The 284,330-nt window shown below is 41.8% G+C and overlaps 1 protein-coding gene across 3 annotated transcripts; it reads right to left on the bottom strand.

Annotated features, from left to right (window-relative positions):
- Positions 1 to 48,451: 48,451 nt before the first annotated feature.
- On the bottom strand, positions 48,452 to 192,222 carry LOC140539881 (gamma-aminobutyric acid receptor subunit alpha-3-like). 3 transcript variants are annotated; one of them, XM_072662705.1, is made up of 10 exons: positions 191,908 to 192,222; positions 159,675 to 159,781; positions 140,808 to 140,929; positions 139,240 to 139,307; positions 124,356 to 124,576; positions 100,883 to 100,965; positions 84,310 to 84,453; positions 73,878 to 74,030; positions 63,383 to 63,588; positions 48,452 to 49,899 (listed from the first exon to the last, which is right to left on the bottom strand). In XM_072662705.1, exons 2-10 carry the CDS (start codon positions 159,758 to 159,760, stop codon positions 49,555 to 49,557), a joined length of 1,428 nt encoding a protein of 475 aa, XP_072518806.1. In that variant the 5' UTR covers positions 159,761 to 159,781; positions 191,908 to 192,222; the 3' UTR covers positions 48,452 to 49,554. The 3 variants fall into 3 exon arrangements, with proteins under 3 accessions (XP_072518806.1, XP_072518807.1, XP_072518805.1); XM_072662706.1 differs by lacking the exon at positions 191,908 to 192,222 and adding an exon at positions 191,787 to 191,877; XM_072662704.1 differs by lacking the exon at positions 191,908 to 192,222 and adding an exon at positions 191,453 to 191,630.
- Positions 192,223 to 284,330: the final 92,108 nt, after the last annotated feature.

Below are 284,330 nucleotides of genomic sequence, written 5' to 3'. Positions count from 1 at the left end.
TGAACCAAAGCTGGCCTAAGCAAACCGTGATCTGTGTGTCCCTCAAGGGAGCCTGCGGGCCGTGGCGTGATGATGTGGACCTGACACATATATAAACTCATTTTTATGGCCTGTATACATATACCAGTAAAGCTGGATTGACTTGATTGCAGCAGTTTATTAGTGCACTTTGCTAAAAAAAAAAACATTATTCTGTCAAGATATGATATCTTCTTTCTGTACTGGGCTGGTTGCATTGTGCCAAGCAACGTAAGGGGGGAAACATGATACAGTGAAAAGCAAGGTTTTTAAAATAGCTTAGCATATTGGTGTGTGTGTGTGTGTGTGTGTGTGTGTTTGATCATATATGCATGTATTACATTACATTTGGTCAACAGCTCAGAATGCGATTCCGCCAATTCGAATTCCATGGGTGTTGGACAACTCTTTGGTAATCCACATCTCCACTTTCTGAAACCTTTCCCTTTCCAGCTGGTGTAAACTAACTCACCTTTTCCTGAATACTTGCGGTGTCCTATGCTATACTGTTTGCCAAATAGTCAGGATATGTGATAACTGCAGGAACGGTATAATCACCCCATGGCATGGCTTTCGCTCGGATCAGACTTTACCTTTACTTTCTAGAGGAGCTCTCAGACTGAAGCATTACTATGCTAATGGAAGGTGTGAACCGGCTTGACTTCCTGAACACTCTCGGTCTCTCTCTCTGTAGTGCACTTTTGTTAATTCTCTCGTTCTGAGAGTCAGTGCAGTGGGACGTGGAGAGAGCAGATCTGAAGGACTCACCTGGGAGGCTCACTGGCTCCCTCGGTGGCCATAGTTCTAACAGCGCAGATTAAAGGTTCAACAAGTTACATTTTCCTGTTTTGTTTTTCTGAATCCTCATAACTCTCCCTTATTACCGATCGACGGCTGATTATGTGGTTAGTCACGTAACTGAAACGGAACATTACCTTCCACTGGGGAACAAACTGTGAAATAAAACAGGCTTTTTTTGCCTGCGAAACTACTCAGAACCATCAGAGCATGCCATACAGTAATTATCTATATTTATCACCACCTTTCTTTCTATTGATTTTTCACTAAATGCTAATGGAAAATGCAAGTAATTATTCTTTTAATAAATGGAGGGTTGGTTAAATACAGCTAGACTGAATGTTGCTGTTTGGCAAATTTTAAAAGTTATGGATGTCTGGACACTTTGTCATGGTGTAGCAGGTTTTAGACACGTTCTGTACTTTAGTACCTTTTTACATTCACACTGTTCAAATTTTCATTGTATCTCTTTCAATATACGATTCAAGTTTAGTAAGTAGTAGTAATACATTTTTTAAGGATATTAATTCAATTTGGAATCCGGTGTGTTGGATGGTGGATGTATGCGTGTGGATTGGTATCAGATTAGATTAATAGAGATCAGATTAGTTTGATAGAGAAGTGAAATAGAGGGTTTTAGAGAGTAAAAAAGATGTTTTACCGTTTGCTGTTCAGATGGACATGAAATATTTTTAAATATGGCAAAGCACAATTTCTATTTTGCATTAGGAAATCAAATAAATGTAAAAAACATGTCTTAAAGCTATGTATCGTGTGTGTGTGTGTGTGTGTGTGTATGTGTGTATGTATATATATATATATATATATATATATATATATATATATATATATATATATATATATATATATATATATATATATAATTTGACAGATTGAGAGAGAGACATGCTTTTAAAAGTATTTGGAACACACTTTATTATTTACAATTTTAGATATTTCAGCAATTAACAACTTTAGATACTGTATACCAGACAAAAGAAGGAAGTTTACATTTAAAATGGCATGTTTTTAAAACGATAAACAGACAAATAAAATTTAATTTATGTAACATTTGTTGGTGACCTTGGCTAATTAAAGTGAACAAATCCTCTACAGGACAGATTTGCACTTAATCACACTTACTATTTGTTTTTATCATATTAAAATTGGCAAATAAAAAGTTTTTATGCTTTAGAATGTGCAGAGTTTTTGGAGAGAATGAGAATTTATTCACAGAGAAAATTGAATAAATGTTTTGCAAATTAATCCTATTTATCATTACTGAAACCTGTTGAAAAGGCATCTCAGGATGCTTCCATGAAGCTGATGTAGAGGCTGTTAAGAGTGTGTACAGCATATATTCTTTCATCCAGAATATTTCATGGCTGATAAAGTGAAGCTGACTGAGCAAGAAGATCACCGAATTCTCAGAGACTTCAACATACACCCAATTGCCTTTGTAGCACTGTTTGTTCTGTCATGTTTAGGCATATGCTCCCTGTTCGGTTTGTGGATACTGTTATTTTTTCATAATTTTATTGCAACAGTAATAGCAAGTATCATTAACCTCAGTGATGCCCATAATGCAGTAAGTTGCTTATTCTCTAAAAGCTTCTGTTGACCTTGCAATGCATAAACATTGGCATTATCCAATAATGCTAACTCTGATGATATCTCCGGCTAGGAAAATATCTTTCTTGAATTCGTCTTCTGAAGCTTTCACTGAACATTCACTGGCACAGAGCCACCATTTATGTGTACCTCACACTTAGAAAGGAGCTAGCTGGAGCTGGAGTGAGTTTTATATTGTCATTCTGGCACAGATGTAAGAGTTTAGTTCTAGTATGCCTCTGGCCAAACTCTGAACAATGGCGTCTATTATAGCCCGAGGCGCTGCAGCTGTGCTATTAAGATCATTTGCACAAACAGTGAATCCAGCAAATGTTCTTATTCTTGCATCGGATTCAAAGAAGGTACCTGCTCTGCTAGTATGGATGGTGACAGCCAGCTGTTCGGTGCAATTTTGGCCATAAATCATCTGCATTTTCCTTTTAAACACACAGGACTACATTCATTAAATGCACTGGCAGATTTAATATGGCGTTAGGCAAATAATATATATATATATATATATATATATATATATATATATATATATATATATATATATATAAGACATTTTCTCATTCATAAACAGGAATTACAATGATTATTGGCCTATTTACCATTTCACACAGCACTACTGTTTATTCCCTTCATTTACATGCTTCATTAGTGATTCATGACACCGTCTCGCAGAAAACATTAAACGGGTCTCCCAGAAAATCAGTGTGGAAAATGTGGATTGAATGAGGTTTCCAATGATCTTCTCTAACATGTTTGGCAGGTGTGGCACCCTGTAACCCAGTAAAAAATCAGTATTTTTTAATATTTTATGTCTCAAACATAATTAGATATTAAATTAATACATTATTTATAATTCTTGCATTCATATATATTGCCTATATACCTAATACATTTTAAATAAATGTATTTTAATATATAGGGAAATATTAAATACGGATACGTATTAGCAAATATACATATTCAACTGAAATTGCTGATCTGAACAGGCAATGATTTATAAAGGAAAATCTAATCAAAATTATCAGGGGTGGCCAAATCTGGATGTGTGTGTGTGTGTGTGTGTGTGTGTGTGTGTGATATATACCAAAATTTTTATTGTAAACAAACATATACTGTAAAATTGTACAGTATGTTCCACACCAGACACATTTATATTCATAGTTAAAATAATGGGGGAAATTAGAAACATATTTTAATATATAGGGAAATAGTAAATACAGATATATATTAGCAAATATACATTTTGCATGGAAAACACTATGTACAGCGCAATGTGTTCTCTGCATTTGACCCATCTGTGGAAGTGAACACACACACATCTGGAGCGAGGGCAGCCAATTTCAGCACCCCGGGAGCAGAGAGGGTGAAGGGCCTTGCTCAAGGGCCAGTGGCAGCTTGCTGAGCCCGGGTATCGAACCCACAACCCTGTCATCAATAGCCCGGAGCTCTAACCGCTGAGCCACCACTGCCTCTTTTTTTTTTTTAACTGAGAACAAAAACAAATGTAAAATAATAATAAAAATATGTTAATTTGACAATTTCATAAATGACAAATATTCACTGACTTATGTCAGTTATTATTAATTATGATCACCCTCTTTCAACTGCATATTCTCAGCCATCGGTGGTGTAGTGACCAGGAAGGTCCTAACCGCTGGTCTACGGCTGTAGTTCGAACTACACAACTTCTGGAGAATCTGTGGTAATGGGAAACACCTGTGTGGCTTAACAATGTAACTTACTATTATAATGTAACTATACTACTAAACTGGTGACATTACTACCAGCTGAACCAACTTGTGCAGAACTCCAGACTAGTATGAATTCGCCAAACATGCTTGTTGTGCAACTATTATATCATCACCATGCGGTCCCACTTCTCATTATCACTTCTTTTATGATTCTCTTCTTCTAATATTGTTTCATGGTTCCCGTAAAGTGTTTTCACACTGCAAATGAAGCGAACTATGATTCAGTTTGATCCTTGGTTCAGTTTGATGTTTGGTCCAGGCCAAACAAGGTGTGAAAGGACCCTAGGTCAGCATCAATTACAGCACCACCAACACCTTAACAGTTTGAGAGTAGCCTACCAACCACACTGTCGGTCACATCACTTTTGCAAAAGCGTATTGTTTAGAGCTTGTGGTTTACAGACTAAAAGACTAAATCTGCCATTACACACAGCTGTTTCCAGCCTGTCAGAAACAAAGCAAAGCAAATCGCTTTACTCCATTTAAGTGTGGCTGCTGTGTGGGGTTGTGTAACTAAAAGGTTTTTTTTTGTATGACCATCAAACGTACAGGAATCAGCTCTGAGATCAGAATGTGGGTAACAGTCACAGAGTAAAACTGCCTGCGGACCTGAAGGATGGGTCTGAGTCCTGCTGAAGCACAGCAGACAGAGTCTAGTTCTAGTTTCTTGCTCTGTAATTATGTCTAGATGGATGGACCTTGATGTTAAATCTTCTCTCTACATATATCTTTATCTTAGACATGGCAATTGACGAAAAAGGCTTATCACTCAACATCCCAACCCCCCCATCTAATGTTTAAGCACCACCTTAACACACACCCACTCAGCAGATTAACCAGTACTTCAGTATTGCTATTAAGTAATGTAAGTGCAGATGTTACAGAAGGTGGACAACTGGGGCATTATGGTTATTCGCTGTTGTTCAAAGGCACAATTTAAGTCAAGTCAAGTCAAGTCAAGTCAAGTGGGTTTATTGTCATTTCAACTACATACAGAGTACACAGTGAAACGAAACAACGTTCCTCCCGGACCATGGTGCAACATAGACAGTGCATACAAGACACAAGTGCAACACAAACAAACAAGTGCGGACAGACAACACAGTACAGACAGAGGATAATAAATAATGACTGTAGTGTGCAAGTTGTGCAATGTGCGATAAATAGAGTCCAGTGAGGTAGTAAAGTTATCAGTGCAAATGCTTGTGCAAAAAATGCTTCCCATGTTATCTGGGATAAATGGTTGGAAAGAGAGAGAGAGGGAGAGTGTAAGATATCAGTTCAGGAGTTGAGTTGTGTTGAGGAGTCTGATGGCTTGGGGGAAGAAGCTATTGCAGAGTCTGGTCGTGTTGGACCGGATGCTGCGGTACCTTCTTCCTGATGGCAGGAGGGAGAACAAACTGTGTGAAGGGTGGGTGGAGTCATCCACAATGCTGGTTGCTTTGCGGATGCAGCGGGTGGTGTAAATGTCCATGACGGAGGGGAGAGAGACTCCGATGATCTTCTCAGCTGTCCTCACAATGCGTTGGAGGGACTTGCGGTCAGAGGCTGTGCAGGTCCCAAACCAGGCAGTGATGCAGCTGCTTAGGATGCTCTCTATGGTTCCCCTATAGAAGAGGGTGAGGATGGGTGGAGGGAGACGGGCCTTTCTCAGCTTCCGGAGGAAGTAGAGACGCTGTTGGGCTTTCTTGGCTGTAGAGCTGGTGTTCAGGGACCAGGTGAGGTTCTCCGCTAGGTGGACACCAAGGAACTTGGTGCTCTTAACGATCTCCACAGAGGAGCCGTTGATGTTAAGCGGAGAGTGGTCCGGTCTTGATTTCCTGAAGTCAACAACCATTTCCTTGGTCTTCTCTACATTCCAGTGAAGGTTGTTGACTGTACACCAGTCTGTCAGCTGCTGCACCTCCTCTCTGTATGCTGACTCGTCGCCTTTGCTGATGAGACCCAGCACAGTTGTATCATCGGCGAACTTTATGATGCTGTTAGAACTGTGTTTCGCAACACAGTCATGAGTCAGCAGGGTGAACAGCAGAGGACTCAGTACACTGCCCTGAGGTGCTCCAGTGTTCATGGTGATGGTGCTGGAGCTGCTGTCCCCGAACCGGACTAACTGGGGCCTTCCTGTCAGGAAGTCCAGGATCCAGTTGCAGAGGGGGGTGTTGAGGCCCAGCAGGCTTAACTTCCTCGTGAGGTTCTGTGGGATGATGGTGTTGAATGCTGTTGTGTTTAACACAACAGTGCCTAAATACAATATCATAAAGTGCACCAATGCACTCATTAAGTACATTAACCCCTTATTACACACTAAGGTATGTTATTCAGTAACTACAGGGACTTCTGTACAAACTGGTGAGGCTAATCTTTGGTAACAGAAGTTTGTACCAACACTTTCGGCCTGCTGGCGGCCCGTAGACTGTTTTAAGGAGTTAATCTATTACATTTAATGTTCTTTCATGAGCTGGATTGACTTCTAAGGAGCTGTTTATCTCCTGCCATCTGCCACATGTCATCATTCTCAAACATCAGCACATATCAGTCAAGTAAGCAAACACACCTTTAAAAAGGCTCATGATTCTGAACCTCCAGCTGGTCTGCACTGTTTCCATTATGAGGAGAATCTTTATACTATAAGATGTTCTTCATACATCATTCTATAAATTGGTATAAGAACATTAAAGATTAATGATTAAAGGACCACCCACCCATTTGAAAGGTTCTTTATAGGACCAAAGTGGCTTTCTTCACTTTTGGCAAAAAAAAAAAAGTTCCATATAGTACTGAAAAATAGGTTTTCCATCACAGAGAGAACCATTTAACCATACCATACCATACCATACCATAATTATACCATGTTCTTAATACCACATTATTTTCCAATATCTATAATTTCTGTTTTATTTCTACTTCTGTTCTTATAATCTCCCTGGAAGGTCTGATGGCTCTGGTTCTGAGACATTTGCTGTTCAAGCAGGTCTTCACTGACCATGGGCCTTCAAGAAGTATCATTAACATGTCAGTTTTGGTTGCACTTCTGTTTGGCGTAGCACAAGTTTTATGAATCTGCAACACAGTATATAAATCATGATTCATATGAGAGATGTAAATTAATGATTCATTTGATTACTGGAATGGAATATGAAGCCATCAATAATGTAGCGTTTGACTACTTCTAAATCAAGTAGAAAAAGTCAAGGCAAAAAAGTAGGCAGATCTTCAGTTCAGGAGAAGTTTGGGAGTTTCCAGTGCTCATGTAAAAAAACTTGATGATGATAATAAGAAGACTTAATGCCAAACACCATACAAATACATGAACATTTAGTGGTCCACAAGGTTCAATGCCTGTCCAAGTAAGACATCCCTGCTATAAAGACTGAAGACAGACAATTCAGACTATAATTCATGATTTAAAGCAGAGGTTGACTTCTCAGAAGCTGCTTATCTCCTGCCATCTGTCATCATTTTTAAATAAGCAGCAAACTTAGCTCTGTGGTAATCTTAGCTAGTTAGTAAATTCTGAATGTTTCTCTGTAGAAAGTGTTACTGAATCAAATTAAACAGTATTTAAATAATATTTAAGTCTACAGTTATAATGAAATCTAAATCATCTAATGTAGGTTAGATCACTGTATTACAAGATCAGGCAGGATTTCTGACAACTAGATGCAAACGTTAGGGTCATTAGAAGCCTCAAACTCTAACCGTATGAATACATTTGAACACTAATGTCCTACAGGCATGAATGGTTCTTCCACACTTTTGTAAGTCGCTCTGGATAAAAGCATCTGATCAATGCTGTAAATGTAAAATATAGTAAGGAAAATGGTTTCCTTAACAAGACTGGGACCTTTTTGAATGCTGTAATATCCTACAGACAAAAACGATTCTTGTACACTTTTGGAAGACATAAGTGTTCTATATAATAAGGAAAATTATTTCCACAAAAAAACTGTAACAAGTCTGGAATCTTTGTCATGTTACAGCTTTGGTGCTTTAAACAATATACAGCCATGTACATGATGATGGTGTTTTGACAACAAAAGGGTTCTATATAGAAAGGCAAATTACAAGACTGGAACCTTTTTGGTGCCTAAACCTATATACATGTTTTTATCATCACATAAAGAACCATCTAACCAGACAAAAGAGCCAATTGTATTGCCAAACTGTTACAATATTTTCTGTTGTTTTAAATGTACCAACATTTCTACTTCTGATCTTGGAACTGCTCTGATAGCTCTGGTTTTGAGAGGTTTGCAGTTCTTTGAGTTATTTAGTTCATGATGGTGTTTTGTACATTTAAGGCTCAATCATGCTAAAGAATGCATGTAAATTCTGGCATTAGAGCCATTAGATGCCTCAAACTCTGATCTTAATAATGTATTTGAACACTGTAATGTCCTACAGGCATACATGGTTCTACACTTTTAGAAAACAAAAGGGATCTATATAGTAAGGAAAGTAATTTCCTGAACAAGACTGGAATCTTCTTTGGTCCAAAACACATATACAAGATTTTTTTCCATTACAGACAGAACCATCTAACCAGACGAGTCATTTAAACTGTTCCAATATTTGTCTCTTCTTTAAATGTACCAACATTTCTACTTCTGATCTTAGAACTGCTCTGGTAGCTCTGGTTTTGAGATGTTTACTGTTACTTGGGTTCTTTTGTTCTTGATGGTGTTTTGTCTAGTTGAGGCTCAATCATGCTAACCGTTGCAAACAGAGCTATTAGAAGCCTCAAACACTTGTTCGAATAATGTATTTGAACACTGTACTGTCCAACAAACCCTTCAAAAACAATCCTTAGTTGTGGCCCCAAGCTGCAGTGTGTTTCTGGAGCAGGGGTTTTAGATTATTTATATTAATGCCTTATGCTTTGCCACTTTAATTAAATCCTATGGATTACTAATCAGGAGCTACAAGCAAGGTTTGCAAACTGGCTGAGCTGCTAAATTATAGCCTAAATTATAACCAATCCTGGTTTAAAATCTCCCGCCTCCTGTGACTCTTGTCCGACCAAATCCTTTTGCCCCCAAAGGATTTCAAACTCAGTGATTTCCAGTTCTCGTGTGCTGCTTAGGTCAGAAATACATCATGATAATGAAAAATGCAAGGAGTTCTGATTTGCAATTCACTTTGACTTTAAGCTCTGCAGTTTAAACCAGTGCAAAAATCTTCAATTGGTACAGGACATCACGAGGGAGTTTAATTTTTAAAAAAGGTCCTTAACACTTGCACACTATGTTCACACAAATGGGGCTTTAAGGGACCACCAAGGGTCTTTTGTAGGAAATCAAACGTGGTTCCTCTATGGCATCTTTCCAAAAGTACTGCTTTTAACATCATTATGTGCAATATTCAGAAAAAATCCTCACGGATACTAAATAAACCCCATACATTTGAAGTCATATTAAGAATCCTATTTTCTAATGAACACCTTCATTGAAGTCATTAAACCTTCTCTTTTAATATCCATGCATTCCATGTATACATGTCCTGTACCCAATCCTGATTTGTGTGGCCCCTACAATGTGGTTGGTGAAGGACCTGACTGTGTCTCTAATCCTGCACCAGAAGCCATCAATCGTCCACGTTCTGTCACTCGTGTTGCTTCCTGTAAGTGCCACAAGCAGCGGAACACACTAAATGAATAAAAACTAGATTGGGAATGAAGTTGGGATCGTTTACTGAAAGCACAGCAGAAAGATATATGGGGGACGGGTGAGGAGAGGTGGGGTGTTGGTGGTTGAGTCAAATCTGTACCTCTTGTGCCAATTGCTGCAAATCCTTTTTGACGTGCACTCAGTTGAATAAAAATGAGGTTGCCATGGTGGTGGGGGCCTTGGAATCAATCACTGATGACAGGGACTATTAGGTGGCAGCTGGTGACACAACATGACGTTTCCTGAGAGCACGAGAGCGAAGAATTTCACCTCCACTGCTGAGACGACTCCTTCGGTTCCCTCTCCACAAGATAACGAGCAGGGACATAACATCAGCGTCCTCAGCAAAATGGCTAGGCGTGACTGGGATGATTCAGTAATGGTGTGACTGATGATATCTATCTGTATGTCATATTGTGTATATACCATTATGTTGAATGAAGCAGCAACCATAGAGGTTGTCCCAGGTGTCACAATGAAGAAAAGCCCTCAGCAGCCATATGTTTACACAGCACTGTGTGAAGGTCTTAGGCACCTAAGCAAACTGTTTAAAACCATTAATCTGGGTAGAGAGTGTGTTTTTGCTTGGAACAACATCATCTATCAAGAATTGTTATGTGATATAACTTGTATTTATTCTTATATTAATTCATTAATTGAACAGCTTTCTAAAGGGGATATTCTCAGATGCCTGACACATTTGCACAGTATTAAATATGATCCAATATCATGATTTCTTAACCACCAAAAGTCGTGAGTTAATGCTTTGCCTTTTCTTATGATTTTCAAAAGGGCCTCTGCAAGTCGGGGGAGTATGTTAGGACGATTCTGGGGGGCTGTGGCTGTTTGGGTCCCTAAAAAAATGTAATAATTGAGTATGCTGTGTTTTGAGTGTAGTGTTTTGTATATCTGAGGAAGGCCTTGGAGCATGGGCCGAAACATCATTAAAAATGCTTGTGCATCTTATTGCCTTTTGACTTGTTTGCATCTCTATAAACAGTTGGTTAAAGCACCTTTTTCCCTTGTTTTAATTAAATATTTTATTATATATGTAATATTATATATTAATATCTTTCCATCGGTCACAAAGGCCCTGTCAGTGCCCCTGCTTTTAAACACAATTATGTACATATTAAATTATATTGTGAGATATGCAACACACCCTATTTACATTTAATTTACCTTCTATATCTGCAGGTACAGGTCTCCATCTATGGCTTTTTCTGTTTGTTTTGATATCAAGATCTTGACAAATTCTCTCCACAAATGTGACACAATTTCTCTAAATTTGTTTCACTGAGATACGATAGCGAAATTACACAATTAGGTCCTCCAAGACACTACTATGTCCTTTGAAACTGTGCTAAAACCGTGGCTTTTAATAATATACTTTTGGTAACATTTTTCGAAAGGTTTTTGTTGCCAAGGTTGACGAAGATGCTGGTTGAGGCAGGTACATTCTATGCTTTTCTTTTGCTGTAAAATAGAGCTTTTCAACCCTGCTGGCATTCATCAAAAATGGCTGAAATTCTAGTTTCAGATGCATGCACATGCTTGCGTCTCGGAAACAGACTTTTGATTACAGATGGTATAGAGAGACTTTTTCAAGATTCCAACCAGGAAAATGCTTTTCTATTCTTCTCTACACAGTGGACTATAATACAGTGGCACGCAAAAGTCTAGGAACTGATCTCTAAAAGCTATTAAGTTAAAGAGAAAACAAGCTTTTTGCTTTTGTTTTAGAGTAAAAACAAGAAAGTGATTTAAGGATCAAGAATATCAAGGATTTTATAAATGTTTATCCTGCTTATGTTGGAGTAACGGTCTACTAGATTTTGTAGCATTACTTTGAGGATTTAAATGCATTCAGCAGCAAGTGCAATAGTTAGGAAAGGATGTTGGATGGTCACCACCCCACCTCATCCCCAACTCCTCTCCTCAGAAGTATTGGATGGAGCACCATCCATCATTCCAGAGAACACAATTCCACTGCTCCACAGCTTAATGCTAAGGGGCTTTATATCCCTCTGGCCTACGCCTGGCATTGGGCATGGTGCCAATAGGCTCATGTTCAGCTCCGAGTTTTTCCTTGCCACTGTTGCCTTTGGCTTGCTCAGTGTGGGTTTTTTAATGTTGATCTCCTGTCCTCTTATTGATCCTTGTAAAGCTGCGTTGTGACCAAAGCCAGTTGTAAAACATTTGATCTGTTCCAGTCCTATTCTATTGGCAACACTTCTCTTCAGGCACTAACTAGACAAGCTGTGTGTGTGTATATGTATTTGCTCATATATGTCAGCAATGGGTGAATAGCTGAATGTATTCATTAGAAAGGTTGTCCACAACATTTGGACATATATAGTGTATCTCATTAGGATTTTGGCTTATTTATAAATCATTGTTAGAAAAAGCCTAACAAGAATTTCAAAGCTTTAAAAATATTCAGACTCCTCAAACCTGTGTCCCAACTAGCAGTAGCCATGTGATGCTCTAAACAGCTGCCTAGCACTCTCACAATTCCGATAATTGATGTCCACAAAGCGGGAGATTCAATTCAGTTCTGTTCAAATGTACTTGTATTGCCCTCTTTACACATAATTGCCTTTAAGAGATCCAGGCCCAAGCCTCTTTTGAGCAAGCAGATAGCGGCAGTTGCAAGGAAAACCACCCTTCGATCAAGATGAAGAGACCTTGAGAGAAGCCAAGATTTTCAAGGGGAACAAATCCTCCTGTAGTTGATCGCATAAGTCAGAGGGTGAAGAGTTGTCAGACAGCTGTTTTGTAATGTAATTGAGAAATGACAAATATGACCTTTATAGAAGAGGAAAAGGAAAGCATTTCCTGTGTCCTCAGCACAACATTTAGCATCTGAAGTTTCAAGTTGAAACAGATACATCAGAAAGACCAAGACATTTGGAAGACCAACAAATCTAGCAAACATAGCAAGTATGATTGCTGGAAAGATCTTTAGCAAACTCAGGAGTGGTGGTCCACTGCTCTACCCTGCAGCAACACCTGTACATGATATGACTTTCATGGGAGAGTCATCAGAAGAAAACCCTTTCCAACATCCTCAGCACAGAATTTACCATCTGACGTTTTTAACAGCTAAACAACAGCTGTTAGAACAGCTAGACAAGCCTCTCTCATTTAAGGCAACAAATACTGTGGGCTGATGAGCAATGAGCAAAGGTAGGTTTGGAGAAAAAAAGGGTGCAGAATTTAATAAATACAACCCCTCTCAAACTGTTAGGCATGGGGGTGGAACATGCTTTGGGCTTGTTTTGCAACCAGTCACACAGGGAACATTTCACTGGTAGAGGGAAGAATGGATTTAATTAAATACCAGCCGATTCAGGAAGCAAGCGTCACACCATCTGTAAAAAAAAAAAAAAAAAAAAAAAATTTAATAAAAAGAGGATGGTTTCTATAACAGAATAATGAGACCAAACACACTTGAAAATTCACCAGACAACCTGAAGAGGTGCAAACTGAAGGTTTTACCAAGGCCCTCACAATCCCCTAAACTACGCATTATTAATAATGGGTGGCTGGACCTTAAAAGAGCAGTGCATCTCGCAGAATTAGACCCAAACAGAAACTGCTAGAAAAGGCATTTGTACTTGCTGTGAAAGGAACAATACTTCACATTAAAATGAATTGCTTAGACACATCTGTGCACGAGGCTATTGTTTTACCAAGACCATGTTTTTACATGACTCTAACGATCTCCAGGAGACTTTTATAGAGCCATGTTTGTCATGATTCCTGATCTTGGATCAGTTCCCTATTGTTTGCATTCTAGGATGATAAGCTGCATCTGTATAAAACAGTTCATTGGTCACCCTTACTCTCAAAAGTGACAGGAAGAAGGTATTTTGTTAAAACAGCATATGAAAGATGTTGAGGTTTATCACTTGTTTGACAGTTCTGTGAAAGAAAAAAGTGTTTACAAATACTTTATTTATTTATTAGGATCATGTCACGCATCATTCTTCACAAGCTCTTCATTTACAATGATGTAGTATGAGATTAGCTCATTTGAATATTCCAATCATTCAGAAAGGACTGAAGGGCTTAATCAATGAACTACATCAAACTATCAGCACTTTTCATAAACAATGAACTACATTATGTTTCATAATAAATAGAACAGGTTATATACTGTGGAATATGCCCTGTAGCTTACAGTATAGACCCTGAAGGTGTCCAGTACCCTGAGTAGTAGTGAAGGGAGTCTTTTAGAGGGCAACAGAGCCGAGGACTAGTAGCAATATTTACTGGCAATAAAACACCTTCTATCTGTCAGTAACGTTATTACTGGAGAAGGCTGTGCAACGCTGAGGAAGACTGAGAGGAGTTTGACACTGTTTGCTGTTATTTTATTACTTTCTCTATTGCACTTCCTGACTAGAGTGGCATTCGATAATGGAATTTTAACTTCCCTGCTACAGATATCTTCCAGGAGAGACGGTGCGGGACTTCCACTAAAAATTAGATTGCGTGGAGCATAAAAAAATCATTTGTTTGACACGATTCCTGACAGACAGACATAGTGACTCCTTATGTTCAGAATTCTAACACAAACCTCACACAGCCCACATTTCCATTCCATTTTTCGTTCGGTTCAGTTTTTTTTTTTTTTTTAAGGGTAGACGTTATTTAACTTACTGGGCTGAGTTCAGCTGTCAGTCAATGTTAAGAGAACAGGGTTTGAAGGATTTTTGAAGTGCTGAACTGAACACTTGGTGAAGGGTTGGTTAGTACAGAGTACTTTAAAAAAAATAATAATGGTGTTACAAAAGGTTCTTTGAGCGATGGCATAGAAGAACCACTTTTGGTTCCATAAAGAACCATTTTTCTAATAGAGATGTGACCTTCAAAGTATTAGAGAACCTTTACATCAAGAGAATGCTTTCTGGGAAGCATGGGCCCTATCGTACATTGATGCTCATTATCTTAAACCACCAAGAGTCCATTTTCACACCTTCCGCCTGTTTCATTTAAATAGCAATGATGCTTGGGAATATGTTGTCACAGAAGGGTGTGGCTATCTTGGAAACTAAAAAAAGATGTGTGCCACTTAAACACTTTATTGTTAAGTGAGATGTTCATTGCCATCTTGGCAGTGAATTGTCAACATAGGTGCTCAAACACAGGTGGCAGCTATGCAAACATTTACATAAATAATTAACAGAACACAAAATAAAATAACATTCTAGAGGCGAGGCGCTCCCCTGCTTCAGCAAGCCTTCCCAGAATCATAACGCAATAGTAATCCGCCAAAGTCCGACCGCACCTGGCTCTTAAAGGTATTGACAAGTGACACGCTGATTGGTTTATTGCACATGACGCCCAAAAACACACCAATGATTAATCAAGACACTGCGCATTTTTTGAGACACATAAGGTGCACTTTTCCCATCGCTATGATAGCAAAGACACACTGACGCATCCTAAATCAAGCTGCACGGTGCGCTGTTGGTGGCTCGAGGGATCGCTAAAATGGGGCCCATTATGTGGTTCTTCCATGGCATCCTTCAAACAACCATTTGTAGCACCTTTATTTCTCAGTGGTTCTCAGGAACCCCTCTCAGGTCATTTTTGCCTCTTTACTTGGTGCGAGTTAGTCTGGAGTAAAAATCTGCCCTGAGGACCATTTTGAGAACCAAGTGAGTGAGATACTGAGCAAGTAAGTGGATAAGGGAGAGTACTGCCTGTGACACACCACAGGATAATCGGGCCTGAGTTTGAGGCTGAGTAAAAGTCATGTAGGACTGCAGTTAACCGAATAATACGGGGTCCTTATTAAAGACTGATAGCTTTTCAGATCATCCTGGATGTGGGCTATAATCCAAGCTTTACTACTCTGCTCACAGTCCAGCCACAGCCGCACTGATTTAGAAGATCTCAGGTTCTGAGAGACGAGACTGCTGGTGTGGACTCCGCATAATTTCGGATGAAATGGGATAGGACTTCAAACATCCTATAGCATGGGTCAGGCATAAGAAACAGCTGCATTGGCTGCCAACATTATTGGCTACACACGGAGAGTCCAAGTAAGAAGAAAGAGGAATAATGATTCGATTCAAGGCTGGATGTGACTTATTGAGGATCTTAAACACTTGCTTCAGAATTTTCCTGAAAGCTCTCATGGCCAGAACGCATGCAGCAAGTCCTCCACGCTGTCGTTGCTAAGAAACTACATGTGCTTGGCAGCCTGCTCATATGTCCCGCATTAAATGTTATGGCTCCACTGATGGTGTCAGGCCGTCGACATCTGCACACCACCAAGACCTCCTCCACGCTTAGCCTCCTGGCTCCGACACACCCGATTTGTCAGTTCACGCTTCGTGGCAATCTGCGGGGGCCAGTGACCGGCGCCACAGAGATCCACTGGCCTTGCAAATGGGAACAGCGATTGGTTTTGTTTTGAGGGAAGCAAAACAACATCCGAGAAACCCTAGCGCTATTCCGATTCAGCTTATCTGCTCACTGTGCCAAAACAAACAAGCCTTGTTTAATTTTCTGCATGAAGATAAATTTGTTTACATCTTACATGAGCGTACAGGTATTATGCACAGCTGACTGGCTTGCAGCATTTATCATTTGACTTTAATATTTGGTTTAAAGGCTGTGAATGCATCCCTTACCGCCCATGAGCGAAATGTGATTTGCCAAGAGGTTTCTACATTACGATGCTGCGGCACTTGCATATGTTCATGTTCAAATAACAAAAGAGACAAATAGCTTATCACTAAGTGCCACATTTACAGCAATGGTGCCACATGTGCATGTTGATTATCAACCTTTTTTTTTATTTTGCTAATGTTACAATAAATAACTACTAACGACTGTGCAGTGGAACAAGTGAGCTTTTGTCCATGTCTTTTCTGCTTTGGCCCACGATAGAGGGTAGCGGGAGGGCATCACTCTCATTTTGCTGTTATCAGCTCATTAATTTTTGAACATTTGTTCTTTCCTAACAGCAATTCAATGGTACGTTTAAAAGATAGGTTCTGCAAAAGCCATCATGGTTCATGATATTTTCAAAGGCTGACCGGGTAAAAAAGACAAATATACAGAATATGCAGAATATATAGTAACAGTGTGTGTGCAGAGGATGAGACGCATAAATCCTTCGTGCAATTTTCTGATCATCATCTATTCTCCGTCGTGACCTTAAATCACTGCCTCAGACTCTGAGGGCTGACAGTGCTGAAAGCCTTGGTCTCGGTGAAGCCACCTTTCATCATGATGTAGCTAACCTTCATCTTTTATTGGAGTGGGAACTTAACTCCAGGTAATTTGTACCCTAAATCCATGAAAGACTACTCAGGCAGGCGGAACTAATTTGGCCAGAATCACTCCTACCTTTCCCGGGTAATAGTCCTGCCAAAAGAGGTGAGTGAACGATGTTCTTATTATTAGCAACGGCACAATTACGCTAAACCATGTGGTGGGAAGAAAAAAAAAAATCCTGACAGACAAATCATTTCATATTTTCCACTTTCCCCAGGGTTTGTCTCGCCCCCCCTGACCCCCCCACCCGATAATCTGCTCGCTCTGACTCCCTCCCTAGTTCTAGTTCTCGATAGAGAAGAATGTGTGAAAGGTTACGCTCGTGCTGACATTTGCAGGCACTGCTGTCTCTATTGCAGACGCTTTTGAGAGGCATGCCTCTCTAAGCTGCTAACAAGTACCTCCGCACATTCATCTTCTCGCTACGCATGGAAGACAAGTTTATGTCCCAAATCCCGAGCAGCCGTAACAAACGTCTTCTCCCAGGGGGCGCAGTCAAAACAATCTGGCCATCTCGAACAGCATGCGCAGCCGTACATAAAGCTGGCCTACAAACAAATGGGAGTGCAGACAAAACAGTCGGTTTGTTTGGAGGATCTGTAGAGGAGGGCACTCGGTGGGCACTCAGTTTTGTTTACTTATTGGAATAAATACAGCGAGGGGGAAGCGCGCATGAATGAATGCATGAGGGAAGTCAAGAGTGTGGGAGTGAGGCCTCTCATCCATTTTTATTGGGTTAGTGAGTTGCCGAGTCCTCTGAGTAGGCAAGTGAATGGACAATGATGTCTTGGGCAAGGTGAATGAAGAAGCTGACTGACACGAGTGCGAGGGCGTAAACCGATGACTAAGAGTGCGAATGAGTGAAACTGAGGGCCGCATACAATTCTGCTCCAGGAAATGGACTCCTTGCTGTGGTGTTCCTCACCTGAGGCTAGCCCTAGAGGCAGCTTGGAGACCGTTGCTTGAATCTCCCAGCCCTAGGGACCTGGATGTGGGTCCAAACAATCAACTTACTGTCTAGGTAATTGCGCCAGCTCTAGTTTTGTATGCCACACTGGCCTACGGCGAAGATGCACACTTCATGATAGAAACCACAGAAAGCTATCTTTCTCATTTCGAAACTGTCTCTGTGAATGTTTTTCTGTTTTTTACTCAGTGTAGCCTCCACTTTCTCATCTTCGCTTTCTCAAGTTTCCCACCTCATAACAAAACTGTCAAGGCTATAGCTGCACATATTTTCACTTACAAACGTACAGTTGGGCTGCTCGGCTCAAAGGAAGCCTAGAACTGGAAAGAGACTTGCTGCATCATCAATCACAAAAGGTGGATTGGCATTCTGAAATATTAGGTGGACAGGGGTGTTGATGGGATGATATAATTCGGGAAAAGGATTTAACAGAATAGCAGGAATCATGGATGAATATTAATATTGTTTATTAAAGGTTAATATCCTGTTTTTGGTTCTGCATGTTCATGTTTTTAGTGTCTCCCTCATTACTTTCCATATTCTGTGCTACAAAAGGGACCTTTTTCAGTTTAAATGGTGTTGTTAGCTACAACAGTGAGGGAAAAAAATGCAGTAGCAGAGACTACACCAGGCACAGATCATGAGGGGGAAAATCTTGAAAGTAACCACTTTAGCGTAGTGTTTAAAAAAATCATGCTCGGCCTTCATTCAAATGATAGCATTATCAAGTGTGTAAAAAACAACAAGCTAAGCAAAACAACAGACTAAAACCCCAGAAACAAAAGCTGGTAAGGTACCAGAAATTCACAGCTGTTTTCTGATATATATACAATTTTACTACCATGACTTTTCTTATATTTGGAGCTAGGATTGGAGGAGTATTGCCTCCACAACTTGTCAAAGAAGCAATGACCAAGTGCTGCCCCTGAATGTTGTGCCTATGATTACAGTTATTTGAGGGAAAGTAAACCAACCACTTTGCCATCAGACCCCTGCAACTGATCCAGAATGCAGCAGCTTGACTTGTCTTCAACCTTCTGAAGTTTAACAACATCACTCCCTTGCTGAGTACCTTTCACTGGCTTTGTGTAGTAACCAGTAGCCCTTTTGTGCATCAAATGTCACTCGGCTTGACCCACCATCTCTCTGGACAGGTAAAAGACGAGCATCTAGGCTGTTCTCCGTCCTGTTGCCAAGGCCGTGGAACAAACTCCCCAGAGTGTCTGAACAGCAGAATCACTTGCTGTCTCCAAGCTAAAGACCTAACTCAGGAGGAGATCACAAATACTGAAGGTTTTACTGCATTTACAGCAATTTGCACTTTGCGTTATGTTCTTCTCCACAGGTTCTTGTGTAGTTTAGTTATCTCTACATGGTTCTAGGAACTGTGTATTGCTTGTAAATTGTTTTGTATTAGGTAAGTGTCTGCTCAAAGTACCCTAGACACAAGCTTAAGATATTCTGAGTGAATGACTAAGCACTTTTGTAAGTCGCTTGGGATAAGAGCGTCTGCTAATTGCCATAAATCTAAATGTAAATTTAAGCAATTTACAGTATTTCAGTCCCCTCTAAGTCATGTCTAGATCTTTTTTCAGCTCAGCCACTGCAATCCCCATGATGAGCTGCATCTGAAGCTGTAGGCTAATGTGTGCTTACAAGACTTTAAATGTTTCCAACTGCAGTTATGGCATTTCACTTATGTCATTTAAGATAATTTGGCCTTGTGAAAACGTACAATTATACTAATTACTGTAGGAACCTGAATTCCCAGGACTACGTTCAAAGGCGCCAAAGGACATGAGCGCTCACCCATGTTCTCTCTGGCTGGTGGCGGGCGACACGCTGCTGTCACTTTCATTCCCTAGCTGGCTAGGTGACAGCATACACAGCAGTACAGAGACACCCTTGACAGTCGGCCCGGCGCCTGGGCAAAGTGGGAGGAGTGTTTTTTCAGGGGGCTGCGATGAGGGGCAGCAAGCATTAACCGTGGATATCTCCTCTGCTGCTGAAGTGAGCCTTGTTTAGACATTGCAACTCCAGGCGAGTAGTAATTAGGTGACAAGGTCTGCCTCTTGCACACTCTCCCTCCCTCTCTCTCTCCTCATATTTGTAGGAGAGACTTTCAGAAGTTTGACGTCCTGTCAAGATATCGAAGGGAAGCTGTGGAGGAACGTAAGTGAACGCAATGTGATGCCGCAGCCCCCCAAGGATAAGCAGAGTGAGGTGAGAAAGGGAGCGGTGAGAACAGAAGCAAGGCTAAACAAGTGTTTTCATGAGGCGCTGGGGGCCATGTTCTCATCGACTGTTTAATAATTTACATGGACGTGGTCCTCCCAGGCCTCCTTTAAAGGGACGCTGGAGCCAGCTTCTGCAAAGTCAGGCCTGAGTGAGCGTGCCAGGCAAACTGGGAGGACAGACAGTGGGTGCGTCCTCCACACCGGGGCTGTAATTTCCAAATGACTCCGCGAGTCCTTCTCAGAGTCAAGGACAGCATCAGCACCTACGTGGTGCAGCAGGAGACCAATAACGGCTCCCCTTCTCTCTTTCCTGTTTCTCTCTCCCTCTCTCTGTTTTTCTTTGTCTCCACTGTTTCTCCTCTGTCATCTGTCTGCTTTTCTCTGCCCTTACTTTTCATGAAATGGGTCTCTGGGTCTCCACTCACTCAGTGAATGTACTGTGCTGCCATGCTTTATGTATAACCAACAACGTAGGGTAAAGTTTCCCTGTTGAAGTGGTGGTCAGAGAGGAGAGGGCGGAAATTGGGTTAGAGGTATATGCAAAGTTTCTTCGACACAGTACAGACTGAAAAGTGGGGGTGTATAAAAGGTTCAGTGACCTGGAGAGTAAAGGGTTAAGGGGTGTGGTCCTACAGCTACAACTTCCTAACTCCACTGTATGGGGACTGCTTCTAAAGGACACATTTTACACATGCATTTCTGGACAAGTTGGGAGATACAGAACCGTCACTGAAAGTGACGTAGCATTGCTCTGCCCTCTTCACCAAAGTTACACAGTGCAGTTAGCAGGATGCCAAGCCCAGGGTAGCAAGGATAGAGGCGCTACTGTCCCTGTTACAGGTCAGTGGAGCATCAAAATGATTGTTATTGTTATTTTAAGGTACAAATGCTAGTGTCACTTTAAATATGTGAAATATTTAAGTGCCACTGCCTTCCTAATCCACTTCACTGCTACATTTACATTTAAGGCATTTAGCAGGACTCTAATCCAGAGCGACTTACAAAAGTGCTTTGCTATTTACCCAAGAATAATCTCAGCTAGTTTAAATAGACTAATACTTCAAAGATCTAATCTTAGACCCTACACAAGTCAATAAGGTGACCACGCTACTATTCGCCCAAGTATTCTTGGAAGAGGTGGGTCTTCAGTCTGTGTTTGAAGACAGCGAATGACTCTGCCATTCGGACACCCAGGGGAAGTTCGTTCCACCACTTTGGTGCCAGGACAGAAAAAAATTTGAGGGATGGCAGGTCAAGCCGAGCCGTACTTGAAGCTCGAAGGGCTCTTGGTGCGGATCGGCTTTTGACCACTGCCATCAAGTACGGAGGGGCTGGTCCGTTCTTGGCTTTATAGGCCAGAGTCAAGGTTTTGAATCTGATGCGGGCAGCAGCTACAGGAGTGACATGGCTGAATTTAGGAATGTTGAAGGCGACCTGTGCCGCTGCATTCTGGATAAGTTGCAGGGGCCTGATGGTGCGCAGAGGGAGACCAGCCAGAAGAGAGTTGCAGTAGACAAGTCTTGAAGTGACGAGAGACTGAACGAGCACCTGGGCGGCCTCTCTAGAGAGGAAGGGTCGAATTCTCCGGATGTTGTACAGGAGAAATCTGCATGACCGAGTTACGTTTGCAGCATGGCTTGAGAACGATAACTGATCATCCATGACTACACCAAGGCTTCGAGCTTCTGTAGAGGGAGTGACCAGTGAGTTCTCAAAGGAGATGGCAAGATCGTTTAGAAGTCCAGCAGTTCCTGGGATGTACAGCAGCTCCATCTTGCTGGGGTTGAGTTTGAGGTGGTGAGCCGCCATTCAAGAAGAGACATCAGCGTTACGTTATACTTTATTATGATTATTATATTAAGATTATGTTGCACACCTGAGTAGTAGATCAAATCTGTGGTGGTTTAGTGGCTTTTATCAATAATCCATAAATTGTTCTGGGCAAAGGAGGATGTGTCCCCCCTGGGTAGTATTGGTTCCTCCCAAGGTTTCTTCCTCCAGCTCAAAGGGGATTTTCCCTTGCCTTTCCTTAGTCACCTTTGGCTGCTCACTGGGGTTCTTTATGTCTTCTTATGTTGTTGATCTCATCTTCTTACTGATTCCTGATTCTCTAAAGCTGCTTTGTGACCACGCTAGTCATCAAAAGCACTATACAAATAAATTAGATGATTAGATTTGATTTGAAATGCGAGTCTTATTTAGTGGGAAGCGCTGACACTGTGTCTGTTCTTTGGGCAGCCCGGACTTCTTGTGTGCATTGAGGGTCAAGATGCATCTTAGTTTTGGGACAGTCAGTGTGGTCAGGTAATTTGCCACGCTGTACTCACGACTGAATAGTGCTCTTGTTTTGTATTCTGCTTTCTTCTGAGATTTCAGTGTGTGTTAGTGTAGAACTGTGCTTCAGGACCACTTCAGTGAAGTGAATATTTGCCACGACCCTCCTAACCCCTTTTTGTCTTTCTGTCCTTTCTGTTTTCTTTCTATATCTTTCTATATCTATTCCTACTTTTCTGCCCCAGGGCTACCCGACCCAGCTCTCCACTACCCTGCTGCCTGCTGCAGTGCTGTCCTGCTCCGCATCCTTGCATTGATTCATTCATACCATGCTAGATGCTACGTAGCTGTGGATATGACTGCTAACAACTCTCACATTAACACTAAGCATGTGTCTGCATTCAGTCCCAGTCAGATTAGCCATAGCTCTTCATTAGCTCTCTCTGTCTGACTAGTTATCCTTCTTGCTCTTGGTCTGCTATCCGGTGTCAACCAGAGGAGCATGGGTTCTCTTTGCGAGTGTAGGCTCGGTACCCCTAAGCGTTTCTTCTTAATATGAGAAAAAAATGTTTTCCCTTGCCACTGTCACCTTTGGCTTTCTCAAAAGAGGCTCAGACCCGGAGCTTGGTAATGCTAGTTTCTGACATTTGTTGAGAAAAGCTCTTTATAAATGAGTCTTTCTTTCTTTCCCCTCATCTCTTCAGCTTTCCTCCTCTCTTCTTTGGCATTTTTCCATTTTCTGATTTTACGTTTGTCAGGACAACAAGAACAATCCCTGTTTGAATGCCTCCTTGAAACCATCCCATTTTTACTACTTCATTGACAAAGCTATAAAACAGAACCAGACAGTTCTCAGTTAACCTGGATGAATGGCGCTCTTTATTGATAGATTAACACCATCAGGTCCCGAAGACATAAACCACAAACTGTGCCTCACACTTTCCGTTTCCTGTCTTCAGTAACTCGAGATTGATCAGGCTTTATTTTATTCTGAGCAACCAAGAGCGATGAGGGTGACTATCATTCATGTATTACCAAGAAAGAAAAGGGTGTGAGTGTGCGCGCTCATGTGAGAATGTTTATGTATCGGTGTGGCCATTTTTCTCAACCAGAGCATCTGCAGTCTCGCCAATGGGGTGCTGATACTGTGGTCTTTAAATCAAGCGTCATGTCCGGGGCCATCATGAATGCTTGGCTAGGTTGAAATTGCCAGGCCATAAAATGGTAATGCACTGAGGATCAGAGCGCTTCAGAATACACAGAGCCAATGATCGGCCAGAGACTACAGGATTTTCTACAATCACACACACACGCACATTGGCTGGCGCTCGGGGCTCCAAATGTTTGTTTAAATGTTCAAATGTTTGAGGTTATGAGAAACATTCATTAGATCTACCCACTGGCCACTTTATTAGAAACAATTACAGTACATTTACTACCAACAATCTCAAAAAGAAAGAAGCCTCAAAGGGTTCTTTGAATGATGCCATAGAAGAACCATGGGCCCTAATTTTGCCTGAACGCTTGTCTTCCATGGATTTTGATAGATGGCGGGTCGAGCCGAGCCGTACTTAAAGCTCGAAGGGCTCTTGGTGTGGATCGGCTTTTGACCATTGCCATCAAGTATGGAGGGGCTGGTCTGTTCTTGGCTTTGTAGGCCAGCGTCAAGGTTTTGAATCTGATGCGGGCAGCAGCTACAGGAAGCCAGTGAAGAGAATGCAGCAGTGGAGTGACATGGCTGAATTTCGTAATTAATCATGGGTGTGTTTTGGGCGTAACGTGCAATAAACCAATTAACGTGTCACTTGCCATTCCCTTTAAGAGCCAGGTGCGGTCTGACTAGACCTTAAAGGTCTAAAGAACCTTAATCTGATGCAAAGGTGTTACGACAGGTAAACCAAGCTCATGGGAGGGAAACAGTAAAGCTGGTTTAATATAAAAAGGGCAGTTCAACAAAATGCTCAGCAAACAAGGCAGTAATGCCAGGCATGGTCATACATGGGACTTGTAAATACCACATAACATATATCTCCAAAATGGTGACTTTACAGGAGAGGGCAGAAATGTTCTGAACTCTAATGGAAGTTAAAGTACAATAAGAATTTCTAAAAGTAGTTTAGAGCATTTCTATTTGTCCATTGATCCAGAATTATTTACACAGTGTACAGAGCAGCAACATGAAGAAAACTAAAAACAGACAAAAATGGCGATACATGCTTTAAATTTGACAGCAGTAAAATGCCACCTACACCTTGGCAAGGCTCCTGACACTACATTCTATAGTATAGTATTTCAGCTTAGATCTTCAGTTTAGTGTCAGTTATTTTTACGTTGTTCACATTGTCACCCTGTGCGATACTGCCTCCACTGTTTGTTTTGGTACTGCACCTTGTGGATGCCTTGCGTTACTTTCTGAGAATGTGCCTAGCTTAGACATCGAACGAATGCAGGGTGCGTGGGGCAGCCGTCCACATTTACTTAAGTAGTAAATCAATCAGCGTGTCGCTTGCCATTCCCTTTAAGAGCCAAGTGCGGCCTGACTTTGGTGGATTGCTATTTCAATGGTGCAAAGCGGGGGTGTTGATAATTCACTGAGAAGACAGCAATGAACGTCTGACTGTTGACCTCGCCTAGGTTGTTTTCAGTCAGTGGTGCACCCGTGTTTCCGTTGCCAAGCTAGCAATATGCCACACATTTTCCTGAACACACCTCATTTGGAGACCACCACGCCCAAATGACACTGATGTATTTGCAAGCTCTGTTGCTATGTAAACAATGCAGGCAGGAGGCGTGAAAATTGACTGAGGTGTAAGATAGCAATGAGGATCGCAAGGTGCCTTGCCCAGGACATAAGATTTAACACTGAATGATGCTGCTGTAGAAAAACCACATGCATTGCCATCTGACCATTCCTGTTCGGGTCCACGGTGCATGTATCGGACCTAGGATGTAAAACTGATTTCCAGCACTTGATCAGCCTGATTGTGTGAAGTGTACACCAGCAATATGGATGCAGAAGGCAGCAGGTGTTTCCAATAATGTGGCCAATGGGTGTAGTTCTTTATTGCTGGTCACTGCTTGTTCAACTGGACATTTACAGTCAACTGTGATGTACCTGTACCTGTTAAGGTAAAGACAGCTTACTGCTGCTAGCTTACAGCTGAAGAGCTGAGCACAGTGCTGAAAATAAAGCAGAATAAGGAAATTCTTGGAGGTCTTTGCACAACACTCGCTAGCCGAGCTCCATTTCAAGGGAAAAACTGAATTATAAAACTCCTACTTCCTTGGTACTGTTGGATGCAATTTGGAGGCTTCATTTTGATGTATTTTGAAAGCGAGTGAGCTAGCCTGTTTGTGTGTGTGTGTGTGTGTGTGTGTGTGCACATTTGTGTGTGTGTGTTCATCCCCTGGCCCCACTGCATCATTCTCATTCCGTGCAGATTGCTCTCACCGAAGTCAGAGCAGATCTTATTACATCTGAGTCAATGAAGCTCCAGCACCTTTAATATGTCCTTCCCTCCTCGCCTGCTAATCCACTACACACAATACACTCCCTCAGGACCAGTGTACATGAACACACACGCCTGTTCATATATATATGTGTGTGTGTGTGTGTGTGTGTGTATAGATGTGGGAGTGATTTATTGTCCACATGTGCACAGTCCTGTTTGTGGACGGTACCATCTTTGAGTCGCCAGCCATATCAAACACGTTTTGTGGAGAAGTTCATTTAAGAAGTGCAGATTCTAAACTTTCACTTAACCATAATGCGAAAAAGAGATCTATGTTACATTAATTATGTTTTAATGAAAGTAAGATATTGTTAAATAAATAAATAAATAAATAAATAGTGTGCTTAACTGGTTTATTTGCTCATCATGAGGCTTAAAATTGCACTTTGGAAAATTAGTTTTTATTGTAATTTCATGTAAATTCATGCAAAGGCATAAGAAAAAGTTAGAACATCTAATGACAATGATATATATATATATATATACATATATATAAACAATATTAGGAGATGGAGGCAATGTAACTAAGCACTTGAAACTGAAGAAATGCTTTCGTTGGTAAAATGTGATTAATAGAAATGCAATTTCTGTGAGGAAAAAGTTTAGAGACCCTCACATGTATTACTACTTCAAATGCCTAGAATTACAATCAGGTGCAGCATATCAGCTGCAGATGATTACAGCAAGGTTAGAGGGGATTCTAGAGGTTTGCTCTTGATTGTTGAAGTAAGTAAGTAAGATCACCATGGCCAGATCCAAAGATATCTCTGAGGCCTTCAGAAAGAAGGTCGTAAATGCAGATGAGTCTACAAACAACATCTTACTGAGGCCATACCAGCTTTCAGGGCTTTTAGGGTGTCCTAACTTTTTCCTCTGTAAGAACTGATCAATTCTTTTGGCATGACATTTTACCATTTTATATCTATAGATATTGTTTTAAAAGAGGCTCAGATATTGATATGCCCATATTTTCTTCATAAAGAACTAAGTATCTAAGTGGATGTCCTAATTTCCATCACATGATCTGTAAACTGACAGCATTTCTCACTAACCAACTCCTTGGATATGTTCAATAGACTGGAGTACCTTGCTACATTCATGTGTTGCACAGCTCCAGGGGGCCTGGGCTTGTGGGTTTACTCCAGATATTGCCAATGAGCAAAGTTGCTGCTGTAATGGAGGTTAATGGTTGAAGTACATTGTTAGCTTATCTGAGATGCCCATGAGTCAAGGATGTTAAATTGTGTAGGCATGATTCAAAGGGTCCAGTAAAGACATTAAGCGGGCCCGTTTGCCAAGGCCAGCTTTTACACATTATGGACCCCGGTGAGATTGCCTCGCCTGCAGTGCTAGTAGTTACGCCACTGGCATTAAATTTTGTTCGGTGGAGATATTTTGGAGTAATTTTTTAACCTTTGGCTGTGAGGCAAAACAATGTATATAGATTGGGGGACAAAATAAATAAGGTGGTGCTTGGAAACAGTTGACACACACTCAGAAATAATGCCCGGAGTCTCAACGCTCACAGAACACAAATCACCTGCTGAAAAACTGTATGTAATACTTCATTCCTTTAAGGTCTCTGTTGCACTCTCTAGTTGCTGGAGGTATTTCAGCACCTATAGATTTCGCTCCGTCTCTACAGTTCAGCCACTTAATCACAGCTGCCGTTAAATCACTGGATAACACAACAATGCCCATTGTTCTTAGCCTCTGCACCAGTGTAGCAGGACCACCAGGGCCTCCCAGGCTCTTTTCCACCATTTCGTTTTCGAGTGTGTGGAGTGCCTGTCCAATAAAACATCCATATTTACTGTGCTACGCCAGGAGGGAGTGTTTACACATTAAATCTGAGACACGGAAAGTGAGAGAGAGGGGAAAAAAGGGAAAGGGGGGGGGGGGGCACTGGACAGCTCCATGGCTGCCACTCATCTAGTCTCAAGAGAACAAATTCCTGGATGCACAGAGTTTTGTTCTCATTTCAGAGAGCTAAAGGCCACTGAAAGTTCACATCCTTTGACAGAGCTCTGACCCCATCACTGATCTAGGAGAACACGCCTTCTATTCCCTGCACAATGCAGCTACAGGGAGCTCATGTCTCATTACAATCTGACCTTTACCTGCTTACTCCAGAGACTCAGGAGGTCACTGCCTTATTATTATTAGGCTCAGTTATGCCAATATCTACAAAGCAAACTTCAGCCTCTAATAGAGAGCTGCCATATTAGCTAAGTCAGTTCTTGAAGCTGAGGTGCTGAAGCAGGAAAACGGGCAAGTGTAAGGATCTGAGCCACTTTGACAAGGGCCAGATATTGATGGCTAAATTACTGGATCATTTCCAAAACATTAGACAGGTCTTGTGGCCTAGATGCAATCCATGGAGGTCCCACCTCACACCTTATAGGATCTGCTGCTAACGTCTTGCCTCGGTTTTGTGGTATTGATTGAGTTGAGTTTACAATCCATGCTTTCTACCTCTGCTTATTTATAAAAACACTGTTCCGTACTTGATGACAGTATGTAACACGCAATGGACATTTACATGCGGGTATGTAAATGTTGCCATGGATATAGCATTACACCAGTAACAGTGCCGTTATGGCTTTCGTGGTAGGCGATGGTGGTCTTTTATTGTATGGAGTGCTCTGAGCACACGGTTAAGCGCCTGGCTGCTTTTCCATATGGAAAATTGTCTAATATGTCTGAAAGGGGCTTTAAGGGTGTTTGTGTTTTTTTGTTGGAATCAGAATTTTTGTTGTAACAGAACAAGAACGCCTGAACGACATACATTCAGCTCCCATGTTTTCGCAAATAACATAACATCTGTTTTTTCCACCACTACGGCCAGCAGCAAAAAAAAAAGGGAAAATTGAACTCTAAACAGAACGTTCTGCTGATTGCCATTGGCAGATGCAGAACCTTCCATCTCTGCTCCACTGAATAACATGGAATATCCGATTTGCTGTCGCCCGTCTCCCGCCATAATGTAAATGGAGCATAAGGGTTAAAGTTCTGAATGTGTGTTTTTTTTACCCTCAAACTGAGCAGATGAATGGAGCACGAGTGAAATTCCCAATGCTCTGACCTGCTTCGAGCGTTTATGCAACGCTGAATACCTCCGGAGCAAGCCAGTCAGCCTGCAGCAGCAGTGCACTCTTCTCCAGTGTATGCAAACTGCCTGAGGGAGGAACACACAAACACACATTCACACACACATACATACACACACTCAATGCTCAGAGACTCATCTGCACATATGTGCTCTATAATAAACAAACGCAGAAATATAGAATACATGCTCCATACTCATTCAGGCTGTGCAAAAACAGTTTCTACTATTCCGTATATCTGATGTGTAAAAAGGTATGTAATATGTAGTTAGTTATTCATGTAATGGTGTATGTAAAATATGCATCATGTTGCATATTGCATAGGTGGCATGTTTTGAGTCTGGATCTACTTTGCAACTAAAGCAGGAGAAATATGTCAAAAATGAGAATATTCCACAGAGGAGCAAACTAGCTAAATACACCCACTCTCCATACAGCAGATGGAGCAGATGGACGCTAGCGTTTCAGGGTGCTCCCATGTCTGTGTTACCTGTGTAACATTCTCTGCTCTCCATAAAATCCTCTGAGAACGAACTAACTCTTTTTTTATCTTCTCCCAGTAAACGGCCACCCAGCCCGACCTGCTGAGAAGACTGCCCGCTGAGGTCCACTCTACCTGCGTCAGACCAGCTGCCACCTACCAGTTAGACCAGCAGCCCCCACCACCACCACCCATACCAGACCAGTGGCACACCCTCCTACCACTGCTACCTGTTTAATGACCATGTTAACACCTAAATGGACTCGTAACTATCTGCCACTATTAATATCACCACTATTAACTATCTGTGGTATCTGGTTTGGTCATTTTTATCAATAATCTTTATACAGTTCTGACCAGAGGAGGATGGGTGACCCTTGTGAGTTTTGGTTCCTCCTAAGGTTTCTTCCTCCAGCTATGAGGGAGTTTTTTCTTGCCACTGTTGCCATTGGCTTGCTCACTGGGGGTCTTTGATCCTTCATGTCTTACATTATTTCTTTTATTGTCTTTGTCTTTTACTAATTACTAATTATGTAAAGCTGCTTTGTGACGACAACAGTTGTAAGAAGCGCTATACAAATAAATTTGACTTGACTTGACAATACTTACATTTTCAGCTTTAAATATGCCAAGGTAGGTGTATTTAGCTAGTTTGCTCCTCTGCTTGTAAGCTCTGAGTGAGCATGTAACACTCTGATTCAAAGAAGGTATTCCTCTTAGCTGTTTTGTTTGCAATACTTTATGTTCCGAACTAAATGAATTAGCTACCGTGAGCATGCTACTGTGCTGAACCTGTTGTGGAAAAATCGATCAATCAAATACTCGGACACACAGAGCCTATGAGTAACATTTATTGGGAGCAACAAGCATTTAGATGCAAGTTAAGGACGGCTCTGCTCGCAGGCAGAGAAAACTGGGTTATATATGACTTGTTGGGGCGTGACTACCCCCTATATGGTTATAAGATGGTTATAAGTGATATTATTGGTGCGTTAGACTGCGTGGATCAGACTAAGTCTAGGATGGAGAAGCTGACGAGACAGTACATCTGCCCTCTGGCCTATTTGTGTGCTCTGCTGTAGATGTTAATAGCTGCTGTGGTTTCAGCTCACTTCTTGTCGCTGGCTGGCCTACACTCGCGCACCCAGCGTACATCTTCCTTTACCTCGTGCACATACTTGCACTTTAAGTGACCTTACAGGATCATCATGCCAGGCAAACATGCCAGGGTTGGGCATTATTAAGCAATGTAAGCTAGGCGAATATTTGCCTTCACAGAACCTAAAGCTGTTGCTTAACCCAGTGGGCCAAAAGTGTTATTACAAACTTTTGTTACCAGAGAATAGTCCCACCAGTTTGTACAGCGTTCCTTGTAGTTACTGGATACCACGTCTTGGAGAGGAATAATCCTTGCTGCGTTAAAGGGTTAAAGGCCTTGGAAAAGTTTCCCAGACCCAGATTAAGGCTAATCCTTGACTAATAAGAATTTCCAGGGTCAGTTCAATATTGGCACAGTGATTAAGTCTGCAGAACTTAGGAATTTAGCTAATGTAAGCCAACACTGCATGTAAGCTAGCAGGTTAGTTTTGAGCATTAGACCCAAAAGAAGGTTTTGGCACCCCTAGTCAAAATTTGCAAACTGCAAACATGAAACATTAAATGAGTAAAAGATGACCTGATTTTCCAAAAGGCATAAAGTTAAAGATGAAACATTTCTTTAATATTTTAAGCAAGATGACTTTTTTTTTTTATTTCCAGCTTTTACAGTTTAAGCATTTCAACACAAACAGGGAAAAGGGCTCAAAGGAAACGTTTGGGCACCCTGCGTGGTCAGCACTTAGTAACCCTCTTTGGCAAATATCACAGCTTGTAAACAGTGTTATAGCAGCTAAGAGTTCAATTCATGATTAAGGGATTTTCACCCATTCTCCTCCAGTTCTACTAGAAGACTCCCAAGGCAGGCATGCAAAAAGCAAAGCTTGGCCATCTGTAATCTTGACAGAATTAAAAGTTCAATAGATAACAATATATGTATGTTAGCGTCTGTGGCAAAGGCCCTGTCGTCTGCTCAGGTCTTGTAACATCTGGACCCTCGCGGATCCTGCCATACATGGAAGGCAGGGGCGGAGCAAAACCTATGGGCAACCAGGCAGGAACAAATCGGTGGCAGTGGGCGTGAAGAAGGGAAAAGACCAAACTTCAGCATCTGAAAGCAACAGTGAACATTTAAAAAGACGTCTTTTAAAGACGGGTGGAAGCTGGTGATTGGTCGAGGTAAAGGTGACGTAGCATTAGAGTCTCCTGATAGAACTTTCGCTGTGATTCTTGAGCTGTCTTGTATGCACTGCTCTTCTGGGGTCTGTCCATAGATTTCTAATGATATTTGGGTCGGAGGACTGTGGGGGTCAAGGCAAAACCTTCAGCTTTATGTCTCTTGAAGTGTGTTTGGGATTATTGTCCCGCTGTAGAAGGATCTTCAAACATTTTTCTTCAGAATATTTATACAGGTTTGAGATTAGCATTACCTGGCATTTTCAAATGATTGTGGACAAGCCATAGAACTAAAAAGCAAAAAAAGCATTCTTTTTGGAGATTATGCCGCAATATTAACAGTGGCAAACAGTATTATTAGCCATGTTCAGCTTCTCTGTTCTCTTCACTGGCTTCCTGTGGCTGCTGCCTGTATCAGATTCAAAACCCTGACCCTGGCCTACAAAGCCAAGAATGGACCAGCCACTCCATACTTGATGGCAATGGTCAAAAGCTGTTCTGTACCAAGAACCCTTTGAGCTTCAAGTACTGCTCGGCTTGACCTGCCATCCCTCAAAATCCACGAAAGACGAGCAACCAGGCATTTTTCTATCCTGGCACCAAAGTGGTGGAACGAACATTCAAGATTACTTGGGCGATGTGTAGTGTAGAGTGTTGTGGTCTTCATACTGACTTTTGTATTTAGTAGTATCTTAGCTTAGAGGTACGTTTTGGATCCTAGCCGATACAAACTGAAATCCGGCATACAGGAGGCAGATTCAGGAGTCAGGAGACTGGATCTTTAGCGTTGGAGTTTATTCACGTGCAGACAGAAATTCATACACGGGCACAGCTTAGTTGATCACAGGCCGTCTAGTCTAGTCAGACCATGTCCAGTCCATTCCCGCCCTAGTCTGACCCAGTCCGATCCAGCCTAATCTGATCCGATCCAGTCTGATCGAATCCAGTCTGAACTAATCCAGTCTGGTTAGGGATATTTTGGGAAGACCTTATATACATTGGGAACTGTGGGAGGGGAAAGGGTGATGAAGAAGAGGAATTCAAGGAGGGGTATGTGGAGGATGAAGGCGAGGGTGAAGAGGGGGAGTTTAAGGAGGAGTAGGAGGGGGATGAAGGTAAGGGGGGTTGATGGTCCTCACACAACAAAGGGGGAAGGTGTCGACTCTACGCAAAGGTGGGCAACTATAAGCACTTTCCAGAGGTTTAATTGTATTACCATATAGTTGGCAGTCAAACAGACAAAGAAGAGGAGTGACCATTTCTTCAGGCGGCAGACAAGGAGTAATCAAAGGAATTCAAACAAAGGAGGTAGATGACCATTTGCTAACTTTCTATATGGCTGAAGCCAAATGAAAGTAACAGTGAAGAAACAGTGAAGCATGTTTGTAAGTCACTCTGGATAAGAGCGTCTGATAAATGCCTTCATTGTAAATTAGTCATTTTCACCAGGATGTCCAGCTATATATAAACAGCTATATTTAAATGTTCATTAAAATATATTTATTGAGCAAAAAATATATATGACAAAAGTGACCGGAGAGGGGAGATGGCACAGCAGGCGGTGCGAGAGGAAACAGAAGCTGGGTGGTATGTGTAATGCCGGGACAGGAAAGGCAGACGAGGAGGGCTGGATACAAATGTGAGGTTCATTATTAATGTCCATAATTAGGGCTGGGGGGAAACATGCAGCCAGGAGCACAAAGGGCAGAATGATCCATAAACAGAAACAAAAGGGAACCCAGGATGCTAATACTAACCGAACTATAACAGAAAAGGGAAAAACGAACACAAAAACAAATGCCAAAATAGGACAGGCATGGACAAACCCACCCCCACACAGAACTAGCGCTACTTTATTGCAGTACATAACCTTGAACACCTGGGGGGAAAAGATGAGAGGGTGGGGCTACAAACTGGACACAGGTGAGCAGGATAATGAAGAACAGCAGCACATGTAACTAGGAGGACAGTATGATGATGGTGTCATGCATGTCTGAGTTTTTCTGTAGTGCCTGCTTTTGTTTCGCCTGACCAGATTCTTTCAGCACATGGTTCTGTTTGTTTCTGATCTGTCCTAGCCCTAGTAAACAGTGGGAGGTGGCTGCATTTTCATTTTCATTGGAACTTGAGTACATCATCACTGATTCAGGCAGTTAACTACACAGCTAACTTTACATGTTTCACACTGTTGCCGTAGTTATCTGTGCTATTTTTTTATGGTTATACTGGTTATAAAGGTTACAAAGGCCCCTTTTAAAAACGTTGACTGTGTATACTGCCCACCACAAGGTATATGTTGTTGTTGGTGTTGTTAGAATGTCAGTAACTAGTAATATCTTTAGTAATCCACATGGTTTCTAAAATGAATGTGATGTATGCTTCCTTGAGTAACCTTCATTATTAATGTGTTTTTTGTAATCACCTTTACTTACTTGAAAATTACCAGTACAAGGAGCAGTTTTCAGAACACGGTCTACCCCTAGGTATACTAAACTTTTAATAAGAATGTATTATATGTAGTGTTTTTTGTTGTTTCTGTTAAATAGCAGTAATTTTTTGTACTTTTTGAATGGCGTTAATTCTTTGTTATACGTTAGAATAGTAAGGGATAGTGTGTGTGTTTATATATCGTATGCATAGTCAGGTGTTAATAACATGTATGATTTAATTCAGAGTAGCTCGAGAACTCTGTTGAGAAACCTTCAGATATGCATAATCAATAAGCTGTGAATAAAAAATGAATGGTTGAGAAAAAAAAAAAACACCTAAAAATTATTACCTCACTTCATTTGGAACATCCAGAGAGGCTCAACAGTTCAATCAGTGAGAAAGTCTATCCTTCGCTGTGGGCTTTTTGTTGATTTTTCTGACATCAGCTTGCACATCTGACCAGCAGCGTTCTGGTAAATATTGCAGCTGTGCGGAGGATCTCAGCCGGCCGCCTTTCATGTGCACCGGAGCCGCTTTGAAGTGAAGGAGGAGGTAGAGGAGGGGGGCCCGGAAAGGGGCCGAAGCCTGCTGAAAGATGGATACGGCCTCGCGAACGGTCTGCCCTCCTCCACTCCGATTTCTCCCTGACAGTGTGCCCATTGCTCAAAAAGAATAGCACATCGCAACTATCCATATTTCATAAACAGGCCGAGCTCCAGTGTGAACGGTAAAAGGCAGACAGTGTTGGAGAATGCAGTGACTGGGCCAAGTGGACAGCGCTGCCACAAAACCTTGAGAATGAAATAGTTTGTGGCATAGAAACAAGCTTGATTACTGTAAGCTTGCTGTACTATTTCAGTGAAGTTGTTTATATGAAGTACATAATTAATGAAATAGTTACAAAATGGATTACACATTGTTGACTGTGACGTTTGATTGTATGTTACTCTAATGCAGCACCATCATTCTTCAGCCAATCACTAGCCTCGTCCTGTGTTAAAAGACCTCAGATCTCACACTTTTTTTGCCGCTTTCAGAAGCGATGCCACATCTCTTGCTTCTTCCTCCACACCACCACCAGTTTGGTCCCGAAAGTTGCCCGGGGGTAGGCTACGCCTTCGCAGGATTTGCGAGAGTCCTGGGCTGACAACAGGGCCTCCGCCAAGGATTTTATCGATCAACATAGTAAGTTTAAACTGTAACATTGGTCCTATCTTACTATTTGTCAAGATTAAATTTACGATTTACAATTTTAATTAAAGCTATCTGGTGATACAAGTTTCTGCTGTTTAAAAACTTCCTATACCAAATTCCAGTCTGATGGTGCGACCTAACTACAAGCATTCAGTAAGTACAGTGTGAATCTTTAAAAGACACATAGACCACAAATTTCCTTATACCACATATATAAAGTTACATAAAAGAAACACTGACTACACTACCTGGACATGGCAGAAAGAGCAGGCTATAAACCGTTGACACCAGATTCCTGAGAAGGCAGGTGATCAAAAGACCTGTAGCAAGGTTTGATTTAAATTGCATCCATTGCTTTATGCATCCACAGATGTGCAAATGACCACACACATACAGCTTGTCTAGTCCCTACAGTGAAGTATTACCAACAGAATAGGACTCAGATAAACATATTAACGTCGTGGGCTAGAGTGGTCTGTAGTCCCCCAGCAGTGAGCTGTGGGGCAGTGGAACTGTGTTCTCTGGACTGATGGATGGTGCACCAGACAATACTTTTTAGGATGAGTTGGGGAGTTGAGGATAAGGTGGGCTGATGATCATCCAATATCCTGACCTCACAAACGCTTTTGTCACTGAATGCAATTAAATCCTCACAGCAGTGCTGCTTCAGAATCTAGTAGAAAGCCTTCCCTGAACAGTACAGACAGTTACTCCAACAAAAGCAGGACACACTCTGTTTTAATACCTCTGATTTCAGAAGAAACAGTGATTGAGCAGGTGTCTCAATACTTTTGTCCTGTCCTTTGTCTGGCACTGGAAACCCCCAGTGTGTAGAGGGCAAGATGGATTCAATGAAGTTTCAGGAAATCCTAGGAGAACTGGTGATGAATCCTAGGAAACTGCTGCTATAGCTTTAAAGCCTCAAAGATCCTTAAAGTTTACCAAAGCTTGGTTTAAGAAGAAGTCCTGGAAGTTCTGGAGTCGGCATTACAGTTTCCTGACATGAACTCTATAAAAAATCTTTGGTGGGATTTGAAGAAGGCGGTTGCAGCAGCAAACCCAAGAATATTAGTGAACTGGAGGCCACTGCCCATGATGAATGGGTTGAGATTTCTCAGGAACGCTTGCAGGAGCTGGTGTCTGGCTATGCATCATGTTTGCAACAGGTCATAACAGCAGAAGGTTGCTTTTACTAGGTACTAAAGACACTTGTCATAAAGAGGTTGAATAATTGTTAGACTGCAGACGTCATTAAACGTGGTATTTTGTTTTTAGTTGTGATGAGATATTGAAATTGCTCTAGTTTGATTGGTTTATGGCCAACAGCTGAAATTTTGTACGTTTTTGCTAATAAACCTAATCAGCTCAACAGTGGCAGCTTGCTGAGCCCAGGTAACAAACCCATAACCCTGTCGGCAATATCCTGGAGCTGTTTTCATTTACAACTGTACATTATGGATCAAGCCTAATGTGTTTGCTAAAGCATTTAGTTAAAAAAATGATATATAAGATGATATTTGATGATATATAAGATAGATTGTATATAACTTCAGGACTAACTGACCTAACTTAACAGTTGACAGTTAGCTTTATAAATTAGTTGGACACTCTGTGTCAATTCTGGATACTTGGACAACTGTGAAACACAGACGTGTATATAACGCCATTAATATCTTTCTTTGTTTCTTTATTAGGCTTTATTAGTTTGTTTATTAGGCTAATATAGTTCGTTTCTAAAAATGGGAGACACATTTACTGTGTCTAAATCAATGCGTCATGCTCCCTAAATGTGTGGAAATTCTGTAATCTCTTTTAAGAGCCTTTCACTAGCTCCAGTGTTAGTAGGGTTAGCTTTAGCATAAGTTACCACTTGTCACTCAAATCTTCTTAGTTGATTAAAACAAATAAACTTCAACCTCTATTTATTATTAGCCAATATTATAATATTGCTGTTGTTTAATGTAAAGTATTCATGTAAAGTTGGTTTACAGATTTTTTTTTTTTGCTACATTCATATTTGGCAAATCTCAAAAATGTATGTCTGCACTGAGCATCTTGTTTTCCTTTGAACAATAAATATTTTCTAATGCACTCTGTGTGTTTCTTATGTTTTCTTTGTACTCCAGAACATTTGAGTATGCTAGCATAATTGCTATGGATACTATTTCCTGAGTAAAAAGATTGTACTCTACATTCTTGTAAAAAAGGCAAATTATATTGACCATGATTACATTTATAAAAGCAATAAAAGGCCAAAACATCCAGGGGCTAAATAGGTTTTATAGGCACTGTGTCAATGCTCCATGCTATCTTAGGTACTGTTGTGAGGATAGACAACCATTACAAAACACTGGCAAAAAATCCTTCAGTTTGATTGAGTGTCCAGGTAGCAATGCTACTGAGCTGGACTATGCTGTAGTCAGTGCATGTTAGAAAGTTCAGGGATTTTGATAAAAAAAAAATTCCTGGTTATGCTGAATGACCTTCCAGCAGGCCCTGGCAGTGGAGGATGGTGACGAGGACTGGAAGGGCTGAACAGATAAGAGGATCAGGCTCCACTGACAACAGCGGGAGGTTGTGGGTTCAAGCGTAGCATGGGGGCAGAAGCATGGAGATCATCACAGGAACTGCAGAAACCGCTGAGCTCACAGCTACTGGAGGTGCAGTGCCCGGAATACCTCCAGTAAATAAAACATAACATTTTTCATAACCAATTCTTCCCTTATCTCAGCATTTATTCCTGCTTTCAGAAGAGGAACAAATGTTCAAGCTATGAGGTCTTGAGGAAAGCCACAATATATATATCTATATCTATATATATATATATATATATATATATATATATATATTCATGTTCACTGAAAAGAAGAGAATAAACTGAACTGAAGAGTGAAAACTTGATTTCCTCCCCTTAATGTTTTCATGATGAAGCTGAGTGAGATTCACCGGAAACCTGATAACCGGCCTTAAGCAGTGTTATTTGTGTTGTTGGCTCTCCGGTTTGTGCTACAAAATGCCGAAATTATACATTTTCAGTTGATAATTGAAATTGTGAGTAATTAATTAATTAATTAATTAATTTCCTACTTTCCTAAAACCTTTCAATGTATGGAGTTCTTGAGAGACTAGGTGAGCTTTAACATTGGACAACAGTTGCTAAGCTAGCCTAGTTATAGTAATACTATGGTTAGCAGTATAGGCTTCTAAAAGTACTGTTTCATTATCTCTGAAAATGACAGACGTATTTAATAAGTAATTTTCAAGATACAAAATTTTTAAAATAATATTCAATAAATGGGAATTCCACCAATTTCTTTATTTAATATGTATTTAAATAGATAAGATGACATTTAAGCATGTGCTAGATAGGCAGTTCAGGGTGGTTTGGTGTAAAATACTCTGTTCTAGAGAAACGTACGGTCAGAACTGTTCACAGTGGCGATGAATAGAATCGGAAGTCCAAAGAATTGGATGCCTCCAAAGGCTTCACCACAGAAAGGATGAATACACAGCATGATGACTAAGTCATTGTTTTATAAACGTTTTAAGATTGTGTACCTTCTAGGTGAAAATGTCATATGTCTAAAGGTTTGTGGACATATTTTCTAACGTGTCCAGCTTGGTTCAGTTGCACTCACAGTTGACACACAGCTTGCCTAGTCCATCCCTGTAGAGAAGTACTCCCAATAGTATAGAACTCACTGGAGCAGATGAACACCAACCTATTGGCACCATGACTAATGCCAGGGGTGGACTAGAGGGGTATAAAGCCCCCAGCATTGAGCTTTGGAGCAGTGGAAATGCAGTTTTCTCTGGAATGACGGTGGATGCAACATCCCATTCTATACTATACTATGTGGGCAGTAAAAGCTCAGTGGTTAGAGCTCCGGGCTATTGAAAACAGGGTTGTGGGTTCGATACCCGGGCTCAGCAAGCTGCCACTATTGATCCCTTGAGCAAGGCCCTTCACCCTCTCTGCTCCCTGGGTGCTGCAACAATGGCTGCCCATCGCTCCAGACATGTGTGTTCACTGTCCATGTGTATGTTTTATCATGGGATAAAACATCTGTGTCCTTTACAAAGGGTAAATATGGTTGTCTTGTCTTTTGGGATGAGTTGGGGATGAGGTAGGGTGAGTGAGTGATCCTTCAAGATGCTGACCATACTAAAGCTCTTGTCAATGAATGACAACCAAATCAAAGCAGTGCTCCATAATCTAGTAGAAAGCCTTCCTTAGACATCCAACAAAAGTAGGGTGAACTCTTTTGAATATCCCTGCTTTCACAAAAAAATATTAGATGAGCAAATGTCCCAGTACTTTTGTCCAGAAAATAATACGTATGTATTTAGTTTTAACTCCCAAACTCAACATATCAACCTTACATATTAACTCAAAAGACATCTATATAGGTGAAGTGGTGGTTTTTAATAGCAAATAAAGCAAATAAAGTCACCACCATTGTAAATTTCTCTGCAATTCACAATTTCACTTCTCAATGAAAAGTATGCTGAACTTACAGTAACTGTAACTAATACTATGAAAAACACATTCCATCAGCAATGTCCAAACCACTGACTGCTAGTGTATGTGACCAGAATCAGTAAGTATTTGAATCTGTTAAACTTTTGACCAAAAAAAAAAAAAAAAGAACAAGCTGGCGTAGAATAGCATGGAATAATGGGGGTGAAATTTTACATAAATTATCTTCCTGCAGGGCCTTTTTCCATCTCCGTAATCTTTATAAGACTGCCGGCTGTGGTCTTCGCTCCAGTGGGGGGGCATTGTGCCAAACATGAGTGAGTAATAGTGTGTGAAGTCAATTCAATTTTCCATTTGCTCACTTTGTGAGAGTTACAAAAAGAAATGTTAATGTATGCGTGATATTTGTTGAGTAGCCAGATGGAAGGTGTGTAAAGGAGAGGGCCAAGGTCACCACGCACATGCTCGCTCACACACACATACACACAAGAATGCACTGGCATTAATGCAAAGGCTTCGAAGGAAAAAAAAATGCAAAAGGACACCAGCTAGACGAGGCGAGTGAAAGTACTGTATCTTTATTCAACGTAAAGAACAGCTATCCCAGACACATGAAGGGTTAAAACATCAGAATACTGTCATTAGTCCAACGATCAACAGATCACAACAGAAAGAATAGCAAAAACATCTCAAAGTCAGATTTTCTCTACAAAAAAAAGCAACGTCATTTCTGACAGTAAAGCCATAACGTCGGACTTGTACATGTTTCTGATACAGCGACACAGTGGCAGGGAGGGGCCATCGCGAAAACGGCCGCTCGGGGACTCTTTACCCTCGGCAAGAACGCTGCTCCAGTTGATTTCAGAAATGCTGGCGATAGATCAGTACTGGGATTCGCTGTAGCACTGCTTTTAGAATTGAATGCAATAGAACGTTTGCAATCTGTTGCTGAGCTCATATCGGACCTTCTGTTTTTTTCTCAAACCTGCACATTTAAGCACTTCACCATCCACCTGATTCACTCTGGGATTCCTCCCTCAAGCTGCTCACATTAACCCTCAGAAGTCATGGTTATTGTCTGCAATGACAAGCATGATGTATGTATGTAAAGTGGAGAAAATTCTGGGATTTATGTGGAAACAAATGGAATAATAACAAAAAAATTATCTAATTACACAGTCATATCAAAATATTATGACCACCCATGGTTTGAAACGAACTCTACCCGGGACGTCACAGATGTGGCGTGACCGGGTTTGCTGTACATATAAATAAGCGAGCACACCAGTCAGTTGTAGCAGAGTGTAAATCGATCATCATGGTCGAAGGACGTTTATTTGAATGATGTCCAAACGGGCATGAAGGGTGGTAGCATCTTGGAAACTGCTAACTGAGGTGCCTCCCAACAGTGGTGCCACACAGGTAACTAAGGGCCAGAGGGGATCGATGACTCCAGCGAGTGGTACAGGGCAATCGACGCACCACTGCAGAGCAGTTAACCTATATGCTGAACACCTTCCATCACCTCATACAGTCAGTGTCCTCTGAGCCAAGGTTGGTTATTTCACTATTAGGTAGGTGGTCATAATATTCTCATATGACTGCGTATATTCAATATCAATACATTTTACATAATAATGTAATTAGTTACACTGAATTACTAAATTAAGGACACTCTAGGGTATAAAAATGACAACAACCATAGACTTCTAAGGGTTAAGCAGGAATGGCAGGAAAGTGTGTAATAAAATGCTTATTACACTGTCATTACACATGAATCTGGGCCAAAAACAACAACAACAAAATAACAACAACTCTTGTCACTCAGTATTGCCTCACTACGGCACAGAAATCCCAGGACAACACACAGTAACTCAGCCCATGAAGCAGCCTGGCCCAGTGCTCTGACTCTGGAGAAATAAGCCAGTGCCAGGGGAGGCTGTAGGCGGTTCTAATCTGTGTGAAGACAAGGTGAGGCAGAGGGTGGTGGGATCAGCACAGGCGTAGAGCACAGCTGGAGCAAAACACACTGCAAACATGAGAAACCCTCATCGATTCATAATTAATAGCACAAAGGCCCTTCAGCCTTTCAGCGCAAACAGGGATGTGCAGGCGAAAGCTGCCTAGCTGGCACACTGGCCATGTTGGAACTACAAAACCTCCAGGAACATGGTCAAATATTTATGCGGGCATGAGGGCGTATTATTCCATCTTCTGTCTTTTTGTTACTACTGGGAGAAAAAGGAGAACATTTGGCCCCAATTAAGCAAACTGCCTTTTATTCAATAGTGTTGAGTTCGGCTGAAGAGTCAAGCTGGAAAAGACTCGGCTAGCTGTTTGGCTGAAGGGTCAAATGGCTAATGCAGTTGAATAGGCAAGTTTGTTTTACCACGAGGGGCGTGGGGGGTGGAGGGGTTGGGGGGAGGGCTGAAGTCTCGTTCGCCTCAGCGACACTGTAATGGGCTGGCAAATCACGAGCTCTGCAAATGCAATCTGTCGCTAGCATTTTTCAAACGATCCTGTCACAAACAGCCATATGACATTTCAATGCAAACACAATTGTAGCATGAGGCACGCCGACGCACACACACACACATACACACAGAGCCACCCACGCAACTATGCAATATCCATGGGCAAATCAGTTCCCCCTGCACTTGTCTGGAAAGGTCATTTGGCACGGCAGATAATTTGGCAATAATCATGATGTATGGCTGAGGCAGCAAGTCGTAAACATAACAGTTTGTTTTTGAGGCAGGCAGCTTTATCAATTCTCGTTCTGTTGTAGCACACCTCTCTCACCACACGACAATGTCTTATTTTGGACAGTTACGGTGCCACAATATACGGCCGATGCATCTTCGTGACTCCCTTTTTAGACAAACTGCTCGCGTTACTCCACAAAGTCTGATTAATACACAGAGGAATTATGTTGCGTCTGCTGGGCCTTCGTGCCCTTCCTCAAGGTGCACTCGTCAGAATAAACCTGACAGAAAGAGTTCTTTTTGGAGCAGTAGCACAGAAGAACCACTATTGGCTGCCTGAACCAATCATTCAATTCAATGCTTCTTTAAAAGTCACTCACATTCATTTAGTAAGGAAAATTGGATTACAGCATTAAACTATCTGTGTTTTGCTCTTTTTAATGCTAAAAAAAGTGCATCTCACATTGTCAACTTAAAGGTCAATGTAAATAGATTTCAACATTATTTACCTCAATTTTCTCACCAACTTAACTAGCCAATTAACTAGGATGCTATCACTCGCAATGCTCCTGACAAAAGCAGGGTGAGGACAAGCACATGCCTCCTCCAAAGCATGACAGCAGGCCACCGCCTCTTTTAGTACTGCTGCCGATGTTGGCCTGCATCACAACTGGAAGCCTTGAGAGGAAAGGGTGCTATCTACCTACACCTAGAGAGAGCATGGCCCATTGTGCTCTCTCTGGCTCCAGCTGCTGATGGCAAAGCAGCATGACCTGGGATTCGAACTTGTGATCCTCAGGCCTTGTATTTCCTTTGTCTGCTGAGTCACTCGGACTCCCCATGAAAAGATTTTATTCCAAGTCATTTTGGAGCATTTCTATTACTCCATTTATACTGAAATTCCAAGACAACTTAAAGGTTTATTATATTAGAAAGTGGAAAATGACAAAAATTAAGATACAAAGTTTCTGCATGTAAGTTGTCTGATGTTACTGTCCTCTGTAACAATATAGTCACATTTTTAAAAATGTTTATGCATCATCATCAGCAGATACATGTGCAGGAAATGAGATTAATTATCAGCCCATCCCAAGTGTCTACCCACTTAGTATGTCTGACGGGCAATTTTGAAAGAATATGGACATTTAAAGCTGGGAGTCTAATACAGTTACCCTCACAGACTTTAACCAGCCATGTGTTTCTCACTTTGTTTCATTAAGCTGACTAGCCTTACAATTTATGTGATCATGCAGCAGCTGAGGTGGGGTGGGAGTGTAGGCAGCCTGATTTACATAAAATTCTGTTGTTGAGCACACAAACAAAGCAGATATTGCCTCACATAAGAAACAAGTGAAGATATCAGAGCATCTGTCAGCTCATCCCAAGACAGTCTCTCAGTTGCTTTCTGACTGCCTTTGATTGTGTTTGCATGTGTGTTTAACTGGAGGAGAGAAAGTGTTCCACAGTCAGATACAGTAAAAATAAATGGCTGATTTTGGATGAAGTAATTAGTGTCTTACAGAGAAGTACACTTGTGGTTGGAGGTTTTAGCATAGACATGAATGCCATGGTACTATAAGGTTTTCAATGATTGCTTGAAAATGGTCTGTTTCTGGTGCAGAATGAGTGGCAACCTACAGTTTAATAGAACATAGCTAGAATTTGGTTCATTTGATTTCATGAAATCAACATGGGGTCAGAATTGTATTTACAGCACACCTAGTATTAGGTTAAATGCCCCTTAGAAAGTTGTTTCTTGACCAGATATTTCTGGTAGCCACCAGTAAACTTTTGGCTGAATTCTGGTTGGATATTTGACCACATGTCTTGGTAGTAGCTGTAACACCCACTTGAGGTTATGCTGAAGAATTCTGAAGTAGTCTCTATTCCATCCACTGTAATGTGCCACTTCTAAAACAGCCCTGGAGCACATTGTACCATGCTTAATGCTTAACAATGTTCTTCCCTCAAACATCTTTGTCTCATCTGATCATAAAACATTCATCCAGAAGGCTTTTTCTTTGTCTGTGTGTGGTCAGCTGCAAACTTTAGTCAAGCTTGAATGTGTCTTGGTTGGAGCAGGGGCTTTTTTCTTGGACGGTAGCCTCTCAGTCCATGGCAATGACATTGGTTTTCCAGCAGCTTTTAGTGCATGGTAGGCCTTTGCTTTGGTGGTTCTTGGGTTGTTCCTGACCATCCTCCTCTCAGCTGAGGAGATAGTTTGGGTCTTCTTCCAGACCTTAGGCAATAAATATGTAATTGTTTGATATACCAATTAGATATGCTACTATTAGAAATTGCTCCTGATATGACTGACGTGTAAAACTTCTTAGATCCAAAGTTCAGAGTTCTTTCAATTTTCAAAGTTTGTGTAGATCAAACCAAAGAGTGCTGTCAAACAAACTCTTTTTATGTGGGCACATACAAGGTACCAGCTGTATTGTCCAGAAATTGGGGGTCAGGAACATCCCAAGAATCACCAGAGCAAAGGCCTACCATGAACTGAAAGCTGGTGGAAAATTAGTGTCACTGTCTAAAGTCAAGCGAGTTTGAATAAACTGAGAGGCTGCCGCCCAAGAAAGAAGTCCTTGCTTCAGCTAAGGTACCTTCAAGGTTGACTACAATTTGCATTGAGTTGTGTATTGGTCAACTTTTTTTTATGCAGGTGCAGAGAAGCTACCAGCTGTAGTCAATCATGATCACTAACAGTAAATTAAGAGGCCTTGTCCATGGCTATGGTGATGCTAATGGTAGATCTATATACTACAGTATATGGGTATTGGTGAATATAGGGTTAATATTTAGGGTTTACTGTTTCCAGATGTTTGAGCCTATGCAAAAGTGGTTCCTCTATGGTATCGCTCCAAAAAAACCTTTTTGGCACCTTTATTATTCAGAATCTGACCCATAAAGAACTCCATCAAGGTTTGTGCTGATTCCACTTTACTTCAATTGCTTTCTCTGCGTAGGACGGGCCCTTGTCCTTTCACCTTTTAGTATAGAATCACAGTGTAACACCACAAAAAAAACTAAAGACTCGCATGCGCCAGAGCACAGCTCACACGACACGACAGACCACCAAGAGGCACGAAATTTGATACTTCAACGAGCCAGCTTTTATCAAACACACAACATGACTCTGGCAGACATTTTTCTTCCAGCAGGACTGGCTTTGTAAGCTTGAAAGCACTGAACATACAATGTCCTTGGCTTTCCTTGCCATCATCTATTATATGCTGGGGAGAGCAGGGCCTCTCTTTTGAATAGATCTAGCCCAAGCTCGAAGGAGAAGACTATGTGTATAAAAACTGGCAAGCTGGCTCACAGAAGATCTACCAGAGTCCACCCATCCAAAACATTTTAAGCTGTACTGATTCTTTGATGCTTTGGGACATGCAGTAAAATTGCAGGAATACTTGATTTTTTCTTTTTTCTTTTTCTTCTTCTTTCATACAGTATGTATAGGAAGCCTTGCAGACCGAGCCTCTGCATCTTCACAGTAAGAATGAGGGGAAAAGTGCACACAAAGGCAGTACGACTGGCAGAGCAAGAGTCTGGCTAGCAATATTAGCCAGCGCAGAAGAGCGCTAACGAGCTAGGGCCAGATTTATGAATGCGCTCTGAAGAACACCATGTGAGGCAACAAACAAGTGAGCTTCAAAGCAATGCCAAGTTGAAGATGTACTGTAATACACTTGATAGATCACCTCGGGCTAGCCTAGCAATGTAACTGGCAGTATTACACTAAGAGATTAGCAGTGACAAACTCTTTCAAAGGCGTAATTGATCAAGATTTGGAAAGCAATGTCCTTTTTCCGCATGTATTACAGTAAAAGTCAACCCAGCATCACTCCCCCAGCCAGCTCTTTCATTTCATCCATTAAAGTACATAGAGCTAGAGTACTGTAAATATTCCCCAGAACTATTCGTATGCTAGGCAGCAATGTTATAGAGCGCTGTTTACATGAATTCAACAGACTACAGTTTCCAAGTACCCTATTTACTGTAAAATGGATTCACAATATCTACAAAATATCACAACATTTTATTTTTTACTTGGCCTTAAATTGGAATATAGCTTTTAATCGGTCTATTCATTTGCACTACGTTGCTCTACCCATCGTTGATTTTGTACATTTTGCACTGATGCTATAGAGGCTATATCTTATACTGTATAAAACATATATCATATGTATGACTTTGTATATGTGATTAGCATAATTCGATGTTTATATTCCTATACAAATATACTCCTCGGAATATGGTTTCATTTATGATTTACACTATTTGTGTCAACAAACAATACCAATATCTTTTGAACTAACCCCTACCATAGCCCATGAGACACAGTAGGGAACCTAGAGACTCCGAATAGAGCTATTCGGAGTCACACTACAAGATACAAAGACATCAGGCCTCATACTAAAATAGGACACTATAGCGTAACCGAAGGTGAAGGACAAGAATGAAGAGATTGTCATGCATTAATCTACTATTAATACAGCGTGTGGTGTGTGTGCGTGTGTGTGTGTGTATGTATGGACAACTTTCGTCCTCTGCTAACATTCTGCACACCCAAAAAAGAAAAATAAACAAACACTCCTTCCATGACCTGATTAAATCTCTCACGTATTTACGATGGGTGGAATTTTAGCATGGTGGATTTAAAGCTATCGAACAATAGCTACTGCAATGACTAATGGAAGTGATGAAATGATCAAGTTAATGTTTTTTTGCTTAATATAGCTTGCTGTCACATACGTACATACGTTACGCAACTTTTTTTTTTCATCTAAAAAATGTCTTCATTTAAAATTCACATGTAAACCTGGCACTTTCTAAGTATTGAACACAAAAGTTCATTATGGTTTGGCACATTTCCTTAAATATTAACGCTAACGAGTAAAGAAATCAACAGCCGATGATGTACAGCGAAACTTAACAGTGAGTTCATACGATCACGACAGTTACTGGCAAAGGATGGACATTAAGCTAAAAAAAAAAAACACCCTAATCACGCACAGCTTACGTAGATCACATTACACTTCCAATTCCTAGTCGCGGTGCAGTTCGGCCCTTCACGATGACATGGCACAGTAATTCGTCTTTAGTTTAGCAATACTTCTAGGTGGTGTCTCATGCTTTGCAGGAGAGTTGTGATTTGAGTTGTGATTTGTCTTTGCAAATGTAAAAAATATGAAATAAATAAATACAAAAAAACTCATGCCACAGTGTGCATTCCTGTAGATGAATCCGGCAAAACGGAAAAGTAGCAGCAGAACAAAATGTAAACAAACACACCTATCACAAACGTATAACTGAAATATCTGGAGTCATATTCAGTGAAAACTATCAGAACTTCAGTGTGAAGCAATGGCATTAGTTTACTGTCATTTTTGGCACTGGTCCAAACCTGAAAAAAAATCCCCTTAACCCCTCGAACCCTAGGCTTATATTGAGTTTTAAGACTTATTCAGTTCCGACTAATTATATACACTCTTAAAAATACAGGTGCTACAAAGTGGAGTTATGACATTATGAACTTTGGGAGCATTTTGGGAGATGGACCATGCCCCAACCCCTCCTCTACGGCCTTATATACACCCTTCACCCCCCCCCCCCCCCCCATCATCATCATCTTGTCTCACCTACGAGGTGCCCAGCCCTTCCACACTCTACACCAAGCCGCCCTGAGCTCCAGCCCAAGGCTTCTGAGTTCTCCCTGCTCTCCCCATACCAGCTCCATGGGCGTGGTGGTTCCCTTTGTAGCACCTTCATTTTTAAGAGTAGCTGTAACTTTTATGTTGTCTGCGAGCGAGGAATTGAAGTATGAAGCCCACTTATATGGTTGAAAGCTTAAGGGTTTAAAGGGTTAAACCAAAGTCCCCACCGTGATGTGCATCACAGCGTACAGCCATCATCAGCGTGATGCCCCTTGTGTTTCAACTCTGACTTTAAACGTATGCCTCAGGTGGTGACTAAAACGGCCACGTAAAGGCTAGGAAAGTGTAAGCCTGATGACGATTTCAGTGTGTGGCAAATGATTCATCTCAACAGGAGAGGGATTGAGAAGGCACACAGTTTCTTTACCTTTGAGCCTACTTGGGCTGTTAAAACAATAAAAGTCACCGGACTGGAAAACACAGAGACAGAACCCACGGGAACGAGAAAGCAATTCTAGATGATATTGCTCTAGGTCAGCAAAGCCTTCCGAGAGCAGACACTGACGATTATTAATGATGCACCTACGGACATTGCTGCTGGCTGCTGAAGGCTACAGGCATTCGCCATGGCAACTGACGAGCAGTGACGGCTCAGAGCGCTCTGTCTGATGACGTACAGTGTGCGGTAAGAGCCTATAACATACTAGATGGCTATGTGTTCGTCCTGAATGAAGCGGCACCGGACAAACTGTCTGTATTCTGTTCTCAGTCTCAGTGATGAAGATATTCACATGGCTTACTCAGACCTTACCGTACAACAACTCTCCCACAAAACCATGGAATTTCAAACAAACACAGAAAAAAACCCCAAAGACGGCTGATATCCACATGAGGATATGAAAGCAATGTAAAAATTAACAAATGATCTCAAGAGAAATAAATATAATAAATAAATAAAAGCAAACCAAAATAATGGTAGCATTGTATGGCTACTCCAGACTTGACTGGCAGTTCTTTTTATTTATTAATTTTTTTTTTGTCGTTTCTGTGGTCGGTTTCATGTGTTCCGGGTTCATTTCTGGCCATTGGACCTCGTAATGGATGGCTTCCTGTTGACGTAGGTGGCCCAGTAGGCAAGGTTGAAGATGAAGAAGAGCACAGGGAAGATGATGCGTGAGATCTTGTCCACTTTGCTGACGCGATTGTAGGACTTCTTCACGCCTTCCGTGATGTACTCGCCATCCATCCTGGAGAGGCGCACTTCTCGCACCGGCTGGGGCTGGTTGGGGGTCGGGGTGGTGGCGCTCTTGGCGATGGTCGTCAGCCCGGGGTCCTTTCCCACGCTCATCGGATAGGTGGTGCCAACGATGTTGAAAGTATTGTTGGCCTTCTTGGAGAACGTGGCCGACTCACGTGTCTGCGGCAGAAGAAAATCAATGGGAACAAATGAGCAGGACGGGTATGAATGAAGAATAACAGAAATCTGCTTTGTAAGCTTTTAACAGTTTTACAGCAACTGCAAAAATAACGTGCGATATTTCCTAGAGGACGAGGGAATCGCCATTCATCTCACTAATGGCACATTTCCTTAGCCCTGTTTTTTTTGTTGTTTGTTGTTTTTTTTTACTTACTGGACAGAAAGTGTTCCAAATGAATATCAATACATGACAAGAGTAAAATATAGAACTTGTCTTAATCTTAATTTATGAACATATTAAACAGGAGAAAAATGACTTTGGTTTAGTTGCTAAAACACAACAGAAAAGTGGTTTACTAAATGCAATGTGAACATAAAATTAATCATACCTTTTAATGACATGCTTAAAAACTCAAAGACTGTTGTTGCTGAGCTTATTTTAATTTGAATTTTTTAAAACATCACTTTTAATATAAATTGATATAAAAAGCACCGTAAAACGTCAAAAGTGTGGCAAATTCTAGTTTTTCTATTTTGACTCGTTCGTTCATCATTAAATTCTTTTTTAGAACAGCAGCTTTCAGGTTAAGTCAAAAAACAGCACAAAGGATGAAAGTGACAAAATGTGTGTTGTAGAAATGTGTGTTGTCCTGCATCATAGAGAACAGGCATTTTTTTCATTTCTTTTGAATGCAACTGAATGTACTATTTGAACATTGAAGTTTGCAACCAATCATCAGTTTGTGTGTGTTTCTCCTATTCCATAGGCAGTGCTTCTCTATAGGGACTAGACAAGCTGCGTGTGTGCGATTGCACATCTATATCAGCAATGGGTGCCACTTCAAATAGCTGAATGCATCCGTAAATGCATAAAATCATGCAAATCACTTATGAGCTAGCAGCTTCAGGTAATACTGACGCCAACCATCAGGAAGGGGACGATTGTTGCCACCAGACTGGCCTTGGTGATCAGAGAGGTCAATGGAGAATGACCAGATTGGTTCAAGCTGACAAAAAGGCTACAGTAACTCAGCCTTTATAATAAACGCTCTGTACAATTGCGGTGAGCACAATGCCTCTCTGAATGCTCAACACGGCCAACCTTGGCGCAATCAGCATGAATCCATCCATCCACCCTGCCTTGTGTCAACAGTCCAGGCTGGTGGAGGTGGAGTGATGGTGTGGGGAATGTTTTCTTGTCACACAGGCCTCAGGATGTTAATACCAGTATAGCACTGCTTGAACGCCATAGCTGATCTGAGTACTGTTGCTGACCATCTTCAAAGTCATCTCAAACAGGTATCCCAATGATTTACCATCCAATACCTAGCTCATTTAGTCAATCTTTTTTTTATTAGATAAATTCAGATAATCTGCTGGTGGAACTACACAAACAAGCACAGAGAGGTCATTAACCAAACTATATTCTCTAACCAACATACTGTATCTCTACTGAAAATACTGTTGTCCTACTGTATTTGATACTGTATTACTAATGTTCAAGGTGTTTAACAGGCACAAATAACTTCCTAAACCTTTTACAATGTTCATGGCTGCCTAAAGGTGCAATGACTGTTAGGGTGGGCTTTCAGACATTTGTCCAAATCACAATAATCAAAGGACCAAAGGGCCAACCAAAAGAGGTGGTCTCAGTTCAGAGCAACTGAACCATGGCCTGGTTCCTTTGCAGTGTGAAAACACTTTTTTTTGTGTGGTTTGGACTTTTCTGACAAGTTACCGGAAATTTAGGCAGGCTATCGCCACCCATCAGACAATAGAAGAAGAAAAGGAAAAGCTGGAAAAGCAGCAAAAATGCTCCAGAAATGGAGCTGCCAAGACTCTCTACAAGCTCGTTCATTTGGCTAATTTGAACTAGTTTCAGGTACTCTGCTCGAAGTTGGTGCTGTTGGTAATATTAGCAGGAAAGTGGTAACAGAATGAATCTGTTCATTGATTTTATCCAGGGAAGGATGAAGGATACCCGCCGAATTGACAACATGCCAATCGCAAACGCCCGTCCTTCTACAAATCAATCAGTGTCAACAATAAAAAGATTCACCATGTAGGTGATGACGCTGGGATGTAGGTGCATCATGCAAAGTTCTGTAGTGCGCTCTCAAAAATACAAAACTAACTGGACCAAATGTATAGACTCTAACAAAAAGATGAACCTCGGTTTAGACCTTGGTCCAGACTTTCAGGTGTGAAAACGAAATAAGACATTTGCAGAGGCTTCTCTCTGTGTATGTGTGTGTGTGTGTGTGTGTGTGTGTGTGTGTGTGTGCGTCTATACTACTTCTTATTGTTGTTTTTTTACCCTGGCTCTTTCTCACATCTCTTTCTCCCATGCGGCTCCACTCATATCTAATCTCTTCTTGATGATGCTGTATTTTTCTAAAGTGCACTTATTGTGTATCCCGCTTTATCTAACACTTGTAAGTCCCATAGGCAACAAACGGCTTGGCGCTCCAATCAAGCGAATACCTGAGTACTGTCATGACTGCGGGCTGATAACACTGCCTTTTTAACAGTACGCCCCGTCTGACAAAGCATTCTGACTCATTGGCCAAGGCTCTGCTCTGCCTATCGAGATCGGTGTCTTCCTTCAAGCCAAGACAAAAGGCCAGGGTTTGCTCGTCTCCGCTTCAGTAAGTGGCAAATCGCACTGAGCCCTCTTCCCCCTCCAACAAAATATACATATTTTAAAGCAAGCCAGAGAGGTTCCTGAGGGCAGCGTGGAGACTTATTACATGCGAGCGGGTCAAAAGTTTACATGCAGTGAGACAGGAAGGAGAGAGAGGGAGAGGGAGAAGGAGGAAGACCACCACAAGCTGCAGAGGAGACTGCGGTTCACATGCAGTTGGAGGGCTTGTTATTTTCCAGAGCTATGATATAGCTGCTTCGTTCCTCAGTGGCGCAATAGGGCAGATGAGCTGGCTGAGTGTCAGTGGAGGCGGGAGTGTGAGCTGGTGGCCACATTGCACCAAATGAGGGCATGTCTGCAGTCTCAATGATGAGCAACATAAGCTTGGGAATCGGGACAGAATTACAGACACGCACATAAATACATGTAGGTCAAGGAAATCCCCAGCCTTGAGTTTCTAGTGGAGAAGCAACAATATACCTAACTTACGATTCTGTGACTCTTTCTTTGGATGGTTCCTTACAGATCCTTTGTAGATGATCAACCTATCTGTAACATATTCACCTAAATATCTATTAAATGTAGTCAAACTCTAAAATCAATGCAATACACTGTCTTAATACACTGTCACCGTCTAAGTTTTTATTTATGTTGTTGTAGCTATACCATCAACTAGTTCTCATGGCGGGTTAGGCCAGACACAGAGGGATGAACACTTGCAGAGATGGACTCAATGCAAGTAATTTATTAACCAAAACAAGACAAATAAAAGGGAGACTAGTGAGACTAAAGCTCAGCCTACATATGATTTTTTTTTTTTTGCAGGCACTGTTCTTTGGCAGGATGTACATTAATATGAATTTGCCTGCCAAAATACAAACAAAAATTGCTGTGAAAGGTCAGACTTAGTAACCTCAGCATCAGTGGCAAACTTGTGTCCAACCTGACTAGTCCATCTTGGTAGTAGAGCATTTTGCAAACTCCTTAAAGCTAAATTCCAACCTAAATGTATTAGTTTGAACAGGAAGTTTTCCCTATTGTCTCTAAAGCCTGTCCTATCTCACAACAGTTACTACAAAAACTTGAACTAGTGAGCAGAGCATGGGTGCCTCAACTGCATTAGACAGCATTAATTAATACAGCTAATATCGCTCATCTTCACAATACACAGTGCACTTCAATGCACAATGCGCAGTGAAGTATTGCTGCAACCTTGGTCTGGAGCCTGGCTTTGTGTGGGGAAGTATTTCACCTGTCAAAGTGCCTATCCCCTGGCCACGGGAAACATTTGCGGGTGCGATATCAAGCTCCTGTCAAAACCAAAAGAACCGCCTGCCTGGATGACAAGGCAGGAAGCAGCACGTTCCAGTAAATAAGCAGGGCCTGCTCATAACAGGGCAATGGGGAACAAACACATATCAGTAGGAGATATGATGGGCTGACAGGACCAGGGCAGGATGCCTAAAGGGCATTGCGAGGCGGCTGCAGAAGGTAATGGACTCCATCCATCCAAAGTGTTCGGGGTGAAGGAAGGGTCGAGAAGTTGGTCTCAATTTGTGAACTGAACAGGCAGCAGAAGCATGGCCAATATGAAAAATGGATGAAGTTATATTTACTGTAAAAGAGGGAGAACAGTTGACACGGGCCTTGATTTAATATGCAGAGGAGCTCTGAAGGCAATAACTTGCGATGACAACGTAGGTTACTAAATCTAGGTGCGCTGTCATTTATGCTGGCAGACAACCAGTCTGGTGTGCAACTATTTGATCCTTATGCATGTATTATCTGTAGTGAATGCTGACACGGAGCCCTGAAGAGATTCTTAGCTCCACATTGTGTTTCTGACATTCAAAAAAGAAAGCAGCTGACAGGAAAAAAACAGAATAATCTACAAAACAATGCCACGAGGCCCCAGAACTCGGAACAATTTAAGCAGACTGAAAGAAGTAGTAATGACTCCAGTACAAAAGAGCAGTGAAAGTGTTGCACTCATCTTTCCATTGTGTAAAAAAGGGGGCCATTCCAGTGCTTGGCGATAGGTGATATCTTTGGAGAAGAACCTCGTCTGCCACCTCACCCCAACCCCCTCCATCACGGGGGATTGATCCTTTCCGTACTGGCAAGCAGCCTGGATCTCTGAACACTGTGAGCTTATGTCTGCATTAGGGGGGATCACTGAGAACAAGTTTCACATGACCTGGTCCGTTTGGACTTGACTTCTTTTGAATCAGGTATTGGCAACATGAGCTCACCGACCGGAGCCGGCTTGCGAAAATACTCTGGTGAGGATTTGTACAAGTCAGATGCAGCAAATGCCGGAGTTACACTCTGACTGCGGTTTGTATTCACAATGCATGGGGGGTGGGGGGGGTCAGGCCAGGCCAATAGTGCTACATTTAATCCGACTTGGGTGGCTGAAAGATGAAGAATGCAGTAGATAGAAGTACCTTAGAAGTTCCTCATAATGAGCTGCCAAAACTTTTGACAACATTACTTTTGACTGTCCTTCCACTGCAGTACAAAAAATGTAATATCACAGTGACTACAGCCAAAGTAAAGATTATGTTCAAAAAACAATATTGCATCAAAATATAATTACCGCCAAAGTTCATACTGTATTTTGTTCTTGCTTGATTTCTGTTTGACGACTAGAATAATACCCCAGCATTACAGAAAGGTACCCAAGTATTGGTTCAACTTTTTAAACACAAGATAATTTTGGTGCAGTTTTGATTAATCCCTTCATAATCGATTAGATGAACTCTCTCTCTTTCTCTCTGTGTGAAGGGGAACCTATGAACACACCCCAATGTCATGTTAGTGACAATACTGGGCAATAAACCAGGCATTTGGCATTTAATTAGTGAGCTGTCTAAAAAGGTTAATGTTGACTCAGGCCTATGACACAATGGTTGGCAAATTAAATATGAATTGGAAATTGCCACTGGGCCTGCAGTTCCTCTGGTTCGTGGTAGAAGATAACCAATTGTGCATGCCTAGCTGCAGGGCTCGGGCTGCGATCCCTTCAATGCCAACAAAACTAAAACCTACAAAAGCTACTGCATTCAACCAGCAAGGTCTCATTGCCTTTCAATCAGAGTTAGCTTGAAAGATCTTGAAAGATTCAAAGGTCTTTGAACTTGGAATCCTCTGATAGTAAATAATATATTCATCTTCTGATTGCTGCTATTATTAGTAATATTATTAATAATAACCATTATCAGTACCAACATTATTCTTACTATGTTCCTACTATGCTAATTCCTACTGCTCAGCACAGCCATAATTATATCAGTACACCCAAGCATAACAACGGCCTTAGGTAGTGTTTTAGTGCTTTTTTGATTGATTTTCATATTTTATTCGTAGTTCATAAGTACTTTGGACCATAGGAGGATGGTTTCCCCCTCTTTCTGAGTCTTGGTTCCTCCCAAAGCTTTGAGGGAGTTTTCCCTGGCCACCAATGCCTTTGGCTTGCTCACTTGGGGTTACATGTTGTAGGTGGTGTTGTTGTTGTTGCAACAGCATCAAAACAAATACATTTGATCTGACTACACAAGCAGGTTCATAATGGCAGGGAAAGTATCCATTCAAAACATCTAGCATTTCAGAAAGGAGAAGCTCTGAGAAATTCAACTTGGCATGTGGCTGACGCAATTACTAAAACTTCTGTAATGGCCTACTGATTATGCAAATGAATTGAGGAACATTTGCCAAGAGGTTTCGTGGAGTTTTAACACAGGGAACAGCTCTGCCAAAGCTGCACTCATTAATATGAACAGTTACACCAGTTAAAACAGTATTTTAAACAGCGTATTATGAGCTTGGTTGATGGTTTAATTACATCTGTGATGGGTTGATTAGCCGTTAGTCGCTGATATGATATGTGTTTGTTTTGGAGTCGAATTTAAAAAGGCTTGTTACCCCAAACACTGCAGGTCTAATCGCCTGGGAGGCCATGTTACTGGACCATTGCACTCCATCAATCACAATAAATATCACTCTGGCAGAAAATAACAAAACTGTTCAATGACTCAAAGACTAAAGTCCTGCGTCCGGTTTTCTCATGCAAAGCTTCGGCAGTAGACTCTGCTTCCATGTTTTTCACGCAGAGAAACCCGTACGCAATGGGAGTAAATCGCCCACTTTACATGGATATTTTAACTGCTACCCTGTGTGTGGATATGTTATTCCGCAGGACATGGTGGGTATGCTGACAGCTACAGAGGATGTGTAATGCCACTGGGACTGGAATGCGGTGCAGCCCCATTATGGCCCAGTGTGGAACGCACTAACTGTCAGGCAGCATGAATTAAACATGTTCTAAATCCCTCATCAAGGTAAACGCTGCCTCTCTCTAGCGCTAATGCGCCGCTCGGCTCCCCTCCTGTCTCGCACATACTGCCATTTACAGACGCGAGCACAGGCGTACTCGCGCTGAAAATAGGTTAAACATTAGCATAGATGCAACAATTAAAATTAGCTCGTCCCGCGTGATAACGTGCCTCTATTTCCTATTCCCTATTCGGAACTCGTCAACATGGCAAACACAAAATGGAACCCTTTAGTTTGGCTTTATTATTTACTTCAGCTTCTGCTAGGCAAGGTCAGTTGTGCACGGAGAACCAACTCTGACCCAGAACTACTAAACTCGGTTTAACAGATCGCTACTATAGAAGGGCCATTTTTCTAGGGATGATCTTTAATAGAACTAGTTTTGTGATTTCGATATGTGGGTGTGAAGACTCTTTTTAAAGTGTAAAGAGGCGCTCCATCCTGTAAAAGTCGTACAGTGCATGTGGAAAGTGTTCAGACCCTTTCAAGGTTTCGATTCATCTGAAAATGGCTTTAGTTCACTGTTTTCACTTCAGTCCAGACCCACTGACAAGGCCAAAACAGGTTGTTGGAGTGTTTTGTATATTTATTAAAAATAAAAGACTGAAATATGCCATTTCCATAAGCCTCCAGACCCTTCGCTTAGTTCTTGGTTAAAGCATCGTTGGGAGCAATAACAACACTGCATTCTTTTTGGGAATGACCTTAATGACCTAAAGATAAAGGTGCTACAAAGGGTCTTTGAGTGATGCCATAGAAGAACCCTTTTTGGTCCCATAAAGAGCCGTTTTTATCAAAGACGTGTCAGAGTAAGCATGAAGAATCTTTAAATTGAGACAGAATCTTTACACTGAGTACTTTAAACCGTTAAAGGGTTCTTCAGACACATACACACACACACACACACACACACACAAACATTTACATTTACATTTATGGCATTTAGCAGACGCTCTTATCCAGAGCGACTTACAAAGTGCTTTGCTATTTACCCAAGAAAGAAACCTTAGCTAGTTAGAAACCTCTTACAAAATGTTTGTTTATGTAATCATAATTGGTTCTTCTAATGCGAAAAAACGCCCAAAGAACCCTTTGTAGCACTTTTATTTGTTAGATTGTACAAGCTGCTGTAAAGCTTCTCCACAAAGGCTTCTCCTCTGCATCTCATTCATCACCAGGTCTTTGATTACATGCCTGACCAAGGCCATTTGTCCTCAATTGCCTAGTTTGGCAGGGTGGCCAAATCTGGGAAAACTGTTGGAGGCTCCAAACGTCTTCTGGATGTACTTTCAGTGATGCAAAAAGATGCAGATCTTGTCTCGCAGCTCTACAGACAATTCTCTGGATTTCATGGCTTTGCACTCTGACATACACCATCAATTGTAAGACCTTATATAGACAGGTGTGCCTTTCCTAATGATGTCCAATTAATTCAATTAGGCTCAGACTTCAATTAAGTTGCAGAAGCATCTCAAGACCCATTAATAGAAGTAAGATGCACCAGAGCTCAGTTGCGAGCGTAAGGACAAAGGGCCCTTCATCAGAGTCTTCCAAAAACCTGTTTTTGCTTTGTCATTGTGGGGTATTGTATGTAGACTGATGAGAACTCAATTCATGCAGTATGCACTGTAGATCACTGTATGCACTGTAGATCAATGATCAGTGCTTTCTTTCTATAAACATACACTGAAGCCAAGAACTATTAGGGAAACCTTATTCTTAAGACTGTAGATAGAACCAATATAGGTGGTTATAAAGCTTGGCTTTTGTTTTACTTTCAAGATATTTTGCATAATTGAGCATTGTGAAACATATCATCAATACTTGAGACTAGCTGAGATGGTACAGCCAGGCCAGAGTTCTGAGGCTTGTCAAATCTGCCCAGTTACAGCTCTTTTCCTGATTTTTTACTGTACATTCTCTAAGGGACTAACCACTGAAATGTAATTCGGCAGGTGAACTGTCAAGGACAGAAGTCTATAATCCACTGAAAGAAAAAAAAACCACACAACACTGCCGATAACATAAAACCATCCCAGCTTTGAGACTTCAGACTGTTATAGATTTCTGGTTCAGCTACATTTTTCACACAACACATAGCAAAACTTTCTGAAGGCTGGCAGCTTTAAAACATTGTTCATAATGCATTGTTTATCGAGAACTGCAGTCCTGTGTTTATTGAGCACCGGCCGAGTTGGTGAAGATGAAGTTCTATAGTCATTGAGCTGACAGTAAGATAACTGAGGTTGTTCTTGGCTAGATTATGAGTACGTACCTTTGAAATCAGATCACACTGAAATCAAAACCTGACTGATATCAAATATATTGAGTTATGATCCTTCCTGCCTTTCTTTACGCTTAGAAGTTAGAAGAGTCCTTGCATTTCTTTTCTATATTGTTAAAGTGTAATTATGCAACTACAGATGTAAGTATACAGTACATTACTGTCTAGTCCATTAGTATTTGGACAGTGTAGTGACACAAATTCTGTAGTTTTGCCTGCAAGTACACCAGCTCAGTGGATTTAATATAGAGCAATCTATACTGTGATAAACAAAAATATTGCATTAAAAATGTTGGAATTACAACCATCTTATACAGTCCCTCATTTCCACAGGCTCAAAGTAACAGGACAAACTAATGTTATTATTATTATAAATATAAGGAGTCTTTTTTTAATACTTAGGTGCAAATTCTTTGTAGTCAATAGTTGCCTGAAATCTGGAACCAGTGGACAAGGGTTCATCAAATGCTGGGACTCTCCAGAGTTCCCCCTGTTGTAATGCTTAGCCAGGCCTTTACTGCAGCCACCTTCAGTTGCTGCTTGTTTGTGAGTCTTTCTGTTTTCAGTGAAAAGTTCCATGTTCCAGCTTTTTAGGATGTTTTCTAGGAGTGTAATCTGGCCTTTCTGGTCTTGTGTGTTGCCAGTGTTGCATCTTGAAGTAAACTCCATCAGTATTTAGTATGATGAAGGTGTTTCTTGATTGTAGCCTTTGACAATAATGCACCTACCTCCTTAAGGGTGTCCTTGACCTGACTAGATGTTGTTTTCTCTACCAAGGAAAGAATTCTGCAATCATCTACTTTAGTTATCCCCCATGGTCTCCCATGTGTTTTGATATTGCTAACCGTGCATTTGTTCTTTTTAAGAATGTACAGTTAGTATGGCCACTCCTAGTGTGTCTCTCTAAAAGGTTTCTTTTGTTTTTTTTCCCCCTAATGATGGCTTTATTTTCCTGCATTGACACCTTTTGGGATTTCACATTCATGAACAGTTACTAAATACAAATTCAAGTCTGGGAATCAATTCTAGATCTTTAACATTTTATTTGGCATGACATAATGAAGGAACAGACCACCTGACCAAAAAACTGTTTGTCAGGCAATTGCACAATTACTTTTGAGCCTATGAAAACAGAGGGACCACTTTTTTCATTAAACCTATTGAGTTAAATCTGAAAAACTACACTTCAATCACATTTTGATTGCTTCAATTCAGATCGATTGTGGTAGTTTACAGAGGCAAAATTACAAAAAAACATGCCACTGTCCAAATACTTAAAAAAATGTTTAAATTTTTCTAATGACCGCTTTTACTTTCCGCAAACAAAATTGTAACCTAACTTGTGAGTCACTACTGCCCATACTGTAAGTCGCTACTGTCCAGCAGTGCACCAGACGTCCACTTGACATGGATTCTCGCATCAAAGGCGTTGAATTTTAGCTAAAAATGCAAATTGTGTTGACATCAAAACCCAACATTAGACAGACACTGAAGTTTGGTTGCTCAACACCATGACTTAAAACCACCAACATATTAACGTTAGAACATTACACAACAACTTTGGCATTAGAAGTTGTCCTTATATTGAATCTTGGTCACCCGATATCACAACCTACATTCAACCAGGTAACAATCCTATCAATACTGGTGGTCAGCGGGGTGCACTTTTGACAGAATTTCTGCTATGTTCAATGATCTATAAGTGAAAAATAATCAATACAGAATTTACACCACGTAGTTTTCACCAGTAATAACTGAGAATTCTAAGACATACTGAGTGAGACCAGCACTGCTGAGACCAGGTTACAATAGATCTTGTGTCTTCTAAGCTAACGCGCATCAATCCCACTCTGTAACCTCATTCCATGTTCCTTACACAGAAGTGGCCAGAGAACCAAAAGGGGTCATCATCTAACTGATACCGAAGGCCAGTGGGATTGTAGCTGGAGGTGGGGAGAGTAACTGGTCTCAAGGCTGTGGACAGCGTCCACTGTCTAATGTTTGCAGTTAGGCCCTACACACAACCAGAGATAAGGGGAAGAGGTTCATTTTACTTGGGACGTGTCTTTTGAGTAACATGCAACCACAGCCAAGAATTGATCTGATAAGGAGATCCAGACAGTAATGCAGTTAGTCAATAGGGAGACAATGGCAAATACCCCACACTACCTTTTACACCACCCTGCCTTCCCTTTCCTGCCCCTTGAAACTCATTCTCTTTCTTCTCGGCCATCTCATCTGCTTTCTTTCTTGTCACCTCTCTTCTTTTTATTTCTATCTATAGAAAATCAGTTTTGCCGTCGTCTGTATGAGTTAGGGGCAGACGATTGAGTTTTCAATTTTGCCCCACTCCCAGTCATCTAGGCGCTTTTGGATGCCCCATTTTCTCCTTATAAATAGCCGTCCAATTCTCTTTTCAAGCTCAGAAAGCCCAGCTACTTAGAAAGCGGTTTCAGATGGAGCTGTGAGCCAGGGCTCACCTGTGGCACCAGAGGCCCAGGCCCTATCATAGGAGCAGTGTAGTGAAGCCTGTCTCACACATCCAATTATCGCTACATCTGCTTGCTCAGCAGAGCCTGAATGCACACAAGACGAAATGGGCACCACCAGGCAGAACAGGGTTTGGTCTTAAAGGTAATTCAACAGGAGACTGGAGCAGATGTTTCTTTTCATCGACAGACCTTCATCATGTCAACTACAGCCATATAAATTCAGGTTTCATCTACACAATGGTCATGTATATTCAGTAGTGCCAATCATGGTGTTCCAAGGACTCTGAAGTGTTTTAGGTTATTTGCATTTTCCTTTCTGTTTTGTATTACGGTAATGTGATGCGCTTGGGCGACACGAGGTGTCATGATGAGAGCTGATTGAAGGGTAGAAGTGCTAAAAGCTTAAACAAAGTAAGGTCGCACCAAAGCAGAGCTTGGATTTGGAAAGAATTTAAAAGAACCTCACCTTTCTCTCCTTCACTGATGTAAAACATCTGCCTGAACAAAAACTTTTAGCACAGTGTAACGTCTATGAGCCATTTTATGACTTCAGTGCTTAGTGCTTGAGTCCTTATGCAACTGCCAGCCTTAATTATCATTGTCAGAGTATATCTGTACTATCAGCTATGCGCTCTCTAGAGCTGTCCTTCTGGTTTTTGTATGGAAAGAGTTTTCAGCCATTTTCAGTACTTTCTGCTGAGGCTGAAATTTCAGTTCCATCAAAAGGCTAATGAATAAATAAAGCAGTCCTTAACAGATTATACAAGGCTGACTACCGGAGGATGAACTGGAATATTTATATCAGCATTTTGCAGGTACAATATCCCCTCATCCCGAGAACAATATGGCTTCTTGCTAAGCTTTCTTTAGAGTGTTTCCCAGCCATTAGCTCGGAGTGCTTCATTTTTCAGAGGTTATCAGGACCAGGACAGAAAGAGGCAATAAGCAGGAGTGAGCAAAGGGAGTCGTGAGAGAATGAGGGCGGCGTTGGACTCATTGAGCGGGAGCAATCTCATTGAAAAATGACAACGTTGACAGGCTTTATACAAGGAAGCCAACACAGGCCAAGGAGATTTGTGTGTTGTGGCGGTGCTGGAGTCAGAGTGTCCTGAGGCTGTCAAATCTGCCCACCTACAGCGCTTTGCCTGAATACATACTGTACATTCGCCACGGGACAAAGCAATGAAAAGTCATTCGGAAGCTGAAGCAGTCTATAATCCACTGGGGAAGGGAAAACAACACCTCCGCTGATAACGAAAAATCATCCTGAATGACTTTGAGATTTCTCAGTGTGGAATTCTGGTCCACCTATTGGGGTTTTAGCTCAAAATAAACAGTAAAATATTTAGAGGAATGCAGCAGTAAAATACTGTTCATAATACATGTTTACTGAGAAATTGTAGTCCTGTGTGTACTGAGCATTGCCCGAGTAGCATTTCTGATGATATCCTTGGACAGACTGCTAGTATTTATATCTGTACCTTCAGAATCCAAGGACAAACATTACCTGATTGATGCTTTCCAAACGATGTATTTTTAAACATCCTTCAATTTGCATCCTGAAGAGTGTAATCACCTGATAAAAACTCCCTACAGAGAACGGGAATAGTCTTTGGGAAATGCAATCTGTAAGTTTGTGGTTTCAGCTCTTTCTAAATCCCAGGTTGTTGTTCTTGTCAACGTTAGACGTGACCTTTTAACAAAAGAAAACATCATAACCCTGCTTACCCGCATGTCCTGGCCTTCCTTCTGGCCGTCCCAGGCCCAGCTGCGCTTGGTGAAATAGTTGACCGTGGCAAACTCGATGAGTGCTGAGAAGACAAAGGCATAGCACACTGCCATGAACCAGTCCATGGCAGTAGCGTAGGCCACCTTGGGTAGAGAATTTCTGGCACTGATGCTCAGAGTTGTCATTGTCAGAACAGTGGTGACGCCTGGAAAAACAAGAGGGTTCACACTTACATAATCTCATATCTCAGAAATGGTAACTTTACACAGGAGACAAAGCTATTTTAGCAAGTGAAATCCTCCAAAATGTAGTTACAAAATCTAGTACTTATCACTTTGTATTGATTATTGTAGTAATATTACAAGATTTATTCAAATGTTTCTACTTTATCTGCTAAAAGTGTCTTATTCTTATTGACAGATAATTTTGCTTAACTGAAATCTGAATAGATACATATACATAAAATGTGTAAAACTCTTACAATAATGTAAATCAGACATTTAGATTAGATTTATTTTACATCATTTTTTATTTATTGTATTAAATATTTAACATTTTATAATTTTTTGCAATCTATAGTAGAAGCAAAGAAAATGAACAATTTTTGCACCATTTTTATTGATCTATTCACCATGCCATGTTGTCTAACGTGACCAAAGGACAAGGGCAAACTTACAATGATAATGATAAATTCTGTTTATTTAAATAGTATAAGGCCACACTTTTTGATATATATAAGGATATTTATGGTAACCATGTCAAACTCCGAATTTACTTAACATAATAGCTCATTTAGCCAACCCTCAACTGACCTCTGTTGAGGTGACCGCAAGGACCAGGATGTGTGTTAGTGTAAATACTTCTGACTCAGATAGTAATGGTCTCTGCTTGGGTGCGGATGCTGCCTCTTCCTCAAATGACCTCTAGATCATCGCAATGTGTCCTTGGGTCCTGTAACACAGACTGATGCCCACTGACTCAGACCGTGGCGCCCTTGCGCTCTGACTCAGCAATTTTGGATTTATTTCAAATGACACATCATGTGTAAGCCAGCCTTGGCAGCACAGTGTAACCTCAGGAGTCTCCGCTGTCATGCTGATATTTGTTCTGTTGCCATTTCGAGGTTTGTGTGGACCACTGGATGCTGCTGTCCCCTACGTCCATATGGGAACTTGAGAAAACAATACATGATAATCCAAGTACTGATAAAGTTCCGGTGCTGGCTTGGTGCACCACTGGTCCCTTACCATCTGTCAGGAGAACTGTGAAGGCAGTATAGAAGGTAGGAGCTTTAGGGAGAACAATATCCAGCAGCTATGTTACAGAAGTATTATGCAATTCTGCTGGGCATTGAGGGTAAAAGTAGTGGAAGATTCAGGAGGTGCATGTCCAGTTCAGTGTAGCTACTGTAGAACTTCAAGTCCTGGAAGATTTAAAAAGCAAGGTGGCTGAATGGTTCTTGAAGGAATGGAGCCCTGTATCTTAAGTCAATGGGCAGGCCTCAGATCCTCTCATATGTATGTTTTCACTGGGCCAAGACTGAAACTGCAGTCTTTCTGCAGTCAAATGGATGATGGGGATGCAATGATGTGAGGGATTACATTTTCTGTTAAATTCAGGAATTTTTGGGAGGCAGTTTGGCATGACATTGGCATGGCATGCATGGAAAAGCTTTTAGGGGTCATAGGGGTTATGACCTTCAGGGGTTCGCCTGGTGACCCCCTATGGAACTGATTGTCGATGTTGCTGAAACTCAGTTTTCTGAGCTGGAGAACAATTAAACCCCTGCAAAATGGTTTGGTGGGACAGGACTTGTCTCATATATTGAAAGTCTTGTGACTACACCATGACAAAAGTTAGTCAACAGGAAAGCAACGCACTTGACCACCTGGCTGAACCGCCGATCACTTCCAAGTGAAACTCCACACTTTCCGTGCAGGGTCCTCGCAACACCGTTGATTTGGATTACAATAAAAGAAGGAGGAGATAAATCAATTGCAGTGTGAAATCAGATTTTTTCATAGGTCATTGTGCAGCGGCCTCGCGCTTTCCATTCCGAGAATGGAGTTTGAGGAGCGAAATGAGAGAACGGTCCAGAATAGGAGCCCATTAAAGCAGATATAAGCAATCATTCCACTTGGTCTGGTACCACCTGCCTCTTTGGCAGAAGACTAAAACACAGACAGCACTGTGTTGCCTGCCAGGGAGCTGGCTTCATCCCCCTCGCTGTCTCTAAAGTAAGACGTCTGATTTAATGTGGTGAGATCTGTCTGTTTCATGTTAATGTGCTCACAAGATCAAACAAATATGGTATCATGGGTGGATAAATAAAACAGCTTAGTTATATCAGGGGGGAACACACTGCTTTGCTGAGAGTGGCTAATAGCGGGAAGGACGTTCGTTATGCCTTGTCTGTTACCATAAAATCTAGTCGTAAACAATTAAATTTCAGTGTACGGGCGACAAAAGAGGTGGAATACTAAGCAAGGAATAGCAGTGAAGCTTCTCATTAAACTTTTCATCAAGTTTTATCTCCATCAGGCAAAGGAGGAGGAAAATACGGGGGACATTAGCGAGAATGGAAGCAAGAATGAATGTCACTCGGGATGCTATTGTGCTGGCAAAGACAGCGGGCTATTGTTTGCAATGTGTTCCCAAATCATAAATCACACATTACACTTGGGCTGCCAAGAAAATTATAAAACAGGATTAACCACATGAAATACAGGGTCAGGCTCGTCAGAGGAGGATTCAAGAAGCTGGCAGCCATTCAGGGCATGAGTGATTAATTAAATATCAACTTCCAAGTGGCATTTGGGAGCTGCCGCACGGGCCTATGAATGTAGGCATGAGATTTGCTTTTTGCTTTAAAAGCCGAGCAAATGAGTAGTTCCTTTCCATCAATATTTTGACCATTTCAAAGAGGCCAAGAGCTGGAAAGATGAGGCAGTAAGAAGCAGACATTATTTTTTCCCATGAGGGAGCAATTGCAGCTATCATGTGGCTGCTGTTGGGACAGACACCCGGGGAAAAAGAGGATGGAATGTCGGGGAGAAAAAATAAAAAATCCCCAGAGTTAGTGCTCAGCCGAGCCAGGTTTGGGGGATACGATGTACATGACTTCAGGGCAGCCGAAAGAACACTCTGTTTAACACCTCCTGCACCCCACCAGAAACAACCCCCCCTCCACCCCACCCAGCCCAGCCGGCCGCTCTATTACCCACAGTGACCAGCCTGCGGCTTGCAGCCGACGCGCTGCTTCATCACGTCCACAGACAACGGTGGCACGAGCCCTGCAGAATACTAATAAGGTTGCGCTCTGCACCTCATTAGGACCTCCAGATTGGAGTCTAGCAGCCCATCTATACTGGCTGCTGGCTTGCTGAGACACAGCTGAGGACCTGGAGATACGCAGTGATGGACTGCTCATGACATGATATGAACATTTCAGCTTGAAGAATTAAAGGCTAGGACCTCAAGCTGCCTTGCTATGTCATGCTATGCTATATGCTATATATATATATGCAACTTAACATAAATGTAATATAACTACTTATTGTCTGGTGCAACTAGCAAGGAGTAAATTATCAGCAGTTCCTTAAGGCATGTCTGTCAGGGACTTTGGGGGAATTTAAAAAGCAAAATTGCTAATCGCTTATTATTAATAAAGCTTATGAAAGTCTTAAATCATGTATTATTCATTATCTTTATGCAAGCTGCTACCAGTTCATTCTGATTATGCCCTTGAAGTTAAGCAAGGTCTCCTGAGAGGCATAATTGCTATTATAAGGGGCTTTATAGCATCAAGCCTGGAATCTAGCCTACCCTGTTTCGAATGCTCTCTTAACCAAGTCCCCTTACCAGATCTTCAAGGCTTTTAGTGGATTCTAATTGCAGTTCTGCACTGAGCCTAGGATGAATCATCTAACCTTTAGGAGAGAACATTTCCGTCTGACTCCTGAGTAGTTATCTGACCATCACTACATGAAACACGTCAACGAAGTATGCTAGCATGGACATTTCTGTGTTCTGGTTCTTCTCTACACAAGCTGTTTCTCGAAGACAGGGATGACTGGAGTCTTTCCGTGGGCAAAATGCACAGGACAGCATCCTGCCACACTACATATCAGCCCCAGCAACAGTAAGGGCCCCCTGGCCATACTCCTCACAATGCTGGGCTCTGGAACGTTGATTAGACTGCACACACAAATGTGTACACTTGTTGTGAAGCCCCCGGGTTGCCATGACATACTCTCAAGTGTTGCTTCTCAGGCAAGGTCTAACAGGCGCAAGTGAAAAGACAGAGAGGAGAGAGAGAGAGAAAGAGCAAGAGAAGAAAATGACACACATGAAACCCAGTGGCCAGCTAATGATGAGATTCATACCCAGAGTGTAATTTCATGATTAGTCACATGTGGGCCTTGAGAGAGAACAAATCTAAGACATGTGACTTCTCCACATTCTCTTTCTTATAATCACATGTTAACACAACAATACGACTGTCACTATAGATTATATTAGTATTCAAATAATCTACTAATGATTTCAGTGATTAATCGAGAGCTTACAGAAAGGTCTCTCCAAAGTCCTAAATACCTGTAAAAATCTTAAACTAGAAAGCCTTTAAAACGCTCAGTTTAATAGTACAGCCCATAGAACACTGGGCCTGTCATTGAGAGATTGCAGAATAACTATGAAGAACAATTGGCCTTGCTGTCCCTGGGAGGGTAGGATGGCCTTCCTTCTCCCTATCACTGTCTCTTCAGGTAGTCCATATGGTTCTGAGGAATATTTTATATCATTATCTCGTTTTATATCATTATCTCGCCATCATCTTCATCTTCAGTTTTGAAGTTTAATTTGTTGGTGTTTTGTGGAAGCCATTCTTCCCTCCACTCGTGAAATATAATCAATGCCACTGGCAGCAACACAACCCCAAAATATGACAAATCCACACTCATGCTTCACAGTTGGCAAGGTTGTCTTTCTTCTATACCTTCTGTGGCATATTCCAGACACTTCCAGAGTTTTGTAATGAGGTTTCAGTTCCAAGACTGTTTGTGCTGCACTGTGGAAAGGACTGAGCTGAACTTTCATGCAGGGTCTTGACAGTCATTTTGGGATTTTGATTTGACTGTCTTACCAGCATATGAGAAGTTCTCTCTGAGAGTTTTCTCTTAAAAGAAAGGTCTTTCAGATCTCAACCTAACCTCTACAGTTCCCTTGAACTGCTAATTCTTAATTACAATCTTCACTGCACCATAGAAACCGCAAGACAAAAACACTTGGCTGTCGTCTTGTGGCCTTATTCTGCTTTGTGGACATTATTTACTTTTGTTTTTAGATCATTAGACAGTAGCTTAGAGGAGTCCATAGTTTTTGAGGGTCAATACAAGGTTTGATGAGTCAGATCATTTAAAAAGCTAGGTTTCATTCAGTTGACAGTGTTTGTGTGTATGTATAAAAACAACTTCACATATAAATGTGGTTAAACTGATGCTCTCCATGGTACTGATCTGTCAGTCACATTCTATGAGCTGCTTTAGGCCAGTGATTTCTGAATTGTGTTTTGTGTATGTGTACATGTAGGTTGGCTAATGGTAATCGTGTACTTTATCAAAGGGTGAAACTAGATCGCCATTTTTGTTATATTAAGGTTAATTTTGTAATGGAAATAAAATTTCCAATCAACTAAAAAGTAAGGCTACGTTTACATTAATAAGTACTCAAATCAAGATCAGATTTGACGGTTTTAGCTCAGATCTTGACAGTTCACAGTCATAAATATAAGTGACCTTAATCTGTATGTAAATGTGAACAAATCTGTTTCTGGAATGGCACATTTAGAAGTTTATGCACATCACTTTTGCAAAGAAGTTATATATAAGGAGGTCACTGGTTGAAATATGAATGGGTGAACTATGAACGCTCATTATGGTGTCTGTTTACAGATAATGTCCCGTCCTTCAGCAAAAGAAATTAGCTTGCTGGTTACGCCGCAAGCAGAGGAGGGGTGATATGATACTGGGGAAACCCGCTCAATGTGGAACTAGCCCAAACATGCCAAAGATTCAAATGTTTTTGTGTATTATTGAGTAGAACACTACAAACACTTCATGAGATTTTGTCAGATTTTATCAGGGATTTAAAATATGTTTTTGATACAGTAATCTGACCTTACATTTCCAGTATTTTGGTCTCTCCCTATTAATAAAGACTGGAATCTAGTGACTGGAAATAACTGCCCGGCAGCGTTGCATAGATAGCCGCCAAGTGAACAGACTTTCTTATAAGGATTATGGCCTCACTTACCAACAGCACTAAGAACATGAATACAGGCAAAGTGACATATAAACTCTGATCTGACCATTCAGAATGTCACATGCCCACACATCTGATATGTATTTAATCTAGGACCACAAAAATGACGAAAATGACTCCAATCTAATTTGAAAAGATTAGATTCACACTAAGGGAAAAAATCAGATTTGAGTCACTTTAGCCTGATAATGTAAACATAGCTGATGCGAGCAAAAGCATATCATCAGTGACCTATAAAAACCATGTACCTCTAAAATGTTACATTTACAGTAAAACAAACAAACAAACAAAACAGAAATACCTTATTATACCACTGACAGTTGCAACCTCGCAATTCGACAATCTAGGAGTGCCAATATCTCCCGATTCTAACACTCTAACCCAGTTTCTCTATGCAACAGTTTGCCTTATTAACCTGGCAATGACCACAAGTCATTGAAATGCTGTCCTAACAACAAAGGGCAAATCCACCATTTTTTTTTGTGTCGTCATGGTTTCAGACTCTAATAATAAATATCATTAGATCAATGTAAAACTGTGCAATGATCAACCGAATCTCCAGCATTCCAAACTATTTTTATAATTCAACCTCCTGCTCAACCTTTTTGCACCATTTGTATTTATTTACTGCAAGAACAAGCTGGTTCAATACAAACACAGTTTGTCCGAGGTTACCTCTGTCTACGCTGCCTTGTTATAAATAATTCACATTTTCTTGCTCATTTCTCTGCTATAACGATCTTACACAGCGCCTGACATTTCAAAGATGCATTTTGATCTGAAGGATGAAAAATAAAAGGCTTAAGCACTCTTTTCTGATATTCTCCAGACAGAAAGAGAGAGAGATAGAGAGAGATAGAGAGAGAGAGAGAGAGAGAGAGAGAGAGAGAGATAGAGAAAGAGATGAACCTTAAAATAACTTGTCTGAAGTGTGGGCCGTCTGGAGTGGTGACAAGGTCAGTTTTAGAGGAGCCACAGGTCAGCGGGACTCTGTAGGAACTTTTTTATTTGCACTTTAGATTTCTTCTGACTTTCAGTTGGCACGTAATGCTTTTGACTTCTAACTCCACAGAAAAAAAAGCCGCTGGCTTTCACAATGCTTTCAAGACATCCAACAACAAATTCACAACTTTTTTTTGCTCTTCAGCCACAATTGCTTCCTTTCAGCGCGTGTTGGCTAGCTCTGCTTCATCAATAGCAATTGGCAAGTGTATAGATTCCTCTTCTCCTTTTTGTAGTGGTCTGCAGAAAGTTGCTCATTACTGAGAGAACTGAGGTTTCCACAGTGCAGCTGGCAGAATGAACTCCGCTATGCACCTGATGCTCTAGCTGTAGGAAAAAAAAAGTGTTGACAAAGGCTGACACCTTGCCAAAGTTAGCCTGAGCTCAATAAGCAATAATCTCTTAACTCCAGCCGGCTTAAACATCCTGCCGGCCTGCGCCAATATCCCGCTGCTTTTGGGTTTTATCTCCCCGACTCCGAAAATCCTCTCTTGCTCCCCCAGAGGAGCCCGTCAGCCTCTCCAACTTCATCTCACTCCTAGTTTGGGTCCAGCTAATCTGTAATTAATTAGGTGCCTCTGCGGCGGTTGCAGTAATTACAGGTCAGTCCACTGATCCCTGCACACTTTCAAAACCGAATCCATCACTGTCTGGGCCGACGCATGCCGGCCGGCCGCTCAGCGATTTCCCTGCCATGCGCTTCAGTAAATTCAAAACTTTTCTGTTGCTATGGGCAGAACTTTTTTAATATCATCCCTGGTGCGCTCGTTTGTCGAAGGCGTCCTGCAGTGGGACGGAGGTGAGTGATGGAAATAACAACAGAAGCAAATGTGTGGAACCGAGCCTTGCTTTGATGTAGTTTCATAATTTTGACAGGGGATCAGTGGTCAGCAAACTTGCAAACTCACCTTGTTTGTGAGAAGAGAATTTCAAGGAGGAGGGGTTGCGCATTTCCTAAAATTTCGTTGGCGGTATATTCAGAGAGTCCAGTGATGTGTCCTTTAACTAACTCAAATCTGCTCCAGAGTAGTCGTGTTGTGTGACTGTCCATGTTGGACAATGTAAAATGGATCATCATGTGAAACAGGGGTGGGTCATATGGAAAAAAATATTATATTACAGTGTTTTAAAACATTTTTGTTTTATGATATTAAGATAAGATACACATGATCAAAATACATCATACATCAGTAGCGGCAGATTCTTAGAAATTGGTAAAACTGCAAATACTCCCATACTTAATACACTCTAAATGATAGAAATGCTACAAACGGTTCCTTAAGTTATGCCATGTTTGTAATAGAGATGTGACTTCTAAATTGCTAAAGACCCTTTCCATCCATCAAGAGAAGGTTTTTGGGGTCTTTTGAAGGTTCTTTACACTCACACATCTCCATGACAAACATGAAACAACCACATTGACCATTTGTCAATGACGGGCACAGATGGAATTTGGCTTCCGCATTTATCCCATCTGTACAGTGAACACACACACACATATATACACTAGTGAAACATACACATGTGGACAGTGAGCACACATGCCCTGAGCAGTGGGCAGCCATTGCTGTGGTGCCCAGGGCGCAGAGAAGGTGAAGGGCCTTGCTCAAGGTCCGACAGTGGCAGTTTGCCGAGCCCAGGTATCGAACCCACAACCTTGCCATCAATAGCCCGGAGCTCTAACCGCTGAGCCACCACTTGGTTCTTTATGGAAATATAAGTGGTTCTTCTATAGCATTGCTCAAAGAACCATTTGTAGCACCTTTATTTTTTAGAGTGTACAGAAATATTTACTCTGAATGTGCTACATTTTATCCAATTAAACAGGACACTTGTGGTGGTGAGGAGGCAGGAGAGAACCACCCTACACCATCCTGACGCCGTACACCTGTGGCTGTTCAGTCTAACGAGCCCAGGTGGCAGCATAAAAGGGCTTGCTCAGTCTTACACAGACAGAGGACGAACGCAGTGAGCATAAGGACTGAGCTGCCAGAGACTGTCTGGTAATTCTGCATGTGTGTTAAGACTGTTAGAGCTCCAGTTGGGCTGTTATGTTATGAAGGTATGTGGGAAAAAAAGATTGGTAAGTCACTCGAGTTCTGTGTTTGTGTTGTCTCTGAGCCTCGCCAGGTCAGGGTGGCCACGCCCATTTCCCCAGGGGCAAGTCACACACTATATTGATTTACATTTACGGCATTTAGCAGACGCTCTTATCCAGAGTGACTTACAAAAAGTGCTTTGCTATTTACCCAAGAAAAACCTCAGCTAGTTTGAATAGACTAATAGTTCAAAGATACCGCTAAGCTTAGACATTACTAAGCACAAGACAATAAGGTGACCATAGTACTCTATTCTCGGAAGAGGTGGGTCTTCAGTCTGCGTTTGAAGACAGCGAGCGACTCTGCCGTTCGGACACCCAGGGGAAGCTCGTTCCACCATTTTGGTGCCTGGACAGAAAAAGCCTGGACGCTTGTCTTGCGTGGATTCTGAGGGATGGCGGGTTGAGCCGAGCTGTACTTGAAGCTTGAAGGGCTCTAGGTGCGGTTCGCGTTTTGACCATTGCTATAATGAAATGTTCAGTTGGGCAGCGCTCCTAAAGCGCTGGCGATCGCTCCACGATACGCTCAGAAATGTATATTGTGTATCACAATAACAAAATTGATCACAATATGATATGAAAACACTGATATTGCCCACTCCTAATGTGAAAATACAGCTTACAGTTTTCTATCACTATAGAGAAGTAGAACAATGGTGCCTTTATTGTTGGATGCACTATATTTGGAGTGAGTGTGCTCTCACATTCAGAATTCGATTCAGAAAGATATGGACACCCATACAGTAAATATTTTATGCTGGCCCATGAGGCTACAACAGTTCCACACCAAAGGCCACTTTTTAACCTTCTACAAACACGCCTCACTTCTGCAGTTGTTGACAATTTCTGTTTACAACGTCACAGTAAACAGAGTGCCAAAAAGGAGCAAAATTTTAATACTTTTAAAAAATCCCATGTTGTTTTCTTTTGCATATTACCATCATGTTCTTTACATATTGTCATAAACAAGAAATATGATTTGAAATATGAATATGCATATGACATTTGCATTATTATAGAAGAAGAGTGGACTGAAATTTGTAGCACAGTTTGATAAGTAGGACAACACTCACCGAAAACGGTGCGTGCCGGCACAGACTCACGGTTGAGCCAGAAGGACACCTGGGAGAGGATGACCGTCATGATGCAGGGCAAATACGTCTGGATCACAAAATAGCCAATTTTCCTTTTCAGATGGAAATATGTTGTCATCACTACATATTCTCCTGTAGTAGGGGAAGGAGGGCAAAAGGGGGGACATGAGTGTGTGTGTGTGTGTGTGTGTGGGGGGGGGGGGGTGAGAGAGAGAGAGAGAGAAAGAAAGAAGGAAGATATGCATTATTAATGAGGCTCATGTCATGTCCAGACACTGCAGGCACACTGCTGAAATATTCAGAACTTTATTTATGAAAGTTAATACAGAGAGAACGGAGAACGTGACGCAGCAGGGTCCGCAGGGAGGAAGGGCTGATGAGCTGGGAGGTTAACTGACTGCTTGTATATCACGGCGCTGACTCCTTACGGGCTGAAATTGTTCCAGCCTCAGCGCTGGACCACATTAGATGCTCCAAATCCAGCAGCAAAGACTTGCTGACAGACAGTAGCTCAAAGTTCCATTCCTCCTCAGCTCTTTCTGAACCTCGGGTGCAACCTACCGGGCTGGGGCCACCTCGTTAAACCATAATGTGCCTTTTGATAGCAGCATTTGGAAACAGCTGACTGATGCAGTGCTTGGAAGCACACGGTACGTGATGTATGGTTTTCATTTAGGTATTTAGGTACGCTGTGGGTAAATCTAAACAGGTAGACGGCACACAGCACAGAAATGAAAAATCTGTCACTGGTTCATTAAAAAAAATACGTCATCCATACAAATATATATATATAAAAACAACAACAACATATGAGCAAGACAGATGACTTGCCTCGCTCTCAATAAGCTCTGTTTCAGAAATGCCTCAGCTTCTCTCCTTAATAACTATATCTTGGTCCTTTTACATCTAAACATGACCAGAGGTGGCAATTCAGAGCACTATCAGTGAGCGAACATGTTTTCCCATCCGTTCGCACTGGAAGGCAACAGACAATTAAACCACCCCCCCAAAAAAGGGGAAAATAAACAGATACTCTTGCTTCTCCACAACAAACCGAAGGGGAGCATTTATCTTTCTAGCTCTGCCGAGAAACACTGTAAACTGGCTGCTTCATCCAGAGGCGAGTCGATTCAAAGCACTGCCATCATGCCGCAGTCAATTTACACCAGGGGCTGTTTGTATGCAGCCCAGAAACCACAATACCTTTTTTCACACACTTGCTGAATCTGAATGCAAGCTCCTAATAAGGTAGCTGTAATGTTACACGCAGAAAAAAAAGAAAAAATCAGGCCAATACAACAATAAATAAATGAATAAATATTGGATAAGAAGAAAAAACTGAGCTCGTTTCATCCATACTACCGGGAGCAACAAGGCAGTATGACTGCTGAGGCTTGCGCATGATGTTCTTTCACAAATACAGTGTTTATACAGCAGGCTTTATGGTAAAAGGTATCCTTTTACCAGGTAAACAGTCCTTTTAGTTACTTTACCAAATAAAAAAGATCATTTATAAATAACTCTTTTGAGTTGACAGTTTTTTGATTCCGATGGTTGTTTTAAGCTTGTAGAGCTACGTGAAAACGCGTATGCAGCACAATGTGGCAAACTAGTACTTCATTAACAGACACAAACAGCAGAATTTCACATTCTCTACACTCTTAAAATGAAGGTGCTACAACAGGTTCTTTAAAACAGCATTATGCCATTCCTGGTACAGTGGGGAGGTGTAATTCGTGCTATGAACATTGCCAACAGGACACGCTTTCCCCAGCATTTGTTGACAAGCTAAAAGATACAGAACCATCATTGAGAAAGTTAAAGAAGCATGTGGACTGACATGGCTGAGCAAGATTACAAGATTTTACACAAATAAGAGTTGTTAAGTGGTGCTAAGCAGTTCTTGTGAGTGGTGTCTTATCTGCTTCAACAAAGTTGCACAGAGTTAGCAGCATGCTGAGCCCAGGGTGGCAATGACAGAGATGCTATTATCTCTTTTACAGATTAGCTGATCATCACAATAATTTAAAGGTGAAGGTAAAAATGTCTTCTATAATGGTAAAGAATATTTGTATCCACTTAAACATTTCAAATTAAGATCTTTAAACAAGTTCTTTGAAAAAATGGTTCTTTATGGAAGCAGAAATGGCTTTTCTATGCTACTGCTTAAAGAACTTTGCAGCACCTTTGTGTAGATGCAGTGCCTCTTTTGGGATGAATCCTGAAAGCAGTCACGCTCTGCTCGCACATGCTGTACAAACACTCTGACCTGTTAAAACTAAAACTGGCAGCAGAATGAGAAGCAACATAATCTGCAAACTGAATGCTGCAGCAATGAAGAAGTATGTGCGACTTAGCCTTAACACAATGTGTGAATTAGCCTTAAAACAATTACTGATATTATTAAATATCACAACAGTTTTAATTTGTGACAATATCATGCCGATTATCGTTCTTTGTCTTTCTGTAACACCTCACAGCCATGAATGTTTTCCCATGTGATCTGCTCCCTGAAGGGGGTGCTATTAGCATACAAGCTACTTCTGTCTTTGTTCTTAAAAATCCAGTAACAACCATTAATTATCAGGACCTCACTAATGTCCAAAACAACTACCACAAATGAATATGTTGGCACGATGTTCACTGTGGAGAAAATATCTCCTATCGAAGCTGACGATTCCTCTTTACTATTCAATCTTGTAGAGGTTAGCTGCAATTTTACTGGTTTCTCTCAGCTATATTTGGCACACTGCATCTCTTGTCAAGGTACGTGACAAAAGAACAAACTTACAGCACTACAGAAGTCTTGATCTCGCCTACCTGTCTAGCTCCTACAGTGTTGATGAGGCTGTGAGCTCCTACAGCATGGCAATGATTTCTGAGATGCTAAAGCTGTAAAAAGGAAGTACAGCATGTACAGTGAGAATCTGATCAACACTCATTGGCATAGTGAGACAGATAACTTCAGATATTTATACTAAGCTGAACTGCTACTGTGTTGATGTTTAGCATCTGTGGCTATTTTCCACCTGGCTATAGTTCCTGTTCCACCTGAAAACACCTCAGGCTTATTCTGGTGCTTGGATAGTGTTAAGGTAACTGCTGCTCCATTTAAGGTGGAATGCAAAATTCCAATAAGAAGCTCACTTCAGCCTTGTGACAAGATGAACTGAAACTGCCCCATAATGAATAATGTAATGTTTATCTGTTTAACAATGCGTAATTGTTAAAGAATTATGACTACAGGAATCATCCTTAGTACATCGCTCCATTTAACAGATGACAATATGTCATACAGTTTCAGAAACAACGTAAACAAGTCAATGACTTGAGATTACTTAACTCCACATAATTTAAGGTGATTCCGACATGCAGTTTGCACTATGCTAACTGTAGGGTTATGAAATTTAATTACTTGTTGGCTACATTAGCCTCGTAAATCAAGATACTTAACCAAACTACTAGTTTATTACACTCCTGATCATATGTACAGCACTGAGTGGCTTCCAATGTCCTGAGCAGGACAGCAATAGGAAATGCAAGAATTGATGGTAGAGTAGTGCATGTCTGCGAGAAAGGGAGCTTAAAGGCATCTGCCATATTCAGAGTTTGACATCAAATGATTGAATGATGAACTGCACTGGCAACAAAAATGGACTGTAATTTGTTGCCAATTCAAATGAACCCCAGGCCTGGTTTCAATCAGAAGTATGATAGCTGCCCCCCTTCAGTCCACCTCCAAGGGTTCTTATCTGTGCAGTAGCGGGGAACATTTCCATATAAGAGAGCCAGAAAGTTGGAAGATTTTTCGCTTTGCACTTTAAAAATGCAAGCATGGCTCAATCTTAAGTCAAAGTGTGTGCTGGTAGATAAAATAGCAGTGGGTAGCTGCCACTGTTGAGGGGTTTGAAGACTCCACATGGTTCTTCCTATAACCATTAAAAGCATAGGGTGTTTCATCCACCACTCAAGACATTTCTCAGATTGTTAATGACTCAGCACTTAACCAGTTTATGCTGTTTGTTGTGGATTTACAATTAGTGACCAAAGCCCATCATTTTCGGCACCCTATCAGTGGAAAGATCCACCACTGACATCATTTATTATTTAGGAAGTGGACTTTTCTTAGCACAGCAGTAAAACCAACACAGTAGAGTGTATTGGACACAGTGATGTTGCTGTTTTTTTGTTTTTTTTTACTTCAATGTCACTGCTGGATCGAGAACAGTGGCATTAACGTTCAATTAACTAGCGCTGCAGCTAATTATGCAAACTAAGCCCAAGACCGCCTACTGATCATGCACTGGTGTGGCCAAGTAAAGGAACAGCAAAATAGTGGAGCAGTCAATAAGCTGAGGGCAAACAAAGCTACTCAAGGTACAGTATCGACCCAAAATATCGAAATGGGTATAATTGCAAATACGCCTAGGGGTACACTGATGAGTCAAAGCACAAAGATTACTATTATAGGAAGTTAATAACACACATTACTCCATTACAATGATGGCTGTCAAGGTCTAGGATGTAAATTAGACAGTAAATGAACAGTCGGCTCTTGTGGTCGACATGTTGGATGCAGGGTCAGAGGCCAATTTTCAACACATCATCCAAGGCTGTGTCTGCTAGCAACATGTCTTTCTACAGGTGGAGAGTTTAATTGACGTTTTCCTCACAAACTGCACTTATGGACAGCTATAAATGTGTATTTGCTGACAAATGAGAGATACAGAATCACCACGCAGTTCTCACGGGTGGTGTCATGCATGCAGCACCAATGTTACATAGTGCAGTTAGCAGCGTTTTGACCTGAAGTGTGAATAACAGAGACACCATCCTCCGTCTTACAGTCAGTGTACCATCTATAGGAAAATTTCCACATATTGTTTTACAAGGCAGAGAAAAATGTACCTACATGTAGGTGTCACTCAAACGTTAGAAAACCGAGTGGAATATTCATTCAGCTTAATTTGTTCTCTACAAATGTCTAAGCATGACACATTAGTTTTTCCTGTCCTCCATAACCTTTATGTTTAGGCTTTTGTGCCAATAATATTATATAATAAACATTATATTGTCAAACATGAATGTAATATGTAATAATGTAATACTATTATGATGTATTTATCTATTTATGTCTATCTATCAATCCATCCATCCATCCATCTGTCTACCTGTCTATGTATGTATGTATGTATGTATGTATGTATGTATTTACTGTATATCACTGTTTTTCCCACCATAATTCAGTGTTTCACTATATGTCCAAATGTTTATGGACACCCCCTCTAATTAATGCATCCAGCTACTTTACATTGCACTCATTGCCAACACAGATACACAAATGCACACACATGCAGTTTGTCTAGTCCCTGTAGAGAAGTATTGCCAATAGAATAGGACTCCCTGGAGCAGATGGATGTGTTTTCCGGAATGATGGTGCCTCCTTGGACAGTAGAGGCAGTTACTCGAACAAAAGCAGGATAAACTCCTTTTTAATACCCTTGATTATGGATGAAACAATGAATGAGTTAAGTCGCAATGCTTTTGCCACATACTAGTGTTAGTATGTGAAGTATTTTTGAAGTTTTTGAACATTTTGTCTTATTGTCACCAAAGTTTGAAAAAGTATTCAGCATCATATCAGTACCAGAAGACCAGTCACCACATCATGTCTATCCTCACATCGCCTTTACCTCTTATTTTGTAGAGATTATTTAGAAGAGAGGTATGCAAAAGAGGGACGCGGTGCTCAAATGAGGTACTTAAGTGAGGTGCTATCAATTTAAATCTGATGCTTATATCAATACATCAGTTACTTTTACATTCTATTAAAATGCTTAGAATGTACATTTTCATGTAATATTATTTTCACTGTTATGGAATACTGTTGCTTTGAAAGCTGTTTATTTCAATTCTGCACTAGTATGGATTAGTTGAATGAAAATGAATGAAAACAGTTTCTTTGGGCTTGAGATGGGTTTTATTCAGTGAATATTCTGCTGAGTAAGGAAGTTAAACATTGCATGTGTTGAATTCTCTACAGACATCCACAGGATTAAATGCTGAAATCATTTAGGCTACCAAACACAACTTTGCCTATTTTAATGCAGCAGTATGCGGAAAATGGTATTTTGGCTACAGGGCTCTCCCTACAGGTAAACTGTGTCATTCACTGCAGTGAAGACAAATCACGCTTTAAGCCTCCCCTCCTGACAACACCTGCTTTTTACAAGCTGAGAGATGCAAAACAATCACTGAAAGAAGAACATAGACTGACCTGCCAGAGCAATATTACTGGATTTTCCCCCAAATATGACTCACTGTGTAACACAGTTCTCGCAAGTCTTGTTCTGCCCCTTTTGACTAGAGTTACATAGTGCAGGCAGCAGTGTGCCAAGCCTGGAGTGGGAATGCTAGACAGACTCTTCCCTTTTTTACAGGTCAGTGTAGCATTACAATGATTTTGAAGCTGTTATTTTAAAGGAAAAATATTACAGAGCGTTGCTTTAATCCTTAAATGCTTTAATGCCAGCTTATCTCTGTCTTGTTGGATTCATTCTGCTGAAGTGTGAGTGAGGTGAGAAGAAGGTATGTGTGTGTGTGTGTGTGTGTGTGTGTGTTATCATTTTGTGTGTTGACATTTTTTGAAATAATGAAATAAAAACTCACCCATCTGTCTAACAGCTGATCTGTAAACCATTCTGCTGACTGCCATTGTTTTCATATGACTCAGGGCAATACGCTCTTAAGTGTCATATTTAAAATATTAAAAATGAGTGAAGGCACTGCTGATGTCTTGGTGTGCTTTGCTGAACTGCTATGATACAGAATACTGTAAAAGTGTGTCCCCTCCTACCTCCACCCTTTCTATTTAAAGAGTTTGTCTATTTAAGGGGTGCAGTCAGTGTTTATTTACTACATTATGACCCAAATATATAACACTGCTGTAAAATGCTCGGTCTTCCTTTATATTATGTGCATCTAATTGTTACAATTATCAATCCATGTAATAGAAATGTAACTACTGGTGACATATTTACTGTTACAGATGCATTGCAGTTGAAGAGCATATGCGATCACATGTGTATCAACTCCAGTTCTGCCTCTTGTAATGACACAGGTGCTCAATCTAAATAGCTGTCTTGTAAGAAAGCAGCACTGCTGCATATGCTGTTAAACCAATTGCATGAGTCAAAATTAAAGTATATTCACATCTGTTCATGCTGATTCTGTACTACTGTAATCCATCTGTAACTGTGAATAGGTACTTACACAGTTCCTGTCTGAAATGATAATGTGTAATAACACAGTTATTACATATATTTAATATAAGGCAGGACCAAATCCTTACATTAGTGGGGTTTAAAATGCCAACCAATCAAAACTTGCTCGTTTTTGCTCATATTTTGTTATCTCTTATCTCAAACAATGGATGGGGGCGACAAGGTCACAGGTAAAGCCACCTGAGACGCGGGTCTATGACATGGCAAAGATCGACAGCTCAAAATCTGTTAGGACTTGCTGCTCAACGCTTGTTGTTTTGGGCAGAAATCTGAGGTTTTCTTCTTCGTTTTTCTTTTTAATTTTTCAAATCCACCCTGTTATTCACATCATTTGTTGACCCACCGACAAACACACTGCTCTGGCAGGAAGGAGTGCGCACACATTCACACACACACAACGCAATCAACAAGCTCTTCCCTCGGCACCAGGACCGCAGTGGCCCCAATAACTGAAGCAGAAAGCAATCGATGAGCTCGGCGCTTGCAAAGAAGGCCAGATAAATTACTTTACAAACGGACACAAATGGAATTTGTAAGCGTACGCCAGGTCTGCGCGAACCCAAAGAAATAAGAAAAGGGGAGGGGGGGAATAATTCATCCAGGCTGTCTTGCCAATCGTGAAGCAAAAATGTGAGGTACACGAAAGTTCTACCAGGCCTGCAGAAGACTGTGTGCGTCCATAGGATCAATAAAGGCAATAGATATGCTTGAAGGTCGAGATCTATGTTTAAGTAAGGTGAATCAATCTCCAACTTGTGACAAATTACAATAAGATTTTGGAAGGTGTTCTCAGGTTTTTCAGTGCTCCTACGTAAAGAATATATAAACAGATGAGCCAAAACATTAGGACCACCAAATGAGCCGTCTTGGCTACCAAAATAGCTCACTCTACAAGACCTCTGAAGATGTTCTGTGGTATCTAATGCCAAGACGTTAGCAGCAGGCCTGTAACTTATCAGTCCAGGCCCCCTTGTTGCTTACCTCCAACTCTTACCATATCCTGCACTTTACATCCAAATGAAACCCTCAAATCTCTATTTCTATGTCATCACTGTCAAACCCAAACACCTTGTATGGCAGAGTCGCTCGCTGTCTTTATACGCTGACTGACACAGACCCATCTATTCCAAGAGGACTTGGGTGAAGTGTAGTGCAGAGTAATGTAGTCTGCACACTGACTTTTGTATTTAGTAGCATCTAAGCTTAGAGCTATCTTTAGGATTCTAGCCGATACAAACCAGCTAAGGGTATTTCTTGAGTAAACAGTGAAACCTTTTTTGTAAGTTGTTCTGGATAAGAGCCTCTGCTTTTAATGGAAGTTAATGGTTCCAAGCCATTCTGGAGCATGTCACACCCCGCCTTGTCGCTAGTGTTTCCACCTGTGCCTTCTTTGCAGCCCTGCCCTCTTGTTAGTCAGGTGTTTCTTGTTGGTCTGTGTACAAGTAGTCCCTTTGTTTCAGTGGTCCTTCTCTGGTCTATTGTGTGTTATATGACAGATCACTGTGTATTGCTTGGCTTGTTTGGTTCCAGTGTGTTTCTTTCTTTTGTTAGTTTTGTTATCCAGTTCTTTGGTTCCTGTTTTGCTTTGTTTATGTTTTATATTAAATAAATTACTTGCATTTACATCTGCCTCCACCTCCAAGCCCACAACCATGACTGAGCATTTCTATTGGTTTATATATATTTCTTAAAAAAAAAACTTCATATTTTTAATATTCTCAATCTAGTTTATTCTATAATCTATATGACCATGTATGCTATATACTTTGCTTCGATTTGATTCATACAACCTCATACACAGCCTTACACACAGCAGGGTGTGATACACTGCATTTTATGACACATTTCTCCCATAGCCGACATCAACATTTCTACAACTTGTGCCACAGTAGTAGCCCTTCTGTCAGTCTGGACCCAGAAGGAACAGCCATCACTGTCCTGTCCCTTGGGCAGACTACTGTCAGCAGACACTCACCACTGCTGACCAGGAGCATCCCACAAGCCTTGCTCTTTTGCAGATGCTCTGACCAAGTCGTCTATATATTAAGATTTTGCCCTTGTCCACATCGCTCAGCTCTCTATTCCATGCCAATGCATAGAAGAGTAACAAATGATCAATATATTGAACTCACATCGATCTCAAAGTAATGTTTTGCAATACTGTATCAATTCTCAAAAACACAGCATTGATTTTAATGAATAGTTTACATGTATAGATTGGTGGTAGACAGTGGTTCATTTTGTGGTGTGTTTAAAACCTGACCACTTGATAGCCGATAGAACTCACTGTTCTGATCGGATAAAAAGTCAACTTTTCTTTATTCATATTTTTTTCTAATATTTTTCTTAATATTTTATAAAAAAAAACGCAATATATTTCCTTGTGTATAGTATTTGCGATATCTCCTGTATTGTGATATTCATAGCCGTTTCACCAGGTTCTTGCCAATAAACAGCCCTACTGCCACATCCAATGCATCGTCTATGAGAACCGACTGTTCTTTCATTTACGTCTAATACATTCCTAAATTTGATATGACGTAGTTATGAAATAATTGGTGCTATTTTATTTTAAGCATTTTGGCTCATCTGTGCATGTTGTACAATGCTAGCCACCACAGAGTGGGGGCTCGATTTATTAAAACCCTTTGCACATGCAATCTGAGACATGTGAGCAATCACTGATGCATGAGAAAAGATTTGTAATATCCTAGCAAGTAAACTTGGAAATGAACATGTTTTATATCATCTCAAATAAAAACCAGTGACAGTCTCCCAGATAAATCTGAATGTTACTGAGACTGAAGATTGAAATGGAAAAACAGATAATCCTTTATTTGTATTCTATAGACACAGAGCTTCTCTTTCATTGTTATTTGTTTTTGCTACTTCTTATTTCCATCCTCATGTGTATACATCATAATAAAAATATGGTAAAATATGTTACTGAACTCCACAGCTCCCATTCCCTCAACTAGCAAAAAGTTACATCAGTCTTACATCACTTACCTCAGCTGTAAATACACCCAGGCATGGAGCTCTGGGTACAAACCGCTCTTTTACACTTATCTAAGACCACCTTCCACCACTCTAATCCAGATTAGTGTAAACCCGCTGCAGCAGAATACCTGTGCTGGAGCTGATGGTTTCTTTGCCTATTACGTGGCCCAGCAGGTCATACTGGTTGAGGCGAGAACCGTCCGGAGCCACAGACACAGACTTCTCATCATCCGCCGTCCAGATGTAGACAACCTCGTTGTTTGTGTAGGCATCTGAGAAAGAAGGAAAAGGGCATTCGGATGAAGGATCCTTTCACTGCAATACAGGAGGTTCATGGAAATGATAAATTATGATTCAAACTATTTTTGCTTTTCTTGTCACAAATGATAAATGATTCCACAGCAGTTTTTTGTCATTGCGATGGCTAGTTAACAAGTGTAGCAAAAAGGCTGCTTGTGTTTCCCCTCGACTGCACAGCTTTCATATTTCATTCTGCTTAAATTATTTTTTATATTATTTTTTTTTTTTTTATATTCAGAGCCCTTTTTTAAACATCTTGGTGTTTAAATACAAAAAAAAAAATCAAAAAGGATTATGAAAACCATGGTAACATAAACACAGAGAAATTATGTGACAATAAATTGACGGAGGCTGCCCTTTATTGGTGCCCTAAAACTTGGCATAGTTGAATAATGAGAGCTCGGTACATAGAAGTGACACATCATGAACCTTAAACACTGTTGTCTCCCTCTTCAAAACCCCCAAATTGTTTCAGAACAGGCTTGATTACAGTCTTTATTATGTGTACCATCAAAATGTACATAGCAAAAGCCTTTCAAGACTAAACACAATGGCTACTTCTGAAGAATAGAGAGTAAAGAATATTCTTGAGAGAATATTGCAGTGAGACTCAAAGGGCTAAGAGGAAATGCTGCATAGCTCTAAACGATAAAAGCCTAGGGAAGCCGCAGGTAAGCATATAAAGAAAGTGGGAGCTAGGCTTAAAAGCTAACCCAGCCAACTCGCTACAATCTCTTTAGCTAGCTACTAAACTAAAATCTTATTAAAATATGTTTAATGGTAGTGTTGCAAGATCACCCTAATATATTGTACACATACTTTGTTGATTCAATACAGGAAACCATGAACATAAAGTTTTTTAAATTCTTGCTAAAAACTAATGAATGGTTTGTAGCATTCGGCTCAATAATGCACAAAAGCTTACTTTTGTGGCTTATTCTGACTAATGCGCTGATCTCCACATTGAGAGGGGCTTTCACCTTAGCACATGGACCTTTACCTGCTTGTGGCGTAGCCTTTAAGCTGATTGGCTCTTTTAATTTAGCCGTAAACAGATGCCATGCAGAGCGTTAGGAAAACCACTATTCAGATTTCAACCTGTGGTCGGTCTCCTCATTTATAACGTGTTTGGCTGACACTTTGACAGTTCTGTGGCTCTATCCGTACCACCAAATGTGAGCCTTATAGTATCAGCAGCTAATTTGGACTGAATACAGGGCTTAACAGGTACCTAAGCCAACCTCCATTTAGTCAGTCCGGGTGTTTTGGACTTGTTACTGTTGTGTAGCAATACCTCATTAGTTGTGGAACTACTTATTGGCAGAAGAAACTGACAGTATTAAAGAATATTCAGTAAATTCTTTGTTGTATAAAAGCAACAGAACACTCAAACTCATGTGTTCTTGTGAGTACAATCACAGCCGTGATGTACTTCCTCTTATCTTCCACTGCGTAAACACTACAGAAAATACAAAGTGTGCAAAATTCAGATTTTGGAAAAAAAAAAGGTAAATTAAGCTATTGAACAATAAGTAAGCAAAAGTGTGCCTCTGTAGAAAAATGTGAACCTTTTTAATATCAGAAATGCATGTAATATGAACAGGGGTGCCTATATGTATGCATAAGAGCACTAATAAGCCAAACTTTTTAATGGCATTTTTGTTACTTGGAATAATACTGTGCTACATTAGCATCCTTTAAAGTTAACAGTTTCCTGCAGTAGACCTAAGCTTTAGCTGTGACAGCGTCCATATGTAATTACGCATAACTAGACTCGACAGAGCATTGTGCCTTTGCCTACCCATGCCTGCCTCTGCATACTGCTCCGTCCAGTACTGTGAACAGAACAGTATTCTAAATGACAAGCTGTGTTTACTAATAGACTGTCTGCCCAGTGTAACGCTTCTGGACTTAAAAAGGACACCCAATATCACATTTATTGTGATACATTAAAAAGTGCTGGGATGGTACTGTAATTGTGCTACTGTGTTAAAACAAACAGTTCTAACTGCCCTGTAATGCAGCATGAGAGGAAAAAAAAGCATCGTCTTTCATTATAAATCCATAACAGGGCCAGAGAATACCAATAGCACATACATACGGTAGCAGAAAATAAAGCTTATGAAAAAAGCGGAACAATCAATATGAATAAATGTATCTCAATGAGTGCAAACTGAATGAAACTTTAATACAGGCTGGCTGTGGGTTGCCTGTGTATATGTGTGTGTGTTTTTTTTATTATTAGATTAGGGTTATGCTACACTGACTGTGAGGTAAATTTTTTTACATTAGAAAATTCTACAAAGGTAGGGGGTTATTCTTTTTGCATAAATGAGGAGAACGAAAGCATAAAGAGCATGGAAAAACTGTTCTGTGGGTAAACACAGAAACACACACCTAAGTACGCATATGCACCCACCACGCAGAGGCAAGGCCAAAGAATAGGAGGGGGGGAACAGTAGCTAGGCTTAGCAGCACGAATATAATTCACACACCAGGCTGTGGTTTGCTAATTAAATTTTGATGGCCAGAGAGGAAAGTTATTGTTTTATTCTGTTGGAAGACCATTAATCAAAGGCTAAACGCATCAACTTTAATGCCAGTTCATCTATAATGAATAGTAATTGGTTATGAAGTGTATTATTCTGAATTCAGATGTGTGGTTTGTGGCGGGCAGCTGCTGCCAGTGTTTGCACAGAGACTTATTTACAACCAGCGAGTTGATGGAAACTAGAGAGAGTGGAAAGGTCAACAATGTCACCGGCTTTCAGCTTACAGAATGAGAAGAGGGCTCAAATTCAGTGACCGAGCTAAAACTCAATTAATACTGAGAGCAAAAGGAGGATATATGGAAAGATCAGTCTGATTTTGGGGATTTTTGATACTAATTGAATGAATAATTAGACTAACTATAAAAAATGATTCACTCGTTGTCACACTTCATAGATGGTGGCCATTCCCATGGAATTTCCTCCAAGAGTTTGGGCATGCAAAGGTTTGGGCTCTCATGGTCAAAATATTTGTTACTGTAAACAGCTAATGACCCGATTTGCAAAATTCATGAAGGTAAAGATGAAACAGGGCCTGAAGCAAAAGCAAAAGTGGTCAACCCGCATGTTCAGCACGTAGTAACACCCTCTTTGGCAGTTACTACAGCATGTAAACAGTCTTTCAGTTCTTGTATTGTGGATTTTTGCTCATTCTTACTTGCAAAAGGCTTCTAGTTCTATGAGAGCCTTGGGTCATCTTACATGTACTGCTCTTTTAAGGACTTTCCACAGATTTCTGATGATGTTCAGGACAGCAAGGCTGTGAGGGCAATGCCAAAACCTTCAGGCTGCACCTCTTGAGATACTCCATTGTGGATTTCAGGTGTGTTGAGCATCATTATCCTGATGTGGAAGCCATTCTCTAATCATCTTCAGATTTTTTAACCGACAGTGCAATGTTTGCTTCCAGAATTTGCTGAAATTTAATTGAATCTATTCTTCCCTCTGTCAGTAAAATGTTCCCAGGGTCACTCGCTGCAACACAAGCCATCCTTGTGCTTATCAGTTGGAGGGGTGTTCTTCTCATTGTTTTCTAAACATACCATTGCTCATCACAGACAAAAGGTCTTTTTTGACTTCAGTAGTCCACAAGACTTTCCAAAATACATCAGATTTATGAAGATGTCACTGCACAACAGAACAGTGCACTGCCACTCCAGAGTCTACTAAGGTCCACAATCTTCCTAAGGTCTTTTGCAGTCAAACAAGATTAAGTCTTTCTAGAAATCACATAAGCAGAACATTCTGCTGGTCTTTCAGAAATGGCCAGTTAAGGGGAGGCCCACTAAGACTACATTTGAGAAGCTTTATAAAGCTTTAAAATTCACCTGGCCTTCCCTAATGATAGTGAACTATAACTCTAAGAAGCGAATTAATTTATAGGTCAGATCAATTTTATTGGTAAAACTGATCAGAGGGCTCAAATCTCTTGGGATGCCCAAAACTTTTGCTGGTGCCATTTTCCTGTTTTTACCCTAAAATGTATAAAATAAAACTTCTCAAGTTGCTTAAACTTTCAGATTTACCTTACGATCTTTAGAAGATCAGACAATCTTCTACAAACTTATTTATTTATTTATTTACAGCAACACACAATTTGACCTTTTGCCACTGCCATGCCACTGTACCACTTACCCCTGGTCCATACAGGCTATACATGGCCATATATAACTGTATAAGAAATGTTTAGAGGTTAACAATATGTCCAGTGGCAGTGCGGCAGGGAGGTCAGTGTGGTTCTACAGTTATGAAGTTAGCTATGTGATAGTCCTGGAGGGGGGTGATTCTGGGACCCATGCCATACGCCATACAGTTGAATCTTCCGGCGGTGTCGTGGACTTAATTCAGTGAAACACTGACAAAGTGAGATGCCTACCTGATCAAAATCTGACAACACCCCAGAAGTGTTCTGACCCAGTCGTCTAGCCATTACAATTTGTTTCTTGTGGCTCAGATTCTTATGCTTGCCCGTTTTTCCTGCTTTTAACAACATATCACCTTCAAGAACTGACTGTTCACCTGCTGCCTCATATATCCCATCCCTGGTGGCAGGGACGTGCGTCTGGTGTGAAATGTCTCCCTGCCCGTGTGTGGTGCATTTCAAACCTTCATCAGCTGTCCTTAGAGCACTTTTAACAGCTTTCTGTCAGCTGTACATGGCTGTAGCTCTAACCGTTCAGAGATGACAGGCAGGGCGGCCAGCAGCCCATTTAATGAAGACTAAAGTCACTCCTCCACTTCACTGCTGTCCACCGACCCTGCGTTGGACAGAACATGCTCCCACTATGTCACGACATGCAAAAAAATCGCTTTCACAATTGTCCTTTACGAATAAATGCACTTATTCACCCCATTCAAGGGTCTATGTTTAAGGTCTATGTTTACAGATTTTTTTCCATCCATATTTTAAATAACTTACAAAATCTGCGGAAAAAAAAACAGAGGATGGAAAGCCCACTAGTGTACAGCAAAGTTACAGAGTTGCTGTAGCACAGGACGCAAAGAAAACAAATAAATGTTGTGTTGTTTCTGGCTTGAAATTCATTATTGCAGACCTATGAGACCTAAGAGAGTGACTGAAATTATTTATTTCACCCTTCTTTCATTTTGACTGAGGCAAAATACATAGCAGAATGTAAGTAGATTAATACTAGGGATGCAGGGCTGATCCAGGCATATTTTAATGGATCAGGTTTTTCAGTTTCTAGAGCGCCAGGTTTCCAGGTGTCCTCAATGTGCAATTTACAAACATTATTGCTTAGCTGGCATCAGTGAGAATGTGTGGAGCTTTTTTTTTTTTACAGTGGACCATGAAAACAGACCACAATATCTAAGCCTATATGAAACTATCACTGAAATGCCCTGTTTTACTGTTTTAGTAAAGAGTGCATTCAGAACCAGTAGGAGGCTAACACGAATGCTAGTACGCACACACGCTATAGAAACCCAAATCACAGCCCATTCACCCACTATAAACCAGTTATTTTTACCTACACAGGAAATGACTTGACTGCAGTGTTTTAAAGAAACTGGGAGCAGATTGGTCAGGTAGAGTCTAGATTAAAAGATAGATTAAGTCTAGATTATAAGATAAAACGTTTAAGGAAAAGTCTCTACTAATCTGAACCAATCATTGCAGAATGTCTCATTATAGAATCTGCTACTAAAAATAAATAACACTAATTGAATAAATAAATAAATAAATAAATGCATTCCTGACACTAAAACATGACATTCTAAATGTCAGACAGAAGACAGATATAAAAGTGGTTTTATTTATTTATTTATTTATTATGTGATAAAATGATGGGGTAAACCCAGGCTGACACTCAACAAGACTCCTCGCAGCCAACACATTTTATTTCGATGTTCAGCTCCCACACACTGCTTTGTGACAGTGGCTTAGGTTCTGTTTTGTTCCAGTGTCTATTCACTTAACTCTGCCTGCCTTTTCCTTCTGCTACAGTTAACATGAGACAACAGAACCGAGATTTGCTAGCATGCCTTTACTTCCTGGTTTCCTGAGATTCGCAGAAACGTCCTTAGCTAATTTTAGAATGAAGTTTCTTCACAAGATCTTCATTAGCTGTCTAAGTCTGACAGACCTTGACCTCTGTTAGAGCCTCATAAAGTAAGCATCGCAAAAATCGAATTTCGGCTTTTTTTGATGACAGTTTTTGTTCTATGCTGTCTGCTCTCATTTAGCTTATTCTAATCATGTTTTACTCTGGTAAGCTGGTAAATCAGAGCCTGTCTGTCAGTTTTTACCTTTCCTTTTTTCTGAGGCAAACCAGACGTAGCAGTGCTACCAAGGTTACAACAGACGTGCTGAAATTGCAGTGAAAAAAAGAGCAGTCTTAGGAAGACGAGATGGCGTTTTAATATACATGTTGTCTAAATGAGCATTATGGCCTTTTGAGGTAGAAATACTTCACTAGTAATATTTTTATATCTACTTATCAATAAGCTGTTCTGACTAGAAACATTAGCAGGATGACATGTCCTTGAAGTAGTTCTGACAAGTCATGCGTTACCATTGATTTACATAAAATTTCACTCTCTCTTATCTCTTATTACATGTGTAGTAGTAAAAGCTCCAGTTACTGACATCAACAGTTATGTTTTTACTAGTAGGAATTGTAGTTTCAGGTATCTACACTGTAACTCTGGGTAGTAAAAACTCATTTTAAATATCATTGACATTATTATTACTAATCAAAACCAAAATTTAGATACATACAATTATATTTTAAAGATCTGAAATTGCATATATCCTAAATGTACATTACAACTATTCTGAATTACATTGAATGAAATTAATCATTTGTAATGGTCAGAGTTAATTTACTGATATGTGGACCTGGACTTTATACTAGTCAGCCATTTCTACTAAAAAGGAATTGTAGATATATGTAACTGGATTTTTACCAATAGATATGTAATTAGAGACAAGAGCAAGGACATATGACTACATAAAATGTTATCAATTATCTGTCCTCCTGATAATGTGACTAGTCAGAAGGACTTTATAGCTCTGTAAATCTGATATTATGACTAGTAAACATTTCACAGATTTGCCAAAAAACACTCTGGCTGAAGACAGGAGTATCAGTATGAACTCCCATTCAGCCATTTCTCATTCAGGATTAAGAGCCTTTTCAGTTTTTTATTTGGGTCAATTTATTCATGTTTTATCTGAATAACCCTGCAATTTAGCAATATCCTTGACCCTTGATCAAATAAATAATCGTCTCTCACTGAAAGCCAAGATCATCAAACTAAATCTCTTTTAATTTGGACACAATGTAAGTAGGACCAGTTCACTGAAAAACAGCCAACAAAACAAAACAACAACAACAAAAAAAACACAAATAGGCTCAGAATAGTTGAAGGTAAGAGTTGAAAAGAGGATGCCCAGCAACAAGGTGGAAGGACAGGAACATAGGAATGGTCAATAAGCTATTGGTAGACAAATAGAGGACAGGAGGACAGGAGGACAGGAGATCTGGAGAAATACTAGTCATGGCATTTTTCAGGGCTTTACTGAGCAATTCTTGTTCATTCTAAAAGAAAAGTTTTGATAGATGAAATCAAGACAAGACCGGCATGTAACTCCACTGCTGCGTTCTCTTCACTGGCTTCCTGTAGCTGCTCGCACCAGATTCAAAACCTTGACTCTGGCCTACAACGCCAAGAATAGACCAGCCCCTTCGCACATATTGGCAATGGTCAAAAGCCGATCCGCACCAAGAGCCCTTTGAGCTTCAAGTATGGCTCGACTTGACTCGCCATTCTTTAAGAACCACGGAAGACAAGCGTCCAGGCTTTTTTCTGTTCTGGCACCAAAGTGGTGGGACGAATTTCCCCTGGGTGTCCGAACGGCAGAGTCGCTCGCTGTCTTCAAACACAGACTGAAGACCCACCTCTTCCAAGAGTACTTGGGCAAATAGTAGAGTACTATTCAGGTATAATAGTAGAGTAGTGGAGTACTATTCTAGAGTACTATTCAGGTAAGCTTCAAGTATCTGAATTTTAGTCTATTTAAACTAGCTAGATATTTTTCTGAGGAAACAGTAAAGCACTTTTGTAAGTCGCTCTGGACAATATCGTCTGCTAAATGCCTTAAATGTAAACATAAATCTCATCTCTCTATTTTGTCTAATGCGATTTCTCCTCAGCAATTTCAGAGGAAACATCTGAAACTTGATCTCAAAATGAAATCTAAGTGAGATCACAAAATAAGTATCATTACAAATCAAAATTTGAGCAATAATACCTTTCCTCTTAGCCTGATAACAAAATCAGGCTAAAATATTCATATAATATGGTAAAAAATCATCAGTTCTGTCATTACATTTTACAGTAGCAGCAAGAAAGGGTTTTTAGAAGAAAAGGGTTTCATGAAGGTTCCTCCACAATTTTAAACTGAAGAACCTCCAAAACTTTTATTACTTTTAGCAATATTCAGTAGCTCATCTGTGTGATCAGACCAGACTGGTTGGTCTTTCCATTCGTCTAGCCATCACAATTTGGGACTTGTCAAGGTTGCTTAGACTCTTATGCTAATGAATTCTTCCTTTATCAGTGTTGTTTACGTCAACTGTCAGTGGTTGTAATCTTATGGCTAATTAGGGTAAAATAAGCACAAGGCTTACACACCATGGGCTTTATTAGATTACTGCAGCAACAACAACATTGAGGCACCGCATTATTAATAGAGCAAATAGGAATTAATGGACCAAAATTAAACAACAGATAAGGCCATTCATGGGCCTGCGGGTGGAGGATAATCACTCTCTCAGTAATAATCTTTGCAATACTCATGCAGATGGGGCGATTTATAAACAAGCTTGTAAGCATTTCCTGACCAATCACAGTTATTCTCTGGGTGCTTGAATGAACCATGGCATTCACACAATCAAACCAACACCAGTGATGGAGTAAAAGAGTTCAGTTACATCAGTTACATTTTAATATACTGGAAGACATCTTACAGAGCCCCCCTGGCGACATCCCACATAAACAACACTAAGTTGTGGCCATGACTTCGTAAGGTGTGGGAACAGGATCTTGTCTTACTAAGTAGTGGCTATGACTTCATTATCTAATTTCCACATCTTACTTGGACATGGCCATTACTTAATTATCTCGTTCCCAAGTCTTACTAAGCTGTGGCTATGACTTAATGATCTAGTTTACATGTTTTACTAAGCTGTGGCCATGACTTAATTATCTTGTTTCCACGTCTTATTAAGCCTTGACTATGACTTAACCATCTAATTTCCATGTCTTACTAAGCCGTGACCATGAATCCATTATCTCATTTCCATGCCATATTAAGCCGTGACCAAGACTTAATAATCTTGTTCCCACGTCTTACTAGGCTGTGTTCATGACTTAATTATCTTGTTCCCACGTCTTACTAAGCTGTGTTCATGACTTAATTATCTTGTTCCCACGTTTTACTTAGCTGTGTTCATGACTTAATAATCTTGTTTCCACATCTTACTAAGCTGTGTTCATGACTTAATTATCTTGTTCCCACGTCTTACTAAGCTGTGTTCATGACTTAATAATCTTGTTCCCACGTCTTACTAAACTGTGTTCATGACTTAATTATCTTGTTCCCACGTCTAACTAAGCCATGACTAAAAGTTTTATTTTATTACAAAAAAAAAACATTTGTTTTCATCAGTCTTCTCATCATTTATAGACTACAGTATCTAAATCATTACAAGCTACAGTTTTCAATGCTCTTTAATGCTAATGTAAGGTTAAAAAATAATTAGAAACATTCTTTTCCCAGGAACAGAAACTGTTATTCAGAGAAAAGGCAGGAAATAATGAAGGTGATTTGAAAGGTTTCTGAAGAACAAAAATGTATCCTTTTATTTAAGGCATAAGCACATTTCAGAAGCTTTTATTTTTTGGAGCCAGTTTTATTATTATAAGAAAAATAAGGTGCAAGGCAGAGTAACCGTACCCTCAGATCACCAGGCTTTCAAACGATCATCAATAAAACGGATAGAGGACTACACCAAAATATGTTCCATAATATCTATTAACTTACAGTATCCTTGACCGTATCCTTGAGAACTGCATCACTCCAAAGCCCCTATTTTAGTCTATATTGTACGTACTTGATGCTTTCTCATGAGAAGGGGCCAATATGTGAAATAAACGTGTATTAATTGCGATAATTGTATATTTTCTCAATATTTAATGCGTATAAAGAAATTAGATGAATCTACACAACAATGCAGATTTCATTCTCGGCTGTTTTTCCCATTATGTTCAAAGGCCTTGACTTTTAAATTGCAGAATATGTCTTCTGCCCAATTCTGCTTCTGCAGCAAGTCTCACTGCCTTTGTGCTCAGGCGGATGGCATTTAGCAGCATGCTGACACATGGGACACATATTAGGCCAGAAGTTCTCAACTCAAGTGCTGCCTTGTGTGGTTTCAAGCATTTCCTGCTCCAATACGACTGATTCAGCTCTAACTATTCTTTAATGGTGCTGGTATGGCACAGTGGGTAATTTCACTATTCTAGGTTTGGTACTCTTCCTGGGCTAATACACTGGGTCCTTTTGCAAGACTTGTAATGTGATACTCACTTCTGAAACATGATGAATTAGGAGTCTCCCCAAATGCCATAACTGTAATGCTGAAACAATCAGTTTCCTAATGCTGTCCTATATTGGTTCTGACATTTGAAGAACATAATGTAACAAAGTCATGCATTTACAGAATTTAGATTTAGTTTGAGTCCAGTATTTTGAGCAAGCACATGCAGGAATAGAAATCCCTTTCCAACTTTAGTCACTTTTTATTATTACTTTGATGATACAGCTCAATTACAAGCCCTTGGCTCTCTGAACTCCATCCGGAATGTGGACACATGGTCACTCAAACCAGGGGGGTTTTCATTAATCATTACAGATTCATAGATAGGGAGCTAAGCTTTTAGTGTGGGGTGGATATAAAAAGCCAGATATAAAAAGCCCTGAAATTACTGTTTATCATGACTGTTAGCAACAATCATAAAATCAATTAAAACTATGGCTAGAGCTGTCCCATCACAGTTAGTATTAAACAAAGATAAGACCTAAATCCTCTCCATCACCTTCCAACATACAACAGATCTTCCAATAGATCAACTGGTACTCCCACTTGCACCTTCAGCCCCAACAGTTTCCTTTGGCTTCTTTCTTATCCTCTCTTTGTCTGTACTTAGTAACACATTGTTTGGATAGATCCCTATCCTTTTTTATTCCTTACCAACTTTAGAAAGTCAATTACCCAACCCACTTGTTAGTACTCTCCCTCTATCACATGCAATACTCCCGACACTGGGTGGGTGAAGACTGACACATGCCTCCTCCGACACATTTTCAAACTGCTGCTGATGCAACATCACCGGGCAACAAATGCGCTCGGGTCCCCAAACTCTGATAAATTGGCTAGAAGACGCCCATGGCACCCGGCATCACACTGAAGTGCCTCTCTCGTGCTCACTCAGGCTCCGGCTGCTGATGGCAGGCAGCAAGACCTGAGCTTCGAGCCTAGATTAATGGTGGCAGCACCTTGGTCCACTGGACCACTCAGAGTCCCCTTTCTCCATTAACAAGTTGCAGAAACTGCATTATGATGCACACTGCAACTTCTTTACTGAAATTAACTCACTCAACAAAAGTTTATGACTACTGCTAATGGGATTTGAAATACTGAACAGAGACTTAAAAAAAGCATTATTAACAAAAATTTGCAATGTATTGCCACAATCTTTGAGTTTACTTTGTCATGCTAACCTGTGGTTTGCCAGAAAGAAAATCACGCTCGAGAACGAGGTAAATACCTGAGCCTATATATAAGCATTACTTTTCATCACAAATCATTGGCCTGCTCTTCCCTAAAACACCCTTGCCTACCTCATAAGCTTAAACATTATGGTTGGCAATAAACAATGAAGGTCATTGCAATCTTGGGCTGCAATTTCCATGCCCTGTTAAGGACAGAATGAGTGTACAACCTAAATCTTTAATAGGATTTTCTGAAATCATCACAGGGTCTGCATTATGCATCCAGGGTCAAAAATATACAGACACCTACTTGGATGATTGATTCAAACATGCTAAGAGTTCCAAAATGTCTTAAGTCTCCAAAGCATCAGTCTACAAAGAAAATGACCTCTGGGAGAACATTGTTGTACCCCATAAACACTGTACCAACTCTTAAGCATGGCGATGGTAGCATCTTGCTCTGGGGCTAGATGGAATAATAAAGGATTATTCAGTATAACCCCAAACGATCAGCCAGATGATGAAAACTTAGACACAATTTGGGTGTTCCAACTTAGACACAATTTGGGTGTTCCAACAGGACAATGGCTGTCCTATGAAATAGGTTTAACTGATTAATAATGGTTCATTGGTTCACTCCAGTGGCAGAGATCCGGAAAAAACAGGGTCAACGCCAGAAGCAACACCTACAGAACGGTAATCAAATCAAATAGAGCAAAGGCAACAGCACCTCTCACAGCTCCTAGCATCCTGCTATTTCTATATTCTTTAAATTTGGAGATGCAATGATACTGCAGACTAAAGGAAATACGTGTATTTTACAATAACAACAAAACTGGTCCAGAACACCTCTGGCTCTAACTTTCTTGGCTTTGTCAAACTTTCTTAGCTTGTACCAGCCCTGTAGAGAAGCACTGCCAAGAGAACAGCACTTTCTGGAGCAGATAAACACAAACCTATTGGCACCATTCCTAATGCAAGGCTTGGGCTAGAGAGAGGTATAAAGTCCCCAGCATCGAGCTGTAGAGAAGTGGAACTGTGTTCTCTGGAATGATGGATGATGCTCCATCCAATACTTTTGGTATCAGTTGGGAAGTTGAGGATGGGGTGGTGATCATCCAACATCCTGACCTCAGCATTAGGTTACCTTCATCATTCAGTTTCTCAAAACAGAATTAGAAAAAAAGAAATGGCTCAGTAAAAAGCATATTTTCCTCTCTCTGAAGATCCTTCATAAAAAAAAGCCGTGGAGGAGAAACGAAAACTATCGCCATCAACATTCAGTCCAGAAATAAAAAAATAAACAAACCAGCCCTTCACTTCGCTTCACTGATTTTCGAGTTGAGAGTTGTGAGAGTATTTTAAAAAAGGACCATGTGATTGCACACACTGAGCACACTTTGATGGGCAGAGGAGTGAGTGCAAATGGAATAGAGAGTGATTAGCCGAGTGGAGGGAGGGGGGGGGGAGGCGCTCATCATTGGGAGCGTTTAACAAAAGCTGCTAATTACCCGCCAACTGTACAGTGCCTGTGTTTAGGAGCTGATTGTTCACTGTCTTTTCAGGTCATTTTCCGATGACAGGCACCGAAATCAGATGAGATCAGACCCCCGTGCCAAGCCTATCGGTGCGTGGGTGGGTGGGGGGGTTGAGGGGCAGCTGAACGGCTTCTGTTTTATTCACGGTGAAAGCAGAGGGGGATATTTTATTGAAACTCTCTGGTGTAGAAGGAAATGTTATTAATCTAAACGTATGTTTTTCCGAGGGGAACGCGGAACACGCTCACTTCCAGAACTGGCCGCTTCATACATCATGCTCGGTCTGTGGCTCTGAGGTTTTACCTGTTTAATTAATAGGTGGCTATAAAACTCACTTACTCCGCTCAAGTAATGCCACATTTTCCTCCCCTCCTACAGCTGAGCCCACCTTTCCAGTGCATGCAACATGTCTGAGGGTTATTTACTTTTTCTGACAGTAAAGACCTGTGCACTCTCCTTTTGATGGTAGATGCATGTACTTTGACATCAGCTGTAGCAAGAGCCACCTGACATTCTAGGATTGTTGGAGACTTCATTATATGGTCTGTTTTTGGGTTGAACCTGCTAGGACGGCCTGACCCGGCATTTTTTTGTGGTGAAGTGGTTTTAAATGTCTTCTGAATTATTTTGCGGGGAATTTCTTCTTAGAAAATCTTGTCCTGAGATCTTTTTAAATCCCTTCACAGACTTCTATGCATCTACAACCTTCTTTCTGATGGCCCCAGAGAGCTCTAACTCTCTAACAAATGAAATATCTGAGGCTTAAACAAGAAAGGCTCCTTCAAAAGCCTCTCTAATAATGCTCTGATGAAGTACATGTGCTGCACCTGATTGTAATTTTGCACATTTTAAGTAGCAATAAATGGGAATTGCTTTTTTTTATTAATTGTTTTTCTATGACAATCAACTGTCCATATGTTTAAATATGTTAACCCTCTGAAATCTATGGGCATCTTTTAGATTTTTGCATATCTTCTTAAATTCGCCTTTAAAGGCATTTGCAAATAAGACAATACCTATGTTTTTTTTTTTCATCAAAATGTTCAGAACAATCTCAGCTCTCTCTATAATGAGATCCCATGTGATCTAGAGCACTGAGTTAAGAAATACTATTATCCTAAACCAGTAAAAATTTAGATTTTCTGATTTTCTGTAAAAAAAACAAAAAACAAAACCATCCCTTTACTCATGTGGACGAATAGTTTTGGTGCTTATTATTTGGGATTACCAGTGTCTTGACTATTCCCAAAGGCAGTGGAGTGTATGAATCGAGTACTATATAAATGGTGAGAGGCAGAAGACGAGTTTCTGAGTGTCCACTGATCAATTTCACACAAAACCTAGACGGACACGTGAATCCACCAGTTAGAGCATCTCGACCCATCTTCACAGCCTCATAACTGTGGATGTGAGTCACGTCCGATTCAGTAAACGCTCAAACGCTTGTTTTTCTAAGCTGCATTATTGCGAAGATATTAACAGAAACACAGAGAAACATCAGATTTGACATGCTGGCATGTGCGCAGACTCCAGAGGCTTAACGTAGACATACGTTTTCATAGGGTGTCCAAATTTTTCACATGTCTGTAAATAGAGGTACTTATGTGCCTCAGATGTTCGTTATTCATTCGCTATGAATCAACGTGCTTTATTGCTGAATGCTCAGAACTTATGAGGTATGTAAGCCATATTAAATAACAATTGCTGATGGTCTCTGTTTGTTAATTACCTATGTGAAGCCTTATACTGTGGAGGCAGACATGGATGAAATATCTTTCATCCACTGCCAATGAGCTCTATAATCTGCATCAGACAGATCAGTCACGTCCGCATTCTCCACTCTCCCGACAGTGCTAAAGCATGCCACTGCTGTACGTCTTGCCTCTAGCTGGTCTAAAACAGTCTGAAAAGTGCCGTTTATACCTTGTCCGCTGTTATAAATGAGAAGCAGACATGTCTCATGGTTAGACATGTCTCATGGCCTGTGTTTTTAGACTCTGATCTGGCATGACACACTGTCTCACTGAGATTTGCGAGCTAAGATTAAACACAAGGCTGTACTAGTAGCTCATGAGATCTGAACCGTCATGGTAACCTTTTTTGTATCATTAGTGAAATTAGTTCCAGCTATTTGACAGGACAGAGTTGTAAAATATAACTGAGGGTTATAAAGCCAATGACTGCCAGTCCTTTGTAATTATTCAGCCCAGATAACATGCCCATGTGAGGCCTGTATGGTTAGCCTAATCGGGAACCCCAAGGTTTTTGCCATGGGTCCACGGTGGCCCCACATAAGGATGACCACCAGGGTCCCACCAGGGTCAGCATCATGGTTGTGCACTGCTCATGTGGACCCAGCCCACAACTAGAAACAACAACTGAAACTACGAAAACAAGGCTAAAAAGGCTAAAGCTAACACTAGAGAAAAGCGCTGCTGCCGGTATCTACGTGGGGAAGCTAAGGGAATACTGTGGGGAAGGTGTATGTGAGACCATCACCCTGTGTGAAAAACCCTGTAAAGCAAGCAAATGCTAGGCGGGTGCTAGACTAAAAGCTAACCCTGCCAACCAGCAATAATCTCTCCTTCTGGCTAACCACACAGCTTACTGAGAGGACAGCAACACTATCCAATAAGACTCTTAAAGTCCCAGTGCCAGATGCCAGTCAATACAAGCAGAGTTCATCCTTTTTTTCATGAGCCCATCATAGAAGGATAATCAGCGTTTTTCATTCTGAGGCAAAATAACAGGGTTGTAAATAAGCTTGTTAAACCACAAAAGAGCATTTTTTGGCCATGTACTTTTACTTTTATAATGTTTTCAGCAAACAATAACTTATTAATAATGAATTTGCAGCAATAATTTAGTAATAATTACATTAGCTTACATTTACTGGGGTTAAACAGGATATACTCTATATATGAAGCAAAGCACACTAGAGAGAATCTTAGCCTGGGTCTAAGAAAAGAGAGGGGTGGGGGGTGGGGGGATCATCAACACTTAAAACACTCACAGCTTCCAAACTTGAGTGGGCAGGCATGGGCGTCCATGGGAAAATCTTCCAGATGCATGGGGCACTCAGCGTGAATGGTTAATCTGAAAGAGAGAGAGAGAGAGAAACAGAGAAATCAGAGAATGAGAGAGAGCAGGAAAGGGTGAGAAAGAGCGAATGAGTGACAGGGAGCGAGCGAGCGAGCAAGAGAGAGAGAGAAAAACAGTGAGATAGCATATCTGTTTAATAGGACAGTCCAAAAGCAGATTTGGCATCGAGGAGGCAGTGCAAAATTAAACGCTGTCATCATTTATTTTGTTTAAATCGTGTGTGTATCTGGGGCAGCTCGCAGCTCTGCATCTTAAAGATGCGGTGTGATACAAATAGCGGCAGAACTCAGCTTAAAAAGTCCAGCGCTTTCTGAAGTCTTTTGTACACGAGTCCAACCAGAAGAACAGCATCGCCTCAGATGCGTATTTATCAGCTCTGTGGATCAAGTGCTAAAAATAACTGCATTTCAAGGGCAGCCGGTGGCTGACATGCTCTCTTCCCAAACTGCACAATATACGATGAGTCATACCTTGCAAGCTAACACTTCAGGGCTGTGCTGGTCTTGATAGAGTGAAATTAACTATAAATAGCTTCTCTGGGCTGTTAATTAGCCAATATCAGGGCTTGATTCACAGAGGTGAATCAAAGTCACATCACTGGTTATGACTGGAGGGTAATTTTGGCTTGTTTCTCATTTCCTGAAGGACTACAGGTGGTAATTCGGCATGGTCTCGCTTTGCTTGAATGACGCAGCTCTGTTCCGATGCGCCCTGGCTGTCCTTGGCTTTGTCCAAGACTCAAGCAGTGATGCTCTGAATAATCCATAGCTCAAGTGGATATCTAAGGCTTGACTCTGTGATCTGCCATGTGTGTGTATGTATGATTCCCAGTTTTGATCAGTCTCTAGGTGTGAGTTTTCATTAAAAAATGTGTATTAGAGCATTAAAAAGGTGTATCTAGACATGCAACTCAACAAATGGATGGATTATTGTGAGCTGGACTCTACATCTGTCTATGGGAGACTTAAAATGATGTGTAAATATGACTAGGTACATGTCTTAGCTACACTAGATGGCCAGATAACATGCCCATGTGAGGCCTGAATGATTAGTGACTCCTAACACTACATTGGCCCACCTCTGTAATACCAGTAACCATGTAAGTCGCTCTGGATAAGAGCGTCAGCTAAATGCCGTAAATGTAAATTAGCCCATGTTTGCCCCACATATAGGTGGCCACCAGGGTCCCACCAGAGTCAGTGATGGGACCAGGAAGGGTTCAACATGGGCACCATCAGGGGCCTAGATGAGACCCATGTGAGATTAAGGTGGGCTGCAATGATGGGGCCCATTTGGGAAGCCCACCAGGAACCTCCCTAGCCCACGACTAGAAATAAACTATGAGGGGAACTTTTAAGAGCTGCCTGAACTACACAATGACATCAAGATTAGATGGATAATTGAATAAGTCATTGTGAGCTGGATGTCTTAGCTACACCAGATGTCCAGATAACATGCTTAAAGTTTGTGGAGACTTGACCATTACCCCTGTACCAGCTTGCTGAACATCCCTTTCCTAAAACAATAGGCATTAATATGGAGTAACCCATTCCTCCTTGTGGTCATAATAGTCTCCTCTCTTTTGGGAAGGCTTTCCACAAGGTCAGTTGAGGTCAGGGCTCTGTGCAGGCCACTGCAGTTCCCCATCATCAAGCTCACTAAACCATATCTGTATGGACCTTGCTTTTGCTTGAGGGGCACAGTCATGCTGGCAAAGAAATGGGCCTTGGAAGCACATAAATGTATTTTCCCGCTGTAATGTTAGCATGATCCTTCAGTTGTACTAAGAGGCGAGCCTAATTTCTCACTCCGGAGAACACATTTCAGTGATTTACAGTCCAGTGGTGGCATGTTTAACACTACTCCAGCCAACACCTTCCATTCCACATGGTGATCTTAAGAATTCCATTAAACTCCTGACACCCAGTTCTTGTACCAATGTTGTTTTCAGAGGCAGTTTGCGTTGTTATGGCACATGCACTTCAGCACACGAAAGCCCTGATCTGTGAGTTTACATGGTCTATTGCTTCCTGGCTGAGCTGTTGTTGCCCCTAGATGCTTCCATTTATGTCACTGGCACTTACGGTTGACTGGGGCAGATCTAGCAGGGCAGAAAGGTCTTTATTATGACCCATTCTACTGCCAATGTTTGTCTATGGAGACTGCATGGCTATAAGCTTGATTTTACCTGTTAGCAATCGGTACAGCTGAAACAACTAACTTCAATAAGTAGCTGTCCACATACTTTTGACCAAACAATCTAGCCACTTTTCACTTTAACTGTGAAATAGTGATTTGTTTACAGAAATGTTTTATGATTTTTCATAAAAACATGTTTATGGATTGTCACAAATAACCAGTGAGTCTCTGCCATCACGATTCTGCATGCAAGTGTGAGTGGAAGTGTATGGGACACAGCAGTCAAGGCAATGTACCAGCATTGATTTGGTCTTTGTAAGTTTGTGTAGGTGGGCTGTTTGCTCTGAGAGTCTACCTGTGTGCTAAGCACATATAGTAACTGTTTGCTTATTAACTCTCAATAAAGCTGTATGTACACACATGGCTACGTGGCTGACTGCCCATCGCTCAAGTCCAGTGCTGTGACGTAGTTGCTGGCCATTTGTTAGTTTTACGGTCAGCGAGCTCAGCTTTCCCCCTCTGGGGGAGGGATGCAGGCTTCCCCTTTAGTCCTCCCCACAGCATGAGGCTCTATCTCTGGGACTCCTATCATTCGCTTGATTGCTTGTTGACCCAATCAACCTCACCATGAAACCTGTTCTTGGAGCAGTTTGACAAATCAAGACCACAGTGGAAAGCCTCCACACTTTGTAGTACAACAATTAACTGTAATTAGTGTCATAATTAGACTCGTACTAGCTCTCCCACTTCATTGTTTGTGACAGTAAACATCAAATGCATCTAGGCATATTAAGCAGTTCCAGTCAGACGTTTGGACACATCTTCTTACAGTACAAATAAGGCAGATTGTTTTGCTTCCTCATTGACATTTTAAGATATCAAAACTATTAAAATAACACCAGGAATATTGCCTTTAATGTTAAAAATAAGAAAACTTATGAATGCTTTAATTTTTAATCTTTAACTTTAAATATTTAAAAAAGTTACATACACTACATGGAAAAAGTATTGAGACGCCTACTTATTCATTATTTCTTCAAGGTTTACTGTCCAGGGATGGCTGAAGCACTGCTGTGATGATTTGATTGCATTCACCAACTAGAGAATTAGTGAGGTCAGATTGTTGGATGTGGAACACCACCCACCTCACCCCTAACACCAGAACTCATCCCAGAAGTACTGAATGGAGAACCATCAATCCAGAGAACACAGTTCCACTGTTCCATAGCTCAATGCTGCAGGACTTTATACCCCTCTAGTCCACCCCTGGTATTAGGCATAGTGCCAGACATGGTTCACGTTTATCTGCTCCAGATAAACGTGATTCCATTGGCAACACAGTTCTACAGGTACTAGACAAGTTGTCTGTGTTGTCAGCTTGAAATAGCTGAATGCGTTCATTAGAAGGGGCGTCCACAAACATTTGGACATATGGTGTGTGCCCTGTGGTGTCCTCAGACCAGGCAACCCTAATTTAATCAGTCCAGATGCTTGTGTGTCCATTGTAGGCACGGTGGACAGGAGTTAGCATGGGCACTGTATTGTGAGGTATTCCTCTGATAACCATCATTACAAATTTCGGAGCCTAGTAGCCACTGTAGCCTTTCTGTCATTTTCGCCTAGATGGGATAGCCTTTCCCTCATACCATAACTCCCTTCTGCCAGTTTTTGATTCATCTGTCTTTGAATGCCTCTACGTGCAACTGGGTGTGAGGTACCCTGTGATGGACTGGCGCCCTGTCTAGGAGGTATATCTGCCTTGCGTCCAATTATTCTCGTTAGACTCTGGACCTTCTACTTCAAATGGATGGATGGATGCATGAATGTTAGACCAAACCCAATATCACAAATAATATATGCTGCCACTGCTATAATTCCATTGTCTATGTGTTCATAATTGGATTTGACAGAAAAAAGGGCAATTATACACTGCAAGTTATTTCCAATTCCAACATTTGTGAATACAATCTCCATTCGGTTGCTAATGACAACCTGACTAATGCATTGAAAAGGCAAAGCAATTCTAAAACAGTAATATAATGCACCGGTCTAGTCACAATCTGTTACAGTAGCAGATTCTTACATGCACAAGGTAGGAGCAGGTGCACACTGCTTCTACTGACAGAGTCATCATATAGCTAATTTAATCTCAGTCTTTAACACAGCCCTACAAACAGATCTCTCAAAACATAACCTTTGAGGACAAGCCCTAAACATTACAAGGAAGTGGAATTTCGTGCTTCTGTCAGCATTAAAATGTCCTAATGAGACCAAATCATGAGCTTGTGCAGTTTACGTCACACCATATCAGTACTGGGACTCACTGTTCACTCTTATATGACTGCTGGTGGCTTGAAACTTCACCTGGATTTAAGGAGGAGGCTTGGAGGCAAGGAGACTTCTCGGCAACATTACCCCCACAAGCAAAATCTCTCCTGAGCGGGACCCTTACAAACGTATTCCCTAACCCTCTTCTGCATTCTCTTTGCATGCCAATAATGAGAAAAATAACTTCTCAGAATATTTGTTTTTCTCTCACACTGCTGCAATTCAAAAATGCTCTGACCTTCTAGTCCTCCCATCTGCTTAGTTCTAGATGTGGTGCATGGCAGTGCTGTGGCCTCCCAGTTTTAACGGAACGAGGCGGCAGCTGTCTCTCCTCCGCTACTCAGGGCCAGGTGAGCGGCCTCAGCAGCCTGAGCAGACAAGTGAAGCCATCTGTTCAACCCACACCTCTGCCTAAGTGTCCTCCAGGGGCTGAAGAGTGAGCTATAAAACACCTCTGACAGACTGAAACCTGCTGAGCTGGACAGTGTGGATGCGCATTCAGGAACGATGTGTGTGATATAAACAAGTGGACAGCTCTTCCTACACCAAAGAAAGCCTGTGTTTTTATGGATGTAATGAATATATAGGTCTGGGGTAAGTAGTTTTCCATGCTCTAAGACTACCAACATTACTCTGAATCCGAACCATGCAAAAAAAAAAAACCTTGGAACTCACAGCTTCATATCTTCGGCAGGCTCCCCAGAGACACTAACTTCTGTTGCGTGGGGCTGACCAGAGCCAGTGTCTGCATTTTCCTTCTCATTCTGTCTCTTTCTTAAACTCCACCACTGCACAGTGCCAGCACCTTTAAGTACTTAATGAGATAAAGCTAGATGCCTCCTGGGTAATCTGCCGACATAATGGCGGTGATGTTCTTGGCCTTGCAAATTAACTGGGCTTGCAGGGAAAGGAGCACTTTTGAGGCACTGACATTAATTAATAAGCATCCAGCAGGTTCCTGAAGCCTACCCATACCCAACCCCGGTGTAGCACCAACCCAGGACCTGCTGTGCTAAAAAGCTTCCCCTGGGAGCCCATTGTTGCACCCTTTTCCTGCATAATGAATCCAGAGATCTGCTACTCATTGGCATTGGTCACTCCACCAACTTCCCAGCCAGGAGAACCAAGTGTCTGCTTCTTGCTGTGGACGGGCCTCTGTAAGCAAGTGCACTGTTTCATTTTTATCCACCCAGAAATATACACACATCTCTATCCAGAGCATCTGTAATAAGGTACTGCAGACACTTGGGTCGACTTCATTCAATTTTGTTATGCTACTCGATAGGATCAAAATCTCAAAAACCTACGCAGCTGCATCATTAGATTCGCAGACTGTAGAAGAGTGAGGACTTCAAAGCTGTTCTTCAAGTCCACTGGAATGAATCGCTCAGTGGGCCGCCCACTGCTGCAACTGAATCTCACTACGCCTTTATCACTCGCGCCGATCTGAGAGGCGTCATCTCTCACTGTCTGCCTTTGAGGCTACCTGAGCAACAGTCAATCAATCAGCAAGATCGCTGTCGCCAGAGGTCCGCTCCTCCAAATATACTCCTCATCAATGCTGACCTGTGGCCTCCTCTCCCAGAGCCCAGCTCCACTGACAAAAGGCAGCGAGTGTTCTTGAAGTCTGAGAAATCTGGAATCAGGCCAGCTCCGTTGCGTTCATCACACTTATCAACGTATCGGGGGACTTGGAAGATGATCAATGAGAGTTTGCAGGAACTGAGAGTCAGGATTCCCACTGCGCCGAGGCTCAGCCGCAGCAATGTAATGATGACAGTTCCTGGAAGTGATGCACTGACTTTGCTGCTTGCTAGCCGGCACTCACAAGAGACTGCCACCCAGGAGAAGGAGGACTAGTGTCAAACCACGGACGGAGAACATGGTTCATTAGACTTGCTTCAAAAGCAAAACCACAGAGAGTAGAAGAAGCGTCTGAGGAGGTAGAGTTTGAGTTTGGGATTGTGGGACGTCTGATGTTAGTGGAGCTGCATTCATTTGGTCAAAAGGAGGGAGGTACATTCCACTTCAAGGAACCAACTTTCAACCCTGTAGTCTACATGAATTCAGCTTTCACTGGTATTGGACCGGTAGAGGAAATGGTATCCAGGATGGTGCATATAACTGTAGGCACTAAGATTAGCCTTTTCAGCTTGTTTCTAGACTACTTTGAAAAAGTAGTCATTCCAGATGTTTATCGAGTGCACGGAATCATGGGTCAGCTGTAGAAACGTCCTTCTTGATGCAATGTGACAAGCGAAAGTGTGTGTTTCATTGCAGAGCCATGGACTGAACTGTTTTATTGGACACAATAGGTTGACAACAGCATGCAAAATGAAGGGTTTATCACAGTCAAATAAAGTGAGCACTTTACCTTTGCCTTGGTGAGAGTCTTACTTTCAGACTTAGCTGTTTGACCGTTAACCTTGTCTTGACTCATCAGCACAGGCCTCTCATTTTCCATGTATTGAACTTGATTCCTTTCACTGCAGTCCACCCTCCTACACTATGAGCTATGTCACCTCAGGTATCACACAGCATCAACGTCAAGCGTCAGTGGTTCTCCTGTGTTCAGTGGAAATGCACTGGACAAGGTTTAATAAATGAACGAGGGGTGTGTTATGATCCGTTTACATTCACATTTAAGGCATTTAGCAGACGCTCTTATCCAGAGCGACTTACACAAGTGCTTTGCTGTTTACTCAAGAATAACCTCAGCCAGTTTGAATAGGCTAAAAATTCAAAGATACCTCTAAGTTTAGACACTACTGAACACAAGTCAGTAAGGTGACTATTCTACTATTCGCCCAAGTACTCTCGGAAGAGGAGGGTCTTCAGTCTGTGTTCAAAGACAGCGACCGACTCACCCAGGGGAAGTTCGTTCCACCACTTTGGTGCCAGGACAGAAAAAAGCCTGGACGCTTGTCTTCCCTGGATTTTGAGGGATGGCGGGTCGACCCGAGTCATACTTGAAGCTCGAAGGGCTCTTGGTGCAGAACGGCTTTTGACCACTGCCATCAAGTGTGGAGGGGCCAGCGTTTCAGTCGAATCACAGTGTCACTCAAAAAAAGAGCCTTGGTTGTTTGTTTAGAGTCTAAAGACATTATTCTTGTTTAAGTGGAACTCCAAGTGGAGTAGCCATGGAGAAGTCAAGTGCATTTCGGCCTCTTCCTGATCTTTAGGCCAAGGGCGTGCCTCGGAAACGAGCCCTGTGCAGTTGTGACACAGCATGGCAATTTGCAGTAGCTGATCTCAGCAATTACCGTTATTAGAAGTGACTCACGGAAAGGCTTTTGAATCGAGTGACTCGGCCGCGTGTCACAAAATTAATTTACTGCCACATAAGGCAAACTTTCATTATCCCATGCGTGCCTGAGAGGTGGCGCTGGTGCCAAATGGGGTATTCACATGGCTCTATCTTTTGATTAAAGATGAGGTGGGGCGGCTGTAGAAGCGAAAGGGGTAAAAGAACGTCGACACCACTGTATTAGTTTGCGTCAGGAGTCTGTTGCTTGGAAACCCTGTGCGAGAAACGTATTTTTAGTCCACTAGGACGGCAGGAATGGTTTTGAAGTAGGGCAGAATTGAAAAATAATATATTTTTACAAATATCTTCTTCTCACTGGGGAAGATGAATGCTTCTCCACCCTACCCATTCCAAAGGTTAAAGCATATGTGAATGGTTTATAATAGCGGACTCGTCTGAGTATATGACAGAGTTCTGCCCAAAAGAAGGATAAAAGTGGAAGGCAACAATTACTACAAGCCAAGGCTGACAGAACCTGTCCATTGTCCCCTTCAAAAGCACAACACATACAGTATTATCATTCAAATAACACTGCTGATTAACGTGTGGAATTCTTTTGTGAAGATGTGACAGCAAAATGCTGGGGAAGCAGCCCTTTGCTAAACTAGTTGCTTTTCTGACACTGTGAACAGCTACCTGACGTTATGTGATGACTTCTGAGGCCTAGCAATATTGCTCAGTTTTTCCATAATCATCATGTTAACTGTCTTGTACAACGGTGGGAAACGGTGGGTGACCTACAGTAATAAGAGGAAAAGATTAGATTTGGGTCATTGTGAATTTCTATCAAATCAACCACTTACTTGTTATGCAAAAGGCATTAATGGAACCTGAATAGGAGAGTGCACTGTGCCTGTTCATGCCCATGCTTGTTAAAAAGCTTTTGACCATTTGTTTCTGTTGTAACTGAGAATACTAGGGGTGAGTCACCTTTGGTGGAATTTGTAAAACCTTGTTTTTCAACTCTTTTAGATTAAAAGCAGTTCAGCTAATGTGATTCTTATTGCTCAGATTGTTTAACCAGTCACAGAACTGGCTAGTGATTGGGCTTGGGCTTGCTTGGATGACACCTTGTCATGCCCTCATGATCAGCGATGAACAAGTCAGAGGTCTAAGTAAGGTTATTACTCATTACTAGTGAGGAAATAGCCTTCCTAATTGCATGTTATGTTTGCTTTAACAGTTATGGTACTTGGTAGATGCTGTTATTCAGAGACACTTCCAGTTTTAATCAGTTTACAGAAATCCCAGTTTGCTGTGTGGAGGACAGTGGTGTATCCCTCTATATACCAACCACATAATGCAGCCATAATCTTCCCAAATAACATCATTGGGAGGAGATGCTAGAGAAGATCAGGGAAGAATTTTTTTTTTCTTGCCTGGTGTGTGGAGGTCAAAAGCAAGCCTAATAGTCGGTCATTAAAGGCTGATTGGAGACTTAACAGAGCATACCAGTGCCTTGTTACAGCATGTGCCGGTCATTCACTCTGTCAATGAGGTGGAATCCTGGAATCTTGGAATCGCCCATACTCCTAAGCTGTGCTCTCCTCCCCACTCATAGGCCTCATTAGCTCAACACACATCAGAGAAGACGCCTAGAAGCTAGCCAAACAGGAGACTGGGTATGTGTTGTTAGACTGCATGGTAGACGGAACCTAGTTAGCTCGGCTCATATAAAATGCATTCTGTCCGGAGTCTGGTACAGGCGCTAGGGGTGACTCATCTGCCCTCAAGCATTAAAAGCTGGGATGACACTATTGCTTGGTCATGATACATGACATGCAGACATATTTTTGATAGCAGGAGAGCAGCAGTTATTCAGAGCAGCTGCGGTTTGGTTAATTGTGATTAGGAAACGTGATTTAAATGCTCTGGTTGTTTTGCCAAGAGTGTACAAACATCATTTTAGCAAAGCCCAGGGCCCTCATTAGACACTCTGAGAAGAAGAATGGCGGGAGACCGCTGGACTTGAAAAACAACATTGAGCCTGTTGTGTTTTTCAGCTTGTTCGAGACCTGTGGAAACTTCCTGTGTGATTCATACGTGGGTCCATTAATCTGAAAAATAAAAGGGCAACTTGTACGCAGAACAGCTCTCCCGAGCAAAGGTGAGGTAAGCAGGGTGAGCTATGTATATCTCCTGAATAGCAGCTTCACAGGAGAAGGAAAAACCTTCTTAACTTTCAATAGTAGTCAATGTAAAAAGTTGGTACCACTTCACCTGGATGGTCCATTGCAGATGCCTTGTAGATGCTCACCTGACATTCAACTGAACAACATCAACTGAATGCCTCTTAAATGCAACTCTAAGTCTAATGTATGTCTAATTTAAAGGAAGTTAATTGTAAAAGATTCTGTACTGAATGTTACCTTTTATCTAACCCTAACCTTTCCTTAATCTTAGCTATTTAGGTGGGGGTTAGGTGTAGAGTTACATTCAGCAGACATTTACCTTCATCTCAAGAGTTCAGCTGCATTAAATACATTATCAGTTGAATGTCAGGTGAGCATCTATGAGGCATCTGTAATGGACCATCCAGGTTAAAAAATGCTATTGAAGCATTTCTATTGGTCCATTCATCATCAGTTCATCACAATATAAAGAACACCTTCCAGATTCACCTTTGTCAAAAACTGATAACGGACAACAATGCTAATATAAGGTTTTAGCATGACCTTGCAATGGTGTACATTGAGCTGAAATGTCTCTGCTACAATAATGCAGTTCTGGAATGCTATGAAGTCCCACTCTGTCAGGCAGCACTTTAAACATCCATTTAATGCCCTGTACCTCTAGGGATTCTTTACAGGAGCAATGGAAATTACTACATTAAAGACTGCTGACTCAAATCTGAGGGCCGGTGGCTTATCAGCTGAGACAAAAAGCAATTATGACACTATGTATCATGTATCAACAAAGTAATAGCAAAAGTCCACATTTCCAAAAAAAGAAAGGCTTGAGATTCTGTATGTCACAGATTTGAATGCCCTCTTGCTGAAACCGCAGTAACATCAGCACATACCAAAAAAGACACTGACTTCAGACTTTAATGGGATATTTATAATTATCTACTCTCCCAAGCCAGACTTCAGAGTGACTGGTGCCTTTCGGGCTTGATTACTGGGCCAAAAATGGCCTACCTTGACAGGAAAGGCCAACTGATTGACATGCACAATGACAGTTTAGTGTGTAGGGACAGGCCATTTTTCAAATTGAGTTACAAACTAAATGTAATTTAAAATTCAATTCATGCAAACAGCAAAGCTCTGGTGTTACCAGGCCAAATATCTTCAAATGGTGTTTCTTATCCTCTGTGTTAAACCGGCAGCACAGAAATGCACAGACAACGCAGTGTGGACAGTCAACCAGAAGGTAGATGAAAAGATGTCATAGTTGTGTCCAGCTTTATAAGCAGTAAACATCAGCCGTTACATGTGGGTGGGTTGTCTGAGGTTGAGATTGATGATTACACAGCCACAAGGGTCACAGTAGGTCATTTCTTAGAAATGGTTTTAAAGCTTCAAAAGGTTTGTCAATGTAGACTATGGCAAGAGAAAACGTATTTATCAATATTTTGATAAATGTTGACAACTTTTTCTTTCGGGGTAATTCTTCAGGTAGGGGCTTTTTTTACTGTCTCATCTTTTAAAAAATAAATTTTGCAATAATTGTGTTTTAGACAATATTGACCTGCTTTAAAGTAAAGATCTAATGCTGACCATAACTGGGCTTATATAGAATTAAATAAGTTCATAGTCATTTGTGGCACAGAGCAGAAATCCAGGAAATGTTGACCAGGTAAATTTATATATTTAAGATTTTTTTATTTTTATATTTAAGATTCATTTTTATGAATTTTATTTCATTTTGTATTTTATTTTAGCAGAAAGGTTTCAAAGTCTAGGTTGGGGACATAGCCAGAGAATGAAATGTTAAAAAAAAAAAAAAAAAGTAAAATGGAGTTATAACATAACTTGATATTGGGAGAAGGACCACGTCTGAACTCCACCCCCTCATTCCCTATGCCCCATATATCCTCCCTTTTCCACTTCACCTTCATATCGACTTCAACTTCACACTCCATCTCCCTGCTCCCTTCTGCTCTCAGGCTCACCACAAGCGCCAAGCATGAAGCGGCCCTAAGCTCAAGCCCAAATGCCTTCTGAGTTTGCCTCCCTGTTCAGCCTTCCAAGGTGCGGTCCTTATTAAATGATTTTACAACTAGGGCAGATAAAAGTTCCCCTAATTGTCGAAACCTAAAATGTTGCAAACACTTAAACTGGAAACTTGCACTTACACATGAATTTAGTGTCATGTGAAAGACATTCACCCGTTTTCACAACAAACTAAGAGGTACAGCTGGACTGGGGATATTTTGATGTAGGAAGGGGAAAAAGTTTGTGATGCCCTGCGCAGGGTCATTATAGCTGATTAAATTAAGTGTGACATTTTTACAACCATGAGTGATGTATGCTAGAAGCAAACAAACAGCATGCCCTCTATTGGACTCAACAGTCCAGAGCAAAGCAGGACAGCTCACCTTCATATCTGGATGTGCAACAATTACTCAGTGGCGCCAATTAATAACTCCCGTCAGGCTTCTGAGCTTACTGAACCAGACAGGAGACCCATTTCTTCCTGAAACCCTTCTCCACCTTCAGCGGCCAGTGTGCCCCTTCTTTTTCCGTCTGGCTGCCCTCTTCTTCCCCCCCCCCCAGCAGCTGGAGCTGTTCTCTTGGTGAAAGGACGTTAGACATCAGTTAATATCGGCCGTGCAATGCCACTTGCCAATGAGCTCGAAATAGAGCTCCTGTTATAGTTCTGCGTGCACGATTAAATCCTAACCTAAGCAGTCTAGTATCGAGTGCTGGGCCAGGGCCAGCTTGAGGGGGGCTCTTGAGTCGGTGGAGGAAAGACAGGTTGCTCTGTAGGCTCCCACCGGCAGCTAATCCGAGGCTAACAAACTACCGCGGCTGGCTGCCCAGGCAGGATGTGAATGTCGCCAAGAGGTCAGGGGAACTTAACACAGCCAAAAAGGGACAAGGACCATCTTCTCCTTCGCTCGGTGCCAAGAGATATACCAGAATGTGCCAAACACTTTTTTTCTCTTGGGTTTGTTGGGCTGCTGATTCAATAGATTTACATTTATGGTATTTAGCAGACACTCTTTTCCAGAGCGACATAGCAAAAGTGCTTAGTCATTCGATCGGACCGTCCAAAACTAGTGTGGACAGACCCAGAATTTTAGTATGGTACTTTTACGATATGACACAATGCCTAACACAAACAAGAACCTGAATGTAGAGATGAACGAAAGCTCTAGCAAAAGTTCTACCAGGTCTTGAAGGCTGCCTGGGGGTAGGCTCTGCCCTCTGCCTCCAAGTTCGGCAGGACCTGTGAGAGTCCCGATGTTGCTGACGACGGGGCCTACGCTAAAGATTTTAGCTATTAGCAACGTTTAACATGCTAACATTGCTCCCATCTAACTATTTGTCAAGAACCTGGAGAAGAACTAGAAGGTGCAATAAGTTAAAATTGCTGTAACTGTAGTTAAACCTTCAATAGATTCAATATTTGTGCTTTCTTGAAAGAGTTGGGTCTTCAGCTGATGCTTGTCCTCCACGATTCCTGAGAGATAGTGGGTCAAGCAGAGCCACACTTGAAGCTTGAAGGGCTCTTGGTTCGGATTGGGTTTTGACCATTGTCATCAGGTATGAAGGAGCTGGACCATTTCAGTTTTTTTCAGGCCAGCATCAGCGTCAGGTGGCCTACTACAGGAAGCCATTGACAGGTACTGTACATAATAAGGGAATGGCTTTGGTAAGTTGAAGACAAGTATTGCTGCTGCATTCTGGATCAGTTGTAGGACCTGATGGCGTGCATGATTCATATAACGCTCCGTGCTTAATACCGCCGTTCGGTAGTTTTGTCCCTGATGTATGAATGTAGACATATTTTGGATGTAATAAAAGCAAGAAGCTGCTTCAATGATGCAATTACATGGAAAAAACAGGAAATACTCGACCAGGGCCTGAAAAGGGTAAGCATTTATTTTCATCTTGAATTATTGAAGCGGAGACCCGGCAATCTGTCTTTAAAAGCACGCTGCTGGTGAACTCTTCGTCAGCATTGCTCTAATTTACTCGACATCAAAAGCCCTTTTAAGCCAGATCCAGCTCCGAACATGATTGCCGAGCGTGTCCAGACACTTCAGACGTGCCCTTAATTTGATAAGCTGGGGGGAACCTTCAGCTACAAGTTCATTTGTCTCATTCTCTGCTTGTTACTGTCCATTTGTCTCCTAAACGGAAGCGGCTTGACATGGGCGTGGGTTGACGTTGTTCTCTTGTGTCTTGGTGACGAGTCCCGCTCCTCATTAATGTTTCTAGACTTTCTCTAGCCTTTTTTTTTTTTTTTTTTTTTTTGGACAGCCGGAGTACAGTCACCTGTCTGACTGTTTCAAAAAGGGGGTTCTCAATTAATTTTAACTCATCCAGCAGGGAGGCACAGGCAGAACATGTGCTGCCATCTTGAAGCGAGGGGGGCTGTGGCAGCGCCACCTGTGTTTCCTCTCCTTGTCAGTTTAGCCAGCACCTGTAATGGATGGAGCTCTCTCAAGCACGTCCTACAGGCTACCGCATCTGCTAAATGCTGATCGCAAGGACATGTTCGACATGCATGCTGTATGGAGAACTCTCTACTGTGTTGGACTGCAGTTGCGGCTCTAGTCATTCTTTTCTGCCTGACTCAGGAAAGGCTCAGACTGAAAGAATACAACAACATTTCAACACATCTTTTTCAACATAGAGAAACACAATATATTATAAGTGCAGAAATGTCACATATATAGGAGACACAGCAGCAGAGCGCATGGTTAAATTGGTGTATACTGAGCTAAGTGAAAATGACACAGCAAGCCTCCTACACTGCAAAAAAGATGAGCTAAAATGCAAGAAATCAGCACTGAACTGGAGTTGGAGTTTATAGACTGGAGCCAACTCCAGTAATTACGCTATGATAGGCATTCAAAGTTTTGCTGTTCATCATTCCTTGAGATCAGACTTGCTATTTAACTGGACATTACTTAACACCAATGCGGTATTATTATGTAACTTGAAGTTGGTTCATCATGAAATCGTCAGGGCCCAAACCCATCATTTGAAAGTAGTCCTTATTCTCAGAGCATCCATTTAAAACAGAAAACTGATTTTACTAAAATCACAACCAGAATGTGAATTCAAGTGAAATTTCCATCAACATTTGCTGACAATATCGACTTTTGAATTTGAGTGGTAAAATGGTAATATAAGTAGGGTTGCAATGCTGTGAGACTTTCACAGTATAATAACCATCTCAGAAAACAGATCAGTATACAGTCTATCAGAAGATGTCATCTTGTTCTTTTATTAATATACACTGACCCTTAAATTATTGCATTTTTGTTGAACAATTTAATATTGATAGTACATCGCTGCTGTCCAATGAAAAACATTTCCATTTCGTTGTTTTCTCCATCGTTTGAACCCCGTAGTTGCTCTCCACACTGTACAAAAAATCTGGATAAACAGACCAATAGAAATTATCTAAAATTGCTGTTTTTTACATTAACTTCCAGTTAAGAACATTTTGCCATCTCAAGTAAAGTCACCTTTTCGTTGTACAGTGATGATATGTACAGTGTTTCTGTACAATGAAAGCTGCTTTCCAGCTAATGATTATTTTCATTATAGATTAATCTGCTGATGATTTTCTACATTATTCAACTGAATCCTTAGTTTTTTTACAACTCTGAAAATATTTGTGGCATTATTTTGCATTTGCATTTTCATTTTGGTTAAATTGATTTCCAACATCAGTATTAAGCAAATGTACACGGTATGTTAACCTTTCATTTTCATATCATGGAATACCTAAAACTGATACACCCCTGCAACCCTATTCATTACAACAGATATGTAGACATGTCCTGTTTTAATATACTGAAAAAAAGCTAGTTAACTTTTCTCTTTACATGAGTTCTGGTAGGTGAAACATATTAAAGGCATGAGAGATGATGGTGCAAATTGGTACTCTAATATGCCTTGTTTTTAGTAAATATCCCAGTAAAATACTCAATGTTAAGATTTCCTAACTAATGGACACATAAAAGATATCCATGGTCAATTTAAGAATATACAATGAATTCAAAGACAGAAACTAGGAACCTTCAAAACAAGACGCTTCGTCACATTTGCAGATCTAAGACTTTAAATCTAGACAAGCACATAATGCAAATCTAAAACATTGTTCTGTTCTTTCAATTATTTTACAATACTCCCTTGTTTGTGACTTTGTAACCTTAAGCGCTCTCTCCTCCCCTACCAACAACTAGCCATGCTTAGCCAATCAAGGCAAAATGATGGTAGATGGCATGTGGGAGGCCTGCAGCTGATCAGCCAAGGGACTCTGGCCTTGGCTTTGATGAGACTGCACCAACAAAACCACAATCAAGGTTTCGATAATTCTTTTGTGTGTGTGTGTGTGTGTGTGTGTGTGTCTTGGCATATTGATTTTTTTTCTCTGCTCACATTTTATTCTCTTGACACAGCAGAGGCATTTATGTTTGTACTGTTCAAAAAGACAAAACTCCCATAGCCCTGCTGATTAGAGAGGTACCTGAACCAATTACATTACAGCTTCCCTCTAATAAGTTTCTGCATAGTATGCAGTTAATTTTCCTATGTGTTTAGATCCTAGTCTGTAATTGATCTGTGTCCAAATGTTTGTGGACACCCCTTCTAATGAATGCATTAGGATACTTTAAGTTGCACCCATTGCTGACAAATGCCCATTGCTGACAAATGCACACACTGTAGAGAAGTACTGCCAATAAAATACATTATACAAGAATCTATTGGCATAATTCCAGGTGTGGGCTAGAGGGGCATAAAGCCCCCCAGCACTGAGCTGTGGAGCAGTGGAACTGTGTTCTCTGGAATGATGGATGGTGCGCCATTCAATACTTTTGGGATGAGGTGGGGTGGTGATCACTTAACATCCTGGATATAATAACGTCTTTGTCGCTGAATGCAATCAAAGTAGAAAGCCTTCTTCCCTGGACAGCAGAGACAGTTACTCCAAAAAACCCAGGATAAACTCTTTTTAATACCCTTGATTTTGCAAGAAACAATGACAGAGCAGGTGTCCCAATACTTTTTCCGTATAGTGTATGCTGAAGTGCTTACATTTAATTAGAGACCAAAGAACTCCATGAGGAGCAGGAGGAAACTACATCCAATTTTCAAATTCGTTTAACGTTTTAAAATCTCATCTATTTAATTGTCATTCACCATGCATGGATGTGTTTTATAATCACTGAAGCTGGAGTGTCGCTCAGGGGTAAAACAGCCGTGAATCTCTCATGTTTCAATTAACAACTCGTGTATGGAACGATGAGATTAAAGTGTACTGCTTGCATTTTCAGCCCTTCTCAATCCAAACAAACACAGACCCTCCCTTCAGGATATAGTCTCATAGACCTTCGGTATATGGGATTTCCATGGTTCTAATTTAAGAAACCATGAAAAGGAAATTTGCTAAAATGTGCTAAAATGTGGCAGTCGCATGTTTATGTGTATGAACATATATGTCTCAGTCCTGGGCATGTTTGAAAGGATAAGGGAGATAATTGACCAAAGTGTGCCTCCACATTCAGCTCATGGACATCAGTGTGATGGTAAGGAAGACCGCATTGCTCTAGACAACTGGCCTTTGAAGAAACACAAGTAGTGTTCCTCACTGTATCCATGTTCCAAGCCATCAGTTCACACAGACTCCTTATGGTGTCAATTCAGTGCTTCACTGTCCGTCTGACTTAGGTAGACCTCCATCAACTGCTAAACAATCATTAGCACAATTTTAGTCTAGACTGAGGCTGTCAGGACAGATTATAACCGCAGCCACAATTCCTCCAGTATCTGTCAGCTCCGCTTAGGAATGCTGTGGGATTACCTTCTATTGTTACATGCTTTAATACAGAGAAATAGGCTTGGGGTACCTGGCTTTAGCACTATTGTCTTCTTGATGACATGGTCCTTTTCACCTAGAAGAACATCACCAAGGGCATTCTTTTCTAGACAAAAAAAACCCCAAAACAATCTAAACGAAAGGATAGCAATGGACTGTAGTGCATGCACTGTGTAGCAAAGGGCCAATCCATCTTGGCATCCGTCCCATTTACTGCAGCCTGGCTGTAGACAAACTCCTCTTTAATTCATGAAAACATGCTGTACGCTGTGTAAAAAGGTGGCCAGAAATGCCTAGAGCTCATAACAATGTCGGCTTTGCCCACAAAGAACTGGTCTCGGTCAGACACTCGACTGTAAGGGGGCAATAAAGCGGGATCAATTATTTAGCTTCGCACTCTCTTCGTCTCTCTCGCAACGCTGTTACGCTAAGACATAAATGGGCTTCCAAGCTACGCAACGGAAGGGACAAGACTTGACTTACTAAAGCTTCATTTTTTAGTCTGCAGCATTAGCACATTTTTCTTGAGCAAGGAACAAGGCAGGGTCATGACACCATACTCTGTTGATGTGATATTGTGACAATGTACTTAGGAGGTCATGCTAGTGTCTTGGTTCTTGTCACAGTGGGGAGAATAATGAGATCTGAAGAACTGTTCAGTCACAGCATGGAGGGTGTTGTCTTCTGGCCAAAGTTACGCTTGCTGGAAACTTAAAAGTGGCAGAAAGTGTCAAATATGTGCAGTGCATTGAAAAAGTATTTTGTCCCCTTAACTACTAAATCAACCACTTGAACCAGCTGGGTTCTATTTCACAAGCCACACCCAGGCATGATGACTACCAGACCTGTTGAATCTACACTCATCACTTAAATAGAACCTGTCTGACCATGTGAAGCAGACTAGAAGGTCTCAAAAAAAAAAAGCAGCACATGATGCCACCTTCTGAGGAGATTCACATACAGATGAAAGCATCATTAAAACCTTCCAGTCTGGAAAGGGTTACAAAGCCATTGCTAAAGCTCCGGGACTCCAGTGCACCAAAGGCTCACCTCGCATTTGCTACAAAACATCTACAAACATCTGACCCCGAAGACTAATATTCTGTGAAGTCAAAAGTGGAACTTTTAAAAAGGCATGGGTCTTGTTACATCTAAAGCATTAATGCTTACACTGCATTTCACAATAAAACTATCATACCAACAGTCAAACTACCGCACAGGCTCAAAACGTTGATGGGAGCTAAACCATGACTGAATGAACCATGTTTTCTGCACTCTATCAGAAAATCCCTAAAAGAGAATGTCCGCCCATCAGCTTATCACCTAAAGTTCAAGTGCAGCTGGGTTATGCAGCAGGACAATGGACACAGGCAATCCTGAATTCTGAATGACTCAAAAGAAATAATGTTCTAAAGTGGCCAAGTCAAAGTCCCGCTGTGATGCTGTGGCAAGACTTCAACACGCCTTGAAAACCCACCAATGTAGCAAAATTAGTACAATTCTACAGAGAAGAGTGGGCCAAAAGTCCTTGATGTAAAAGACTGATCACAAGTTATCATAAATGTTTTAATTACAATTGTTACTGCCAGGGGTTGCACAGCCAGTTATTAACTTTATGGGGGCAATTATTTTTTTATGGGTGATAAAAGTCTTGAATAAATTCTTAATCTTCAATAAACGTAATGATCATTTAGAAGCTGAATTGTATGTTCAAACATTTAAATGTGACAAATATGCACAAATAGAAGAAACTGAGAAAGGACAGACACTTATTCACAACACTGTAATCTAAGAAGGATTGGGTTTCAAATGCCCACGAAGACACAAACCTTCCAATATTCAAACACTACACCTAATATCTTTTAGATTCTCCAAGCCAGACAGTTTTTCAAGTACCTGAAGGTACAAACAAGACAAGCCACTCTATCAGCCTCATTTTACCAAGCTTACAAATCAAGCAGGTTCTGTGAAACTCCAGTACACTATGTGCAAGGAATTGGTGCATACATCATGAGCTTAAACAATACAATCATGTCATGGCACATAACTGTCCTCGAACATCAACCTCCCCCGCCCCCTGGTGCGCACAGGCTCAAAACGTTGCTGTGACACATTCTCCTAGATAGTGAGAAAAGAGAAGAGTGACAAGCTTTCATTAAAGTGTCCAAATTTAAATGTTATGCTTAGCCTTGGGGAGCAGCACCGCCATGTCAACTCATAAGGCTGGAGGAGAACGGAGTTCCATCATCCTAACAGTGTTGCACCTAATATTCCCAAATATGCTATTACAAATGAACTATGCCAGGAGCTACCTTCATTACCAGCCAAGTCCCTGTAGACAAACACTATTATGAAACCCGAAAGCTCCACTCTGATTTGCAGTTTTGATTAAGGCTTATATATCATATAGTAGAGGAACAATACTGGCGATGGCAGAAAGAGGGGAAGACTGAGAAGTGAATGCAGTGTTCAATATTGTTTAAATCCTGGAACCAGCACATGATGCCCCGTTCTGCAGAGATTCAAATACAGATGTTGAAACAAAGCCATTGAAACCTGCCAGTCTGGAAAGGACATTACAGTTACAAAGCCATTGCTAAAACTCTGGGACTCCAGTGCACCAAAGTGAGAGAGACGTAAAGCACAAGTTTGCATCTGCCACAAACCCCCAAGACTTTTGTGCTAAAATTCTTACCTAAAGTTCAAGCGCAGCTGGGTTATACAGCAGGACAATGATCCGAAGTACACAAGCAAACGCCCTTCTGAATGGCTCAAAAGAAACAAAATTAAAGTTCTGGAGTGGATAAGGCAAAGTCCCACAATGATGCTGTGGCAAGACTTTTAACAGACAATTATTGTGAGCTAAAAGTAGAGGACGTTAATGTACCTTCCCCCTTTCAACCAGAGGTTCTAATTATAGATAGGGTATGTGTGTAATGCACATGGGATATTCATGTACATGTTTAATGCATAGGGAAGGACCTACATTAGCATTAAGTCTAGATCTCTAGAATGCAGCAGACTCCGCATTGACACTTCCAATGCACTACTTTCAGCTAATTTTAGCATTAGAATATTTTAGCAGCAGAACTGAGCTAAGCACTCAGCGAAATAGATTTTTGGAGCCTATCAAGCATGCAGTGGTTCTTCTCTAAAACCATTTTGTGCATTAACATTGGTTCTACAAGCAGACATGCTTAGTTCATATTAATGCTAGCCTTTCCTGAAATCCAAGCTGCTAAAGAGAAAAAAATAACAGCAGTAATGTACAACGCTGTGTTTGGTTGCTCTTCTGGCTTCAGGGTCACTTCTAAAATCCAGGATAAAATAGAATTTCAGGGGAAATGAATATCTCCCTCACTCCCTTGTCCAGACTGCCCTTTCTTACAGCCATGTATGGGCAGCCCAGGGGCTATGCGAAAATGGCTGGCGGACTTGGCCTGCTCCGTCTCTGGCAGCTGGACACATTGCTCTGGACAGCTCCGGGCCAAGCCAGTCACAATTCAATTCCCCAATTCATTCATCAAGCACTTGGGGTCAGCACACAGGCTGGACCAGGGGCTTCCCGCTCCTCCTGAGTCCTACTTAACCTCCATCGTTAAAAAAGCATTACTCTCAAACTTGACCAGCCTGTGCCAGACGTTCCTGGCTCCTTTCGTACATTTTATTATTTATTTTTTTTTGGTGCAGAGGTTACAGAAGTGGGACGAGACATGTCTGGGGTCTGACACTCATTTGTCCACCTGAGGTCTGAAGTTGGTTGAGTGTAGCCCATAAATAGATCAGAGAAAAGGGAAAATCTCTGTTGATGCCTGTGGTTACAAGGGGAAGGAGAGAGCAATTTAAGATCTGTTTGTGTGTCCTAGTCAGTTCACCATGGACAGATAGGAATAATATGCAGTATTATTAACAGACATGTGACCCGTCTAATGTTGCAGTATGTTAACTTGACAGCAGACTGCTTTCTTTAGAGTCAGTGAAGAAGAGTTAAACTGTGTCAGCTATTGCTAATTAAAGGACTTGATTCTTTATGAACGTGGCTCTTTACAGAACCAGAAGTGGTTCTTTTATGGCATCACTCTAAGGCCCTATTTTAGTGATCTTAGGCGAGCTGTCAATCACGCACTGCGCTGCTTGATGTAGAGCGTGTCTTTGCGTGTCTTGATATGCGCATAAGGCATGTACTAAATCTCTTAATTAATCATGGGTGTTTTGGGCATAACGTGCAATAAATCAATTAGCATATCACTTGCTATTCCCTTTAAGAGCCAGGTGCGGTCTGACTTTGGCGGATTGCTATTTCAATGGTGCAAAACAGGGGATGTATGTGCATGTGCATGCGCCTGTGTTGACAATTCACTGCCAAGATAGCAATGCACGTCTGGCTGTTGACATCTGCCTAGGTTGTTTTAATGGTGGCGCACTTGTGTTTAGCAATACGCCAGAAATTTACCTGAACACGCCTCATTTCCAGACCACCATGCCCATCGGTGTGGATATTTCGCTAGCACCGTTGCTATGTAAATGATGCAGGCGAAAGACATGTAAATAGACTGTTGGGCAGGATGTAAGATAGCAACACATCTTGCCCAGGTTGTAAGATAGGGCCCTAAGGCTACGTTCGCACAGCAGGTCAAAGTGGCCCAAATTCAATCCTTTTAGTCATTTGTGACACAGATGTGTCATCTGTGTGTCAGTGTGAATGGCAAAAACACACTGAATCTGACATTTTTATTACTGATTTGGGCCACTTTCATATGTGGTTCAAAAGTGTTAACAGCCAGATCGGAATTCATGTGACTTTTACGTCAATCCAACTAAACATTTGCAGAGTAAATGAGAAAATGAATGACAGACAAAAGTGAGGGACATTTGTAGTGGCGGGATAGCAAGGTAACAAACCTTAAATATTAGACTATGAAAATTAAAAAGCACAAAAATAGAAAGCCAATATCGCAACAGCTCTACATTTAAAGACCTTCATAAAGAAATGGCCGAGTGCGGCCACAGGAGGGCGCTGCTGCAGGAAAACACAAAGCTTAAAATGAACGAACTGGCCGAATAGCAAGCTCTTTTTAGAGCAAGCTCGGACGCATTCTGCATTCTCAGTGACGAGCCTAGCTGTCAGCCACTGGAGCTCCTTGATGGCTCCTGTGATGCTGTGGAAGATAAAATCGAAACGTCACTTGAGGCACTGCTCTTTAGCGCATGCGTGTAAGTTTAAAAGCATGAACTGTTCAGATGAATATCTGATTTGTGTGTCATTAAAAAGCATAAAAAGCTTAAATTAAACATCAGATTTGGGGAGAAAATCGGATTTGGGCCACTTTACCTACTGTGTGAAATGAATAGCTGTGTGTTTACACATCCTGGCAAATATAATACAACAGTTTGTCTTTAAGCTGAATAGTATTTTTGCCAACATTCTGTGAAGCTCATCCAACCTAGCAACGCCTAGCAACAGCTGCTAGAGAACAACACATTTGTGGACAGAGGTGTGCTCTGAAAACCATTTACCTTTTCACAAGTCCTTAAAATAGAGGGGCTATTTCACAGGGACGTGTAAATGAATTTGCCAGGCTGCTGTTTAGGATTTACAGCTCACCTCATCGTGTACAGCAGGGTCCCATTATCCACGAGCCGCAGCAGTTTATTAGGCGTGGTCATGTTGTGCGCCACTGACTTCTTCCCGTTGTGGAAGAAGGTATCCGGGGTCCAGATCTTGCTGGCCAGCAGGTTGTTGAGTGGGAGAACCTGCATGGGCCCGTCGAACTTCAGCCTCTCGTCCCGCCAGCTCTGCCGGAAGAACACATCAATCGTGTACTCCTGGAGAAGAAGGGAAGAATGAGTCAGAGCTTCTCTAAAAAAACAAACTTAACTTCAGCTCAGAGTTCTCCCTACTCGTCTGATCTAATGCCTCTTGAGTGAGACTGTCCGCAGTAGCACAAAAAAGTTTTGCCCAGTCTTGGCGCGAGAGTCAGGAACACAGCACCCTCTCAAGCGCTGCTCTGTCCTTGCACCAAATCCGTTCTCCAAAACAGGCAGCCTTGATACGGTGGGTCAAGACGCCTCGTCGGCCTTCCACTTCAATAATTCACTGAGCTTTTTCTGCTTTAAGCAGAGAAACAGTCTCCTGGCTGAGGAATCCTTAAGGCATCCCTAAAAACGTTATTTTTCTCTCTCTCTCTTTTTTTTTTTTTAAAAAACACAAGTTATCTCTCTGACCATATGGCCGACATAGAAAGAAGGACTTCATCCTTGATAACCTTTCCTAAATGAAGAGGAGGATTCTTTTGGCAAGCAAAGTGGGCTTTCTAGTGAGAAGCATCCCTGCGATTTTAAAAGCCCTCACTGCGCCACAGAAGCTGACACGATTCTCCATGGTTTTTTAGAAGCTGGTTAGCAACAAACAACCAGAAAAACCTCATCGGCTTAAAACTTCGCTTTTATTTCTATACCGCTCCATCATGCAGGCCAATTAGTACATTTGCAAAGGAGCAAAAAAAACAAACAAACAAAAAAAAACTAGCACTGGAGGTAGGTAGTAAAAGCTAGTGCTTAACAATTTATATACCCATGCATTGCAGTATATGTTGAGTCCTGGATTAATCTAGAAGAAAGCTAGGCACTACAGCCTCTACTGTATGAAGCAGTGAGCTAAAACTCTAAGCAGCCCCCCCCCCGCCCCGAGTACCAGTTGAGTGTTATGAGGCTTTTGTCACGCTTCAAAAGGTTCAATTTGCTGGAAAGATACTTGGGAAGCAACAGAAGGAAATCTGTGTTGCCCAGTCAGTCAGAAATGCCAAGAAGTTCTGACGTCGTGGCAGAAAACAAGCAAGAAGAAAAAAGGCAAATTCATTACAAATGACTTGCAGTCTTTCAGTGCCAAAATAGGAATGGGAAACTCATAGCAGAAATATCAGAAATATATACAGTTTTTTTTTAATAAACACACCTAAACAGGCTCCTGCCTTTGGTTTTCATGCAGCAAACTGCAGCACTCTGTTTATCTGAGTGCGGCGTGTATTTCAGTGTATATTGACTTCAAGCTGAAGCTGGTTTCACATTAAAATTCTAAAGCGCTCCTAGCTGGGCAAAGCATGTCCTGCATGAGAACCGACCAAAAGCACACAAGGCAAGTGCACAAAATCGAGATGCTCCAAAGGGTTCTTCGAACGATGCCGTAAAGAACCACTGCACTGTGTGAGTGTGAGGAACCTTCTGAAGTGTTGAAGGTTTTTTTAGACCTATTTTCTTTAATTGATCTATTTATCTATTTTTTTTAATGCCAGTTACCCACCTGTTCGTAGCCCCCCCTAGCACTGGCAATGAGAACTCCTCACCTCCTGCCGTTGCATCATGGCCAGGCAGCTGGCACTCTCTGAGGAAAGCAGTGGGTCCCCAGCTCTGCTACACCAGCTAACAGACGACTGTGGTCAACAGACGACTGTGGTCAACATCGCTTCAAGGCTGGCTTGCGATTTGAACATGCGAACCCCCCGGGCCATAGTGGTAGCGTATTAGACCGCTGAGCCATGCATCTTTTATTTTTAGGAATGTGGTAAAGAGAAGCTCAAGGAGATTCACGGCGTGCAACAAGAACAGAACTCGTACAGCTCGATTTTCATGTCTGTAAACGCTCACAGAAACCGTCCACATTTCACACAGAGCATGTGGCTTGACAGAACAGCCTGGACATGTTTTATTGTTTACAAATTTTCCTGTAGCGAGGCATGCAAACAAAAGTGGTAGCCCATATTCACGCTGACCCATTTTTAAGCTGTGAATGGAGTTCTTTCATTACGTGCAAGTGCCTCACAAATACACAGATTACATATTGTACATGTCATTGTTCTGCTTTGGGTTAGAATGTCTCCTGGCCTCCAGCGAAGCTTAACTCCGAAAATACAACTGCAGACGGGCCACTTTACCCTGGGGAGTGTCTTTGATCCGGCCCTATTGCATCCGAAGGATGAGGGCTTTATCCCTGCTTTACCTCAGGTGGTGGTCATGAGACTTCCTACTTCACAAAACCATGTAAGAGCATGATTTGGAGTGGTTACTGGTGATGAGAGGCTCCCCTTTTCGTGGAAAAGGGGAACATTTTAACCAAATATTTAAATCATTTATTTGACTATAATCAAGGTTCTTTTCAAATGAGCCTCCAATGGGTTAAATTTACCACTTTTCCTTTGAATCCTTTGGAATGAACTGCATTTCTGAATTGATTACTAATAAAATGTGGTCTGATCATTGTCTAAGTTACAATTCAGCTCAGATTACTCAGATTGAGTCATCATTAAATGCAGGCTAGAAAAAGTAAGTGAGCCCTTTGTGAGTATCTTTAGTTCAAGCCATGGTACCTCAATAGGGTTAAGGCGAGGACTCATCTGTCCATAGAACATTTTACAAAATGCATGTCTATGTGGTCTTGTTCCTTCGTGGCATCTATCTATGTGCACCAGATTTCTGCAGTTTGTAGAGACTTCTGTATGTTTTTTTATGGTTACCTTTTAAGTCTTTTTCACCTCTCTTAGGATTGCCCATTGTGCTTGTGGAGTGATCTTAACAGGACATGCTCTCCCAGGGCGAGCAGAGCTCTCCTGTTGCTGAATGCAATGAAAACCCCAAAGCAATGCTTCAAAGTCTAGTAGAAAGCCTACCCTGGACAATAGAGACAGTCTCTCTTTTATGAACTCTTTTATGTTCCAGGTGTCCCAATACTTTTGTCCCTATATTGTTTATATAACAAACATGTCATATAAATTCCTGTTAAATACTATTTTTTCAGGACCAAGAAAATTTTCCATCAGAGCATAATTAACGTGTAAGCAGCTGGTCCAAGCATATTTGCAAAGGAGTAAATCTCTGATCTCTGATTTGCAAACAGAGACATTAAAAACAGCTTTCTAAAAACAGCTGCAGCAGCTCATAGCTGTCTCTATATAGAATGATTTTGTCTCTTCTAGTCCATCGTGCCCTTGGGATCTCAAGTTCACGCGTTACCCTACCTCAAGAAACCCTGCGTTTAATTCAAATCACATCTAATTAAGGTTGGGTTCCGCCTAATCTTAATGTCAGCACTTAATAACACTAAAATATCGCGCCCTCATATTTCTTCCATTACGACTGAAGACCCCCGTGCCCCAAAAGATATAAGTGGTGTTCTTATCACTGTAAAATCCTTTTCTTCCGTCTATTCCATCACCCCCCCCCCCCTTTCCCTGTTAATTATCACACACAGCTTTGTGCAGCTCTGTTCAAAGCTTCGCTAACCCCACGTGAAAGCAAGGCACAACAACTGACGCATCAGTCAAGTCCTCTGAGCTAGCTTGCACAGCCTGCTAGCAGGACATGGTGAGGCACTACAGAAGGCACTACCTTTCCCCCTCTTCTGTTGAATATCTCAGTGTCTGAATCTCTCCAGTAACTCCAAACTTTCAAAGACTGAGTAACACTAAAAAATAGAAGAAAAACTACGTACACATATGGGAGCATGCTACTGTGAAACAGGCGGCCTTTGTTCTAGTGCGAATGTTCCAGTCACTTCACCGCTAATTGTAAAATTTTAAAGCCTGGTGTTCCAGGGGGCTTCCACCCCCTACCCCCCACCCAACAGTTTAATTGCACTTCTCTTCTTACTGCGCCGTCTATTCCCACAGCCCTACACTTTTAACAATTTAGTTGATCCCTTTTAAGTCATTCATCTTTGTTAATTATAGCATATGGAAAGTGTTAATTATGAAGAGGAAGGCTCAGTAGAAACACCAAAGCGCTGCTGGGAAGGGGGAGAAAAAAAAAAAACAAGCGAAAGAGTAAGTGCAGCATCGGACAGAGCAGATGTTTGTCAGGACTTGGGAAACGTACACTGGCCTTGAGCGCAATTAAGAGTGCAGCTCGGCCTCTGATATTTAAAACCTAAGAGCCTCTGCATTCAACCTCATGTTCTTAATTCCACCAAAGTACTATTAAATCTCACCCCTATATTCTATGCCCCCATCACACCTACCCACGGGCGACATGATTCCATCAGAGAATCAATTCCAGAATAAACGGATGAGAAACAGCGGCTGGGAGCCGCTGGCTGGGCTGAGAATTTCTCATTTTTGAATAGGGAAAAAATGTACAAGCTACGGCTCATTAAGCCAGAGCCGGCAAATGAGCATAGCCGCCAAAGTGGCATTCATTTAAAGATCAAAACCACTTCGCGAAAGCCTGCCAGATGCATGAGCATGAGCGAACAAGCGGAGTGGGCAGTGTCCAGGCACAACTGGTATATATCAGAGATGGTAGTAACGAGAGGCTCTCCGAAGATAGCCAGTCCTCTACACCTGAACAAATTGCTGCTACGCTCCTTACCACTATAAAATTCCACTCTTCTGTCCAAGATGGCAGGATCCGGCTGGTCCAGTGTACTAAAGTAGCCCAACTGGCCAAAAGGAACAAATTTTGTCAGGTGCCAAACAAATAACACGTATCTTCGTAGACTTCCATTCAAAATGAGCATCTCTTTCCAGCTACCATTTGTTTTTTGGGGCACTAAAAGGGTGAAAAAGGGGGGGTTCTTCTTGGATATTGGCCTTTTTATGTCAATATCAATGCGCAAGCAAAGGGGGTGGTAGAAAATATCGGTATATCAACATATTGTGATATTAGGTTTTCCAATTCTGTATCGAAACACAGTATCGATTTTTTATTAAATTAAATTTAGTGGTGTTTTTAGTTCTTCCTAAAATATACTGTGCTAACAGTATACCTGGAATTCTCAGCCCTACATGAGCATGAAGCAACATCAGCCAAAAGGTGTTGCTTACAAGCTAATTCTCAGTCATACGGCTCATATCACTCGTTAACTGGCTCAAATTTTGGTTCCAGAAGAAAGCCCCCCCCCCCATGTAGCAGGATGCCAGGCTCCAGTGTGTGAATATACCACTGAGCAAATCCCACTGAAATGAATAGGTGTTAATGCTAACGACTCTCTCCAGATTCCATCATCCCTCTTGCTGTGTTAATCATCAAACACAGCTTTGTGCGTCATTGCTCAAAGCTAACCCCAGTAAAAACGCAAAACCTGCTTGTGACGAGTGGAGCCCGAGCACTCAGGGCTTTCCTCACTCTCTTATGGAGCGCTGGGCTTTGACCTAGTTCAGTGAAAGCGTGTGGCATGGGTACAGAAGAAGGGTAGACCTTGGCGCACTGCGCCAACTCCAAGCACCAACTCATCCTTCTGCTCCTGACAGCAGCATAGGAAGAAAAGCCCTGGCACCACACTCATGAGCATATGGTGGTGGTTCCCAACCCAATTTTGGCCAACCGTTTAGCCGTCTAGCCTTTTAGCATATTCCCTGCTCTAAAACACCAAGATAAAACAAGAATGCGCAGGGCAGGACCCATCCAGGACTGTCCCTGGGAACCACGTGGATATGGCTATGGTACATGGATATTCCTGAGCAAATGATAGAGGGCAGAGTCAGGGGGTTTTGTCTACCACCTGGAAAAAGGCAGTCGGTAGCACTATGCCACATCAAGTCAGGTTGAGGGCTGAGCGAGAACAGGGTTTCAGCTTCTTCTCTGTCGAAGTCTGCCGCACTAAGAGGTAAATGTGGTCACTTGAGCCCATCCTGAAAGAGACGCAAGGCAAAAAGGCACTCTAAAAAAAGGCGTTCTTAAAAAAGGGTACACAGAGGAGCCCCAGAAAGATTTTAAAGACTCAATCAATGTCAGACTGTTTGTGTGTCAGGACTTGATTTCAATGTTTAATTCCACTCGAGGATTTGATGTTTGCACAAATGCTCAGAGCTTCCGCCCAAATGGGCTGCGCTGTCAGAGGATGAAGAGCCAGATTTGCTCTGCTATGCAGATGAACTGCTAAACATAGTCACGAAGCATGCAACAATGAATTATACAGTATGCTGTATGTATCCATGTACGTCATGGAAAACACAATACATGGACACATACCATACCATAGATACACAATGCTTTAGTCTACTTTACAGAGGTTTCCATTCCTAATTGTGTCTACTAGGAATTAAAAGTATCCCAGAATGTTCCAGTAACAAGTTAATAATGGGCTCCCCCAGGTGTTGACGTGGTCTGCTCTCACTGAAGTCTGGTCCACTGTAGCATTACACAATTAATTAAAAAGAAGCAACATCATTCTACCGTTTAATTTGCTCAGTCAAGGCATCTGATTAATGTGCCATGCATGATAATTCTTTTTTTTTTTTTTTTTTGGCTAAGGCACATGCTGTAAAATCCAGACAGACTGACTGAACTGCTGATTTCTTTATCTCTGAGCTGCGGCAGATCACAAACGCAGCATGGCACATCTGAGAAAAAAGGACAGCCTCGGTTAAGACTGGTCACTCTGAGGTTTGTGTCTAATTGAAGGGCGTTTGCAATGTCTTTTGCCCGCACAGCTACAGAGGATGAACCCTATGCTCTGAGCTCGCTAGCCCGTTTCTCTGAGCTGTGAAGTCAGCCACATCACAGTGCTTATCTGCGGGGCACAGGCGGTACGAGGCTGTCTGACACGATGCCGGGTGCAACGGCAACAAATAGGATGCAAACTACTGCGCAAATGGTGTTGGAAAGAAGTCAGTCACTCACCTAAAACGCACTTAGATGTTCACGAGGCGTGTTGCATTAACAGACAGAGTTCAGAAATGAAGCACAGGCGAAAGGCAGGCAACTGAGAGAGTTTTGAGCCCTGTTCTCTGAATGGTACAGTGGCTGATGAAGCGATCAATCTAATGATCTGATTAATTTACCTCTACTCAGAGAGCCTCTTAAGCCATAAACAAGGAATCAAAAGAATTTGTGGGTACAATGGAGGCAAACAAAAACTCGAAAGGGTGTGAAATGAGGCATTTCTCTGCCGAAATCACACAATGTTTATCCACATCTGCAGTGCTTCACCTGATTCCCAATCCGTGCACTGCCGGATTCGCTGCCCTGTGTGCAAACATTTGTACATCACGCGGTTTCCCGCAAACGGCTCGACAGCTAGAACCTTCTGACTCCTGCGTGAACCAACAAACGCTCCTGATTATTCAGCGAGCTGCTTGTTCGAAGACTTCGAGACTACATATGGGAGGCCATGGCCTAGATTGCAATCGGTGTCTCCTAATTCCCTGCTGCTACCTGAGATTGCTACAGTGCTAAGATGCCAGAAGCTCTAGAAGAGAGCTTTCTATCAAAGTGTCTGTGTGCAACAAGGACTGCAGTGCTGCGGATAGTGGGTAGACGTTATTGTCCAAATCCAATACTCTCAGAATCCAGCTCTCAAGCGTTTCCCCTTATAAGCTATAATCCAAAAAGCCTGGATGCTGTGCATAGTGGCTACAATATGTAAAGGAATTAAAATGACAACCCCCCCCACCATCTCTTGTGCCATTACCATCACCAGCTTCCAAGAGGTTTACGTTAGCCTTAGTGTTCGACGTAATTTCTAAAACTCATCATACAATTAAACTCATTATACTACAATAATAATTGCAGATGTGGCCTAAAGGTACAAAATAAGAGAGTAAGAGAAGTGGGCTTGTAACTGGAAAGGTCGTTGGTTCAATCCTCATGGGCTGGCAGGAAGGGGGGAATTCTCCAACCTCAACATTCACCTAGGTGCCTAACCCCCAAATGTAACTGATTATACTCAGTACAATAATAACTGCAGCTGCTTCTAAAGGTTAGAGAAGCGGGCTTGAAACCAGAAGGTTGTCTGTTTAACCTCCTGGGCTGGCAAGAAGTGAGAAGGGGGGGAGGGGGAGTAAAAGAACACCACTTTCACTATTAACATTTATTAAGAGGTACCCCTAAGCAAGGCACCTAACCCTCAGTTGCTCCCTGTGGAGGCTGATTAACACTTCAGGAGTGTGTGTGTTCATTGCTCCTAGTAACTAACGAGGATGGGTTCACTGCCACAAATAAATTAAATAAACCAAATGTACTGCTGTGTAATAGCTTAACTTCTGTATGCACTTGCTGTGCCTAATCTTAGCACTGTTAAAAAATATGCTTCAAATAGTTCTTTGAGTGATGCCATCGAAGAACCAATCCTTAAAGAATCCCTAAAGAACCATGTTTGTAGGTATGTAAATGTAAAGAACCTTTTGGTCATGTGAAGAACCATCACTTGATGATAAGGTTGTTTACCAATTTAAAGGTTCCTCATGCTCACATATAGAAGCTGCCCGCATCAGATTCAAAACCTTGACGCTGGCCTACAAAGCCAAGAACGTACCAGCCCCTCCATACTTGATGGCAATCCGCAGCAAGAGCCCTTCGAGCTTCATGTACGGCTTGGCTCGACCCGCCATCCCTCAAAATCCACGGAAGACAAGCGTCCAGGCTTTTTTCTGTCCTGCACCAAAGTGGTGGACCGAACTTCCCCTGGGTGTCCGAACAGCAGAGTCGCTCGCTGTCTTCAAACGCAGACTGAAGACCCACCTCTTCCAAGAATACTTGGGCGATTAGTAGAGTGGTCACCTTATTGACTTGTGTTTAGTAGTGTCTAAACTTAGAGGTATCTTTGAATTTTTAGTCTATTCAAACTAGCTGTAATGCAAATGTAAATTTAAATGTAAATGTAGAAGAACAACAGTGGCTCTTCTATGGCATCGCTCAAAGAACCATTTGAAGTGCCTCTATTTTTGAAGATTGCATGGTATCACCATATTCGGTATTTATATCAGTAAACCCAGAAGTCCTCTTTACTGCAGTAATGTCCAACAAATCTGGCATAGCTGTTTTCTTTGGCCAATTCTGGCCAACTGGCAATACAATATTTGTCACAATATAGGGGTAACGATTCAATATATTGTGAAGCATTGCAATATTCTATAAATAAATAAATATTATAATAAATATTGACCGTCTGACCACCTTATTTTAATCTTTCCAGGAGATTTTTCTTTCTTTGTTGCAGAACCTGAAGACCCTAGTTTTGATAGCCCTCAATAAAGCAAATTGTATCTAATGTCTATTGATGTGTGGTTTTCCATTTTGTATGTTGTGGTCTTTTATGTCTCCCAGAAATCTTTGTATGTAAACCATTCATTCAAAAATGAGACTGTATTTTTGAGAATCGATACAGTATTGCAAAACATAATATCCCAATATTTACATGTATCAATATTTTTATACGACCTTATACAATACATCTGCAACTAAAATCAGTATTACTGTGTGACACAAGGACTAGCAAGTGTTCTGAGAGGGGAAAAAAAGCAAAGTGGCAACACCTTTTGTCTTACTCTTCTCAACACCTGAGCTTCACATCTGCGTGGCATTTTGATTAATAGAGCAGGCTTGATAATGGGGCGTTTAAGAAAAAACAACAGGGACTCAAACAGGGGGCCTCATCACCCTGATTGCTGATTATATCCAGATTACCTGCTTCTGTTACTCGAGGACAAGAGGAACCTCAGCTGCTGTACCGGCCATAATCACACTCCATAACAGAAAGAATTAGCAGAATGAAAGACGTCGAAATCTCTAATCTGTCTATTCACAGATGAGCGAGGCGAACGGGGCGCTGAGTAATGGGAACAAATGAGGTTGTTTGTTGTTTTTCCAAGTCCTCTCCCCGAAGCCTCCTCTGTGGTTACTTTCCTTCTCGATTGGCTTCCCTTTTTCTCAGTCTTTCCTTTTTTTTCTCGTTCTCCGTCCTCTTAGCACTTTTGTGTCAACCTCTTCTTCCTCTCTGCAGGCAATCTGACCCGTCAATGTGTGATTTGCTGTCAATCATCCATTACTGCCACTGCACTTACTGCTTTCAGCATTCAGGTCGCCTGGCGAAACACATTTGGCTACAGGTTTGTTCCGGACTAACACTTCAAAAAGCATTTCCAGAAATATCTTGTTGAAAGCAACAAGATTCCTGTAATAGTATCACGAATGATGGCCGCTGAATTGGTTATGATTTTTGAGCAGGTTCATTTCATATTGAAATCATGTTTATTTTTAAATAGCAGGCAAGTGTGGTCATTTGTGGAGGAGGGTGATCAGCGTTTAAAAATAATTTTTGCAGGATCGATCAGGATCAGCAGTATATGCATCTCTTCCGGGATCCATACTAGAACTGGCCCACCATTTACAAAGCTAACATTTCATCATTACCCTTTATTGATTTGAACATTCCTATAATCCACTGTGACTGACTGAGGGAGTGACCCTCTTTGAGATCAATGAGTTTTCTGATTAAGAGAAATAATGGCTGTTATTTCTTTAAGACACACCACAGGTTGCCAGCCCAGTACAATAGTGCACATTTGTCTTTGAGGCTGCAACACTTGCTGACCCATGTCTGCTAACCGGATTTGCTTTTGCACAAGGCAGATCATCTGGAGTATGACATAAAAATGGCACAAGAGGCCTTTAATGAAAAGCATTATTTCCAAAGACTGACACTGTGGATCACACATGCTTAGGCTAGGCAGGTTAAGGGATGAGACGCTGTTCATATTTCATGCAGCACTTGCATTAAATAACTGTGATTCCAACTGGGATCTATGTCCCTCTGCAGACAACTAGCTCCCCTTCAAGCTGTCGACTTCTTCTTCTCGCTTGTGATTAATATTGATTATGTGACATGTCAAATTTAATCCTTTGAGTTCACTGCATGGCTTGGATTTGTAGCAGACTCGTCTCATTTGAGGGATGATAAGGTATGCACCCCGCAGTTTATTATGGCTCCCCTGCCTCACTGCAATTATACTAAAGTAAATGACAAAGCCTTGTGGTTCACCTCAGAGCAGAATTTACCTTTTTTTTTTTTTTTTAGGCTCCGGCTTCAAAAGTCACAACAGATTTTAGATTGCATGTGTATTAAAACATGGTGCGCTTATATAATTGAAGCTGCGCTTTGCTAACCAACATAAACGTTTTATCTATTCCAACCCAAATTAAAGATCATTAGAGATAGAAGACTGGCTAACGGAGGTAAACAAGTACAAGCAGATGCAAAAAAAAAGCCCTTTATGAGAGAGGCTTGGGAAGCCAGGGTCTTAAGTTGCCTTGCAATTACACAGCATGGATTTGTGGGAGTCGGCATAACGACTTGTAGCTATGGTAACACAATGCCGCCTTTCGCGGATGCCACCTATTAAGGATGCAAATTGTCTTCGACTAGACTGTGCCTGTTAAGCTTTTAACACTTACGGTCACCCCTGAATGCGAGTCGGTCATAATATGACAAGGGAAGGAAATTAAAACAGGCATGCTGGAAACGATGGAGTACTTTCGAGAGCAAATTATGGAGGCACTGGAGCTCCCCTGGATGTTTTTGGAAGATCCTTGAGGAGAATGGCCATATTTTTCAGTGAACCTCCCCCCAACCCTTCCTTATTTTCCTATTTCTTGCTGAAGAAACACTCAATTGGCTTTTGCATTCCTGTGAGCAAGGACATGACGTGATGAATATGGACCCACCAACATATAACACAACAAAAGACACTGTATTGTGGTTTGTTTGGGTGGAGGTATTCTATAGTCCAGGTTTCTTGAACTGTTGCTTTTGTTCCCCATTTGAATGGCACCTCACATGATGAAATAAAGTTCACTGATCCCTGAAACAATAGCAAGTGAAGAGTAATGGCAAGTTGGTATAACAAAGGTGAAATGGTCACTCCTGAAAGAAGGGAGGTTAATAACTATCTTCACAGTATTGCAAAAAGAAAAAATGGCCACTTGTCACAAAGTTACAACCACAGGACTTCATCATCATTAGGATCCAACCTATTAGTGAGCAGAAAAGCCTTGGGCTCCTCTCTTTAACTGAATTGGCTACAGATAGAAACCTTTTTCAACTGAAGATAGACACCATAATCAAGTAAAGTCCAGGGAAGGAAAAGGGAGCAAAAAAAAAAAAAACCCTGAGTCTTTACTGCAATAAAGACTTTTAAAAAGACAAGTGAGTTATGACCAAGCAAAAACTGGAGCTACTGGAGTGACCAGTGGTATTCTAGCGATACAGCGCATTTTTTAAAATGAGTCGTAAACGTCCCAGGATCTTTAGCATGCACAAGGCTCAACACAGCACCTGGGGCAGATTTCAACATGCCTCAATTTCAACATGCCCGACTCGTCAGACAAAGCCCATGAGGGGAAGTGTGCATGTGTATGTGTTATCATTGGACAAGGATAGTGTAGATGAGTGAACAAATGGGACAGAATGCCGCAATCTTTAGAGATGTGTAGAGAAAGAAAACGGAAATTGGAGGAGTCATAGGGAGTCATAGGGGTGCATAGGAAGACTGGAATAAAAGGCCAAGAATAGCAGGAAAGAAAGTCAGGGAGAAGTGTTCATAAAATTGGACGAGGAAGACAGAGGTAGCATTTTTTACAGATTCAAAATCACTGTGATGCTCCACTAAACTTTTAACAGAGAGAATAGCAGCTCTATCATAGCCACTCATAGGCTCAGCAGTCCCGCTAACAGTGCTATTTGGTGAAGAGGGCTGAAGAACACTCATGAGAACTGCATATCGGCTCGGTTTGACCCGCCATCCCTTAAGATCTACAGAAGACAAGCATCCAGGCTTTTTTCTGTCCTGGCACCGAAGTGGTGGAACGAACTTCCCATGAGTGTCCAAACGGCAGAGTCGCTCACTGTCTTTAAACACAGACTGAAGACCCTCCTCTGAGCTGAGGTTAGGATCTGAGGATAGCTGAGGTTATCCTTGAGTAAATAGTGAATCACTTCTGTAAGTCGCTAAATGCCGTAAATGAAAATATCGCTGTGTAACTCAAGTCATATTTTACTCTACCATGTCAGTACACATGCTTCTTTCACTTTCAGAGATGGTTCTGTATCTCTCAGCTGTCCTTCTTGGGATGGGTGTCTCAAAGCATTAATTACACTTTTGCAAATAACTGACTAATCAGCTATTTTATTATTTGCAAAAACAAATAAACAAGTAAACAGGGGAACAGCTACTGATCTTCTGCAAAGGTATCAATGGCGTGGGGTATTGGCTTGGGACATTGCCCTTCACGTGGCAGACTACGGTTTGATTCCCTGGCTTTGCAAGCACACCACATCAGCCCAATAAAAGCTCTTGATTTCTTTTAAGGATAGCTTGACCCTAGATAGTTTCATGGCATTCATGTCCATGGTGAGTGTGTGTAAATGTCAAACCTGCCCTAGTCATTTCCGTTATATTGCATAAAATATATGTTTTACTTTGACAAGCTACTAAACCATTTGACCAGGGGTGTCCAAACCAAACTTTCCATATGACTTTGTACATACAGTACATACGGCACTGGAAGGCAAAGAGAGACTGAGGAAAGGTTCAGATGCAACGCTGCAATGGAAGCACTGAAAGGGTTTAAGGACTGGAAGACGTTGGAGAAAAAGACATAAACATAAGTGAAGACACGACAGACAGTGAGGAAATGCGCTGTCCCTGGTGCTGAAGAAATAACCTACAACCAGCGACTGCCCTGATGGGCTCTTAAAGTGAGATATATTCCTCTCCTCAACAATAGAAATGTCCAAGGTAATCAGTAGTGGAGCTCATCGCTTTAATATCCTTTACTTACTCTTTACCAGCCAATTTGACCTTGTTCCACTTAAAGCATATTACTATCTACTTCTTGAAATACAGCATAATGTCATGGTTCCATGAGACGTAACTTTCATTCTCCAGCAGATAATGGCACCAATGCTGGGCCTTGGGAACACGGGGGTAAATCACACAGCTGTTCGAATATATCTGTACTCTAGCTAGCTGTAGAACACACTGCTATAATGCCCTGGATGCTGGATGTCCTCACAGCAAACTGGTATTACGTAATTCCATGCTAATTAGCTCCCTTTTCTCAGGCGGTAAAATAGCCGTTTGTTTTTTGATAGTAATTAATAAATCATATCTGGAAACTTACTGTACAAAATCCTTTATTTTTTCAAACTCAAAGGATAATTATGTTAATGTTAACGGAGCTAATTATTGCTTTGTAATTCAAGTATCATTTTACGCTCCATATAATGCAACAGACTGTTCTGTTTTCTTCTCACTATTAGGAAATTAGGTCTTATACAGAATACAAAGTGCTGCCACGTGGCTACAGTGATTCATCTTGCATGCCAGACCCAATTGTGTGTATGATTAAGATGCATGCATTTCTTCCATGCCGCCTCGCTACCAATTACCTACTCTCTTAAATGAGCCTATAACGAATCACAGCGCTCATGCATTCACTGGGACAGACAGAAGAAAGGAGTGTGTCTTCCTCTGTGCCCCATTTGACAAGTGAATCTGCACGACTCCAATTCAAGGACGATGCAAACATCTCTATTCTCCCAGTGCTACAGAACCAAGCCAAGCCAAGCCAAGTCTGGTTTGAAACACAGAATGTCTTGCAGATAGACACACACACACACACACACACACACTGACTAATAGTGTAGTTATAATAAATTAGTAAGCAATTTATCCTCAGTTACGACAGACAAGTCTACCAAAGTGAGACCAAATGCTTACCATATCCGTGTCTGACACTGGCCCAAAACTGGTCACATAGATGTTGGTCCGAACTTCAGTCACACTCTCTGGTTAGACAGAAAACAGAAGGGAAAGTGTATATGAGAAAAGATCCAAACTGTCAGCATTACAGAAAAGGTTATACTGCTCATATTTCTGACAATACATCACTCCACATGAAATCAAGACTACACCGACTTCACACTGCAAAGTCTAAACAACGTTCCTAATGACTGAGCCGGTTCCTATCACTGCAGCAGCCTGCTCCACAGCTAATGAACAATGGTGAGGAAAACAGAAAATAGGGAAAAATGCAGGCTCATGCCTGTGCCGGCTAATGCTTTTACTAAGCCTCATCTGACACGATCATTACCATAAAATGAGTCACAGGCTGGTGCTTAAGAGAACATTGGAGGTAAACAAATCCAAAACAAAGAACTTCGGAAAACCGACCCCATGTTAGAACAGAGTTTGAAGAAAACCACATCAGTGAAGACGAGTCTGTACTCAAGACAAACATGATGAACTCAAATTAGATTGAGAGCTGAAATCTGAGATGCAATTGCAGGCAAATGAGGAACATCAAACAGGTTTGATGTTCTGCATTTGCAACTGAAGGCCTAACTTTAGGTTATGGCTGGTGGAAAGCAGGCAGCTCGAAGGAGGAGCCAGAAGCAGAGTGTGTGGATGGCTGCCAGGCTGGTTGGTAGAAAGGCTGGAGCTGAACTCCACAGCTGATGGAAACCTTCCAGTGTGCCGCAATGGAGCACCATTGTGAGCACACTGCTCATTTATCAAAAAAATAAATAAATAAAGTAAAATCCACAACTCAAGCTTGACACTAAGGACTTCTCTTTGAGACACCTCCATGGGGAAAAGGCAAGTCTGATCTGTCCCATGAAACCTTTTTTAACCTCTTAAAAAGCTCATAGAGCACCGGTGGGCCTAAATTGTTATTACAGATGCTACGAGAGAATACCCCCCACCAGTTACTGATTACAGGTGTTAAGGGGTTAATAGCACTTCAATGCCAGAAACCCACTTCCAATTTTCAATTAGCAGAGATTACCTAAATAAAGTCAGTATCTCTGTCAATTAGAAAAGCTGATAAACTCGTTGTGCTTTCGGAAGGAACCTGTGAGGACTCCACCACACCAGACAGGGCTGAGTTCCTCTCCATCTTCATCAGACAGCTGAAATGCTTTATCCTTTTGGGGCTCCTTAGGTTTTAGAAGTTGCTCTGTGCCGCTCTGTGGCATTTTTTCCACTTTTTCCCCAATACTGATAAACATCACCGCGCCGGCAGAAGATGAGTAACTAACTTCACTGTTCCAAAAAGCAATCTGTTACGGATCTGAGCGGACAAGTAATTGTAAGGAGCCGTGCGTGAAACAGCCAGTAATGAGAGATGGGGCTATGCTGGGAGAGCTCTGGGGGGGTCATACAAGGCCAGGGATTCAATTCACAAGAGTCCCCGGGATCAAATCCATCATCGTTCCACTGCAAGGCCAATGAGTCAACACTGGGGAGTGAATTAAAGGAGAGCAGAACACAAATCAGTGGCTCACCTCCGAGGCCGGGGCGCAGCCTGTTGTCGTAGCCGTCCAGCAAGCGGTCCAGAATCCGGGTGAAGATGGTGATGTTGTCTTTGCTGTCATCCGGAAGCGGCTCTCTGTGTCCGGCGACGGCCCTGTCGAGAGGGAAGGAGAGTGTGAGGGAAAGTAAAGGTTAGGGGGTGAGACAAGTTAAGTGCGTCAGAAAGCACCTAAGGGAAGATAAGTCAAGATGAAGCGCTACGTGAGGGAAGGATAAGAAAGACAAATGTCTAGGGCACCACGAATGAAGTGCAAGTGACAGAGGGGGAATGACAGTTTGATTGTGGTCAGCGTCTTTGATGTTTTATTCTCGTCTGCTGCTGCCACTCCTCAGGTGGGAGCTGGAGTCGTTACCAATCGCCTCAAATAAACTTTGTAAGGAGAATGTATTGGACAAAAGCCTAAAAAAGCTGACTGCATTCAACAAGAAGCAAACAATAAGACAAAGCTATCTGAGCCTACTGCAACATTTCCTCATCTCCAGCCTCTTCATAGATCCAATTTCCTGTTCTTTAAAAACCAGGCGCCACTCATCTTGAGTGAGCTTTCTTTCATTTTAAGATAGCGAAGAGTCATCAGGGTGAGTAGCTAAGGTCTCTCCTTATTCCTGCATCTTATCCTGGGTTGATTGAGATACAGACATGCCAGAATAATAGTCAGCCACATGACATATACACATACACAATGTCCACGGACGAGGCAGGAAGTGAGAAAAACTATACAGCTAATGGAAGCCCAGATGGGTTAGTTAGCCCCGCCACAACGCTGAATACACCTCACAGCATTTTCTTCTTTTCTACATAATATCCCACTGGTTGAAAATGGGGTCTTGAATGTGCAGTCAACCTCACGCTCCTTAATTACCTTAAATATGCAGCACAATTATCTCTGGCTGGGGCCGTGATTCCCCAGTGAACAATGCGCCGGTGCAGTGGAGGGCAAGAATGACAGAGAGCTGACGACATAATGAGCATCCCCCTCAATCAAATCAAGGGCTTCGCTAAGACTGACCTTGCACCAATTGGATGCTGACCTTTATCAGTGTTTCAGCTACTAGTAACATCGATAAATACTGATGAGCTCTCTGTTCTAGTTATGCATGACGACTTTCTTCTCATGGTTAAGCAGGAGAATGACTACATGTCAGCTGTTTCCGCTTGACGCTGGTGGCATACCTAAGAGCTGAAGACTTCGAGGCGAATGACTCATTCCCTAATGTGGCTAAGGAGAGCCCACTGCAGTCGCGGTGCTCAGAAAGTGTCTCTATTGCTAGCTTCTACACAAAAAAGCTCTGTCTCACTGAAGAGAGTGATGCAGAAGCTTAGCAGAGGGCTTGGCCTTGATTGACCATAAAGGATGCTGATATCTTCCCCTCTGCTTGAGAGCCCCCCTGCCCTCCCCTCCCCTCCCTCGCTCCCCTCCTCTCCTGACACCTAACTTGAGATTTGTACGTCAGTTGGGCAACAGAGGATTAGAAGGGTTGGCGTGGGAGAAATGAGCCAGTCTGGGCTGCTGGGAGAGATGACATTTCCAAAGCTGATGATTTCCCTGGCGTGTCAGAGTTACTGGGCGCTGTTAATTTATTTATTACAGAGAAGCAACAATTAGGCACAGAATGAGAACTGTCTCTCCGGCGGTGAAGAAGAGTGCCGAAGCAGGGGCCACTCTGATCGATACACTCTTAATTAGCTGGCAATTTGTTGTTCCGCAACGCAAATTGCACGCAGACTTGCCATTAGCAACCCTCATCTCGTCCCGCCGTCTCTCTATCCAGCCGTCACTCAATCGTGTCACCCTGCAAAGCGGCCCATTGATATTAATAAGCAGCCACCCATGTGCCCCCCTCTGCCTGTCAGGGACGTAGCTGGTGTTATTCAATGTTCCGCAATATGGCTGATTTCCTTTGTCTCCGCTCTTTATCCACTTGTGTGGGCTGTCTGTGTGCGGAGGCAGATAACGCGACCGGGGCAGGGGAAGAAACGCAGCAGGTGAGACAGCGGGGGCTGATATCGCCTTGATTGACTAGCATGGCAAACGCCATACCATACCTCGGCAAAGAGCGACATTTCCCCACGTCATGTTTTCTCTCCTTTATTGACGTCAGGCTAATGAGTGTCCAGTGCTTGTTTGGAGGCTCTTGTCGTTTGAAGTGGGCAGCACTGTGAGCTCAAATGAGGAGTTTATTAGCCAGGGCTCACGAGGTCCAGCAGACTCTCCAGCAGGTTTGTTCCAATGCTAGTACATAGGAGCTTGAAAAGTCATTAATAACCTATTGAAGCAGCCAGGGGAGGACTGGAGTGAGGGAGGAGGGAACGGGTGAAAGGGAGGTATGAGGCCCTTTGTGGGGGTGAGAAAGGGAGTGAAGCAAAGAAGGATAACAAGGTGCTGCATCAGTGGTGCCACCCCCTCACCTCCGCAGTGCAGTCCATGAGGAAAAGAAAACCTTTGAACGGTTCCTCTTTGAGTGTTGCCCCAGTAGTGAAATTCAGAAACACAATCCATTTTATACATCTGCCAGGGAATTGTCTTGGCAACTTTCTTGTCAGAAGTAGAGCAAGAACAACTGTTTATGCTGATCCTTTCAGTTTCAGACTCTAGGCTTTCTACACAAATCAGAGCAGGTATGACTATAACAGCAACTGGTCTGGCACTATTTTGTAAACTAATGGATATTGGAAACATGCTGTCTTCACGTAGGGGTGGACAGTATGTCAAAAATACAGTGACAATGCTTGAAGGGCTCCCCCTACAATTGCATTGTGTAATTTACTTTACCAGCCCTACTGTAAATACAAAATCATGGGCGGCTGTACACATGCATTTGCTGACAAGCTGAAGAGGCAGTGAAACATGTGGAATGACAAGGTAGAGTAAAATTACAGGTTTTAAAATACGACTTGAGTTGTGTAGCGTTACGCAGGTCTGCCGAGAGGCCTCATCACCTCCACCAAAACGTTACGGTGCAGTAGCAGTATTCCAGGTCCAGAGTGGCAATAAAAGTGATGCCATGAATGATTCTAAAGCTGCCATCTTAAGGTAAAACTGCTACTTAATGTCGCGTTAAGGGGTGGGTTGCATCAACAAATCCTTTCAATCAGCAAGGTTGATAATAAAAAAGCTCACCTGGGATGAAGGACCAACTGTCATGCAACTGAGCAGATACTGAAAAAACAGTGAACTGAATTGAACTGAATTCCCAGCAGAAGCTCAGGGTAGTGAGAAAGACATGAAAAACACAGTCAAAAGTCAAAAGGTGTCATGGATTTTTTGTTAGCTGTGTTGATTTTTTTGTATTGATGGCACTGAACAAAACTGGCTGAAGGGAGGGGTTGTATTTTTAAGTCTACAACTGCATTGCAAAATCATGTTAAGATTAAGACTTCCTGTCCAAAACCTGAACTTTAGGTCACTGAAAGGTAAGTTTTTGGACCATTTCTGGCCATGGATTTTCCAGTATCATGGACATTCCCCCATCTGAAGTCATCTTTCATGTGGAAAGAACATTTAAAAAGTTTGCTGTGAATTTCTGGGTGTGAATATTGGGTGTTCTTTTTTTCCGTCTTTTTTTGTACAAGCTAAGGAGTGCAGAAAAGTCCAGCTAACTAGCTATACTAGGACGCTGGCCATACAGAAACTTCTTATTATCATTATCATAGAAAACATTGAAAACAAATAAAACAAAATCTCTGGAATCCATGCAGGTAAGAACCACAGTAGGAATTACAATAATGCTAGCTACAATAAAGAACTGTCCAAGCACGGTTTCCTAACAGCTGTAATTTGTAAATTCTGTCAAACTAATGTACAGAAGGCTGCATAACATGACCACACATAACATTAAAGGCTAGCTGTAGGCCACTTTTGCTAGTTAAATGTAATAAAAAATGAACTGTCAGATCTGGAAGAAAGCTTGCTGTGAGATGTGAGATATGTGGCCCCATACTGCCTTGCATAGCAATACATCATTGTAAACAGAAACAGGAAAACCACTGCAATCAATATTTAGGCCACTTTAGCATTGACCTGTTGGATGCCCGCGGGGACCCAGTCGGAAGCAAGATACCGCAGCAAACATATAACGGCTGCGCACTGCCAGACATGAGACATATGTGTCCCCATCTGGTCCCATGTGAGACGCAAGGTGTGTCAGGTCATAGGGTTCTCGCTCGCATTCGAGGGCTGGAGCGTTGGGGGAATGTGGGCCCTGGCGGCAGCTGTTTCATCCCTCTTCATTACCGCCACATCACCCCAGCAAATAAAAAAATTGACTTTCTCTCCACACTGCATCCTCTCCATACCTCCCCTTCCAATCACTCTAACGATATCCTTGAAGCTTTCCCTCTTTCTCTCTCACACTCTTTCTCATTTTCCAGTGTTTTCCCCTCATCTCCATTCTCCTTCCTCATGCCCTCTACTCCCATCCCCTTTTTCTTCATCTCTAGGTCGATTACTCCGGGGAAAAAAAAAATGGTTCAGAAGCCGAAACAAATGAAGCAAATGTGATTCATTTTGCAGAGCCGACCCATTTTGTATGTATACATATACATACTCCTCCAACAGAGCGTAGCCTGATCGAAAAGAGTCTCTGACTGAAATCGAATGAACTCTTGAATATTGTAATGTGTCGACAGAAGAGGATTCTGAAGAGAAAAAGAGAATGCCGGAAGGTCCTTAATATTCTAAATGACATTATTATGTACATCAGTCAGCCATAACATATAACCAATCTCTGGCATGGACTCCGCAAGACCTCTGAAGGTGTCCTGTGGTATCTAACACCTAGACCTCAAGAATCTGCTGCTACGTCGTCCCTCTCCACAAGCATTTATGGGCCTTGGGTGCCCACGGTCCTGATAGTTAAATATAATAAAAGTTAGTGCATTACTGCCTGGTTTAGGACCTGCATAGTCTCTGACCGCAAGACCCTCCAACATATTGTGAGGACAGCTGAGAGGATCATCGGAGTCTCTCTCCCCTCCGTCATGGACATTTACACTGCCTGCTGCATCCACAAAGCAACCAGCATTGTGAATTACTTCACCCACCCTTCACACAGACTGTTCTCCCTCCTGCCATCAGGAAGAAGGTACCGCAGCATCCAGTCCAACATGACCAGACTCTGCAATAGGTTCTTCCCCCAAGCCATCAGACTTCTCAACTGATGTTTTTTTCTGTTCCATGAACACTCTCTCTCTCTCTCTCTCTCTCTCTCTCTCTCTCATTCACCAACCATTTACTCCAGACAATATGGGAAGCATTTTGCACTAATAAACTTTACTACCTTACTGGATTCAATATTAATTGCACACTGCATAAACTGTGTATACTGTATGTAGTTGAAATGACAAAAAAAACCCACTTGACTTGACTTGACTTGACTTGTCACCGGTTCACCAGTTGTCCGTCCTTGGCCTACTTTTGGTAGGTACTGACCACTGCATACCAGGAACATCCCACCAGATATGCGGTTTTGGAGATGTTCTGACCCAGTTGTCTAGCCATCAAAATTTTGAGTGGCTCAGATCCTTACTCATACCCAATTTTCTGGCTCAACTTCAAGAACTGACTGTTCACTTGATGCCTAATTTGTATATTTCACTCCTTGATGGGTGGCACTGTAATGAGATTTTTCAATTTTCATTCCATCACTTGTCAGAAGTTTTATGGATTACATTTTTATTGATGAATTTTTTATGTAATTTTCACAGAATGTCTCAAAACAACAAAATGATTGAATCCGCAGAGCATGAGTTACATCTCAAGATGGATAATTCGGACATTCTGTCTTGCAATATCAGTCTTTTTGTGCAGATGTAAGCAAACCAATGCCGTTAAAAAAAACAGAATTGGAGATTGTGCAAAGGGCAATCAATGAATGAATAATTTACATGGCATGAACGCGGTGCCATCCAAAGTTCAATTCACAGCCGGCTCATATCTGGGTATTTATGTACTTAGCACGTCAGCCAAACCCCAACTAAGCCCACTGCCCTCTGCTGTGTTGTGCCGTGTTGTGTTGTGCGTCGAGCACAGTTTTCAAATCCCAACCTGATCCCTCAGCTCCTGTATCTTGGTCTCATGCCCAGCTCTATCAGGCCCATCAGGGCCAGGGCATCTGCCTGCATCTGCCGAGTACACAACTGCTAGGCCAAGCCTTGAAACGTGGCAGCCAAGGGATTTAACTCTCAGTGTCAGAGTCCCCTAACACGATAGTAGTTCTGATAAGGCTTGTGATATGATGCTGACCACAGCTGCTCAAGCCTGCTCTCACTGCCACTGTACATTTATTGCTTTCAGTGTTACCATTAAATGAAATGCTGGAAAGCAATAATTAGTACAGTTTAGGTGTTAGAGACAATTGAAACGCCATGGTTAGAGTTGAAATGTCTGAAACTAACTGAGTAACTGATGATAATGACAATAATTATAAAAAAACATCTACAATTAATCATGTTCTCTATCATTTGGCTTGATGACGTTTGGCCATTTACATCACTTGACTAAAAGAGCAGAAGATAAACTCAGAAATCCCCCACATCCATGGCAGATGATGGGAAGGGTAGTATTTTGCAGAACTGAGCGCTGGCTGAAGAAAGGAACATTAATCTATCTTTCCTCAATCAGTTACATGAGAAAAGTATAAATAATAATACATTGTGCTGATCATCATCTTGAAAACATCTGATCCAAATGCTAGGGTGACCATATTTTTATTTTCAAAAAAGAGGACACTGGGGACACACGGGGTATCCAACATAGTTAGGATGTCATGGCTGGGGGGGGGGGGGGTAGGTAGGCCTAAGTTGTACATTAAGCTGAAAGGAAGTTTTTTGGTCATATAGGTTATAAGGCTATTTATTGGTTTTGCAAAATGAGCACATTTTCAAATATTAATGCTACTGTAGTTTGGGAGGTATTTCCACCCTCACACATATACATTGCCATGGTTCTACAATAGTTTTACCAAGGCCTACCTGAAAATCCTCTCCACACACAGCCACGGCAACCTAACTTTGGTGAATACACATGCTCCCAGTGTCCCCTTTTTTGAAAACAAAAAAAACATACGTTAACCCGAGCATTGAGATTTAAGATTTTTTTTTATGATGCTGATCAGCACACATTTAACTAGATGTGCCCAAAGTGTTGGACTGGTACTATAATTGGAAAAGCAATGTGAAGTTCTTGGAGAATCAGCCTACGTCCATCACACTTCTTGGTCTGTTTGTCTGTGTTACTGCACTGTTTCTGATTCCCTTTCAGACTGAGCAAAATCAATGTTGAGGCCAGTGCAGATGATTTATTGCATTTATTAATAAGATAATTGCCAATTTAACTATTTTTTTTTTTGTTGATTCATGTCTTTGTGGCAGATGTCACTGTATTCGAACATCATTTTGGGGAAACTTTAGTGGCTGTACTGAAAACAGAGGTCAGAAGCATTTGGATATCTGCTGTAAATGAATTCCTCTATCCACATTTGATCGGACAGGAAATGCTTTATTGGAGAGTTCATTAAAAGTTCAATTAAATCTAAGTTCCGTAAAGAGCCTCTGGCATTCTGAGAGATTCTTAAACATCTTGAAAACCTCCACATTCTGCAGATGACCTTCACGATATTCCTATATGCAATGAAATGCAGGGACTAGGCCCTGTTAGACTGTCAAAATCTGGAAAATCTGTTATTCTGATTTAGTGTGGACAATATTTCTGCAGTATTGCTGTGTTTATTTTCAATTGGAGATATTATTTATCTTAGAATCCACTGATAAAACGATTGGATTTCCATGTTCTTCAAAATATTTGATGTGTTTGAAAGTGTGGGTGGACACACCCAACTGTGTTATTCCCTGTTTTACAGAGTTGTCTGATCTAACAGATCTCATTGCAGTAAACAGCATCTCATATCAGTACTCGCCAGGGCAGCTGGATCGAATAGACAATTTCAGACCCTATCATCTGTATGCCTCAAAAATTTAGATTCATCAGACCAGGCTGTGTTTTTTCAGTATTCAACTGTCCAGCTTTGGTGTGTCTGTGCTGGGCCTCAGCTTTCTGTGGAAGTGGAAGGCAATGTGGTTGAAACTTACCTATCAAAAATAGGCAATATACGTGTACTGATTAAAAGTCAGTCTGTGGCTGAAAAGCAATAACTTTAATTGAACTCATTTAATTGAGTAGTAGTTAAATATCCACAGAGAATTTATCAGACCAGGCTACGTTTTTCCAGTCCTCAACTGTCCAGCCTTGGTGAGTCTGTGCTGAGTCACTGCAGCCTCAGCTTTCTGTTCTTGGCTGACAGATGTGGTCTTCTGCTGCTGTGGCCCATTCCCCTCAAGGTTTGAGCTTTCTTGTGTTGTGCAATCGAAGATGAGTTATCAGAGCCTCTCTATCCGATCTATCCAAGTCTGGCCTAACCAATGTTGAAACTAAACTTCACTATGTATCTAGATGTACTTAATCTTATGGTATGAAAATGACCATATCCCTACCTGCTGAGCCAGTGGGAGTGAGTCAGAAATTCATTCATCATGTCTGATACTTATATGTTATTATAATCAATCAAACAGAATTCAGTTTCAGTGCTGTATTAAATGAAGCATTTTACAGCCATGCTTTACAAATAAATGATTAAACATCATAAAACAGAAAAGCCCTAAACATCAAAAAGAATTCATTTTTTAAAAACTGCCCCCAAATAAATATGAAGTGTATTTTAGATGATCAAACATTAATGCTCTGTCCTTGTTTCAGAATTAGACTCTTTAGAATGAGGCTCGAATTAATTTTTAATTCCACTAACTGACTACATTGTTTTTTTTTAATGTTGGTTTAATGATTATCACTACTGTTTTACTCTGTACAAATGTGACTCCCAGGGGCATTTCTGTGTATTAGTTTCTCTCCTTTCAGCTGCATAATTATCGTGCAGCAGACTCTGTCCCTTTATAAAAGCTGGTGGCACCGCGCCTGAGCATTGATTTCCTGACTGACTTCCAACAGGTCAAACTGTCATGTTATTGAAGGCCCAAATTGAAGTTATTTTCTCATCTTCATGTCTTCTTTCATTTTGTAGCATATTTTTCAGGGACAGTTAGCTTTGTGCCTCTGAATCAAGCTCTGTGATGCAAGAATACCATGAAATAGATTCACTGCGACACTAATAAATAAGTAATAGATCATTACAAGCAGAAAAGCTACAGGAAAGGCTAAAAATATCGCACAGAAAAGATCAGAACTCAACCAAGAGAAGTGTAGCTGGCAGATACAGTTGTGGTCGGAGATTTGCATGCGCTCATCACGGACATGAATGTCATGGCAGTGCTGGGTTTTCAATTATTCTTTTTTCAACTAGTGTTTTTATAAAGCAGAATAAGTGACAACATAAAACTTTAGCGGAAAAAAAACAAGACTTTGGAGTTCTGAGTTTAGTTCTCGTTTTTTTCTAATATTAAGTCAAATTTATGTCAAAATTATACATAAACAGACAAAATTATACATACAGCCCATCTAACATACCTTGGTTAAATGTCCCTTAGGAGGTTGCACCTTGACGCTTTTGGTGGCCATTATTAAGCTTCTGTCAGAATTCTCGGTGGATACTTGACCACTACTCTTGGCATAATTTATAGAGTTCAATTAAAGTTATTGGTTTCCCAGCACAGACCGTCATATTTTTGATAAGGTAAGTTTCAACCGTTTGTAATGTCTTCCTCTGTGGGGAGCTCATGGCTCATGTCATGCTAAGCTCCGCCCCTCACCTGAAACTCAGCTGCAAGCACACAGGTGCTGCTGATTAATGGACTGATTATGACTCCTCTAAAGCACCTCCAGTTTGGATTGCTCTTGGTGCTCCACTTTGTTTTAAGAGTTGGTGTATGGTATTGCATATAGCCTGCCTGCCTGCCTGCCTGCCTTCAGTTCCACTGGCAACAGCTTGAGGCCACCATCATCATGCTAAACAGTTGGTATGGTTTTCTTGAGATTGAAGGCCTCACCATCTTCCAAACATATAATTGGTCAATGTGGGCGAATGGCTCCATTTGTATCTCAGCTGCCCAAAAACGTTTTTTTGTCCATGTGGTTCAGCTGCAAACTTTAGAACTTTTAGTTACGCTTGAAAGTGGAGCTTCTTTTTTTGGACAGCAGCATCTCAGTCCATGGAGATATTAGACTTACCTGACTGTAGACAGTGACACTTGTGTTCCAGTAGCTTCCGGTGTCTACCAGGCCTCTGGTCTGCCTTAGTGGTGCCTGGGTCGTTCCTGAGCATTTATACCAATTTCCTGACATTTTCTTCAAACGTCTTCCAGACCTTGACGAAGGTCTTGGACTCTGCTGTTGTTCTTCGAAAACCGGTGACCATCCGCACTGAGCTCTGTGGACTTTCCCGTTGTACTGCGTGTTGGTCAATCCAATGAGTGCTATGAAACTAACTAACCCTTTTTGTGGCTGTAGCCAATCATGACTACTAACAAGAAGGTAAGAGGCCATGGCAAATTTGGCAAAAGTGGACATGTCTTGATCTCAGGACCCCCCCCCCCACACACACACACACAAATTCAAAGTCGTGTTCCAAGTTAATTGTTTGTTGTCTATTAAAGATTTATAATGCACATAAAGTTTGCACCAATTGCCATGACATTCCTGTCCATAATGGGAGCATGTCAACATCCGATTACAAGTGTAAGTGCCACGACCCACTTAACCATCTCATGAAACAATGGGTCGTCAATGGGTTTCGGTATACCAGGTCAACCAACCCGCACTCGATCAAAAAACATATACCGAAAAGAGTGCAACATTTCAGCGCAAGGTCTCCGGGGTTGATGGCTCTTTCTCAGCCCACATACAAGCTCACTATAGCGTGTGTATGCTCCGACACACAGTCCCAGGCAATTACAATGATTAGAGGCCAGATAAGTGAGCCTCTCACGCCCGCTCAGTCAGTGTATGCTCGGCTCCGCTGATAATATAGAGCGACTCTTATCAGCCTGATTCTACAGCCTGGGCGGCGGCCCAGTGTCCGAGCCCAGAGTCCTGTGCGGCATGGAATGAGAAATCCCTCTGGCATTTCCAACAGACAGAAACAATAGGTCTTCAGTAGCTCACGCTTCCAGCCCAATCAGGCCCATGACCATGAAGAGCTGTTGCAGTTAAATCAGTTAGGCAGGGTGCAAAGTGGGGTGAATAAGCGAAAAGGCAGTGCGCTTGGCTCACTGGCGTGTGCTTTAAATCAGTGGAGAGACGTGATCCAAAAAAAAAAAAAAGCTCAAGGTTTATTAAACAGAATAAACCTCTTTCAGTGGAAGAGAATGATGGATAGCAACAGAAGCGGAAAACGTGCTTCGAGATGGTAAGTACAGTGAAAAGGGCTTGAAGGTTAGTCTCATTTGAGCATCTGCTAGACAATGGCACTTTGTACAGTGTTTCAAAATCAAAGCTGGCACGAGCAATTAGGTTTTCTGTACAGCCTCGCAAAAGTGCCTTTGCTGTTATTGCCTGATATCTTTATATTTATAATATATATATATTATATTTGGTATAAGCACCTCTCCATTCAAGTCATGTTGCAAAAGCCATTTCAAGTGCGTGACCGTTGTTCTGCCAAGACCATACAATGTGGCTTCTCTTTCAAAACACTCCTGACAATCTGTAGAGGAGAAAAAAAATAAAAAATTCTACAGTTGACAGGAGAAGCAAGACGCGACTAGAATGAAAATGTGCTCAGTGAAAATGTGCCGTATTAAAACCTGTGATTTTCCCGCGACGCAATTAAGAGGCAAATCAGCAGGGAGGATTAAAACATCCAAGGCTGATGTTCCAATCTTGACAGGCCTTCCCCGGCTACACCGCACATTTACAAAGTCCTGCAGAGTGCCCGGGAGAAAATGCACGATGAATCAAACGCACTATTTTAATAATGCGCTTTAAAAGAAAAAAAAAAACTCTTGGCACACAAAATGGGTCATTTGTGCTATAAATATAATCCAAGTCATTGACAGAATTAGATTATGTAAAAACTTTCTATCCCTTCATTCCCTCTTCCAGTCTACCACAAGGAGACATTAAGTCCGACTCCTTCTCAACAAAATAACGGCATCAGTGGGGATCAGCTTCAGCCTACGGTCCTCAAAAAAAAAAAAAAAAGGCCCCTGTAGGGCCAAGGAAGAGTGTAATCAGATCCCCACCCCCCCACCCCCCGCTCTGCTGCCAGCTGGAACTATTAGCGAATTAGAGGCTCAGGAGCAGACACTGCTATTACTCAATTTATCAGCTGGTGGACACAGTGCTGCTGTGGGATCCATCACAAAAAATACCGGATGATTAACATAGGAATCTCAGCAGAGGGAGCGTACAGCATGACATTAGCATGATTAGGGGATAGATTGTATTCGTAATACAGCTCTGTCATAACGAGGTGTCCAGGCAAAAAAGTAAGAAACATGGTCAAATAATGATTACACCAAGAACACCTGGGTATTGCCTCCTCTGCTCAGTAACAGAGTAGGAAAACCGAGAAGGAAAAACCTTGGAATCGCTAAGCAGCTTCCAGAACTGCCCTCTCCCAGAGTCCTGTTACACATTAACCTTGACAGAGTTGCTCTGGCCGTCAACAGAATGTTATTTGTCGTCTGGGTCACATGTCACTGTAGCGCCCGTTCTCCCTGATGGCTGTGAAAAATGCATGTCTAAAAAGCAAGAGGTGAGGGTTTAAAAAAAAAAAGTGCAATCTACACGGCAGGTCATCAGGAGTAGAAGAGTGGCACTCTCCCCTTCGTTGTCATTGATTTTGTGTCACTTTGGCCAATGGCGTTGAAACTGATCCCAAACAAAACGGACAACAAAAGAGGCTCAGGCTGTCTACGCTCATTAGCCTGAGGTTGCACTGCGGCGGGCGAGGAGGAATAGCATGTGCGTATACACCGGGAGGGGGGCGGCAGCCATATTCCAGCATGCTGGGAAACATGAGGATGTTCGTTTACTTGCAAAGGACTGACTGTTGCGAATAATAGTGGAATCAAGCCCTGCCTGTTGGTGCACGTGTGTTTAGCGAGGGACCAGCGAGTGACAGATATAGGGGATTTGGCTGTGACAACTTTATCCATTAGCAAAGTCTCCTGCCTGCACTGTAGCAAAGCCGATTTGGAGCTGAGTGATGATATCAGTGGGCATCAGGGAGCGGGCAGGACTTGGCGGCGAGCGACAGCTTTGCTGATGTGGAAAGATACTCCCGAGGTGGAAGCACTCTACCCCTCTGAAGTCTAAAGGGATTATTCCCAAACTTGGTCATGGCTCTTAGGGGCGTGCTCTTCCATTGGCTTGGGGATGCAAATATACCCTTTTGCGAGAAGTGTCTCTGGATGAAGGTCGAAGGAGGAAGCTCAGTGGTGCTTGGTGGCGGCCTAGAGAAGCGAATCAGCACCTTGCATTTGGAGGGAATGATGTTAGCATGCACGGAGTGCTGTCTGCGGTTTGATCTGCCAGCAGAAAGGATTAATTCCGAGACCCCTCAATCGACAGTGGAAGCGGAAGTGTCGGTAGTCATTTAGACACGTTTTGACGACATATTTGCAGCTGAGCGAGGCTCCTGAGGCGTTAATAGCAGTAGGCCTTTGAAGTGCGGGATGGTAAGGACGCAGGAAAAAGGATGAAGAGGAGGAACAAGGGTGGTTATTACCCCGTCTCTCGCAATCATCTCCGAAATGTCAGCTGCTGCTGTTGGTGGTGGTGGTGGTGGTGGTGTTAGAGGTGGGGGCAAGATATTGAAGAGAGCCGTCATGCACGCTCTGTTATGCTTATTAATATCTGGAAACATATGATCCAATTTTCGGAGGGAAGGGGAAAAAAAAAACAGAATGCCACCCAAATAATGTTAAGCACATCTAATCTCCTCTAAGACATGGTGGAACATGTTTTTTTTTTTCTCCCCCGCCAACAAAGCAGGAGTAACCTTAATGCCAGCCAGCGCACCACGGCAGCCTTGTAGTTAGCGTCCTCTCCCTCATTTTCGGGATACGTTTCCACATAAACGCATTAAGGGAAAATAATAAATACGGGGGTTTGTTTGTATGCGCCAGAGGAGGATGACATTAAACTTGTTCCCAAAGAAGCCGAGCGACAAAAGACCCGGGATCAGAAAGAGCCCTTATCAAAGCCCCGATACTGTCGTTCAAATCCACCAGTAGAGCCCCTTCCGTCTGAGAAATGGGTCAGTTGAATAAGCAGCCCTGCTTGAGTCCCTCACTTAAGGCCCACAGAAATGTATTTAGGACAACAAAGTGAACAGTGGCACAGAACCAGCCATAGCAGGGCTCCAATTTGTCTACTTAATCACCTTGTTTATTTTAGACCTGATCAATTATTTACAAGTACATAATGAGCTCATGTTTCAAGGGGAGGAAGGAGTTTGAGGACCTTGACGGAGTAGCTGGAGGTTCAAGAACATGCTCGTGTATTTACTGTGGTACTTTCGAGCGAACTTTTCATCTGCAGAGTGAAAACAGGGCATCCATGAAGGAACAGTGAGTGTACTGCCACAGTCAAATCCCTGACAAAAGAACACTCCACTTTCCCAGCATTTCGCAAGTTGCTAAAGTTATTAGGGTGCGATGTGCTTGAAAGGTGGATGAGGAGAGAAGATAGAAGTGTGCGAGGAGACTGTCTCTGTTAAGTCACACTGAATCAAATTCAGTCTGTCGTCTCTTACTCTCTGCTGACATGGTGGAAAGCGGCTCGCGGCTCGCAGCTCCCGAGGTCCGGGCCCTCTTTAAACAACCTCTTGAATCTATGTGTGGAGCAACAAATGGAACAGCTCCCAATTCCTTCACTGCTCCTCTCCTCTAGCCCTGTCGTGCTCCCGTCCTCTCATCCCCACGCTCGCTCTATCCCTCTTATTCTGCTGCCAGACTGAATAGGGAGATTCCAATCAATGCGTTTCTTAGACGGATCACTCTGATAGAACCATCGCGATCTCCGACAAAGAGAGACCTGCCAAGCTACAGAGGCAGAGCTTATTCCAAACGCATCCTCAGAACTGGAAGAAAAACACTGCATATATTCAGACTGTCGACATCCTGCTGAGCTATTCGCTTATCTGAGCTAGCTGAACTACCCGATGTGTCTAGTCCAATCACGGTAACTGTCATGTGACATTGACACAGGGGTGAAGGTGAGTGGAAATTCTTAGGTGCAAAGTCCCTCGTACTATTAATCCACAAAGTAAAAGTAATTGAGACGTTATGAGAATGTAACAGAAATGGTGAACATTTTGTACACATTTGTACTATATGTCCATATGTTTGTGGACACCCCTTCTAATGTATGTATGTACATAAAATGTATTTAGCTACTTTAAGTTGTACCCATTGCAGACACAGATGTGCAAATGCACACAATCAGCTTGTCTTGTCTGTAAAGAAGTACTGCCTAATGCCAGGCGTGGGCTAGAGGGGTATACAGCCCCCCAGCATTGAGCTGTGGAGCAGTGGAACGGTGTTCTCTGGAATAATGGATGGTGCTTCATCCAATACTGTTGAATGGAAGGAGTTGGGGATGACGCTCTGGTTGCTGAATGCCATCAACTTCTTTCAGCAATGCTCCAAAACCTTGTAACCTTGTTGTAACCTTGTAAGTCGCTCTGGATAAGAGCGTCAGCTAAATGCCATAAATGTAAATGTGTATACATATGTGTGTGTATGTATGTATGTATGTATGTATATGTGTGTGTTTGGTAGATTATTTCTTATTGTAACAAAGCTTCTTGGCAATAAATCTTATACTGGTCGAAAGCCTGTTAATTCCCCTTGGTACCACATTTGTAAGGAACATGCATTTGTGGGATGAGCAGCAGAGCCGAGTATGTGGGTTGCGCCCATGAAAATTCGGTCAAATCCTCTCTGCCAATGCCAAACAGTTTATTCTGCAATTGACTCATTTGGTGGACTGGATGGATGATTGAAGTTTGAAGAAACAAGATATACTGGCTATTGAGCAATTTATTCATTTGACAAACAGGAGCCTCAGTAGCCTATGGAAGAACCATACACAGCCACAACAGCCTGGCACCCCCCCCCTCCCCCCTCATGCTGGTCACCAGTCTGGTCACACACTACTGTGGGATGGCATCCCATTCTTCAACCAGCATTTGTCGTAAGTCAGCCAACATGGTGGTGTTGGTCACTCTGACACGAACCGCACGCCCAAGCTGATCCCACAAGTGTTTGATGGGGTAGAGGTCAGGACTGCTGGCAGGCCGTTTCACCCTCTTCACTCCCAAACTCTGGAGGTAATCTCTGATAAACCCCACTCTGTGGATACAGATAGAGTTCAGTCTCAGACTGAGGATATATGGGATTGCCACTGGTTGCAGAATTTCATCTGGATATCTCTCTGCATTGAGATTGAGCCTCCAATGATGACGAGCCTTGTTTTTCCAGTGCGGGAGATGCCGCTCCAACACCATCACACTGCCATCACCATAGCGTTCTCTGTGTCTTCTCCACACTTTGACTCTACGGTTCAACTGCCGTAGGCAGAATCTGGACTCGCTGCACATAACGTTCCTCCACATGTTCAGGTTCCAGTGCACATGTTGCCGAGACCAGCACAAATGGGCCTGACTGTGAAGGGCAGTCATGGCAGGCCTCCTGGCAGCCCGACGAGACCGGAGATTGGCTGTGTGCAGTCTGTTCCGGATTGTCTGGGCAGAAAGCCATCGGCCAGATCGTCCTGCAAACCTTGACTACAAATCTGTAGAAGACAGCCTACGGTACCTAAGTGCTGACAAGTTGAGGAAATGATCTTCTTGGGGTGTCGTCTTTCTGGAATGCCCACTTCGCGGCCTGTCTCCTATCCCCAGTTATATGGACCTTGGCTTTCAATTTGGAGATGGTACTAAGGCTCACTCCAAATAATGCTGCAACTTGGTTTTGCGGAACACCAGCTTCTATCCCTATCGCACAGGCCCTATCCAGATCAGTGAACTGTGGCATGCCGATTCTTGGAGCAGACACCTACTGACTACTGTAGCAGTTTCTCTGCATACTTTGTTAGCCTCCTTTTACCCTGTTCTTCAATGGTCAGGACCCCACAGAACCACCACAGAGCAGCTATTATTTAGATGGTGGGTCATTCTCAGCACTGCAGTGACACTGATATGGAGTTAGTATGTGTTGTGCTGGTACCAGTGGATCAGACACAGCAATGTTTAAACACCTCAGTGTCACTGCTGGACTGAGAATAGTCCACCAACCAGAAATATCCAGCCAACAGCGTCCTGTGGGCAGCATCCTGTGACCACTGACGAAGGACTAAAAGATGACCAACACAACATGTGCAGCAACAGATGAGCTTCTGTCTCTGACTTTAAATCTACAAGGTGGACCAACTAGGTAGGGGTGAGTGGACAGTGTTTCAAAAATTCCAGTAGCATCGCTGTGTCTGATCCACTCATACCAGCGCAACACACCACCACACACACCACCACCATGTCACTGTCACTATGGGGTTCTGAACATTGAAGAACTCGGGGTTTGTGCTGACTCAAAACCTTGTATCTCCAAAAACCAATGGAAAAAACTCTTAACTTTCAATGGAAGTCAATGGGGACACTTTGGAGCATTTCTATTGGTCCATTTATCATGATCACAATTGGGACACAATGTAAACAACTAACGCCAGATTTAGGTTCCATCTAAGTAGAAAAAGGCAAAAATGGAGACTTAAGATTTTTGCACAATGGAGACAATATATAGGCGTATACAGCATATGGACAAAAGTATTGAGACACTTGCTTTTCCAAATCAAGGTTATTAAAAAGAGCTTATCCTGCTTTTGTTGGAGTAACTGCCCAGGGCATTAGGCACTGCGTCAATAGGTTCATATTTATCTGCTCTAGAGAGTCCTATTTCCCTGGCAATACTTTTCTACAGGGACTAGACAAGCTGTGTGTGTGTGCATCTGCACACCAGTGTCCATCTTTTATCTTAAAGCAGATGAAAACATTCATTAGCAGGGGTGTTATGTAGAGTGTGTGTGTGTGTGTTGTGTGCAGAGTGACTGAGCTGTTAGTTACAGTTACAGATTGTACAGTGCAGGGTGCAGAGACTGTTTATATGGCGTGAAGGTGTGGTGTGGTTTGTCTACTGAGGTGAGATGTGTGTGTATGGGCTATGGGTTATGATATGCTACACTTCTACTGGCAGTTTAGCAGCCTGACAGCCTGGGGGAAGAAGCTGTCTGGTCAGACTAGACTTGAGTCACATCAGTACCTACATCTGTGGTAGAAACATTATGAATGGGGTAGAAGGTCATTGTATGAGGCTCAGCAGAAGAGAGGATGTGAATCATATAATAACATGTCCTTTTGAATTCCTGAAGCCCCCGCGCTTCACCAACCTCTCTTTCTCACTGAAAGCTCTGGGCCTGAATAACAATGATAATTGTGATTCATACAAGAAGGTTAATAGGCCATAAAAGCTGACTGGCACTGGCACAGGTTGATCTGGGCTAAGTCTCCATCTCACCATCCCTCAGGTTTCCTGCCTTGACTCTCTCACTCCAGGTTATTGAGTCACACTTGTAATGGAGCCTGCTACGCTGCCGAAAATCCAATTCGTTGGCGGTTTGCACAAGCGATTCACGCCCAGCTGTGGTTGGCTCAAATGGTATTTTTCAGATCATAAAGCCCCTGCTACAGTAATAGAACCTTATTAATGAAGGCATTAGCTGCGACACATCCCTGAAGCCTGCGACATGGAGGGGGGGGGGGGGGGGGGGCTGGTGTGGGGAATGGGAAATGGGGAATGGATGGAGGGAGGGTTTGATGAGTCATCCTACCCGTTTTGAGTGCTGGGGTCGAGGAGCGTCGCAAGAATCCACACGCAGGGGACAAGTGCAGCGAGCTTGTTGGGAGTGCCAGCCATATCACTCCAAGCCCAGGGAGCCTGCAGAGTGAAGAGAGAGGGGTGAGAACAAGCAAATTAGTGAAGCGTAAGACGCCGTTTCGTGATTAATTGGCGACTGTTTTGTTGACAACCACCCCGCAACGCTGCAAGTGACACATTAGCATTTGCTGAACACATGCTCTCAGCAGCCCTGCGAGAAGCAACGCCCTCCCACATGGAGAAAACTGGCACTAGCACTCAGGCCCAGGCGAATCAGCCCCATCGACGCCATCCAAATGGATTTCCTGTGCACTCCACCTCGCCTCGGATGGCGGCAGACGATCTGCTGAACACATTTGCGTACTACAGTGCGAGCCTGTGAATCACATGTGTTTGTTCGAAAGCGCTTTGCAGTGCAGCAGTGCAGAGGATTTGATAAGGACAGCCAGAGATTTCCAACCCCGGTGCAGCACCGCACCTGCAGGGATATAGGGATGCACTGATACGGGAATAGTGGGCCTATGCCGAGATGCAAAGTTTTCACATACATATCTGCTGATGCCAATACAAATAAACATATATAAATTATTAATTAGAAAAAAGGACTACATTAAAGTGAATTAGCATTAGGGATTAGCGTTTATAATGTGTTTAATAGAATAATACAGCAGGGCTAGGTGATATGGTAAAAAAAACTATATCACGATTTATTATGATACATGTAACCACAGACAAAATACATGAGTAGTGACAGATTCTTAAAAACTACTATTCAGCCCTGTTCCCGACCCACTGGATTGAATCAAGACATCCCTAATTACAAAAGCAGTAGAAAGAATAACGTGTATATTACCACATGAGCCTGGCATTCAGCTCTTCCGGAGTTGAAATATCAGCCAAATCTAAGCTTCTGTCTAATGCTGATCATTTTTCCGCCAATACCAATATGATTCTGATTCTCATTCTGTGTCCCTACATTTTTCCCCCTGCTAACTTTAACAGCAGTCACATGTTGATCAGGATCTACCGTTCCAAACAGCAGACACGTCTCGCTGGGGTTGGCTTAAAACATTTTCTTTCCTGCAGGGTATGTCGTAATAAGCGAAAAGCGAAATTAATGGGAACATTTATATGCAGACTGTACTAAAGACCTCTGTTCCCACTAGCTCTACGGAGGAATAACAAGTGGACCTCCATGCAAATGCAAGAAACTACAATTAGCTGTAGCTGCTCGCAGGTGGACTAGTCAAACAGGCAGTCCTAGACCAAGCTGTAAGAAAAGACTGTAAACATGCAGCAATTTTTTTAACAAAAGACAAGATGCTGGCAGCTGCTTTTAGAAGCACCATATTTTTTTCCCACTAGTTTGCAAAGCTTGTATTTCCCGCGTTCCTTGCAACAAATACATACGGTTATCTTTCAGATAAAATGCCTCAAGGAATTAATGGAAATTCAGTCAACAACTAAAAGGCAAAAGTCAGACTCTGCATGAATGAGACACCTCTCAATGGCGAACAAAAAAGAAGATATTGCCCACGCCAGCAGCCTACGACTGTGCGCCTCTGTGGCTTAGCTTAATTTAAAAGGTGAAAAGACATTATGCTCCTTGGGGGCTGAGAGTTACGCTGCATGGCTTGCTCCATTTTATTGGTCTGTTACCAAACATACTGCATTACTGTAGAGGCAGGAGAAGCATGGTAAATAAGTCCTTCATCTCTCCTATTGATCTGGGATTTTAATTTCTTCCCCCTTAAGGGACTGGCACCATTACAAATCATGTCAAATCCGCAGGACAGTACAAGCGCTTTGTGTACCATGAAGGTTAGCCTCAGTCAAAAGATGTGTGCATTTCTCAAATGTACACCCCAGCAGAAGAGAGGCCTTCAGTTCCTGTTCAAGTTGTAGGCCTACCTATAGACAAAGGCTCTTAATAAACAGTCTCCTGCAAGAGCCAACGGAGACATAATGGATTTCAAATGAAGCAATTGATTGGCGGTCTCCACGTTTTTGATACAGCCGTACTGTACTGAGGAGTTGCTTAAGTAGCGATGCTGGTTTTACATTTACGTGGCTTCCGTACTGAAAAACTATCAAATACAAAGTTCAGTTTGCTCACAGGGTGACAAACTAAGAGGAAACACTGTGTGAATTTTTTTTTTCCATAGTCTTGGTTCTGTAACCCACTGTAGCCCACTTGCTAGCCTTTGCTTAGCTAGCTCGGCAACAGGTAGAAGCATGAGGCAGCTTAGTGCAGCTGGTGTTTACATTTAAGGCATGTAGTAGACTTACTCTTACCCTTAGCTAGTTTGTATAGACTAGGACCCAAATGAGACTCATGTTGACTAACTGACATAAGTACGGACTTGATTTGAAACTTGTGTCTGAGTAAATTCAAGCAAAAGCAACAGGTTCTGCCATCTTTGAACAATCAGCTCGGCTCAGATAAGTTAGCTAGCAGGCTTAACACCACAGCACAGACCGCAACACACACATCAATCACACATATTTAGAGGATAAAGCCTCTTGGTTGGTGTTGGTGGTTGGTGTGGCGCAACAGATAACACCACTACCCGCCACTGAGCTACCACACCATGTGGAAGACTGGGGTTTGATTCCCGGGCTGGGTGGCTGTGCTACACCATTAAGAGTCCTTGGGCAAGACTCCTAACACTACACTGACCCACCTCTGTAATAAGAGTTACCTTGTAAGTCGCTCTGGATAAGAGCGTCTGCTAAATGCCATAAATGTAAATGTAAATCTGCGAGCACAAAGACGAGGGAATGGTCTTCAGAGTGTTTTCGACAGGCCCATTTAGTAATCCAGGCTTGCTTGCTCTCCCTTTTAGTCAAACTCAGCACATTGCATAACTCGCAACTACAATGGGCTTGTTCTTTTCCCCACCTGTTGAGCCCAGTGAGCCCTCAAAGCGCCCCACTCTGCATCATGTATCTCCAAAATGACTGGCACAGTTTATTCCAAGTAATTTAGAGCACATGCACATAAATGAATGACTTTAAAATCTTCATTTGGAGATGCTGTCTTAAATATTTGAATAACACTGTATACAGTGTTAATATCATACCGCCCCACCCTAGTACCTGCATTTTCACAGGCTCAAAAGTAATTGGAAAAACTAACAGAATTCTAAATATAAGCATAGGTTGGATGCACATCCTTTACAATCAATGACTGCTCAAAGACAGGAACCCAGGAACATCATGAAATGCTGAAAAAGTTTCCTCTGTTGTTTGTGTACCTTTCTGCCTACAGTATTGTCTTTAATACCTGAAAGGCTGCTCAATGGGTTGAGGTCAAGTGACCACCTCAGCCATGTAAGAACATTCCATTCTTGCATTAAAAAGCTCTTGGGTTGCTTCTGCGATTTTGTTTTGGATCATTCTCCATCTGTACCGTTAAGCACCATTCTACAGGCTGGATCTGAGCAGAAAGCATAGCTCTATACACTCGGAATTCATCCTGCTACTTCTATCAGCAGCCATATCTTCAATAAACACCAGTGACCCACTTCCACTGACAGCCATACATGCACGTGCCACTGCATGTACTATGAATCCACCATGTTTGACAGATGATATGGCATGCCTCGGTTCTCAAACGCCTCCTTTCTTTCCACATACTCGAGTGGAATTCAAGTTTAAGATTATTGGAATTATACTGGAATTATTATTGCACACATTGATGATGTGGATCGTATGCTGACCTGTAGGGCAAGAAACCTTCATCTGCCCAAAGACTCTTGTTTAAGAACTGGGCAAAGTGTGTTTTTTTTAGATGGTTTCCCTCAGTCTAATCTGGTTTTGGTGTTCTTAGCTGTTGCCAGTGGTTTCCTGTGGTTAAATCACCTGTATTTAAATTCATGAAGGCGTCTCTTGATTGTAGACCTTAACGATGAGACGCCTACCTCCTCAAGAGTGTTCTTGACTTGATTAGATGTTGTGAAGGGTTTTTTTTTTAAACCAAGAAAAGAATTTAGCATTCATCTACATCAGTTGCATTCTGTGGTCCTCCAGGATGTTGGTGTTGCTGAGCGTACTAGCGCATGTGTTCTTTTTAAATACACCAATTAACTGTTGATGTGGCCACTCCTAACATTTTGCTATCTTGCTAATAGGTTTGATTTGTTTTTCAGGCTAATGATGGCCTCCTTTACTTGCCTCAACACTTTGGGACCACATTTTGAGAGTTCCCATGAACAGTTACTACATTTTATCTCCTTAATTTATCATGAAATCAAAAGGGAGCCAGCCATATCCGGCCTATTAGTGGTCCAATTACTTTTGAGCCCATGGAAATGGAAGGACTATGAAAAAACTGGGCTAAATAGGAATGCTCCAATCCTTACTAGGATCAGATATCGGTCCCGATACTAACAAAAGTTCCTGGATCGGGTATTGGAGCATTAGGCCGATCCACTGAACCCGACTATTCTACACTTCACAAACTCAGGATCGCAGTAACATGCAGACATGATCCACATATCATAGCAAACAGCATGACCTACCCTCACCATTGCCGGTGCCCTCAACCTGTCATCGACTATCAGTGAGTAATCCAGCTTGGAACTACAGCTAAGATCCACTCACATCGCCTTCAGGAGCCTGCTCTGTTTATTCAAAATCAATGCGAGCGAGAAAGGCGAGCAGGGGATCTCTCTCACACACAGGCTCACATGCAGACGGACAGACATGGCCAAACACAGTTTTGAGTGCCAGAAGTGTCCAAAAACTTTAAATATCTGTAGATTCCAGATTTTAAAAAAACACAGCTTTGCTGTTTCTGCCATTTTTCAGCGATAGCTGAGCTGCTCAGTTGGAGACTTGCATCTGTAATGAAGGACAGCCCAGAGCAAGGGAAGGGGTAGTTACAGCACTGCCACAACTGCCCTTTTATATAAGGAGAACCCAGAAGAGAGGAGCTTGCTAGCTTGTTTTACAAAGTTAGTAAAGTAATGTTGCCTTACGTCTCTCCCACATGGTGAGGTACATGGTTTATTAATTCAACAATGGTATCAGACCGGTATTGGGTATCCATATAAATGTCTCCAATTTAACCCCACTAAACTTCATTTCAAATCCACTGCGGTGGTGTACAGAGGCAAAACCCCACAAATTGTGTGACTACACACATATACACACACACACACAGCTGACTGTATGCCTCTATGCAGCGTGTCTTAGCATGGGTGAAAACAGCAATATTGAAGCGAGCTGGAGGCTCGGCACCAGAGCCCGTCAAACTATCAATCTGAAAGGTCAGAGACCTCAACTGACTTTATCTCTACAGCAGAGTGTGTCAATAACGTAGTGCTGCAGGGTGGGCTGTCCATCACTGTCCTGCACATAGCCACAGATGCTGGGAAGAAAGTCCAATGAGCACCTGGCTAATTGAACCCCATTAAATACACATGGCCCCAGGAGAAGCGGCAGCATGGCAGAGATTTAATAATTGAAAGGCGGTTTGTCTTGGTGGCAAATCCTGACAGGTGCTGTTCGTAAAGGAAAAATCAACATGGCGGCATTTAAAAGCTCTGATTACCCTGCCCCAATTCAACCTCTTTAAAAGCCGTTCCAAAAACAAGCACATTTGGAGTGCTAGTGATTCTTGATTGCGCCGGGTTTGAAGCCTCGATTTAAATTGAATGTCAAAAAGGCCTATAATAAAGCTGGCCCCATGCTAGACTAAGGCATTCTTTTTTCCAAACCTAAAGAAGAGCACATTGGATTTGCAAATGTGTTTGTTTCCAAACTCGCTAATTCAGCAAAAATATTGCAGATTTGATTTTTTTTTTCCTCCAAAGCCTTGCTTTCTTGAGCGCGACCACCACATCAGGCCAATCCGCAAAGCTTAATTTGGTCCCCATAGGTCTTCTAGCTGATCAGTGGACTGTGACACTAATTCAGTGTAGCAGCTGTGTCTTGGGAGAGCGCAGTGAAGAGATTTCTCGCAGAGATCTGCCATCAAATACTAAGCCTTTTTAAGAACTTCCACATACTCAATTATAAGGAACTGAGCAGTGGAAGCAAAGATGAACCTTTTTTTTTTTTGCTTGGAATCAACAAGATTGCTCACATTACAATGCACACAATCCTCTGTTGCTGCTGAAAGACTGAATACTGCTGAATACATCTGCCAATCATCATCCCTGTCATATACAAACACAATACGTTAGCCAGAATTAAGCTTTCAGTTAGACTCCAAATGACTGTTGCTTAATCTTTCATGGTAATGACTCTACGTTAAAACTAATTCTGGATAATTGGTCATTTACATGACCAGAAAAAGCTGTGGGACATCTGCTTTTTCAATGCTTTTATAATGGCAGGCAAAAAAATTGGCATCTCTAACGTCTAGGTGTCCAGCTTGCAGGAGACCGCCATCCCAAATCGGTCTTTTGTCATTGGGCATAAGAAGAGCCGAGCCTGTTCCACCGGGGCACCGAGAGTACACAGTGACCTCCAGGATGTTTGGGACGATTATGTAACATGCTTCTCTGCTCCACAGTTCAAAACAAGACCTTTTGCCACAATTCTGCAGCTCCTTTCGGGATTTTTTTGCAAACTGTTCTGTTCTGTTTAACGATTTGCATCTTGCAGTGTAGCCTCTGTATTTCTATCAGTCCTCTGCTGATAGAAGTCTTTGCCAAATAAACACCCGTCTCCTGGAGACTGTTTCTGATCTGCCAGACAGACAACTGAGAATTATTCTGAAGATTAGCGAGCATTCTTTTGCCATCAGCAATGGCGGCCTTCCTTGGCCTACCAGCCTCTTTGTAATTAATGAGCTCACCAGGACGGTTTATCTTGGTAACCCCAAATTTTGTCTCTAAAGGTTTAAATCTTTGTTTATCAACAAAGTAACTACATAATCCAAAGTTTAGCTCAGAAGCAAGCCAGCACTAATAAAGCAATGGAACACACCTGAGCATTCATAAACACCTGTAAAGCCAACATTATGGTGCCCTGGAAAACAAAAGTGTTATAAGGGCTCTGAGTGGCTCAGTGGCCTAATGTACTGCCACTATGGCCTGGGGGTGGCTAGTTCAAATCCCAAGCCATGCCGCTTTGCCATCAGCAGCCAGAGTCCAAGAGAGCACAACTGGCCCCACTCTCTCCCTAGGTGGGTAGATGGCGCTCTCTCTCTTCATCAGTCTAAAAGCGCCAGTTTGCTAATTGCTTTCCTCCGAGTGAGTCAGCTGCTCGCCGATGCCGCATTGGCTGCAGTAAAAAAAAAAAAAAAAAGGCGGTGGCTGGCTTAGCGTGTATTGGAGGAGACTACTAAGTTGTTACCCTCCTAGTGTCAGAGGCAGTGCTAGTGAAAGGAGCTATGAATGGGTGGTTCAACTGAAATGAAATATCCTTAAATGAAAGTCTGAAATGTGCACTTTATTCACGTCTGATTGGTTTGTTTGAGGCACATATCAAGGATTTGCATTGATTATGGAGGGCACTGTATATATGGCATAGGAATTTGATGTAGTCCATGGCATTATGGGCTGCAATACTTATTTTCAGAACCAGTAATTGTCCACTGTATAACTGTTTCCAGTAAGGTCACACAGTTACCCCGAGGCTGACAACATGTGAAAGCAGCACTTAAGAATCAAGTCAGGTAGCCCCTGACATCCTCCTTACAAAGGTCAACCGGTGCGTCTAAGCTCAGGTGGATAAAGCGTGCAAAAACATCACTTAAAGGCGCATTTCATCATTTTTGCCCTTTTTCGGACACTTTCACTGTGGTTTCGTGCACTGCGCTATGCACAGAATTATGCAGCTGAAAGGGGCAGTTCCATATAAATAGTGCCTGCAGAACATCCTTTCACATACAGTAGCTTGTATTTCATTTACAGTATACTGTATTGACCTACTAACAAGTGACAGCACTTCACAAATCTGGCTTCTTGCTTTTTTTTTTAAAGCTAGTTAGCCCAGATGTAACATGTAATGCTACATACTTATATAAACCAGGGATGCACCGATGACAAAATTAGCTGCATCGGGTATCTGAAAATTAGGCCAATCCACAGGACCGGTCCATTCACTGAACCCGATTCCCGGATCGACAGTATTCTAGGCTTCTAAACTGTTTAGTTTCAGTGAGCCTGTGCCCACTGCAGCCTCAGCTTTCTGTTCTAGGTTGACAGAAGTAAAAAAAACTGCTGTTGTAGTCCGTCCCCATCAACGTTGAGGCCCTTATCTCCTCACCACAATTGCACAAAGTGATTATCTGAGTTACTGTAGCCTTTCTATCAGCTCCAACCTGTCTAGACAATCTTCATTGACTTTTCTGTCATCAGTAAGATGTTTCCATCTGCAGAATTGACACTTGCTGGATTTTGTTTTTCTGCTATTACACCAACCCAAGTGAACTAGACACCGCTGTGCTGAAAATGAGATGGCGAGAGGTGCAGAAAATGGACATTACTCACAGCCTGCAGCATCAAGGCTCGTTTGCAGAAGGTAACAGAGCAGGGTAGACGCCCGCAGCGTGGAACTGTTTTACAATAGAGCATAAGAAATTACAATATCTGCAGTTCAAGTGTTTTGACGGCGCTTGAGTCACTACTATACACAATTGCCACATATTTCACTGTTGAATCACAGCTGGTTTTAAAAAATGAACTGCTCCAGAAACCTTGCTTTTTTTACCGGCTGCCAGTAAGAAGTTGTCGTCCACCGTCTGGTTTTAAACCTGAGAAAACGCTTTTGAAACAAGACGCACCAATTAGAGACATATGAAATAATTTACAGTACAATTCACATTAATGCACAAAAAAGAAGCAAATGAAGTTATGAGTATGTACCACTATATTATATAATACTCTATAATAATATTATAGAGTTATGTACCACAGTGCAAATAGAACCAACTGTGATTTTATAGAGCTATCCAATTTCCAAATTAACACATTATTTTTTCCCCATTTTACCTGTTTACAGAATGACTCAACTGAGGTTACTGGAGGACACAATCTGCCAGGTCGTGGAATATTTCAGCTTTAAACTACAAATCCATTGTGTAGGCCTTCAACCTTATCCCTGAATAAGGCCAGTTCTAACTCACAAACAGCTGTGCTAGGATTCCTTCATGGTTTAAAGGGATGATTTGCCGTTGCTGTGACCAGCAACCAGAATATTTAGGCTCTCTAAAACTGATTCATGCAAAATGGTTCAAATTGGCCCACCACAGTCTGAGAAATTCACATTTATTTCCACTGAACTGTCCATCACATCTATAACCAGACAGCCATGTTATCAGGCAGAGTGAGATGAAAGAGCAGCATTATTGTTGGTGTTTTCAGTAAATCCTGGATATGCCTAAAAGTATCAAATTTACACACAAAAAAAAGAAAAAAAAAGTCAGGGATATTACTACTCTTATTTACCCAAGGTCATCAAACTGTTCTGTGGCTTGAGGCTATATCTTAAAAATATCCACTCAAATATGAGGGTATGCATTCCAAAATGAGTCTGAATAAGTCAGAATATTTGAATGTTGATGAAATTTAAAAATATATTTTTTTACTATTTCCTACATTAGATTCAGGTACCTTCAAGAACATGAGACTTTGTATTACCCCTATGTCTTACGTATTTAATCAAAGAAAAATATAGTACTATTGTGCTCTGTGCTCTGCCTTTTAAGCAGGGATATGCAAGGAGGCAGTTTTGTTGTACTGTACAGGTGTAGAGGTATAAGGACAATAAAGAGACTTAACTTCTACTTATTACTTATTACTTCTACTACATTTTAAATAAACCTAAGCTCTAATTGTAAGTTAACAGAACAAGAAATCCACGTCTTAAAGCAACACTATGTAGAATTGTTAGCTTCATGATTTACAAATGGAGAATAGCATCTATACTGTTGCCACTCTGGGCTCAGAACGGCAGTTACTACACTATGTAACTTTGGAGGAGAGGGCAGGACTACACTGTGTAGCCCACAACTAGTAATATTACTATACCATGTCATTCCTCAAGATTCTTTTACTTTAAGAATGTTCTATATCTCTCAGTCTGTCCAAAAATGCATGTCCCTAACTGATGGCTCAAAGCATGAATTACACTTTCCGGCTGTAGGTGGGAGCCAAGGAGCTAGAAAAATACCAATTCTCTCAGTGCTGCGCTCAGGATATAAACTGAAGAAACTGCCTTTCAGCTGTGTGTTCACATCATAATATTGCAGGGGTATTTGTTGAATGAGCCTGAGATGATTGGCTAGGGTGGGGCAATATGGTAAAAATATTACATAACGATATTTAAAAAAAAAAAATCATGACTATTTTGTCATGCATACAAAATTCACTAGTAGCTGCAGATTTTGAAAACTGCTCTCCAGATACTCTACCATAGTAAATACAGTGATTTGTATTCTATTTTATATTCCACTCCATCCAATTTAACTAATTATAACCTTATTACAACCTAATTACAATCTCTAATCTAAGTGTAATGAAACTTACAGTTGGCCAGTGTTCCTTAACCCCTTTAAACAGCCTATGGCCCGCAAGTAGGCCCAAAGTGTTCTTACAAACTTCTTTTTCCAAAGAAAAGCCCCACCAGTTTGTACAGAAGTCCCGGTAGTTAGTGAATAATACACCTTAGTGTGTATTAAGCCTCTCTGCGCTAAGAAAATTGATCACGATACGATATAATATCATCATATTGCCCACCCCTATCAGGGGCTTCCATTGCTCTACTTTTTTGTTACATACAGATGGCAAAACATAAATAACTTAATATATGAGTGGAGAAACATAAGGTCTGCAGATTCTTTCACAGATTTACTGCATGACGCAATTAAGCAACATCCTACCTCCCAAGGACTGCTCAGCTGGCCAGCATTTTAACAGGAACAGTACTTTATTAGTCATTTAGATCTTTAAGATTAAAAGAACATCAGTAAACAGGCCAGAAAAACGTGGTAGAATTCTGAAATGCTGTCAGTGTGACACTCGTGCATTAGTGTGATATGTGAGAAGAAACAGAGGAGCAGCTGTTCTTCAGATGACTGAGAATGTCAGTGCAGGATGTTAGCAGACTGTTATCAGGAACAGTTTGTTCACAACTACCCATAGCGAGATTTTATCGCAGGGCTGTAGTGGATACATCCCTCAATACCAAGATGAGCAGATTTGACAGTGTTGTGGCATAAAAACCACAGGTCCTTCACTAGGTGCTCCACAAGTGGGCGAGTGCATGCGTGGTGTACACCAAAAGAATGGTACTGGGGCGGGTGTTTTATTAGTCTCTTTAGGGGGGAATGGTCAGTGGAAGTCAATACACACTTAATGTGGCTGATCACCTTCATCCTATGATGAAACACTTCTGCTCCTCTACCTCCTCTATTATATGCTATGACCACAGTCACCAGATCTCCACCCAGTTGAAAATCTATGGGAGATGTATCATCAGAATACCAATACAATATTTTCATCTTTTCAGTCCCATATTTCTGACTTTCCTTATTATTTTGGTATATGATCAACTAATTAAGAGTTGCATTACATGGGTCAAATAATAATTGTGTGTGTGTGTCTTAGAAAGAAATATTAATAAAATGGTTCTCCCAAGAGCATCCAACAATATTTCAATTTAATCCAATTCAACTCGTTATTGTTCATTATATTATATTAATACTGGGTTGTACAGTACAATGAAACACTGTTAGGCTAAGGGGCATTTTCAGTCTGGACCAAGGTCTGAACTGAGGTTGTTTTTTTTTTTCACACTGTAAACATTTTGGTCCAGTTAGTTTTGGCTTTACACTGGCTTCACATTTTTGAAAGCACACTAAAGAACTTGGCATGATACTCCTACATCCCAGCATCATCACCTATGGGGCCTGAATCTTCCTATACTTGACACTGATTCGGCAGGTAGCTTTTCCCGGATAAAATTCATGAACACATTCACTTTCTTGCTAATAATAAGGTATTTATACCAGCAGCACCAACTACAGAACTAGAACGAGATAGTCGTGCAGCAGTTACATCGCAGCCGACAGACTAGGAGGAAAAGAGGACGGGAAGTCCCGCAAGTCTTGGCAACTCCATTTCTGGAGCCTTTTTGCTGCTTTTTCTTCTTCTGTGGTCTGATAGGTGGCAACAGCCTACCTCAATCTCCTGTAATTGATCCGAAAGTCCAGAAGTTAAGTGCTTTCACACTGCAAACAAATGAGATCATGGTTCATTTGATCCAGACCAAGACCATCTCTTTTGGTAGGACCAAATTATGGACCTTTGGTACGGAACGTGGTTTGTGGCAGCTTTCACAGCTGCTGTTTTGGTTCAGACCAAACAAGGCAGGTGTGAAGGCACCCTAAGTCTCAAGGTCATGGTACATTAGCCTGTCCTACTGGCCATTAAAACATATCTTGGCTATGGGGATTGACATGATCATCATCTATCCATTTCAGATTGGATCCTAGCCACCATTTTTCATTACACTTACAAACAGTGTGATTTCTGTGGATACACAGTTTCTGCTGATTGCATCTGACTTCTCAGTTTCCTCTGCTGGTGTTACTGACGTTTTTAACACTTGACTGAAGTAAAAGTGCTGTCTTCTGTTCTTCTCAGAACTTTCAAGCTCGTTCCTGCAGATGAAAAGTAGGCAAATATTTTTGATGGCCTCTGTGCAATATGAATGTTTCAGCAACAAGAAAAAGAAGAGTATATAACTGTCACAGAAGTAAACTGTCCAGACCATTACAAAGCATTTCTCTATTTGTACTGTATATCCAATCTCTAAGGGCCAGGTTCCCAGACAGGGATGAAGCCTAGTTATAGACTATATTTTCCTTATAATAGTACATTTTCATTTAAGATGCTGTGTAGTCCAGGAGTAAGATTAATCTCTGTCCAGGAAACCACCAAATATCTCATAAAAAAAACAGAGAGAAAGTCAGAGCACACATGAGTAATGTTTTTCATCAGACTTTATCAGGCAGATTTGCATCAGGAAATCGGATAATTACAAAAAGTGTTTCTTCCACTGCAGTGTAGAATTTACTGTCATTTTATATCAAATGATCACAGCTGTATCGTCTTCTAAGCAAAAGCAGACTGAAGAAGGCAAATCGAAACAGGTTCTGCCATGTTTGGACTATCTAGCTATATTTAGGTATGTAGTGCCAGAAAAGTTACCAGTATGCTAAACACCACAGTATTGTCCGTGTTCTAACTGAGGCTCCCATCACACAGGTTTAGAGGATAAAGCAGCATACTTGAGAGCGCAGAGTCGAGGGAATGGTCTCAGGAGTGTTTTCCACTGGTTTCAGCCTTATTTGATATCCAGTTTAGCTTGATTCTACCTTTTAAATGAACTCAGCGTGTCGTTAACTCACAACTACAGTGAGCTTGTTTTTTGTCCCATCTGTTTTTAGAGCATGACCTCACCAATCAATGAGCTCCTACAGAGCGCCCCCATCCCCATGGACATTTAAAGCTTATTTGGTCGTGAACTAGAAATCTGACACATCAGACACGTCATAATTTTAAAATACTGTCCTTATTTTGAGATATCGTCCAATTTTTTTCAATACCGCCGTATAAGCTAAACTAGCACCGACACTCAAATTGCAGCTTTCTGTGCACTATTATGTACTTTACACATTACTAAAATTACAACAGCATTATTAAAGGTAAAGGTGCACATATTTGTCACTGTACTATGCACAGCAAAATGTGTCCTCTGCATTTTACCCATCTGTGGTAGTGAACACACACACACACACACACACACACTAGTGAACTAGGGGCAGTGAGCACACACACACCCACCCACCCAGAGCGGTGGGCAGCAAACTCCAGCGCCCGGGGAGCAGAAAAGGTGAAGAGCCTTGCTCAAGGGCCCAACAATGGCAGCTTGCCGAGCCCGGGTATCAAACCCACAACCCTGTCATCAATATCCTGGAGCTCTAACTGCTGAGCCACAACTGCCCCTAATCATGTTATTAAAAGAGAAGAATAGCCCCTGTTGTAGACAATCTTATAGCACTAAAACTCTTATCCTGGGTTAGATATTCTGTGATAGAGGCAAAATTAAAGTTTCAGCTTCACTTGACTCAGAGATCGAAAGCAAGTGCATAACATATCATTTTATGACTCCACACAACTGCCCAAGACTTGAATTCCTCGCTCCTATAATTTAACAGGCTAATATCTGCACTGTAATTACTGAATAATCATCCAATTCAGATCCAATAAAAGTCTCAGAGTTCAGCTTTTTGACTCATCAGCTGGCTGGATCATTAAATAAGCCTGATAGAAGCATAAGAGTATAAGTTGGCCATGAAATGAACTGCTCTGAATAATGACCAAGCATGTCCACTGAATTTGACTTTGACTTCTCCATTTCCAAACAGGTTCCGCAGCCCTGACTGGCACTGGCCCAGCCGCTCCATCACCACCCCCAACACCAGTGACATCCCTAAACCCCTGAACCTTGACAGCTTTGCCAAGGTGCCCATTCCTATTCACACCCACAGGTTTAGGGTCAGGCAAAGCACCTGACACTGTCTGCTCTGACATTTCCACCAGAGATGAGCAGCAAAGGACAGAGATAAAACACTCGGTGCAGCCATGACAGAGGCCACACACTTTCGGGCCCGGCAGGTGTGTGAGCGCTTCACAACAAATAATCCGCCCAGATGGAACGAGCAACCTCGATTTCCATAATAAGTGATTCACGCTGTATCTGGACACAGCAAAGGCTTCTGAGATCTGCAGGCTCTGTTCTTTTGGTCTATAGGAGTCACTTCAAAGCAGTGCCTGATAGGCCCTCTGGCATAAACAGAAATGGGACCTGAAGTAGCATGAAGAGTGGAGACTGACATCGTTGAATGACGGCTGAATTCCTCAGCCACACTGATCAATGGCCACATCAATCACAAAGGTCCCGCTGTCCATCGCTTTGGTTTGAAGAGCTTCAGATTTTATGCATCATACATCAAACCTCATCTGTGCATTTACCCTGGCCTGTCCAAAAAAAGAGGATGGGGGACTCAATTCAATTACTTTGGACTTTCTTTGGGTGGTTTAGGCTAAATATTCCATTAGAATGAAACAGGGAATCCATTAATCATAATCTGTGACGCATCCAATAAAAACTAGAGCTGCACAGAGCAGGCTGCTCTCCAATGTGTGAAATCTCCACCAAATCTGCCCGAGCTATGGACTGATTAAATGTGATTTCATACACATGAACAGAAGTATTGAGGTTTGATGTTGGGGCTTGATATTTTTACAGTTTGATAAACCTAGTCAAAGAATATGCAGTACTTTCATCAGGGAACTATTTCACAACCTACAACAATGTAATGAAAATGAAAGACATCACTACACACATTCTTGCAATTCTATCATCTTTAAATATTAGTTTTGAACAATTCCTTTATCCTTTGAACAGAACTTTCACTGTTACATTTACAAAAGTATTGGGGCACCCACACATTACACCTACAGGAGCTTTTATGACATTCCATTCTAAATCCATAGGCATTAATATGGAGTTGGTCCCCCTTTGCAGCTCTAACAGCTGGTCTGGAACTCTGCAGTTATTGAGTCACCAGAGCGTTGCCCACTTTTGCCCACTACGTGACCCCCTCAGCGTTCGGCGACCCCGCTCTGTAACTTTACGTGGTCTGACACTTCTCAGCTGAGTTGCTGTGCTTCCTAAATGCTTCCATTTTTCCATAATACCACTCACAGCTCATGGTGGAATTTTTAAGAGGGAAGAAATGGCTTTGTGCTTGATTTCATACACCTGTTGCAACAGGACTGCATGAAACACCTGAATTCAATGATTAAGAGGTGTGTCCTAATACTTTTGTCCATATAGTGTATTTGCAGGTCGATTACTTTGGACATTATTTGGGTGGTTTAAGCTAAAATAGCCCATTACAATCAAACAGGGAATCCATTAATCATGGTCTGGGACGCATCCTATAAAAACGTAGAGCTGCACAGAGCACCCTGCTCTCCAATGTGAGAAATCTCGGCCAAATCTGCCTAAGCTACAGGCCTGATTTAATACGATTTCATACACATATACAGAAGTGGAACGATTTTTCAGAAGATATCTTTAATTAATAATGAGTTACACCCGATTAGTCCATATCTGGTAGTGTATAAGCACTGTCAACTCATTCAGAGGCTTTAGCAGCAGAGTAGCAACACAAGCTATTTACTGCAGATAAAATGCACAGCGTATGCTATCTGACAGAGGCTGGGCAGATAAACCTCCAGAGATTCATGCTTCTGCGAGATTTGGCATCTTGGGCTTGGGTACTACACAACACCAACCGCAGCTTTGTTGCTTCTATGTTACTAATGGCATAAAGGCTGAGATGGAGACGAGAGATTGTGCACAGACTGTGGCTGTACAACGAGCACTGCAGGAGACCTGCGGGATACTCCTGTGGCTTGTCGCACGTATGATGATGCCAAAGCTACATGAAATACAAGCAGTGACCATTGCAATGCGAACCAGATGCCTGCACAGTGGCGATGCTGCCTCATGGGTGAAACCTGTCCCAGCACATTAGGGCTGGGTGGTGAAGATAAAATGCTACGCTACACTGCCAACACCTGTGCTCAATGCTAAGCACCTTTTTTGTGTGATATTATGCTCGATTATATAACACTTGCCACTCTCTTGCACATAATGTGTGTTAGAGGTTGTGGATTAGACGATGTTGAGGTCTGATATTTTTACAGGATAATAACCTAGCCATAAAATATAAGGTACTTTAATTAGGTGGTAGAAATGAAAGGAAAAATGAAATTTGGACCATTACCACTAGACACATGCTTTTCATTCAGTTGTCTTTGAGTATGTGTTTTGAACCAATTTCATCCTTTAAACAGAACTTTTACTGTTTCTTTTGGAAGTTGAGCTCTTTAACTGCATAATCCCCCCTATGGACAAAGGTTTGAGACACCTGTTCATTCACAGAGAAGGCTTTCTACTAGATTTTGGAAGAGCACTGCTGTGGAGCCTGACAGGTCAGGTTAGCGAGGTCAGGATGTAGGATAATCACCAACCCACCTCATCCCCAACTCATCCCAAAAGGATTGGGTAAAGCACCACTACCACTCCAGAGAAAACAGTTCCACTCAATGCTGGGGGGCTTTATACCCCTCTAGCCCATGCCTGGCATTAGGCATGATGCCCATAGATTCTTGTATCATGTATTCTAATGGCAATACGTCTCTACACGGTCTAGACAAGCTGTGCATGTGCATTTACACACCAGCGTCAGCAATGTGCACAACGTAAAAAGTAGCAAAATGCGTTAATTAGAAAGGGGTGTCCAAAAACATTTGGACATATAGTGTACTTTTTGCACATCACTTTGGTTACTATTTACTTAACTAGTAATCAACTGTAACTAGTAGCCTCAAATAAGAGATATTTGTAGGTCACTCTGCTGGTTAAGGCCCGGGGAGGGTCCCACCAGCACCGCTGACGAGAATGTGTGTAGTTCGTAGCCGGGTAGCTGCGAAAAATGGTTACATGGCTGTTTTTTTTTTCCGTGGTTTATTTATGCCTAATAATTCCATGGCGTCTGCGTGATTGGTAGCTGCCATGTGTGGAATAATAAATAAAGTGCCTGGAGGAGCAGCTCATAAAACCGAAATCTTTTGTCATCTTCTGACAAGGAAGAAGAGGGAGGAATTTTTGTTACGCGATATGTTTTCTGTGCTTTGGATCAGAATGAATCACACTTCATCATCCCCTCCACTCGCCGCCTTCTCCTCTAACGATGCTTTTCTCCACAAGCTAATGCAAATTCTGTTTACTCTAAGCACTCTCAGACATGGTTACAAGTAATAACACTGGTAGATGCTGAATCTGTGTTATACTGGGTAGATTTTGTCACTGCTTAGGCAGAATGAATGATGAAATCCATTATCGCATATCTGAGGGAAGATAAGGCTAACATCTTGCCCCCACTGGTTTTTCGGAGCAGCAGCTAAGGATAATGAAGTTTCCGAAGATTCTGAAAGCAGAGCGATTTCTGCATTTTAGATTATGAATGTATTAATAACAACGAAATCTAATGGATCACGTTAAACATTTCCAGCATACAGATCAAACTGTCAGCTTGTGGAAGGCCTCTTCATGTCGCCACATTTCTTTAAAGGGGGAGTTTCAATGTGTTTTTGCTTTTCTTTCCCTAGTGATAATAGATTATCGTCAGATGGACCATCCATTAATGTCACCCTCAATTTTCTCAATATAATTTTTCAACATGAGAGATTAAAAAAATAGATAAAAATAAATGAAAAGAGACAAAAAAGGATTCAGTTCATTCTTGTCTTCATGGTATTCAGTTTGCGGTGCTGTGGGCGGGACAGAACGTTTTGAGTTTCGAGTGGTTTAAGAAAAGCAAACTGCTTCACAGAATGCACACACTGCTGTTATTTCGTCATGGTAGCTGGTTAGCAAAATGAGGTGCACTGTTATAGCGCTCAACTCCTTAACTCTCAACCGAGAGAACTCATCAGTGCTCATTTCCCCTTATTTCCATTGAAAGATCTCTGCAAGATATAGCTACAAGCTACAAGATATAGCTACAATACAATAATGCTATTAATACATCACTGAGAGTATGCAGTGAACACTTTGTGGCAGTGGATTACCAGGAGCTCGTTTGAAACCAGAAACTGTACCTTCAGCACTGAAGCAATGCAAAGGACATATTTACAGTCTGGAGGTACGTTTCTTCCTGAGAACAGCACTTCCAGCATTCGTTCTCCAGCGGCCTTTTAGAACTAGGAGTGTGGACTATCATTCTGCATCAACTCTGCTGGTCTACATCCGTGATCAAGCGGACCAAGCTAGAACATTCATGACCAAGCATGACCAAGCATGACCAAGTTTATTGACCAACACAACTACACTGGTCCAGCAGTATGCCCAGCTTGTCCAAACTGGTCAACCAGCTTTACCAAAGCAAGCCCATCAGCTTGGTGAAATTGGTCATGCTGACAGACCAACTAGTCCATTAAACTCAAATGAAACATGCTGACCATGCTGATCAAGAGCTGATTAACAAGCTGGACTGTAAGCATAGGGTACATTTTCTCTTGGATGACCAGCTCTTCAACCACCTTGACCATCAAAGACTAGATCAGATACCAGTTACTTTCACCAGGGAAGGAATACTTTGCCAGTTAGCTGAGGAGTGTGTGTACAATGTGGGTAATATGCATTTTGCAATAAAATTCATTTCTAAAGGAGTGTGTGTTTATGTTGGGGAGTGGGGGGGTAATTTATTAGTTATTAGTTATTTTTAAAAATTCAATCAGTAATTAATATTTTAAAAATCTGAGGCACCAAGATAGTGGCCAAAACAGCTTTACAGGGGCTCAATGTAAAATAAACTAGAAATCAGAATGAAATATGAAACAATGTTAGCATGGTAGTTTATCTTTCATGTGATGAAGCATGATGCTTATACATCATTAATATTTTTGACACCTACAGATGATACCAAAGTTTCTTCTAGCAATGTGTTATTACATATAAATATATATCACACATCTTAAGTTCATGCATCATGCCAAAGCCTGAAGACATGCTTTATGATGGCATAGTGAGCTTCAAAAATGAGTCATTACCTTGGATGAGATTGAAATTTTACATGCACATTAAATCATTAAATATGATTAATTATGGCACAGTGTCACTGTGAAGGTATTGCAGCAGTTTACATAATTAGTGAAAGTGATGAATCTGATTTCATTTACAGTCCTGCGTTAGGGTAATTAGGAAGACACAGTCTAACACCCATAATGAATACTCAAAACTAAAAAAAAGAAGTTTGAAAACGCTCAAAAATGATCTTTTTACATTGACGTTGACATTTTACGTTGACATTGATGCTACATTAACAGCCACCAATATCACGTGTCCCTAAAAACATGTATCTCTCTAGCCTGACAATGCCAAGTCACACAGTTATGGGTAAAGTTGGCGCTATCTTACCAAGGCTGAGCGTATATAAGAGCTTACTACAGAAATTCAAAAAGCATTGGAAGATTATCTACTAAGTCTCAGAGAACAAGTCAAAGAAAAAGCAGGCAAGGAACATGGAGAAGAATCCTTTGACATATTAGAGTCTATAAGAGCCCTAAAGAGCTTTACTGTGAAAGATCACTGGGCCCACTGGTAAAATGAATGCATACTTACAAATATACCACCGTGCAAAAGCTTGAGCAGGACATCCTTGGCAAAACTGCACAGTTTGTCATGCCTGTCATCACCGGTGTGGCCTGTGCAAAAGTTTGGTCAGAATGTAGCAGCTTTCGGTGCTCATAGTTGAATTGTTGCCCACGCTTCTTTGCCGATGGCCTTTAGTTCTGAACTTTGGGCCATCTTGCATGAACGGCTTGTTTAATGCCGATTTTGGAGTAGCATCCTGTTGTAAAAGCCATCCTTTTTCAGCTTCAGCCTTGGAACAGATGGTTTGACATTTGCATGCAGGGTTTGTTGGTATCTTGTGGAGTCCAACTGTGCAATTTTGCCATTGCCACCAGCGATGCTTCACAGTTGGCATGGTGTTCTTTTCACAGAATGCAATTCCTTCTTTTACCAAACGTAACTTTTATTGTAATCGCCTGATTGTGTCCACAGGTAAGGTTTCTGGTGTTACCTGTCCATGAGCAGCTTTCTCAGAGATTTTCCTTGGTTTTCCAGATCTCATAATGGCCTTCTCATTTTCCTAGACCCACCATTGCCCAGTTGAAACTGCAAAGCCATCGTCCTTCCTTTGCCTTGTGAGCATTACTACTTGCTTTTATTTCAGATCTTTGAGCATTTGTTAGGAGAAGCCTGTGTTTGATGAGTGTGAGCCTCGGGTTTTAATAGTCAGAGAATGTATAAAGCTTGGACATTTGTTTTAGCTGACAGACCTAAATATGCCTCAGATCTATTCTGCTAATGAAAATCTGAAAAAAAAAAAAATCCTGAGGGCTTCCAAATGGGTCCACATGCCATACTGATGATTAAATATTTTTTGTTTCATGTTATGAAAGACATAAGTATTAGGGTGTGCATTAGGATGTTATGTTCTTCTGTCTACAGATGTTGTATTAACTATTTTTTAATGAGAGTACACCATTAATTTAATAGCTGATTAGTTGGTAACTTCATCACACATGTTTCTAGCACTAACTACGAAACAGAAGCCAATGGACTGCGACGTCAAAGCCAAAGTTTAACCGTAACAGTGTGGAATACACTGGTTTTACTGCCACTGTAACTTTTTACTGTAAGAATGCCCTCAATCTGGATGCAGAGCTGCAGTGAAAACACACAGACTGAGCAGCTGTCTGTCACGTGCATGGAGTGTGTAAATAAAATCGTCACTGAGCCATAAGGCAACATGGTCACACATCTGCAGCAACATCCCTCTGGTGTGTGAGTGGAGAGTAGGGTCGCATCTGTGTGGAAGTGTGGAAGTTTCATACGGACACGAGTTGCGTATAAAAGCAGAAATCTTCAAGTCAACCAAGATCCAAGAGTTATAAATGAGGAGAGTGATCACTGGTTGAAATATGAATGGGAGTTCTCTTGATGACGTCTGTTTATGTATAAAAGTCCCGCAAAGGTTCAGTAAAAAAACAAAAGCCAGTCATCTTGCTGGTTCTGGATAAAGTCTCGCCCAAAAAGAGTCAATCAGCTGGTTGCTGGTTCAGGCAGAGGAGGGTTTGAAGAAATTGAGATTGAGGCTCTGGCCAGACTATGTCAAAATAAAAGTCACTAATATAAATAAGGCAGCAACACAACATACTTTTACACTGAAAGCTCAAATTACTGCCTTACATTTTTTTTCCTTTTTCTGTTTTTGCTGATGCAAAGAGCTATGTAACATTTATGTGGAAACTGTTTTATTAATCTTTTATATTCAGGATAGTTTATTAAAATGTGATAAGAATTTCATAAGAAGCTGTTGATTGTCTTTATTGCCTTTATTGTTATTTTAGCAAATGAATAAAACAATTGCAAGCTGAATTTAAAGATAATGGCTGTATTTGCTCATTTGAGATATTTGATAATTAATATTATTCAAATTATTATTCATGTCAATAATTGTCTACTATGAAAATTATCATTTGTTGCAGCCCTTCTTCTCAATAAAAACACAAAAAGCTGTGTCACTTAGCCTAAGCTGCACAAACTCTTGATAAAGACTGTATACAACCAACTTAGTTGGAGATCCATGTACAATGTCTGTACAAAAAGAATAGTACTGTATGACTTCACAGGTTTTAAACAGTTTGTATAAAATCAAGTATTTTGGTGTTGTGTTTGGTGTGCAGACTGGATTCATGTGGTATGTGGCTGTAGATGAAGGCTGTAGAACATCTAGAATGACACTGCAACGAAATTAGCATTCAATAATGCAGGGACGTCTGTACAGACTGGCGGGGCTATTCTTTAGTAAAAGACGTTTGTAATAACCCTTTCGGCCCACCAGCGGTCCATAGGCTTTTTAAGGGGTTAATAAACCATTTCCTAAAATACCTTCTTTTTGTGTCTGCATATTTCACACAGTTACAAGGACTAATAATGGCGTACTGTGTAAGCTATTATGTCAACAGTATATTATTACAAACTATGGAATGGTTGTGTCGATCTGCATATGAATGTGTTAGACGTGTTACTCTGTTTCAGCTTCTTCAATTAAAACATAAACTCATTTACTGTATTGTCAAAATTCCATGTTACAAACATATCAAGGTCCTCCTGCTTATTGTTTGCTTGCATTTTTTAATGAGTGAATAGTTTCGGTAATTGAATGTCAGGGTCTTAAAACACACATCGCGTCATTGCTCTGAGGGGCAAAGATAGTCCAATAAACACATGTGCTAAGGCAGAGAGAGAAACAATCCCATTATAAAGAGAACGGGAACGGGGGGGGGGGGGGGGGGGGCTGGCAACAGAAGCGAAGGTCTCGGAGGGGCAACGCAAAAATTCTGAAAATGAAACAAATGTACACTAGAGAGAGAGAGAGAGAGAGAGAGATGGTTCTACCCAATAGAAAGTGTCTGTACTAGACGACCTGCCAACACCGCTGCATCAGCACAGCTTCAACCACAGCAGCCTGCCACAAATGACAGGCCGACGGATTGAGGGCGGATGGGGGTTTAGGGCTTCGCGCCTCAAATGTCAAAAAGCACATTTATGAAACACTCACTCTATCATAGCCCTCTCCCAGGAACAGAGCTGTGCAGTAGCTGCATTCAAGCACGACTGGTGGAATTCAAAAAGAGAGCTGGTGGTTTGGGCCCGATGTTTAGCAAGGGCTTTGGGTGATCAGCTCATTAACAAGGGCAGTCAGGAGCTTAGACTACTGGTTGAATACTGCTGAAGTAGCTTAGCATGTAAACAACGAATGAATCCCGCCACACCACACTGTACTGTACTGTCAGGCAAAGCAAAACATTATAACGGCCTGCCTAACATGCTGTTGGTCCTCTGCCATAACAGCTCCTTCTAGAAGAGCTCTAAAGGTGTCCTGTGGTATGTGGAACCAAGATGCTAGCAGCACAGTTCTGAAGTCCTGTAAGTTGCAAGATGGAACCACTGTTTAGGTTGGTGGTAATGCCAAAGTAACATCCACACGAAGGTCAGGACCCAGCAGAACAATGCCCAGAGCATCACATTGCCCATAACTGGCCTGCCTTTTTCCCACAGTGCATCCTAATGCCATCTATTCCTCAGGTTCCCCAGGTAAGTGACAAACACCAGCCATCTACATGATCTACAAGAAAACATGAATCACGAGACAAGACCAACTTCCCTTCCATCTTCCATTGCTATGTTTGGTCCATTGGTCCCGTTCCGATGCTCGCCGCTCTTTCTGCAGTGGACGTGGGTCAGGTTGGCACTCTGACAGTCTGCAAGCTGCAACTCACTGTGAGTTCTGACACCTTTCTATCACAGCCGGTGACGGAACTTGCTCAGCAATTTGTGCCACACTAGCTGTTCTGTAGGATTGATCCAGATGAGATAGCTATCGCTCCCTTTGTGCATCAATAAGCCTTAGGTGCTCATGACCCTGTTTCTGTTTGAGCAGGCTTTTAGCTTAGTTTCAAACACTGTTAGCTTACACTCACACTTCCATCCTGCAATGACAATTTCTACTAGATTTTTATGTTTAATGAATTCTTTCATTCTTTCATTTCATTTAAAATACATTTTTATTCACATTTATTTATTTGAAATTCTTATTTTTTGCCCCTAAATATTATCTTTTCTAATCCTAAACTCCTTGGAGGGCTTAAAAAGTGTACTAGCACAGATATCCCAAAGATTTATTAACAGCCTGGAGGCTGACTACCTCAAAGTAAGATTTTGGTATTTAGTAAAAGTTATTATTTAAAATGAATTCTTTATTATTTAGGGTACAGAAAATGACTACATGGTAAACCTTGATTATCTCAACACACTATGTGTGCTGGCATGATGTTAAGCAGTACCTTGTAGTCAGTCAACAGGTGACAAGCAGTATCTCTGTTGCTTATCCTCACTTAGTGTAAATCACAAGGCTTTAGAGGTTTGTTGCTCTTCCTCACTTAGGGTGCTGGAAATGGACGTTAGCCTACGCTATATCAACTCCTAGAAGTTTTAAAATGTTGCCAGCATGGATATCCCAAGGATTGACTGCGACCTGTACAGATCACTGATCACCTCCAGTTAGTTACACCACAAATTTTTGACCGGACGTGCCCAAACCTTTGCATGCCACTGTATGTATTTTACATGATATGATCTAAAAATGTTCCAAAAAGGTACGTTTTAGCTTCACCACGGTTTAACCTTATACATTAGTGTGTTTTTATACATTGCTAGGCATATCACTGATCACAATATATACAAAATCAAGGCTAGTATTTCTCATGAAGGCATCTGCGAAGATTAATATAAGCACATTTATGGAATGTAAAAACTGGGACTAGATCCACCGGCATTAGCATTGCAGAGAAACGCAACACTTTGTTTGTTACAAATGCAGTAAAAAGAGATAAAATCCAGATATTTCAGTGCTGCACTCCAGCATCACCTAAACATTCTGCTCCTCCTGAGATTTCCCAGGACTTTAGTGTTCCTCCCTGTAGATCAACTCAGAAGAAGAACACTTAATCGACACTGCCAGGAACGGCAGGCAGGGAGGAAGAGAGCAAGACTCCTCCGGTCTTACGTGTCGCCTCACCGATGACTGTCATCACACAGGGTAAACAAAAAAACACATCAAGGCGCTCAGGCTCCGGTGGGACCGCCGGCTTATCAATACCATCAATCAAAGTGCTGCGGTGTATCAGAGTGCGCTACGGCTGGTGCTGAGGCACAGGCATGACGGGCCGGATCCAGCCCTCTGTCCTCAGCCCTGTGTACTGATGTCCTTCCACCATCTGTAAGTGATCTGCCCGCTGACAAAGCTGCGACACCCACATCAATTCCTGAGGTCTCCATTTGGTAATCTGCCGTCCTTCAATCGACCACCGCTCACGTGCCCCCCCGTCTTTCAAAAAATGATCAATAGCTAATGCAATTTACGGCCCTATTTCTAAGTCTGATTAACGGCAGTTGAAATCATAAGATCTTTATCGCCCTCAATCTGGCTCCCCTCCAATCACAACTGACTCTAATTGAAATTATGAGTAGGGGGATGATTAATAGAGTGGTAACGGGAGGTAAAAAGTTGGCTTGGCTCACAGGCTCACCCTGACAAAGGGAAAATGAATATGGATAACTTAACGCAGAGCTAATTACACATGGTGCGTCCATAGGACGGGAGCGAGAGGAAAGAGGAGAAATGGGCGAAATGAGCTGACTAATTGTCACATGGTCTGCCTTAAGCTCGGCATGGATAGTGGCGGAAAGGGCAGAGACAGACCAGGCGTTTTCTTGGATGAATCCAGGTCATTAATGCCTGAGAGCGAGCAGCCGCAAAGGAGTCTGAAAAAAGATAAAGTAAAGCTACACGAGAGCCGTGGTGCTGTGGCCTCGATTTAGTCGACCTCGACGTAATACCACTCTTATGTGCAATTCCTTGAAACTGATGTTTTCCCCGTCCCAAATCCAACCCAAAGATGAGCTTCGAGCTTGAAGAGGATATGTCGAGAAAACAAAGCAACTGTTACGCTCTAGCAATAAGCGAAAAGCAATGGATGAACTGGATAAACAAGTTCATCAGCGAACGTTAGATGAGAGGTTTTGCTCGTGAAGCTCATTTGCTCTCTGCAGTCTCACAGTAAGTTCAGCTCCAGGCTGAAACAAACAAATGAAGGGAAGAAATCCCTCCTGGAGCTGCCACGATGCTCAGCATTAGCTGCATGCTACAATGAGTTTATGTGCCAAATTCGGCACTTGCAATTTCTAGGGTGGGAGAGGCAGAGCAACCCCAAAACACTGCTATGAAACACAGCACAGCAACACATCAGCCTTGAAGGGCAGGTCATTGGGCTCAAGGCCTCACCCATCTTCCTCCGACCTATCCCTGTCCTTTTGTTGCTTGTACGTGTGTACGAGTGATGAGCTTCTTTAGTCTAGAAGAAGCTTCTGGACATTAAAAAAAGGCTCACCCAGGCTCACCTCCTTTCTGTTATCTGGATAAATGCTTAATTATTCTCTCAGGTTTGCTTCCTTTAGACAACAGCCACTGTAGTTCACAACGTCTCCCACTCTGGTGACTGCCTTGAAAACAACACGTGGATGACAGTTATCTGTTGTATGTTAATGGCTGTGGTTACGAGTTGTCTCTGCTCCGAGTTCAAAGCACGAAAGCTAGGGAATGGTTGTGCTCGATAATTGTGAAATATGAAACAATAAAGGAACACTTGTCAAAACAAGTATGGCAAGTCTTTCGTGAGGCATTGCTGCCAGGGAGCAGATATGAAGGCTTCTTTATTGCATTCTGCTGAAATAACTTAAGGATGAGCACAACTTTCCTGTCCACATTAGCATTTATGAGCCGGACGTGACCTGTCCAATACCCACCTGACACAGTCGGATGCATAAACATGACTGCTTAACTGCAGCGCAGACGTTTCAGTCTGTGTTTATTCCACCTTCGCGCTGAGCAGAGATTGCAAATTCCACCAGGGACGTGGCCAATATGCCAATTCATTGGTGTCAAGACTGTTGAGTCATCTGGGACTCATCTTTTTTTTTTGCCGTGGCTTCAGCGATCGTAAACACCACCTTTCCCCCGCCAATCAAAAAACAAAAACTATACAGACCTAGCTCTCCTTCACCTAGGCCCAGTCCCGACATGTAAATCTGCATTTTTTTTTTTACCTCGGCCTGGAACTGCTGTGGACTGTGAAAGAGGCTCTGGCCTCCTTGAGCGTGAAGACGTGGCAACACGGAAAAGTCCATTTAGGTACAGTCATGGCGAGGGAGTCATCCCGTTACGAGCTATGCACCATGTACTGTACACATCCACAGATCCAGGACAACACTAACACATGCAAAACGCAGCCTGAGTGTGGGTTCCGTACCTCTTTGAGGTACACAAATGATTAATGAAGTTCAATTTCAGAGCGTTTAATGCTATAGCCATTATGTCCTAGCTCTACGTTCCTTTTTGGTCCTTGCTGTAGGCCGGAAAGGCTTTTCTGCTTCTCTTGGAAAATTGGATAAGCCCTGCCGTGCCATCCTTCATTTGTTCAAACCAAACACACTTTAGATTTGCCATTCTTCAGACTGGAGAATGCCACTGCCAATGGTTTGAGGAGGCTCAAGGAAGGTGAACATCCACACAGGCTAGGTCTGCAACGCCGGCAACACTTGGCAACAAAAGACCAATTAATCCATCTGTAGCAGCAAACCAAGAAAACAAACAAAGGAGAAAGAAATTCTGGCGAAACCCAATGGGAAAAACAGTGACGCGTCTTCTCCATAGAAATTACCAATGGAACTAAGCGGATTTCAGCAGGATGCTGAATGCAATTGGTTGCTGAATGCGATGCAATTGGTTGCATTTATAAATGACGAGTAAATCAGCAGCCACCAGCCCTCCATACAAGAAGCATTAATAGAATGCAATTTTATCATTTCAACTGGAGCACAAAAGTTTTCATGCGCCATGTTTTTGTTAGATGTCTAAAACTAGGGCTGTAACAATGCAACGATACAGATCAATGCACTGATTCTATCATCTATGGTGCAAGACAACAGATACAGAAAAATGAATAATCACAATTACAGTGGCAAAATCAAGATGACGGCGATCATCCTAACAGCCTTGAGAATCGGCCAACACAATCAATACAATCGTTTTGTCTTATTTTGTCCTGGCCAAGCTTTAAAATAGGCTGTTTTCCACTGAGGCACTTCATTTAAGACCTGAATGTGAAACTAAACTATCATGCTATCACTACTCCAACACTCTACTTGCCCACAGGACACAATACACAGCTAACATCATCCCATCACACAGCGTGTGACTGTGTGTTGTTTCAGGATAGATTTTTAACAAGATTGGCTTTAGGATTGGATGGTATGACGACAATACTTATACCATCATATAAATGGAGCCGCTATCTCAAAATGTTGACGCTATCTCAAAATGATGACATGTCTGATGTGTCAAAAAGCTGTTCTGTGCTTAACTAGTACACAATCAAGTAAGCTTATTCCCCCATGTGCATTTAAGAGGGCCATAGGGTCAGCTCAGTGGGAGCTCACTGATTGGTGAGGTTAAACTCTGAAAACAGGTGGGGGAAAAGAACAAGCCCACCATACTTGGTGAGCTGAGCAACGAGATAAATCGAATTAATAATCCAAAAGGACACATCTAAGATTTAAGACTTAGATTAAAAGGGAGAGCAGGCAAACCTGGATGGCCCGGTCTGCTAAATTTGCCTGAAAACAATCAGAAGACCATTCACTCAACTTTGGCCTTTCAGATATGAGGTTTTATCCTCTAATGTGTGATTTGAGCACCCAGTTAGCTGGAACACGGCCTAGCTAACATTTAATCATCAACATTTGTGTTGGTAGCTCTGAAGCTAGTCAACAGTGGAACAGTGGAGCATCTGTAGCCAGGCTAGCTAAGCAAAGACTAGCATAGTGAGTGGGCTAAAGATTCAAAATCACAGGAAAAAATGTTTAGTCCCTAAGCAAATGCTAAGCTAAGACTAACCAGCTTATTTCCTCTGATTCAGAGAAGTTTAACATTTGCTGCCATTGTCAGACTGACGTTTTAACAACTAATGTTTACTTAGTTTGCTCCCAGGATGACAAACTAAGTGAGCTACCAGTGTCCAACTTACGCCAACCCCCGTCCCTGGTAACACTGCCGTAATATTTTGAGACGGTATGAAAAAATTGGATACCACCCAACCCTAATTGGCTCCAACACTTTCTGGAAATATCGACCCATTGATACCCATACCCATTGATACTGATACACCCATCTATATTCAGAACAACAGAAGTGGCAGAGCCTAAGGAGGACATTCTTATTTCTTTGTGATTGTATAAATAATACAGCCACACCATTCAGGTAATATGTGCAGGTGATTAATACTGAAGTATGTTAGTCTTCCTTCTTAAAACTATTGTTTTTTAGTGTTTCATACCTTTCAATACACTCTCACTGACCTCCCTGATCATTCAGCTTTTAGATACTTCAAAGCACTGCAGTGAAATCACTTCATGTTTGATGAGTGTGTGTGTGTGTGTAGTGGTACTCCGTTATCTGTTGTTTTTGTCAACTACTGATGTGAAATAAATTTTTTATAGAGCTGTGAATGCGCAATGATTTCGTTTTCTATGACGTGAACAGCAGGAGTTTCAGAACTCCTCTCAAACACACTCCTGCCAGTAAACCCAAGTGTTTCTCTAACCAGCCAAGCCTATAAGAGTGAAAGACATGGTGGGAGTCTATTTAGCAAAACGGCAGAAAACAGACAAACGTCTGGAGGAAAACCCCTTCAAACGCAACCAAAGCTCTAGAACCACAGATATAATAATAATTTTTTCATGTTCCACTTTAAACAGTTCCACACTACAGACTATGTGTAAGCTTATATAGTGTATATATTCTATATAAGAATATATATAAACTTTTTAGTTACCTTCTAAGAACACTCCTTACAGCTCCAGCTGTAAATACTGTCTGTGAAAGGCATCTAGAGGGCGCCAGAGGGCACTCTGCTAGAACGCAGCGGTAAAAACAAAGGATCAAAAGTGGCCTGGGCCTAAAATACCCGATACCCGATTCTTTACAATAAGCCTGGGTCAGCCTGGATCCCGATCCACTGGACAGCCAACATCCCTAAAATGACCTGTAATCTATTCTAAACACTATAACACAAACTAAAAGCTGCTGATAAAGAATAAAAAATAAAGCTGCAATCTTGGCAACATCCAAACCGTTCAGCTGAAGACGTTCAGGCAGATTGTCTGCGCTAACTGTGTGTACCTCACTCTTATCATACTGGTGTTAACTCCCATCAGGCTTGTGGAGGTGTTAAAACCCAGGGAGGGTATATTTGTAACACTTTAACACAGGCCTGAATGGAGCAGGCTGGCTGGCTGGCTGGCTGACTGAAAATGGCTCCCCTGAGGGAGGAGCCCTCTGGTAGGCTGCGGACCTCCAACTTCTAGCACTTAACCTGGCTCATTGCTCACCTGCCACAGCTCCCATTTCCCCAGCCGTGACTGGAGATCTGAGAGATCTGGGCTACGGTTGCTTCAAATCTTTCATGTTCCCAATCTGTTCTACCCCATTTCCCATGTGTTTGTGTGTGTGTGTGTGCTTCTTTCATTCAGGTTAGGCTCCGTGTTAAGAACTGATGAGCCTGACACAATGTTCTCTCGTCCTCTCGTTTCTGTGCTGATGCTTTCTTCTTCTTCTTCTTCTTCTTCTTCATACCACAGTCCTTCGCAATGCACTCAAGGCTGAAAGATCATCCGTTGAATGAGGATGGTCATTTACTGATGGCAGAATGAGTTGCACCTCAGTGGCTTTTATATTTAGGGCTATAATGCCAGTTATGGTACCAAACAAACAAAGAAAGAGCAACAGATATCTAAAACCATACTGCACGTAGGCTTGGTGTGAGTAGCTAAAGCTCGCTCTCTTTCTCTCTCTCTCTTTTTTTTTCCTCCCATCCATCTAATATGATCACCACCCCCTCCCCACCCCCCTACCCCTCCAGCGCACATATACAGGCTACAAGCACCCATACCTCCTACTCCTTTAATAGAGGATATAGGGGATACAAAAAAAAAAATAATAATAATAATCTAATGTTAGGGTTCTGGGTGTTGCCTTCTCTAGTGTCTTCCTCGAGATTCACCACTGAGAGCAAAAAAAAAATTTAAAAAAAAAGGGGAAAAGTAAAAGGACACAATCTGCTGTATTTCATTCCCCCATCCAACCGCGCGCGACACTGAAACCCTGACCACGATACGAGCTGCGCGCAAATCGCCAGCAATGATGAAGCTATTAAGCAACATTGACACAGCCATGTTTGATAGGGGGGGAAATATACTAATAAAGTTACAGTCAACTAAAAGCAGCATTTCAGTTCAAATCGGTCATTTAAATGGACGCAAGTATCGGCTCTTCTCAAGGTTATCCTTATTTTAAAAACATGAGTTTTCTTACTTCAACTTAAGGAAACAGGGCAATGAAATATACTTTTCATTAAAAAGAAAGAAAAAAAGACATTTAACCTTAAAAACAGGTCGATAGAGATAAAGTGAGTCTTCAGAAAACGTCCTCCAGTCCCACAGCCACATCTGTCCTCTCACACTTCACACCGAAAACAGCACAACCTCAGCCGTCTCAGCAGCCATTGCCTGGACGGGTAGCCGCCTCTCAGCTTCAGCACCTCGCACTTCTCAGCGGCGCCGTAACGAAAGGAGACCTGTTAGACCTTCCAACAAAAACACCCCCCACCCCCCACCCCCCCTCAACCTACCTACCTACCTACCTACCTACCCTCAACTCGCCCCCCATCCACACACACACACACACACACACACACACACTCATACACACAGTTACCCGTCAATGAAACACTGCGGTCTTTTCCCTTTACGTCCCTTTCCCGACGTTTCTGGGCATTCTCAGGAAAGCACCGGAGCGAGCACGCGGAGAGAGAACGCGCAGAAAGCGCAAAGCCCACCTCAGCACGAGCGGAACGATGCTGCTCCTTCTCCTCCTCCTCCTCCTCCTCCTTCTTCTTCCTCTTCTTCCACACTTTCCTCACGTCCTTCAGCGAGTTGCTCTCCTCCTTTCAGCACCACTTTCCAGTCTTTTGTTTGTTTGTTTGTTTGTTTGTTGGTGGTCTTTTACGTCCAGGCAGAGGGGGGGAGGGGGGGTCTGGAAGTGTGTTTTTTTTTTTTTCTAAAGACGGTGGGAAACGAGCGGCCAGTGAGGGGAGAGCCGTTAACGTGGAGAAGAATCTGCCCTCTTCAACAAACTAACCTTCCCGCCCCCTCCTTCCTGCACACGCAGATTGGTGCTGCTGGCTGACGGCGAAACTCCCTCCTTCTCCCCGAGAGGAGGAGGGAGAGGAGGAGGAGGAGGAGGAGGAAGCTTTAAACCCCCCCCCCCCCCCCCTTTGCAAAGTCTCAGAACTAACCAGAAGCCCTTTCCACACTGCACACCCCTTTGGAAGAACTCTCCACTTATTGGACTGGTTTCTGTCTCTGACTACACCGATCAGCCATAACATTACAACCACCTGCCTAAGACTGCATAGGTCCACCCCATCATGCCACCCAAATCACTCTGACCCATCGAGGCACGGGCATCACCAAGATATAGGCAAGCCAGCATGAACTTTTCCAGCAAATCGTGCTACTCCCTTAAAGCCTACTTTCCAAACATCCATCACTGAGTCGTGGTCCTTCATGACCCTGTCACCGCTTCACTGGTTGTCCTTCCTTGGAGCATTGGAGCGTTTGATAGTTACTGAACACTGCCCAAGCTCTGCTGTTTTAGAGATTACCCAGTTGACTAGCTATCACAATTTGAACGTAGGGGGGTCATCCAGGCGAATACGTACCCTCTGCTGGTAAGATAGCTGGTTAAGCTGATGACCAGCACAGTGTATATTTTTTCTATTAGAGTTTGATGGACTAGCTGGTCTATCAGCTTTGTCGTGCTGGTCAAGCTGATGACCAGCTAGTCCATCAAACTCAACTAGTTTGGTAAGGCTAGTCTGGTAGAGCTGGTTGACTAGTTTGGTCAAGTTGCTCATTCTGGTAGACGTATCCCTTACTGGTCAGGGGTCTAACCAGTTTGATTAACACTATTAGAGGCAAGTCCTCAGTATTAGAAAGGGATTACCTCAGAGACTGAGAAATGAACATGGGTTGTGACATCTGCTGTTACTCCTTCTCTGGAATTGGGGGGAGGGGGGGTGTTGGTAGCAGGGAAGTATGACTGTAAGATATATTGCCCCCAGGCTTTCCTCATATAGTGGAGGCTTCTCCTCTGACCCACATTTCAACACTGTGGTCCTGGTCAGCTCATGGCTGTGTGGTAGTTACACAGTAGCTGAACAGGTTTGAATTGCCAGGCAGAAAGGCAGCCATCTGCTTCACAGAGGCTACTGTGAAGTACTGCATGCCCTTGACTTGTCCGCTGCGTGTGTATTAAGCCTGTTAGTTAGACTGAGCTGTGGATGGGGAAGGTTGGATATGTGTGCTATATACGTTCACGACATATTAGCTCTATCTGTCAGCTCGTGAGGCCTCGTTTATCCTCGGAGGTGCCATTAGCTTGTTGGATCGTCTTTGCGGGAAGCTCATATGCCGTGGCATTTGCCAGCGCACTGTTTGTGCAACAGATGATAAGGAAATGTCCTTAGCGGACATGAAGGAATCATCCTTCACCTTCACTTCCATCACAGAGCGCATAGGTGCCCATAGCCTGTCAGCTATTGAATAATAGAACATGTGCTTGCAGAGGAAGATCGCAGTGCGAGGCCAGAACTGAGCTATACTGATGGTGCCTTTTAGCTCATCTCATGGGATGACTGCTGGGCTATGTATGAAAATTCGCTGGGTTTGCGTATATTCTCACGTTAAGACTTTTGACTAAAGCCTGTGGGAGATGGTAATTGACATCTCAAGCAGTGCCCCCCACAGTGTCACAAGAAAAACTGGGTGATTGGGAACAGTGGGGCATAATGACGCATAAACAGTGGGGTATAATGGGCATAAACGATCCTGCCAGTGAGTTCCAGCATGAAAAAACTGGTAATAAACTGGCCCAACAAAAGGTGTTTCAGCCAAACACAAAACAACAGAGCCTCTAGGATGAAATGCTGATTGTTTTTATCAAAGGCGTGGCCTCAAGATAATGTAGTGAATCAACATGACAAAATTCTGAAACCAAAAATTAATATGTTGTTATCTCAAGATTATACATTGAGACCATAGCATAATATGTTGAGACAACAACATAATATGTTGAGGCCACAAGATAATATATTGAGGTAACAGCTTAATATGTTGAAGCCACAAGATCATATGTTGAGGCCACAAGATCATACGTTGAGGCCACAAGAAAATATATTGAGATCATAACTTAATATGTTGAGGCCACAAGATAATATATTGAGATCATAACTTAATATGCTGAGGCCACAAGATAATATATTGAGGTCACAACATAATATGTTGAGGCCACTAGATCATATGATGAGGCCACAAGATCATATGTTGAGGCCACAAGATAATATGTTGAGGCCACAAGATGATATACTAAGGTAACAGCTTAATATGTTGAGGCCACAAGATAATATGTTAAGACCACAAGATAATATATTGAGGTCACAACATAATATCTAAAGGTCACTAGATAATATGTTAAGACCACAAGATAATATGTTAAGGCCACTAGATAATATGTTGAGGCCACATGATAATATGTTGAGGCCACAAGATAATATATTGAAGTCACAACATAATATCTAAAGGTCACTAGATAATATGTTAAGACCACAAGATAATATGTTAAGGCCACTAGATAATATGTTGAGGCCACATGACAATATGTTAAGGCCACAAGATAATATATTGAGGCCAGGATATAATATACCAAAGCCACTAGATAATATGTTGAGGCCACAAGATAATATATTGAGGCCAGGATATAATATACCAAGGCCATGAGATACTATATTAAGGCCACCAATTACTATATCTAACAAGATAATACAATCGCAGCATATTTGCCAGTGTTAAACCAACACTGAGTGTGTTTATATGCACTTCAGAATTTGATGAATGCAGAAAATCAATGCGTTTACATGATTGTGACTGCATGCAAATCATTAAACATTGTGGGATTCTTAAAGTGCACTGAAAATTCAGCATTACGTTTTCAGACACCACTACAAAATGCCTAAACCCCAAAGTAGGGCCCTATATAGTGAATAGGGCACAGTTTCAAACACCACTCAGGTTTACACGAGTCAGGTAGTAATCAGGCAGTAGTTCTGCTTTGCAACCAGCCAATAAACTCACAGAATAAGACGTGATGTAAACATCATGTAAAACCCACACATTGGGCCGCAGCTCCCCCCCCCACCCCAACTCGTGCCACAATAGGAACCTAAATCATGTAGAACATAAAGAATATTTAAAACCTTTATTTTCAGCATTGTTCCAAAATGTTTAGTAGGCTGGAGTAGGCTATTTACATGACTGATTAAATAATCAGGTAACTGCATGAACGGACTTTTGAGTGCAGTTAAACTATCATACATATATAAAACTAACAGTTTCGCTAACTAACAGCAAATTTGCTATATTGAGGCCAGAAATGGCCACTGTCCCATGAAATATATGCATCTTCAAAATAGTGACTGTACAAGAGAAGGCAAAAAATATTAACTTTCAATGGAAGGCAAGGTAAAATAAGCGTTCCAGTAATTTTAAAGCATTTATGTTGGTCTTTTCATCCAGAATTACCTACAAAGTGGATTCAAACAATGGCTAAAACTAAAATGGCATAGGCCAGAAAATGGAGATATACATTTTTCATTTGACAGTGACATGAATACATCAAGGCTAAAAGGCAATATATCAAGACCTAAATGACACATTTGTTTTATGTTTTATTAATTGAAAAGCAGTAAGAGTCTCTAAAGCTGTCCTAATGCCCAGTTTCTCTGTCTTTCATAAGATAAAAACATGAAAATGAAAGTCCATGCCACATTTAAAACAACCCACTTGTGGCCAAGTGTGCTCTGTAGAGGAATGAAACAATTCAATGGCTGCTTGGCTGAAAATGAGGTTAGTTGTGCCAAGCCAGTTATACTATATAGTCTCCTGGACCTGGTGCCACAAATGTTGAATAATGAGAAGAAGTTGGTGAAAAAGAAGCAACTCGAAATCGCTATTGGGCCTGAATTGTAATTTAAGTTGCCAGTTGAGCTGGCAGCCCATGGTTGATTTTAGAAGGTGACAACATTACTGCCTGCAGCGCATGAGCCAAATCGACTTCCAGATGCCAAACAAATGTTTTTCTTGAGCGGACGCCATCCTTAATAGAGACTGTGTCTTGAACCAACAGTAGTGTATCAGAGTAGCTCATTTTTTTTAAATGTTGTCCATTATGTAAGAGGTTCTTCTATCAGATAGACAGTGGTCCGATGCTGATGCGGTTTTACGCTTAGCTCCCTGGAAGGGAACCTCGCATCGGAAGATATAATTAGTGGGCCATAAATCTGCGTGTTCATTAGCAAAGGTTAGGAGGATGCAAAGCATAAAGTAATCAGTGTAATTGTTCAGAACATGAGCGATTTGTCATCGCAGGGGAACATGAGGAATAGGCTCGTCCTGTGTCGTCTGTCCTTACCTGGAACGGAATTTTGGTCCAGGCATCTGTTCTTTCGCCGCCAAGAGAAGCCGTCAAGCTTGATGGAAAAATTCTGTCGCTGCGAATGTTTCACATCTCTTTAACGGACCTTATGTATTCGCCTGCCAGAGTCTGCCTATTAATCTCAGCTTCACACGAGGAGGAGAAGAGAGGAGCAGACGTCCAATATCAGAGGAGTCTCTGGCAGGAGACCGCCATCGCAGTTAGACTACTCCGTCAGACTTTTCTAGGTCTCCAACGAGGTGGTGACGAGGTGGTGACAAGGACGCTGTGCTTTTTGGCACTTGACTGGTTTGGCACACTCCCAGTTTAATCAAAACAACATGACTTTGCTAGCCAGCTCCTCAGCACTTTGCCAGAAACAACAAAAATACTACGAAGCCATTGTCAGATCCTCAGATGGACCACTGCGGTGATGGGGCATGAGGGCCGCGTCACTCCTCTTCGTTCGCGCTGCACAACGGCCTTAAAAGAATGGCTTATCTGGCTTTTGCCATGTCCACGGCAAAAGACAGGGTCCTTGTTTGCTGCCAAAAGCTGCAGACCCACTCTGTCAGCAGCACAGGCGGTGGGTTGTGATAATAACATTGTTCGCAGGGTAGCGGTGGTAGCACAGGGGAGCATTTTGAGGATGACTGGGCGGCTCGCTGAAGGGAGCCGGCCGGTCGTAATCTGCCAAACACAAGATGCCCAGAGGTCGGCCTAGAGTCCTGTCGCGTGTTCTCTCCCTCGGCTCCAGTCCAGGCCATGCACCTTAAGGCCCACTAGATCTGTGGCGACCACAGCAGCAGAATCCCTCGCGGGCACTGTTAGCCGGTGGGAACGGCCAAGTTGAATCATCACTTGCTTCATGACAATATTGTAAGTGATGTAACTCGTACTGTATGTAAACAGTGCACTGTGGAAACAGCAGGGGGAAAATCAAAATCAACCCTGTGAGTATGTTCAAAACCAAACGCTGTACACGCTGTACACAAATGCTGGAGTGTTGCACGTTAGCATTTCGCTGTCAACACTAAACACAGGGCATCTGGTTCTTGTACGCAACTGTTGTCCATGTCAAATAAATAAATAAATAAATAAATAAATAAAATATACATTCAAATACAAATTACAAATACCGATATTCTTAATCTCAGATGTTCACAAAGTTTAAAAAGGCAATCAGTAAAAACAAGTTATCCAACAGTGGAGTAGTGGATTGCCAGGAAAGGCAGCAGGAGTTAGCAATGAAATAATATTGTGCTAATGCACGCTAGGCAAACAAAATTCTTTAACTAGTATTAATAGTGGAACCACATTCGGTGCTACATAGAACCACATAGAAAGCATTTTTAATTTTTTATTTAAGATTAATTAAGATTTTGGATTTTTCCCAATTTGGATCCCCAATTACCCAAACCATACATATTCTCCCCCTATCACATGCAAAGCTTCTGAGACTGGGAGGGTGAAGACCAATACGCACCTCTTCCGACATGTGCGCAGTCAGGCACCGCCTCTTTTTCCGAAGTGCCGGCAATGCAACATCACGGGGCTCTGAGAAAATCTCCATGTACCTGGCTCTGATGCATCAGCTAGCAGACGCCAGTGCCAGTGAAGTGATGTGGGGAGAAAGTGCCAGCTCCCCAACCTTAAGAGAGCGAGGCCAATTGTGCTCTCCCGGGGTCCGGCTGCCGATGGCTAGCAGCATGACAGGGATTAGAATTTGAGCATTCCTCCGGTTATAGTGACAGTGCCTTATTCCGCTGGACCGCTCGAGGCCCCCTGCAAGAGCAATTTCTATCATAGAGAGTTGCTCAGAGGTCCGGTGAAGCTGGAGACCCGGCGCTTTCCTCAGAGTGTGTTGACTGCCTGGCAATGGTGTATCAGGAGTAGCTGAAAAAAGGTGTTGGCTGGCAACAACAACAGACATTTGGGGACTATTTTGTCCTGTGTGCATCACTCGTTAATTATTATTTAAGGCCAAGAAAATATATCAAGACAAGCAGTTTTCCAGGTATCTGGCCTATTCTCAATCATCTCATGTAATAAATGTCTGTAATGTCGTTTTTAACAGCATTAAACTCTTCAGACTCTTCAGCCTGCTTCCTATCGCCATCACTGTGTCCAATTGTGACTCTATAAGTTTCTCTAGAATAGAGCCTTTCACTCCAAGCCACTCTGAATGACTTTGTTCACATCTTAATTATTTAATTATGGAAATTCTGAGACATCAGTACAATTGCCCTCAATCGAGGCAAGCGTGAGATACAAACTCCAAATTGCTGTGTAATGATTTTTGGCAAAATGAGGATAAGTACCACAGTCTAACTAAATTACACTGAAAAGCCCAGCAGGTTCTAGCTATTAAGCTGATAAAGAATATAGTCAAATATTTCATAGTTGGATAATTATTTAGGATCACAAAGCGTTAAGTACAAAGATTTACTTTCCTACTTAAAGGAGCCCAAGAATATCAATCTCCATTTCTTTCTTGGCACAGTCAATGACTGTAAAAAAGCATGGAGAGTGCAATGTCTCTCAAAGGTAAAGCTTTCACAGGTCTCGCACCTCTGCACAATTCCAACAGTTAGTTGTAACTGTGCTAATATAGGCATATTTTTAATTTTCCCCCCAGAAATCAGTTTTTAAAACGCTATTCTGCTGTAATGTAAGAATGGCGTGTTGTAAGGGGTGGGGGTTTAGGATGATTCTAAGGGCCTGTGACTGGCAGGTGCCAGAAAAGTTAAAGTCAAAGATGAGTATTAACTGAGCATTTTGGCAGATTGTTAGCATTGTGGGGCCCAGTGCAATATCTTTTTTAATGGGGCTCAAAGTCCCTGGCTGGGCTCTTGTGAAGGAAGGAGGGGTTACACTTACAAACAAAGTGATTGACAGCATTGGCTTAAAGAGACTGTCAGCAGGACCTTTCTGTTCAATGGAGTAGCTGAGCTGTAGTTGAGCTGTCAGGCAATTAGGAAGCTAGTTAATCATACAGTAACTTATCATATTGTGCTGTTGGTCGCATTAACAGACAGTTCTTTGCATTTTTCTGGGTAAGTGATGTTGGCGTAAAATAACCAGTGTGATCTAATTAGTTGTTAGCCAGCCAGCTAATGTTAGTTAGTAAGTAAGTTAGTAAGTGCCGGACTCTCTAGTAGTTGTACTTGGTCTTGGCCAGAACTCTCAACAAATTGATTTTTTTGTCTGGATCGAGTTTAAATACTATTTTCTTCTTCTTCTTCTTTTAATTGTAACCATTGTGTGCTGACCCTCTTGAAGCAGCAGCTCAGTGTTTAAACTAGATCATAGTAGCTCTGGTTTGATTCAGTGGCAAACAGAGCTGAGCTCCGGTATTGTAATTTGGTCAAATTTAAATGGCTTCCTAATAAAATACCTGAGCTGCACTTTTACTATTCAAAACATTCCACTTACTGGACAAAACTGGGTATCTGGGGACAAATCCGCTAAGCTTCCGTTCCTTTAAGCTGCGCCGTAAATTCAATGAAGGTGGTCTGAGATGCTTGGTCTGGGAAAAGGGAGTGGGTCTACTAAATAAATGGACATGGCTGGCTCTGGTCACTACTGCACAGAATTTGGTTGCAAATTTGACAACATGGCGGACCATTTTGGCTTCATTTTTAAAGAAGGGAGCGGAATCACATTGTCCTGTAAGGGTTCAGTCCACACTGCCAGTCACCAGCAGGGGGCCAAGGCGGTGTGGTAAGAAAGCAGCTGGGAGCAGCTCTGAAAACTCCATTTCCCAGAAGCTCCAGTGCTAATTACAGCTGATTAGACACACCTGCTGGGCTTTGCATAAAAGCTCTCCCAAAGAGTGGCTCAGTGCTGCACCTTTGTAGAGGGGCAAATGGTAAACCGGAAGACAAGACAAGACAAGACAAGACAAGACAAGACAAGACAAGACAAGACAAGACAAGACCAAAGCTCACTGCATTTAAGTTTATTGATTTCTATGAAGAAACTACTATTTTACTTACCAGGCTAAACACCAGGCCCAAGGCTGAAGGTGTCTTTTGTTGAACCCTGTTTGACGTTCACTGTCCCCCTTTGTATGAGTTCGCCATTTTGTGCGTCTCCTTTCTTTACCGTTCTGCCTTTTTTATTTCTATCACTTCTTGGGGTTCTTTTTCCACTTCTTTTAGCCCTTACACACTGCCATTTGGTTCAGTTGGTTGATGGTTCAAACCTGGCTTCCATCACTCAATCACTCATCCAAAACCCACCCAATCTACCTTGCTTTCCCAGCCACTGTCCATTGTCCACACCTTCAAAAACAAACTGGACATATCCAAAGGGAAAGCATTAAAATACTTATTTGAGAAAGCCAAACCCAAGGAAGTGATTGGGAACAAAACTAAAAGCTAACCTGCCAACAATATCTACAGCTAAGACTCAAGAATAACTAGCTTCTGTTACTGTGTTCAGTTTGGTAAAATAGATGGCTTCTGTCAGCCTGTCGTAGTGACATAAACTAGGCATTAAAGCAACACTATGTAGCATAGTGTTGGTGTGGCGCAACAGATAACACCACCATGTGGGAGACCAGGGTTCGATTCCCGGTCTGGGTGACTATGCTGCGCTACACCAATAAGAGTCCCTGGGCAAGACTCTTAACACTACATTGGCCCACCTCTGTAATACGATTAACCTTGTAAGTCGCTCTGGATAAGAGCGTCTGCTAAATGCCGTAAATGTAAATGTAAATATATACCTTAAAACAGCTGCACAGTCATTGCGTCTCTATTGTTGCTACTATGGGCTCACAAGAACTGTGAAACCGGAGTCATATTTGTGTGTGTGTGTGTGTGTGTGTGTGTGTGTGTGTGTGTGTGTGTGTATAATCCTGTACTGTAAAATACTTCTACCATGTCAGTCCATATACTTCTTTCACTGTCTGACAGTTCTGTATCTCTCAGCTTGTCCAGAAATGTGTCCTTTAGCAGCGGCTCAAAGCACCAATTACACTTCCTGACTGTAGGGGGAGCTCAGTTATTTTTCATGAGCCCCCATGAAAGGAAAATCTCATTTGGAGACAAAATTACAGGGTTGTAAATTGGTATAAAAGTAATCAGTTAATTAAATAAATAAATAGTGTGCTTACAATATACGCACGCATGCATGCACATTCATTTTAGCTTTGAGTCGTTTGTCTGAGAACTGGCTGGAACAGATTTCTCGTATGTGAACTTGCCTCTAATTCAGTCAGCCATGCCTTGAATAAATCCCTGCTGAAGTTTGATAATTGTTATTTTGGGCTAAATTTATCCTTGCTTCATGCTGATTGACGGGTCATTCTTATAGGAATAGTTGACAGGGAGCCAACGCATGCCTGCAGGTTAGCCACTAATCATGCCTTGGCAACAGCGGGAAAAGTTGAGATTCACGCTGCAGAATCTCTCACCATGATTAATGGATCCTCCTAGAGGATAGTCTGAGATGCAATTACATAAAAAAAGCCAGAAGGTGGGACGCTAACTGAGCTCCTGATTGAGTTTGGGGACACATAGCCATGGAAAGGACTGGGAGCACACTGTCCTACACAGATGTGGCTGCACGTTTGAGACCTGTCGTTTGGCAAGGCAAGTTAACTTCATACACAGAGGTCATTCAAAATTCTGCAAGTAAAATAAGGGTGGGATTGTAGTGCAGCAGGTAGTGAGTGTGGATTTGAAACCTCACTCCAGTCTTTGAGAAGTTTGTGTTTGCTTACCCATGTCTGCTTGGGTTTCCTGTGTGTTCATAGCAGATATGTGTTCACAGGTGAACTGCATGCACAGCAAACCTGTACTGGAAAGAAAGGGGTAAGAAAATGAAGAAAAATATTCTACAGAGCAGAGCAAGGCCTGTGTAAACAGTAATATTTTAAAAGATGAAGTTAGAATATGGCTGATCGCTTTCAGGCTTGTGTTTATCAGTTAGGAGCTCTATACTGTAAATTCTATCCACTGTCCGTAATCCCAAATTTTACAGATGAGCTGCTCATACTATAGGGTTATTTAAATTTTTCTTGTATGTCTCAAATACATAGAATAAACACCAAAGATTTGCAAATCTATGAAAATATCAACATAAAGCTGTCAGATGTAGAACCACAGAACTGATGATGGACAGTGACATAGCCTTCAGGGGCCACCCTAAACTTTCTTTTGCATACCTGGCTGAATAGAATCCAGCCCCTCCATTCCTGTTGAAGAAAGCTCTTCGAGGTGGTAGTATGCAGACATCTCACACTGTAAAAAGAAGAGTTCAGTACAGTGCAGAAACGTAGTAAATTCCACAGTACATTTAATCACAGTACCTATGAAATTCTATCATTTTTATTAGTTATAATTACAGTAATGTTTGCATCACTACAGCAATAATCACAGCCCTGTAACTGCTATCACATTTATCACACCAAATATTAGACTACTTTACTGTTCTTAATTCACAGAATTAAAATGACCACCATAAGGCTTTTTAAAAAGTAATCACATACTGTAAAATGAAGACAGTTTATTGCATAATTGAACATTTTACAACTTTTTAAAATATTTGTTATAGCTAGCAACAGAAAAAAACTGACATGCTTCACCAAATTGCGCTAGCTAGAGCCAACTAGCTAGAACACCAGCACATGTAGCTACAGTTATCCAGTAATGTTAGTCCTACACCAGGATGATGATAACTAAATGTTGCTAGATAACAAAATCCATGAACATTTCATGTGAAAATGGTTTACTGTGCTAATACTATGCACACTAGCATACGAGCTAAGGGAGATTCATCTCTCTCCAGCGTTTTTATCTCTCTCTCTCTCCCAGTTCGATGTAGCAAGTGTTAATAAAGCAATACAGTACTATAGAATTGGAGGCAGGAAAGATTCGAGTTAGAGTTGCTTATTACTCGTATCAATCTTGTATAATGTGAAGTTTTTCGCGCTTTGAATCAGTTCACAACATTTTACCATCTGAAAGATACGCGCTAAAGGCTCGACAAGTAATGTTAGTAAGCTGAGGCAACGGACCTCAGTTTATCTATAAAAACTGGCTGCCCTTATCTGTGTACATTTTCAGCTACATATCTTCTAACGTACAGTTTATGAAGGATATAAAAACGTCCTTCCGTCTGGATGATCATGATTATCTAGTATCTGAGTTGGAACTAATGAAAATTGACCATTAGCAGAGACGCCACCCTTTTTTCTGACCCGAGTCCCTTATTGGTTACTTTTCTGAACTCTGATTGAAAGCATAACATCATGCACACTCATAATTATAGCCTGGAAATAACCATTTATTTATTTATTTAAAAAAAAAACAAAGTCAGATGCAATGCAACCTTGCTTTGTGGGCCCTGTTTGTTTGAGAGGTGCGCACTTATTTCTGGGTTTATGGACTTTAGACCCGACTAAACATTTCCCAGCCACCCCACCCCTACAGTCCTAGAATCCCCACAGATGATGGGACTGTTTACCTCTGCAGAATGGTTCCTCAGATTATATAATGACAGCACCGTGATGCAATGTGCGAGCCATCCTCCTTTATAATTAACCACAGCTTTCATTAGATGACAGGGATATTAACTCCAATAAACCGAACAATGGCTGAAATCACCCCTCCCCCATTCGTGCGGTCATCTTTTCATTATTTATGCTGTGCTAATCCTGTATGCGCTCCAACTCATCTGCTTTTTTTTTTTTGCTTTTTTTTTTTTTGGTTTTATTGGCGCAGCACATGGCAGACGTTTTTGAGTGTAAGAGAGGTGCTTTAGTTGTGTGTGTTTTGTTGAAAAATGAAAATAATGGGGGGGTGTCTCTCCATTCTATGGCTGGAAGGTTTTCATAAACCCTAAGTACTGCGCAAGAAACCACAGTGATATCGTGCGCTGTCACAGACATCAGGCGAGTTTAATCTCCCCCAAAGTTCTGGTGTTTTTATTTATTTATTTATTTATTTATTTTTAGCATCAGGCCATGGATTTGGTTTGAATAAACTCTCTCTCTCTCTCGTGCTCAACTCAAAACACCTCCTTTCCTCTACATGCCTGCCAGGCTATTTCGTGAGATATGAATAATGCTCTAGCTCTTGTTTCCAGATGACTTGGAATACATTTTGAGCACCAATTTGACACCAGGTCAAAATTGAGCCAGCCCATTTTACGCCTTATTTAATAGACCAAAATGGTTACAGGTTGACTAAGATCGATGGGCCTCATAAAATGGGAAACTGTATCATCTTAATTCCACTTGGGGGGGTGACTGGCTTCTTTACTGTGTACAGCAACGCTACCGTTATTGCTGTGCTTTGTCTGGTATAGATTTCGGGTTCATATATGAGGTCAGACATTTTCCGGGACTGTTTATTTGTTTTTGCTCTCATCCAACCAACCTGTGTAGGAGGATTATACATTGAAGGCATTCAGCAGATGCTTTTATCCAGAGCGACTTACAAAAGTGCTTCACTGTTTACTCAAAATATCCTTAGCCAGTTTCTATAGAATAGAATCCTAAAGATGCCTCTAAGCTTAGATACTACTAAATACAAAAGCCAATATGGAGACCCTAACACTCTGCACTACACTTCACCTAAGTACTCTCTGAAGAGGTAGATCTTGCAGGTGCCTTTGAAGACCGTGAGCGACTCTGCCATTTTGGAAGTTCGTTCCACCACTTCGGTGCCGGACGTCTTCTGTGGATCTTAAAGGATGATCGGTCAAGCCTCTTGGTACAGATCTGCTTTTGACCATTGCCATCAAGTACGGAGAGGCTGGTCCATGCTCTGCTTTGTAGGCCAGGATCAGGGTTTTGAATCTGATGTGCTTTTTGAATTGGGCAGGATGCAAGGCAAGCCATCAGGATAGAGCTTGTTTATCAAGTATCATCAGTCTTAAAGGTACAGTAGCAGAAGCAGCCTGTTCATTTTAAAGCAACAATATGTAGCATTGTTTACCATGAAATAACAGCTTCAAAGTAATGCTAAAGCTCCACTGACCTCCAATAGGAAAAATATCAATGAAAAACATGCATCTCCAGAATGGTGACACTAAGGAGAAGGCAAATACAGAAGTTAATGTAAAATATCAGTTTATTCCAAGTAATTTTGAGCATTTCTATAGGTCTATTCCTCTAGATTCATTTACACAGTGTTCAAAGCAGCTACGGGGTTCAAACCATGGAGAAAACAAACAAAAATAGACATGCATGGTTTTCATTGGATAGCATTGATGATATTCCAGCCTGTCCGCTAACTGCACTATGTAACTTGCTGGACGGCACTTGTGAGAACGGCTGCCATATTGGTGTAAAGTCCGGTAATATTACGCTACCACTTTAGTCCACATGCTTCTTTCACTTTCAATGATTTTGTTCTGAATCTCTCAGCTTGTCCAGAAAAGCATGTGATGTGTATCTTTTTAGCAGTGAATCAAAGCATTAATTATACTTCTGGACTGTAGGGGGAGACCAGGAGCACGAAATGGCAGTTCTTACATAATGCTGCTTTAAGAAATGGTTGTGTAAAAAATACATATGGACTGGTTTTCCATAAAAAAGAAACCCTAAACCCACCCAAATTTTGTATGTGGACCTCAAGACTAATGTAGAATATGGAGAAAGTTAAGTCATATGTGAACAAGGTGCAGGATGCACCAAAAGCAGTACTGGATCTGGCTTGTTTCACTCCAAACTAAGCCCTGGGCCTGCCGCCTCATATCACTGCCCAACACTACACAACCCTTCAGCTGCACATTCAGCTGGTGCATTCTTTAGCAATGGGCAGAAAGAAAGCCTGCCATCCTTCTCTCCCAGTGAGAACACAACCAATCTGCACAGCAGAGAGCTTCTAGCCAAGTACAGCACCTGGCACTGCTGAGATACGAACACCTCTGCAGTGTCAGCAGCAGCAGTGTTGTCCATGGCGCCTCACTTGAGAATCCAACAGTGGCATCTGTAGAAGACAATCAAAACAGAAGCACTGCGGTGAAATCCCCATGATGCGGTTTATAATGATGTCAGTGTCAAATATGTGATGTGCTCGGTCTGAAATGGCTTGTGACACCATTGCTCAGTCCCACGGCTTGTGGGGAGGCACCTGAATATCTGCTCTTGTGGGGATGACGAGTGAAAATGTGGCAATGCAGCCAGCAGAGGCTCCCCAGCAAGCTGAGTGCCAGCACTGTGGGTGGTGGAGGACCGGGAATGGTGCGATTTCTCTTCTTCTAGCCTAAGGTCTTTCTACTCTCCAGCTGCTCTCTCACTCTCTGAGATGCACACAGGCGCACACACGCACATCTGCTGAGCATAACGAATGTACAGACTGTGCTCCCTCATGCCTTCCGAAAACAAGCGAACTGCAACATTTGGCTGCTGCGACACAGCGCTGTCCACCTGCCAGGCACCCGCCATAAGCATGCCATTGCACATCCGCTAGCACCAATCATGCTAATAAGAGGGACTAGTGCCTTGGCAGCTCCCCTCCTCTGACTGAGGTTGGACAGCAAAGGTTTGATGGGGTCATCTTTGTAGCCCTCCCTGCTGGCACTTAAGACTCAGGATCGCGAGCAAGGGAGCACTCAAATTAGCGCTGGCTCCAGGACTTAAGACTCTGGTAGCGAAGGCCCGAATGTGCAACCTGTAGATAGATGTCACACTCTGAAAGTGAGGATGTGGAGGTTAGATGGATGATGGCGAGTGTGGAGACAAACTATGAGCGTGATAAGACTGTGCTGCAGATTCCCCATGCCTCAGTGCCCATTAGGGCCCAGTGGTTGGTGGATGCTAGTGGAGTGTCTAGGAGGAGTTTGGCACTGCTGCCAATAACCGTTTCACTACTAGCAAACTAGCAGACCACACTTATCATTACTGCAGTCTTGCTATGACACACACACACGGTATCTTTATAAGAGAAGTCCAAATTTCAAAAGGTCATTTAACTGACAATGTAGATACTTTTTACATCAGTTACCTACATATAGCGATAATAAGACATTTTGGATTCCTGGGTGGTGCAACTGTCTAAGCACCGACTGCATTTAGCTGCTGCACCCACTGGATGGGTAGAATGCTACTATTTTATTTGAATTTTATTTACAAGATGTTTTAATGATCTTAGTCCAAGGTAAAGAGGGGTGTGTGTGTGTGTGTAAGAGAGATTTGGGATTAAACCCCTGTGTTTTCTTATTACTTGATGGTGTCTTGATCTCTCTGTATAAAGTACTATCACCCCATACAGAGCCAGCAAGCATTTTCGTCATTCTGTGTGGATGGAAATGTTAAAAAAAAAAAAAAATGTAGGGAGGGAAATCTCTTTTTAAAAATATCGGGATATGTGTGGACAGGGTCTTAGGCCAGACCCACCCGCTACAGAATTTGTGAGCTCTAAACAGATACAGGCAATTGCATTAAATGATCCCTCTACTATTTAGGAAAGCTTTTTGACTATAGAGTGTTGCACTGGATGGCCTGTCGTCATGGTTCCTATTTCAAAGTGTGAGAGTTGCAGTGCTTTGAAAGACGAAATACATAATACATAAAGTGTTTCATGACTGCCAGGACAAATATAGTCAGGGCCCTGTGGTTTTATACAGTAGTCTGCCTGCAGCTTACACAGTGTACAAAACCCTAATCGTTTCGCAAGTCACATTCAGATAGACATGTCTGTTATTTTACAGGCAGGTGTCGCTTCATGGTGGAAACAAAGGTGTTTGACAGCTGCCGCTCACCTTAATTAGTCTCCTAGCAAGCATGCATATCTATCTTGAACACTACTCGAATTGAAAAATGCAGACAGTCTTTCAGCTACTTCTTTGGTATAGGTGGTAGAACTTGGCCCTCTTCCTCTCTAGACTGGGAGACCATTAGCAGGAGGAACAAAAAACAAGTTAATAAGAAAAGCCAGATCCTGCAGGCTGATTAAAGAAGTGGTTTTAGGACAGCTACAGGCAGACCGCATTGCTTTACATTCACATAGGCACAAGTTTTTTATTTATTTATTTAAGTTTTAGTTTGCAAAGAATGAAGATTATATGAGGCAAGTATGCAGCTTCATAGAAAATACAACCCTTGAGAAACTTGTGGTTTGTGTGCTGATGGCACTAATTAGTAAATTTCCACTTGCTTAGGGTCACATGTTTCCTTCAAACAAAACACTAGGAGTTCCTGCCAACTTAACCGAAACACCGGGGTAGTTTAGGTACAGAAAATGCTAAACAAGATCATGTACCTTGAAATGTGCCACCCCCCTTTTTTGTGTTTTTGTCATATGTATTGATATATGTATAAAATAAATAAATAAATAAATAAAAAGTTACTTTACCAACATTTCAGTCTAAGTGAAGTGCCAAAATCATGGGACAGGAACCTAGACTGGCTCTGGACCTGTACCTTGATATGGGAACGAGGCAGAAATTGGGAAAGGTACATTAGCCACTGATGAAATAATATAAAAGTTGGAGAAAGCTATTATCTTAAATGTGTTAATCATGACCGGTAACATGCTATTAATAAATGCTAGCTCACTAAAGTCCATTTGTAAAGGGGGACTGTGGTTCAGCCACCAAATTACATTCATGCACTCCTAAAAAAGCAAAAGTGGTTCCAAAGGTCCTTAGAGAGATTCCATAGAAGACCCTCTTTTTATTCCATTAGGAACAATATTTGTAACAGACTGTGTGTGAATGATGCATCTCTATTACAAACACAAAGTGTTGACATTCAAAGTTTGTCTGCTACTGGTCCAGCAGGAATTCTCCAGACTTTGCCGATTACCTGCTCTGACATTGGGACAAGGTTTATAGAAACCAATACATTAGAGGTGGAAAGGATGGCATTTTGATTATGTAATTATCCTAGACTATACCCCCCCCCCCTTAAGGGCAGGTTCAGAAATGAAGTAGCTGGTGACCAGTCATTCTGAGAACGGTCATTCTCACATCCTGCATAGTGGAACTTTTTCAGCAAATGTGAATGCAAGGATGCCAGTGAAATACCATCTGAGGAAGTTCGAATGATGTGTAATGCTTAAAACCATTAAAAGCTTGGCAATAATGTTCTGGGATTTGAATCCCAAATGTTTGACACAAACATTCTCTATGAAGGCCAAACACATGTCCTTACACATGAGCAAACCTATATGTCCACGTAGCATTCCTAGACAATACTGGGGACAGATTGTGGATTTCCACAGGCAATGGGGAGCGGTAAGGCTGGTTCAAACAAGAACTACCTGTATATACTTTACGTATATACTGTATCCAAACTCTGCATTTAAACCCACATTATAATACAAATCATTATGATTCCAAGCAAGAAGCAAAAATTGAGTTCAATAACTCCTTATAAATACAAATGTGTGTGAGTCTTTATGTACCAGCCCACCACTAATGGTGTCAAAAGATTAAAGAAAATGAATCAAGTTAATTTGTTTAAATCATAATGAATCGCACTGAAGGCTTTGGCTAAATGTAGCTCTAATTAAACATGGTTCGCTTTAACAACATTTTAAATTGTGTTGTAGATGTCGTGTACTTTTAATTACATCTTTCAAATGACCTAAGTAATGATGATAGGATTTGCCTTTAGGTCTGACCCCAAAAGTCAACTTTTACTGTCTGCAAATTACAAAGAACAAGTGTGATTATTATTCAAGTAATTGGATTCAGACAAACCAAATATTTCCCTTTTCCAAAAAGGGACATTTTAGAGTTTTGAAAGGAACTGTTTTCACTTACAGAATCCTTTTAGTGTTCCCTAAATAAAGTGAAGATTCTTCATATAATGTAAGTCCTATACCAGTGTTGCATACACATTATTGTAACTTCACACCTCTGGAGTGGTGCAACTGTCTAACTGCCCACTCATCACAACATTTAGGTTTACATTTAGGGCATTTAGCAGACGCTCTTATCCAGAGCGACTTACAAAAGTGCTTTGCTATTTATCTAAGAATAACCTCAGCTAGTTTGAATAGACAAAAAATTCAATAAATAAAAGTTTAGACACTAATAAACGCAAGTAAGTAAGGTTCGTAATATTTGCCCGAGTATACTCGGAAGAGGAGGGTCTTCAGTCTGGGTTTGAAGACCGCGAGCGACTCTGCCGTTCGGGCTCCCAGGGCAAGTTCGTTCCACCACTTTGGTGCAGGACAGAAAAAAGCCTGAACGCTTGTCTTCCGTGGATTTTGAGGGATGGCGGGTCGAGACGAGCCGCACTTGAAGCTCGAAGGGCTCTTTGTGCAGATCGGCTTTTGACCATTGCCATTAAGTACGGAGGGGCTGGTCCGTTCTGGGCTTTGTAGGCCAGAGTCAAGGTTTTGAGTCTGATGCTGGCAGCAGCTACAGGAAGCCAGTGAAGAGAACACAGCAGTGGAGTGACATTGCTGAATTTAGGAATGTTGAAGATGACCCGTGCCGCTGCATTCTGGATAGGTTGCAGGGGCCTGATGGTGCACAGAGGAAGACCAGCCAGAAGAGAGTTGCAGTAGACAAGTCTTGAAGTGACGAGAGACTGAACGAGCACCTGGGCGACTCTCTAGAGAGGAAGGGTCGAATTCTCCGGATGTTGTACAGGAGAAATCTTCATGACCGAGTTACATCTGCAACATGACTTGAGAACGATAACTGATCATCCATGACTACACCAAGGCTTCGAGCTTCTGTAGAAGGAGTGACCAGATCGTTTTTTTCAAATCCAGGGATGTACAGCAGCTCTCTCTTGCTGGGATTAAGTTTGAGGTGGTGAGCCGCCATCCAAGAAGAGACGTCAGCGAGACATGCTGAGATTTGGGTAGAAACCTGAGTGACCATTCATTCTGGCTGAGCTCATAAAATCCTGTGTGCAGATGGGGAAAAACTTCCAGAAGGTCAGCCATCACTGCAGGACTCCATCAATCTGGGCTTTATGGCAGAGTGGCCAGACAGAAGCCTCTCCTCCATGAAAGCTCACCTGGAATTCTCTGGTCTTATGAAACACTGAACTTTTTGGCCTCAATTGTACCTGTCCTGTCTGGAGGAAACCAGTCATTGTTCATCACCTACCCAATACCACCCCTGCATCATGCCGTGGGGGTGTTCAGGTCTTGAACTCAATGGAACATCTCTGGAGAGACCTGAAAAAGACTAGAGAGATGTCGTGGCATGGACTGTATTAGGTGACTGAAGGTGCTAATCATAGAGGTTAACTGGTCCAAAGTGGTGCTCTGTAAAATTCACCAGAGTTGTCCCTCCCCTCTGGCACCACTGATATGCTATTGGTGGGCACTCAATGTGCGAGAAGTCCATTCTTAGTACACCTTCACTTTGGGGACTCTGGAACATTCCACAAATGTTACCAGAATATTATAACTATCTACCTGGTTTGGAATGGACTCTGCCTGGGACATTGATGCCAGAGGGGAATGACCACACCTACTAGCGATATGGAGCAATCGACACGCCACTATGGACCAGTTTACCTCTATAATGAACAATACTGCCAATGCCACAATGTCAGGCTAGTGTCATTCAAGCCAAGGGTGGATACTCCCGCTATTAGGTAGGTGGTCTTAAATGCAACCAAAGTTATGGAAAGCAACTTTTGGTCGTTCCTCATTTCCTTCAGTATCAGGACCACCCACAATCACTTGATTTTGCTTCACCCACATGAAGAGAATAGCTCTGTGACAGTCTGACGTGATTGTGGCTTTGGTGTGCACTTAAGCATAACCAGCAAAGGTGTAGAAAGTGTGGATTACCAATAGGATTTGACTCGGCTCAATCGCATAATGATGCTATCAAATAGGTCAATTATGTACGAAAAGCCTCTGCTTCCATATACAGTGACTACACTGCTGCTACATTGTGTATAGCACTTAATTACAAATGAACAACGCTACTCTAGCTCAGTTTTGAACAATATGAACAAGGCCTATTCAGCATGCTACTTTTTTCAGTTAGATCTTGTGGTTTCCATAAATACTGAAAACTCTCTGATCCAGCATATAGTCTCTCTCTTTCTTCAATCCAAAATGCATTAAGATGCTTTAATGTGTTAAGCACTTTCATTCTGATATCGCTCCATCTTGCACCAACATTTGCAGGTTCATTAAACACACAGTCCTAGACATTAATCTTGGGAAGAACACTGGGGAAATGGAAAGACTTTGATGGAAGACTCATCTGACTGTCTCAGAATTTCAAAATATGAACCAATCTACCATTGCGGTGGCAACCAGGTGCCAATGTTGATCTATCATTCAAGTGTAAAACTTGGTCTGTTATGCTTTATAAAGTAATGTTAAAGCACTGATAGTAACACCACTGACAAAATGATTAAAATACACTGTGTCCAAATGTTTGTGGACACCCCTTCTTTTGGATTCATTCCGCTACTTCGCGTTGCACTCATCGCTGACACAGATGTGCAAATATGCACACACCCAGCTTGTCTAGTCCCTGTAGAGCAGAACTGCCAAAAGACCAGGACTCTCTGGAGCTGATAAAGTATTGCCAGCATAAAGCCCTCCCAGCATTGAGCTGTGGAGCAGTGAAAGAAACCATGACTGGGCAGGTGTCCCATAACTTTTGTCCATATAACGTATGAGCTGATGTTGTTCATTATCAGTTTAGTTGAGTGTATAAAATGATATCAATGATATGTTGTATAACTTTTGAAAGCACCACACTTCACACATAACCCCACAAAAAATAATAAGTACTTCATAATCTGTGAAGTCACTTCTGGGACATGTTACTTTCTATACACAACCCCACTGAATTATAACGTATTACCTTATTAGAACTTATGATAAAATATGATTTTATATATAGAGAGATGATGATGATGATGATGATAATAAGCTTAATGGAATGAGAAATAATTGAGGAATATCTCAAAGAGTTTGTAAATATTAGGTCTAGATCTAGTGGTTTACAATACTTTCCAGCGTATTATTAAATAAATAAAATCATCTGGGACAATATTTACAGCTACAGTAGTGGAATGACTGACTAAGTACGCATGAATTACTTTGACTAAGTATGTCCTGTGTAAGTGGGGTGACACAACGTCAGTAGCAGTAGTGTGTTTTTTTAATACAGTTTAATGCTCAAAATATCTGTATCTGGATTTGAACCAGAAGTGGGAGTGGCCTAAACTTACTATCTTAATTTAATATATGAATAAAGGCATATTTGTAGGATATTTTTGGTCTATTGCAGTCAGTTGGCATTCAGATATTACTTCATGTTGGATCTCATTGAGGCAGTATTTAGGCCAGGCCACTGAAATGCACTACTACTATGACAGTCTGCTCCTGAAAACTTCACTGAAGCGTTCTCATATTTTCCAGATCTGATACTCATGTGGATCCATGACCTAGACAGCTCTTTACTGACACAATCAGCTACAGACCAGACAAGCAGATATCAAGGGAAGTATGTTTGGAGGTAGCCATGAATGGTTGGATCACCACTGGTGGAAAAACTGGGATCCACATATTTTTCAGATTTGATACTCATGTGGATCCATAAGCTAGTCAGCTCTGACGGTACATTTACTGACACAATGAGCTACAGATCAGGCAAAATAAAAAAAGCAGATACCAAGGGAAGCTTGTTTAGGGGCAGCCATGGACTGTTGGATGGGGGTTATCTATGTGGGTCAAACTGGAGCTTCTATTGGTTTGCTGTACTTGAATCTGGGATGTGGTGTTTGGTCATTCCAAACAATGCATTTGTATTCAGCTACATTTTTTGTGTGCATGCATGCATGCATGTATAAGAGAAACATTCATGTCTACATAAGACAGCTGGAGCTATATGCGCATTCCCACTACCTACTGTACCTAACTGTACTCTATGCCAAACAAGCAAGCATAAATGACAGGCACAAGCACAAACAGCATGCAGAACACTGTTCACCTCAGGCAAGAGATACCTGCCATACTCTTTCACACAAAAACATTTCCCACCATCCTCCAGCAGTAGGATTTAGGCTGCATGCAAGGCCTGCTTATAAACATAAATACAACAACAACTTTTTGTAACTTCCCATTCGTCACTAATTTGCATAATATTTCAAATAAGCCGGGTTAAGAGTAAACTGTTTGCATCAAGAATGAACAATTGCTTCAAGAGTACAGAGTTCATTTTGTGAACAAGTCTTCTGTTTGGACTTGGCAAGTGGACCCAAATAGATTAATTGTCAGAATGGAAGCTCATCAAGAAAAGAGCAATAAAAAAACAAAATGAAGGGCAGAGAGACAATACATCCATAAATTGTATTTATTTTGTTTGTATGTATATACTATTATTATTATTTTTGTATCAGATACTCATGTGGATCCCTGACCTAGTCAGCTCTTTACTGACACGATCATGCGATCATCTACAGATCATGCAAGCAGACATCAAGGGAAGTATGTTTGGAGGTAGCCATGGATGATAGGATTACCACTGGTGGAAAAACTTGGGACACCCACATTTTCCAGATTTGATACTCTTTTGTGTATACACACACACACACACTTTTGTGTGTGTGTGTGTGCAGAGTAGACACTCACACACTGCACGGTATATACAGTGCAAATATCATTGCCATAACAGTGCCCCAAAGACTAACTACTGCCTTAATGCAGAAAGGTATTTGATTTCAGTAACTACTGGGACTTCTGTAAAAACTGGTGGGGCTATTCTATTTGTAACAGATGTCTTCATCTTGCCCTTGTTTTTTTTGTTTCTCTGCTCTGCCATGTGCACAGTAGCACATGGCTCTGTTTGTATTTTGTACTCGCCTCCTCCCTAGTCTCCGCCTTTGTCCCTCCCTGTCATTTTGTCACCCAGGTGTTCTCCATTTGTAGCCCTGGCCCTTCGTTAACCCCTCTCCGGTGTTCCTTGTTTGTTTCGGGGGGGGGTGTGTGTGTGTGTGTGTGTGTGTGTGTGCTTTCTCTGTTGTTTCCAGTGTTTTGCTTTAGTTATTTCCTGTGTTTGGCTGTGTTTATTAAAAACCATCACTCTGTACTTACGTCCTCCTCATCCCTGCCACGCTATTGTTATTTACATGTCACCTTGAGTTCTTGTCCATTTTGCCCACTTTTCCACTAATTTTGTGCTTTGAATGCAAGGAAATGCATTTTTTCGTCAGAGGTTCTTTAGTAAAAGCAAAGACACTATAGTTTATAGAACCCTGGGAACTCTGGTTTGTCAGATTCATGAAGGTGATGTGTTAAAGGCTGGGAAAATAAGAATCTGAGCCACTTGTGCTGTCTAGACGACTGAGTCCGAACATCTCCAAAACATCAGGCAGGTCTTGTGGGGAGTTCCTGGCATACAGTGGTCAGTACCTACTTACCTACCAAAAGTGCTCCAAGAAAGGACAACCAGTGAACCTGTGGCGGGATCATGGGCACCTAAGGCACACTGATGCAATCCATAGAGACCCAGCCTTGCACCTCACAGGATTTAAAGGATCTGCTATCAACATCTTGGCACCCTATACCACAGGACTTCTTCAGAGGTTTTGTAGAGTCCATGCCTTCACAGTATAAGCCTATTGTTGTGGCACAACAGGGACAGACACTATATTAAGCAGGTGGTTTTAATATTATGGCAGATCAGTGTGTGTGTATAGACCACAGTTTGTTTTGGGTGAATGTCTAAATCTGTGTGTGACTGGTTCAGCAGACATTTGATGGAACACTGTGACACTGACTGACCAGCAAAATCCCTGGACTTCAATTACAGTTCTCAGTGTGGAATAGCAGGTGAAATGCTGAAATAAGCACATGAACTCCAGCTGAAACGTACACTCAGTACGAAGAGGAGTGGGCTAAAAAGGACAAGAACTATCTGAAGGACCTGCCAGAGGGCCAAAAGTGTTTCTACAAACTTCTATTACCTAAAAATAGCCCGGAAGTCGCTGTAGTTACTGAATAATATGCCCTAGTGTGTAATAAACCTTTGTGTTAAGGAAAAGCAATATAGCAACTATTAGCCCTTTTTTTTTTTTTGTCTTTCTTTTTAAGGTTGTACTGTGTATCCCTTGCCTCACACTTAAAAGGTAAAGGTGCATGTATTTGTCACTGTACAGTGTACAGCAAAATGTGTCCTCCGCCTTTAACCCATCTGTGGTAGTGAACTAGGGGCAGTGAGTACACACACCCAGAGCGGTGGGCAGCCAACTCCAGCGCCCAGGGAGCAAAGAGGATAAAGGGCCTTGCTTAAGGGCCCAACAGTGGCAGCTTGCCGAGCCCGGGAATCGAACCCACAACCCTGTTTTCAATTGCCCGGCGCTCTAACCACTGAGCCACCACTGTGCTGTGCTTTATTTAATGGGGTAAAGGAAACGTTATTAGGAGAGATGTCCCTATCCTATCCAGTTGATTCAAGCATATTTTAATATTATAAGGTATATTATAGGTATGTTATTTTAAGCCTGATCCAGTTCAAATTCGTAGGTTTTACCATTGTGTTAAGATCGCCCTCTGGCGTCCACAAGGCATCATTAACACACCATATTCACAGCTTGCTGCCATTCAAGACATGGACTCCACAAGATCTGTGTAGGCGTCCTGTGGTATCTGGCACAAAGATGTTAGCAGCCTGTAAGTTGTGAGGTGGGACCTTCATGGATCACATCAATGGGCCTCAGGTACCCATGAACCTGTCGCTGGTCGTCCTTTCTTGGAGCACTTTAGGCAGGAACTGACCACTGCACACCAGAAAAACACAACAAGACCTGCCTGATGTTTTTGGAGATGTTTGGACCTGTCCTTAAGTTGTCTAGGTATCACAATTTGGCTCTTGTCAAAGTGGCTCAGATCCTTATGCTTGCCCATTTCCCCTGCTTTTAATAACACATCACCTTCAAGAACTGACTGTTCACTTGCTGCCTAATGAAGCCCACCTCTTGACAGGTACAAGTGATACTCAGCATTAAGAGTCTCGGATCGAATCGGGGTAAAATAATTGAATCTGGACATCTCTAGTTATTAGTTATACTGCTTTGAGTCTTCTTTATTTATCAATGTATTAAACAGGAAAAGGATCACTTCTTAATTGTGGCCTCCTAAAGACCGTCAATGATATTACAGTAACGTCAGAACCACAACTGAGAAACTCCACCTACAGCGTTGTTGGCAGCACCATGGAGTGTGCAGTCACATTAGCAAAGATAAGCAGCTATTATGAAGTTAGCAGTCCCTTGGCGGAGAGGGGGAGAGGGGGAGAGGGAGGGGGGAGGAAGCTCAGAGTCACAGAGAGTGAAGCAATAAAAAGAAAAAGCAATGAAGTGATTGAGAGAAAGTGTCAGACCCATTACTTTCATAGGAGTATATCTAGTGATTGGGAAAGGTTTCCTCTGGAACGAGTGAAGTGACCTGGGGAGATGGTGAGTATAAACCCATCAAACCACCCTGAAGTCTTGCTAAACCCGTAATGTGTGCTACCGTCTCCACTAGCATTTCAGCAGTATAAACCTTAGGAACCTGAGGAAGGCCAAATCAAGACCCTGAACAGCCTCTCTCTGTTTCTAAGCTTGACTAAAAGAGGCCGCAAAACCTTTTTCCTTCAAGGTTTCATCTGTTAATGGAAAACGTCCATGCCATTTCCAAAGGCCATGGAGTTCTCAACCTCCAGATTATCCAAAAAAGCATAAAGTGTTCAAAACATATACAAACTGTTGACCGCCAAGCCACAAATCAATGTTGCTTGGCAAGCCTGACCATTTAAAGGGGGTCCATCCTTTTCCAGAGTGGGCCTGTTTGGAACCTATGCCAAGATACAGATAGAAATTTTGTATGACCTCTTGGATGCAGATGCACACAATGTCGCTGTAGACTTCAATGGAAATACCTCCCCATTTTTGTTTATCATTTCAGAAGACAAAATTCACAGGACACATATAAAAGAACAAAGAATATTGAAGAATCAGCCGGGACAGCTAAATGGACATTCCGAATGCCCAAACCCTTAAGTGGCATGACTTGCCGATTTTTCTTTGAGTTGTAAATTGGAGATATTTTGAATAACTGATTTATCAGCTTCAGACTGGACTCTGGACTCCCAGGATAATCCCATTCTGATCTCAGCAAGACTCATCTATTCTCAGCAAGATCATATTTTGCTTTTCAAAAAAGAGGACACGGGTGACACGTGGCTGTTGTAGGTCAGTGTGTGTATGTGCAACTTCACATTAATATATAAACATTTCACTCATTTACCACAACTAATAAATAGCCTAAATAGCCCTTATTGCTAAATCATATCCTTTTATTTTTATTACAAGGAGTAATCTCAGTAGGTAAGAAAATCTAAAATCTGAAAAATATATTTGACTATCGCTGAAACATCAGAGGGGAGGTTTGAAGCAGCACTTAGCAGAGTGTTCAAAACTGAGAAAAGGCTAATGCTAATACAAACAAATAAGTTCAAAATGTCACATTTGCACCAGTCAGACAGAACTTTAGCACCACCTGCCTTGACGGAGTTGGTCACCATTGTGCCGCTACAGCAAATCTGACCATTCGAGGCATGGACTGTACAAGACCCCTGAAGACGCCCTGTGGTATCTGTCACAAAGATGCTAGCAGCAGATCCTTTAGTAAGTTGTTAGGTGGAATTTCCATGATTCACATCAATGAACCTCTGGTACCAATGACACTGTTACTTGGTTATCCTTTCTTGTGGCACTTTTAGAAGGTACTGACCACTGCACTCCAGAAAAAACCCACCTGCCTGATGTTTTGGAGATGTTCTGACCCAGTCGTCTAGCCATCACAATTTGGCTCTTGTCTAAGTGGCTCAGATTCTTCAAGCCAATAGCCTAAATAACCTTTAGCTAAATCATCTCCTTTCATTTCAGCTTAAGTGTCTCACAGGTAAGAGATATTTTAGGCTGTGGCCAAAAAGCTGTGTTGGGAAGCAGTTTGACCAATGGCTGCAAGTAGATGCAGGTACATGTAGACCAATAGTGATGGTGAGAAGGTGGGGTTTAAGCAGTTTGACCAATGGTTGATGTAGATTTGGGTACATGTAGACCAATAGTGGCAATGAGAAGATGAGACTTGAGCTGTTTGACCAATAGCTGCATGTAGATGCAAGTACATGTAGACCAATAGTGACTGAGAAGGCGGGGCTTAAACGGATTTTGTTTAAAGATGTATAAATCTCCCCTCAGAATTTCTAGTGGAATCAATGGAAAATTCTGGACCTTTCACACAATTTAGAAATCCCAACCGGACACATTATTCACATCCCCAAAAAAAGACCTGTCTGGGAGGAAAAAGAGGATGTCTGTGAGGGCTACTGAAGTACACAAGATCAGTGCTCACACGATTTCGGGTCAATCCATGAATGAAGGATTGGTCGAGCCAAACCCAAGGACTGAAGTCTGAATGTAATTATAAAGCTTGGTCCACGTTCTTTTACTATGCTGGTGAAGTTTGGTTTTCTAAAGCAAAACAATATTTTTCATGGAAGAAGTTATTTAAGTATTTTTGGCCACAGTTACTCATTGCTGGTTCACCTAGTCAGGGAACCACAGCATTAGTAACTCATGCATGCGTACATTGCCTGATGCACTCACTTATTCACCAGCCTCAAGTTTAAGGTGAAGTTTTTAATTTAATAAAAAAAAGATTGTGTGTTTCTAATGGGGCATTTCAAAAAGAAGACAGAAATGGTAGGTCATGTACTGCAGCCATTCTACGCATGGATCATCTGTGCCAGATCAGAGCAGAGATTGATTGATTTTATGTTGAGCTTCTTGAAGTTACAGGAGTGAAGCTTTATAATCTATCTATGGTAAATTGTCATCATACTTTTGCCAATATCATGTGGTAGTCTAGCCCAACTGGAATTTTCAGCATGTAGAGCTGGCTTCCTTTTGGATCATCCAACCAGACCCCAAGGTAAGGGTAAATTTTATGCTTCCATGGATACCTCCCAATGCTCAGAAGTGAAACAATCATCAGAAGTGCCTCCTACCCCTTTAGGGGATTCATCGCTGGCGCGTTCTCAACCATGTCCGAGGTTGAGTATGATGAGATGGCAGAAATCATTGCTGGAAACAAGAAATGACACTGAATAAAGCTCCTACAATCATGTTTGTCATCTCATCAAGTGCTGTTCTGCATACTTACTAGGGTGCAGCACTCAATAACAGTACCATCATCCATGCTGCCGTGCTTAGATCCTTGGGCCTCGCTTGTCATGATGCTGCTCAAAAAAGATGGTAACTGACAGTTTGATGTAAATTTTTGTCTGCACAGTGACATCACCATAAGGACTTGCACCTCTGCCTGGAGCATGCCTTGGAATCAGTGGCAAACCCAAAACTCCAGAGACAGTTTGTCATTCCTTTTAATATATTTACCTTACAAAGTTTGTCCTTTGCTGTATCTTGATAACATCCTGACCCAGCATGAATAGCTCAATCTGCATCTGGGAAAACGCAAGAATAATCATACAAAGGGAAGCTGTCCAGGTGTTTGTAACCTGACAAAGCTCTGGATATTTCCAAGTTGGTCCTCTTACAGAGTCTGGAACCATAACAACTGTTCAGAGGGTTTTCAGTGGCCATTAGGGAAGCAACACCTAATTGACTAAAGTTGACAACCAAATTTTGCTGGCCACTAATTTTGATTAGTTGGTGACGGCATGGCATGTTTCTCACGCTAACTAGAAGTGGTTTGGGATGAACATTCGCTGTAGAGCCAAAGTTTAACCATTACAGTGTGGACTACAGTTTTACTGCTGTGGCTATTTCTAATAGTAATAATTTTCTCAATCCGGAAGCAGAGCTGCAGGGAAAACACCCAGACTGAGCAGCTGTTTGTCAAGGGAACGCAGTGTATGGATAAAACCATTATGGAGCCAACAAGGCCACATTACTCGGATGTGTCAAAGTCTCATGTGATCACATGCTACGTGTAAAAGGAGAAATCTTCAAGTAAGTCAACCCAGGGATGTTTTAAATAAGGAGACCATTTATTGGTTAAAATACGAACGGGAGTTCTGGGAGTTCATTTAAACATGGCGTCTGTTTACAGATATGGCAGAGAAATAGCTGAAATCTGTCTCTGGGATCATCTTTACTGTCTTCAGTGTTAGTTAGCAAATGCAAGCTAAAGCTACCAGCTAAATTAATAAACTGTTGTCTACATAGTTATGTGGTAACTGAGCGATTCATAATCTGAATTATGTCAAGACTACTCGATTATCAAAATAGTTGGTTGTTGCAGCCCTAGTAGAAATATGGAGGCCTTTTGCCATGCAGTAATACTAGTAGCCTCAGATCCCCTAAGGAATGACAACCTATGACCATGTACGCCTCTCTCTCAAAGTTTTGTGAATGTAACTGACGAATTTAGAAATGCCAGAGTTGTTGGAGAGAGCTTGTGTTGAACCTTTTACTGGAGGATGCTACTGACAGGTTGCATTGTTTTCTGGAAGTCATGGTTGGGTAGCAATTCACATAAAGCTCTTGGCTAAGACATTTCTGGTTGTCAAAAACCACATTTGAAGAATTCTGTGCTTTGATATCATGTTCCAGTACTTTACTCTTTGTCAAGACTGTTAGCTAAAAGAGTTCTATACAGTACCAGGAACAACAAAAAACAATGTTTGTGTTGATGTGGCTTCAATTTTGTTTTCTACATGGTTTGAACTCTGTAGCTGAACACTGTAAATAATTCTGAATAAATGGACCAATAGAAATGCTCTAAATCACTCTTATAAACTAAAACTCTTATTTTATATTAACTTAAATTAACCAGGGAAGGACAACAATTTGGGCACGATTAGGACGTGTTCACTGTGTGGTGTAATCAGTTGTGATTGCTATATTATTGATTACTCATTACTATGTGATTTAAGCTATTTAGACATTTCGTTGTAATTATTTTCCGAAGACTATACTGCTATACAATCTATATAACAAGTGATATATCATCAAAGATTTGCAAGAGGTGTTTTACGAGATGTTGTTGTTGTTGTTGTTGTTGTTTAACCACTGTCTTCACTAAAAGACCCTTGAAAGAAATACTGGCTGTATCCTAGAATGGCTGTATCCAAGGCTTCAGAACCAGCCTTTCAGCCATACGGATTCATGACGCATAAGGGATGTCATGAATACCATTTATAAATATCCTTGCATATTTGACATTTAACAGTGATCTTTATGCTATACTTGTAGGACTCTCAACCTTGGCCTTCAGCTCCTGTTACAGTTCCTATGATTTTACAGTGTGTTATGTCTAGAGGCGAAGCCATCAGTAGGCTGGGAGGGCCAGCTTTGTCCTTTCAGGGGCCCTCAATAAATAAACATACTAAATATTAACGTGAAACCAGAATTTGGGTAGGTATTAATACTGCAGTTTTAAAAATGAAAGAAGGAATTGTTTACTATCATAAGAAGTCCCAATGTTTTCAGAGCAGATTTGAGGTGGAATACAGAACGCAAAACAATGTAACAAGGCACAGAGACGGACGAGAGCTTGACGGATGAAAAAATGAGCACTAATCCAGCTCAAAATGTGGTAGACAGCAAGGTAAAGGGCACAAGGAAGCAGAAGTATGGTAGGCCTAGCAACAATAACGAGGAATTAAAAGTTGTTTAATGACAGAAGTGACGGTGCCAGTGGACCGTCACTTATCAGTGTAAATAATTAATAATGTTGCTGGCTTAGAAGGTTTTTATTTATTCATAGGTTAGGTAAATTGTTGGTGCATGTGAAGATGAGTGTGCTGTGCTGTCAGGGCCAACTCCCAAGGATTTCGTGCCCCTGTGAGAGCATATGCTAGAATATGCTATATAGTATAATATGCTAGTATAATATACAGTCATTTAGCATGGTGGTTAAGTGCACTTGGGCAAAATGGCTTTAATTGGCACAGCATTGGTTCCGTCTTTAAAAGCACACAGGTAGTAACCTAGAAAGTGTGCTTTCTCCATTTTCCTATGGTTTATCCATTATTTAGCACAGTTGGCATTTACAGTCCGTAGCCAAATGCTTCTCTGGTTAGACTGAAACCCGACTGCTGCGTGGGATGGAATATGCAAATTTGCTTTGCTTTGGTTTTAGTGACCAATGCACACTAGGAAAAGGATCGTTGAGGGTATCGATAATTGACTAATAATAATTGAGCCCTCACTGGTCATACGGCATCCTACATCATGCCAGTGCTCTCTGTGAACAACGGAAATAAAAAAAACTGGTTCCAGTGACTGGAGCTTTTACTGAACTGAGGAAATCTGCTTTTAGCTACAGTGCACCAGCGAGTTGGAATTCATTACAGGAGAATCTAAAACTTCACTTGCTGGTGTCATGACCATTGTAAGGAGCTTCCACCATAATCCAAAGATTGCTGGTTAAAATTCCAGGTCATGCTGCTTGTCATCATCAGCTGGAGTTCGATCAAGCACAATTGGCCTTGCTCTCTCGGGTGGGTTGATTGCACTTCCTCCCCACATCACTCCTAGTGATGTTGGTCAGCACAGGCGTCTGTTAGCTGTTGTATCAGAGCTAGGGAGCTGCACTTTCTTCCGAAGGCACTGGCTACCTAGTGTTTCTAGTGTTGGGGGCATTGCTAGTGATGGGCGATAGAGTTTACATGTGATAGTGATATGGGGATTGGGTTATTGTCCTTCCAAACTGGGTAGAAAATGAAGTAAACATGGTACTGATTTCAAAATTTCAACCTCAACCAACATGATGATTCTGATCAAAAATCAATGATGTTATGATGACATCACCTTGCTGTCTGGAAAAGGTTCACCCAAAGATCCCTTTTAGCACCTTTATTTTAAAGAGCGTATTGTAAGTGTTAATGATGTTAAAATTGCATATTTTTAATACTGCAGTGCTTACTGGCTAAATTCTAAGATTATAGTCATGTATCAAGAATGGAAGAATACGTCAGTAGCAGCAATGCAGTGGGCAAACCCCATCAGACCCTATTATCACCCCACACACTTTCCTGTACAAAGTGTGCTGCAACTCACACTTCCACATGTACAACACACAACTCCTTGAACCATTACCTCCCACTGAACTCCATCAAGACCAACATCTAAGACATATCCCCTGCTGACTTTAACCTGTGAGTGGTAGAAGATGCTGTTAGCACTGCATTAAATAGCCTAAACATGCACAGCACGTGTGTGTAATTTATGTCTATGCGTATGAGTCTTCACATCCAATTAATTGGCTCAATTTGGAGGCTAATCAAATAAAGTCTCTATGTGTATGTCACGCATGTCCTAGTTTTGTCACGTTTTTGACTCTTCTGCTCTGGTTTTACCATGCCAGATTTATTTCTAGTTATGCCTGTTTCAGTTGTTTGTCTAGCCTGCCCTGGTTTTGTATCTCGTCAGTTCTGGTCCCTTCTGTGCCTAAGTGTTCACACCTGTACACCGTTCCTTTCCGTGCCCTCTTGTTCCCTCCAGGTGTCCCTCATCCTTTCTTGTGTATATCTACCCCTGTGTTTCACGCTTGTCTTGGTCATGTCCTTTGCACATGGTGCACGGTTTTGGTTTTCCCTGTCCTGGATGTGTTTCTGGCAGTTAGCGGTTTGTCAATGCAGTGTCCAGTGGTTACCTTGCTTAATTCATGTTCCTAAGTGTATCTCGTCAATTGTCTGGCTGTTCCAATGGTTACCTCGCTCAGGTTATGTCTGTTTGTCTAGTCATTGTCTCCTTGTTACCACGCGTAGTTTATGTCCTTGAGTTCTTCCTAATAATCTTCTAGCCTTAGTTTCACTGGAATTAAATCTGAAAATATTTTTATTTGTGACCAAAAAATGACAAGCCTCAACAAGTAAATACAACATGTCTACGTGGTTCATGTAAGAGTAGCCCAACTGAGAACCAGAAGCATTTGTCCTCAGGCTCCATGTTTGCTTCACATATGGATGCTCACCAGGGTCAGTGATTGGATCTGGAGGGGTTAAGCATGGGCCCCATCTGAGTTGGACAGTGCATACGTGGCCTGGATGGAAGCCATGTTAGAATAAGATGGGCTGTAAATGGAGCCCATTTCATCCCAGTAGAAACACATGTACAAAACCACTCTGAGCCCATGCCCACCTGGGACCCATCCAGCCCATGTTCTACCTATGTGAGCATGTTGGCTTAGTAGTGTGACCACTCTCTACCTGCATTATTAAAGCTTCCATTCTTTTCTGGAGATTCACTTGCAGTTTGTCTGCTGAAATCGGCAGATTTTCCAACTCCTCCAAAGTTCAGTCTTAAAAGTTGGAGCTTTTTCTTTTTATGATACAACTAATCCCAAATTATCCATGCTGCATTTGTGTGTATTGCAGTGAACAATCCTTCGAGTGGCCCCCCGCAAGGCATCCTTTATTATTAAAAAGGGCTGATGAATCTTGACCCAGCATGGACATTTAGGGCTCGTCCGACCTGGAGGAACATCTTGTTCAGACCAACCCGGCACTTTCCTTTGTCGTGCTGTATCAAAAAGTCATTGATCTTTAGGTCTTTTTTGTTCTGACACCCCTTTTCCTTATGTTTTGGTAGCAGGGCATTGGGTATGTTTGGCACCTTAGGGTTCTTTTGGTTGTAGGCTTCGTTACTTATTTGGTATGTTATTTGGGTGTATGTTCACCCAAAGCAGTTTTCAGCCACTGACTGATAACAGATTCATTCTGGTTTTTACAGTCATACAGTGTCTAGCAATAAGTCTGAAGATTAGGGTCTGAGAAGAGAACCCACTCCCACTTTCTGTTATGGTCTGATCCAAGACTGGGTCGTAAAAGTTGGCCTACCAGATCTTGTATGGTTGTTGAGGGACATCAGAATCTTTTAGTCTACTAAATGTTTATCTTTCCATCCTTCAAAAATGTTTCTTGAATAATTTCTACTTATTTACCAGAAATAAAAAATGAAGGCTCCCTGGCTTTTGCTCGGTAATGTACGTCAACATGGCTAGTGCCAAAAGTACCCAAACTGAAAAGAATTCTATTTGTGATTAAATTCCATTCATGTGGAAAAGATGTGCATTTCTGAATCGAGTAAATGCAGTGGATCCCGTTTCTCCACTACGTGGGAGAAGCCTCAGACTCCGAGGCTGGTTCTAATGAGCCGGTTCAGCGAGCTTGCTCAGGTGTTGTACCACACAGCTACACCACAGAGCCGCTGACAAATGGCTCTGTTCTCCTCATTTAAACTAAGTGAAGAGTGCTGGGAGAGGGAGCGGCAATTTCATAGAAATGAGTCCCCAGGGCCCTAGCGTGACTTCCCTTTGCCTCAGTTAGTGGGCCACATAAAAAGCGCAATCATTTCCCAGGAAACAATTGTTTCCGAGGAGAGGGGAAGGAAGACAGGAGGAAAACGGAGTGAAGGAGAAGGAGACAGAGGAAGGGAGCATGTAAGGAGCGAGAGGATGGCGTATCTTGGCAAACCCCAAATGGTAAACATATAAAAAGGACTCCATAAACTTCTGCCTTGCTTCCCTCAGATGAAAGGGGGGCTTATGCAAATCGTTTCTTACCGCAGTCCTTCAAGATAGCCGGGTTTTTGGCTTTCTTCCTGTCTGGATTTGCTGCCGGCTTGTTGCTCTGCTTTCTCTTCTCTGCGCGCAACAAAAGACTCTTTAGCGTACACACACACACACACACACACACACACATACACAAGCACCCACAGATACAGTATGTACACACACTGTGACGTGTATACACAGCATTAATATTGACAGCACCAGCATAGGCTAACATGCTCACACTCGCTTAGACCTCCTCTGTTATAATATATAACAGCATCTACATAAATTCGTAAGTACAAATATGCCAAAAATGGTTCTCCCAGTTATACCAATAAAAAACAAACAACTTGTGGTTCTCAGAAGAGCCTTTCAATAGACGATTAAAAATGCAGGTGCCACAAAAAGGTTCTTCTCACTAATGCCGTAAAAGGTTCACTTTGTTTCCCTAAAGAACCTGTCAGATGATGATGATTATGATGATGATTTCGTAAAAGAACATTGCTCAAAGTTTAAGGTGCCACAAATGTGCTTTGCATGATCTCACACAAGAACCATTTTTGGTGCTATTGTCTAAGGAACCGATAATTCAACAGTGTGTGTATATGCACTGTTAAAAGTATAGGTTCCTTGAGGAACTTTTAGAGGTTCTTCAATTTGAAACTGTAAAGACATCTCTTAGGGTGCTTGGTGGAACCTTCAAGGAACCTATACTTTTCACAGTGATCTAGTATACAGTGGGGGAAAAAGGTATTTAGTCAGTCACCAATTGTGCAAGTTCTCCCACTTAAAAAAGAGAGAGGCTTGTAATTGACATCATAGGTAGACCTCAACTATGAGAGACAAAATGAGAAAAAACATTCTGAAAATCACAGTGTCTGATTTTTAAAGAATTTACTTACAAATAATGGTGGAAAATAAGTATTTGGTCGCCTACAAACAAGCAAGATTTCTGGCTGTCACAGACCTGTAACTACTTCTTTAAGAGGCTTCTCTAAGCCTCCACTCATTACCTGTATTAATGGCACCTGTTTGAACTCGTTAACAGTATAAAGTCACACTCCAAACTCCACTATGGTGAAGACCAAAGAGCTGTCGAAGGACACCAGAAACATAAATTGTAGACCTGCACCAGGCTGGGAAGACTGAATCTGCAATAGGCAAGCAGCTTGGTGTGAAGAAATCTACTGTGGGAGCAATAATCAGAAAATGGGAGACCTACAAGCCCACTGCTAATCTCCCTCGATCAGGGGCTCCACGCAAGATCTCAGCCCGTGGGGTCAAAATGATCACAAGAACGGTGAGCAAAAATCCCAGAACCACACGGGGGGACCTAGTGAATGACCTGCAGAAAGCTGGGACCAACGTTACAAAGGCTACCGTCAGTAACACACTACGCCGCCAGGGACTCAGATCTTGCAGTGCCAGACGTGTTCCCCTGCTTAAGCCAGTACGTATCCGGGCGTGTCTGAAGTTTGCTAGAGAGCATTTGGATCTTCCGGAAGAGTATTGGGAGAATGTCTTATGGTCAGATGAAACCAAAGTAGATGAAACCAAACTCGTTGTGTTTGGAGGAGAGTGAATGCTGAGTTGCATCCAAAGAACACCATACCAACTGTGAAGCATGGGGGTGGCAACATCATGCTTTGGGGCTGTTTCTCTGCAAAGGGACTAGGACGACTGGTCCGTGTACATGAAAGAATGAATGGGGCCATGTTTTGTGAGATTTTGAACATAAATTAGATGGAACGAGAACCTTTAAACTGCTACAGAACTTTACTCATTTAAAGAGTACTTTGTTCTGACGATTGTTATAAACATGGTTATTTGGACAACCAGATGTTCTTCATTTGACATTCGGAGAGGATCCTTCTAATCATTCTTCTAAAAGAGGATTACCAAGTGCAAAGAACTTCTTTTTTTTTTTTTTAGAATAAAGAACCTTCGCACAGTGTAAGGAGGCGGCCAATCCCCGGAGTTTATCTCTAGCCCTAATCTAAAACCACTGATCCAGGCAATGAAGACCTTCAGACATACCTGAACAGGAGGTGGGATCTGAACTCTCGAGGGTGCTAGAAGTTCTCCAGCACCAGGTCTTTGCACCCCTGGTGTTAAGTGAAAGTTCCGCTTCCCCCTTTGTACTACGCAGCCAAGCAAAGAGGCATTTCCATGCAAACAGACAAAACTCCCACAAACAAATGAAATCTCACCCCCTTTGCCTCAGTAATAGACTCATCAACCCAGTAACAAAGGCGAACACAAAAGGAGCTTTTTCTTCCCTCTTGCATGGCTTATGCCTGGGACCTGTGCAGACCCGCCGATTAACAGAAGCCGTGGAAAAGGTCACAAAGGACGAGGCAATCTTCCATTATTTTTTGGCCTTCATTGGATTTCTTTCGTTATTCAGGGCTTTCTTTCCTCTCTCTGCCCTAATCGTACTCTTGGCGCTAATGTCGGGGATTAGCCTTGGCCTATTTCTTTCCCTCGTGCAGAAGTGTGCAGAACCTCAGAGTCTCTTCTGCTTTCTCCCTCACTTCACCCGGGCTTGGCCCACACCATCATGTAATCATCTGTACCAATGCAGCCAGAATACTAAACATGGGCATGGATGAGGGTGGGGATATAAGGAAAATGCAGTAACGTAGACACTGCCCATAGAGCACTGCAGCAAAACTGACAGCGGGGTAGATGAATTTCATGATTGTTGTTATGCTGCTAAAGCTGATCTTACACACATGTTCTGGCCCTGCCGGAGATATTTTATTTTACATTTTGGCTCACAAATGTAAAATGTTTATCAGAGGCATTTTAATTTAAAGTAGGGCCACATTTTAAAGTAGTTATATTTGGCTTGATCATTGCCAACACTCATTGCCAACACATTGCCAAATAGGATTGAAGAAGTTCATACCTTTTGCTTCACTTCTTGCTAGATGAAGGATATTGCTTAATTGAAAATCTCCCCATCCCCCATTAGCCTTACAATGGCTTTGTGACCTTATACTCTTTCTAAAGCTGATGATCAAGTGTTCCACTAAAGATTGCCCTAAAAAAAATCTATAAAACATGGCATCTAGTGATCTCAGAATTTGGAGAACTTAAGTCTCCTGGACACGTAGCTCTTCCTCTAGCCATAAATGTGACTGATAATGGATCTACTTAATAAACCATGATCTGACATTATTATTATTATTATTATTACTTCATTAGTTCACCAGTTGTATTTAATAAACATAACTGTTTCACAGAAATTTTTGAACATTTGTAGAATAAATCATCATTGTCCAATGAAAAACATGCATCTCCAAAATGGTGACTTTACAGAAAATGTTCTTCCAACTTCCAATGTCAATATAAAAAAAGAGTTTATTCCAATAACTTTAGAGCATTTTTATTGGTCTGTTCATCCAGAGGTATTTACATTGTTCAGAGCAGCTACAGGGTTCAAACCATAAAACAAAATAAGACAAACCTAAGACAAAAATGCAGATATATGGTTTTTCATTGGACAGCAATGAAATGCACCCTGACTTTGTAACAAAGCAACCAAAAAAACTAAAACAAGAAAAATAGAAAGCTGACAAAAGAACAACATTTCTTTCTTTGTACTGAGGTTGAGATTAAGGCTAGGCCTCAGATTCTTTTCACTTATTGATGGTTAAATATTAATACCAAAAACGCATAATTTTTTTTACACTATTGAAGTGTGTCCTTTAGTGGTGTCTCAAGGCACAAATGACACTTCCTGTCTGTAGGGGGACCCAGGAGTAAGAAATGCCTATCCTTACATATTACTGCTTTAACTACATTTTTCTCTCTCAGATTAAAGTTCCCATTTTTAGAGATAGTGTTTTCCTAGAACTGTGATTAGATTCATAATTTCTACACACCTTGGCATTGAATAACAAGCCTCTGTGGCTGTGTGTGTTTTGACTGTGCAGTTCTGCGAAGGTGTCAACCAAACAAACAAGTCCTCTTAGCAGGCCCTGCCGAACGAACAGCAGACAAATTGCTCAGATCCAGCTCCTTCAGTCAAAGGTACACTCATTAGAGGGGGCTGGCATTAATTATTCATCTGCAGGTTCCGGGCAAGGCTGAACTGTTGAGAAAACCCCAGCATCAAGACTAACACTGTAGAGATGCTGGTGTATGAAACCAACCTTTTTTTTTCCTTCACTGGGATGCATGGGTTTGAGCCTTTTGAAGTCATCCTCGGAGTATAGCCTTAGAGGATAAATACATACACATTAGATTTGAGCAATATTCTGGGTGTCAGTCTTCTGGGTTCCTTTCAGTACAGCAGTTCAGCCATGGCTTTGTTTTGGAGTACCCTCCAGTGGAAGTTGCTTGGCAAGCATTTGTTTAAGTCATCAAACTCAGCAAAATAATCCTCAAGCAATTTCTTGGCTATATATATATATCAGCAAAATAATATATCAGCAAAATAATCCTCAAGCGATTTCTTGGCTATATATATATATTACACAAGCAAAAAAGCTCTGTTTTTATACTGATATCCATCTGTGTTGTTCGATGGAGAAACATGGAAATGCCGTGCATTTTGACTTTGTATCTTGGTTAAGTTCCACAAGTGGCCAAAATCCATCAGAGACCAGCTTCAGCTACTTTTTTTGAAGTTCATTCATCTTTGAACCAGCTTTGAGAGAGGACAAGCTGTTTGGAGAGTGGATGAGATGGAAACGAAAAAGCAGAATAAAACAGGATGTGTAGAAGGGCTGGGTCAGTCTGCAGTCTGAGAAGAAGAGTCTCAGAGGTGCCCGGAGGAACGGCCCAAAAACCTACCAGCGGGGAAATACAAGGCCTTTATTCGCCTGAACAGAACTCCTCGTGGGAAAAAGAAAAATCCTGTCAAAGAGACAAAGTAAACTCTGTAACCCCCGCTAAACTCAACCAAAAAGTGTGTCATAGCCTAGATGTGTCAGAGCGTGCCATGCACAAGCCTCCGTGGTTAGCATGAGTGCAACTGGCTCTTGCGCCGGCTGCACTGCCAGGAAAAGTCTAGTGTGCCTTGGGATGATCTTGGACTGCGAGTCAAGTCAAATGTTGAGGACTGAGGGAAACCCATACCATTAGGTGAAAGCTGAACTGCTGGGAATGACATTGCGTAATGGACTATTGGGCCAACCTGGTCTCGAGGAAATTGTACATATGTGACAAAGAGAATTTCAGGATTCATTCAACATGTACTAAACAGAAATTCACCATCATACAATGCACAAATTACTGAAGTTACCCAGACATGCAGAAATCAAACGATTTAAAAAGAGAATGATACAAAAAGGACCTACCATTAACCCTTCACCTAATATTTTAATCATAATGTAAACCTAACCCTAACATTAACTATAATGTAAAGATCCCCTAATGCTAACCATAATCCAAACTTACCCTAACCCTAAACCCGGAATGTGAAATTACTGTTTCTGCATGAATTCCCTTTTTAGAAGCTTAGTAGCAGAGAGCCAGGCAGAATGTTGTGGCGCCGCTGTTTTCTTTCTTTTTTTCTTTCTTTGAGTTCATGACAGACTGGGTTTGCGTATTTGGCAAAACAGCACCACCGATGGACAGGAGCTCCTTGTGAATCGTAAAATGCGTACTGAATATCGGACAGGAACTCCTTATGCATCATAAAACATGTATGAATATATTTGTGCTAATGTTACAGATTTCTTGGGGTGCACTTTAATACAATATGTTTGACATTTATGAGATCTTGTTGCTTTGGGCCCCTTTATTTTTAAGAGTGAGGAACCACAGACCCAAGCCCAGAACCATTCAGGACCCTTTATTATTAAGAGTGTATGGTGAGTGAGGAATGGGTCACTTGTAGTGAGGTGGCTGAACAGTGGCTTGATTAACTCTGCAGCAGTGGAGGGAACTGTATACAGCCACCGGGCACAATTAGATTAGATTGCAAGCTGAGTACTGCAGATGTGAACTTTCTGTGATGGATGTGATTGGTGAATGTGATTCGTCATTGACTGATTGGAACCAATCAATGTCCTCGCAGATGTCCCAAGGGAAAGACATTAGTGACACATTTACAGAACATCCAAATGGGCTCAAATTATGTGACAATTGTGAGAAAAATCAAGAAACGGGTCCATAATGGGGTTAACTGGGAACTCTTAACCTCAAAAGTGTTTAACTAGTGTGGCATCACTCAATTATGTACATTTAGTGCTACTTTGGGCCTATACGGGTTGCATTCATTTCCCCCCTAATGGTCAAATCCATTATACCCTGGTGGGTCCACCGACTAGCCTGTGAGGGCTTTTTTTTCCACAGCTGAGGGAGAATAATATTGGAAGCGATAGTTATAGAATACAAAATTCATCAACTAATTAAATGAAACGTCTCTGAGGCATGCGTGTTTGCTCAGACAGGGGGTGACATGAGACTAGGAGACATTCTGATTTGGTTTGTTGGGACAGTTTAGCTTATAGGATGTGACAGCTTTGCTGCCAGAGGCACTTCCACCCAACATCTCTCGCGTAAAGCCCATCAAAACGCTAAATCAGACATTAGTCAGAATAGCAGCGCAATGAATAGCCAGGGCTCACTGTAGGTGACCCCATTCACAACCCTGACCCAGAGTGGAAGTCATGGTTAATTAGGTGGAAGGTGGGAGGGGGTCATTCAGCAGCTGTCATATAGCCCAATGTCTTCCTCTGAAACAGGCTGTCCACTGAAATCATTCCAAACAGCTGAGGTCAGGGCCGGTAATGACGACTGAGCGAATTGCGAATATATCAATGAACGAATCAACAAGGATTCCCTCTTGCGTGCCTTTACATTTTTTTAAAGAGCTGCAAATGAAGGTGCCAGCATGCAAGGTCACGCAGACTTCAGACTCCAGCGCGAAAAAGATCTCTTATCTTTCATTATGTCTCGCCGAGTGACGAGCAGAATTTCAATGGAACTTCAATAATAGCAATAGATGTAAGCTTTGGTTTCAGAGAAGGGCCTCATGAGGATGTTGTTGGAGTAAACCCAAAGTTGGTCTTATTTAGTATTCCCAACATAAGAGTTCTAAATTGTTAGTAGAAGGGATGCCATAGAATATAGATTTTACAAACCTCCTCCTGGTGATCCAGCTTCCTCATTCAGCTAATCAAGCCAATAATAAAGCAGGGTTGGTAAGCCCTGTCATAGAAGAACCACTCTCGATTCCCAATAAATCAGATATGCGAGTATGAAGAGACATTTCTTTTTAAATTCTAAGCAGAGGTGCCCAATCCTAATCCTGGAGACCTACCACCCTTCAGAGTTCAGCTCTATCTAACTCTAATCTAACACACCTGATCCAGGTATTGAAGGCCATCGGGATATTAGAGCCATGTGTGGTGGATCACTAGGAGCAGGATTAAGCATTCTCGCTTTGAGAATAATACATAATAATACATAATACAAAATAAGGGTGTCCAGTCTTATCCACTAGGGATGGTGTGGCTGCAGGTTCTCATTCCAAACAAGCTGGAGCACTTCTTTAATCAGTTGGTCTCAGTCAGGCATGCTTCTGCTTTGCTGAAATGAAAACCTGCAGCCATGCCGGCCCTTTGCGGATAAGATTGGACACCCTTGATATAAAGGTTCTGTACCAATTAAAGGAGGACAAATGACCCTCCATCCAATCTATACTGTTTCCAACTCCGTTCTCTTCTTTGGGCACCTTATGTGGGAAAAGGAGCTTTCAGACTTAGTAGTTTTGTAGAAAAGTTTCAAATGTGTTGACACAAATACCATATATGCTTATTGGAATACATTTATGACCATTATGACATTGGGCATAGTAGTGTAGTAGAGGAGAACTTTGCTTGGTCAGAGGCCATAAAATCCCATTTTTTTGGATATCTTCAGTTGTAACATTGGAGGAGGAAAGGAAGCAGAAGCAGGATGCAAGTACAAGTAATAAAGACTGGAATACTGAGAATTAAACGAAAGGCAGCCTTAACAGAAAGAATGGAAAACAACCTATGTGAACACAGCCAAGCTACAACAACCAAAGCCAGGCAAAGCACAAGCCAAGGATGTACTTCCTGCACCCGCTAAAGAAGTCCAACCTGCCTTAGGAGCTGCTGGTCCATTACTACACAGCTGTCATAGAGTCTATCATCACCTCCATCACAGTCTGCTGGAGCTCTCTGTCGCTAAACAGTCCATTTACAAACTGCAACACATCATCAGATGTGCAGAAAAGACCAGTGGAGCTCACTTGATCCCTTCTGTTCAACTTGCACATCTCCAGACCCAGGAAGCATGAGAACATCATTGGTGTCCTATGGCAGCCTGTTGGTCATCCTCCGTTTTAGCTCCTCCTTTTAGGCAGGTGCGTCGGCCATATGAAGACGACAACAACAATAACCAGACTGCAGAAAAGTCTCTTACTTATTTATTTACTCTAGCCCATGTTTATTTCCTTTTACTGGTCAGTTCTACTGTATTTCTACCTGCTAAGCACTCAGAAGAAGAAGAACCACTCAATCACCATTTGTTTTGCGCGCGCACACAGGAGTTTGACCTCCGTCCTTAACCCATGCCATGCACTGAACACACTTGAGTACACATGCCTGGAGCAGAAGGGCAGCTCTATTCGGGGTGTCCAGGGAGCAGTTAGGGCTTACGTGCCTTACTCACGGGAACTTCAGTAATGTCCTGTCGGTTCAGGGGATCAAACCTTCCAGTCACATTTAGGCCATGACTGCTCTATCTTGATCTACACAATAAGGACAAAAGTATTGGGCTTAATCATTAAATTCAGGTGTTTTTGTTCGGAATCAAACACCTAGCCATGCAGTCTGCCTTCACAAACAGTAGAGAAAGAATGGGTGGTTCTTACAAGCTCGCTGAATTGCAGCATGGTAGGAATCATCTGTGAGTGGTATTATTAAAAAGTGGAAGCGCTTATGAACCACAGTATCTCCAGCAACAGACCACGTAAAGTTACAGAGCAAGGTCGGTGAGTGCTGAGGAGCAAGTGGCCTAAGGTATGCTGACTCAATAACTGCAGCGTTCCAGACCTGCTGTCAGAGCTGTAAAGGGGGACCAACTCCATATTAATTAATTAATTAATTTTGAGGGGCAGTGGTGGCTCAGCGGTTAGAGCTCCGGGATGTCGATAACAGGGTTGTGGGTTCGATTCCCGGGCTCGGCAAGCTGCCACTGTTGGGCCCTTGAGCAAGGCCCTTTACCCTCTCTGCTCCCCGGGCGCTGGAGTTGGCTGCCCACCGCTCTGGGTGTGTGTGTGTACTCACTGTCCCTAACACGTGTGTGTGTGTGTGTGTGTGTGTGTGTGTGTGTGTGTGTGTGTGTGTGTGTGTGTGTGTGTGTGTGTGTGTGTGTGAGTGTGTTCACTACCAGATGGGTTAAACACACTGTACAGTGACAAATATGTGCACCTTTAATGCCTATGGATTTAGAATGGAATGTCATGAAAGCTCCTGTATATGTAATGTGTAGGTGTCCCAATATAGTGTATATCATGTAGGCAAAATGCGTAGTGTAATCAGTACAGGCTTTGTCCAATCGAATGTGTGGATGTCCCCGTTTCATCCAGTCGGGGGGTGTGGAGATCCTTGTTTTATTCACATGCGTCCAGAAGCTAACGCAAGAAACGTGTGATAATTAGTTGGTGGTTTCAACTATTTAATTAGTTGCCAACTAATTTAGTTGACCTAGTCAATTAGTTGTTGCACCCCTAATACATACAAATGGCCTTTAGGTCTATTGTTTACCTGGATCATCTGAATGGAAGGTCACCGCTGTTGTATGTTCGTCTGAATGTTTGATTATTTCCAAAATCCCTGTAAGACTGGAGACCTGAAAGTTCTTCAAGTTCTATCAGAATGATATTAGTATTAGCTTGCAGGATGTCACTTCCATCCCAGCGCTCTCCACGCTACTAAATAAAGTCCTCACCACAGCTGAAGCACTAGAGTCTGCACCAAGCAATCAAACAGTCAATGGAATCAATACAGGCAATCTTTACGCAAAGGCCTACTGGGCCAGGTGACATTTCAGTTGTTAAGCTTCTTCAATCATGTCCATTGTCCCACCCGGCTAGCCTCTTCAGCCACAAGCGGTCAACGACCTACCCTATAAGCCCTCGCTCAGCCCGAATCCAATTTGCAGTGCGGTTAAATAGTTTTCTTTATTCAGCACCAGGTTTTGTTCATTAATGGTGAGCATGAATTTTTCATGCTGCTGTGAAATAATCATGGATGTATGCCAAAGAACTTGCGAGCACACAGAGACGCGGACTGCTTTTTTATATTCCGCTCAATTAGCCACAAGCCCGTAAGGCAGTAGGGCTGGAAAGAGAACCCATTTGGTTGGAAAGAGCAAGGTTTGTTTCATGGAAATCGGCTGTGATAATGATTTTGGCCGTTCATTGATGTAATGCATCAATGTCACGATGGATCCTTATTCTGTTCAAAATGCACCTGAAATCCAGACACGCTTTAAGGCTAAGAAATTGGCCGAGAATCGGGTTGATGGGTTGGCAACGAGTCCACATGCAGCAGCGCAAATGAATCAGGCTAGTAGTCCTACGGTTAACTAAAATGTCATTATTTACCCCGTGGCACAGGCTGGGGAGCCTTTATGGGTAAATAATTACAAACGAGGCGAAAATGAACTGGATCTGAGCTGGTGCTATAATGCGGAGGAGGAAAAAAGCTGAGCAAGTGCAGCGCGGCTTTAAATCTAACAGAACCCTTATTACTGGGAATTAGAAGGAAAGCGTAGCCTCATTCACATTATGATAAAAGACATTGTGTAATATGTTTGGTGTCTGCTGGGGATACAGTCCTATAGCTGCGGAGGCAGTTGCTGACTAGCGAATGTGTTTTGTACAGTTGTGCAGAGCCACCAGGGTCTACTTAAAGTAACACCTTCAAGGCTGCGGCAACACTCAAATCTGCTCCTCAGCGTCTGCATCTGTTTATTTTCCTCATGCCCTCTCTACACATATTCCTCTCCCTCTCTCTCTCTTTCGCGCACACTCTCTTGTAATCAGCCTTGCTTGTCCCCTTTGGCACTTGCTTTGTGCTTCTCCCTAAATTGGAGAAATTTCTCTCTCCACTTCTTTCTTTTTCTCCCTGACTCTCTGTCCCTGGCCTGTGGTCCGTCAGGCAGCTGTGTAAAATGATCAGTCCTCAGGCGCTGCGCAGTGATTGAGCTTTAGGCACCCTCACCCCGAGGGAGCTATGGTCCTGGAAATGTCCAATAAGCCTTTCCTTTCACAGTCTTAAACTACTCTCTATTGTCTATTGTCTGTCTTCACAGACTCTCTCTCTGGTTTCCTCACTTTTCCTCCTTCCATCTCTCCTCCTTCCTTTCTCCTTAGTTTTTGTAGCTAAGGCTATGGGGATACTTACGAAAAAAGGTTCTACCTATGTAGTAGTAAAAAAAAATGGTGGACGGTAGTACCATTTGATACCATAAGAACCAGGTAAAGGACCCCTTTTTTGGGTGAATGTATAAATCAATAGCAAATTAAAGAAGCACTGGATGCTTAAATAAATCTTTCCCTGGTTAAATGGTTCTTCCATATGGTGGAAAATGGTTCTTTTCAAGAGAGCATAATTGGGCGCGGTGTGGTGTGGTGTGGTGGAGCTGGGGACCAGGCACCTTTCTCAGAGTGTGTCGGCTGCCCAACAATGCCGCATCAGTGGCGATTCGAATTGAGACTGCTTATGATGTATTGGAGGTGACTTGTTCAGTCCTTACCCTACTAGCGTCGGGAGCATTGGTAGCACTAGGGGGAGCTAAGAACCATAATCTGGTTCTACAATGGTTCTATACAACAGTGGGTTTCCATTTCAGTCCTGAACTATGTATATATAAAGCAATGGCACATGAAAGGACCACCAAATGCTTAAAGGCTTATCTTTGCTATATATAGAAAAGCCTGTTGTACTGTATGTGATTTGCTGAAATAACCTTTTAAATGGTTCTACACAGCAGTGTACTCCATGTAGTTCAGTTCAGTCCCATAGGAACCCACTGTCCCTTGGGGATTCTCTGCACACAGTACACAATACACCTGATCCTTGATTATTAGCTGATTAGAAGATGGGAGGGGGGGGGGGTGGAAAACTGCTGCTATAGAGGCACCAGTAAGGGTCCCACTACTGTTATCAGAGTCAGAGAACCTTTTTCTAGTATGATATGGGACCCTTTTTGCTGAATGTGATGTAAAATGTTTTTCTAATCATGCCCAGCTGTATATGGTTCTTTAATGAACCTATTCTTAAAAAAACATTGTTGTCGCAAACTATTTTAATACTAATACTAAAGTCTTTTAGCTTGGTTCCTTTATCTAGCGTTCTCTCTTTTGTTCTCTTGTTTTTAATCCACTCATTTAAGTCTGTTTTTCTTTCTCTCCACTTTCTCTTATAATCCAATCCCCTCATTTCCATATATCACTCCTTATGCTCCTTTGTTGTCCTCGTCTTTCCATCTACCCGCCTTTGTTCTCTGGTTTTAATTGACTCCTTATCTGTTTCCACTCCTTATCTCTTTGTTTTCTCTCAGTTTTGTCTCCCTGGCCTCTCTCTAACATCTCTTTCCCCTCTCTTTTAGGCCTCACTCACCCCAATTCCAGTCCTCTCTCCTTTTTTTTTCCTCTGAAAAAAAACCTTTTCTTTTTTCTAGTATCCCCCACCCAAGGCTCTCTTTTCACTCTCTTTATCCCCCCACTGCCTCTGCGGCTCCACTCACTACCTCTGGGTGGTTCAGGAAATAAGCTGTAATAATCAGCTGCACAGAGGGATTACCCCCCTGGCCCTCCACTCTTCTCTAGCCTGAAAGCAAAGAGTCAGAGCAGGGCCACCGTGGTCCCACAGTTTGGCCCTGGCGGTGCTCGTTTGGCCCATCGCTCTCTGGCCCATACCTTCCTAGGGCTCTTTTTATCGCTTTGTGTGATACTAGGATTCTGTGCTTCTGTTGTATTTCACTAAATTTATACTTGAATTGCTTCAGGTTCATGTGTGTACACACCTCTTCAAATGAAGGAGCCTCCAAAGGTTCCTTCTGCCATAGAAGAACCATGTTTTTTCCAAAATACATTTAATGGACTGTCCTTTATGGACTATAAAAAAAAGAAATCTTAAATGAGATCAGAGGGTGAGGCACCTTCTTAACTCCTTGAACAGCCTATGGGCCAAAAGTGTTATTACTGTAAATGAATAGGACTATATATGAATAGGGTGTCACCGTAGTGTGTAAGCATGAGGATGTGGGTTCGATTCTCGCTTCTGTCTCTGAGTTTGTTTGGGTTTCCTTTAGGTACTCCTTTTTTCTTTTTCTTTTTTTTTCCCTCCCACCTCCCAGGTGCACTGGCTATGCTAAATTGCCCCCTGTACAGTAACAAATATTATCAGCTTTTACCTCAAAAAAGTTCAAAAGTTACCTTAAAATGTATCACATTCGTAAAGTTCAATCAAAGTGGAATTGCTATTCATTCAACTCATGACTTTGAAGGTAGTTTGGCTTTAGGCTTCTCTCTGAAAGTGGATTTGACTATAGACCACATGTTTCAACAAGCAATGCGAGTCTAAAATACAGACGGCTTTTTAATATGAGCTTTGTTCACTTGTTCCAGTTACTGGTTTCAACTTACTTAAGTTAAAGGAAGTCACACATACACATATAGTCACAGTCTACAGGCCAGGCCAGGCCAAGTACCATGGGGGGAAACCGGCGGTGAGTGAGCGGGAAAGACACGTCCAGTATGCAAATAGATGGTGCCAGAAGCCAATGGGAAAGGTGTGAGTTTTATTCAAATAGGTTGCTTTGCACACACAAACCCCCTGTATATTATTGAACCTGCAGAGCCCACTCAGTCGCTGGACTTGTTGAGAAACATAATCTAATTAATGAAACTAATTCTCACCCAAATCTTAACGTTAACAATAACCTAACCATAACTTAACCATAACTTAACCTAACCTTACCTTAAGATTAACCTTAACCCTAACCTTACGCTAACCTAAACTTACTCTTATCTAAACCATAAACTAAATTTAACCTAACCCTGACAAAAACAAATCACTATCACTATTCATGCATCTCAGGGGACAGAAATCGACATGGTAGTGAAGAATTTCTGAGACGTCGTTATGTTAGAGAGCTCACTGCTAAACAATCTGAACGTCACCTCAGAGAAGCTGCGTACGAATCTTCAAAACAAACAAAGCGATGGACTATGGGTCATCTCTGTCCGGTTATTTGTACTCTATATTACAATGGTGCATTATGGGATTGTTACAGTGCACTGAAAATTGAGCACTACCTTTTCGGACACAGCTACAAAATGGCCAAGTGAACTGCGGTAGACTTGATGATGGGTAGAGGTGGTGGAAGGGGCTGGTGTGTGATGACCTAATCAACGATCAGAAGACACTTCTGTTATTCTGTCATTATATTTTGTTATTAATGATCTTCAGTTGCTCAGAAACATTGATAAAAAAAAATAAAAAAACAGCACCCATCAAACCATCCACTGAGTAGTTCTTTGGGGCAGTGGTTCTCAAATCTGTCTCCAGGGACCACCAGACGGTCTAGATTTTTGTCCATGCACATAGTCACGGAGCAAAAGCGTGGACCGCCGCAGGGTCCCCAAGGACTGGCTTGAAAAACGCTGCTTTATGGTAATGCTTCCCAGTCCGGTGCCTGGGGACCCACAGCATTTTAGTATTCCTAATCTAACAAACCTGACTGAACTCATCAGCTCGTTAGCAGAATGCTTGATAAGCTGAACTGTCAGAGGACACTGTCCAGTGCTGTGGGTCCCCAGGAGAAGGATTATGTAACACTGCATTAGGGAACCAACAGTGGCTCGTGTATGGTACTCTGTTCAGGAGAGCTCTTAAGGTTCCTCTTTTACCTCCTACAACTGTCTTGCCCTATTCCTGAAACAGAAACCTAGTCAAAGTTGTTTCTTGTCCAGTTCATTCAACTTGCACTTGCCTCTTTTGTAAGTCACTTTGGATAGAAGCCTCTGCCAAACAAATAAACGTAAATGTAAATGTACCCCCAGCAAGTGCGCCGTTTGGAGGCCATTACTGCGCAAATAAAACTGCAGACTGCATGAGGGAGCTGGATGGGAGAGCAAGTTGTGGGGCTGGGGGCGGGGGGAGTGATGGATGCGCTCCTGACAGAGGACGGATGTTGGAGACACCCTGCAGGACGCGAGCGGTACTGCACTCGCGGGCTGCATGCACTTGCCACGGCTGTACTGGGAAAAAGCAAGAGGAACTGGACAGCCTTCGCCTTTAGGGATATATCTGGGATTTCTACGAGAGGAAGACATTAGTACATTAGTTATTTGTACAGTCTGGCACTGTCTAGAAAATTCCAGAAAATGTATACTAAATCATATTTATACCAGCTTTCTAAAGTAGTCCCAGTATTTATAAATAATATTTTAAAAAAGACAAAAAGCTAGAATGTGAATCACTTGCCTACTTGCCTACCAGTCTTTCTTGCCTGATTTCAGAACAGTATAGGCTCCGAGTACCGCTCTCCGCCTCAAACCCCTGCAGCAGACCCCGGATCAGCCATATTACGCACAGGCTGGAAGCAACGCTGGCTGTCGATTCAATGATCGACCAGCAGGTGGCAGTGGTCAGGCAGGATCGAGCCGGAGAGAGAGAGCAAGATGGAGGGAGAGAGAGAGAGAGAGAGAGAGAGAGAAAGAAAGAGCAAGACTGAGAGAGAGAGAGAGAGAGAGAGAGAGAGAGAGAGAGAGAGAGAGAGAGAGAGAGAGAGAGAGAGCGAGAGAAAGAGAGAGAGCGAGAGAAAGAGAGAGAGAGAGAGGCGCTGTGGTCCGTTAACGCTGAGGGAGGAGATGGAAAAGTGGAGCACCCACATCAGGATGATCATCATAACTCCAGGCGTCTGCTCGACGCAGACGAGCGAGCAATGGCCAACGTAAATCATACACACATACACAGGGGAGCCGACCCAACTCCCCAGACCACACCCCGTCACTGGAGACTCATACTTGCACTGGTCGAAACCTCAACTGCAATGTCCTTTCGCATACATGGAGGAGACGAGATAGATGTTTTGGCCATCGAGATATTAATAGCATGAAGAGAAGTCATGCAGCAGCGTTAATTATTCATCCTGGCCTATAGATGTGAGGCATTGCACAGCTTCAAATAACTGCTGACCTTTATGTGATTGAAATTTGGTCCCTAAATTAATTGTGAAAGGTGGAAGAAAAGCTCCCCATATAATCAGACAGACAGATGGACAGACAAATGGATAGATAGATACAATTAATTTACCTAATCCGGGACACCGCATAGTAAAACTATGGGTTAACACAAGCTGAGAGGGCATGTGATCAAAATCAGATGATCCCTCCAAAGTCCAACCTTGGGTTAGGGTCGAGCACCTCAATACGAAAAAAATGTCCTCCTTTGGGCAAACTTCCCATAGATAGGTAGATGGATAGATGAACGGACAGACAGAGTGATAGATAGGTGGCAAGACAATAGACAATTCAGCCAGTTCAATTAATAATACATCAAAAACCTGTTCAATTAGTGAACAAATGCATTTCCTTCCTGAATATCCTCCTCTCTGCTATGTCGGAGACACCTCCACTCTGATTGGTCCTCCCCTATATCTCAAGGAATTTTGATTAAGAAAAAGCTTCTAAATCGGCTTTGATGTGGCCCTTGTCTAAGTGTGATTGTGAACGACCCTTGTATGTATACAAGAATGTGGATTGCAGGACAATGGGGTACATGGGGCAATGGTGTACAGTTTGTCCAAACCCAGCAGGTACCAGACTTCGAATTCACGTCAGAAAGACGTCGGACTCTTAACATCTGACCGACGAATCTGAGTTAAAAATGAAAATCATCAATCAAGCCGAAGCCCTACAGACATTGAATTTTTGTTGGAGACCAAAATTCATTGAATCTTGGTTAAACACAAACACAAGCAACAACATATCACCATCTGAATCTCACATTTTGTGGGCATTAACGTTATGAAGTTTAGCAGATGTTGAGTTTAGTTAGTTAGTCCCCATACCTCACAACTTAATGTTGGTATTTAACATCATTACAATGTTGGCATGTGACATTTGGAAGACATTGGAGTTATGTTACTTAGCTTAACTTTAAACCAACAAAATATCAATGTCCGGTGTCGTCAGTGTTCTAAGTAAAATTGACGTTGTCATTAGACGTTGTCATTAGACATTGTCCTAACATTTGAAATTTGGTCACACATCACCACAACCTACATTCAAGCAAGATACCAAAGTTCTAGCCATGTTGATGGCCAGCTGGGTAGTCATGCAACAATCGGGACATTCAATGACGAGTGCTATCGATACATCGGATCTACTGTAAAAGCCTATTCAGGATCCACAGGTGAGACGCAATGATAAATCTGGTGCCATAGGATGACCAATAACTGGGAACATGCTATTTAAACTTCTGAAGAGAGAAGATTGCAAGAGAAGAGGCAGATTTTGCTCCAGGTCTGTGGTACCTGAAGTTAGCCACCTGAACTGATGGAGTTCATTTGTTTACAGTTAGCATGACATTTCAGCTATAGTTAATTATTCAGCTAGTCACAACCACTTCAGAATGTGAAATACCACGTAGGCCACCGGCCTCTGCTTAAGCTTTTTGTAAAGTGGACGGATTTCCACTATAGCCTTTTCTCGTTCTCCGTCTCCTCAGCTTGTTATAGCGCGAATTAACATGAACAAGAACCCTCATCGGCTGTTGCACGCATATTAATTTGGCCGGAGTCTGCCAGGCTTAAAATTCACACTTCAGGCTCCCGGCTATTCCTTATAGCCGTACAGAATTAGTACAAAGCATTTGCATTTTATATTGTTTTTAATCACTGAGCTACAATCTGGGTGTAGCGTTCGGTGGTCTATCTTAAGCAGCTAATGTCAGCTGTGCACATGTGGATGTTAGCATAAATGTTGCAGCTGCTCTGAAAACAGCACTGTTATTACACACTGTTGCTTTGACATGTCAAAATAGTTGACTGTTTTGACATTCATTATCATAGCAACGCGTTATTATAACACACTAAATAAAGGGTGGCCAGGGCCCGGAGTCTGTCACCCAGTGAGCACGGAGAGTGCCTTTCTTTATATAGCAAGTCTCACAATAGCAGTAGCATCAGTTACGACCCAGACGGGCGCTCCTGGGAGACTCAGGTGGGCTCGTGGAAACTCTGGGGCTGGCATAGAGGGACGAAGGGACGGAGGGACTGACGGAGGACAACAACAGATGGGTTTGGGCATCCCATTAGCAGCACGCCATCAGCCAGGCCAGCTGCCTCGCTCTGCGCAGTGGAGACCTGGGCCTGTCCCTTAGGAGCCTCCACCAACATCAGGATCCTCTTTGTCCTCAGGAGCCAGGGCAGGGCCTCTTCAGCAGCTGATCCACGATCAGGCTGACTCAGGTGACTGTATGGGCTAGGACTGCTGTGGCAGGCAAAACACCTGGGATAAAAAAAGAGTTGCAAGATGTTTCTTTGAAACTGAACTTCTGGAATGAGCTTAAGGAAATATATATGCATTGTTCTGTAGTTTGATATTGCTGACAAATCATCTGACTATAGCCTCTCATGTAAATACAGCTTTGAAATATTTTTTAAGTGATACCTTCAACACCTTCTGCAGACAATGCTGGTCAGTGCTTGTGGGAGATCTTTGGATAAATCAACAAAAGCAGCAGAAAAACGGAGCTCCAGTTCCCCTCTAGAGCCCCCATTGTAACAAGAATCCACAAGCTGTATAATATATATCATGTATAATAGCGTGGATGTCATGGAAAACTAGTCTTGGGTGGTATAACGGTGATGGTGATGTTGACAGTATCTCAAAATTACGCCATGTCTGATGTGTCAGATTTCTAGTTCTAGATCTAGTTCACGACCGAATATGCTCATGTATGTCCCATGTACATTTAAGCGAGCTATTGAGTGGGTGGTGCTGTGGGAGCTCACTGATTGTAGATGTCACGCTCTAAAAAAAACAGGTGGGAAAGAAACAAAAACCCACCATAGTTGCAAGTTAGCAATGCTGATTTTGACTAAAAGCCAGAGCAAGGATGAACCAGTCTACTCAATGTGTCTAAAAAAAAACAAACACTCCTAAGACCATTCACAGACTTTGTGCTCTCGGATATGAGGTTGTATCCTCTACATGTGTGTGATTTGAGCCTAAGCTAACTTATCTAGGCCTGGATAACATTAGCCAGCTATGAGCCCAAATGGCAGAACCGGTCTCTCTTCAACTGTTATCCTGCTAACTAAGCTAATGCTAACCAGCTCTCTCCTGATTTACTGACGGTTGAATCATGACTGATTTAATACTGAGCAGTGTTCAATTTGTCACCCTGCGAGCAAATCCTCCTGGTAATACGTTATACCGCAGTATAACAGTAACCCTTTGCAAACTCCTCGTAAAAACCTTCTTAACTTGCAGTGGAAGTCAATGTAAAACATAAAACATTTCCAAGTCATTTTAGAGCATTTCTATTGGTCCAGTCATCATGAAATACTAACAGTTAACATTAACACTACCTGACTAATATTGTGTTTGTCCCCTCTGACCATTCAAGGAATGGGCTCCATAAGACGTTCAGTGGTATCTGCCACCAAGATGTTTAAGTCCTGTAAGTTATGAGGTGGGACCTCAATTGATTGTATAAATGAGCCTTAGGTGCTCATGGCCCTGTTGCCATGTCAGTTCTGGGACCATTTTTGGTAGATACTGACCACTGCATACCAGGACCTGTCTGATGTTTGAGGCCCCACAGGACCTGTCTGATGTTTGAGAGATGCTCTGACCCATTTATTCTTTGATATCAAATCCAGGAGTAATAGAAGCTTACGTCAAATGTGCCAATTAATTCAGATTTTCATCTGTGATTCTGCATTCTGCTAGTTTGCATATGATGGGAAGTAGACTTCCTTCGTAGGAAGTCAGTGAAGCCAGGAACGAGAGATTTGACAGGTACAAAAGGGGGTGATGGGGCGGTGGAGGGTTGCAAAAGCTTTGTCATAGACACATGAGGTAGAAATGGTATTTATAAGATGTTATAATGGGAGGAGAGGCTTCAGGCATGTTCCTTCTCCCAAATGTGTTAGTTATTTTACATCATCGCTGTTCAAAAAAATTAAGTACACATGTACAAACTACAGTTCTGGCAACTTCTACAGGTTTTACTTATACCACTTTCTATTGCCCGTGTTTATATAATAATATATTGTACATATTGATTTACATAAATCATGTTTCAAACAGTTCTTGGCTGACCAATTACCCAGGAGCCTCATAGGTGTTGGCCTCAGACCAGGCTTGAATTCAAAATGTGTGCAGTGCCAGTAGACAATCATATGTAGACTCTATTGAATGGCCAAGAATACCTTTGCATGGACTTGTAATTACAGATCTGTGTGGTTAATTAAATTACACTGATGCTAAGGGAGTATGAGGTTTGTATGTAATTGCAGCTGGAACCCCACGGGAGGGAGATGCCCCACGAGTGCTGATCTAGAATCAGCTTCATGCACAAAATTATACTGTGCCACTGCCTTATGTACTCTGCACAGGATCAAATTTCAAATCCTGTTGCACAGATGCTGGCTGTAATGGCATTAATATAAGGTATTCTCAACAGGATTTATCACAGCCAGGTGGAATGGATCAAAATTATTCCAAAATTGCTAAGGTTCAGTGCAATCCTTGAATATTTCACCTAAAACCGCTAACATGGCTAAAGAGGTAATAAAAGCTATTAGGACACCAGTTAGCATGGCGCTGTTTGTGTCCTCCTAGCCGCAATAAGCTTTCATTGTAGTCGTTAGTCTCTTGGTTTTTGTTAGTCTTTCCCTTTCTGTTATGGCAGAATTATACTTCCACATCTACGCTCACGCGAGGTGGAAAGGTTTGAATACTGCTGAAGCCAAAATGAGAAAAAGAATGCTGGAAAATGTTGTCTAAAAAAAACAAGCCATAAGTCACATGATCACATATCAGTTGGCATGGGTGGTCAGTGACTGGAGAAATGACTGGCTCCACGAATGGTCCGGTTATGACATATAGCTTATTAAAGGTTGTTTGACAGTCTAAAATGCAGAATCCATGGTCTGAAAAATGGCTCTGTGCCCTCCCAGAACTGTCTGGTTTGCTTGCTCTCCAAGATGTATGGTGAATGTTGTTGGGGTGGCATGGAGATTTCAACCCTCATTAGGTGGGCCACTGCTTGCCCTGTCTGATGTCTCTGAACCGCAAACAACCCAACCATAAAAAGAAGCACATGGATGTAAAGATGATTCTGATGAAAGCAAAGACTGAGTTAAATCTTTCTATTTTGCTTGTCTCAATGCTGCTCCTTATCACTGTAACCTATGTCATTTAAAGGGTCTTTGCATAACTTATCTTATCTTTTTTCTGCCGAAATGTGGTAATTGCACATAATATTTGTATGGAAACCTGCTTATGATATTACATCTTAAACCGAACCCATGACAGGCCACTTGTCCAGGAGTTAAAGCTCTAAAGTGCAGTTGGGTCATGCAACAAGACAATGATCCAAAACACCCAAGCAAGCCTCACAATAGTAAAAAAATAAATAAGAAACATACATTTTAAAATGGCCTAGTCAAAGTTCTGAGCTTGAAAGAACTACAAGCGAACTTCTCGTTCTGAAGCAGTTATTTGGTTTCTTTAGCCCATTGGTTACATCTTTACATACAAATCTTTAAGTATGAATCAGCCTTTATACTTTATCCTACCAAAAAAAAACTATGACTTATTAGTTAGCCATTACATTTTTTGACCATTAAATAAGGATAGCAGAATCAGGGTACAAATTCCTTCCTTGTCACAAATCTATATTGCGATTTTAGATAAACCTGGACAGAAATGAATACAGAAAAAGAAGGAAAGGGTAGCAGTGAAGCTGCGTTTGCTGAGGTTCTGTTCAGTCCTTGGAGAAAAAAAACACAATCGCTAATAAGTTATTGAAGGAACCAGTTGGTTTGTATGCTATTTTTATGATGCAAATGTAGTAGCTTTATTTAGTAGCTTCCATTCATTTAAGAGCTATGTACATTAGCTGATGTGGTATTTGTTTGTTAGAATTCATTGTTGGTGAACCAGCTTTCATTATTAAATTATGATCATCTCTACAATCTACTATGACTTTAATTTGTTAGCAGCTTTTGGTAATGAACCAGTTAGCATGATCACATTTGTATGAGGCTAATAGGCCTTTACTAGCTTTCATTCATTTGTTCTATACATTAGTTGCTGTGGCTTTTGTTCATCAGCATGTTTTAGCATCTTTGCCTGAAGCATTCTGTTAATTACAAAAAAATGGCTCTAGAACATGGTTGTACCTCAGTGCATGGTACTTTTTAGCACATATATACGGAAAGTGAGCAACAGCACAGCAAAATCTGAATAGGTGTGTGGGAACAGCGCAAGCCCAGGACCAGGGCCTCACGCAGGCCAGACGGCACTGTTGCTTTAAAGCAGGCCTGACTAATGGCGGGATTTCCTGTCCTGCGCCACCGGTCAATCAAAGCGCCACCATTTTAAAAAATCCAACCGCTCTCCTCCTGCCGCCACTGGTCCAGGTGCCCGGCCCTTCCTTTCTTTCTCTGTCCATCCACTCCTCTTTCATTTCTCTCACCCTTCCGTTCTCTCATTTTCCTTTTTTCCTTCTTAAATAGCTCTTTGTTCTCTGGGCCCATAGCATCTATTTTTATCCCTCCGTTTCCACAGGAGGAGTCATGGAGATGACGACGCTCGGGAGATTTGCTCGCGGTCGCCATGGCAACACTATCAAAAAAGCCAGAGTCAAACAGACACGCGCTCTCATGCGTGGCTTTTCTGTCTCTCTCTCTCTCTCTTTTTCTTTCTCTCTCTCCATCTCTCCTTCCATCTCTCTTTCTGCTTAAACACCATTTCACCTTATTTACCTCCACGTGTGTCTTATTGTCACATTTGGCGCCGAGCAATCGCTGGGCACTGTCATTTTCTTTCTTCCCCAAGCACAAGCATTCTGGGTGAATTCTCACGCCTGCTGCCTTCCCCCACGGCATGCTAATCTGGCCCTGCTGTTTTCAACAACCGTCCCACCCCCCCACCCGTTTTTCTTCCCTTCTTCCTTCAGGACTGAATTGAGCTGTCCTTCCCTCCCTGAACCAACTGGTGTGCTGTTGTAGAGTAAATCAGAGACAGCATAAAGGACTCGCAGAAGCAGGAGGGACTGAGTGGGCTGTAGCCAACCAATTGATAACGATCAGACAATTCTGCTCAGATACAGCTCCGGTAAGATCGTAAGAAGGTTATATGCATTGTTCAGTGTAGCCAACAGGATACAGTCATGTATGGCTATGATTTGGAGATGCTGCCAAGTTGTCGCGAGGCCTGAAGACCATGCAGTTGATGTGGACAGGATCTTGCATAGGTATCCACCTCTAGAAGTAGTAAAACCTATATTAGGAGCTTCTAAAGTGAGGATTCATTTTAAAAGACCATTTCCCAACCTGTCGCTTAGAAATAAACAGGCTGTTTTATTTACTGTGCTTTTAAGTCTGATCTATGCAAATGATGCCTGCTCTGATAGGCTGTTTTGAATTGAGCCATGTTAAAAAAAGCAGTTTATCCTAAAACAGGCCTCAATTATGGGTGGGACTAGACATCTGTGTAATAGGTGTCCAAATGTGAGTGTTGGTTTTCATGACACCACAAAATACTGAATTTAAGATGAATTTTATATATATTTAACCGTGTGCACTGGCAAGTGAATCATACTTTTTTATTTTATTGTGTTTACATGACTCATGACTCAAATTCCCTTGATTTAGGCCTTTTTAAAATAATTTTCAAGTAAAGACATTCATTGTTGTTTTGATTTTGTTACATATTCTGCTGGTAATCACATCACACAGAATCAGAAATATATTTTTACCATATTTACTGACTATAATGGCTTGACCCGTTCCTCACTACTGGTGATATCGCTTTACTGCTTTATATGCTAGTACAGTGGGCCTATTAAAACTGAAAGTGTGAAGCCAATTTAAACAAAGTTTATGATGTTAGACCTGATTCCCCATGTCCCACTCTTATGCATCTGTATGCCTTCACAATTGCAAAGAAAACATATTTAATATAGGTAAACCATACAAGCTAACACCCGTGCCATTCTTCCTCTAGCACCACTGACAATTACACACCACTTCCTAAACCCCATAAACCGTCAAGTACATTTCATTTGCAGGGTGCTGGCCTACTGTCAGTTTTCCCCTTTTTTCCTCTGGGGAAAACTTTTCTCTTAAAATCTCTTTTTGTTCAAGCTTTTAGTTAATCCAACAGTGTAATATATAAATAATGGTTTCCTTGCTGATTTTATTATTGTCTTTCTAATCTACTTCTTTTTCAGGCCATACACCAGTCCTCCCCCCCCCCCCCCCCCCCCCCTGCTAATGCAAGTCCATTCGTAATTCGGTGCTGGTGCCTGTCTACCCTCTGGATCAGCCTTATCCCACTGTAAAATTCCCAGATTTTGCTGTAATCCTCCTAACCCATTTGCTTTTCCTTCCTTTCTGTTTTCTCCATCTCTCTTACCCATGTATTGAGATGCCCTGTTCTGACTGCTCTGTCCCAGTACTGCCATGCCTGGCTCTCCACTACCCTGCTGTCCACTGCAATGCTGTCCTGCTCTGGAACTTCACATTGATTCATTCTCGCCTCACCGCATAGCTTTGCTTCTGACTGTTTAACCTGCATGGAGTTTCATATATTTTACTCACATTCTCATCATTTATGAGAAGTCACATTAGCCACATTTCTTAATTTACTATTGTTTTGGGTTTTTTTTGTCAATGTTTATTCTTGTTCTGTCATTTGTTGTGTTATCTGGTGTCGGACAAAGGATGATTTCCCTTTTGAGTCTTGGTTCTTCTCAAGGTTTCTTTCTTTCAGTCTGAGGGAGTTTTGTTCTTGCCACTGTTGCCCTTGGCTTGCTCAAAAGAGGCTCGGACCTGGATCTCTGTAAAGCTGCAATGCTATAGACATAATTCTGAATTAAATTGAATTGCTCTCAGTTTTCGACAGAGTGTACTTCAGTTCTTGTAATGCTAGTTTGTAGCTATTGTTGCTTACACAAAACCTTGTTTCTGTACCTCTGTCATTGTTGTAACATTAACTTACATGTCTTAAAGGCAAATTCCAACAACAAAGTATATACAAGGTATATACAAAGTCAAGCAGTGTGATTTGGTCTGAAATGGTTCTTTGTAGAGAAACCTACACATTCCGATTTTGGGAACCAAGGCTTGCAATGAATGCAAATTTAGCCACATCTTCTGACTTGTATTTGCAATGCTGACAATAAGACTTACCAATAATCTTTCTTTGGGGACTATTTTAACTATACTACAACCTATATGTACCAATTTATCTTGAATGGATTTAAAACATCTATATTTATGGTCAGTGGTTTATCACAAAAGTATTATAAATCATTGGCTGTCCCAACTGTGTACTACAAGGTGGTTCTACTACCAGCTCTGCATGACAGTGGTTTGCATCGTACCTGCAGGGACGCTCATACCAGGTAACATGGCAGGGGGACACGTCTGCTCCTTGTAGTCTCTCCACTGGCGTTCCACGAGGCTCAGTTCTTCTTTTTTCACTCTACACTAGCTCTCTTGGTGAAGTGATATCCTCTCATGGATTCTCTTACCACTGTTACGCCGATGACACTCAACTCATCCTTTCTTTCCCACCGTCTGACACACAGGTTTCTACCAGCATCTCAGCATGCCTCACTGACGTCTCTTTTTGGATGGCGGCTCACCACCTCAAACTTAACCCCAGCAAGACAGAGCTGCTGTACATGCCTTGGTGTAGTCATGGATGATCAGTGATCATTCTCAAGTCATGTTGCAAACGTAACTCGGTCATGTAGATTTTTCCTGTACAACACCCAGAGAATTTGACCCTCTCTCTCTAGAGAGGCCACCCAGGTGCTCGTTCAGTCTGTCGTCACTTCAAGACTTGTCTACTGCAACTCTCTTCTGGCTGGTCTCCCTCTGCGCACCATCAGACCCCTGCAGCAGCACGGATCGTCTCCAAAATTTCTAATTTCAGCCATGTCACTCCACTGCTGCGTTCTCTTCACTGGCTTCCTGTAGCTGCTGCCTGCATCAGATTCAAAACCTTTATGCTGGCCTACAAAGCCAAGAACGGCCCAGCCCCTCTGTACTTGATGGCAATGGTCAAAAGCCAATCTGCACCAAGAGCCCTTCGAGCTTCAGGTGCGGCTCAGCTCGGCCCGCCATCCTTTAAGATCCACAAAAGCATTCAGGCTTTTTTCTGTCCTGGCACCAAAGTGGTAGAACGAACTTCTCCTGGGTGTCCGAACAGCAGAGTCACTCGCTGTCTTCAAACACAGACTGAAGACCCACCTCTTCCAAGAGTACTTGGGCGAATAGTAGAGTGGTCTCCTTATTGACTGTGTTTAGTAGTGTCTAAACTTAGAGGTATCTCTTTTTAGTCTATTTAAACTAGCTGAGGTTTGCTAGTTAGAGCGTTAGAGCGTCTGCTAAATGCCTTAAATGTAAATGTACACTATATACTGTATACTAATCTTAATAGTGCAGTCTGGATGGGTTACATACAAAATATTGACCTACTAACCCGATTTGTACTAACAGGAAGTGATGAAGCGTTACCATGCCAACATTCGTCATTGCAAGTTCTCCTGCTGCAATCATTGTCACTGCATTGTGGAATAAAAGTGTCCATCAACTCAACTCAAAAATGGCCGGTATGCATCATTAATATTTACATACATAAAGTGTCTATATTCAATGTCTCAGGCATCCATCAGCATATTTGGAACCATTACTTTATATGGTTTAACTGCTAGACGAATTCTTTAGAGGTTTGGTTCCTGTAACCACCACTGTGAACAATTTGGACTCTAGAACTGAATTGAATGTTCTGAATTTATTTGTTAACCGATTAGCTATGTACAATTTTTGAATAATGTGTTAAATTCCTCTATAATGCAACAATTTAAAACCATTCCTGTTAGTCTGTCCATCATAAAAAAGTACCAAAAAAAGCACAAAGCATTTAAATGAAAAAATGACTACATAAATAAATAATACATTGAGTTGTGAGGTTATTATACATACAGTAACAGTTAAGACAAAAGAAAAAGTATGAATTTTATTGTGGTATGCCAATAGAAAAGTCAGGGTGTGACTGAAATTGATCCATATTCTTTTATTAGTATTATACTTTTTAGGGATTTGCGATTATAAGTGTAGAACAATCAATAGTTACATTACAATAGATACATAGTGTTCCTGCTATATGATCTGTAGCAGGCAATAAACACGTTAGATCTTTGCTTGTAATAATTCAGAGCTGCTGTGTCCGATAAGGCTCAGCGGCCTCTGTTAACGTAATGATCCTCTGTCTGTTGCGTAGTAACAAGAGAGTTGCATAGCACTTTGGTATACATTCAGCTGATGTAGTGACCTACAGTCACTAGAAATTATGAGTGGATTGCGGGAGATTGTAGGACTGTAGTGCCCTCCAAATCACTCTGGGATCCCGTTTTATGATTCAGGCACTAAGACTAAAATGGCCAGCCTACTCAGTACTCTAGAATGCCCTAGGGGCATTATTATCCTGGGACCCATTTCAGTCACTGTCTTATTATTTAGTCACAAATTTACATCCCATTCTTAATCCATAGGGTTTAATATGATGTTGGGCCATCATTTGCAGCTATAACAGCTTCAACTCTTCTGAGAAGGCTTTCCACAAAGTTTAGGAGTGGGTTTATGGGAATTTTTGATCGTTCTTCCAGAAGCGCATTTGTGAGGTCAGACACTGATGTTGGATGAGAAGGCCTGGCTCGCAGTCTCCGCTCTAATACACCTCAGAGGTGTTCTATTGAGCCAGTCAAGTTCTTCTACACCAAACTTGTTCATCCATGTCTTTATGGACCTTGCTTTGTGCACTGGTGTGCAGCCATGTTGGAACAGGAAGGGGCCGTCCCCAAACTGTTCACACAGTTCGGAGCATGAAATTGACCAAACTCTCTTGGTATGCTGCAGCATTAAGAGTTTCTTTCACTGGAAATCCAACTGAATCCAACTCCTGAAAAACAACCTCACACCATGATCCCCCCTCCACCAAACTTTACATTCGGCACAATGCAGTCAGACAGGTATCGTTCTCCTGGCAACTGCCAAACCCAGACTCGTCCTTTGGATTGCGAGACAGAGAAGTGTGATTCTTCACTCCAGAGAACCCGTCTCCACTGCTCTAGAGTCCACTGGCAGCATGCTTTACACCAATACATTCAACGTTTTGCATTGCACTTGGAGATGTAAAGCTTGGATGCAGCTGCTCAGCCATTCAAACCCATTTCATGAAGCTCTCTACGCACTGTTCTTGAGCTAATCTGAAGGCCACATGAAGTTTGGTGGTCTGTAGCGATTGACTCTGCAGAAAGTTGTCAACCTCTGCGCACAATGCACCTCAGCAGTATACTGTCGTTCCCAAATGCTTCCACTTTGTTATAATACAGTTGACTGTGGAATATTTAGTAGCGAGGAAAAAAAGTGGTAATATACATTATTATAATAAATTAATACAGCAGCTGTATTATTTATGTTCATATCCATCCAGCTTTCGCAAATTTTTTGCATAACAATTATATTACTCTCCCCAACATGACAGTCATTACCCCAACAGCCACTGATGTCTATAAGGACTTTTTAAAGGTAACACTTATTTGTAAACGTGTTGTAACCATAGAAACAAAGACATACAAAGGGGCACATGAAAGAAGAGTGACATTTTGATGTCTCTAAATGTGAGTAATGTGATCATGTATTCCTTCTTATGATAGAGTAGATTTATTCAGCGGCAATATTTTACGAAAAATTTTCCCTTTAGATTTACATTTATATTTATGTAAATTGCATTTTATACTAACCATTAAGTAGTATTAAGAATTTCAAGCCTCAGGGTAGTTTTTCCTAAAATAGTGAAAAGTGTCATTACCGAAACATGCAATGGTGATGGTTTCATCATCAGTATCTATTAACTGTTGCACTTCTTAACACTTTTTTTTTTTTTTTTTTACTGTATCATATATACACTAAATGGACAAAAGTATTGGGACACCTGCTCATTCATTGTTTCTTCTGATATCAAGGGTATTAAAAGAAGAGGTTATCCTGCTTTTGTTGAAGTAAATGTCTCTAGTGTCCAGGGAAGAAGGCTTTCTACCACATTTTGGAGCATTGCGATGAGGATTTGATTGCATTCAGCAGCAAGAGCAGTAGTGAGGTCAGGATGTTGGATAGTCACCACACCCCATCCCCAGCTGTTACATTTCATAAAACTAATTTTCATTGTGTCTTAGTCAGTATGGCCCTTAGACATCAGTAAGGATCTCTAGAGAATGCAGACAAAAGCAAAGAAAGACAATGTGAGTGAAACCTTTGGGATTTACCTGGATTTCTGCACTGTGCCGCTGGGCAAATAAATATTACAATTATTTATTTATAAAAACACTACTATTCTATATAAGCCATAACTATTTAAACAAACCCTTTTTGAAGAACCCATTTTCAGAAAGCCAGATCACACATACAGAGACATCACATCTGCACATCTCTGGGATCAAACCGACCTTGTTATCTATTGCTAAAGATCCAAAAAGCACCACGTCATAGTGTATTAGTAATTACAGCTGAGTAGATGAACACACGCAAATGCAACACACACACACACACACACACACACACAGACACAGAGTTCGGCAGACCATCAGTACGCTCAGCATCCGTCGTCAAAGGTGCAAAAGCCATCACACAGACGTCTGCCAGGCCAACCGATTAAAGCCGATCAGTGACTGGAGCCATTGCCAGCATTGCATGAGGGGGCCTTGATGGCGACCATTCCTCCAGATCAGCTAAACGCTTCCTCCTGCCGCTGCTCTTCCGTTCCCCACCGTGACCGGTGGCCCCCTGCCCACGCCACCTGCCGGCAGGGTGGCAGGTGCACACAGTGGGCCCGGCTGTGCCGGTAATGGCCTCACCTGCCGGAGCTGTCAAGCCGCCAGCAAGAACTGGCCGGTACTAAAAGTCCAATATCATGGTATTTTCCAATTATATCACGGTATCAGATACAGACTATATGGACAAAAGTATTGGGGCACTTGCTCATTCATTGTTTCTTATGAAAACCAAGTGTATTAAAGAGATTATCCTGTTTTTGTTGGAGTAACTGTCTCTACTGTCCAGAGAAGGCTTTCTACTGGATTCTGGAGCATTGCTGTGAGGATTTGGTTGCATTTAGCAACAAGAGGGCTAGTCATCCCCAACTCCCCAACTAATGCTGAGGGACTTTATACCCTCTAGAAAACTGTGTGTGCATTTTCCATGTCAGCAATAGGTGCAACATAAAGCAGCATTCATTAGAAGGGGTGTCCACAATCACATATTTTTATATGTCCTTTTAGCATGACGCTGTTCTATGGCAACAGAATGTCCTACAATCCTGACATATCTTGTTTCTTATTGGATGAAGGTACTTGAAAACACCAGTGGAAATGTGTCCAATGTGAACACCCTTCGAACACTGAACATGTTGCATGAGTGGAAGTTGTGGCATCAATGCTTTCATGGCAGGTAACAACTAGTTCAGCGATGAAAAGCAATTACACACTGTAAAAATACAGTAAATGGTGTTGTTTGGTACAGCATTGCTTTCCCAGTCCAGGCAACTACACTGCACTATACCAGTAAGAGTCCATGGGCAAGACTCACATGTGCCTACAAGGAAAACACCATTCAAAATATAATATGATTAAAACAAAGTCAGTCCGGATAAGAGTATTAGCCAAATGCCATAAAGGTACAGTAAGTTTTAAACATGTACAGTTGATCCAGATTTTATCTTTGCTACATTTGTGTACAACAACCATAAAATAAGCTCAAATAGAGGCCAGCTAGCTAATGGACTACAATAACCATGCACCCACTATATAGACAAAAGTATTGGAACACCTACACATTACACCTACAGTTCCTGTAAGTTTTCTCTGGGTACTTGGGGATTCTCCCATCTGGTAGGTGAATTAGCTATGCTGAATTGCTCCTAGATATGAGTGTGTGCGATACCCTGAGATTGACTGGTGCCCTGTCCAGAGAGTATTACTGCTTTGTGATTCCCTGTCCAGGAGGAAGCATAAGAAGATACATGAATGGAAGCTGCTGTATGCTTTGAATGTCTGTATTTAATCTAGAACTGCTAAAAACTAGCGTTAGCGTAGTGCCTTTATATTAAAACAAATTAGCAGGTTTCAAAGTGTGCTGTTGGTATTTAGGTACAAAACTAAAATCCTGCCTAAAACTTAAAGTCAAGGCAGTTGAATGACACCAATTACACTATACCATCATAGACCATACAGTGCATCACTCAGCCCTGCCCATTAAAGGGCATGTTGTCCATAGTAACTAATACAGACAACGCTGACCTGATTGACAGACAGACACACACACATGCACATTCATTCATGGCAAGCTGCTTTTGGTCTCTCATCACAAGGTTTTATAACCTGGGGATTATTCACATGACTGCTGTTGATGTAAACCGAATTGTGTACTGCACTGAATCCTACTCTATTAAACTGTACCACTTCAGTCTGCAACGTTCAGGGTAGCAATCACTGTCCGGATCTCAAAACAAAATCTCATTTGATCAGCCTTTTCCACAATGCTAATAACATGTCAAGCTAACGTAACGCAATAATAGAAACACTGACTGTAATTACATAGCTGCATTATAGTTTCAGTCTGTTGTGGACAGAACGTGTCCTTCAAGGCAAGCCCCCCCATATACACAAGGCTGCTATCTATCCAGAGCTGCCACTCCAGCAAAAACCAGTCATTAGTGTTTGATTAGAGTGATTAAGGCCCAATTTGATAAGTCAGCACATCGCTATAGTGGCTAACTCTACTCCTACTCTCCCCTCAACCACAGAGTCAGCTGTTAAGTCCTTTTTGGGTCATTGGAGTCCAGTTGAGGCTCAATGGGTGGTTATGTGTGGGGCTGAATTGCCAATAAACCCTCAACCTGGCTGAAAAGTTGCTGGTACCGCACACAAGAGACAAAGAGACAAACCAGGATGAAAAACAGGAAATTAGAGATCAGGTCAGCAATGCAGAAACTTTTATATTAACCCTTAAAAGTTCTGATGTTTCATGCAGTAAATAAACAGGAATTATGCTCTAAATGTGCATAATGTGTCATAATAATCAATTAATTTCTTATCTGTTCATGTATTGTCACTTGAAAACCAATGCAATTTCATTTCTTTGTGGGTTATAATGACTTAAAGGTTAATGCAGAATACATACACAAAGTGGTATACATACAGTGCATCCGGAAAGTATTCACAGCGCTTCACTTTTTCCACATTTTGTTAGGTTACAGCCTTATTCCAAATTGTATTAAATTAATCTCTTTCCTCAAAATTCTACACAAAATACCCCATTATGACCATGTGAAAAAAGTTTTCTTGAGAGTTCTGAAAATTTATTAAAAATAAAAAACTAAGAAATCACATTTACGTAAGTATTCACAGCCTTCGCCATGAAGCTCAAAATTGAGCTCAGGTGCATCCTGTTTCCACTGATCATCCTTGAGATGTTTCTACAGCTTAAATGGAGTCCCCCTGTGGTAAATCCAGTTGATTGGACATGATTTGGAAAGGCACACACCTGTCTATATAAGGTCCCACAGTTGACTGCATGTCAGAGCGCAAACACCAAGCATGAAGTCAAAGGAATTGTCTGTAGACCTCCGAGACAAAATAGTCTCGAGGCACAAATCTGGGGAAGGATACAGAAAAATTTCTGCTGCTTTGAAGGTCCCAATGAGCACAGTGGCCTCCATCATCCGTAAATGGAAGAAGTTTGGAACCACCAGGACTCTTCCTAGAGCTGGCCGGCCATCTAAATTGAGCGATCGGGGGAGAAGGGCCTTGGTCAGGGAGGTGACCAAGAACCCGATGGTCACTCTGTCAGAGCTCCAGCGTTCCTCCGTGGAGAGAGGAGAACCTTGCAGAAGGACAACCATCTCTGCAGCAATCCACCAATAAGGCCTGTATGGCAGAGTGGCCAGGCGAAAGCCACTCCTTAGTAAAAGGCACAAGGCAGCCCGTCTGGAATTTGCCAAAAGGCACCTGAAGGACTCTCAGACCATGAGAAACAAAATTCTCTGGTCTGATGAGACAAAGATTGAACTCTTTGGTGTGAATGCCAGGCGTCATGTTTGGAGGAAACCAGGCACTGCTCATCACGAGGCCAATACCATCCCTACAGTCAAGCATGGTGGTGGCAGCATCATGCTATGGGGATGTTTTTCAGCAGCAGGAACTGCCAGACTAGTCAGGATAGAGGGAAAGATGAATGCAGCAATGTACAGAGACATCCTGGATGAAAACCTACTCCATAGCGCTCTTGACCTCAGACTGGGGCGACGGTTCATGAGGCAAGGGTGGTTATTCCCACTATTAGGTAGGTGGTTGTAATATTCTGATATGACTATATATATACTGACAAATACATGTGTTAAGCAGTAAATTGTAGACCATGAACACACACTCTCGCATAGGTCATATTTTTATGTTGGGCTAATAAAAAAAAAGGCAATAAGGTCTCAGAATATGGCAACAGAACTGAAAACCATCTCTTAAGTAATAATATTATGCAAAATAAATAAAGTATATAAGAAATAAAACTTTTTAGATTTTTAGATGGTTCAAAGCTTAAGCCCAACCCTACCAAAGAAAAGACAGGAAAAACAATCTTACCTATTTGCACTCAACATAGTCAAACGCCAATCAGCTTCAGCTAAGCTTATCATGGCTAACTTGCTAATGGCTTACAGTTGAACCCCTTAAACAGCCTATGGCCCACTGGCGGGCTGAATATGTTATTACAAACTTCTATTACCAAAGAATATCCCCACCAGAAACCTGCTATCTTCATAGGTTGTTCTAGAGGCCACTGTAGTAAATTTGTGTATAGAGAATGGACTTCTTGCACATTGAGTGGCTCCCAGACACTCCCAAATACTTTGGTGAGAACAGCCCCACCAATTTGTACAAATGTCCCTGTAGTCACTAAATCATATGCCATAGTGTGTAATAAGCCTTTCTGTTCTCAGGGGGTAAGCTACAGTTAAGAATTACTACACATACCGCCACTTCCCTTAGACACTCTATAGAAAGTGAGTCCAGAACTAGCTGAAGGTGTAAGATTATCAGGGTGGGGACCCAGAGGGTATGCCTGGATTTCAGCTGAAAGCATTAACATCCACTGCAGCCGATGGCGAAAGTTGTGAAAATTGAACACTTGACGGAAACTTCCACTTACTGCTGCGGTGCACTGCCATGGCCACTGGCATTGGCAGAATTTTCTCACTGCTCTGCTGAAAAACAGGAAGCATTCAGTTTGCTGTCGCTCATCCACCATCATAATGTAAATGCAGCAGAAAGGTTAATGATGGAATTCGGGGTTGGGCTCAGGCAAGTGCTGATGCAATCTCTGCTTGATTTGGCATAATTAGATTACAATATGGTATTGGCAGCCAGCAACAGAAACACTTCCCCTCCCCTCAATGTAAAGCATTCCTCCTGCACTTCAAAGTAATTGTTTACGTGCCACATTCACACTTTGGGAGGTCTAAGCAAATCCGTTCAGTGACAAGAGGCCAGGACCTTGGCGTGGATCCCAACCCCCTGCGCTCCGGTAATCTGCTGGAGACATAAGCCAGTCACTCAAGCATGCTGGCACCTCACTCCGCTCTGCCCTGTCTGTCTGCTGGCCTCGACAATTCCGCCGGCCCGTGCCAAAAGGAGCCCGCTGCCATCGCTCCTCTCGCTCCGACAGCCGGGGACCAATGTGTATGCGTCGGCACAATCTCCCAGAGTGCTTTCTGTGGCGAATAATAATCTGGGCCGGGCCTAATGCATAGGGGGCTTGACCCTGGCGGCAGCTGAGTGACAAGCAGGCAATCTGCAACAGTGTCTCAGGTCACGCGCCATTGAAATACTGCCTGATCGATAGAGGCAATGAGAGGCAACCATGGTGGTGGTGGCAGAGAGGGGGGTGTCAATGGCCAGAGTCCCTCAGGGTGAGGTGGACGGCCTGCGTAAATCAATCTTGTCCTTCAGGCCTGATCAGGCCTCTCGGAAGCTATGGCGATCTTGTGATGGGACAGGGTCGAAGTACGCCCCCACCAGATTGTAGCATTCAGAAACGCAGAAGAGGTTATCCTGGAAATGCTGCCTCTAAGAAAATGGTGGTTGTAATGGTTTCATTGCACTTTTTAAGGTTCTAAACTAAAAAGACTTTGAGGGAATGGGTGTAGGTTCTAAGAGGGACAGCTGGCATGCTGTACTGTTATAAAACAGTGGGTGAGGCTTCATAAGCCAGTGTGTGAGGCTAAGGCTGTTAGAATTTGTTCAGGGTTTTTCTGAATTGACCTATCCATGCTCTACCTACAGTTCTACAGTCAGTGTCAGTCCATTCGAGAAACTCTGAGTCGAAGCTGATTGTCTGTATGGCCGAAATAAGTGGGGTATTATTATATTTTTATAATAATATTATATTATACCCAATCCCTCTTCATGTGAACTCCCCCTATCACTAGCAATGCCTCCAAAACTGGTAGGGTGAAGACTAGCACATGTAAAACTTGCCGGCATCCTAGCTCTGATACAACACATTACAGACACCTGTGCTGACCAACGTCACACTAGGAGTGATGTGGGGAGGAAGCGCAATCAACTCACCCCTGAGAAAATAAGGCCAATTGTGCTTTCTCTGACTCTGGCTGCTGATGGCAAACCAGCGATCCCTGGATCACGGTGGAAGCATTGTACGCCTTATGTGGACTAAGTGGGATTTTTAACATTTGCTGCTATTGCACCCTGCGGAAACCCTGTTTTTATTCTTATGCATTGAAACAATGTTGTAAGAACACTGTTATTATAGTAACAGCACCAGCTAGTACTCTACTACTGGCAAAACAACTTAACAAACTATTATTTGACAAAGCTTGCTGGTTTGTTTGGTGTATTTTCAATCAGTTCAGTCAGTTTGACTCTATAAAAGTATCAGAATTCTCAGAATTCAGGGACTCCGATGACATTCAGAGGATTTTTCATACCTTCAGATGTTTCTTTAAATTCAAGTGGGGTCTTTTGAAGCTGAGAGAATATTTACTGCTCAAAAAACGAAGTGATATTCGTTCCTTTTTACTTTAAAAAAATTAAGCTTTCTTGAAATCTCTGTTAGTAATAGCAATACGTTTACAGCATGCCAGGGAAGGCAAGCTCAAGATTCTACACCGTAGAATCATTGTAGCTGTAACGGATTACAAGTTTTTTGTATCCTGATTAACATAACGTTGCTACATGTATTTTATTACTACCCCACCCTGCTCAGTAGCGCAGCATTTTAACATCGCACTGTGACTCTAAACTCAAACATTGTAGAGGTATGTGAATAATGTAGATACTTTGTTAAGTTGAATGAGCTTGACTGACCAATTATATTTAAAAACACTGATATTTTCCTGTCATATACTGAATGGAAAAGGTCCAGCGTTAAGAGGAGGGACATAGACCGGCTCCCCTAAGAACCTCGCTAGTGTCAAAGGTGAATCACCAAGACAAATTTGAGGGTTTAGGAAAGCAGCACAAAAGATTAGAATTACAAATGCTAATTTGAATATTTTAATTTGTCTTCTGCAAGTGCTGTCATGATATGCATTGCATTCTGGCCAGTCAAAATCATGACACTCCCCGTGTCATCCCAGAACATAAAAGGTTGTGAACAGGTCTAGGGAAAAAGGGACTGCACTGCACTGCACTCTTTACCAGTGTAATGGTTCTTTACACTCCTTATTTCAAAATCATCACATCTCTTTTACAAAAATGGTTCTTTAAATACCCAAAAGTGGTTCTTCTATGGCATCACTCAAAGATCCAAAGAGTGTGAATCATGACACAGATCCTAGTTGACCATTCTCCTTGGCTAAGGAAGCACATTTATTAAAGGGGTACACAACTCCAGCAAAGTTTGGTAGTTGCCCCACTCAAACACACTCACTTTGGTCTTGTAATTAACAGATGAGTCGAATCAGATGTGTTTGAGTAGGGGAACTACCAAACTTATCCGGAGACTGGCCCTCCAGGACTGGAGATGTACACCCCTGGCTTTTTAGATGAGACTCTGATCCCAAGCGAGTGTGAGCTCAACCCAGAGTTACCAACACCATTTTACTATACATTTCCTGCTGCTCTCTGCAAACGACAGCAATGATACAGGATGTGTGAAGGAGACCAATCAATGACACATGCTGCTTTTACAATGACATAAAAGAGATCCATCCTATGGGCCTGACGTCCTTCCCATTCCTGTTAGCTTGCGTTCTCCAGGCTGGGCTTCTGTGCCACTGTAACCTTCGCTTCCTTCAGCATGATGGATGCCGGGTGAGGGTGGTCTGCGTCAGCCAGCTGCAAGGGTGATTTAGTGGGTACTGATGCCCTCTACCTGAGGAGAGAATAGACATCAGCAGCATGTAAATAAATGGCTGGGAGTGTTATGCATTCACTTAGTCTTGTTATGGGGGTTAATGCACACAGTGTAAACAGCTATACGTGCATTGCCTTGTGCAGCGTAGGCTTCAGCTGCAAGACATTCTCACACATGCACAAATGCACTTCGCTCACTGTTCAGATGTTCAGATAGGGTCAATTACCAAAGTGATGTGGTTTGCACAGTGTGCAGACAGGCAATGGAGAGTGACCATTGATTATTCAGTATAGACTGACTGACCACTGACTGTTCAGCAACAGACGGTGGCATTGGCGCTCAATGACAGACATCAAATCAGGGAAAAGCACACCACTTGCACACAGATTGGGGCTTTAAATGGTCCTTGGTTACCTGAACTTGCAGCATTTGTGACAGTGACTGTATCACCAGTGTTCATATAACACTGAACGTTCCCAAATGCTTCCAAACCTTCTGCTTTAAATCAGTAAATGATCTATCGATGCTCTGTCCCTATATAGTACGCCCACAAATGCATATGTAGCAACTGCTGCAGAACTGGATAAGCGCTACGGAAAGCTGGCAAAAATCCCAGGAAACACTTCATTATAGGGCGACATTATAATACCCTTATAAATTCCTTATTAAGCCTTTCCAAGCCAGTAGATAGTAATTAACTGCCCGCTCATTACTGCCTTATTAAGCAATAACTAGGCTCTATTAAATATTTTTCAAGGCATCAGCATTTTTATGTGTTTATCATAATTGTTTTCATAAAAATGTATTGATCTGAAGACATCCCACTAGTGCTCTGCAAAGAACTGAAATGATGCATATTGACAAGAAGTGATGTTAATAAGCATAGTTAACCCTTTTAAGACCTTTAATGCAGTGACTGCTGATTATTTAGTCACCCAACTAACACCAAGCTTGGCAAGTGCTCTGGAAAATGCAGAGTTCAGGCTAGCTGTTGTTCAATAAAGTAGATATTAGCACCCGGTTAACTGGCTTGATTAGGCTTAATATGGCATTGTAATGTCTTCATAGGCTGAAGTGCTCAAATCCCATTCAATCTAATGTGAATGAATAGTGCAAAGCATAACACAGCCCAGAATAACACAGACTTTTGCCAACATTCTCCAAAGCCCATCAAACCAAGCCACAGTTGCTATACAAAAACATAAGGAGACATATGGCAGTTGTAGACAGAGCATGCCCATGTCAATTACTAGGTATGAGCATTTACATTATAAGCTTTTAGTTCTATGTTTATAGGTGGTATACGTTTCAGACCTTATTTGGCTTGTTAGGACTGTAGCTAACGGTTGTTAGGAAAGGCCAGGTGATGCGACTTTTAAAGCTTTATAAATACTCTGACTCCTCAAACCTTGACCCATCAATCAGCCATGAGCTTCTCTAAACAGCTGCCTAGTCTTATAAAAAAATGAAATTAACTGTTGCCCACAAAGCAGGAGAGCATTATAAGAAGATAGTGTTGGGTTGACGTTTCTGGAGGTTTCTTATGGTCTTATGGTCGATATATCAGGGTGATCTTAGACAATGATGTTCCCAGATTATCCTGTAGTGTGTGGGTGTCTATAACCCAATCTTTAGTCCACTGATCTCCCTGTGCAGTCGGGGATGCTATTATGAATCGTAAATATGATACGTTCAATATTATGTATGACTCAATATCCTGTAGTGTGGGGTGGATGGCGATTGTCTGGTGTCAAACAAGATGTTGATAAGTGCTGGAGAGCCTATGTACTACAACGCAAGCCTGAGATGAACACACACACACATACATACATACATACATATTTATGTTAGATAAAACACAAGAGGTTAACAAATACAAACAAGCACTGCAAAACAAGAAGTTCTTACGTTTAGATTCATATTTAGTATTTTTTGAGCTAGATGTTGAAAGATTTGGTTCCAGATTTCTTTTCAGTGCTCTTAGCCATAGTACAGCTTTCTTTTAAACCCACCACCGGGACACCCTATTAGCAGAGGGTACTAATTAGGGCAGACGCAAGGGAACAGTGAAACTTTTACATCCAGAAATATAGAAGGATCTGAGGTTGCAAACTTTTTTGTTACAAAATAGCATAATGTAAATCTAGCAGCTATTATATTAAATAGACCATATCATAGTTTTTCCCACATTGACTTCCATTGAAAGTTAAGAAGATTTTTTCCTTCTCTTGTAAAGGTACCATTTTAGAGATACAAGGTTTTTGCATGACCACGATTGTCATGCCTGCCCCTGTTCTTGGCCAGCCTCTGTTTTGTGTAACCATGTGCTGGAGAGCACATGACTCTGTTTTTGTCTTTATCCGTTGTAGCCCCTCCTGCTCATTAATGTTCCCAGCTGTGTCTCTTCTGTAGCCATGCCCCACTGTTAGTTCCAGGTGTTCCTCGTTGTCTCTCTGTATAAATACTCCTTTGTTTTAACCTTCCCATGTCTGGTCTTGTGCCTGTCAACTCACATTTTCTTTGTTTTCTATTTGTTCTGTCTTTTTATTTCATAAAAAAGTTCCACACATCATTATAGCAATTAAATGTATGTATTTTTTTATTTAATGTTTGATGTATGTTGGTTATGCATTTTACAGTGTTTGACTATGGTTAACTATTAATCTCTCAGAAACCCATTGTCTGTTGTCCTGTTTATTTATTTTTAGGAAGTCACAGACCATAAAAATTATGTTAGTTTTACATATTTTAATATGGGGTAGATTTTGGGACAATGTAGTAAGTTTCCATAGGTTCCATACACAGCAAATTTGCCAATGTTCGGTCAACACTGCTAGTGTTAAACACTGTGAGCTTTGAAGTAACACTTCCAAATTTGCTGTAAAAGTTTTCAAGCTTGTAGTATTTTCTCAATGTATTGTTTACAACATTTAGGTAGTAATATAAGAATATAAGGATAGTAGCATCACCCTAAGAAATAACTGGGCTATTATAGTAATCATAGCTACCATAGAAACCACCTAGCAGTACCCAAAGCAACCAGTGATCTATTACTAAGGGGATGTCAGTCCACCGATTAAGAAATGGCTACGGTGGATAAACAAAGGGTGCTAATCAGGGCAGAAGCAGTGGAACAGAACTATTTACAAGGCTAACTGCCTGGGGGTAGAAACTGTCACAGAGCCTAATGATCCTTGATCTCATACTGTGATACTGTTTACTGTTTCTGTCACTTACAGTCTTGCATTCTGGTGACTTTTTATGCACAGACACGCCTTTAAATTGTCTTTAAAATAGAATGATCAGACTAACGTCAATATGGTGTTTCCGCCAGCACAAACCTCAATAGATTAGATCCTTAAGCGCTGCCATAGAAAAACCACTTGATGTAAAGGTTCTTTGAACTCGAATCAGGTGTGTTTGAGTAGGGGAATAATCTTAATATACACCTAAACCTAACCTTAACCTACGCCTTAATCCACACCTAACCCTAATCTTAAAATGCACCTTAACCTACACCTAAATATTTATTTAACCTAGCCTTAGTCTACACCTTAATCTGCATCTAAATCTAACCTTAATCCACACCTAATCCTAATCTTAAAATGCACCTTAACCTACACCTAAATATTTATTTAACCTAGCCTTAATCTACACCTTAATCTGCATCTAAATCTAACCTTAATCCACACCTAACCCTAATCTTAAAATGCACCTTAACCTACACCTAAATATTTATTTAACCTAGCCTTAATCTACACCTTAATCTGCATCTAAATCTAACCTTAATCTACACCTAACCCTAACCTTAAAATGCACCTTAACCTACACCTAAATATCTATTTAACCTAACCTTAATCTACACCTTAATCTGCATCTAAATCTAACCTTAATCTACACCTAACCCTAACCTTAAAATACACCTTAACCTACACCTAAATATTTATTTAACCTAGTCTTAATCTACACCTTAATCTACACCTAAACCTAATCTTAACCAACATCTTAATTGCCACCTAAACCTAACCTTAACCCACACTTTAATTTACACCTTAAACCATACCTAAACCTAATCTTAACCTAACAGAAAGCTGAGCTTGCCGTGGGCACAGGTCTGATGAATCTTGATTTTTTTTGTCGAGAAATTTGCATGTCTGCAAACATGTTAATCATATACTTATTTAGAAGATAAATAGACTGGCTATCACAAACCATACAAACATGTATGAGGCCTTTGATCCATGAGATGACCTCTATAGGGTATCACTCAAGGTGTACTTGTGTGTGAGTGCACACTTGTACAGAAGAGTGTGTGTGTGTGTGTGTGTGTGTGTGTGTGTGTGTGCACGCACATCTCCCTGAGGACAAACCTCATCTGCACAAATGATCAACAGTTTTTCACCACTCTCCCCAATCCCCCACTCCCCGTTAAACCCAGCCAAGTGCAATCAACACACACAAATGTGCAAAGACACGTTCGCTGCCTTCTCCAGCTCAGGAACAAACATCTTCAACAAGGTCGTTTTTAGCTATCCTGGACAAACGCGGATGCCAAGATTCATCATAACTAAGGCAGAGACAGAATGTCTAGACATAGGAGTTCAATTTTAAAGCATACAATGAAGTATTCATTAAAATCCATGTATTTTAATAAAGAATGATGAAACTCTCTTCTCTGATTAACTCTCCGTGATCCTATTTGGTGTAAAGGATTCTGAAAGCCACTTTTTTGCATGGTTATATGTGAGATCTGTTTGGAAAAAATAAATAAAAATGAAGTTAAATACCTAAGTGGAAAGGAAAAATGTTCACACTCTTTTATTTTCCATCTTCACCCTTTTCACAATAATAATTTGTTTATTTTATGGTCAACAATGTCATAACCAGTGTTTTTCACTTTACAATAAAACGTCCCTTGTAAAGAATTATGGTTATAGACCTTTATCACACTCATTGCATCATCACATCCAGGTCTAATTAGAAGTAGGTTCATCTGCATCATTTCAATGATCAGCCTCACCTTCATTGGGCTTCAACATAACCAACAAGGGAGCAGTTAACATGTCTGGAAGTCCCTCTGACACGAACGAAAGGCTAGGTTGTCTTGGTGGAAGTGCATGGCACAAAAGTTAACACCTCTACATGGAGCGCTGAGGTGAACATGTTCAGTGTGGAAAGGAGCGGCAATCAGACAGCGAAGCGCGTCCGTGTCGCATCCACCAGGAATTTTGCAAAGCGAAGAAAGAGCTGAGCTTTCCTTTATGTGAACAGACTAAAGACCAGCAGTTACTAAAGGTCATTCTGGAGGAGAAAAAAATCAGCAAAAGGTTTAACTCCTCCCAGTCCATGTAAACATTAGGAAATTAGCAAGCGTTCTCAACATCACAGCTAGTAAAGAGACTCTGCATCGTATTTCTATATTGAACTGTTCACCACATTAAGGTGCTGAAGAGTCTGTTCCGCAAGGTTTTAAACCAGATCTTGCTGATGATAATCTGAATGAAGTAACGTTGATCTTCAAGTTTAGCATTTTTAATCCATCCCACTGTTCAGCCCTGCGTTCACTCTGGTTCAGTTTAACTCTTGCTTTATTGGTTGCCTCAATAAAAATGACACATGACGAGCTGGGTTTTTCAAACTTCATGGATTAGAAAACTCTGGTAAGTCTGTTTGGTTGAATTATTGGTGTACACTGATTACAACAGGACCGGAAGCCATTTCACATTGCACTTTCACAATGGTCTAAATGGTCTATTAAAAAGAAATAACATATACATAAAAAGGGACTACCAAAGAGTGAGCCCACCCTCATGTACAGTATACTGTTAAACCTCAGATCCTGCGGGTTACTTCATCTTCTCCACCAGTCAGCATTATACCTGCCCACCTCATCAGATATTTTAATGATCTTTTGCCCTGCATTAGGTATAAAATAAACTGCCATTAAACCATTTTATAACATTCCGGATGTTAATAATTGTACTTGGGGTCCAATAAATATATTGTATGTTATATTGTATTTTGTGCTTAAACCTTGATGATTGTCTATATTTGTACTTTATCCCGAACACAACTGTATTTTTCAGAATCCGTAGTTTGCTAAAAATGACTGTAAACATATAAAGGCACGCATGATTAACATTAACATCACTTTATACACATTATCTTGCCACAGATAATGCAACTTAATTTACATATTATACGACAATAATAACTCAAGCCTTCTAAGGGTTAATATACTTACCCCGGCTTGAAGGAAAAGCACCCCATCTGATTTTGCGAGTGAGAGAGGAGAATAATGAGATAACATTTGGAATGAAATCAAGCTGAAATCTGACATTCCAGCACCTTGCATTATTAATCAGTGTGACATGTAATCTGCTGGTAAACACAACACGAGAGTCATTTTAAGAGCACGGCACTGTCCGTGTTTAATGACATTTAGTGCCGTCTCTCACTCTCTGCTCATCAGCGAAGGGTTAATTGAGCACGATGAAATTGCAGTATTAGCACAGTGGAGGCCAGCGTTTCAGTCCAGAAGTGGCTGAAGCGTTTCAAACGGTTTTGTTTGACTGTATTCTTTTACAGCTTTTTACAAGAGACACTGTAACAAAGGTAGTTGCCTTGCAAACATCTGAGACCCAACAGTCAAGGTTCTAAAGACAATCCAATACAAAACTCCTTTCAGAGTATATGTCTAGTCATTAGACAGATATGTAGATAGATAGATAGATAGATAGATAGACAAGTAGATAGACAAATACAGACAGTTAGACAGACAGTTAGATAGATAGATAGATAGATAGATAGATAGACAAATAGATGGATGGACAGATAGATAGACAAATGGACAAATGGCTAGATAGATAGACAAGTGGACAAATGGATGGATAGATAGATAGATAGATAGATAGATAGATAGATAGATAGATAGATAGACCAATGGAATAGAATATTTACATTCTGAGTTAGTTATATCCGCTCAGTAAAATGGCACACTGAGTATAAGACACTTATTGCTCCACTAAAGCTATGGAACCTTGCACTTGGCATCACCCAGTTCCCAGTAACAGCTGAAGCCTCTTTGGCAGCTGCTAACCACACATCCTCAGAGAGTGTTCTTCACATGACTGAACTATGAGTGGCAGCCGGCACTGTGGTATTTAACAAGTTAAGGTTTACATCCAGAGATCTTTCCTCTCTGCTATAACAGGATAGAGAGAAGCGGTCCATGTAAATTACTTACTCAGGGTTGTAGGGCTAGCCCGTTCTAAATCTATAAGCATTAATATGACCCCCCCCCCCCCCTCCCTTTTTTTTTGTAGGTTTGGAACTCTGTAACTTTGTGGTCTGACACTTTGTGGCTGAGTTGCTGTGGTTCCTAAACGCTTCCACTTTTCAATAATGCCACTCATTTGATCCAACGAAACTGAGATGATTTAGAAAATAACATGATAATAGAGGCGAGGCGCTCCACCACTTCAGTAAGCCTTCCCAGACAATAGCAATCGGCCAAAGTCAGACCGCACCTGGCTCTTAAAGGGAATGACAAGTGACACACTGACTGGTTTATTGCATATTACGCCCAAAAACACACACATGATTAATTAAGAGACTTAGTACATGTCTTTTGCACATGTAATTTTCCCATTGTGGCGATAGTAAAGACACTCTGACATGCCCTGAATCAAGTGGTCAATCGGTTGAGGGTTCGCCTAGTTTAATCTCGGCCATGCTGCTAGCCATCAGGGCCTTGAGAGGGTGGGTGGATAGTACTTTCGCCCGTCACATCACTCCAGTACAATGCTGGCCAGCACTGGCTGCTTACCTCCAAGCACGTTGGTTTCCCTGTGACGTTGCATTGGCGGCAGTTTGGAAAATGGCTATGTAATTTTTCACCCTCATTTAGTGATGGGTATGGGATGTATGTATGGGTTGGTTAATTGGCAATCCTAATTGGGGAGTAAATGGTCTTGACATTGCAAAGTTAGTAACAACAGTTAACCCGCAAAAAGTAATACCTTAAAATACTAAATACTGTGTTCTCACATGGGCACTGCTTTTTTAGGCAACCTTGACTTGGTTGTTAGAAATTTCTACAAGATCATTCCTTTTGTGTGCCTCAAGAGATCAGAGCAACAAACAGGAGGTGTTTGGTTTTCAGATGTTCCTTAATAGTTTTTTTTTTTGGTTCCTATATCAAAAAAGCAAATCAAAAAGCAACCTTGGCAGTTTTTGTTCCAACACCGTGGGTGATGTCTAGATCGCTTACAAGTGCTAGACAAAAACAGGATGAAAATCCAAGCTCTGCTAAAATGTTGAAAAACTCAAAACTGATAAGCAATCTTTTGATTTATGTTCTGATCCAAATCCCGCTTTGTTGTTCGCAGCTGCTAAAGTTGAGGTTGGTGTGGCAAAGTAAATGCCAAAACAAGAACAGGGAGCAATTTAAAGTCTCCTTGCCCTCAGGCGATGCAGGCCATGCAAGGACTTGTGGATAAATGTAGTCCGAGAGTTCCCTTCCCCCTTTCAAAACGCAAACTGCAGCTCTACCAAGATCGGCTATCAGTTTTTTTTTCTTCCCTTCCTATACAAGCACATATTCACATGTTCATAAACAATCCTTAGACGCCTATATAGCAATACTGCCATTTGACCACCTTTGTGAATCTCATCAGATGAATTCATGTCTGCTTTTTCAGTCATATGGAGAACAGAGCCCTTGGCAATTAGATGTGTGTGTGTATATATAGATAGTGTTGGAGACTTGGCAAGGGGGGGAGGGCGTCATAGCTGCATTTGTGGTCTTGGTGAGGAAAAGGGGAAAGGTCTGACCCAGCAGAACCTGCCCCTCGCTTCAGCTTGCTGCAGATTTTAGAGAATCCAACGTTAATCATGTATACGTGGCTTTAGATGGCAAGCAAGGCAGAACAGAATGGCCTGGGGGACTTCTGTGCTTCTAAATTAGTGGCCACTGAAGGCTGCATTACGGAAGACTGCATAATCAGCCTTCAAGATCGCCTAGTTCAGCGCTGGCCATTTCTAAGAGGCAGCCATGTGTGTATGTGTGCGTTCAGCACGGTCTTCTATGTACCCACATGTGCAATAATTCTCACAACAAGAGAAGCGGTGTTATCATATAGGCAGTGACTTATAAATAGACCTAGACGCAGAAGCCGGGGGTTCCCAGTAAATCCTGGAAAAAAGCAGAGATGGCAGCACTCGATAAACCTTGTCTAGCTCCCACTCATTGTGGACCACCTAAGCGAGAGTGGAGCAGCTGCCTGTAGAACTTGGAGCTCCCCTGGCACAACGTTTCTGCCAGTCCCATGGCTCCGGCTCTCACAGCTGTTCCTGTAGACCACCCGTGCCTGAGGAGAGGACGTCCAATGCCTACAACCCAACACCCCCCCACAGGGCATGCAGTTCTGGGCCAGCAGATGAGGCAGTGGAGCGGTAAACATTTACATTTACATTAATCTCTGCCTTCCAACTTGGATGCCACTTGCTCTATCATAAGCCTACTGAGTTTAATGTTGGTTGGCCTCAGATGGCCTCCTACCATTACCTGTGTTGATTCTGACGGCTGTCCAATATCTGCATGTTGGTTTATCATCACATTTCTACCATTACACTCTTATAAATAAAGATGATTCTTGCCTCAACTATCTAAACAAAAGTATATGGACACCTGCCCATCACATCCGTTTGAACCTATTGGATATCCCATTCCAAAATCATAGGTGTTAATATGGAGTTGACCCACCCCTTTTGGACCATAACAGCCTTCACTCTCCTGGGAAAATTTTCAGCAGCATTTTGGAATGTGTCTCTCGAAATGTGTGCCCATTCAGTCAAAACGGCATTAGTGAGGCCAGGCACTGAAATTGGACAGAAAGGCCTGGCTTGCAATCAACTTTCCAATTCATCCCAAAGTTTAGTTCAGTTCACGTCAGGGTTCTGTACAGGCCAATGGAGTTCCTCCATACTAAACTCATTAATCCATATCTTTAGGACCTTGCTTTGTGTCCAGAGGCACAGTCCTGCCTGAACAAGAAGGGGCCTTCTCTAAACTGCCACAAAGTTCGATCGAGACCATTATCCCTCCTCCACCAAACTATAGTGCTATGCAGTATGGTAGATAGATCTCCTGGCATCAACCAAACCCCACATCGTCCATCAGACTGTTAGTTAGTGCTGCATGAACTTCATAAAGCTCTCAGAGCATTGTCCTTGTGCTGAAGTTGCTTCCAGGGGCAGCTTGTGTGGCAGAGGCAATGTCTTCACCTCATTTTTCAAACGGACTACCTGTTCCCTCTTTGCCCAATAAAATATCCAATATAAAGTTTGAATCAATCTCTGTAAAGTATGTTCCTGTCTGGAGGTCATGTCTAGTGCAGACTGGGTTTGACATGATTCTGGAGATCGACTGTTGATATTTGAAGTCAACAACAGCCACTGGCCTCGTGGCTAACACACTGGTTAATGGCCTCGTCCAACATCGCCACTGTGGTGTTAGCTCACTGGCTAAGGGCCTCGTCCAGCTGTTACCAAATAAAGGTGAAGTCCTCCGCATCTGTGGTAGTGAACACACACACAAGCGAACTAGGGACAGTGAGCACACACATCTCCAGCGCTCAGGGAGTAGAAAGGGTAAAGGGCCTTGTTCAAGGGCCCAACAGTGGAAGCTTGCCAAGCCCGGGTAGCAAACCCACAACCCTGTCATCAATAGCTCGGAGCTCTAACCGCTGAGCCACCACTGCCCCTAAATAATCCCACTGTGTTCAAATGTTGTACAATCAAATGCTAGGATGTAACATTAGAGAGTGCAATGTCATGGCAAGTAATTAGCTTTAGTTAGTCTAGCATTAGCAAACTGTGGAAACAGTTGCTGCTGCTAAGCAAACCAGCTGTCATTTTCTATGACAAACATTCCCAAGCAGGACAAAACAATACTGAGCTACTTCTACTAAAACCTACCTACTGAGCAGGATTAGACCTCTTTATGTCTTTCAACATTTTGATGTCTCCATCTCCTTACCAATGTTTACACATGTCTTCACCCATGCCTGATTGAGATCTTTTAATTTAGTTTCGAGTTTCAAGTTTCAGGTTTATTTGTCATCTGCACAACATGTCAGGACATTTATGCATTGAAATGCTTGTGGTGAGGCTCAGGTTGATGCTCTACAGGAGGACAAAACTATATACATACTAAACATATTAAAATAACGTTATATAAAAATTAAATTAAATAAATACAAAATACATGCAAAATATACACAAAAGACAGAATATACAAAGACAGGAGGGATCTGTAAAATTCTCTGATATGTACATTTATGAGACAGGTATAGTCTGAGAGAGAGTGGAGCTAAATATAAATATGTATGTTTGTCTATTCCTATTGTATAAAGTGACTTAGTGATGCTGTCCATAGCAGTGATATGTAGAGTATTAATAATAAAGTGTCCGAGTGCAGTGGTGTTGGTGAAAGGTTCACAGCTTTTTCAGGAACCTGATGGCTTGTGGGTAGAAACTGTTCATTAGCCGGTTTGTTCTGGCCTGGATGCTGCGGTACCTCCTGCCTGATGGCAGTAAGGTGAACAGGCCATGTGCTTTTGTTTTGTTTATTAAATCTTTAACTTTTTAGCCATTTCCCTGCCATCTCTCCTTGACAAGTTCAACTCATAGCTAGCAAGTGCCAGATATACAGTGTCCCCTGCCCTCTCTGTTGCTGATTGGCTGGAACAGCGTTGTGTGGCTTTGTTGTGGCTTTTCCCAGCATGCAAACAGACAGAAAAGCTAGCAAGCTGTAAGAAAACACAGGCTGAAATCATATACAGCACCTTTAAAACCCAAATAAGTTTTTAAGGAGGTGGTTCTTTGCAGTCAGGGACCGCTTTTAATTATGAAACAAATCTCAATGTCCTGAAGAAACTGACGAAATCTACTAAGATGTTGAACCATAGAGAGCAGCATTACTCACGCCTGGTCTAAAACACTCCACTCAGTCCAGTTAATTAGCCAATCGTTCATAAGTCAAATCAGGTGTGGGCCTAAACTGCAATTCTTCCCCCCCCAGGACATGATTTGAGTTAACAGGGCCTTAGAGGGAAATTAGCAACACCGGTCAGCTCTTTTAAAGAGATAGAGTCAAGAGTCAGACCATTTGATGTTACAGTAAACTTGCTATGTGTAGTAAAATGCTTGGTCATTAATATGGAGAGTATGTACAGGACACAGGCGCTGAGGAAGGGGAGAGGCTGCATAAATGGTGATGTACAGCTATCTTCGAACTGTATAATGAGCTGCTTTTATTTTTCTGAGGGAAATCATTCAAATTCATCATCTAGGGCCCATGGCCTTGTCTTGTTATGGTAATGGTTCAACAAGGTTGCTAAGGCCAGGAACATACAACAATCCCTATGACTACATTGTGTTATTACAGGAAGGTATAGGGGACTCACCTCTGACCACACCGGGAGGTCACTTTGCTGATTGGTGAGGATATACAACATGAGTCACCTACGTCGTTTAAAGTACGGCTGATTATTGCAGAGCGAGCAGCCTTGCTTGTCCTTGAAGAAGCGGGAAGATTTATGTTGGCTGATGCGTCTACTTTATGAGGCCATATGCCAATTTTACAATATCCATGAAATTTTATCAGATTTCTGGATGATTTGCACCCAGTGTTCTTACTGTTTGTGTTAGGATTGTTTTCAGAACAGTCAAAGGGTAAGGCAATAAAAAATGGGGTTCATCTCAGAGTGACATTGCTCGCCTAGGACCAGTCCCCCTGACCTACCAAAAGTGCTTTGTCAGGAATATAGAAGTTCTAAACTGAGCAGAAATAGGCATGCTTACTTGGGCCAAACTCAAAGTCAAACTTGACGCGTTTCCCTTGTAGTGCAGTCCCCATGGACTCCAACAGAGACGACCCCAGCCAAAACCGACCGTCATTCCCGACATGGGCAGACCTCCAAACATCTGTCCCTGGGCCCCTCCCCCACTCTCTGCATGCTATTTTTATTCTAACATTATGGTGAGTAATTTATCTTTGGGAGTTTAATTGACCTTATGAGGGGGGGGGGGGGGGTCCCAGGACAAAGTGGTAGTAAGATTAATGCAGCAGGATGCTCAGTGGCCCGACTCTGGAGGACCCTCAGAGGACTCAGATTGCTAAGTTCTTGCAATGCCCAGGGCCACTTTGTTAGCTTCCCAGTGAGGGTGGTCATCACTGTCCTGTCCCAACACCATATTCAGGCGATATATAGCTACTGGAGTGAGACTATCTCTCTATCTTTTTTTATTTTTTTTTTATTTTTTATTTTTTTACCATTGCTTTGTATTTTGACCTTCTGTCCAACTCTTTTTACTTCACAGAAGATTGATCTTCTGGAAAAATGCTGACATGACCATGTCAACTTGCAAGTGATCATTGCTGTTTTGCTTGTATTGAGTGTGCTTCCAACATGGATGATGAATAGATTGTTTTTACGTGGTCAATATTATTCTCACTGCAGCTTTGTGCACCACAGACATGATGGTACAATGAAAAGATTTAAAGAAATCTGGTGCTGCTCACCACTGTGCTGCTATTTATAAAATGCTTGGTATTAATGCCTACATTAGATGCTATTAAACATTCACTACTGGGGGACCACTTGGGCATGGCACAGTTTAGCAGTTGTTAGCTAGCTAACATGACTTTATAGGAGACTGACCACTCCAGAGCTAATTCTTTGCAAATGGGGCACCTTGCAATGGGGGGGAGGGCACTTTGGTCATGACAGCATAAACAATTTTGTTTACAATTTTAAAACAAAGCAAAACAAAGCAATTGCAGGTCCATGTCATGCAATTTGTATTATGAAACAAGCACTACTCATGTAGGTTGTGGGTTTAAGGTGGTAGCAACATCAGGCTCCTGTAGATGGCGTTGCACAAGACTAAATACCTACAGGTGTGCGACAGGATTCTTAGCTTGAGAAGCAGCAGCTTCTCAGTGTGAAGGTGTGTCAAAACATACAGTCGTACAGGCAGTAGCAAACATCTCGGTTCAAAGAAACTTATTAGACTTGGGTCTGAAAGACGAAACATGGGACAGCAGGCATGTTTTACGGCTTGTGAATTAAAATCGCTTGGCTTACAGACAAGAATTGCTTCTAGAGGTCAACTCAGGCCCTTCACAACCAATCTCTGAAAGAAACACTCCACAGGGAACTGCATAGCATGAACATATGGAGCAGAGTGATACACAAGAGGCCTTTGCTCACTTCTGCTAAAGAATGAGGGGAATTTCCTGTAGACTGGGGTTTCTGCCATACGGTAGACCCATATGACCGTACGCTTCCTTACACCTGCAAATGCAGCTGCTTCCTTCCCTCTATGGTCTTTGATCCCATCATTTGCCCATCATTAACATCTGCTTTGCAGCATAGTATTTTGAGGCATTCACTACACTGGTCAGATCCTGTCACACACCCAGCAGGTATTTACAGCCTGATAATCCTACAGAAGCCATCTGCAGGAGCCTGAAGTTACCACCAAGGCCAAGAAGTATCTGTGTGGCTCTTGGTGTGCATGGGCATTTTAAGTTTAAATGGAGTGGGGGAAAAAAATACAATTTTATAAATATCTACTAATGGGATACATAGAGCATTGAGGCTTTACTGGACGAGCAGAAACACAGCTTTGGTCTCCGTCAGTGCCGACATTACCACTGCCCCTCTCTCCTCCCTGGTCTCTTTTGTTTCTGGTTTAATTACACGTCGAGTGAAAAGAAGCTTGTCAGCTCGCTGTTTTGTCCTCCGAGCGCCCTCTTGTTTGGCAATGCCTTTGTGGTCGTCAAGCCCTACTTAGATTAGCTCCTCACACAAACTGCTAGCCAGCACGATTCTGCAGTGTTTCTAGACAGTCTGAAAGCTACAGCGACTGAGCAGTGGTGTTGGTTACAACTTCAGGCTTTTCACACCCTTTTTTTCCTCTTTGGAACATACCTTAAAGATAACCACTGCCTACCAGGAGCATGTTCATAGTTTCAAGAGCTTACACATCATGTAACACAGGCAAGTTCTCAAAACCAGGTCATGGAGCAGGGTTTTTGAGATGAGAACCACTGGGTAGAATCCCAAGTGCTGTGGGCATGGATCTCCAGTGCAGAAGCATCTCCATGAGCATCCAGCCAATTAGGTCAAGAGATCAATCATAAAAATTTCAGGGGATGCAGAGATTGCATTTATGTGGGCATGGCAAACGGAGAACAAATGCATAGAAAAAGAGGGAGGGTAGGAGAGAGAGAGAGACAGAAAAGGTTAAGGGAAGGTTGATACTCAAATATAGTAACATCTCTAAAAATACACTAAAGAGGGCTGCGCTTGTTTCAAGAACGATTTTATTTTTCTGCTCAAAGAAAACAAACACGTGGTTCAATTGAACACATTTCATAAAGTAAATGCACTAAGGCCAGTGTATAATGCCACTGCTGTAGCATTGTTGTTACTTGACGCTGATAGCAGTTTGTATAGCATATTGTGGACAGGACCAGGGAGTGGGACTCCTCTGCCAGGCTGGTCCCACTAGCATTAGAGACATTTCTACAATCTGAATCCAGCCAAGTAGGTTCCTGTCTTAATGAAATTGATGGCACGGTGATCAATCGTAACTACGTGAGTGCATTTTTTTTCTTAACAAAGCGCTACTAATTATAAGAGGCTAGGTATCTTACATCAGCTAGTAGCAAACGTTAGCTACTAGAGGGCTATTTTGGCACAAGACACAGTTCAGGTAGCACACATTAACTGGCCAGCTTTGTTTTATATAGAGACTGTAACAGTTTCACAATGGACATGTGTGTCACCAGTGTACTCTTTTGGTTTAAAAAAATAAATAAATAAATAAAATATGGCCATCCTAGCTAAATACATTTGCACATTAAAAACAAACAAACAAACACAACAAAACAAAAACAAGATGTAATCAGACATCAAATCAGACATCAAATGATTTAATTTCTGAAAACTACCAATAGCTAACATTTGTACTGGCTAATAACCAACTTACCACAAGTAGGCTAGTTAACACTGCATGTATATTGGGTTAGCTGTCATCTTTCTAATCTCCAAGATGCCATCATTGTAATAATTAAACAATCAATAGATGCTAGTTAACCTCACTATGTTTCCCAGTATTTCCCATTGCCCACCTGCTTGTCTTTCTCATACTATGGAGTATTTCACCATATCCTCATGTGACTTTTTTTCTTGCATTCTTCTTTATGATCATACTAACGTTTTTGCATACTTGTCACTGTTATCCATCTTCACTTGATTCACATTTCAAAATGGCTACATTGGTAAGCACATTTTTGTTGTCTCAACCATCCCTAGATTCACTCGCCTTGGTGAATGTGAACAGGACAATCTCTACTCACTCTACCAGACTCATTAACTAATCAATTCCAATCACCGAATCAGGGCTGTGAGGGTGAAAGGGAGGGCTGCTGATTTAACCCCTGAATTACTGCAGGTTTATAGTTTGTAATTCTGAATTCTGTTGGAATTCTAAGTTTGAAATTAGTTTAAATGACTCATTTATGATTCTTGCACTAACTGCACTTTAAAGATTGCATACATTTAAAAGTTTTTTTCCTTCTACTAGATGCATTTTTTTAACAACAGTGTTAAATTGTGGTATGACAATTTAGTTTATATGTGTGCATGCATGTCCAAGGAAATGTTCCTCCAGTATTATCATCTCCATCTGTATGCCTTTGAGCACAGATGCAGCCCGTGATGGGTTTGTACGATCCATCCTTGCTTAGGTTTGCTTGTCAAATTAATGAATCATCAGTCACCAGGTATTATGAATGGGTGGAAAAGGCCTCTTGGGCTTTTCTTCTCTTCTCCTCCCTCCATCCTCCTCTCTCATCCATCCCCCTCTGTCAATTCATCCATCAGGTTCACTCTGGACATCAGGATGAAGACAGCTGGATAATTATTGGTGTAGTTTCTGATAATGTTGAGTAAAGCAGGACTTCATGTGCAAAATGCCTTCATTTTGCAGGTCAAAATCAGTCAAGTCCAGGCTTAACTCTTTAACAGGGCCTGTACAGTACTGCACGGTAGGCCTTTTTTCACAATCACATAACCATAATAAAAACACACGCGACTGTTTGACCTTATTCCCCTCATTGAATAGTGAGTGTGTAATGCCTACCCTATACCCACTGGGAGACAATGTTGTAAAAATGTTTAAAAATAATGTTCTACACTGGCACATTTATATTTTGGTAAAAAATGGTATAAAATGTGTTTGTGACCGCTCAGTTGAGTTGCCCAATTATGGTAAACAGAATTGCACGCTAACATTAGCTCAGTATAAACATTGCACAGATCATGTGACCAATTTCCTTGCTAAACTGAACTGTATGTGGTTTTCACTACAGTATCCATAATGCAATGCACCTGTAACCCATTATTTTCTGTGTTTTTCTGTTTTACACTGCGTATAAGGAGCAAAACTGAGCAGCGGCCACTTGTCAAGGTTTGGAAACCAAAGGTTTTATTCATGGTCTTTTTAAATTTGAATTTAAAAAGTTTTGCTAGTTTCTTCCCTTTATGACTGAAATTCTGGACTCTTATTTTGTCATGTTTTCATGTTGTAAGCCAGACAACATGCCCCATCTCTGTGGGCTACTGATCTCAATGGTGCTCTGTGGCCAAATGGACATAAAAGTGTGAGATGAGCACAAAATGTAGCTTGCTATGACCATAACAGGCACAAACAAAGTGTAAAAAAATCATAGTGCATCCAACAAAAAAGGTACTCTTGTGAATCTTTTATACAGAGATAGAAAATGCATATCAGGCAGAAAGCTTGAATTCCACATGCTGATCAGTTTTGCTATGGCCAGTTTGGACATGCATGCACCGCAACTTCTCTGGTGGTTGCTTTAAATCATTTCAAAGGGCCAGCACCAGTAAATGGATTGCCAGCATGGTTTATTTTATATATATATATATATATATATATATATATATATATATATATATATAACAGAATGTATTCTTAGAATGTAGCTCAGTCAATCAAACTTTCACACCAGGATCTGTTTTACAAATGGACACGATGATTGCATTCTGTGGAGATTATAGAGATATGGGAGGTATGGGGAACTTCCCCTCTCAAAAAAACAGAGTGAAAAAAATGAATTACATATGGAGAAGCCATGTCTTACTCACCTCTCCAGGCCTTCTTCTATCTATCCCCCCATCCCTCTTTCCCACCCCTTTGTCCCTCCCTCCCACCCCCATAGTGCCTGTGGAGAAATGTGAAAAGCATGTCATCACTGACTAACATCTCCAAATATAGCCAAGCTCACACTAGATGCTATACTATGGGAAAGAGAGAGGGACAGAGAGAGAGAGTGAAAGAAATAGAGAGGGAGATAGACAGATTGAGACAGGCATGCTGCTGTCATGTATGACCTCATGGTGAATACAGGGCCTAGACTTAAAATTTCCAGCACACTGCCCGTCTATGACCAATGCACAGCGCACAATGACGTCAAAAGCCCTTGGTCAACACATGATGCGCCATCGCATAGCCGCGGAAGCATCCGCAATCACAACCGCATGATTGTGCACAAAATGTACCAAGACTATTTATAGCTTCTCTGGCACACCAGAAATAGGTCCTCACATGAGAGATTGTTGATGGTTCCTTTGATTTGTCTGTGCGCAACTGGTCAGATCCCATTAGACTGAGTTGTTCTGTAGGCTACTATATGTTTATGCATGCCTCCGACTGAAAGACAATAGAACTGCCTTTCGAGTAGTAAATGTCCTACGTGAGTCTTGATTCTCAGTGGTACAAGTATAAGCCGAGCCTCAAGTCTCTGAACTGCAAGTTTGAGTCTAGTCTCAGGATTGCACATACAAGCCGAGCCTCAAGTCTCTGGATTGTATGTTTGAGTCTAGTCTCAGGATTGCACATACAAGCCGAGCCTCCAGTCTCTGGGCTGCAAGCCTGAGTTAACTCTCAAGACTTAGGGCACGAGTCCAAGTTAAGACTTGAAGGGTAAAAGTCCAAGCCAAGTCTGAAGCTTTAGAGGTGAGAGTCCAAGTCCAGTCTTGAGTCTCTGGGCTGCAAGCATGAGTCTAGTCATAAGATTGGGGGTATGAGTCCAAGTTGAGACTTGAATCTGGGGGGTAAAAGTCCAAGCCAAGTCTGAAGTTTTAGAGGTGAGAGTCCAAGTTGAGTCTCAAGTCTCTGGGCTGCAAGTCTTGGGTTGAGTCTTAAAACTCTTTGGTACAAATCCAAATCAAGACTTGAGTTTCTGGCGCAAGTCTTAGTCTACTCTGTGAGGCATGAGTCTAAGTCAAGTCTTGAGGAGTCCAGGTCAAAGCTTGAGTCTTAGAGGTATGTGTTTGAGTGGAGTCTAAAGTCTCCAGAGTGCAAGTCTAAGTCGAGTCTGGGGCGCAAATCTGAGACAAGTCTCTGGGGTATGAGTCTGAATTGACTCTTTGGGGTATGAGTTTAAGTGAGGTCTGGGTGTTCTCTGTTG

The sequence above is a fragment of the Salminus brasiliensis genome, chromosome 18 (genome assembly GCF_030463535.1).
Source record: "Salminus brasiliensis chromosome 18, fSalBra1.hap2, whole genome shotgun sequence".
Classification (NCBI taxonomy): Eukaryota; Metazoa; Chordata; class Actinopteri; order Characiformes; family Bryconidae; genus Salminus; species Salminus brasiliensis.
The sequence above is the reverse complement of the archived record's forward strand: the minus strand, read 5'-3'. Positions and strand labels throughout refer to the sequence as shown.

Excerpts from the sequence above, each read along its gene's own strand:
- LOC140539881 (XM_072662704.1), bottom strand. The coding sequence starts at position 191,518 with ATGTGGCTGTGGGACTGGAGGACGTTTTCTGAAGACTCACTTTATCTC. Across the intron at positions 100,966-124,355 it reads ACCCTGCTGTACACGATGAG|ATTAACCATTCACGCTGAGT; the intron begins GTGAGCTGTAAA and ends TCTCTCTTTCAG. Across the intron at positions 84,454-100,882 it reads CCCACTCAAGTTTGGAAGCT|ATGCCTACACAAACAACGAG; the intron begins GTGAGTGTTTTA and ends CTTCTTTCTCAG.